Below are 276608 nucleotides of genomic sequence, written 5' to 3'. Positions count from 1 at the left end.
GCAAACCCCATAGCGAGAGGGTAGCCAATGCAGTGAAATAGTACCTGGGGTGCTGTCAGCGAAGGTCAGCTAAGGCAGAATCCGCCAGCAGTTGCCGTAGTTGCTCGTGATGAGGCTTCGGGGGTGGCGAAATTGTAGGTGCTGCTAGGCGGAGGCAGTAATACAACCTTTTGCACTTGGTTATATGCGCATGCCAAATACTGCAGAGACCGGCTGGCGTTTGGAAACGTCCAACTGGTGGGCGGCGCCACCGGGTGTGCCGACGAAGCGAAGAGGTGTTGGCGAAATGTGGCTCAGCACGCTTGCTCCCTTCGAGGGGAGACCTTGATGCACAACGCAGCGAGAAACAGTTTTTAGAATGCAGATGGTCGGTTTAAGGTGGTCCCAGCGCGGGGACGACCAGTCGCAAGTGACCTACAAACTATGGAGACGAGGGACTGGGGCCGCGGGTTTCCGTTCTTAGTCGAATCCGTCGAATTTCTAGGGCTCCTTCGATGCAACGGCGAAATCGGGGGGCCGAGCACTTGGTTGGATTCTGTTGAACGGCAGGGTGACTCTGGCGTGAGACTCTGGAGTCAGGAACGGAAGTCGATATGTATACAGGGCGCGACCTGGCAAAACAACGCCGGAGTATATGCGCCTCCAGAACGATCAACACGCCATCAATGCTGTTAGGAGCTGGGCTGAACCGGCAGGAGATTTCCGCCATGAACGGCGCTTGCGCCTGAGTGGGCGCGTGGAGGCTTGTTGAAAAAAAAAAAAGGTCGAAACCGGCATCAGGAGCAGCGGCCAGTGAAGGGTTGGCATTGCGAAGGTGTAAGATCATTCGCAGGAGGTGGTGCAGTGGAGCGGGCGAGAAGAGCCCATGCACTAGGGAGCTTCCGCCATTCGTGGAGGGGCTGCCGTGGGATGGAGTTGGGCATGATCAGACGAAGGCCCGGGGTGCTGAGCGAGCGTCGTTAGCCGTTGGCTTGGGCTGCTTTCGCCCACAATCTTCATGCTCTCTGGCCGATCCACTGCCGCACGCCCAGCGCTGGAACTGTTTCGACGAAAAAGGTGGCCTTGTTCCCCAGAGCTGACTACACCGGCCAGCGAGTCACCATTAAGCAGCGCGTGCAGATAGCACGGGACCACGCTGCTGAGAAAAGCCACCTATACTTCAAACGACCTGAATAGACTCCTATTCCAGCAGCGCAGATAACCCTCACTCATGCCTGATTGGGGGGTCATAGCGAGAGCAGTCCATGATAGGTCATATGCATCCCTCCATAAACGGAAGAGGTGGTGTTTCGAGCCCCTCAAAGCATGGGCGAATCCTAGCGCGGCTTTTCAATTAGAACGCGTTTGGTTTTGCAGTATCGAGTCCCTCGGCAGGAAAGAGGAGTTATGCCTCAATTCGCGTCTACCGCATTAGTGAGGCCAAGTGACCCTCAAGTGATCCTTGTATGTGCTGCAGTCCATATTCCGAGACTGCTTCTGACCCTCTCGTTGTAGAGGGATCGTTAGACTTGTCGTCATTGTACTTGTAAGGTTGCGAGAGAGCCACAGCCGTCAAACCGGAAACCCCGTCCCAGGAAAAGCTGAAAGGTGGCTAAGTGCGTCGCTAGTTGCATCAAGTTGAGGCTGAGCTTCGATCGGCACAGGCCACACTTGACAACACATCAAAGGCGAACTCGTTTTGCCTGCGCACTCTCCGAGAACAGAGATTTTCTCAAGAACAGAATCCGTTCAAAATACATCCCCATGAACATTAATTTCCAGGAGTGCGAAAGTGTCATCGGTCCGGTTTTCGGGGGCCCAGGCATTACGGAAAGCCACTTTTGGTCAGTCGACCTCTTTAGCCTGTCATTCGTCTCCTTCAGCGTGCTAATTGCGGCCCCTAGTGCTCTCACCTTGACTATTGGGTATACGACACTTGCGGCGCTCCTTAGCCCGCATATGAATTCAGTCATGTGATTCTAAAGTGGTGTGCGAGAATTTTCGGACATTGTCTCAAGTTGGTCTAAGCAAAGTGCTGTTTTTCTTCTACTTGGAATCCTACTCCGCTAGATCCTTACCTCAGCAGTGGCGAATTTGTAAAATTCATTTAAAAATACCGTTAATCGGATGCGAAGAGGCTGAAAGTGGAATCCACATCGTCGTTGCTCTGCAAGTGCGGTTTAAATCAAGCTTGGGGTATGACCTAGAGGTTGTTGAAGAGCTTCCACAAACTTCACTTCAAGAAATTTCTCGGAAAAAATATTGCAATAAGCCACGTTAAGTTATCTGGGCGTACATCGGAGACTCAACTGGAAAAGAGAGTCAATGGTGGGAACCGATAAGACGGCCTGTGTTGTAAGCTTTGGAGTATGCATTTAGGAAATTTACGAATTTTGCAACGTTTTAATTCGTCGTTTTTAGTTTGCCTTATTCCGAAAAAATCCAAAAACAAACAAATTGATAATGGCATCAAAGTGGTGCGTCGCGGGGCCAGAGTGGCTTAACAGGGGTTTCACACCCCTGATTTTATAAATCTCCAATAAGCGTGCGACTTTGCTCTTTCACGATATTACTCGCTGACCATGTAACATTTGGGCGGTTGGACTTCCCATACACTGCTTATCGTACAAGGTTCAAGCTTCTCCTGACACTTGACATTTTCTCCGAAAATGGTGGCATCTGGGGTAGAAGAGCGCCGAACTTGACATGTCGCATCTTGGGCCGCGGAGGGGTTGTGACGCCTATCAAGACTGCAAGAAATTGAATCATCTAAAAGGTATTGACGCAGGTCATCCTTCGAATCACGCACTAAGAAAACTGCGCATCACCCAGAATCACGGGGATTGGCACCGTGAAAGGGAACATCTGCAGGTCCATGCTCTGATACATACATGAGGTTCCGGATGCTCTAGAGGTGGAATCACCTCCGAAGTACCTCAATAAGGTATCGTATCTCCGCACTTCTCTCTAGGAGCAACAATTCCCGGGTCTCGATCTCTGGGTGAGACGCCTTGTGGGTACGCCGTGCCGCCGTGTCTCAAGACGTTGAACGACCCGCTCGAACTAAAACTTTAAGGTTCTCAGGCAATGCGATCCGAGTTGGACTGCGGGTGGGCGAAGGAAAAGGCGGCACGGCACGGCCTGCTGTTGATGTAACTGCGAATCACGGTAACAGCCAGCCTTCCGATGGGAGGTGCCGTAGTGGGGTGCGGGCCGCTGTTTGCCCAAGTCGCAGAGTAAACCATTTTTGAGTTGGCCGGATTAGTCTTCTATACAAGGTTTGTTATTCGACAACATGTATTGTTGAAGAGCATCATCAAAGCTTGGATCAGACCGTCGCTACTGCGCAGATTCGTAATGCATACATGAAGCACTTCTAAGAGCCCTCCGGGGGAGATACCTTTCTTGGGAATGCTACGCATGAATTGAAGATGCCACGAGCGCTTAGATGTAACTGATGCTGGCTTGGTAATGACCTTGTGAAACCAACTTTGATGAAGAGACAGTGGTATGACATCAGTCAATGAAAAAACAATTATAGGGGATACGTGAAACGAAATTCGAGAAGGAAAACTGGCGTTCGTGAATATTTGCGGCGGTTAGGGATAAGAGAAATGAGCTCCAATTCTTGTGTGACCTCACTTTTAGTTGACCACTCTAGCCTCAGCCAGCCTCAGCAAGGCAAACGCCCACGCCTGATGTCTCCTGAGGCAGAAGAACGCATCCGCTTAGAGTTGAACACACTGTATGCCCTACAAACGGTCTACAGGCGCCATTTTGGCCCCATATAAAAGAGACGCCATCAAGAGACCAAAGGAAACTGAAAGCGGGATGCAATGGCAGTGATCGGCAGCAGGAACCTACAGCACCCTTTACTGATCTTGCACAGGCGAAGCAAGAGAATGAGTGAATGATTTAGAAGTGAATGGGAGTTACAATTGTAGTTAGTTTTACGTTTTGACGAAAGAGGAAGTGGACAAATTGTGAAAATCGCGGGTGGCTGGTCGGCTTGGCAATCACTTTCTCGCCAGCTGCGCGACGTCAACCTCTCAACCACTTCCTTTCACGTCTTCAAAGAGCCCTTTCGCTTCTTCTTCATCTATTCCCTTTGGCCATTTATTGTCAGTCCCTCCCTGGACTACCTAATTCTTCATCTACGCGACCGCAAGCCGTAGCCTGCCGACTAATACCGCCCCCTAGAGCTCCTTTCTTACGCGCGCTCGACGAACTTGAATCCACAACCACAACCTCCTTCAACCACCTACGATACCCGCGGTCGTGATCGCGAGCCCTCCAAATGGCGGATTACGCTAAAATGAAGAATGCCGAGCTCGAGGCTCTCCTCAAGTCGCGCAACCTCCCTCACACAGGCAAGAAAGCCGACATGGTTTCGCGCCTCATTGAAGCTGACAAGAAGACCACCGAGTCGCCCTCAACCACCACTGCCGCTGCTGCCGAAGACGAGATTGATTGGGACGATGATACTGATGCAACAAAGCCCGCTGCTGCCGCCGCGACCACTGAGGCAGCTGCAACTGCCATCAAGGCAGGAGGCAAGGGCCCAGTCGCAAATCCACAAGCTGTTCCGAATCAAGTTGCAGATGTTGATCCGTCCAAGACGTCAGATCTGTCAGTCAAGCCACCTGCGGAGAACAAAAGTGCGGAAGGCGAGTCTAAGGACTCAAAGTCAGAAGAAGCGAAGCCAGAAAAGCCATCTGTTGACTTCACGCGAGGGCTCGCGGCTTCTACATTGGAAGATGAGATCGAGAAACGAAAAGCGCGAGCCAGGAAATTCGGCATGCCAATTGAGGAAGACGAGACTCTGAAGAAGCTAGAACGTGCGAAGAAATTTGGTGAGACGGGTGCTCCCAGAGGATTAGATGAGGCCCTGCCAGAGCGGACCGCCGGCCGGAAGCGAGGACGTGAGGGTGGAGAGGAAGGTGGTCGTGGTGGACATAATAAGAGGGGTGGCCGAAGATTTGACGGGCGTAGAGGTGGTGACCGGAGAGCCAGAGATGGAGACAGAAAGCCCAGAGACAACAAGAGGGAGCAGGGGAAGAGCCCTAGTGGTGGAAAGGCCGGTTGGATGAACGAAACAGATAAGGCCAAGGCGGAAGCCAGGAAAGCGAAGTTCGCGACTCCAGCCGCTTCGACTTGAAACTGCTCCGGATCTTTGGAAAAGAAATTGGACCTTCTGGAATGAAGATTGTTCTCTCGAGTCATGGTTCATACAGGACGTGGTGTTGCTGGCGTTAGGACGACGGACGATTCACTGCATGTGCCGACAGCTTTTCTATCGACGATCCTCAGACCCTTTTGTTAATCAGACTTGGGATATTCCATCATACTATTTTCGAGGCAATACAATCAATTCGTGCGCGGACGTTCCCCCGTTGCTTCATCTCGTGAGATCCGAACTTGCCGTTGCATTTTTTTAGCAACCACGTTCATTTCAAAACTACTCGTTGAGCTACCTATATACCCCACATACTTGAAATTTCCGGAGTCTCTGAATACCTTCGTAATTTATTTGCGTCTCTCCATGAGTAAGATGACCCGCAACGCAAAGGCCGTAAAACTGTTCTCAGATTGACACAGAATACAGGTTATTGATTAGAATGAGCCACGGTCCGTTCAGTTGTTTTTACAATAATTTTCTACGGCGAACTTCTAAAGAACTTATGCAAAGGAGCCTTTGTAGCTTTTTGAGCTAAGCAAAGTCTTCCACAAGACTGTACTTTAATTGTTCTCAGGCTCTCTTGAACAGCCAGAAACCAATTCACAAGGATGTAACTAGGAAAACTGGCAGATCTTGATCAAAAAGCACGTCCACCGGAAGCAGTATATACAATGCAAGAAACGGAAAGGAAAAACTACGAAAATGGATGTGCCACCAGGATTATGATTCGATTGCAATCCAATCACAGGCCATATGGTCCATATTGCTATTGGCCCAGGTTTTGACCTACCAGGTCAAGCGCTCGCTGAAGGGGGCAGTATTTTGGTGTTCCAAAACGTAAGCCCAATTAGGAAGGCGGTAGTAGCCAACCGTTATAACCCTATCACCCACGTTAGCACAAGATGCGGCTGAATTCTCACGTTTTCTCGGCACATAATTTAAATTACCCAGGCTAAATACTCAGTCTTGACTTAAAAAGGCAAACACACCGATGCGTAAGTAAGCCAAGTGGGGCAACGATTTGTCCGTTCATTACCGTATTCGGCTGGTGACAACTTCTCCGCAAACCACCTTTTCGATACAGTTTTTCGGTCCCCTCATCGTCACAGAAACTCACTCTTCTTTTATTCTCACTTTATTTATTCATGTCAGCAGATAAAGCTCTTCGTGTTGTTAATGACGCTTCCAACATGTCCAATAGCACTCCGGCACTTGTTAAATCGGCTACAGAGGCTGCGCCAACTTCCTTATTGGAACCCAGAGCCGTCGAGTCTGATCCCAACAAAGCTTATAGCAAATTCAACTCACGACAAAAGGCAATCATCGTTTCAATAGCCTCAATTGTGGGTTTGTTGAGTCCACTCAGTTCAAATCTGTATACACCCGCAATTCCTACCATCGCTAGAGACTTGCATGTATCAACTGGTGCAATCAACCTCACCATCACCTCGTACCTCATTCTCCAAGGTTTAAGCCCTACCCTTTGGGGCGCCATTGGTGACAGCGTTGGGAGACGACCTCTTTACATTATTTGTCTGACCGTATACTTCGGATCTTGTCTCGGCCTCAGTTTATGCAACACATATGCGGGTGTAATCGCTCTTCGAGCTTTGCAGGCTGTCGGATCTGCTTCAACGACGGCAATCGGGGCAGGATTGATTGGTGATCTTGTCCACAGCAGCAGGCGCGGTTCGTTCATGGGGAACTACAGTGCTCTTGGAGGTGCTGGCACAGCTTTTGGGCCTGTGCTTGGAGGCCTGTTCGCTCAGTATACCGGATGGCATGGCATTTTTCTTTTCCTTCTGGGGCTCTCAGCGTCACTACTCATCATTACAATTCTTTTTGTACCAGAGACTATGCGCGCCATTGTGAGTGACGGAAGTGTAGCGTCTCCCCGATACCTCCGACCCATCTTCACCATTCTAGATGCTCCAAAAGCTCAGGCAAACGACGCACTACGGCACAACCCTATCAAAGTGGACTTCCTAGGGCCTCTACGACTACTTTTGGAGCCCGAAGTTCTCTGCTGCATCATCTTCACTGGAACTTGCTACACTGTTTGGAATATGACCATGATCGCAACCGCTCCCATTTATGCAGGAAGATACAGATTGAAAGAGATCTATATCGGACTCACGTATATCTCAAACGGTACTGGCTCCCTTGTCGGGAGTATTACCACCGGGAAAGTTCTCAATTGGGAGTATCGTCGACAACTTGCGAGAGAAAGACTTGATTCCGAAGCTCCCGTTAGTGAGGTCCGCATGATTCAACGTGCGAGGATACGACCATTGATTATCCCGACGATACTGTATCTCGTAGCGATGGTGGCCCTAGGCTGGGTAATGGAATACCAAGTGCACATTTCCGCATCAATTATCCTAGCATTCTTCGTTGGAGGTCTAGATACATGCATCCTTGCGGCATTCTGTAAGTATCTTGTTCTTTTGGACCGCTTGGTAATACTAACGGCGCATCCAGCAACTCTTGTGGTGGATCTCTTCCAACAGCAGTCATTTAGCGTCACCGCCTGCGTCAATCTATCGCGTTGTCTAATCGCTGCGGCTGGAGCCGCTACAATACAACCTCTGATTCAAGCTGTCGGTGTTGGTTGGGCTTTCACCGTGTGTGCTAGTATTGCTCTCGCCTCATGTCCCTTTGCTCTGGCTGAGCTAGCCTACGGCGACAAGTGGCGTACCAGGCGGCTTATGCGATCGGCGAATGCCTGAAAGGAAAGGAAGGAATCTTACTTTAAGAATAGAGAAATTAGCGTCTCTCCCGAATTAGGCCTTCAGCCGAAATTCATATTGCTTTCCAGGCTAACCCACTCTGAACATACCCGGTGTGAAATTTGCTTTAAAGATACCGCTAAAAATTAAAACTACTCATTTATTTCATTACTACATAGGCTCATGGCCCGTATGTTCTGATATCGATGAGCAGGTCTCTACATCTAAAGCATCGACACTCCTCGAGCAAATGCAGGGCGAACCACGTGACACACTGGCAGTGGGTTTCATCAGATATGTAGTTAAATAAAAGGTCAAAGTTTCTCAGATACTTCAACAATCGAACAATCGGAATATACGGGTGCAGATTCCGGTCAAATATCGACATCTTCCTTGATTAATACGCTAACAGGCTTCGATGCTTACGCGTAGGTATTCGTCCTCTCCCTTCCCTAGATCTTCCTCGATGTCTTTTAGAAGGTCCACAAGTTTCTGCCATCTCTGGTCGTTGCCTTTTGGTTATTATGGTGCGTCGCCCTCTATTAGGTTTATTGTGGTGTCGCGATTTTCTATACGGCGTCCACCCTTCGAGTCTACTACGACCCCCCTGTGTCGCGCAGGCTTTCCGGCTGTGCTGCATATATTAGTTCTAGGGCATAATATGCCGTAGATTTAATTGGAGATGGTTATTTCTTTATTAGAGGATTGGTGGGCGTGTTCTGCTGCTGTACGCAGACTTGCTATTAAGCAAGCAAGCCAAGCCGGAAAGCCTTAGCTTGCTGGCTTGAAACTTTTCGCACCTGAAGCTGGCTTACTTGGCTTAATAGGTCGAAACAGTCAGCTTGCTTAGCTTGCTTAAAGGCTTACTTAATTTTATAGATATTTTGGAGTAATATATAAAATTAAGCCTCCCAGCCACCAATTTAGCCAAAAAGCCCCCCTACAGCCCTAATTTATAGTTATTATAATATAAGATAGCATAGAGATAACGTAATAAGGAAGTTCGCGTGGCTAAGGATGTCTATGTAAGGCTTAGCATGGTGGTAAGGAAGGTTTCGCTAAGAAGGCTTTAGTAGAAAGATCCTACTGTTAACTCTAACGGTTAGCTACTAATTATACTAATCCCGGTAAACTTATTACCTTATCTACTAAATCCTTAAAGCCTATTCTTAAATAGCTGCGATTATACCGCAAAGCAGCAATAATATTAGGGCGAAGCTTTAAAAGACGCGGTTCTAGTAGATCACCAGCTTCACCAAACACCCGTTTATAGTCGTCGCTTATAGCCAGTATAGTTAATATATTAAGAGCCATCCATACGAGCTTCGGCTAAGTAGTTTACTAATAGGTAATTGTCTAGTAGTGTCGGCAGAGTTTTCTAAGCTTTGTATTCGTTAGACGCGTCAATAGAGCTTTAAGCCACGCGGCTGGTATATTACCTAAATAGTCCTATTTGCTCTATTTGCATACTTAGAAATATCCAAAATCGTTCATCTATAACACCAAAAATCTATCATAAACTTTAGATCTCTACTAAAATTATATATATATATTTCCTATCAAGCGGGCAAGCAAGCAAGCAAGCAGGCCCTCTTTTGGCTTGCTGGCTTGCCCAAATCAGGCCCTTCGGCTTGCTGGCTTGCTTAATTACCAATCAAGCAAGCCAAGCAAGTCTGGCTGTATGTGTCCCGCACCACGTCGCCATACGGCCAAAGAGACAGAGAGTGATCGCGAATCTATCGCGACTCTTGCGGGACCCAGCCGACCCAATATGTATACTCTTACAATATCTATATTATACGCGTAATCGAACTATATAGACCTTGTAGGCAGAAGGCCTATAATAAGCTTCTTAACTACCCGCCTTATATACCACCTTACCTAATAGCCTAAATTTACTATATATAGTATTTCCTTTGTCTTCCTCTACGTATTTTTTAGCTAGGAGATATAGTAGGGGACCTAGGTTAGGGCCCTAGGACAAGACACCTAGCTTATCCCGCTATTTCTTTAGGGTGGAAGGTTATATAGAACTAGATTTATACTGCAAGTAGGAGGACTATAGGCGATATATACACATATATAGGGTAGAAAGGGCAGGCATACAATATGGCAATCTTACGGTAATCTACAATTGAGTGGAAGTATGGTATAAATGGCAGATAGGGCAAGATAGGCAACTAGGACACTCCCTTACAGGCAGGGTTGCAAATCAATCAACGAGACTTCAATATTGAGTGCCAAGACTCAATCAATTCAACCAACTGGGGGTTCGCTGGCTTGGCAATTCAATCAATTTGGAGGCTCTGATTGAGTTGAGTTGATTGAAGAATATTGAAGCTTTGATATTATATAGAAAATATTACTAGAGTTTACATAGAGTAATGCTCTAAATCTTATTCTCCTTATTCTCGCCCACCAAAAATAGTTTACCCGAGCATCGCCCATTGTTTACTCTGTCAGGTGAGTCAACACTATGCCAAGACTTGTGATAGACCTATATTGAGAGCCAGGCAACAGGAAGGGCAATAGGAAATGATTCAGGCGTCGTTAGGTAGGTCGTCCTGCATCAGCTCTATGCCAGGAACTCGTAATAGCACGGGTTACGGTGCGTAATAGAGATATTAGGGAAAATGCTTTATTTACTATAGCCAAGCGAGAGATTCTCATAGGTTTCTTATTTCTTAGCGTATAATTAACAAACTAGATTATCCGAATATCCTTAACTTCTACTAAAAGCTCTAACTTACCACTAAATCTTACCGCCAAGTCAGCGGGCTATCAGCTAGCTGCAGTCTTATAGCTGGCTAACTGTCACAACTCTGCCAGCTCGCTGGCTGCTTACGTTATCAGCCTCTTGTCAGCGGAGCTGACAACGTCGCTATAAATTCCCTCATATCCGGAGCTCTGGAGTGCATATATCGGCTACGCCAAAAGCGTGAGAGGCTAGTGTTCCGACTGATACCGGTATATACGATGTTCCGGAACATTTCTGCCTCATTCTGGAACGAGTCGTCCTTGTTCCAGAATGAGTCGTGTATTGCTTTGATCGGCTCCATTCCGGATTACTTGCCTTATTCCAGAAAAGATCTTTAAAGGTTAGGCTAATTACTAGGTAGTATAGTAGGTAGAGGCTCGCCAACGCCCACACGCATACCATAAGTCGTGAAGTTCTTCAAAATAGATGCATTTTATGTCTTCATTTTTCTTTATTTCTAGATTTAATTGGTAAATAGTTATCGCATAGGGTCTAGAATAACCTTAAATTATACTAACTATGCCTATATAACGTTGCCAAAAGATCCACTTAATAAGTATATATTTAGTAGTTAAATAATATTTTGTAATTAAGCGTAAGGCATTTTATAGGGCTCTCGTGAGCTCCTTTATAGTGTTAATTTTGCTTAAAAATCGCCTAATTAGGCTTAGCGTAGGGGCTATCGCGAACTTTAAAATTTTATTATTAATCTTTCCTTACCTACTACCTTTATATACGACTTAATTAGATCCTTAATAATATGCGCACCTTTTCTATAAGTTTTAAATATATATTTAACTCTACTGCTAGCTTAAATCTAACACCAGTGATAGTAATATTATCCTCCGCGTCTACCTTTACGCCTACCTCCGCGCCTATACCTAATATAGCTTCCTTACCTCCTACTAATACTCCTACCGTGAATAAAGACTATAATGCTAGCTAAGCAGTTGTTTCCTTTTTAGTTATAGTAAAGCCTACCTTTACTAAGTATTTAGAAGAAACCTGGAACGCCTTAATAAAGCGCGTTATATAGGAAAAATATAATAATATTATTTCCTAGCTTACTAATCTAGGTTGTAAAGCTCTCTTATAGGCCGAACGTAACGCTAAATTAAAGGCTAAGAGCTGCTGGTTTATATAGGAATAAGGTAAAGAGTATATACGCGGCCTTTAGAGGCGGTTAATTTACTTACCTAACTATAGCTTAAAGGTTGTTCCTGAGCCAGAAATATATAATACTATTATTTAGTACTATAAGGAGCTTTACTATATAGGGCAGAAGAAGATATATAGTACGCTTGCGGCTAATTAATACGGTATACGGCTAGTGGAAGTTGTTTAGCTTCTAGAATACTGCCAGGTATATATTAAGTAAGTTTAACTTTTTATAAAATTATTAGTTGTACTAATATTCTTATAGGAGCGCTCCTAATACTGTACGGCTATTACTTAATATAATTATCTCTAGGGCTCCTTTTAATCGTATTTAGGGCGATCTTATTAATATATACAATGAGGCCGACGGTAAATATAAATAGATCCTATAGATACGCGATCACTTTAGTAAATACTATACCCTTTACCCCCTTAAGTAGAAGACCGCTGAGTAAGTTGCCGTAGCTGTGCTCTAATGGATATATTATTATATTTACCCGCGTATTTAGTAGAGCAATAATAGCTTAGAATTTAAAGGCGCCCTTTTTATACTGCTTTGGCGTTATAGAATTAAGGTAATTAATAATAATAATTCATTGCTTAACGTCCGATTTGGATCCCTATTAGGCCTACGCGGACTACTCCTTATTTACATATAGGGAGAAAACTCTATTTAAGAAAAATGAGAAAACCCCATAATCTATCTCCCCGCCTTTTAGGACTCGCCTACTTAGCGCCTATAAGTCGCCTATAGTGCTCTACTACCTTACTATTTAACCTCCTTAAGAACTACTATTACTGTAATAAGCCTACGGACGCGCTAGTATTATAAACTATTACTCTACTACTGTAGAGTTACTAGGGGGTATCTACTGCTCGCCCCCTTGCCTTCTATTATTATTTCCCTTATAACCCGGAACTAATTTAGTATATTTTAACTAATAAGCCACTAGGTAACCGCCTTAAGGCCTTTTTATATTAAGAGCAGTATATTATAGTTCTCTATGCTAGCTACTAAGAGCATTATTTCTTAATTAGTGCGTAGGGGGCATAGCAGTATTACGTGTTTTGGTATCTGTTTTAGCCAGCTATATTCGCATCTTAGGCTACCTACTAGGATACCCACCCAGTAAAGCCAATCTTTTAGTCCTATTATTCCTATTCTTAAGAGTGTTGCTATTATATTTTCTGCCTTTATTAGGCCTTCTTGGAGCCCTTAAGTATTTACCCCCTATAGCGTTAACTATACTATAGCTTAGGTTCGTCTTACCTAAGTTAGCCTCTATACCTTTAACTCCTATTTACCTCTTTAGCGTTAGTCCAACCAGTATTATATTACGGTAGATGGTTTCCTAGCATTCTTACGTATTCTACTTTAGCTCCTTTCTCTGTCTTACTATTATCTTTACTAACCTCTTACGCGTCTCCCTTCCTCCTCTATATAGGCCTAGGCCCTAAAGCGGCACTATTCTTCTTATGCTTTCTTTACCTATTTCTCTAATATCTCTTCCCTACTTTAGGGTTATTGGTTTGTTCTCCTATAGGGCACCCTAAAGTCCCTTTATAGTTTACTTAGGCGTGTCTTAATATACTTTATAACATTAGAGTTGCGTTTATTTTGCGTTCTTTATATTATAGCGGCTTTAATATATAACTATAGGGGGGGAATATTAGATTCCTTCTTAAGTAGTGCTGTGGCCGTTCGCTTATACCCGCCTGTAATACTCTAAAGGTAGGCTATTTAGACCTTTTAAAGTAGTTTAAGGAGTAATTTAGGGGGGCCCTTCTTAGTTTCTCTAATGGCCCAAATACTAGATCTATTTATTATAGTTGGCCAGACAACTGCTGTATATAGTAGGCGTGGCCTCTAGAAGTATGGACCCTATATAAAATTAACAATCCTAGATAAAGCGATAAACTATACTTAGCCTTTATAGGCCGCTTACGCCGCATATACGCTCTACTAGAGCTTACTATCTACCTATACTCCTAATACCCTTAGGCCCTAAACTAGTTAACCCCTAAAGCCTTAGATATAAATTATATACTAAAGATCTGCAGATTGGTTGCGTTTTCTTATAAAATAGATTAGCTGGTATTTCTCTAGTAAGAATTAGACTCTATAATGTTTTGCCTATTCTATATAAGTGTTATAGGCTTTCTCTAGTGTTCTATAATTTTCTATAGCTGTTGGCCCGTATATAATTAGGTTTATATCGTTAACAAAGCCTATTCCCTAGGTCGCCCCTTCCTTAAAGGAGTTAAGTAGGTTGCTTATAAAGAAAAGGAAGAGTATAGGCAAGAGGGGTAATCCTTATAGTATTCCTGTTATAACTGCAATAAGGGGGCTCTGGTATCTGCTAAAGACTAGTAATATTTCTTTCTGGTCTATAAACCCTTAGATAAATTATATAATCCATTCTAGGAAGCCCTTTGCCCTAAGGATATACAGGAGACGCTTGTAGGGTATATTATCGTAGGCACTACTAATATTTAGGCTAAGTATTAATACTATAAAGTCCTTTCGCATCGCCTATGTAGATTTAATAGTGGTAGTGAGTAGCATAAATGCTAATAGTGTTAAGCGATTCTTTCTTACCCCTATTTAGCTTTATAGTAATAGGGCGTGTTCCTCTACCATATCTACTATGCGTTCCGCTATTACCCTTTCTAAAATCTTACTAAGGGTGTTTTTTAAGGCAATAGGGCGGTAGCTTCCTAGGATTAAGTAATCTATTTTACCTTCTTTTTATAGGACAACTGTTATTATAGATCTTCTAAGTTGTAGGTAGTAGCCTATAGTAAAGCATGCTTTGGCTATATCTATAAGCCAAGGTGCTATAAGTAGCCTATAGGTTTTTAGGGCCTTATTTAGAATCCTATTTAGTTCTAGTGCTATATTATTTAAAAGGCGGCTAATAGTTCTAGCCATTTCCTCTATTATTATGTCGCTGTTGACCTATAGGCGAGTCACTAGTGTTTTGCCCGTAATATTACTAAGGTCTGCTAGAGCCGGTTAAGGGAAAAACCTTTCTATAAGGATCTTTACCTTCTTATTATTATTATTTATGGCCTATAATTCTCCTGCTCTTTATAGGGGTAGTAGGTATAGGTCTTCTACTAGGCGCCCTACCTTTTTCTTTACCTATTTTGCTATAGCCTAAAGGCCCTTATTATAGGGGAGGCTTAGGTTAAAAGTATACTTGTTTATAAACCGTCTCTAGTTATTCCTTACTTCTTTTTTTAGGGTATTCTTTAGCTAGTTTCTTATGTCTTTATATTATCTTTCGTCTTTAGGGTCGTGGCTGCTTATATATTTCCTTCTTGCTTATTATTAGCTAGTAACTAGAACTGTGTATTATATAGACCATATATATCGCGCATAGGGGCCTAGTTTTAAGATCGGGCAGTGCTCTTCTAGCCCATTTTTAATTGCTGCCTAGATCCTTTTTAGTCTTCAGTTAATTTCTTTAGGGGTGGCCAATAAGCTTTACTTGTTTGGTATTAGGTGGATTTCTTCTAAGTCTTAGAGTTGTTATTTAACTATATTAAGGAAACTGTTTGTCTTAAGCTTCCTTATTACGTATCTTTTTCTATTTAGTTACGCTTTAGTATCTAGATCTAGCTATATCTAAATAGGGATATAGTCTAGGGTAAGTGCCTATTCTTTTTTAGGGTTGCACCTTTTAAGTCTCTAGTATAGGCCTTCGTCTATAAATATAAGGTTAATTATACTTTTAGCGGTACCTTATTGCCATATAATTGCTCCTAGGGGGGTAGCTAGCTTAAGGCCCTAAATATCTATAGCTCTTAGTAGGCACTTTAACTATTAATCTACAGCAATATAGATACCCCCCTACTATAGGTAGTAGAGGTTTATGTCTCCTAGTAGGATAGACTCTATACCTTTAGTTTTTAGTAAGCTTATTACTAATATAATATTCTCTGTTTATAGGACCCCTTTAACCCTAGGGTTATATATATTAATAATTTATACCGGTCCCTTATATATTTAGATTATTATAACTATAATATCTAGGTTAACTACCTACTATAACTATAAGGATAGGCTAATAGCCTTACTAATTATAAAGTACATATATATAGCTGCTTTTGGTTTATATAGGAGCTAAAATCCTTAGGGGTAGTATATTAATTATATAAAGGTATTATAATACGGTTCTTATATAGTAAGGATATAGTATTTCTCTAGGTCTANACTNTCTANTAGGGGCCTTNNNANGCNGTGGTTTNTNTTNCCGCAGTTATACTATATAATNGATAGGTNGCGGACCCCCAGCGAGGGTCCTTTAACTCTCCTTCGTTCCTTACTTCTTCTATTTCTACTTTCTTTAAGATATTTAAAGCTTCTATCTCTTGTGTCTATACCCTAGTTACTACTTATTTTATATAGAGCTTTCCATTCCCGTGTCTTATGTTCCTATTAGCGCTTCTATATCTAAATCTGTTATTATTACCGGTTCTTCCCCTATTCTTACTGGTCGGCTATATACCCTTTATAGGTTAGCTACAAATGTTATATTTGCCGTATTAAGTCTAATTCTTAATTATCCTGGTTTTAAGCCTACTGTTACTGTCTATAGGGGTCTTCCTATAGGGCGTCCTCTCCCTTATATCCCTAATTGGTCTAGTAATATCGTGCGGCGTCGCTTCTAGCCTGTTAAGGCTTGGGATGGCTAGCCTAGCCCTCTAGTGTTAAAGGTAGGAAACGCTAGGAAGGCGCCTATGTCCCCCTAGCTTATTGCCTATTATTTCCATTTATATAACCTAGCGTGTAGTTATTCCTATAGCTATTAAGCCCTTACCTTCCGTCTCCTGTATTTAATGCAGTCTTTTCTCTCCTACGCCTTATGTATGCTTTAGTGGCAGTTCGCGTATTTTATTTAGTCTTAATTTAAGTAATATCTCGTATTATGGGGGCCTATATAGTGACCGTAGTACACCTATACTGCGTATATAGATTAGGTGTATCCCCATTATATATAGCGATAGTATTATTTTAGGCGTAGTCTATGGTTATAGAGCCTTATATTGTATATAAGGCTATTTATAATTATTCCTTTTTGGATAAGAAGTTTTTACATTCCTAGTATATATATACTAATAATAAGAGAGCTATACGTTCGTCTGGCGTCTCCCTAGCAAGTCTTTAGCAACCCTTATATCCTCTTATTATTTTTATTATATACTTAGTTTATATTTTTCTATTAAAGCTATTAGATTTGGGTGATTTTAAGTCCTAGTATAAGGCGTTCCGTTTGTTTTACTATTTCCTATATAATTACTATATTGTCTACCTAGCGTCCCTTTTTTACCCTAAGGCTTATAGAAACCACTAGGACTTTAACTAGGTAATCCTTACGGAGTACTTTTATGCTAATACGTTCTCCTAGCCTATCCCCTACCCTTACGGCTTATTTCTTTACCTATTAGTCCTTTAGGGTAACTCTAATATCTCTGCTCTTAAGGTGTTAGACTATAATAGCGTTATAGACCTCTTTATATATCTTTATAAGGACTTCTATTTCTAATTATCCCCTAAGCCCCTTTACTTATTCTATATTTGGTTATATTATAATTATATACCTAGTTATTAACTTAAGGGGGGTAGGTTCCCTATGCTGTAAAAGCGCAGCTATAGCGGCCTAGGTACGGTTCGCTAGTAAAGGGGGATTATACTTATTTTTAATTTTGCTTAGCCATTAGAGGATTTAATTAAGGGTTTACTAAAGGGGCGCCTAAGGTTTACTAGACTAGCGGAGCTATTCTACTAGCTATATTAGTTTATTATAGCTAACGGTTACTCCCCTATAATTTTAGATACTAGACGCGTCTAATAGGCTTTATATTTTATCAGATGCCTTCTTAATAGAGGTATTTCCGCTTTATGGTGTGGTATTCGCCCGTCTTTGTTGTGGAGGGCTATTGCTAGGCGTAGTTCTAGCGGTCGCGCGCGAGTGCGAGCCACCGTTGTTCGATGTGTGCCTCCCCTGCGATGCATATATCTTAGGGGGATTCTCTAGGTGTTTTTTAGGGTTCTTTTGGTTGGTTTTGGTCTTTTTAGGCCAGGTGCAGCAAGAGCTCCTATTAAGGTAATTAATAGCCGGCTATAATACCTTTAGTTATAAGGCATTATAGAGTAAGCCAACGGTTATATAAAGAAGAAGCTTTATATAGCAAAGCGACTCTTAGGAACTTCGCGATAGGCGGCGGCTTGCCTAATTATTGCAGCTTTAATTAATCGCACCTTCTATAAATTAATTGGCTGTATACCTTTCTACTGCCTCTATAGAAGAGATCCTTAGCTATTTACTTTAGTGGCGCCTAGCTACTAGGCTACTATAGAGCCTCCGCTAGAAGTTACTAACGCCTTTAAGGCTAAGGAGGAAGAGGATCTTAATGATAATAAGGAAGTTCTTAGTCCTCTACTAGATAAGAACGGTAATAGGTAATAGGTAGCTAAGTAAGAGCGCGAGGATAATAAATATTCTAATGAGGAACCTAACGGCAGTTAGAGCTTGATCGCGGCCGAATATAAAGATAAGGAGAATGAGGATTAATTAGAAGATGAGGAGAATAAGGGTTAATTAGAAGATGAGGAGAATGAGGGTTAATTAGAAGATAAGGAGAATAAGGGTTAATTAGAAGATGAGGAGAATAAGGGTCTAATTAATCCTTATTCTCCTTATCTTCTAATTAACCCTTATTCTCCTTATCTTCTAATTAAAGTTAATATATAGAGGCTGAGGACTCCTTTAAACCCTACTTTATCTAACGACAATTAAACCTTTAAAGGCTACTCACCAATCTTAAGTCGAACTCGCGAGATTATGGAGGCTATGCAGTCGTTAGGATTAAGTGGATTTAGATAGCCTCCGCCTCTACTAGAAGGCTTTCCTATACTAAGCTAAGACGCCTAGATGCAATTAATAAGAGAAGAGTTTACTAAATTAAATAGATAGATTATAGCCGATGCTGCTGCTAGAGCTCTATAGTAAGCTAAGTTTAATTATAATATTAAAAGAAGGTAGCGATCTATCTGTTAGTAGGAGGAGTTATATCCAGATAACTAGATTAAAGATCTAGAGGATCCTTTTTATATACCTAGAGGCTCCTTTATAGATAATCTTACTATAAGGGTTAAAGATATACACGTATAGCTCTACCGCGCAGCTAGTAGAGTAGGCCTGCCATCTATAGATTTTAATAAATACTATAACGTCGCTATGCCTTCTTACCGGCGTAAGTTAATTCGGGCGGTAAAGGACTCTAATTACCCTATTTACTCTATACCACTATAGTAAGAGCTTATACAATAGGTATATAAGAGACTTAAGGAACGTTAAAAGGAATTATAATTGTAATAGCTATAAAGTCCCTTATAACGTTTAAATTCCTCTACTTATAATTTATTAGATTTGCATAAAAGAGTTTAATAGCGAGCTGCTTACTCCCGCGAATAAATAAAGAAGAAGTATAGTAAGCAGCACCACGTTACCGAATTTAATATAGGTGACATCGTCCTTTTTAGAATTCCTAGAAAGCTTTAACGTAGTACTAAAGTCTTTTATATACCTGGCCGCATATATAAGATTTAAAATCACGGCTACTTTAAGGTTCGTACTTAGTACGGAATTGTTAAGGAGCTCTTTTTAGGCAGCGAGCTTGTTAAGCCGCTAGAGACTTATAATACTCGCCTTAATATAAGCATTAGTACGATCCTACCGCTCTCTATAGTAGTTAAAGCCTATTTAATAACTGCGCGGCCTACCTACTATAGGTATAGGTAAGGATATAATAATTAATAATATAGCTGTTAAAAAGGAAATATAGAGTGTTCTTTCTACTACTATAGAGAAAAGCCTTATATAAATCGGCCGACGAAGGACTCCCTAGGCGAGCCTCCAGTAAGAGCTTATAGAAGGCTTATTAGTACTTAAATTAGCTCTTAAATAAAGTAAGCCTAATAGGGGACTCTACTACAAAGTTTTATACAACCTTAATTAATAATAGTAGATGAGGAAGGTAATTAATTAAGCTTACTAGCGAGGCTGCGTAAGCTAAAGGAAAGGAAAACAATAGAGTAAGTAAGGTTGGCGCAGCTAGGAGAAATCTAAACCGCAATTATACTATTGGTCACACAGGGTGACTCACCAATAACGACTACTCAAGTAGGTTATAGTGATGTTGGTTAATAAAGCTTTTTTAATTGGAATGAGGAAGGGCGAGGAGCCTAAGGCTCCTCGCCACGCTAGTGCCGCGGCGACACGTGATGGCAACTTGCCATCACGTGACGGCAGTTTGCCGTACGTGACGGTAAATTGCCTCATTCCCGACACTGGCAACTCTTCTTTTATAGTTACCCTCTATATACAAATACTGCTTAACTATTATAACAAATATAAATCCTCTTTACTTACTATTGCTATTATAATATAAGTCTTGCTGTCCTAAAATTTACCTCTTAGTACGTAGTGCTTTCTTACTAAGGAGTCGTGGGTAGATATCATGTTAGGGCCGTTAGGGCCGCTAAGGCGCTAGCTATAAGTAAGCCAATAGCGATTTTCTATGCCGGGTATGGAAAATCCTAATTAGCTAGTTAAAATTAGGGTCTGTAGAGCGTCATACTCTTACTCCCTTTTAACCTAACCTTTAACTTATATGCGTAAAGTATTTGTATTAACAAACGTTTCTAGAGCCTTATTTAGGTTTGCCTTCGTTATTATATCTACTAGGTTATCTTAACCGTTAATCTATTAAATCTTAAAGAGTTTTCGCCGTTTGTAGGATTAATAAAGTGCCATAATATCGATTATAAGGCGCTTCTCCTTTATAGTACTAAGCTTAACTAAGCACTTATAGAGGGAGTATAAGTCGGTATATATGATTATAGGGATAACGGGAAGTTTGAGTCGATCTATAATTATCTTTAGGGTAGTTCCAATTATAATTACTATATTAACTCCGCTAACTATTCTATATATCTCTAACGCTAGAACGCTTTAAGTAACGCGCTTACTCTTAGTTAAGCTCTAATAGATAAAATTACCGTAGATTATGAAGTTATTCTCTTTGGTAGATTCGTTCGCTATAATAATCTTATATCCTAGCTAGGAGCTAAAATCTTTATTATTTATAAACGATCTATTAATAAACACAAATAGCTTAGCGGTAGGAAGATTAATAGGTACATAGAGTAGTCCCTAATTAAGATAGTTCATTTGCTAGAAAAGACGCTTATTTAGGTTAAAAATATTATTCTTAGTTAGTTCCTGGTATTGGGCGGCAATAAAGAGATTAAAGGAAGCTTTAGGTTAATAGATAGAAGCTATATAAGCTCTATAAGCGCATTACTCTACATATCCTTACTTTAGAGAATTAACGTTAATAATATTAATCTTTTTACCTTAACCTTTCTGGCGTAGGGCAATAGAATCCTTATTTAGGGAAATAATATATCTATTAAAGAGTAATAGTATTATTAAATTAAGTCTTTCCTTTGGCTTTACTATAAGGTTTGCCTTTACTAACTTATCTTCTTTAAGAGCTAAGAATTAGTTGTCTCCTAAGATAATTATATCGTCCGTTTGTATGCCAACGATTCTAAATAGAGTTTCTGTGGCTGTAATAAGGAAGCAGGGATTAAATATAGAAGTAGTTATTAAAAGCTTCTCTTTATGGTGCTTACTATAAGTAGCCCACCAATGAGTTCCTACCTCTGCGATTCTATATAGTAGCTTAAGTATAACTATAATCGTATCTTCGGGATATTGGTGGCGAATTTGCTCTAGAAGGTATGCCAGTATTAAGCGCTAAAGGCGTATCTCTGATTGGGTATAGGCCTAGGTAATATCTTATAAATAAACTACCATTCTATTCTTTATTAAGGAGGGAGCTAACGTAATAATAACTTACTAACTAGCTTGTTGAATTATAGGGGATTATATAAGAATTACTTCCTTACCGTCGTTGTTATAACCTTAAATAACTAGCCTTAACTTCTTAAATGGGGTATTAGTAGCTTTGCCTTTAATCTTATTAACCATTCTTAACCTAAATATACGAACCCTATTAAACTTGGTAGGGTTATACTTCTTAAACTTAAAGACTCCTCTTATAATAAGACCGTCAATCTCCTGCTTATTAGATACTTGGAAAGGAGCTCCTAAAGTTATAATACGGCCTTCCTTTTGGAGCTATTTTGCGAGCTTAAAGTTAGCCTTCTCTTTAGCTGTTATAAAGGCTATTAACAGCTCGACTCTATTCTTAATGGCGGTAACGAGTTACTCTTCGAAATTAATAAGGTATTAGCAATTTCGTAATCCCTTTAGGCGACCTCTACCGCGTTATAGTTGTGGCGTATTTACTACAGTTATATTAGGGTTATAGTCGCCTTCTAAGGTATATTAATTGTAGTTCTCCTCTAGGGCATCTCCTAGGGTATCTTTTAGGGTATCCTATAAAGGCTTAGAACTATTATCTTTATAGTAAGGCTTAATAATAGATAAACGGAATTAAGTAGGTTTATAGGGCATCTAAAGAGTATAAGTCTAACTATTAATTATAATAAGTTTATATAGGCCTAACTATCCTCCCTTTTTACGCTATACGCGTACCTTAGATTGGAGTGGCAGATTAAGTATAGTTAAGGTATTTAGGCCATTTCTTATTCCTAATGCGTTGTTGACCTAGCGCGTAGCGTAGAGACGTCGCACTTCCTTCGTTGCCTTGCGAATTGCCTTAGCTTATTATATAATAGAGGGAGATAGTAGAGAATTATTAGTTATTTAAGGGTAGGCGCTAAAGACTAGTAATATAGGTACGAGCCTATTTGGGCCAGCGGTATTATTAATAGCCTTAACAGCCATTTATAGGATAAGCTCTTTGCTAGTACCCTCTAGTTCTAAAGAAATAATCTTATATACGCGGCGTAATAGCGTATAGTATTATTCTACCTTTCTAATACTATTATATGCCTTAACGGGGACTTCCTTAACCTTAATTGTTATTACCTTTACCTATTATTAAAACTCCGTAGATAAGAAGTTCTTTCCTACGTTATAAACGATTTAATTAGGGGGTCCTAGGTAGATATTAATCTAGCATAATTAAAGAGTATCCTATGCGTTCCTAGCTAATATATCTTTTAAAAAGCGTGCAGCTTAGAAGGAGGTTAAGAAGTTAATAACTTAGAGTACTAGCTTGCCGCTAAAATATATAACATCCATAATAATATAGAAGTTAAAGTTATAGTTGTCTTTAAGGGTAAACTTAAATCGGCTAGGGGACTTCTAGTTTATTTGGCAGTAATAGCAGTACTTTATAAGATATTTAATCGCCTTAACCTTAACTTTATAACCTACTCGTTAAAGAACCCTAAGCAGTTAGTGAATAAATAGGTGGCCAAAATAACAATATAGTTAACGTAGCTTTGACTCAGTTAAGTAACTTTAAGTAACGCTCCTTTTTAGCTATTAAAGGAGCAACTAAGGGTGACCCTACTTACGTATAACGGGCACCCAATTATCTCCCTAAATAAGCATATTCTTAAGGTTGTTAAGCTTAACACCTAATTTATTTATATTTTAGATGCAGAATAGAAATGGGGTATTTGCGGAAATAATATAGAAAGTAATATATTCTAACGGGGTTTAGACCTTAATTATGCTAAAAGAGATTATAGTACCCTTACCAAAGCGAATTATATATTGGCCTGCTGTTAATTAGTTAATCTAGATAAAACTATTAAGCTACTAAAGAGCTTAGACTTAAGGTTCTCCTACTATAGATACTCCTACGGCTCTAGTATCTAGTATAATACTATAAAAGACGTTCGCCAAGTATCTGTTATTAAAGGAGAACGCGGAACTTTCCTTTAGCTTATTAAAGATATTTAACCTTATAACAGAATGGAGCGTAGATTAGTTATTAAGGATAGCAACGGTTTATGCGCTATTTACCTTACTATACTTAGTAAAGTATTGGTCGGGAGAGTAGTCCTTAATTTCCATATCCATAAGGAGCTATTCAGCCTCATTAATCTTACCCTTAAGATCTTTTTCGCCTTTATATTAAACCAGGAAGCTTTAAAAGTAGGCTATAATAACTTCTTAGTTTCCGACGTTTTATACGCTCTGGCGAAACTTATTATATACCTCCTTTCGTCTATTAAGGGGGTGTCTAGTTAACTAGTAATTTGGCTTCTTATAAACGTAGCATTTCTTCTACTAATTATTGCAAAATAAACCTCTACGAGGACCTCTATGATTGCTTTATGGTCGACGTTAATTATACCCTCTACTATATCCCCTACTACGACCACCATATATTTAATTAGTCTAGTTATAATTATATTAGTTAGCCGGGTTAATTAAAGTAGGTTAGAGTTAGGTGTTAAATTGCTATACTTTTTAAGAGCGTAGGGCGGTACTAATAGAGGATCTTAATTAAATATATACTCCTTTATAAGTACTTATAGGGTTAAAGAGAGTAAGGTTATATTCTTTAACACCTTAGTATNNNCTAATNACTTAATCGCNTAGGCTAAAGTNCTCTTAATATNATTNGGATAAACNANNCTAAATTATCTAGAGTTAATTNAAAAGCTTTTAAAGACAATTAAGTTAAGAGGTACCTAGGTTTATAGCAATAATTCTTAGGAAGGTAGTCTCTCTCTACTCCAATATATACTACTGCTTATTCTCCTCTATTTTAAAGTAGCATCTTATTTCATATATTATTTGGTTAAAATTATATCCTTTTCCTGCTAAACAATTATAATAGAAGGTATTAGCTCGGCCCTTAAGCATAACTAAATAAGTAATATGGTATTAATTAGGTTCTAGTCTAACCTTCTAGCAACAGTTATAAAAGATACGTAACTTTAAATTAAGGATATTATACAGTTCTCCGCTAAACTTCTTCTCTTATTCTAAATAGAGCTTTATAAGCTCTATAAGCATTTTTAAGGTACCTCTAATTAGTATTTAGCTGTATTATATTATAGGCTGCAATAGTAACGTAGATCTAGTTAGTAGAGTTTAAAGGTTGTTAGACTATAAAGCAAGGGGATCTTGCGCTTATTAGGGGTTATTAATTAAGGTTATAGGTTAAGCTAGTTAATATAGGGGAGTTAAAGATAGAGGTGGAGGCGATAGATATGGAATATTAGAACTTATACCTATAGCGATAGAGTTAGAACACGTCTCTAGTGGTATATTACTTAGGTTCTATTATAATTTAAGCTTCTTTATAGTGCGTAGTTGGTGCTTAATCTCTTATAGAGTCTATTTATGCTCTTCCTTTATATTAATAACGTATTCCTAAATATTGTCCCTAATACTACCCCCATCTATAGAAATAAATACTCTATACTCCTAAAGGAAGTTATAGAAGTCCTATATAATATCTTTATTTATAGGAACCTATATTTCCTTTATCTATCTAATAAAGTCCTCCTTTATATAATACTATAGCGCAGTATTATTGTATTCGCTGTCTTTATAGTATTCTATGCGGTATACTAAGAATCTATTTAGGTCCTGTTACTTAGTAGTTACAAAGTTAGTTATGGCTCTATCCTATATCTCTAGGTTAATGTCTTTCTTATACTTCTTCGGATAGGTTAACGCCATAGTAGGTAGAATTGACGAGGTGTCGTACGTTAAAGGTAGGTAGGATTTTCGGTTTTATAGGATCTTGTAGGTTTGCTATTAAGAGGTAGGCAATTTAAGATATTGTTTAACGCGTTTTGGACGTTAACTTGGGACCTTAGGTTTAGTAACACTTCTGACCTAAAGTACTTAACTAAATCTTCGTAAACGCGGTTATTCTACGTGATAGACGCAACTTGGTATCTCCTAGTACTCAGTAATACTTCTGTTACTAGTTTTCCGCAAGTCTAAGGTAGCACAGTATCGCCGGGATCCATTCCATATAAGCGTATATGGCACCCCTATACGAGACTGTCTCTTCTGTTTAAAAACCTAGCTGCTCTATAGTTAACTGTGTATTCAACCACTGATCAGTATTGGTCACACAGGGTAACTCACCAATAACGACTACTCGAGTAGGTTATAGTGATGTTGGTTAATAAAGCTTTTTTGATTAGAATAAGGAAGGGCGAGGAGCCTAAGGCTCCTCGCCACGCTAGTGCCGCGGCGACACGTGATGGCAACTTGCTATCACGTGACGGCAGTTTGCCGTACGTGACGGCAAATTGCCTCATTCCCGACATATACCAAACCTAATTAGGCAATTAGTCTATAGCTAGCAGAACGTTAGAGGGCCTAGATTTTAATAGATCTTAATAGGTTTAAAGCTTTATATAATTTATAAATTTTAGTATTGGGGAATATAATTAACCACCCCCTACCTAATTGGTTTCTACTACTTATAGACTATATCTATAACATAGAAAGGCCTTTAAATACACCTATAAATTATAGCGTAACCTAGTTTAGATGGAATCTAATAGTGTTATAGTGGTTTAGGGGGGTGGTAAAATTTAATCTCTAGAGCAATAGAAAATCTCATTAGAAAATTAAAATCTTATATTTTTATACCAGATATCGCGACTATGCTTTACTAAATAATAGATTATAATATCTAAGATATATAACCACTTATTTTACAGCCAAAATCAAATTAATTATATATTGGTCCTTATTTATAATCATTAAGAAATAGGCAAAATCCATATATTTACTAAGAAGTTAAAAAAGCTCTATCAAATCTTAATATAGCTTTAAATCTTAATATAGCTTTAAATCTTTTCCAGAATAAGGCAAGATCTTTTCCGGAATGAGGTAAGCAATCCGGAATGGAGCCGATTAAAGCGATACACGACTCATTCTGGAACAAGGACGACTCGTTCCAGAATGAGGCAGAAATGTTCCGGAACATCGTATGTACCGGTATCAGTCGGAACAGCTAGTCGTCAGAATAACCAATCAAAGTTAACCTTTTCCGATGCTGTTCTGAACTTATGCAAAATACAGGGGACCTGGTGCTAAGTTTGGACTAGCGTCTTGGGCCTGGATTTATAATGTAAAATATCACATGAGGGCATCCATTACGCGCGACAAGGGATTATTCCATTATTAAGCAGCTATACGGCGGGAGCGATGTATGATTAGCCATAGTCGGAGTGATGATATTATTTGTCCGTCGGTCAGAGTTTTCTGATAACCTTCGCCTTACTCTATAGAGACATGATCAACCCGATTAGAGGAAGCAAAGACCCTAAATCAAGATTTTTCAGCAATCGTACAGCACAGATCAAGTACCAGACACTCGACAAGCTCGAGTCCGGTTGCCAGGTCGTTTCGAATTACCTTAACAACATGACTCCTGCATACGACATGCCAAGGGTGGGAGAGTCATAACTGGAAGCTTCATTTCGTTTCAAAGGTGTTAACCGGATATTGAGAGTAATCTGAACATTGATTGATCATCCAGTTCTTCTTTTAGCACTTTCCATGTCTAACCGACTAACGTTCATGCGTCTGAAGGAAGGGTATATAATGAGCTCCTGATGTGCTCCTATGTCAATCATTCGGAGCAACAAGGCAGCATTGAACAGCTTCACACTCCAGTCTAATATCCCACCCTCATCCATACTATCCCCATCGAAAACCCAAATCCTTTCCGCCACCACAAAAATGTCCACACCCTTCCCCTCCTTAACCAAAACCTGGCACACAGAAGCCTACCCCGCCATCTCCCCAACCCGCCCTGAGCTCTCCACCAAGGGGAAAACCATTGTCATAACAGGCGGTGGCTCCGGCCTAGGTGCACACATCGCACGCGACTTCGCCGCCTCCGGTGCATCCAAGATCGGACTCCTCGGCCGCACCGAACGCACCCTCCTCGCGACCAAGCGCGCCATCGAAGCCGAGTTCCCCTCCACCGCCGTCTCGACCTTCATCGCCGACGTCGCCAACAAAGCCGCCATCGACGCCGCTTTCACTTCCCTCCACTCAACCCTCGGCCCCATCGACATCTTCGTCAACAACGCCGGTTACCTCCCGGCCCCGCAGGACGCCGCCTCCGCGCCGCTCGAGGAGTGGTGGCGCGGCTTCGACGTCAACGTGAAGGGCAGCCTGCTAGCCACGCAGGCGTTCCTGCGCACGAAGGCGGCCGCCGGCGCCATGCTGATAAATCTGTCCAGCGCGATCGCGCATATCCCGCCCATGGCCGGGTTCTCGGGCTACGCGGCGTCGAAGCTGGCGGCGACGAAGTTCTTCGATTATGTGCAGGCTGAGAATCCCGCGCTGCATGTTGTTAATGTGCAGCCGGGGATTGTGGAGACCAGCATGAGTATCAAGAGTGAGATTCCGGCAATGGATAACGGTATGTGCTCAGACTCTGTGACCATTTGAATGGATTGCTAATGGATTGCTGCAGAGAATTTGCCCGGTGCTTTCTTGGTTTGGCTCTCGAGCCCTGAAGCGAAATTCTTGAAGGGGAAATATGTGTGGGTTAATTGGGATGTGGATGAGTTGAAGGCTAGAGCCAAGGAAATTGAGGAGGGCAGTTTGTTGACTTTGTCGTTGGATGGGTGGCCATTCGCCTAGGAGCGTGTTTTGTGGTTGGAGTATTGATGAGGTGCGAGGCAGATAGATTTCTAGACTTTGGTGAAATAGATTTTCTCCTTAGCTCAAACGGTTGATGATTTTGGAACATATTACTGAAATTTTTTTGGAAAGAGATCTTGTCGGATACCTCTAAGGCGAAGCTTCGCAGAAGCTTTAGTAATGAAGTGGATTGCCCGTGAGAGCTAGTTTGCTTTTGCAACATTTCGTGGTATGGGCTTAGAAATATACCACATCTATCAGTCTTACTCCTCTGCCTTTCTTTAGGTCAATGCCATCTTTAACAGCACTGACTGACTCTTGGTGATAGTCCAAATGTTCTTTGGCTAGTCGACAAATTCAGTCAATACGGTTTCTTCCGAGTAGCTTGAAGCTGACATCTTGTTCCCTTGTCACGTAGGGAAATATAAAAATGAAAGAAGCTTCAGATATCCTGAATCATGAGGCGTCAGTAATTACAGCTGCTTTTATAGATAATGAGAAGTTGAGAATGTGAAAGAATTAACAAAATCGCCATCTTTCCCGAATCCGACCCTAACACCCCGCTTACGGAATTACCAGATTGATCTATCTCTTGCTCAATCATAGTCCATCACGTCATAAACTCAAAGCCTCAACATAGCCGGATGCGGCGACGGCGACCTCCCACGCAAAGCCGGCGAGCTGGCCCGCAGCATCGGCGACGCTGCAGCCGACAACGCATGCATGCTGAGGTTTGAGATAGCATCTAGATTTCCTTTCACATCCTCCTCGCTCAGATCCAGCATCAGCCTCAGCTCATCCGGCCTGAGTGGCTCGTCCAGCCCAATCATCAGCTGCAGACGCTCGCCCGGAATATCGTGGTAGATCCAATACTGGCCCAGATCCGAGACAGCATGCGGCTCCTCAGGGCGCGTAATCCTTGCATGCACCCTCCTAACCTCCATCCCAAACACCCCACTCAGATGTGCATCCGTACCAAGCCCCAACCTGCTATCGCGCCTCACGAACCTGGGCACCTTCGCATTCTTCTCAATCGGGCCCTCGCGGAGGCGATTACTCACCCCGCCATCCTGCAGCGCCGCACGCTTGAACACCGCATTCTTGAACTCGGTTATGCCCGCCACGAAAAAGAACTCTTGGTCCTTCCTAGCCAAGCCTGCAATCCACTCCTGGGCCTCGGGGTCCGCGCACACGGCCTCGAACGCCTCGCGCGGGCTGCGCGAAACGCGCTGGATCATCTGCTCTGCGGTGACCGTCAGCAGGTTGGGCTGCCGGTAGATTTTGCCCAGGTCGAACTTGGCGCCGTAGCTCTGCGCGAAGCGGCCCTCCTGGTCCACTGAGAACAAGTCTTTGTAGCGCAGCTGGATGAAGTAGTCATTCAGCTCGTCGACGTCAGCGGCCGCTTTGTCGCTGTAGAAGCCGTCGCGCTCGGGGTGGAGGGGGTGGATGAGGAATTGCCCAACGGCTACCTCGTCGGAGGGGAGGGGTTTGGGGAGGAGGGCGTTGCGTCCCATTGCTGTTGGAGGTTCGGTCGAGGTAGAGAATTGGAAGGAACTATCAGGATTGAGATGGTGAGTATCGGGAGTTGTGTAGGGAGGCCTTAGGGGTTGTGACGACTTGGCGGTTGGGCTGGAGAAATATGAGATATGCTATCGGAGCGGAGATCTATATATGGTTATCTAATCAAGCCCAGGAGTCTCACTTTTTGGTAAGTATTTAAAACAGGAGGAGTATATGCTTTTATTAGGAGGAGTCTATATTTAATTAAGAGACATCCCCTATTTCCAGCCTATTTTGACTATTTTGGACATCAAAAAAAGGATTGGGATGGCCACTAAGAAAGCACGACCAGACGAGGCGGTCGGATCGGAAGATCTGATTTGACGGCCGGTGGCCTAACGAAGCGATTCAGGCATGCTTGGTGGGGCCTCCAACACCCCAGCACTGTGCCCGGCCAAGCGGGCGATCGTAATACAACATGCACTTATGCCTCACAGCCAAGCCACAATCATTTATTGGATATCCGTTTTCGGGAATTTATCATCCTCGCAAGATAAGAGAAAAGAATAGTTAATGAAAAAGAAGTATGAGAAGTATCGCAGAACTGAGAAGCCATTCATTAAGACCACCTGAGGGTGCAATATCAAGGTTCGTCGAATGACCAAGGCTTTTTGAAGAGATGCAAAGTTGTGAAACATAGCATGTTGCAATCTAATGTTGCTGGCTGGTCACCTCTAAGAGCTAGGTTGCGCAGCAGCCACTCGTAGATGAGAAAATAACGGAGCGCTTGCGGCATCGGTTTCGAAGTTCTGAGGAAAGCGGCGAGAGGTTGGGGAACCAGAGGAACGGAGACGCGCGGATGGATTTATTCTATGGATAGATGGCACACCACCCTGGCGCATCTCGCTGTAAGTGCCTTATTAGCGCTGCTGATCGTTCGGAGAACGCCGTCTGTTTTACTGGGTACGGATCANCATGCTTAGAAAACGCCCATATCAAGATTAAATGAAGCTTTTTAAATCAAACGTTTGTGAGGGATTTTGCCTATATACTAATTTCTATGGAGGAGTAATCAAGCAATCGTCAAATTACCAAATGAGTGTCCAATCTCTTCCTTCAAGCTCTCGTCCAAATCTTTAAGCTCTTACCTAAATCGTCGGTGCTGATACTCTTCATCGGTAGGAGGAGCTCCTGGGATGGGCGGGTCCTGGGAATTCTCTGGCGCTGCAGTGCCCTGATCTGACTCCGCTGTCGGTAGGTTGACTGGATTGGGGACGTGAGTTGACTCTGGAGCAGGCTCTTCCGACACTGGAATCTCTGGATGAATTACTGACTTGTCGGCAGGAACAACATCCGAAGATGCGGTGGTTCCTGGATCGTATCTAGGGATCCTCCTTGGGAAGATTCCTCTAGTGCCAGACGATTGCTAAGTAAACTTAGCTTCAGCGATATCTTGCTCCGCTACCGAGTGGTAATGGGATCAGCGGCATCAGAAGGGCCAGGGACTGGATCAACATCATGCGGAGAGATTTCATCTTCTTGAGGATCCAGTGACACTGACGGAACGGCTGGCTCGGATAATGATGCTGTACCTAAGCGCTTCCCGATGGAACGAAGATTAAAGTATAGTTTGTCCCCAGAATCAGTGTTAGCCTAATCGATGTGATCTCAAGGAATGTAAGGGAGCCCAGAAGGCACCCCTACTTCCCCCAACATTATCGGTACCACCGTCATTGTTCGCAGCATCAGTGCCCTGGACATCGTTGTCTACCTTCTCCCGATCTTTCACTTCACCGGATTGAAGCTCAATTCCGGAGGACTCTCCGTCAGCTTCTGGCGCGGAGCCTTCTAACTTGACCTGCCGGGGACTCTTCGGAATCGCCAACACTAAGAGATGGCACTAGTGACTTGGTAGAGGTATCTGCTCCGGCAGGCGTGCCTAGTAGTTAGTCCTAGCTGGCCTCTTGGTTAACGAGCTCCTTCACCTTATCCGCCTTGTCCGCATCAAATAACTCTTGGGGCTCCGGGATAATGGTAGGGGGATTTTCCTGCGATGCGGCCGGAGTATTGTCAACGTCATTGGTTTCTGAACATTCAGCTGGAGGAGGGCCTTGAGCGGTCAAGTCATTAGGCTCCGTTGAAGGTTTGTTAGCCCCGTTAACCTCAGGTAGATATTGGGGACTCTAGAGCGAGGCCTTGAACGTTAAGAGGGTGTTGTTGAGAAGGGGTAAATACAAAATTCAGTCTCAAAGTTTCGCTTATTCCGACCTCTACCTACTATAAACCGAATTCAGCTATCTACCTAATTTGGCAATTGGTTTAATATAGCGCAACGCCAAACCAGCTTAGTATAACGCCAATCTATGTGCTGGGTTATAAATAAGCTTAGGTGGTTCTAGAAATTCCCTGAAACCTAACGCGCTATCCCTTGGCACGTTGAGATTGGTCCTAGGCTTATCGATAAGAAGTAGCCACCTAGATTAGCTGACCCCAGTCCCTACTATCACCAAGACGTATCTTCGTACGATTGATCTACCACAACGCCATAATTCAATTAAAAATCTATCTAGCTGTTTCCTTAGCCCCAGAACATTGACGAATTGTAAGGCCTTGTATATAGCAGTTCCTACACGTTGGGATGTCTGGATGACTGGGGTGTCTGGATGAGTGGTGAAACACATTACGCGTTGTTTTGATCAGACCTGCGAAGGATAGGCCTGATAGCCCTCTCGGATAATAGACCTATCAGCTGATAGTATCCGGATAGTCTTGGCAAAATCCCCTAATATGCTTATACTTGTAATACACCCCCCAATATTAAATAAATAAATATTCTATTAGTATAGATTTATAGAGCTTGTAAAGCGCTTTAAAATAGTACCACTTTTATCTAAATATCCTAAGGATAAGTAATATTGTATAGATATAAAGCTTATAAGAGCTCTGCGGAATAAGGCTTAGGGGGAGCCCCGCATGGAGCTTTACCAAAGCTCAGCAAAAGCTCTACACGAAGCTCTGCACAAAGCTCTGCGGAGGCTCTGCACGAAGCCCTGCATACGGAGGCTCTGCACGAAGCCCTGCATACGGAGGCTCTGCACCAAGCTCTGCACCAAGCTCTGCGTACGGAGGCTCTGCGCGAAGCTCTGCGGAGGCTCTGCATGAAGCTCTGCACGAAGCTCTACACGAAGCTCTACACGAAGCTCTACACGAAGCTCTACACGAAGCTCTGCGTACGACGGTTCTGCGTACAACGGCTCTACTACGGAGGCTCTATATAAAAGCTTTGTGCAGAGTTTCGTGTAGAGCTTCGTGCAGAGCCTTAGTAAATATCTTTAGCTTTCCTACTAAATAGATATCTCCTTTCTACCTTTTTATTTATGATTTTCTTTATATAAAATACTATAAAATAAAATAAAAATAGTAAAAAAGAGAGGAGACCCAGCAGTCTAAATTTAGTAACTTTTATCTATTCCTTATCCTCTAGTTCCACGATCTAATTCTTACCCTCTAATGCTCTTACTAAAGCCGCTATAGGCTAAGAATTTTTATTATACGCCGAATATTAAGCCCTATAATCTCCGCTACTTGTAATTTCTATAGCACCCACTACAGAACCCTGTAGTTAAATTTTTGCGGGATATCCAGATATTATCCGGATATTATCCGATATCCGGGTTATCCTCGGAATAGGATTTACCTCAGCAAGCTCAGACCATAGAATCAATTAGCGGGAAATACGTATATCCGCAAGCGGATATCGCTAACCTTTTTGTTCAAAAAGTTGATTCTATGGCCTGCAGAGACTTTCGCGAGATTTATTAAAGCGGTCCAACTTGTTTTGTATGGTAGAACGGTTACCTTCTTCAACGAAATTAATCTACACCCCACACAACAGCTATCATCTCAGAAATACCCGTCAAATTGATCCGCAGAAGCAGCTCTATAATCGATAAGTATATCTAACCCCTACCGACCCCACGATATCTAGTAGGAAACGCGCCGCCGAATGGGCGATTCGCCTACTCAGGGTCTGCACGAAGCTCTGCACGAAGCTTTGCACGAAGCTCCGCACGAAGCTCTGCGTACGGAGGCTCTGCAACAGAAGCTCTACGTACGGAGGCTCTGCATAAAGCACTGAACGAAGCTCTGTGTTACGGGAGGCTCTGCACGAAGCTCTGCACGAAAGCTCCGCACGAAGCTTCTGCGTACGGAGGCTCTGCACGAAGCTCTGCACGAAGTTCTGCACGAAGCTCTACACGAAGCCCTACGTACAGAGGCTCTGCATGAAGCTCTGCCACGAAGCTCCTGTGGTACGGGAGGCTCTGCACGAAGCTCTTGCACGAAGCTCTGGCGTACGGAGGCTCTGCACGAAGCTCTACACGAAGCTCTGCACGAAGCTCTGCAACGAAGCCTCTGCGTATGGAGGCTCTGGCACGAAGCTCTACACGAAGCTCTGCCACGAAGGCTCTGCACGAAGCTCTGCACGAAGCCTCTGCACGAAGCTCTGCACGAAGCTCTGCACGAAGCTCTGGCACGAAGCTCTGCACGAAGCTCTGCACGAAGCTCTGCACGAAGCTCTGCACGAAGCTCCGCACGAAGCTCTACGTACGGAGGCTCTACACGAAGCCTCACACGAAGCTCTGCACGAAGCTCTGCACGAAGCTCTGCACGAAGCTCCGCACAAAGCTCTGCGTACGGAGGCTCTGCACGAAGCTCTGTACACGGAGGCTCTGCACGAAGCTCTGTATACGGATGCTCTGCACGACGGCTCTGCGTACGACGGTTCTGCATACGACGGCTCTACTACGGAGGCTCTATATAAAAGCTTTGTGCAGAGCTTCGTGTAAAGCTTCGTGCAGAGCCTCCGTACGCAGAGCTTTGTGCAGAGCTTTTACATACGGAGCCTTAGTACGGCCTACCCAAATAATAACTGCCTAAGGTTCTTTAAGGTACCTATCGTAGATCTATGCGGGTTTTATATACATTAGGTAGCGTTTACTCGCGTTTAATAAAATTATATAGAGCTTACGCTCTTAACAACGCGGTTTTTTTTTTTAACGAAAATAAGCATAAGACCTGAAAATACTTAAGTAATAAAAATAATATATTCTAAAAGCTAAGGTTCTGTTATATAATTGATGAACTTTAGGGAATAATATAAAATACTAGTGTTGAGTTATTTTAATATCCGCAACCTCCGCAACGCGGATATCGTTTACGCGCTTTACAAATGTTGCGAAACCCGCTCAGACGTGATTCTGGTGGTTTCGCACAAACGTAGTTAGTCAGCTTGCGGACCGATTGAAAATCCGCACCAACAGAATCACGTCTGAGCCTGCTGAGGTAAGGATAGGATTATTATCCGCCCAACCGGATAGGATAATTTATCCTCCGCAGGTCTGGTTTTGATTCTGGTGTTCGTGCACGGGCCTTCTTCTTAGGCTCTCGATGTGCAAGGAGGTGGAGGTTGGAATAAACGAAACTGTGAAGGTAGGTTTTGTATTTACCCCTGCTAAGAATTCTCTGGCCCATCCTTCACAGCTTGCCTAGCTAACTTTTCCGCAGCTCACTTAGCTTTCTTCACTACTATCTTCCCGTTCACAGCCGCAATTTCTTGCTCCATAACCTCTAGCTTCCTAGTAGCTTCGACTGTCGCCTGATGGCTCTGCACAGCTTTCCGCGTTGCAGCCTGCAGTGCGAAGAACTCTATTCTGCCCTAGTGCCTGTGGCAGCCCGGCGTAACTCGGAGAGGAAAGACATTCACATAGCTGGGAGGCTGGGAAGAAATCGAGACGGGTAATACGATGGAGCAAATTTTGGCAAGGAGTATTCGAATATCTATGGAGAAATAATGGCTTATATGGAGCGGATATACATCGGAGGAATTTGGTATTGCTTGGGGGGATAAGAGAGTATGTCAGTATTCAGGACAGACAGTATTGAATGATTGTCTGGTTTTCATTGACGCTTTTTGCTTATATGGAACAAAGGAAGAAGAGTCTAACCCGCCTTTGCTCTACTTAATTACCCCAAAATGCCTTGAACAATGTTTTGTTCTGAATATTCTCTACGCATCCGGGCCAAGCGGCGGCTCGCTGGCAGCCATATTACACTGGCGGAAAATTCTTACCTCTTCAGGCGTGAAGCTTCCAGTAACTGTATGAATTACACCATGGTTGTTAAAGACAGCAATATCTCCCTCCTCCCAATCGATTGGATAAACCAGCTTCGGTGCGATTCCAGGCCTTTGCAGGCGGTGCACAATCTCTCGAACCTCCTTCAGATCATTAATGACGGTTCCATCTGCCAGATGCAACTTCTGAACAGCGCTGGGATGGACTTGCAGCGCCAATTGGCCGGTGACGGGATTTTTCCAGCACATCGGGAGAATCTTGATCTTCTCTTCCTCAATCGGAGGGAGATCATCATAGCTAAGCTCAACACCATCACTCTCCATTCCGAGGCCGTCTGAACGTGACCGAGCAGGAGACATCCAGATATAAGGATGTGGCGCATACTGAACCTTTGTGGTCCGTGCGAACTCTTTGTCTTCCGGAGACAATAGTTCGTACATCTTGTAGGAACTTGCAAAGGCAGTGCTCCCCCGTGGTACTCGGAGCTCGTCACCTGTGCCATCATCGTATCGGAGAGTCTGCTGCTCGCCTTTGGGTACTTTCACAGCCATGAGGGAGGTGACACGAGGAGGTTCAAGGTCGTATAGGGCAGCATCGATATGCCATCTGAAGAAACGGGTGACGTCACGGTCTTCCTCTGGGCTGACGGGATACTTGTGGAATTTGTTGTGGTGAGGGTGCTTGAGAGTGATATTCTCCAATCCTTCAAAGGAAGCTACAGGGCCGTTGCCAATAACTTGTACCTCAGGTTGATGCGGGATCGTCTTCAGGTCAGGGTGGAGCACGGAGCGCTTCGCATCGAGTGCCTTACCGTGACCATAGCCATTAGCGGTGGGGTCGAAGAGCCGAGTGAGGTCATATTGAGCGTATGGAGTAAGAGTTTGCTGGTTCTTGAAGAGTATGACGCTGTTTTCGTAAAGGGCACGTCGGATGGCTTCAAAATCCGCCTCTGCACCTCTGTCAGATGGTACCCTTAACAAGTATGGGAGTTGGTAAGAACTTACCAGTGATGTTCTCAAGATCTGCTCCACGAATCTCCGCACCGAAGTCGATAGCCGAGCCTTTCGGAGGCTCAATCTTGTGAACACTGATCGGGCTGGCAATGGAATGAGGCATTGTGACTAGAAATTTAGCGTGTAGAATTTTTTGGCGGTAGGACTTTCAGTTTAGGTCTTCTCACTTAGACTATGGACTGAAGAAATCCCAGTATGCTTCTACCTTATATACTGCTACGCTGGACTAGCTATCGCCTGTACTGATGGAGGAAGAGGCCGGGAGGGTGGCGGAGGTGGCCGAAGGCAAACAAAGACCGAAATCTCTGGAGATTTGCCCAATCAAAAGGTATCATTGGGAAGCTACTCGATCTAGATAGAAAAAGGAAGTATACGCGCAAGAAGTCCCGCAGCCTGCCAGTGAGAAAATCGGGGGTAGGCGTAGTGGGCACCATTTCGGGAATCTTATCACCATCGCTTAGCGCCGATGGCCATTCCTTTACGCTGCTTTTGCCCCGCCGTGCATCATCAGCCCCGCTAAAGGCCCTCAAAAGTAGTTATTAGACATATTCTAGAACGCCAGAGCTGACTATAGTGAATATGCGAATGGATACTGTGGGGAAGAGAAGTTTGCGGGAAGTCCTTGATCGGGTGCATGGCAAGAGTGGTGCGTGTTCAGTGGGATCGGACACCACCGAGAATATTGTAAATTATCATTCAATGGAGGTCTGGTGGTCGACAACACGTCGTTATGAGGTGTGTAGGGCCGAACAAAAGTAGCGAGAGATGCTGGAGGTGTGTAGAAAGGAGGTGCGAGGCGTTATCTTACCACTTCGAAGTCTAATCCTTCTAGGTCACAGTATTATACAACAATTTTGCAACTCCTGTCGATAAAAAACTAATATAACAGCTTTTCGAAATGAAATTCATAGAGCAAAGAGGAATGTGAACGTGTTTTAATGGCTTTGAAAACGTCACGTAGCATATAACTTCTAATAGACGTCGGAACCGAAAAAGGCGGCCTGATTTCACTTATTATTTTTACGAGGACTGCGAAGTGCTATATGGAGGCCGGTAGAAGTGCTTAACTACCTCCTCTGACAGCTATCTCCCTTTGAGCGGTTGACAGCTTTTTCTCCGGCTCGTTATCTCAGCATTCAGACTTATCTTATAAATCAGTTACTATATCCCAACCACAGGAGTTATTATATATTTTATTAATATATTAGATTCTTTAGGTAATTATATTTTTATAAATATATACTACAGCCCTATATCTATAATATTAAGGGGCGAGATATATTATTGTAGAATATAAGTTAGGGGTTGTTCGGTTGCAATATGAGGCCTCATATTCAGTTCATAATCTGATGATGGAGTGATTTTGTCTATACGGCCTCAAAAATTGAATGTTTCTCTCACCCGTTCGGGCTTTTTGTAGGGGAAGTTTTGGTATTTTTGCTGTTTAAGGGAAAGTTAATAAATCACGCTAACCACCGGACGCGCCTGGGATTTAGGATTAGGAAGGTGCAAAAACTTTTGCTAGCGACCTCCGTGCTAATTACAGCTTGCACGAACTCCGGTTTCTCCTCCCCGTGTGCGCGCAGCGGTACACACGCAATTTTGCTTTCTTGCACACTGGACAGCTTCAAGTTTAGCTCTTACAATTAAGCTTAAAAATTAGAGCCTTTACGTGCACATACAAGGGGTGACATGAGCGGGCTGCCCGCCCTCCCTGCAAGTTTTGGTGGCATTATAACCATATTAGCAGCACTTTAGTGGGACGCTACTATAATGCCACCAAAACCTGCAGGGAGGGCTCATGTCACCCCCTTGTACAGGGTCCGCAAGGTTCGGTGTCGCCCCCCCCGTGCGCGCAGCAGCGGTGGCATCTAATTTCGCTTAAGCTTCGCCTAAGTTAGTATGTAGAGCTAGCAGAATTAGATGTAGTGGCCGCTAGGGAGGGGGAGACGTTGCCTCCTTGCATTTGAAGCTATTTGTAACTTCTCTTCCTTACTAATATTATGATATCTGCTCTAGATCTTAGTGTAATAGAGCCTTCCTCTCGTTAATATAAGCTCTAAACGTACTGCCGCTGCTACCGTTAGAAGTCCTTCTCGTCTACTCCATTAAAGGCCTTAACTATTGCCAATACTGTCCTTATTTATTCCTTAACTACCTATCTTAACGTAGAGCTTAAGTATAAGTACGGTCGTGACTCTGCCGCCTGTATTTAGTAGCTAGATTAGCACGTAGCTTAACTTCTCTCTACCGATAGCGTTTAATGGGTTGCCTCTATTACGGCAGGCAGCTACTTTTGCTAACGGCGAGCTTAAGGAAATATTGAATAATCCTAAGTTAGCGGAGGAGGCAGATTATAAGGAGGTTTAACGCTTCTATTAATTATAGGATTATAATATAATGAGGGCTTCTCTGCAGCTGCCGTGTTTTATACAGCTTTTAAATATAGGTTCCTATTATCCTTTAAGTTAGTAATAATATTATTAGTTATTGTACCTCTACTTAGAGCTTAATTTAGATAATATTGGCCACTGTATATAAACCCCGCGTTAATTGCGGAGACCCCCTATACTTCTTTTATAAGTATTTAAGCTAATACCTAAGGATTTAATGACGGAAAGTAAGGAGGAGGAGCTACTACTAAGGCTTTAATTTAAGCATAAATTGGAGTAAGCAAAGCCGAGCGGTAGAGGTATCTTTTTTAACTATTATCTCTTATTATTAGCGAAGCTTAAGAAGTGTTACGGCACGTTACGGAACTACTACGGCACTAATACGGACCCTAGTTAGGGGCTCAGCTGGAGCCTTAGCGCTGTGTATATAGACGTGTCCTTTCCTTGACCTTCTTCTAGTCCTTAACTTGATATCTTCGTTTATAGACTACCGATTGTACAGGCTTGCGCGTCCCTTGTGCCGTGCTCATGCCTCGATCGACCGAGTCGCTAATAAGAAGGGTGTACGGACTTAGAATATAGTTATATATACTTTTACTAACTCTTACCTAAGCCTCTTGCTCGCATATAGTTATAATATACTGCCTATAATTAATAAGGCTATTAAGTAGCAGCTTCCTAGCCGTCGCGTTATACGAGAGTTATATAATATATCGGTTTCATATACTAAGAAGAATAAGACTTAAGTAATATTTAAGATTAATCCTAGTTAGGAAGCTAGCTAGAGCTTAATTAATAGTAAACTTATAAGCTTAGTAAAGAAGTACCGGAATATAGACGGCTCTACTAAGCAGCTTTTAATTAAAGTTAGCTTTATATATATTAAGGTAAATAATTAAGCTGGATTTACCGCTCGCTCTACTAATCGTTCTATAATGGCCGCATAGTTATTAATATAGCTATTATTAATATAGCTAGCTACTACTGTCTTCTTATAGGATACGCCTCTAAATATACCGTAATCTAAACAGCATAAGGCTAGTAATATTGCTCGTCCTCTAGCCCCCCGCTTAAAGACTGCTAAGCTCTAGCTAGAGCTATATAGGAAGTAGAAGTGTAAAAAGAGGTGCCTAGGCTCTTTTTAGTGCTGGATTTATTATCAAGCCAACTATAAGCTAACGTAGGAGGACCTCAAGGAGCGGGCGTGGGCTATTAAGGATGGTTTAGCTACTATTTATATACCTTATAGTAAGCTATTTAAAAAGCTTTAAGATCGGAAAAAGGGAGGTAGTTGTTACGGCTAGCTTCCCGTGGAAGCGGTCCGATAGATCAAGCAATAATAAGGAGCTATATTATAAATAGACTAAGGTAAGGGCTCGAAGAAAGGGGCGCGGTAGACGACTATGTCCATATTCGGTCGTTGGGGCAACGTTGAGGCAACGTTAATCCGTGACCGATGACGCCTCGATAGTAGCTATATAGACGAACCGTCACATTACCCCCCTTTAAGCCAGGAGGATCGCCCTCGATCCTTGTAGTCAGGCTCTCCTTATCCGTCTCGCCCTTCCGTCCTTCTCTACTTTATTGTCTTCCTCTAAGGGCTCTAGATCTACGTCCTTGTGATACGCCTCTAGCCATTATATCAGCCGTACGGGTGGTCCAGCATTATGGGGTCTCTTGTCGTGGAACGCCTTAATCTTATAGGGGGCACCGATAAAGCCGTCTACGTTATACCAGGTGTCGTCTAGGTCGTGGCCTACCCAGTTAACCTTATACTGTAGCCTTCCGTAGTAGGTTCTACTAGTAAGGATCTTATTAATCTCGTACTCCGGCTTGCTATTAATTAGGATTAGCTTCTCTAGCTCCCTATTCTGGCCCAGTAGGGGGTTATCTAGGTCCTTTCGCAGTTAATTGGCATGGAAGACGTTTAATATCTTTATATTTGGGGGTAGGTTAATAATATATAAGTGTCCTTTTATGCCTAGAATCTTATAGGACCCTGCGAGCTATCTATTTAGCTTAATACTTAGTTAATTAGTAGCCCAGCCCTTCCTAGTAACGTATACTTAATCGCCTACTCCAAAGTCTGGTTCGTGACGGTGCCTATTTACTTGCCTTGTCTGCCGCTCTTAGGCCTTAGCTAGGTTATCTCTTACCTATTTAACTGCGTCCTAGGTCCTATATACAAAGACTTAAGCTTCTTATTGTGTTAGCTTCTTATAAGGCGTTAAGGCTACTCGTATACGTTCCTCCTAGTTAAAGTAGAGCCTTAGCTTAAATCCTAGCTCTAGCTTATATAGTGCGAAGTGTCATAGCTTAAACAAATGCCTCTAAACCGAAGCTTGAACGAATGCTGTATTACGAAGATACTAAGCTAAAGAGAAGGAAAAAGGGGTCGCTAGGACCGATGTAAACAAATATATAGGGTAAGCCGCCAAGGCGCTAGCTTTAGGCGGGCTAATCGCAGGTCGGCAGAATATGGCAGAATTTGGCAGGTAACGTGCGATAGCGCCGTTACATTACCCCCCTCTTTGAAAGAAAGCCTACCCTTAGGCTTAGTTAGAAAAAATAGGGTAGCACTAGGCTTATAAATATAGGATTACAAAAATATAAGATAAGGAGATAAAGGGGATATAAGTCCGTCCTAACTAAGTATAAAGGGCGATTGTGGGCTAAGTGGAAGCACTAGGCTAGAAAGAGTAGCCGTTAAAAGTCTTAGCACGGATCTAACTAATTAGATAACTTTAACCGGCGGTTAAAGTTCCTGGATATCTAAAATTTTACGGTACTAGTAGAAAAACGGTAAAATATGGCAGAATTTGGCAGACAGCTGTATTAGGGCTTTAGGGCGTTTTTATCCCTATATTCTTCCGATAACTTATTGTCTTTATTATACTAGCATTCTATCTATTTATCTAGGTACTTTAGGGGTCCAGGCGTATTAGGGTATTAGTTATAGAATTCTTTAAGCTTCTGGGGGCAGCCTATAAAGTTCCACATAGGGTACTAGGTTGGGTTAGGATTATAGCCCTTCTATTAGATACGGTATTTTAGCGCTCCCCGTACTATCTTATAGGCTAGTATTTTATTAACCTCCTATTTATTATTACCGTTTACTTAAACTAGTAGGGGAGGCTTATTCTTTTGTCTAGGTAATAGGTCGTTTATAGCTTTCCGTAACTTATCTAGTAAGAAGATAGGGTAAACCCTAATTAAGTCTGGGAGCTTTATCTTATATAAGTTACCTATCTTCTTAAGAACCTTATACGGTCCTGCTATCTAGTAGTTTAGCTTACGGCTGGGTTGTTTAGTCCTCCAATTCCTTATTATAACTTAGACTATATTGCTAGGGGTAAAATTAGGCTTTTAACGGTGTTTGTTCGCCTACTATTCTATTAACCTCTAAGCTTTTTCTAGGTTCTCGCGGGCTACCGTCTAGGCCTCCTCCAATTATTTAGCGTANTNTTAGGCCTTAGTATAGAATAGCTTCTCTTATATAGTCTGGGGTTCTTCTAGCCTTTTCCAGTTAAAGCTTATATAGGGTAAGTATCCTATTTCTAGCTAAATTGGGGTAAACCCTATAGAGTTATAGGGTAGGGTTACTTACGCGTAGTCTATTAAGGGTAGTAGTTTAGACTAGTTGTCCTAGAAATAGTTAATAAAGGGCCTAAGCCTTTAGTCTAGGTACTAATTTATAATCTCTGTCTAACTATCTATCTAGGGGTAATAAGCCGTAGAAAGCTTTAGCTTAATGCCTAGGATCCAGGTAAACTTATTCTAGAAGGCTAATATAAACTATAGCTTATAATCGGATATAATAGTATTTAGTGGTTTATAGATTTGGTAGATGTAATAGATATATAGCTAGGCTGCCTCTTTAGCATTAATGTTTTTATAATATAGAATTAAAAACGGGCGTTTACTAAAGCGGTTAACTATAACTATAACTATATTATATCCGTTACGGTTCTTAGGTAGTTTATAAAAGTCTATAGAGATATACTGCTAAGGGCGCTCTAGTATTGGGAGTAGCTTAAGTAGTCCTAAGGTCTTATCCCGTAGGATTATAGCTCTTTAACAGTCTTTACAGTTCCGTATATATTAATTAATATCTGCAACCATTCTTAGCTAGTAGTAGCGGCAGTTAATAATTTTATGGGTCTTGTTCTTACTAGGGTATGCTATAGAGACTTAGTAATAAGCTTTACGGATTAGTTCGGTCCGTAGATTATTAACGTTAGGGACTATAAGCCGCTCCTAGTATAGGAGCAATCCTTCCTCTATCTTAAAATTAGGGTCTCCTTTTACAGCTTATTCGCGGAGGGCCCTTAGGGCATTAGCCGTACGGTTTACAGTTAGGAGGCGGTTAATTAGCCCTATTAGCTTATCTAAGGACTCCTTTATTAGTGCTAGCTTGTTTTACTAGAAGTCTAGCTCCTTAAGAATCTATAGGTTAAGCTGTTCTAAATAGAGGAGGGCGCGCGTTTAATATTAGGTCTTTAGCTTATCCTAGGGTCCTATATCTTGTTTTCTTTAGGTTAGGGTATTAGCCTTAAAGTTTTACTTACTAAAACGATATATAATTGTAAAGAAGAATTAAGAGAGTATTTTAGCCTACTAGGCTTATCGCCCTATAAGCTGCTTTATAGTTATAAAGTACTCTAAGGCTTTATAATCTGTATATATCTTAATCTAAGAGTTTATACCTTTAAGCTTTACACGCTATTAGGAGAGTAATTAAATAATAGCTAGCATTTCTTTATTGTGTACTTTATAGTTATACTTAGCTAGGTTTATTATCTTTAAGAAGAAAGCTATAGGGTACTATTCGCCGTCTGGATATAACTATAATAGAATTCCTGCTACGACCCTATTAGAGGTATCTGTTTCTAGTATTAATTTAAGGTCTAGGTTATAGTAATAAAGAATTAGGGAAGAGATAAGCTAATTCTTTACCTCTTTAAAGGCCTTTATATAGCTATTATTAAAGACAAAAGGCATATTCTTCCTAGTTAGTTATATAAGAGGTTTTACTATAATTCCGTAGTTATAGATAAACCAATGGTAAAAATTATAAAAACTAAGGAAAAACTAGATTTCTTTTACTATATAAGGGGGCTTCTAGTTACGGATTGCCTTTACCTTCTTAGGGTTAACCTTAATTTTTTCTATAGTTATAATAAACCCGAGGTATTTTGTATGTTTTACCCCAAACTTATATTTCTTAATATTAACTTATAAGCCCGCGTTCTATAGCCTCTCTAGGACCTTCTTAATATAAACTTAATACTTAAGTTCGTCGTCCAAGTATATAAGAATGTCGTCTAGGTATACCATATAGAATTCGTTAAGGTAATTAAAAAGAACGTTATTTATATACCTTTAGTACGTAGCCGGTCCATTTATTAGTTTAAAAGGAAGAACTTTATATTTATAGGAACTATAGCGGGTACAGAACGTTGTTAAATCTTTAGATATAGGGTCTATCCTAATTTAGTAGAAAGCTTAGCGGATATTAAGTTTAGTAAAGATCTTTGCCTAGCTTAGACGTATAAGGGTCTTATTAATTAAAGGAATAGGATACCGGTCCTTTTAAATAATAGTATTTAGCTTTTAATAGTCGATATAAAAATAAAGGCCTCTATTAGGCTTTTTTACGAACAGGATAGGGGAAGTAAAAGGGGCTTAACTTAGCTCGATAAACCCTTTATCTAGGTTATTAATTAAGTACTGCTTTATTGCTTTTAGCTTATCCGTTAATTAATAGTAAAGGGGGCTATAGCCTAGCGAGTTATTGGCCTTTAATTAAATCTTATAATTGTACGTCTAGTAGGGGGGTAACTTATTTAAGGCCGCCTTTAAGAATGTATCCTTATAGCCTATATAAATAGTAGAAAGGAGGCGTTTAACTAGTTCCTTATTAGTTTCCTCATCTAGCCTTTCCTCTCTATTATTAATAATTTGGTTAATCTTATATAGGCTTATTATAAAGACCTTATTGTCCTTCTGGTATATATTAAAGTAAAATACTATAGCGCTAATTACGGTAATGTCTATAGTAGGGGGGTTAACTAATAATAGGGGCGTATATAACTTTAGGGACTTCTAGGGTACTAGCGTTATTATTACTCTTTTTAGCTTCTATTACATCTTTTAGAGGTTATCCCTTATATCCTATTAATACGTTCTTTTCCATAACGGTTAGATCTATATAATTTAGACGTTATTTATATTATTATCTGTCCCGCTTCTATACGTAGAGTCCTCTTTAAATATAGCACTTCGGAAGAGTATCTTTATCGGTATAGAGTTCTTTCTAGCTTTATAGTGGGCGTCCTTTTAGGTAAAGGCTAGGTTACGGGCCTAGATATCCTACTAGTAGGTAGGGTTACTCCTTGCGGCTAGTATCTTGCGGTTAGTTCGGATCTCCCTAATAAAGGAGGGTAACCTTAGTCTATCCTTTAGCTAGACAAACTGTCTTTTTTATATATTTAACCAAATATTAAAATAGGACATCTATTTTTGTTTAAGGATTATATTATAGGACCCTAGGTCTAGGATATAAAAGGGGATGCTATATTAGCGTCGTCTGTTAAGAGCGATATATAACTTTAAGACGTAGGTAATAGGCCAACTAGCTTAGCCGTTATAGCCCTTTACCTAGATAGGCTTCTCTAGTTAGATGGCTTCTATATTTAGAAACTTAGTAACATTATTTATATAGGCAGTATTTATAAAGGCAAAGCCATTTACTTTAGTGTCAATAAGGGCGGTTATATTAACTCTATATCTATTTTAAGATACTATATATAAAACCGTAAAATGCTTTCCACCTATTAACTAACTAAGATTAATCTCTTTAAGATCAATAGGGTACCCTAAGGGGGAGTCTTTCCCTAGGGTTCTTCTTTTCCTAACTTATTAGACATTTCTCCTTCCTTTATCTCCTTAATATTACCTATATCCTTTAGCTCCGGGTAGGATAAGGCAAAGTAACCTTACTTATTGCAGTTAAAGCACGTAGCCGAGGCAGGGTTAATTGGAGTATTACGGCGAATACTAGTTAATAGCGTAGTACGTAGCTGGTCGGGTAAGGCTTATTAGTGCGTAGTTATAACCGCCTTTAGTATAAGAGCAGTTATAACTTATCTTCCTGCTCTAGCTTCTATAGGTATAGCTAGCAAGTTCTAATTATTATAAAGTCGCTTCTACTAATTAGGGTAGGTGTTAATCCGCTTTAGTTCTAAGTCTAATAATAGGTAACGAGCTGCAAGTCTTTTATAGGTTAGTAGGTTATCTAAGGTTACAGCAATCTTTTCTTATAGCTAGATTGTTAGCTTATTATATAGGTCTAATCGGTAGTTCTTAAGGGGAACCTAGCCTTCTCCTATAAGGTATAGGAATTAAGTCTAGAATTTAGTAAAGGGTTAGTTCGGTTTTATTATTAGGTAATTATAGTTATAGTAGGCATCCTGTACTTTATTTAGGTTAACGTAAATAGCCGCTAGGTGCTATATTATCTTATTAATAGATATAAATTAGANAGGGGANTNNTCCTTAAACTTNGNTTAAAGGTNCNNTTAGGCGTCCCTAGTGGTTNNACNAAANAGGTAGAGTATTTTAGCTTCTTTAGAAAGGAAATAGTTATAGTTAACGCGGAGCTTTCCTCGTACTTAAATCCTCTAATTCTTAAAGGTAGGGTCTATCCTGTTAGACAGTGGTAGGGGGTTAGGGAGCTTAACGGACTTTAATTGCTTCATTATTGTATCCGTACTCCCTAGTATATCGCATTTAGTAGAGTAAATAGGTTAGCTAGGGCTTTAAGAAGGGGAAGCTAGGCTATTTTATAGGGCCGTAAGGCTTTCTAGGGTCTCTTATAGGGTCTCTTATATATTTCTCGCTTTAAGATAATTAGCTTCCTAGCTAGCTATAAGGGCGTAAATCTGCTCGCGTATGTCTACAATATTATTATTGTCTTTAATTTCTGATCCTAATTGGATCTTAGGTTCCTTTTAGGTAAAGGCAGCTCTCTTAAATAAGCTTGCTTTAGGTGCTATCATTAGCTTCCTAAGGTTTATTAGTATTATACGCTTTAGTTTTAATTCTAGGGGTATAGGTTTAGTCCTATCTAGCTTATAAGGTAGAATATTATCTAGGCCTTCCTAGGTAATATAGAGTTGTTTTAGTGTCTAAGTATAGCGCGTTAATGCGTTGTTGCAGACAAAGTTTCTTTAGGGTGGGATATTATTGAGGCCTTCCTAGGCAAGGTAGGGAGAGCTTAGTATAATATTACGGCTTAAATAAATGCCTCTAAACCGAAGCTTAAATGAATGCTGTATTATAAAGATACTAAGCTAAAGAGAAGGAAAAAGGGGTCGCTAGGACCGATGTAAATAAATATATAGGGTAAGCCGCTAAGGCGCTAGCTTTAGGCGGGCTAATTACAGGTTGGCAGAATATGGCAGAATTTGGCAGGTAACGTGCGATAGCGCCGTTATATGAAGCTAGTAAATTTATGGGGTAAGATTACTTATATAAAGTCTATATAGGGGAGAAGCTCTAACTAATTGTCCTAGTAGTGGTTAATAAAGGGCCTTAAGCGTTGGTTAATGTACTAGTTTAGTACTTCTGTATTACTATTAGTTTATAGGTAACTAGATATAAAGAGCTTTTGCTTAACGCTGGTTAGTTTATATAGCTTGTTTATAAAGGCTAAGATAAATTAGGGTTCTTAATCTAATATAACTGTTTCTAGAAGGCCGTACACGCGCTAGACGTATTAGTAGTATAGGTTTACTGCGTTAGCTATGGTAGCAGTTTTATAGTAGGGTAGTGAAAAGGCTCTCTTGCCTAGTCGATTAACGACTACAAAGACGTTATTAAAGCCCTTTTTATCTATTAGGAAGGACTTAAAATTAAAAAAGACGTGCTGCTAGCAGCGTTTACTAATTAGTAGGGGGTGTAGTAGGCTTAGGGTTTTATCGCGGGGTATATAGGTCCTCCTGTAGGTCCTATAGTTTCCTATATAGGTATTATAGTCTAAGGGTAGTCCTAGCTAATAGTATTGGTCTGCTATAAGTTTTCTAGTCTTTGTTTTACCTAGGTAAGCGGTTACCTAGTAGGAGTATACCTTTGCAATAAGGTAGGTACGGAGGTAATTAGTATTAGGGACTATTAGCTTACTAAAGCGGGTTAGTAGTCCTTCTTAGAGTTTTTAGCCCTTTTGGTCTTGCTTAGCTAGCTAATATAGCCCTACTAGCGACTCGCTAGTTTGATTGGCCTAGAGGATCTAATTAACTAGCTTATACGGTTCCTATTTATAACTTACTACGACTAGGGGGTCTTTAGAGGTTAACTCTAGTATAGTAATTATAAGGGCGGGGTTAATTAGGTACATAGTGCGTACGGCTATATCCTTCTCTTTTTATATCTTTAGGTCCTCTTACTTTTGTAATAGGGTATTAGCTACTATATTTGCCGTGCCTAGCCTATATATAATCTGCATGTAGAAATTAGCTAGTAGGTTTGCCTAGTAGGCTTGCTGTGGACTTAGCAGCCTCTTAGTTATAAAGTACTTAAGGGCTTAATAATCTGTGATTACCACAAAGGGTGTATATTAAAGGCCAATAAGGTGACCTCGCCATTTCTATAGGCCTCTTATTACCGCTAGCATCTCTTTATTATAGATCTTGTACCGCATCTCTATAGAAGACATTATCTTTAAGAAGAAGGCTACTAGCTTCTAGGTCCCATTATCTTGCAGCTAGTTTAGTACCCTAGCTACTACTCCGTCATTTACGTCCGTCTTTATACAGGTGTCTTAGAACGGTAAGTAGTGCTTAATTATACTGCTAGATAGCATAAGGGCCTTAACTCGCTTAAAGGCTTTAAGCTCTTTCTCCCCTAGCGGGTGCTATACTCCCTTCTTTATAAGCTTACTAAGCGGTTATATAACTCGGCCGTAATCCTTTAAGAAGGCCTAGTAGAAGTTATAGAATCCTAGAAAGGATTATATCCCTTTTATAGAGGTAGGGGGTTCCCAATCCTTAATTATAGATAGCTTATTGGTGTCTATAGCGACCCTGTTAGTACCAATAATAAAGCCTAGGAACTTCGTCTTAGTAACGTTAAACTTACTCTTTTTAATATCCGCTTATAAGCCTGCCTCTTAAAGCTTCTATAGGACCTTCTTAACATAGACTTTATGCTCTAGCGGGTCGTCTAAGTAGATTAGGATATTGTCTATATAGGCTATATAGAAATTGTCTAGGTAGTTAAAAAGGATATTATTAATAAATCTCTGGAAGGATATAGGGCCGTTATATAGTCTAAAGGGTATAATATGGTATTTATATAATCCGTACCTTATATAGAAGGTGGTTAACTTCTCTACCTCTTCCTTTAGCTATATACGGTAGAAGGCCTGCTAAACGTCTAGCTTAGTAAAGATCTTAGCTCTTAATAGCCTAGTTAACGTCTCCTTAATTAATAGCAGCGGGTAGCGGTCCTTCTTAGTAATTATATTAAGCTTTTAAAAGTTAACGTAGAATTGCTACCCCCCTTTTAGCTTTTTAGTAAATAGGACCGGAGCTATAAAGGGTGTATCGCTTGGTATAATAAACCCCTTCTATAAGTGCTCCTGTAGGTAGGCCTTGACTAGCTCTAGCTATTTTAACGATATATTATATAGCGGGCTAGGGGCTAGTTCTCTACTGCTGCTTTTAAGAACAATATTATAGTCCACCCCCTTGCGATGTGGTGGTAGTATATTGGAGGTAGCTTTTAAGAAACCGTTAGCGTACTCTTAATAGGGCTGTGGTAGCTTTTCGTAAATAAGCCGGCGGAGTTCTTCCTTATTGTCTAGTAGCGTATCCTGTTCCTTTCTATCTTTTATTAGCCGGTTAATCTTATAAAGGCTAGTAGATCCAATTACTACGCCTTTACGCTTCGCTCCGTATAAGAATTTCCTAGCCTTAAGTAACGTGATATCCGCAGCTCTAATATCCATAATAGGCGAGAACTGCCTTACTCTCGGCTTTGGTGGTAAGGCTAGCTTAGGGTAAAGCTAGTCTTATATCTTCCTTATCGCGTCTTAGGTATCAATCCTCCAGGTATACTTATAGTCGTATAGGGCTCGTTTTAGTATGATTTTAGTAGGAGGCTTCTTCTCTTAAAGCTCTCTAATTGCGGCTATACGTTTAAGAGTACGTTGGGGCGTAGGCATAGGCTCTTAATCTAGCAGTGCGTCTCTTTAATCTGCATCTTTCTAGTAATCCTCGTTAATTAGCGGGGGAAAGAGCTTCTTTTTTAGTATAATTACGTCCTGCCTGCCATAGTAGTTCCTCTTAGTTGGCTATACTAAGGCCCGGTGTTTGCAGTTAATAAGGGCCCTAGTTTTCTTAAACTACCTATAGCCAATAAGAAGATCGTGGCGGCCTATATCGCAGATGTAACGTGGCCCGCCTCACGTCGCCATACGGCCAAAAAGACTGAGAGTGCTTGCGAACTTACTGGGGCCAGGTGTCGTGGGTTCGATCCCCATCGGTCACTTCGCTCTGGTACAGTCTAACGCGCATCCGTGAGATTCCGATCGCTTACGTTACTGGGGACTAACTAATATGGTGATACTCTTGGCGTGATCCCTGTGGAGGCCCAAACGGGCGCACAGAGGAATCCCTGCGAGCGCTCGGGGACGAGCGCGCAGAGGAGAGAGCAATTGTAAGAGTATATATATTAGGTCCCGCCGCGCTTGCGACAAGTTCGCAAGCACTCTCAGTCTTTTTGGCCGTATAGCGACGTGGAGGCGGGCCACGTTACAGCAGAATAGGAACCATATAGGGGCTCGTTAACTATCTATAACTAGGTTCGCCTTAAAGAGCTATCTAATTATGTCTATCTGCTAATTGTTATAGCCAGATACAGCAACTCCTTGTCCTTTAATCTTGTAGAGCTTTAGTTGCAGTCGTTGCTTAATAATTAGCAGTAGCTTATAGTATATAAAGGCCTCTCCGCCCGCACTAGAGTTAAGTAGGCTTACTATATTAAGAGCCACGCTACCTAGCGCGATCCTACATAGCATCGTAAGGGCTGCGCCTCCTAAGATCTCCTTCAGCTGTATAGGCGCTATATTAATTGCTTCGGTCTGCTCTAGGCAGGAGACTTCTCCTAAAGCTGCTTATTTTCTGATTCCGCCGAGTTGGTAACTATCTCGTACTCTTTACTTTAGTTAATTGCTTTAGCTTCTATCTTCTTCAGCGCTGTATAATCCTTAGAATAGTGTCCTTGCTTACTATAGTTAAAGTAAGTAACTGGCGCTTTTGCGGCTAATGCTGGAGTTAAAGACTACTAGGAAGGGGGGGGACCCTTAGCCTCTTTAGCGCCCCTAGTAGATGCTCTCTTTATAGCCTAGGCTGCTCTATAGTTACTTCGTTCCTTACCTATCTGCTTTAGACCTCGGGCGTACTATTAAGTAGTCTTATAATAAGCGTGGAAGTGTAAGGTAGTATTACTAAGGTGTACGGTAGGGAGCAGGTAAGCCGAGCATGAGTTACATAGGGAGTCGATGGAAGAAGACGATATAGTAATGAGGGTAGGCAATAGCCTGAGTACAGAGACGAACCGATAAGGGAGGAAGGAGGCTGTAAGCCCGAGGAGCTTATAAGGGGTGGCCAAGGCCTAGCCGAAGGCTAGCCTTGGCAGCCCCTAAGAGCTCCTAGGATGTAGCCGAGTAAGGGACCAAAAGTACCCTTATAGGAAGCTATAGTCTTTGTCTACCACCTTAACTTCCATTTAGATGCGTAGGCTGTTATAAAGCTTATTATAAAGCTCCTCTTTTTATTAATCTTATGGCATCCTTAAGATATTTGCTAGCCGTATAAAGTTAGATTAGAAATCGTTAAAGTCTTCTAGGTACGGCATTTTAAGGCCTTTAAGTTCCTGCTAGGCCTTAATGCGGCAATCTAGGTCCTTAAAGACGTTCTCTAGGAACTTAAGTACCTCTTTACTAGTAGGGTTACGTTCCGCGTCGCGCTCTACCTCTAAATAAGGTAAGAGGTGGTTATAAGCTTTGCCTCCTACACGCGTTTTAATATACGCTACTTTTGCATCTTCTTCTTGGCCTAGGTTATCCCGGTAAAACCAGTCTATATTAGATTAAAGCTTATTTTATACGTGGCCGCTCTAGGCCTAATAGGTAGATTCTTTCCCATCTATAAGCGTAGGTAGATTTAGGAACTTTGCTGTGCGTTCTAAGCCTATAATACTACTCGTCTAAGAGAATAGTGTCCCTTCTTAAATTATCCGTAACGGTATACTTTCTTACTCGCTATCTTCCTAATCTAGGGCTTATATAATAACCTTGCGGCCTATCCTTAATATCTTCTAATTAGCCTTGCGGAGCTCGTTAGTCCTATTATCTAGGTGCTCCTTAAGCTCCGCTATCTTTACCTCGGCCTTTTTTTTCGCATTAATAGCCTTATACGCGTAGTTATTTGTAAGACGCTATAGTATAGCGATCTACTATTCCAACGCCTTCCTTCGTATTCCTTAGAGCCTTAGCTCCTCTATAAGTTTGGTTATAGGTATCTCGGCTAGGCTTTAGGTAATTACGGCTATAAACTCCCTTTTGGTCTCTATCTTAAAGTATATAGGGTTCTTATCGTCTTCCAATTGTGCTATAAGACGGTCCTATTTGCTCTTTATATTGTCTAAAAGCTCTATCTCGCCATAGTATAGTTAGAGCTCTGGCAGCTTAAGTGTCGCGTCTACGGGTTCCTCGCGACCTGCTAGCGCTGGGTCAGTAGCTATCTCTAGTGCACTAGGCCTTAATGCGCTCTTTCTTACTATAGTATCTCTTTGCTTCCTTAGGCAAGTCCTCTTACTACTAAGATTATAATTAGGGTGATCCTTTTAATCTAATTACCGTAGTCTCTTCTTTTAGCTGCTTAATCTACTGTTATAATTGCCTGCCTCGAGCAGGGCTTAGAGGGTTGGTTGGTCTATAGTTGTAGTAGTAGAACTGGCTACGCGTTTAACCGTTAGACCTAGTATTATATCGCCTCTATAGGTCAATTGGGGTTAACCTTAGTCTAATATTACGGCTAGCTTCCCGTGGGAGCGGTCTGATAAATTAAGCAATAATAAGGGGCTATATTATAAATAGACTAAGGTAAGGGCTTGAAGAAAGGGGCGCGGTAGACGACTATGTATATATTCGGTCGTCGGGGCAACGTTGGGGCAACGTTGATCCGTGACCGACGACGCCTCGATAGTAGCTATGTAGACGAACCGTCACAGTAGTAAGAAGTCTTAACTTGCCTTTATTAAGTCGCCTACACCTAATACTCTTAGCGTTGTTAATTAATTCTATATTAATCTAACTAGTAGGCAGTATAGGCGTCCAGCTATACTACCGTTAGGGTAAGATCTAACTATAAAATTATTACCTGTAGTTCCTCTACCTTATTTATAAGGCCTAAATTATATAGCTAATTTATAGGAGTATTTTAACTGGCAGAAGCTCTTAGTATAAGAAGACCTAAAGTAGGAGAGTAATCTTAAAGCTGCCTATTAAGTTGCTTATAAGAAGCAGTAGGACTTAAGGATTATTAGGAAGTAGAAGCTAAATTAAGAGGGTAAGATGCTGGTTAATATAATAATTAATAAGGGAGTACTAGAGGCAATTGCTAAATAGGTATATTAGGATATTAAGAACTAGAGGACTTTATAAGTTACTTAGCTTTCTAGTAGTATTAAGGATTTAAAGGAAGATAAGTAGTAAATTTTTTACACTAGTATAGCTTTGCCTAAAAGTTTAGGGTAGAATATAGATTTTACTAGTAATTTATATAAGAGTTCTATAATATAGTAAGCCGACTAAGGCAATGTCTAACTCCTACTAAAAAACACCACGCTAAGGATTATAAGGTTTAACCTAAATTTAATAACTTACTAACTCTTCTATTAATCCTTCCTTATATATACCTACTATAGCTAAAGTAGGCTCTAGCGTTATTACTCCTTCTACCTATAGTATCTATATACTACTATAGGAAGTTTTTAAACTTATTACCCTAAAGCTCTAGCTTACTCCTCTATAATCTAAAATGTTGTTAAATATACTCCTTTAGCTTACTAAAGAACTCTTTAATTAGATTTAGATTAGGTAAATATATAGGCAGATAAATAAGCACTATACCGCGCTTAGTAAAAAGAGACTTAATTTATTCTAAATAGTGGAAGCTTGTATTATCTATAATAACTACTAACCTTAGAGCTAGATAAGGATTATAGTAAGGTAAGAGGTAGTATTTAATCTAGTAATTATATCCTTCCGTGTTTATTAAGCCGCTATATACTAATAATACTAGTATACCATTAATAGTATACGTAGGTAGAATATTAAGCCGCTACTTGCCGCGATTATATAGAGTATATAGGATTAGCGTTGTGCCTACCGGCGCCTAAGCCAACTTTCGTATACCTGTTTTTAAATTAGCGCTAGATTTATCTATAAAGATAAGTTAATTAATAGTAAACTATAAGATATTAGCCTAGTATTAATTACGGTCCTCCTAACTCCGCTTTAAAGTAACGCGATAAGCCTTTATCTGTACGAGTAGAGGTTACGTAGTCATGTCTCTGATTAGTCATCCTTACGGTGACTCATCAGCCCCCTATTTAGGCACCGCGATCCTTACGATCCTCTGCGAAAGACACGAATGAATCAAAGAACCTATTACCTTATATTGCAATTGCAGTACCCCCGGGTGATACCGACACTGATTAGTTGATATCACAGATCAGCTAGGTGTTATTACGAAGAGAGGCACTACGCGATTGCTCCTACCAAGGCCCGTTGACCACGTTGTGTTTGCTAAGGAGAACCCTTCCTGTATAGGCCCTGGGAACTCAAAGAACCGACTCCTCCAAGGCTTCGTTCGGTTCGCGTCCATTATGCAAATTAACCCCGTACGATCTCTTCACTAAGTGCCAGTACCCCTAATACCCAAGAGAGACACCACGCGATCGCTCCTACTAAGGCCCGTCAATTACGTCGCGTTTACTAAGGAGAACCCTTCCTGTATAGGCCCTGGGAACTCAAAGAACCGACTCCTCTAAGGCTTCGTTCGGTTCGCGTCCACCACGCAAAATCAACACCTAGTACAACCTCTTTACTGAGCGCTAGTACACCCAGCAGCGTTAGCAGCACCCCTACCTACACCCCTACCTACACCACAACCTACACTATAACCTAAACCACAACCTACGCTAGCTAATTATGTCCGACATAAGAACCCAACGTCCGAACTAGGCCAACGGAATCACCCTAACCAACGAGACTACTGCAGAGGATATTACCAATTATATTTACTTTAAAATTAATAAGTATACTAGCTATAACTTTAAGGATAAAACCCTATGGGATTCATACCAAGAGGACTTTAATAATTTTGAGATACAAACATTTAAGGAAGCTGATAGGTCTATAATCAAAAGACTTAAACAACTACTCTAACGTAATGGAGTATGGGTCTTTAACAAAAAGAGTAAGCTAGTACCGCAAGCACTGTACGACGTCGCTTACGAGGACAACCGTACAGAATGGTCAGATGCAGAAATTCAGCTATATATCAACAGCGAAGGACCCTTTAATTTGTATGCTATCAACTATTGTCTTAAATTACGCCCACTTACCACCACCCCTAGGACACCTCAACCACCTGTTGCGTCTATACCCCAGCAAGCTCCGTCTAAGCAAGCTACTCCATCCGCACAAGCTCCGCCTGCACAAGCTCCGTTTGCGTAAGCTCCGTCTACACAAGCTCCGCCTATACAAGCCTTGTCCGCGCAAGCTCCGTCCACACAAGCTCCACCCACGCAAGCTCCGCTAGCCTTACCCTCTTCCTTAACTAAAGCCAAGGATTTACGGCAGCCAAGCTCGTACAAACCTCTACAACCTGCCCAGCAACGGTACAACTCAGCTCCAGCTGTCTCAAATAACCTTCCTACGGCCGAGCTCCCCTTACCTACAAACGTTACGGCTCCCTCTGCGAATATTACGGTTCCCTCCACAAATGTTATAGCTCCCTCTACGAATACCCCTATGACACCTTAAACACCTGTTGCATTTATACCCCAATAACCTGCCCAGCAACAGTACAATTTTTAGCAGCCTGCCTAGTAGCAGCAGTACGACCCTCGGCAACCTGGCCGACAACAGCATACCCTATTGTAATTTACCCGACAACAGCAACCAGACCTAGGAGGAGGAGGAATAACGTTATACAATGCTTGGACACCTCAGTAACACCTTATACGCGCCTACCTGTCTCCACCGCGATATCCGCAATGTTCACGATATCCGCAATATCCGCAATATCCGCAACGATATCCGCAACGTCTACAATATCCGTAATATTCGCAATACTCGAACATCCGCGATTACTGCCCCGAGCACCTGTTAACCTATATACTTCTCCTTTATACTTTCTTACCTTCTTTCCTTTTTGTAAATGTCGCCAGTGTCTGTATGAGTAGAGGTTACGTAGTTATGTCTCTAATTAGTCATCCTTACGGTAACTCATCAGCCCCCTATTTAGGCACCGCGATCCTTACGATCCTCTGCAAAAGACACGAATAAATCAAAGAACCTGTTACCTTATATTGCAATTGCAGTACCCCCGGGTGATACCGACAGCCTTATATATAAGTAAGTTATTTCCTTATCTATATATTTAGAATGTAGCTTACTAGCTTCCTACTCTAGCTAGCGACTCTTAACTTTGTAGTAATTATTTATAGGCCTACTATAACTCTAAAACTGTTGTATATATACTAAGCCATTTTATCTAGATATAGATTTGGTGCCTTATTAAGTCGGTAAAGTAATATAATAATTATCTAAGAGCTTAGCGCACTCTTTGGGCTAAAGTGTATACGACTAAATCTTGTCCTTCTATACCTCTCTAGTTTCCGTTAAATTTGTTAAATAGCTCTGTGAAAGCACTTGGCTTAAACACAACACTGTTAATTGGTGGCGCCCGCGTTAATAAGGATTTTAAGGAAAACATATTGCTATTTGCGTATATTAGGCGCTATATTTAATAGAGGCAACAATAAGAGTTATACTATGATCTAGAATAAAGATTACGATATTGGTAAGGAAGAGATATTATGAATAGCTTTAAATGTAAGGCGATGTCTTCCCCCCCTTAGCGGCTACTATATCTAATTCTGCTAGCTCTATATACTAACTTAGGCGAAGCTTAAGCGAAATTAGATGTCGGGCGACAGAGCGAGCTCCCATAACCTTGGCGACCTTATGGGGGGTAGCCACCAGTCCCAAAAAGGAAGTGGAAATCTCTTTTTGCTCCGTCCTCCGTACCGCGCACACCTGGGGGGAGAAACCGGAGCTCGTACAAGCTGAGTGTTTACCGCGGGGTGTTTCTGCCCCTGACTAGGGACGCCAGGCTATTTTTGAGGCAGTCTCACCGAAGAGGCTTAGTCTACAATGGACGAACAGCGATCTCCCGTGCCGGTGTCACTCCTCCTCATGCTTGTTTATCGTCCATCCTCTCTGTGTACCTTTCAAACCCGGCTTTTTCAGTAGTTCGCACTACACTTAATTATGGTAAGCTGTTCGAGCAGTGCAACAGCAACAATAACAACTCCAAGCCTGACCAATCCTAGGTCACAATGTCTCAGCCTCATGAACCCGGATCAAGGCTCTATGTACACCACCTCGTCAATTCCGGTTGTTAGCGCTTTTGATTAAGCCACCAACTAACACGAATTCAGTCTATCCGGCTTGGCAGCTGAATATCAGAAAGAGACTGCCGAACAACCTCACCTGACAGTCAAATTTGAAGCTTTTCGACGCCTCTGCCAGCCGCATCGTGATCAGGTGTATTGGTGAGCTCCACGCGGTGAGGAACCTGACTCAGGAAGTCTACTAACAACACGTCTTCTAGTTTCCTACCCCTCTTCTAAGCCGCCGACGCGTTGTTTGTGACAATCCTCAACTTCCTCAAGCCTCTATCACGACCTTCCTCAAGCCTCTATCACGACCTTCCTCCTCTATTACGGCCTTCCTCAAGCCTCTGTCACGACAATTGCCAGCTCTTGCGTCCGAATGACCTTTCCGGCGGTAATCAGTTCAAAAATGGCTTGCTTTTGTCCTAGGTAACTTCGCAGAAGTTAGAAATAGGCCCTTAGATGTATTGATCACGCTGTTAAGACGGATATTGATGGCGGTGGTCACAGATGAGGTTTCTAAGTTTGGGTGAATACTAAGTCTTGGCGCGATCGTAAGGGACTTTGGATGGCTCTGCAGATTTAAGTATAAAGATGTTTATCTGCGCCTGTTATAAGGTAATACCATCCTTACCACTTTTTATACTAAATTTGCATATTCCTACAACAAGTCCTAACTAAAATCTTTTAGATTCTATCCTCAAAGGTATCCACCATGCCATCTTCTGGGTACGATCCTTCCCGTACGGAAGGAACTCCAGAACCTACTTTACCTGATCCTAAAGCTCCACTGCGCCTTCCTAGCTTTGGAAGCTTCTTTGGCTTATTTACTCCTTCCTTACCTAGTAATATAACTGTGCCGAATACTCCCTCTGTTCGCTCTGCTGCATCTAGTTCTTCTACTCCAACGCCTACCACCCCCAACCGTCGCATTCGCCGAGCAATTGCCCGTCTTAATAGACGGGAGAGACGTGAGGAACAGGAGCGGGAGGAGCGAGCTACAGAACGTATTTAACGTCGCCAACGGCTTCAGGAAAGCAACGCTCGAGCGCTTGTTCCTTACTCCCTAAGATACACAATTAAAGGCCTCTATTGCTATCTTTAAGAACCTATCTCTCGCATTACTGCATTGGTTAAGCAACTATATTCTACTGTCCACTACATTATTAATAAAGCGTAGACCCCAATACATGGTGGCTATCGAAATGCTCTTACATACGGCTCGCCAATTCGGCGTCGACTAGTTGATTTCCTAGAGTCAAATACTTGGGCGCGTCGCCTTACCTACTCGGAGCTTTCCTTCCACGCAGGAGTCCCTTGTTCCGACTCTATAGTCGCCCGATATCTTAAGAAGGAGGGCTTTTGACGCTGCGTTGCTCATGCAAAGCCCTGGCTTACTGCAGCTCACTGTTGCGCCCAGTTGGCATTCGCATTGGCTTACCGTTACTTCCAAAAAGAGGATTAGTAGAGAGTTATATGGACAGATGAGGCAGCTATGCATCGTGGTGGGCACCAGCGGCTCTATGTCATTAGAAGACCTAGTGAACGATATCATCCTAACTGCCTCCGTCCTAAGTTCACTAATATACCTCATACGATGGTATGGGCTGCATTCTGCGGTGCAGAAAAAGGGCCTCTACTATTTTGGAACAAGGAAGAATGGGGCAATATTACGGCGCAGGGCTTCCTGGATTACATCTATCCAAAGCTTAAAGAATTCTACGACTTCTATAACGCTGAGTATAGCGTATATTTCCCTAATCACGAATTTGGAAGTACCCCAATAATTATACAAATGGATGGAGCTCCCTGTCATAAAGCTCGTATTACCATAGCTAAGTTCCAGGAAGACGATATTAAGTTACTTCAGTGGCCAGCAAACAGCCCGGATCTTAACCCAATTAAGGCCGTTTGGAATTTGATAAAGACTCAATTGGCTAAGCAAAAGCCTCGCCCGTTAACAAAAGAAGCAATGCAAGCAGCCATTAAATCTAAATAGGAGAATCTGGAGGCCTGCTACTTTAAGGAACTGGTTGCTTCTATGCCTGCACGCCTTTAGGCAGTAATTAAAGCAGAAGGGGGACCTACCAAGTGGTAGAGGACAGTAGAAAGCTTGGAGGACGATCAGGATCTTGGAGGACGATTAGGAGCTTAGAGGACGATCAGGAGCTTAGAGGAGACATTTAGACAGTCGTTTAATTGCTAAGCGTTAATTTTAACACTCATTTGGCTACTGTGACTTCAGAAATATTCGTATATAGGCAGTCTACCATACAATCATTAGTTTTAAAAAGCTTCATAAATTTTTGATATTGAGGTCTTTTGAAGCTCGCTGCCAAGACGGGGAAACTCATACTAATCTATATGAGGATTTCCGCCCGAGAGGCGTCACTAGTAAGGCGCTAACAACCGGAATTGACGAGGTGGTGTACACCTCGACCCTAGCCTCCAACCCCTCCCCTGGTTTTTTTGGCTCGTGCCGCCAAACCAAGGCCGCTAATTTCTTGTCGTTCAAGGGAAGCCAGCCATTGCTCTCATTACGAGCGGGGAATCGATGCGACAAGACAATGTTGTGACCCAAGGCTGCATGCCTTGGCCTAAAACCCCGTATCATAAGGCCCCTTACCGGGGAGCTAGGCGAGTTTTGGTGCGTCTAGACATTGATTTAGCCTGGCTCGAGCACCGTGTTACCGCTGGTGGATATGGGCGTTGCGCCTCTATTGACCAGCTGAAGATGCAAAACAGGACGGGGTCTAGGTAAAAGGAGCGCGATGCCCACCCACAAGGCTGTAAGGTTTGTACGAGCTCATTCTTGCTATGATCGGGCTCTGAAAACCATCGGATCATTTCTATTTTATATTCTTTTCGAGATATTGTGATTCCTTATTAATTAACCATAATTACTCATACTACACTACCTTGAATACTCTCAGAAATGGAACCTCAACCTCATATCGTGGCTGTTCCACGCTGGATTCTGGGCCTCCACATTGCGCAGCTCTTCCTAGCCATCATCATCCTGGGTCTCGATGCTTATGGCATTTCATTCATTGCCTACAATGTTCTCATATACTCCCTCGTTGTCGTAAGTCATCAAATTTGCCCTTTCCTAGTCTAACACATTTTCTAACGATACATATCTAGTGCCTTTGCACCCTCGGAGTCGTCATCTACATGCTCGTGGCATCCACCGCAACACCAAAAGCTTACAACATGTGGGCCTTCCTCGCGCTTGATATTTGGATGGTCATATTCTGGATCGTACAATTTTCTCTTGTTGCAAATCTCGCTGCTCTGTGGAACATCTCGTGCAGCTACGACCCATTCTTCGGCTCGTCTTGCACATATGGGAAGCGTGACCTCAGCGGGCTGGAGAAGAGAGGAGTTACAACATACGGCGCCTATTACGGCGCCTTGGCCGCTGGTGCCTTCTTTGGTGCTGTCGAATTGTGAGTATTTTTAACCGTCGATTTTAGTGGAGGGATGGAGAACCTGGACTGACAATGTGATTAGCGTTCTCTGGGTAGTCGTCCTTATAATATTCAGCATCCATCTGAATCGTCATCGTCTATCTGGAGCCCCATCCATGCCCCCTCCGGTTTACTCCAGTGGCTTCGCTGTACCTCTGGAGAAGGTTGAGCCACAGCCACAGGCGCTACCTCACACCGCACCAACCCAACAACCCAACGGACAGGCCAATGGGCAGCCCCAGTTCAACCAGCCCCAACTCAACCAGTCGAACCAGCCTCAGTTTACTCAGCAGCCCGCCCCGCCTCAATTTACGACTCCGTACACACAAGCGCCGTCTCCAGTTAACCGCGACATTGGTGGGATCAGTCCACTTTCAACTACATCAGATGCCTACAATACTGCGGAACTGGCGAGCCCACAGCATACTGGAGGATATAATGTATCGGAGTTGAGTTCAACAGAGCATAATTCAATACAACATGGTTCAACGCAGCAGAGTACGATGCAGCGCAGTACAATGTCCTATAGCTCGACCCAGCATACAGGAGCGGCTGAGTTAAGTGGTGGGCAGCAGTACAGATAAGTGGCGCCAGAAAGTGGGATGTACGAGGCCGACAAAGCGCAATATTGTTTTGTTTCGCGGCGTCGAGGATTGGCTAGCACTCAGGGTTTCCTATGTGTCGTACCCTCGTCATGATGGGAATAGTGGAGTCCCAATACCCGAATCACGCATGTCGCTTACTCTAATTGTGCACCTCTGTTCGTGATGCTACTTCATTCTCTTGGTGCCTCATATCTTGGCGGCCTCTCCCTCTCACTCAAAGCCCGTTCCTCCGTTTGTCTTATCATCTCCAATTATGTAGAAACTTCCCCTTTTTCCGACTTATGCACACTAACCATCCGACCCAACCCTCTCTTATATGGCGATGGTGCTCCTCTAACCAACTCTCTTCTTATCCCATCCTCCCACTCCTATATCCGATTTTTAACGCACCGCCGCCACCCTAACAGCCCGCCGCAACGCTCCGGCTGCCTACTGCACCCCACGCTAACCCCAAAAACGTGCTGCCAACCGCCGGCCCATATAGTATGCACAAGGGCCACTACTTAAAGCCGTAACCGCGCTCCTCGCCCGCGGCCGTTAGATACGCCGACGCAATTAGATCACACAGCGCCGCCGCACCCGCCACCCCCATAACCAGCGCCGTCCCACCCCGTTTCTCTCTTCCAGGCCCTTCGCAGCACCGCACGAACCGGACCACCAGCACGACAGCCGCGCCGAGCATGCCGAGCGCGTAAAACGCGAACCCGGCCCCCCGTCTCAATGCTGCCAAGCCACACATGCCTTGCTGTCTCCGTCGGGACGGTGTAGTTAGTCCAGCACAGCGGGAGCGTGTCCATCCTCTTCGCCGAGTCGTTGAGCGCGAACGCGTGCCCTGGGGAGCGGCAGAATCACATGATGCCGAAGTCGTGCGAGATGGGCATGGTAGGGCGCGCGCACGCGGCGTTGAAGTAGATGCGTAGCGTCTAGGGGATGCCGTAGGAGCGGGGTTCGAGCTCGCAGTAAAGGAACGTGATGTCGAGGACGGGGTAGGCGTCGCGGATGGCACGAGCAAGATCGTAATGTTGCGGGGCCGGGAAGGTGGAGATACTGGTGCCGGAGGATGGTGAGGATGAGGGCAAGGAGGGTGAGGGTCAGAGCGGCGTCAAGGGTGTGTATTTTTATGCGGTGGTGGTACTGGGGAGGGGATTGGTCAGGCAACATCTTTGGAAAGTTTTAAGGTCTGTGGGTGTGGAATGCGGTTTGGAATGAGAGAGGTACGTCTAGATAGCGCTGTTCCAGTCGTAGTTTGGGAGGATAGCTACTTCATCGACAGCAAGGGCTTGTTCTCCTTAGCCGATACAGTAGAGGTGAAATAAGATGCCCTTGAAAACGTTATAAATGATTAACGATTCGAATTGGGGGTTCTAAAGCTTTAGAGGCTTGCCCTGAATAACGCGATCGGCTTGGACAGAGCTACCCTCAGGAATCCGTTCCTGGCGCTGTAGACCAATTTGTCAAGCTCTTGCATATGAAGTAACTTGCCGTATAGCTATGGCTATCGGTCTTTACGGGAAAGACCAGGCTTGAAATTAAATTTGCATTAGATATAGCTAATATATCTTGGCGTTATACAAGAATTTACCTAGATACCCAATTTTTCCTACTCCGAAGCACTTTACCACCAACGAGGGCTAAAAAGAAATTTAACGCCAAATCTAGAGGAATCTACCCTACTATCCACTACATTTTAAATACCGAGTGCCATATTGCATGCAACTTTATTACTTGGTATTTCATCATAAGATTTAGACTCCTATTACCCTTGATCCCTACATATCAGTGATCAGTTACTAATATCATATAACTAGCTAGAAGATGCGAGAAACATATATAGTAATCGACGAGCCTCCTAGACTCTCTATAAAATAGAGGTATTAAAATATATATCTATATCTATAAAAACACGGACCTCTATATATAAGCCGACCGCTTACTCCAAGGTCTTTGAGATCGTGGGTAGGGTTAGAGATCAATATAACATCCTTCATCCAAGTTAAGCATTAGGATAGTCACAATGCCTGAACGAGACCCTATCACAACCCTATTGCTATGCACGGCTAGTGTCTCAACTCGACGACTTTCTGGGAGCAAAATCACTCCCTTTTGACAATATGTTATCCAGCGGTCGTTAACGTTTAAACTCCTAAGCTGGCCGTCGCTTGAGAACGCTACTGATGTGACCGAGCCTGAATGGCCTTTAAGCGTCTGCAGCAGCAATCCCGACCCTGCGTCCCATACCCGTACAGTCTCGTCGTTGGGTCTGGATACGATCTTCTGGTCATCGCCCGAGAACGCTACTGGCCAGACCGAGCCCGAATGGCCTTTAAGTGTCTGCAGTAGCGATCCCGACCCTGCGTCCCATACCCGTACAGTCTTGTCGTTGGATCCGGACACAATCTTCTGGCCGTCGCTCGAGAACGCNACTGNCNNGACCNAGNCCGAATGGCCTTNNAGTGTCTGCAGTAGCGANCCCGACCCTGCGTCCCATACCCGTACAGTCTTGTCGTTGGATCCGGACACNATCTTCTGGCCGTCGCTCGAGAACGCGACTGACGTGACCAAGTCCGAATGGCCTTCGAGTGTCTGCAGTAGCGACCCCGACCCTGCGTCCCATACCCGTACAGTCTTGTCACTGGATCCGGACACGATCTTCTGGCCGTCGCTCGAGAACGCTACTAACGTGACCGGGTCCGAATGGCCTTCGAGCGTCTGCAGCAGCGAGTTCCAGCATTCTGGGACTAACGGCTTGACTTTGATCCATGATGGAACTTGGTTTTCGAAAAGCTCCCGGACCTTGCTCTTAGATGGGCTGAATATAAGAGCCGTACAGTATGCCTGAAGTGGCGCCTGCTCGATAGTAGAACGATTCGTCATACCAAATCGGTATGCATCATGGACCAAGTCGAACAGTGCTTTGTGGTGAGAAGTCTGAACTAATGTTAGCAAGTACGCGCATCATGAAAGGGATATTCACTTGGACCAGAATCCGTAAAGTCGATAGCATATAAATGCTTTCCTGCATTTTCCCTAATAGGCCGAGCGCTTCAAACCAGCGAAGGAGGTATTGCTTGAGGAATTTATAAACTGTCTCGAGAAGAGGAGGGCTAAGGTCGCTCTCTTGAAAGTGATGGACCCAATAAGAGCAAGCATATCGCAGCTCTGCAGGAATATACTGCTTAACCTTACTTCGATCAACTTCACTTGTGTGGATTCCTGGTAATCTCAGATTGCAGATTTCTTTCCGCAGGCTCTTAGACATGGCCTTAAGGCAGTTCTTTGTCAAATCTGTGTGCTTTTTTGCCGTTAACCCGGAACTGAGAGTTAGTACATCATTCTGGATTGAGAAGGAAGTCGCGGAAGGATGGGTGAAGTAGCTGAGGAGCGACTTCTGTAAGGTTCGACACGTCCAAAACCGATCCGAGCGGAGATAATGTGATTTTCACTTCCTCCTCCCTCTCCTCCTCATCCTCTTCCTCCTCTTCTTCTCCTCCTTCTCCCGTTTGAAGCAGAAGAAACGAGTTTCTTACGCACAATGGCTTAAACAAGATGACAATTCATCCCACGACTTTTCGGAACCTTTCTAGAACCATTGGCTGATCGCGTGGGTGGCACTCACTTAGAACTGAATGCCTCAAAACCTGCATATATATCTCATCAAGCTCGGCCGTCTGTGAGTTATGACTAGGATTGTCCTTTAAAAGTAGTGACAATTGCTTCCTCGGACGAAAATTTCTGTCCCTTATGAAACGGCATGCAGTTGCAGCATAGATGAACAGCCCATTGGCTTTCCGCACAAGCTTCTCTAAGTCTTTGCTGTTTGGCCAATCTGGGTAAAGACCACGCTCTTTACTGACTAGTCCGAGTTCATGCTTCAGAAAAGCTGAAATATCCCGCTCTGTTTCGTCCTGAAACACGCTGTGAAGAGCTATATCACGATGTGTCGAACCGCCCATGGACCCGAATCCAAGGTTAATTGGCTGCTCTGGCCTGCTTGTAACGAAAATTCGTAGCTTGATGTTGCCAGCCTCCTTTGATTCTGCAAAAAGCTGAAGGATTAATTGTGCATCGTCCTGATTGGCGCATTCGTCTAGCGCATCGATAACAAGGATGAGCAGGAGTGCGCGTTTCGATTTGGGACAACGGGCCGATTATGAAATGCTTCCACAAATCTCTTTTTTGATCAATACCAGGATGAGCGACGATGGCTTTGTAAATGCGTTCGGCGATACCAGATTTGTAATGGGAAAGCTGGATTGCGAGGGTCTGTACAAACTTTGAGGCATTTCCAAGATCACCACCGCCTTTGGAAAAGAAGAAGCTGGCTCCAAGTTGTCCCTCTTTCGAGAAGTGGTGCGCTACAGTACGAGCAATCAGCGTGGGTTTCAATAAGCGAATATTCAGCCAATAAAATATCGGCATTTGCCAATATTTGCAGCGCCAATATTAAATATTGGCAATAGTTTAGACTAAATTATTATAATAGAAGTATACTTATTCTAAAAAGAAAGATTACATAAATTATTGGCATAGATTGGCAGTTTTTATAATAGTATTTTAATTTCTTGCCTGCACAAAGCTCCGCGCAAAGCTCCGTTACGAAGGCTCTGCGCGAAGCTCTACAGAGGCTCCGCACGAAGCTCCGCACGAAGCTCCGCACGAAGCTCTGCACGAAGCNCTGCACGAAGCTCTGCACGAAGCTCTGCACGAAGCTCTGCACGAAGCTCTGCACGAAGCTCTGCTTACGGAGGCTCTGCACGACGGCTTTGCGTACGACAGTTCTGCGTACAACGGTTCTGCGTATGACGGCTCTACTACAGAGACTCTATATAAAGCTTTGTGTAGATCTTCGTGTAGAGCTTCGTGCAGGGCTTCGTGCAGAGCTTTATGCAGAGCCTCCGCAGAGCTTCCCGCGGAGCCTCCGTATATAGAGCTTTGTGTAAAGCTTTGTATAAAGCTTCGTGCAGAGCTTTGTGCAGAGCCTCCGTATATAGAGCTTTATATAGAGCTTAGTGCAGAGCTTTATATAGAGTCTCTATACGTAGGACCTCGCGATTATAGGGCTTTTATATTGTCGGAATATATGGACAGAGGTTATGTGGTTACGTGTCTTTGATTAGTCATCCTTATGGTGACTAATCAACCCCCTACTTAGGCACCGCGATCCTTACGATCCTCTGCTTTCTTTACCTATTAGACAAGAAACAATTCATCAGTTAATAGGCCATACAAGTGCACTTGGGTGATACCGACATATATACAGAGCCTCTATATAGTATAATAGCGTTTAATTAAAAATATATAACTACCTAGCTAATAAATATAAATTTTAGGTATTAAATTTACCTTATTATACTTTTAAACAGAGGTTTTATCTAGCTTTAGATAGTGTCTGAATAAGGTTTTACGATACAGTGGATACGTTTGCTTGTAACCAATTGGGTTGATCACGTGAGCTAAGCGAGCTCAGGAGGTCTATCAAATTCTACCTGTAGAAGTAGAAGAAAGAAAAAGACGAATACAATTGATACCAAAACCCCCCCCCACCGTAATCCCAACACTGATCAGTGCTGCACAGATCAGCAAGGTATAACGAAGAGAGGCACTGTCTGATTCTCTAGACCTCTTGTCGAAGGCTAAGAATTAAGGTATTGCTTGCTAAGCCCAAAGGCCAGTTTGTGAGGTTACTCGCGCTTCTGACCTGCGTCCATCACGCCTTCAGAACGATTAGTTTGTGGGTGTTTCCACGCTTCTAGTCCGACTGTCGAATCGAATCAACTGCGGAACCAAAAGATGGCTACCTCCGCGATGAATACTGAAAAATCTACCTCCGCGATAGATACTGAAAAATGGAAGACCGGAATTGATGCGACCGCAACCGATATCAAGGAAGTCGAAGCATTCGTCGATTGGCGATTATCGATATACAAGGAGAATGGATGGAAGGGATTCGACCTATGGGAGAGCTTTGTCGACGATTTTGAGTCGTTTACGAGGGATATACTTAATAATCTTGGCAAGGATCGATTGAAGAAGATCAGGGATTACCTCCGTGAAAATAGAGTATACGTACGGAAGGAGGCAAGGAAGTCAATTGCAGACGGCCTCTTAGGAGCTATTCATGAACCAACTCCCTCAAAATGGCCTACTGATGACCCTACCGACGACCCTGTCGACGACCCTACCGACGACCCTACCCCACCTCTACTATCGACTGCTCCCATTCAAACTACCCCAGCCACAGACCAGCTCGCCCTACAAGGAAGCTTCGGAAGAGAGATCACCAACTTAGCTAAGCTCTACACGGACGAAGTCAAATACTCTAGCGAACAAGATAACTTTGATTTCAAGTTTGAGATCTTCCAAAACTACTGCCTCCGAGCCGGCGTCCCTAAGCAAGCGTACACCATTGCTATTCCTACTATGCTCCGCGGCCTTGCTCTCAAATACTACTTTACCCACCTTAAAGATCTTAACCTCGAGAACGTATGCGTAGGCCTTAAATTATACTTCGAAGGCGACGAATATAAACGCGATATCCTATCAAAATGGAATGCAATTACGCTTAAATAAGTTACTGCTCAAAAAGGACTTAATATAGGCCAAGCATTTCAGGTATTAATCGACGAGATGTGGCAACTACAACGTGGGCTAGCAAAGGACCTTCAAAATGACACGACATTCTATAATAAGCTCCTTACTGCGTGCCAAGACGTATTAGCTTGCAAACCAGCCTGCTTTCGACCCGCTACTACCCTCGCCGGCCTTATTAGTGACATTAAATCCTTAATCGCGACGTACGGCAAACGAGAATAAGAGACTGAATCATTCTATACCAACCGACGATACCACCCCCCTGACCGACGATACTACCCCCCTAACCGTCAACACCGCAATAAGGGCAAAAAGTGCTTTATATGCAGCAGATCTGGATATTGGTCTACAAACCATATAAAGGATGAAAGGGACCGGAGAATACGTTAATATATCTCCGATTTTGAGGGCAGTAATGGCGATACTGAGGATCAGGGAGCCTCTAACTTCTACCTCGATATAGAACCCTATTCTAGTTATCACGACGACCCTAAGGCAGAGGTATTTTGGACCGAATTTGCAAGGGAACAGGAATAGAGACTACGGACTTATTTACCACTTTTCTTATTTCCTAGTTGTTGCCAGTGTCTGAATAAGGTTTTACGATACAGTGGATACGTTTGCTTGTAACCAATTGGGTTGATCACGTGAGCTAAGCGAGCTCAGGATCAGGAGGTCTATCAAATTCTACCTATAGAAGTAGAAGAAAGAAAAAGACGAATACAATTGATACCAAAACCCCCCCCCACCGTAATCCCAACAGATAGCTATATAGTTTCCCTCTTATATATATATCTATATAGGCCCACTATATAGACATTAATAGGAGCTATAATAGCGTAATTAAATATCTTATATTATCTTATACTTCTAAATAATATATTATTTATTTATTTATAAAAGCTTATTAATATTTTAGATATAAATATTCATTTATTTAATAAATAGGTATATTATTATTATTATTTATTACTTAATATCTAATTTAGATTCCTATTAGGCTAATATAGACTACTCCTTATATATATAGGGAGAAAACTCCATTTAAGAAAACCCTATAATCCGTCTCTTTGCCTTTTAAGACTCGCCTATAAGTTATCTATAAGTTACCTATAATGCTCTACTACCTTACTTTTTAATCTCTTTAGGAACCACTACTGCTGTAATAAGCCTACAGACACGTTAGTATTATTTACTTTTAAGTTAATTAATGTTACGGCACTGGCAGAACCTGGCAGAACTTGGCAGAACTTCGCGGTCACATGACTAGAAGACCGCATAAAAAGAACCCTACTTCGACTAGCGCTGCTCTTCTTCTCCTTTCCTTTCTCTAGCTTTAGATCCTTGTTTATAGACTACCAATTATATAGGCTTGCGCGTCCCTCTTGCCGTGCTTGTGCCTTAATTAACTAAGTCGCTAACATTATCTAAAGCTTAACTACCCTTTCTTCCTAAGAAGGAACTTAAATATATCTACGGACTACAAACCAGAACAGAATATAGAATTAGACCTAAAGAATATTACTAGAACCAGAAGAATAGAAAAGAATAACAAGACCTATAGAATATATACAGACCAGAACCCCTGCAGAATCCTACCAGAGGTTACCCTAATAACCGTACCACGATGCCAAGAAATATAGTAGCCGGCAAAGCAGCCGCAGGACCCTTAAATACCTCCAATAGTAAAACAGTAACTAACTCAAACTCCTAAGTGGAGCTCGCAGTAGCTAATGCCGAAATTAAACGACTTCAAGAGCTACTTAAAGCTAGAGAACCCCCTACACCTAATAAGGAATTATTAGACACCTAGAGACTTGCTATAGTCCTTAAGGCTCTAGCCTAACGTATAGTATTAGCATTGTCGCGGTCCGTAAAGGTTACGGACCCCCTATTACTTATAGACGGAACCGACCCTATATTTGATAATTAGAAGCTTTAATTATAAAATAAGCTTAAAGTTAATACGGACTACTTCCCTACCACTTAGGCTAAAATGGCCTATATCTTTGGCCGTACCGGCGGGGATATATAGACGCACCTACGTCCGCGGTACGTATAGGACTCGGCAGAGCCCTTCCTCTCTAAAGAAGAGATGATCGTCTACCTGTCTTCTATTTATAAGGACCCCTTTAAAGTATAGAACGCCCGACTTAATTATAAAAGCCTAAATATAAAAACGATAGAGACCTTCTCGGCCTTTTAGACCTATTTTCTACACCTAGCTAGCTAGGCTCAAATTCCTTAGGAAGATCTAATGCTAGACCTATTTAATAAGCTTACCCTAGACCTGTAGTAAGCTGTACTGCTAGTTTTTACTACTATATAGACGCTAAAGGAACTTATGGACTAGTGCTTAGCTATTAACTAAGGCCTCCGCCGAATTAAGGCACGCGCCGAATAGTATAAAGCCAGAAACCCTTTAAATTAGACTATAAGCAATATAAGAACGGCCCGCAATGCCCCGGCACGATCAGTAACCCCCACAGCACCACCCATACAGCCCACCGCTAATTTAATAGCTAGCCATACGGCCAGCCCTACCATAGGTCCGGCGAATGCTTAGCCTATATATAGTAACCCCTATATATAGGCCCTTAGTAATTAAGGAGCTTGCTTCTTTTACGGATAGAAAGGTTACTATATAAGGGATTGCCTAATAAACGCGAAAGCGGACAAGGTTCTATTAATCTAGGAGGATAGTATAGAGTTAGAAAAAGAGGAACCCTAGAGAAAGACTCCTCTCTAGGGTTAAAAGGGATTAATATGTTAGATATTAATCTAGGTTGGCTAGTTAGTAGAAGAAGCTATACTATCCCTTATACTTTATTCCGTAATAGATACTAAGTTTTAACCTCTGCTTTAGCTAACTCTAGAGTAAATGCCTTTGCCTTAATAGACACCTAGTATACTATAAAGCTAGCTAACTTTCTAAATATACCTATTAAAGAACTACCTAAACTAATTCCTATCCGCGGGTATAATGGGCGGATAGGACCACCTATTATAACTATCTTGTAGATTTACCTCCGTATCAACGGACGAAGGTAGTATAATGCCCCCTTTCTTATTACAGACCTAGGTAGCTATAATATAATTTTAGGGCGAAAATAGCTAGCCTATTTAGGCTTATAGCTTAATATACGGAGTAGACGGCTTACCTAGCCCGAAACCCTACCCTTAACCCCTTTTTTTATAAAAGAAATTAGTATTACAATGGAAAACCTCATACGGCCCTAGATTAATACTATTTACTAGGCTAATGCTGTGCGTAGGAACTAGGCCTTTAAGAAAGATATATAGCTTAATTCGCAACGGATCTGTATACTACGTTGCCCCTAGACTACCTATGTTACGCCACCCGCATTAAAGACCTAGGAAGTTAGTAGTGACCCAGAAAAGCCCCCTATAGAGAGCTTAGGCCCTATACAGCCACGAAGAATAGTAAGGGATGTTAGACGTTATACTAAACTAATAGATTAGAGGGATAACCTACGGAAGATAGAATAGGAGCTAAGAAAGATTATAAACCCTAGACCGCAAAATACGGTCCGGAAAACGGCTGTAAGAAAACTAGCGGACTTCCCACTAGTTAATGTCTGCTACATTAGTGCCGTAGGATTCTACCAGAACTTAGTTTAGCCTAATACTGTCGCCTTTATAATAAGCTTATACGAAATTAATTAAATAATTAAGGAAAAGGGAAACGAGCTTAGTAGATAAAAAAGTAAGCTTATAGATGAGGAACTAGTAGAATAAAAGCTGCCCTATTAACACTAGAAATTCAAGGACATATTCTCTAAAGCAGCGTCTAATATACTTCCACCTCACCAACCATATAACTATAAGATTGAGATTAAGCAGGGCAAAGAAAACACCTTTAGCTTTAGCCCCCTTTATAAGCAGTTTATTACCAAATTATAGGCCACAAAGCAGTATTTTATTGATAACCTAAATAAGGGCTTTATTGAGCCTAGCTAAGCCCCTTTTACCTTACCTATTCTCTTTATTAAAAAGCTAAATAGAGGACTCCGCTTCTATATTAACTACCATAAGCTAAATAATATAACCCACAAGGATCGCTATCCGCTGCCCCTACTTAATAAGACTCTGGCCCGAATAAGTAGAGCTAAGGTCTTTATAAAGCTTAATATCCGCTAGGCCTTCCACCGAATTAGGATAAACCCCAGGTCTAAAGATCTTACTATATTTTAGACCCGTTACGGAACGTATAAATATAAAGTGCTCCCTTTTAGACTGACCAACGGACTAGCTACGTACTAGCGGTATATAAACAATATACTCTTTAACTACCTTAACTATTTCTATACGGCCTATTTAAATAATATTATAATCTACTCTAAGAACGAGCTAGAATACGAGGAGCACGTCTATAAAGTCCTACAACGGCTCCGCAAGACTGGCCTTTAGGTTAACATTAAGAAGTTAGAGTTTAGTATTAAGCGTATAAAGTACCTAGGTTTTATTATTAGTACGGACGGAATTAAAACCGACCTAGAGAAAACGGCCGTAATTAACTAGTAGGCACCCCTACGGACCGTAAAGGGGGTATAATCCTTTTTAAGGTTTTGTAACTTCTACTAACGCTTTATTAAGAACTATAGTAGGATCGCCCGGCCTTTTAACCGTCTTACTAGAAAAAACTAGCTCTTCTACTTTAACGCTATATATAGGCAGGCCTTTAATAAGCTTAAGAAACGGCTAGTATCGGCTCCCCTACTTGCCTATTTTAACCTAGAACGGCCCTTAATACTAAAAACTAATGCCTTAAACAGCGCGATAGCTAGTATTTTTTCCTAGAAGCAACCAGACGGAAAGTGGCACCCTATTATATACTATTTAAAGACTATAATAGATGCCGAGCTGAATTACCACATCCATAATAAAGAAATGCTGGCTATTATCTCTAGCTTTTAGCACTAGCGTACACAGCTAAAGGGGACCCCTAAGCCGATTAAGGTAGTTTTAGATCATAAGGCCCTAGAATACTTTATAACAACTAAGGCCCTTACGGCCCGGTAGGCACGCTAGGCGGATACCCTATCTTAGTTTAACTTCTTAATTATATATAGACCAGGCGCTACGAACCGTGCGGACGCTCTTATAAGGCGCGAGTAAGACCTAGATAACCAGACGGCTGCGAAGATCTCACTATGGACCTAGACGCTACTATAACTAGAACACCTTAACCCCCAGATATAGGCAGAACTAAGCACGGACTCCTCAGGCGCCGAGATATATCCTATTAACTCCTCTAAACTTAACCTTATTAATAAACTACTATAGGCTAACCGAACGACCCCCTCTCTATAGAAATACCATAAAAAGGCAAAGAACGTTACTAGCCCATGGTCTCTCGAAAACGGACTACTTAAGCACTAGGAATAGCTAGTAGTAACCAAGGAACAGAACTTATGGACCCGGCTTATTGCTAAAGCTTATGCCTAGGTCTCTACGGCCTACCCTAGAAAAAATAAGACCTATAAGATTATTGGTGACCGCTACTACTGGCCCGGAATAATTATAGATATTAACCGTTATATACGGAACTGCGATAGCTGCCGTAGATCTATAATTCCATAAAATAAGACCCTAGGATTATTAAAACCTCTCCCGATACTTAACCGCCCCTAGTAGTATATCTCTATAGACTTCTATAAGCTACCAACAGACTGCGACGGATATGATATAGTTATAATTCTAGTTAACCGCTTTGGCAAGCGCCTATTTTTAATTCCCTATTATAAGAATATTGATGCTAAGGAGGCGGCCTAACTATATATCTACTACGTTTACCGTATTTACGGACCACTAGATACTATTATATCCAATTACGGCCTGTAATTTATATTAGCCTTCTGGAACGAGTTTACCTAGATCCTAAGTATTAGGCTAAAGCTCTCTATAGCATACCACCCCTAAATAGACGGCTAGACAGAGATTGTAAATTAATATTTGGATTAGAGACTCCGGCCTTTTATTAACTACTTTTAGGATAACTAGGGCGAACTGCTACCCCTAATAGACTACGCCCAGGCGACCTTACCCTATAACTTTATGGAATTTGCACCTATCTAACTAAAAATAGGGTATTTACCCTAAATAAGCTTTAACTAGGATAGACTAGAAGGACTACGGACCGTATGCGAGAAACTGTCTTATAAGGAAGCCTAGTAGTACGCCAAGCACTTAGAGGAAGCCTAGACGATAGCCCGTATAAATCTAAAAAAGGCCCAGAAATTAATAAAATAGTAGGTAAATAAGTATAGGCGCAAACCTAACTTTACCGTAGGTAATATGGTCTGGGTTATAATAAAGAACTAAAAGACGGAACGGCCTAGCCATAAGCTAGACTATTAGATGGCGGGACCGTATAAGGTCTTTAAGAAGATAGGTAACTTATATAAAGTAAAGCTCCCAGATTTAATTAAGGTTTACCCCGTTTTCTCGCCGAATAAGTTATAGAAAGCTATAAATAACCTATTGCCTAGACAAAAGAACGAACCTCCCCTACCAATTTAAGTTAATAGCGACAATGAATGGGAAATTAAAGAAGTACTGGCCTGTAAACTAGTAAGGAAAACGCTAAAGTACCGCGTTAGTTGGAAAGGTTATAACCTAGATCCTACCTAGTACCCTATATAGAACTTTATTAGCAGTCCCTATAAGCTTTAAGAATTTTATAACCGCTACCCTAATAAACTAGGACCCCTAAAGTACTTAGATAAGTAGATAGAGTGCTAGTATAGTAAAGACGATAAGCTACCGGAAGAATATAAAGATAAGAACGCCCTATAAGCATAATACGGACTATAAAGCCTAAGGGCAGGCTTTTGCGGAGGGGGGGGTAATGTTACAGCACTGGCAGAACCTGGCAGAACTTGGCAGAACTTCGCGGTCACGTGACTAGAAGACCGCATAAAAAGAACCCTACTTTGACCAGCGCTGCTCTTCTTCTCCTTTCCTTTCTCTAGCTTTAGATCTTCGTTTATAGACTACCAATCGTACAGGCTTGCGCGTCCCTCTTACCGTGCTTGTGCCTCGATTGACTGAGTCGCTAACAATTAATTAAATTATATAGTAACTTATAAAGTAGTATATAAACTAATTTATATTATAGCGCTAGTGAAAACTAGTAGATATTAGTAGATTATAGCGGATAATTATAGATAGTTTTACAGTTTTATATAGTTGCCGTTACGTAACTATAGGATTATATATAACATTTAAGGGGCGCCACCCTTTATCCCTTTTCCTTTCTCTAGCTTTAAATCCTTATTTATAGACTACTAATCCTATAGGCTTGCGCGTCCCTCTTACTATACTTATGCCTTAATTAACTAAGTCGCTAATAATTTAGCTACTACTACCTTTACTTATTACCTATACTTACGCCTATAGAGCTATATTTTATATATAGTAGGCAGTAATTACTTATTAGTTTTTTAGTAGAAAATTAATATTATATGGCTTTAATAGAGGTAGATTAAAAGCTATAGTAGATATAGGAAAAATAAAGTAAATATAAGGTGTTAATTTAGATATAGGTGTATAATAGTTACTCGCGGATATATATAATATTTTAATATAAAGAGGAAGGATCTAAGTTTATTTAGGTGGGTAGTATATATATATTATTATTATTAATTATTATTTTATATCTAATATAGTCCTCTTATATATCTATATAGACTACTGCCGTAATATAGATATAAAAAACCTCCGTAGGGAGACGTAAGGGGTAGTACTTTAGATAGTATCCGTACTACATTAACGGGAGAAAAAGTACCTTTTAGGTCGCTGTTTTAAGACTCCTGTACGCGTATATATACGCATATAGGAGTATCCTAATTGCCTATCTTACCCTATCTACCGCTTATACTATACTTCCTAATAAAGTTAAATTGCTATATAGTTTTATATACCTGCCCCTTACTCCCCTAATTGCCCTATATATATATATATATATATATATATACGCCTAAGTCCTTCTACTTATAGTATAATTTTTACCCTAAAAGAGCTAGCGGGATAAATATAGAACTAGGTAGTTTATCCTAGGGCCTTAACCTAGGTCCCCTATATATATTTATAGCTAAAGATATAGAGGAAGATAAAATACCGTATAGGTAAGTCTAGGCTATTAGGTAAGGTAGGGAATAAGAGGCTTATTATAGACTTCCTAAGGCATATACGTATGTGTTTAGCCGCCGTGCCGTATACGCTAGGTCGCAGCTATATACATTTAGTCTATATGTGTCACGGAACGGGGGCAGTAGCTATAGAGCGTATGTATTCAAGGAGTCTACAAGACGTTGCGCGATCAATCGTAAGGGTCGAGGGCGTAAGGAGGTGATATACCTACGCGTAGCTGACATAAGCTGTACGCGAGGTGTACGCGAGAGCACGGGGCTCTCCTATGGAGGCTCCTGCGGTAGGGTTCCGTGACAATATACGTTTGGTTACGCCGTATACGTTTAGTCACAGCACTATACCGTATAGGTTTTACCGTATATATAGTTGTATACCATACAGAAGGGAGAAAGGGGTAACGCCAGTTTAGATGCCGTGGGTTAAGTATACTAGACTTATATAAAAAGACGTAATAGTGCTCGTAGGCCTCCGCTAGGGCTCACCCTCCCAGCAGAGACCACCACGTCGCAGCGCCAGCGCTGTACAGCCGTACATACGTCTCTATGTTTGCTCTAGTAGTCTATTAGCACGATCTAGATAAAACGCTAAAAGCTGCATACTAGGAAGAGGGTATAACGTAGTTAATCACCGAACCGTGAAGAACACCAAACCGTAAGCGCATGCCAAGCCATCACCAAACATTCAATACTCTCTCTCTGCATCAACGCCATGCCTCCAAAACGCCTTAATACTGCTCAAGAAAGGGAAGGGAGACTCCTTTTGGCTATTAACGCGTTACAAAACGGCCAAATTCCCAATGCCTACCAGGCGTCGCGCATTTATCGCGTGAACTATAATACCCTCAAATATCGCATGAATGGACGCGCATGTCGAGTAGACACCCTCGCAAACGGCCGCAATCTTAATTATAACAAAGAAGCCTTAATAACAGAATGGATTCTCAATCTTACCTCTTATGGTTTTCCACCTTATAAGTGGATGGTAGAGGACACCGCTAATATAATACTGCTATCAAAGAATAAAAAGCCAGTAGGCAAGAAGTGGTTCCAGCGGTATATTAAGCGTACTCCGGAGGTGCAAATTGCATAATTAAAGAAGTATAATTACCAGTAAGCAAAATAGGAGGATCCTGAGGTGATCCAAGAGCATTTTAGGCTGCTAAAGAATGTAGCGAATAAGCACGGAATCTAGAATGACAATATCTATAATATAGACGAGATTGGCTTTTAAAAAGGCGACATTGGATCTACCAAAGTTGTTACCGCTTGTAATGGCATAAGGTACCATATCTAGCCTAGCGATCGTAACTGGGTTATAGTAATTAAGTGTATTAATTCAGCTAAACGCCCTATTCCTACTATGGTTATCTATAAAGGCAAAGTATTTTAAAATATCTGGTTTAATACAGATTCATACGTTCTAGAGGATTAAACAGTTGCTATTAGTAAGACAGGCTGGACAAATAATTAGCTAGGTCTTATATAGCTTAAAGATATATTTAAACCAAATACCAGAAATACAACAGAAGCGAAACGGCTGCTTATTATAGATGGATATAATAGTTATTACACTAAACCTTTTAAACGCTATGCTAGGGAGCACAATATTATTCCGCTATGGCTACCCAGCCATTTCTCGCATATTCTTTAGCCTTTAGACGTTATAGTATTTAGCTCTATAAAAAGACGCTTCCGTAATAGTGTTTAGGACTTAATCCGTAATAGTTAGAATTATATTATAAATAACAACTTTCTTTATATCTACGCAAAGCTTCGACTAGTAGCCCTTAGCAATAATAATATTAAAAGTGCCTTTAGAGCTACAGGCATTTGTCTATTTAATCCAGAGGAGGTTCTTGCTAAACTAGGTAAATTTAACCTTTCAACACCTCTACCGGTTCTCCTATCTTCCTCAGATAATTTAGTATTAAATACCCCTAAAACAGTACGATAAGTTAAGAAGCAGCAGACAGTAATTAAACTATAACAGCATCAGCTTAAGCGGCGATCTACCTTACCTATAATTAAGAGGATGGTTAAATTAGTTAAAACAGCCAAGATAGCTTTATAGAGAGTTTCTATCTTAAGCAAGCAAATCAAAGGATTACAAGCTAATAACGCCAAGTAAGTCAAAAAGCGCAATATTAAGGTCAAATATATCACCCAAAGAGAGACTCTTACAGTTAGTAAGGGTATTAAGCTATTAGAACGTCTTTAGGACCCTATATAAGCAGCTGCAAGTAGAAGTAGTAATACAACACCAAAGGCTTTAACCTCGGCTATTCGCCACTACAGCGCTTGTGGATCACCAGAACATAACAGGAGGACTTATCCTACACTCAAAGAAACCTTAAACAATGTAGTTATTATTTAAAATTAGCTAGTGGTGGCATAATTCAAAGAGTTCTATGTAGTGTTCACAACGCCAAGAAATGCGCTTACGGTTCGGTGATCTTCACGGTTTGGTGATCAACTACGTTATAACTAGCAAGGCCAAAATTTGATGGGGTGCCAAGAAGATCTGCAAATATTACAAATATCGCCAATACTCGCCAATACTCGCTAATATTGATTAGTAACAATATTGATCAATATTATTGGCAGTATTGATATTGAAAACCACGCTGCGAGCAATAGTAGACTTGCCTGTCCCTGCCATTCCGCTGAGCCAGAAGATGTGTTTACCGTAAGGATCGGCGCTCCACTCGTAAATCAAGTTGAGGGTACTAGTCCGCGTATTCGGTAGACATCGTCGCTCACGCTCAGGCCTTCCGGAATTGAACGCGGCACCTTCAGCGCGAGACAGCTTATCCAGATATCTTTCCTGTTCAGCAAGGCTCTGGCTCTGCTTAATAGACTGTGAATATAATGAGTATAGTATAGTAAAGGGTTGAGAAGGTGGTGCCTTACTTCAATTTTGGCTCGTAATCTAATTTGCAAACCCAGCGATTCTGACGTTTTTTCGTCAATCACCTTCATCGTATAACCATCAATCTCACGCAGGTCTTTAATAATACTTTGCTCAAAAACCTTCACCTCTGCGAGCATAGCTTTCCAATCATTAGCGAGCACAACATCTCTAAAGTAGCGGGATAGTGTATGGCGTGAGCGTTGGTAGGCGAGTCGAATTTGATATTCTAGTATTTGAGAGTATAGCTTTACGGTCTTGGTTTCAAATTCGACTTTGCTAAGACGTTGCACTTTAGTTTCACTAGTATGGGATGTGTTAGCTTCTATTAATAATAAAGGATTATAGGAAAATACCTTTGCGCCGATATTGGATATGCATGTACATTTCGCTCTCTATAAGTGATCTCCATGACCCTAAACCGGAGGAGGAGATCGGAAATGTATTGAAGACCATCAATAGCGGCAATGTCCTGTGCAACTGGATTTAAAAGTAACTATAGAGCCCGTTTAGTAGGTAAAGTTAGAATGGTATAATTGTTGGCTAGGCTTACTGGGAGTAGGACTGAAACTCCGGCCCATGCGAGTGCGGCGTGTGGTTCTAAACTAGCTGCAGTAGTGATGAATTCTTTGGCAGCAATGATTGCAGAAATAATTTTGTCGACTTGCTCTTTAACAATGTATTTCTTTTCACCCGTGGTGAGCTTGAGACGGGCTTCGTCTACGGTTTGACGATTGACCTCAACGAGTTTTTCGAGCTGTAGTTCCCGTTCCCTACCTTCGATAGGTATTGCCGGTATTTCGGTAGATGCTTTATTTCCGAAATTCTCTATAGAGGCAATTACGCTATTAGTTTAATGCGTATTAAGATTAGGTGGGGCTAGAGAAATTGGATAAGGCCCTAAGAATGCTGAAACTAAAGCCGCCGTGGCGGCTAAGTACAAAAGGAGTATAAGATTAACTATCTTAAAGTAGTAGTACTTAATCGGCTAGTAGATGCCCTAGTTTGAAAGGCGGAACTCAGACTAATCCTGTGTAAACGTACCTGGCTGAATAGAGTCCTGCGAGGACCGTTGGTTTTGCAAAAACGTATCATAAGCTTCAATAAGCTTCTTGTCCTTATTGTTCCGAAGCATAAAATAGGCTTCCTCCCAAAGATCTTTTGGGCTTAAGTTTTCTGCTTCTGCAGACGAAGCTATTGAATTATCCTTTGACTCTACAATATTACTGGCCGACTTCAACTCAGGTCTGAAGGGTTCATCTTCCGGCTTTTGCATTAAAGCAAGAGGCGTCAGCGTCTCAGCCAAGTTGCAGGTTCATAACTGTTGCCTATCGCGCTAGCAGCCTCGTATGCAGCCTTTCTAGACCTTTGCCAAGGGAGAAGGGGATTTTTTCCACTCCGAAAGTGCATTTCTGCAACGAGGGAAGGAGAGCCTGAGCTATACGGTTGAGTAGGTCTCTCAGCGTGGCTTTCAGAGTTTGGGCGGTGACGCAATTGTTCGAACAAGTGAGCAGATAACGTAGCTAACCGGGAAGCGAGCCCCACGGAGCGAGCCACATACAGGTGATATTTGATCAATTTATAATAAAATCAACAACGAGCTTATATATATTTTAAGCAGGCCAAATTGAAACTATCATATTACTATTTTAATCGCAATATCGCTTGAATTAATTTAACTACGTCATAGTGGTGATATAGACCCGCGCGCCGACCCGTTAATCCACTTATATATAGGCTGCGGATTACACCTAAATATATAAGAGAGGTAAGTCTAATCCTAATTACACTCACTAGGGTTTAGAACGGCTCTACTTAATATAGCGACGTTAAGTTCTAGCAGAGTCGTTAATGTCTTTACTATCATCGGCAAAATATGGTACCCTACCAATGGCCTCAATGGTTGGTGGTTGACGCAATTGGCGCGCAGTTGAGGGCATTTGGCAACTCGACCGACTAGCCTATGTCGTGTTTTTTTTAACACGCAGCCTGCGCGCAGTCTGCGCGAAACCTGCCAGCAATCTGCGTATTTGGCAACCACAATTATATTTACCTCTTTTATACTAATAGCATATTTTAAATAAATAAAAGCTACTTTAAGGCTATTTATAAGGCTAGCAAAATAAATATTTTTTAGATAATTTAATATAATATAGCAATGGTTCTCTTCTACCTAATCTACCTATTGACTTACCTACCTACCTATCTACCTACCTACCTACATCGCCTACCTGTCTACATTTGCCTACCTGTCTGCATTGCCTACCTATCTGCATTGCCTACCTGTCTACATCGCCTACCTATCTGCATCGCCTACCTATCTACATCGCCTACCTGTTTACATTGCCTACCTATCTACATCGCCTACCTATCTGCATTGCCTACCTGTCTGCATCGCCTACCTGTCTACATCGCCTACCTATTTACATCTGCCTACCTATCTATATCTGCCTACCCGTCAGCATTTACTTACCTGTCTGCATCTGCTTGCCTGTCTGTATCTGATTACCAGTCTGCATCTGCCTACCTGTTAGCATCTGCCTACCCGTCAGCATCTCCCTGTTTGTGCCTACCTGTCTGTGCTGCCTTGATTCGATCGATCGATTGAATCGTTTATAGTGGTTCGCTGGCTAGTCGTTGTCGTCTGGCTCTGGCGACGGTCGTCTGGTTCTGGCGACGGTCGTCTAGTTCTGGTAACGGTCGTGCTGGTTCTAGCGACGATCGTCTGGTTCTGGCGACGGTCGTGTGGTTCTGGTAACGGTCGTCTGGCGACGGCGACGGTCGTCTGGCTCTGGTAACGGTCGTCTAGTTCTAGCGATGGTCGTCTGGTTCTGGCGACGGTCGTCTCGTTCTGGCGACGGTCGTCTGGTTCTGGTAACGGTGTTCTAGTTCTGGCGACGGCGAGGTCGTCTGGTTCTGGTAACGGTCGTCTAGTTCTGGCGACGGTCCTCTGCTAGCTGCCGTTCTGGTGCCTCCCTAGGTAGGGAGGATGTAAGGAAGGATGGATGGTAAAAAAAAATAAGGTGGCTACATAGGAGAGGCTATCGGGAATATAGCGGGACCCGATGCAGAGCTTCGTGTAGAGCCTCTGTACGCAGAGCTTCGCGCAGAGCCTCGTGCAGAGCTTCGTGCAGAGCTTCGTGCAGAGCTTCGTGCAGAGCCTCTGTACGCAGAGCTTCGTGCAGAGCCTCTGTACGCAGAGCTTCGTGTAGAGCTTCGTGTAGAGCCTTGTGCAGAGCCTCTAAGTAATAAAACTGTGTAAAAATTCATTTGCGTAATTAGNATATAACTTTACCTTAATTGCATGTCAAGGAATATANAGTTAGCTTTTAAAGTTGTTAAGTAGGTTAACTGCGTGTTATTTAACTTTTAAATATATTAAGTAGGTTAACTGCGTATTGAGTTAGTTAAATTACATGTTAAGTAGGTCAACTGCGTGTTGAGTTAGTTAAATTGCATGTTAAGTAGGTCAACTGCGTGTTAAGTTAGTTAAATTGCATATTAAGTAGGTTAACTGCGTATTAAGTTAGTTAAATTATATATTAAGTAGGTTAACTACGTGTTGAGTTAGTTAAATTATATATTAAGTAGGTTAACTGCGTGTTAAGTTAGTTAAATTGCATGTTAAGTAGGTTAACTGCGCGTTAAGTTGGTTAAATTGCATGTTAAGTAGGTTAACTGCGTGTTGAGTTAGTCAAATTGCGTGTTAAGTTAGTTAATTGCGTGTTAAGTTGGTTAATTGCGTGTCGAGTTGGTCAAATTGCATGTCAATTACGCGAAACGCGAACACCAAAGTCAACTTGAATCTCATCCTGCGAATATTTTCCCGATGATGGTATCCGGCGTAAGTATTGTACATTGTCGGTGCGTTGCAGGGGGGTTGGGCGGCATGTGGCTAGTTTTTAATACACTTTTGCGGCAAATGAAAAAGGAGGAAAATTAAGAAGGTTTACGTTTTCTTACCATAGTAGAGTGCGCAAACTAGTAGGTGTATTTAATTCCTCTATATTCTAGCTTTTAGAAGGCTCTATCCCTTGCGACGTCAAAATGGGCCTTCAGGTTATCGATAAGGACCAACCAATTAGATTAGCAGAATTCGATGCCCATACTCAGAAATATGGTGGTCCTGATTGTTAATATAGAGAGATTGAATTTGGGCAACGGCTAGGGCTTTGGAGGAGCTATTTTCGCGGTCTTATTTAGGGAGGCGTTATATTAAGTCTTTTAAACAAGGTCTATATCAATTCTAGCGCGATTGGGGGGCATGGTGGTGGTGTGATTAATGATTGGATTCTACAGATACACGCGCTGGTTTGAAAACGGCGTTAGCGCACGGACCACTTACTTTGAGGACCCTGACGTTGCAAGGGATACGGGTGGGGGTCTTTAAGATAAGGCCGCTGCTAGTCGCACACCCCCTAATTACTGCGCGCACACCCCCAATTACTGCTCGCACACCCCCCCCGAAACAGGCTTAGATCCTTCCACTTCAAGTTAGAATATCACGTGTGTTTAACTTGTTTACACCCAAATCGCGAAAACAACACCACGCGCCCATACTAAGAGCCTGCAATTATAGAGCGTCATCGCGGTCGCGGTCGCGCGGCTGGCTGGCCCTACTACTGGCTCTACAAATCGCATTAATAACTCTACTTAGCGGGAGCTCTTAGTATTCGAGCGAAATACTAGCTGCACTACCCGCGGGTAGGCGTGGGTATAAGTGCAGGTGTAGGCGCAGGTGCGGGCGCGGGCGCGGGCGCGGGCGCGGGTATGCCTATAGAGGCAATCTACAGACGTTTAAATAGAGACAGTAGCACCCAATCTAGTTCTTACAGCGCCTCGCAGAGCACTCTATAGTCCTACTAGTCAACTTAGGACAATCTTAAAGATATTATATTTTAACACTTTGATTTTCGCGATTTGGGTGTAAACAAGTCAAACACACGTGATATTCTAACTTGAAGTGGAAGGATCTAAGCCTGTTTCGGGGGGGTGTGCGAGCAGTAATTGGGGGTGTGCGCGCAGTAATTAGGGGGTGTGCGACTAGCAGCGGCCTAAGATAATAGTAGGATTATCCCTTAACCCGTCGATTCTGGCGCAACGATATCGATAAGGATTAGCCAATAGGAGGCCCTTATTCGAACCTTTGTGATGAGAACTGTACATCTGATACCGGTGTTCATGCACGAGCCAGCTTGGCGTTGCGCCTCGACGGGTTAAGGGATAAGGTAGAAGGCCTATCCCTTCCGCTGGTGACGTCCTTCGAGATGTGAACCGTGCGCGAACACCAGAATCAGAAGTAATCGTATGATCACGGAGCCTTGATCCTATTGATTCCATTGGCCAGCTCTTATCGGTAACAGTAGAACGAAATACACCAGCCGAAGGGATAGCTTTCTAGGCGCTATAGATTATAATACCTGTGGATATACTATTGATATTCTGCTTATTCGGCGTCTATTGCGTAAGAAGTTTTTCGTGCAATAAATGTTTTTCCTATTTCGCTGGTACCTCGGAGAACCTCCAAAAAGCGTAACCCCGCAAGACCCAGGATCCCAGCACACCCGCAACGGTAGAAATGTCCGCTCGCCAAATCAGCACCCAGCAAAATTGCATCAAAATATTTCCACACACCTCAAAACATGCTTTATTTCTACAACCCGAATGCTCGAATCCATACACGGTTTATTTCGTACTCCACACCATCAATACATATCTCAACATATACATCCTTGAGCTCTTGCCCGTAATATCCCGAAGTAACCAGCCATTTCGCTTGCGAAATCTTTCATAAAAACCCTGAATGAGCGAAAAGCAGACCCGCTCCGCGCTGACCCGGACGTGTGGATGCCTGAACCAGCCGATTCAATCATCCCCGCAAGCCTTTAAACGCCAGCGCCGAGCCCCACTGAAAATAAGATGGTACCGAAAACATAATCATGCGGAGATGCTGAGTAAGATTACCGCGTTGGGCCCGGGGACGGATCGCGGGTCCTGGGGGCCTGCTCCTCGGAGCGGTCGTCATTCTCGTCATCCGCAGCTCTATCCTCGTGATTCCCCCTTTCTATGCCGGAACCGCTCCCGCCTGCACCATTCGCACTGCTAGGTACGGCAGAGCTTCTAGCATGGGCGTTTTCACCCTCTATGCCAGTCCGCTTCGTTCGGATGTTGAACACATCCTGCAGTATGGTGCTGACCCTCTTCCTCCGCCCTGGATCCACTGGTTCCTCTCCGCTTGTGCTGTTTCCCATTGCAGCCATATCGCTGCTCTGCGGCCGCTGATCTCTCAGCCGACGTAGTGCCACGAGCCACTCCTCGGTCGTCGCGTTCGGCCTGTTTCGGAAACTGAGAATGTCACGAAGGGCGCTGCGACGACGATAGGACGATTCTGGTTCCGCGAGTTCGAGTGGCGGGGCGAGGGAGTCGCGGTCATCATTGTCGGCGTCCTCGTTGGTTGATGAGTGGGAGGTGGTCGGACGGAGATCAATGCGGCTAAGGCGGTGTCAGTGATTCAGAATTAAAAAAAGTTGAAAGGGTTAAGGAAAACAATTGAACAACGTTGAGATGCCAGGTTAGAATAAATGAAAAGGCAGCTTAATGTGGACTGAGGGAGCTCAACTTACCATAATGGACATGTGCCCGAGACATTCAATAGCCAGGGATCAATACAGGCGGGGTGAAACTTGTGGTTGCAGGGTAAGACGCGGATATTCTGGCCCTTCTCAAAATCGTCCGCGCAAATCGAGCAAACGAGACCTTCATCAGGCGAAGAGCTACCGAGAGTACTTGTTGCCGCTGTAGCCAAAGGCTCGGCGGGGGCAATGCCAATATGATCGCTGACACTTTCGCGTGGCGCACCAGCCGGCTGTGCGTCGGAGTGCTCTTGATTAGGGGGATCTCCCCCGCCAGCAACGTCCTCTGTACCAGAAGCAGTTGCTTCAGAACTTGAACCCAACTCCACATCTGTCGGCTTTGGTGGTTCCCGCTCGCCGAATTTAACAATGGGAAGCGTGTCTAACATCGCTCGTGCGAGACCTCTTGCTCTGCTCTGTCGAGGCCGGCCAAGAACATCTCGCGGGCCATATCTGTCTGGATGACGGTGTGCTCGAACTGCTCCTGTGACGATGATAACAAGGAAAAGAGCCGTGATGATGCCCGTAATGCTATACAGAATAATCATGGCTACAGCCGTGGACGGAGAAGGGCCAAGGGGATTGCTATTAGTACTGTTATTTGAGTTCGAAGCCGAGCTATTTGAACCCGTCGAATCCGTGGTGTTGTGCGAGATAGTTGCAAGGTATATCTGTGAGTTTGGTGTTTTGACTAGACCGTTGAGGAGCTTATTTGAATTGTCCGCACTGTTCATAGAATACAAGAGAAATTCATGAAAATTTTCGGCTGTTGCAGTGTAATTGCAGTATGACGAGGTTTTGCTGTAGAGAAGGCCAGCAGCGGCGTTTAAGCCGACTGCTCGCTGAAGCACAGCTAGCGCATTGATGTTTCCGGGATAGTCGGAAGGGTCGCAACTGATATAGGCTATGTTCGTGGAAGTGAGGTTTGAAATGGTATTAGGAGTGGCAAGGAAGAGCGTTCCTGTTATACCTGGAGTAGGCTTAATTCAAAGTTAGTTTTTACTTATTTGTGATGCTAATCAACTGTATATGTACCACAGAACCACTTGCTGCCCTATACGTCAAAGGGACTACCTCCGCCATGCTCGACATCAATTTTGAGGCCAACAACTCGAACGAACCGGTGGAGGGTAGATAGCTCGAGGTGTTGGAGGGCTGGATTTGGGCAGTCGCCATTGCAAGAATTGAAGACAAGACCAGCCATTTTGAAATTAGAAGCGCCATGATGATAGAGGCGATCTGAACAAGCTCGAAGAGAAAATATTGTCCAGCCGGGGATATCGAGTAATATGAAGGGTGTCATGCGACGAGCTGAGGCCATTAATGGTGGTGAGCAAGCAGTACGAGCATTGTTTGGGATGAAGTGCTTAGCTGGGCGTCGCGATGACAGAAGTGGCAGTCGATAGCTGTCAGCCAGCCTTTCGATAGTGCAGCTGCTCAGGCTGTCGTTGGCGGCGGCGGCATCGTCGGAGGGAAATGTGGGATTAAAAGCTGGGGACTCGGTAAAAGCCTGTTAGAGAGTGCTTGTAAGTGCTCGTCAGTGCCTGTATTGCACCAGGCGCTGCTCCCTTTGTCATCAACTGAAACCCGGCATGTCTCGTTGCACGTCAGGTCGCTTTCGCTTTTTGCACTGCCTCAAATTCCCGTTATTCTCCGGATAGATTCAGGCGTCCCGGACGCAGAAAATACCGCGCTGGTTCGCCACAGGCGCGTCGTTGTCCCAACTAACGTTCCAGAAGACCACGTCGCAGACAAAGAATCACAGCGCCTGGCTACTTTTTCTAATGACGCGTCGTCGAATTATACCCTAATCAGGATGACTACCTCCAGAATTCCCTATCTACGATAGGCGGGCAGTTTCTTTAGCTCGGCGACGCGCATGGGCCGATCGAGCTCCATAGATTCTTCCTCATAGAGCCTCTCATACATATTCCGTGCCATGCCTATTTGGTGATCTGATAGGATATACATGAGTAGAAGAAGAAATTAAGTGGAATGAGGTGAAAAGAAAAGCAAATACACCCTGAACTGAATCTCCCACACTATGCCTCTTCCCTTTCCAACATGCACACATTTCCCTCGACTAGAGACACTCAGGCGAACTAGTCGAACGCCATTACCCACCAAATCGAAACAATGCCATTAATGTTGTATTGATAGGGATCTGCTACTAGGGAACGAAGTCTTCCCTCTCCCTTTGCTCTATATCTTAGTGCCTACTTAAAACGCTCTTCCGTTGGCGGCTCTACCAATCGTTTTGAAGGACATTGACTGAAACTCCTGCTGTACGAGTCCACCAACCGCTAGTGTATCGAAGCGATTGACACCCATTCTATCAAAATCATTAAAGCTGGAGTAGTAAAAGCCCACAACGACAACTAGGTACGACAGAATAAGGATCGATCCCTTGAAGTAATTGCTTTTGCCCTCGCCATACATATACGAGAGAAGGAACACGCATAGAATGACCGTTACCATATCCCACTGCGGGAATATCAGGGCTGCAGATCTAGTCAGCACTGAAAGTGTGCAATCAAGTAGCGGAGAAGTGAAAACTGAGAAAGAGTAGCCACTTACTAAAGGTGTGGTTTATAATCTGAGTCGCATCAATATAATGTCCGTGTATGGCACTGAAAAGAACAAGACAAGGAATCTGAAGCAGACAAACTTGCAAGGCATATGCCGAGCCAATTTCCATCGATAATGCAATATTACCATTCATAGCGAAAGATATCGCATTCTAGTCAGATTCAATACGTCAGCATGTTCTTAGTATAATAAAATGCAAACATTTATTGGATTTTACTCACCAAGAATTCCGTAGTGTTGGGGACAAGCGCAAAGAGGGTAATGCCCAAAAACTTCTCATCAATATCCACGTTCTCCAGAACTACATCAACCGTACTGACGAGTATCTCTGCAATAATCGCGTATGCCACCGTTGCTGTAAGAAGGATGACTGCACTCTTCGTCCGACTCCAATTCGGCGCGTCATGGCCTCCAGGAGCTTGGCCAGGCACGGCCTCTTCTAGCCCCTCCACAAATGTTCCACTTCTCTGGACTGGTGGTCTTTCAACATGATGTTTTGCGGGCGTATGTGCAAGCTGAGAAGCTTTGCGAGGAGCCTTTGTAGCGTCACGAGCAGCGACTGCTGCAGCTGTAGCAGCCATCTCAGCCACATGTCGAACTATGCTTTGGTTCTGCTCATCGGAAAGTCCATAGAGGTGGAGGGTACCGTGACTTCTATCATCGTCTGCATCTTTCGGTGGTACTACGTGCGGAGTATGACCATCCGTGCTTCCGATAGACTGCTGCCTCTCTTCAGGTACTTCTCCGTTGGGGCCTAGTCCGACTTGTTTAAATGATTGTCCTAAGATGCGTTTGTAGAGCTGGCTTTCTCGAATATCGGATCGAAGAAGTCCGCCAATGGAATGGTTTGTTGCTTGGCGGTTAAGAGTTCCAGGCTGGTCAAGTTGTCCGCTTCCACTAAGATAACTTGTACTCATATCCACTTTATCTACTTTCTTCTCGTCCAAATCACTGGTCCAAATGACAGCGGCATGAGTCCTCAGGGTAAACAGTAAACCTATGACATATGACAGAAAGAGCATAAGCGCTGCGAACCAAATATATGGTCGGACGGCTTCGACATAGAAGCGATCATGAACAGCAGGAATCTGTGAATAGTAGCACCGTCTGCAATCACGTTCTAGTGGTTGCGCATTGTGGTGAACGCATTGACGGCAGTTCAATTCGTGCTAAAAGATCATTAGTAGGTGACATTATATTGAAAGCTTTAGACTTACACTGCCATATATCTGGTAGAACAATGTCGGGCCAAAGGCGCCGATAACAGCGAATAGCAACATGGTCGAAGTGACACCAGCTGACTTAACATTGAAGCGCTGGGTCTTTCGTTTGAGGGCACCAAAGCACATGGATAAACCTGGAAGGAAGAGGATACCAGCAAAGATACTTCCAATGACACTCCCCTCAACCAACGCCGCTTTGCCCTGGTTCAAGGCTACGCAATACAAAAAGACCTCAACAACTGTGGAGAAGAAAGCGTTGATAGTGGCACCTACTCCCATAGATGACTGAGCAGAGATTGATGCCACGGCTTGACCAATGAAATACGCAAGCGGAATAATCGATAACAACGCCAGCGAGAACACAAAGAACTGGTTGGTCAGCCCAATCTTAAGGCCTAGTCTAACATCGAGAACCCAGTAATCGAATATGACGAACGCAACTAAGCCCAAGAGGTTGATGAGGAAGATGTTGGTTCCATCAATGGTATATTTCCAGTACTTAGTGCCGACAGCACGGTAGGTACATAATAGAATTGACGAAGACGGGTCTCCAGGCCGGCGCGAATCTGTGCTGTCCGAATGGAAGGAGAGTGCGAGGGGATGCCTTCGGAGGTGATCAAATAGCAGAAGCGTAACCTTGCCCATGGGAATGGTGAACACAAAAAGCCAGCAGATGGTGGAGACGATGAAGAGTGAAGGTGTTAAAAGACCGTAGAAGAACACGAAGAAGATAACTCTACCAACATTCCATTTTCCTCGCCCAAAGAGTCGTCTTTTAGTCCTTGCAGTCTCGCTCTGCGGCAAATTACCCCGTCCAGTTCTCCCAAGCAGGCTTTGGGTTTCATCTGTGGAATCCATACTGTTCCTTCGTCGGCCAATAAGAGAAGTGGTCGGACCAAAGAAGAGTCTTCCCTCTTCAATATCTCCGCTTTGCCATTGTTCATACTCGCTGATGCTCCTGCCTTCGCCTTCGTCCTCCTCTGCATACGCTTCATCTTGCATAAGTTTGACGTATTTACCGAAAGGGTAGAAGAGGTAGCCGGCTAGATGGAACAAAACCGTCGAGTATTCCATGCAGCTGTCAAAGAAGCCAAATAAAAAGCATATCAGACCCCCTAGACCCGTGATAAGAGCTAGCCACCAACCGAAGATAACGGACCAAGCGAAGTTGAATAGCAGCAGCCAATTGCTGACGTATAAACCGGGCGTAGAGTGTATGTCTCCTTCAGCATTCCTCTGTACGGACCTGTCTTTCTTGTAAAGCGCCGGTTTCCAGATCCTGATGCCAAATGGGTGGGTCACATTGATTGCTTCTTGACGATCCTTCAGCGTGAAGCTCTCGGCGTCACTGAGATCTCCGTCATCATCGATGCCCTCCTCATCACCGACCTCCTCTTCATCAGCTTGTAGCGTGCCTTCCTCTCCAGATGAACTAGGATTGGCGTCTGGATCCGTCGGCGCGCCGGCACCCTCTTCCTCTGTAGCATCTTCGCTTTCTTGTGACTCGACCGTGGCAAGCGCTGGGGCTTGAGCGGCCTGCTTCCGCCGCAAAGTTGACGGCTGCCTTCTCAATTGGGGAGCTTTCGTAGGTCTTGGTGCTGGTGGCGCCAGATCCTCATCCACCTCATCCTGGGCGTCGTCGACAGAGAATTCCTGACCTTTGTGAGGAACATGTGAAGATGTAGTTCTTCTTCCCACAGCAGGTTTCTTGGGAGGCTTGGGGGCTTGTCGTTCCGGGGAGGCAACGCCGTGACGGCTATGCGTCGAGGAGGCTATCGAGCCTAATTCGAGCGTGTTAGTAGACAATATATGTAGCGGTAAGTGTAGTGCCTCTGACCATAACCCCCAGTAAGCGGTTGTACAGTTTGCGATCTTCTCCGGATTGTGTCTGCTGCTGAGATGATGCTTGCGTACTGAGTGCTTGGACCCGTATTGACGCCAGACGCCGCGGAGCTTCTTCTTGAATCATGCGGGGACAGCCCTTTACCCCCCGCAGTTGTAGGTCGTTCGTCCTCGAGCATGACGACAAAGGGTAACCGGGTTGGTCCTTGATGTGCGCCTGGCTACGTAGCCAGCTGCTTATTAGGATGTTTATTGTTGACTTGGACCTGAGCCAAGGTTTGGGCGGCAGCAGTGAGGGAGGAGGTGAGCAAAGCGGTGCATACCAGGCAAGATAGCAGATCGTCTCTATCGAGGGGGGTGGGGCTATTTTCAACACCAGGATCGCAGGTGATGACAATAGGGCAGTCCTGGAGCTTCTGAGAGACGAACCTGCCCACGTGGAACCTGACCAGTGACTGCGAAACCTGACTTGGCGATAGCCGGAAAAACAAAATCACCCCGGTTCGATTTGGAGCTTGGCGATCCGTTAACCGAAATCGTGCGAGCTCAATACCAAAGATTCATCACCATAACCGCCTGAAGCTGTCCCGAACATCGCGTTTATCACTCCCTACCATCGCCGTCTCTATCACTGGAATCTTCTTTTCATCTTAGCTCAAGCGGCTATATCTTCAGCTCTGAACAAACCCTCGTCACCCTCCCGTCATCCCTTCTCCCACCACCACTATGGCGCTCGACACTTTCTTCCATAACAAGATCGAGAGCATGAAGCTCGAAATCATTCAAGGTCAAGCTGTACTTCGAAGATTAGAAGCCCAACGAAACGACTACAACTCGCGAGTGCGGCTGCTACGAGAAGAACTCGGCCTACTACAACAGCCTGGGTCATACGTCGGAGAAGTGGTGAAGGTTATGGGTACCAAAAAAGTACTGGTAAAAGTACATCCTGAAGGGAAATATGGTAGGCTTGAGATACACTCATAAGTCCGAACATGCCTCTGACACCTGATTCGCAGTCGTCGACATATCGGAAAATGTGGACATTAGCAAACTCACCGTCGGCAAGCGAGTCACACTTCTGAGTGATTCCTACAAGCTCGAGAAGATGCTACCATCGTCAGTCGACCCGCTCGTGTCCCTCATGATGGTTGAGAAAGTACCCGACAGCACATACGACATGATTGGCGGCCTAGACCAGCAGATCAAAGAAATCAAGGAAGTCATCGAGCTCGGTCTCCAACATCCAGAGCTGTTCGAGTCGCTCGGTATCGCACAACCGAAGGGTGTCCTACTCTATGGCCCTCCTGGAACGGGGAAGACGCTACTAGCTCGAGCAGTGGCTCACCACGCAGACTGCAAATTCATCCGAGTCAGCGGAAGCGAACTGGTACAGAAATACATCGGTGAAGGCAGCCGAATGGTGCGAGAGCTGTTCGTGATGGCCCGAGAGCATGCGCCGAGTATCATCTTCATGGATGAAATCGACAGCATCGGATCGAGTCGAGTAGAAGGAAGCTCGGGTGGTGACTCTGAGGTGCAACGGACCATGTTAGAACTGCTCAACCAGCTTGACGGCTTCGAGCCAACCAAGAACATCAAGATCATCATGGCCACCAACCGACTCGACATTCTGGATCCTGCATTGCTCCGACCGGGCCGTATTGATAGGAAGATTGAGTTCCCGCCACCAACTGTTGAGGCCCGCGCCGATATTTTGAGGATCCATTCGCGCAGCATGAATCTGACGCGTGGCATCAATCTCACAAAAATCGCGGAGAAGATGAACGGCTGTTCCGGTGCAGAGCTCAAGGGTGTATGCACGGAAGCAGGCATGTACGCATTGAGGGAGAGGAGGGTGCACGTCACACAGGAGGACTTCGATCTTGCGACCGCAAAGGTACTAAACAAGCATGACGACAAGCAAATGAGTTTATCCAAGCTGTGGAAGTAATGGCAGAGAATGGGTTTGGTGGTGTTGAGTGGTGCTGGGTTAGGGCTTATGAGCATGTTGAAGTAGTCTTCGAAGAACCTTTAACTGTCCGCTCGGTGCTTTTGCACTTCATGTATCATCAAGCATAGCGAGCATAGCTCTTTAGATTTTTGGGCTGTATCCTTTATCTATGTTTTGAATAATTTATACCTTATGCTTTTCTCTTGTGACAGGTAAGTAACAAACGGTACATTAAGGAACAGTTCCGAACACCACCAAAGCCTCCAACGCATATCCGCCAACTTCGAGCACCTCCATAGTCAGCACAACATATATGCAGTCCCGTATCCACCAGCACTCTTCAGCGCAAGAGCAGTAATCTCTCACAACCGAACTCAACAAATTCTGAGAACTTTTTGCATTCCCTTACGGCGCACCACACTTCTTTACATACACCGCATTGGAATTTACCAATACCCAGCCGCCCATGCAAGCATTACCAAACCCATCTTCAACACGTCAGATATCCAGCCGTCCAAAACCCAAACCAATACCCTCTACCCCCTTCGCTTCCACCCGACAAAGAAACCAGTCCAGCCCCCACCCGACCTCTAACTGCACGTCCCAAACGCAGCCTGGCACCCGCTGCTAGTGGCGCAATACGCCGTCGTCGAACCACTGCAACCAACCGCATTAGCCAATTCTTCCCAACAGAAAATAAAATGGTAAAATGGGGGAGGGGAAGGGAGCACTTACCACCATCCATTAACAGAGCAACAGTTCCCGAAGCCGGAGTTCAGGCACGTGAAGCCGCTCGTGCCACCACATGTAGCATCAGTGGAGACGACAGTGGCGGGAGTGGTCGAGGAGGCCGCGGACGAGGCGACGGAAGAGGCGGAGGGCTTGAGTGAGGTATTAGAAGATGACGAGACTTTGATAAAGGAAGTAGACGACGCTTTGACTGAAGAAATGGACGACGATTTGACGGAAAAAGTTGACGTTTTAGGAGTAGACGAAGGCTTGAAACTAGTGAAAGTCGTTTTGGCTGTGCTGGTGGCCGACGACTTGACCGTACTGGTGGAAGATGACTTTACACTACTGGAAGTTTTGCTCACCCTGGACGACGCCGCGCTTGTACTCGCACCGCTGGCTGTGCGGTACCAGTTCGTGGATGGATCGCCAAGGCACTCCCCTAACGTGACGGCCTTGTAGCCAAGTGTGGTCAGCGTTGACAGCATGTAGTCGGTCAGGTTATAGGCTGTCTGGTAGTGGATGTCATGGCCGATGACCAGCCAGTCTGAGCTAGCGGCTGTGGCGCCTCCAGCAGTGATGTTGCCTGTGAACCAGTCCTTCGAATTCTGGATCAGTGTCGTTGAGTCTTGCCCATAGTCGTCAGTGTCAACATCGAAATAGGCAATGTGGTAGCCCAAGCTCTCCAGGTCCGACTCGCAGCCCGACTCTGCCGTGCAGCTCGAGTAAGGCGGGCGCATGTAGGTTGGGAAGAAGCCAAGGATGTTGCGCAGAGCCATCTCGTTCTTCCACATCTGGTTCTTGCGGTCCACGGAAGAGATAGCGCTCAGGTCCAGATGGGTCCATGTGTGGCTGGCAATCTGATGGCCGTCGGTGTGCATCCGTTGGACAATAGGAATGTACCCGTTGGCGGCAACATCAATCTCGCCTTTCCCTAAGTTGTTTCCGGTAATGAAAAAGGTCGCCCTTGCACCGTGGCTGGCTAAGACATCTAGGACCTGGGAGGTGTAGATATAAGGGCCATCGTCAAATGTTAAGGCTACTGTACCTGGGGTCTTTTGCGCGCTTTGTTAGTCCTACTTTTTATGACATAGAGGCTTATTTACATACAACACAATCATAAATACCAGCTCCTCCGTAGGCCACCGATCCAAGGGCAGGACGCGCGACAGTAGAGGTGTTTGTGCCAGCCGGTGTTTGATTCTCAGGACAACCAGGGCCATATTGATATTGGCAGCCGGGAGAATAACAGTAATCTACTGTAGTACCACACCAGCCCTACAAGAATATCAGCACTATGTCGGATAGATATATGATTCTTCGTGCATCATACCCCTTGAGAGCAGCAGACTCCTGCAGCGCAAGACCCAAAACCAGCACCACACTGCCCATTCGTATTCTGACGCTTTTCCTTCTCTTCACGCTTAACAACTGGCGGATGTGCATGGTCGAGCTCGGGGCCAATAGCTCTAGCATAGTTATTCCCGAATACGCTCCTTGCCTTCAATTCCGCAACAGTTCGGCGTCCGAATATCTTTGGTCCTGGCTCGCCATGGGCGGCAACAATGGAAGGGAAAACGACCGCCACAGCGGTGAAAACGGTTGGGAAATGCATCGGTTGACTGGCTCCTAATTATATTACTTAAGATAGAGACGATTATTTCTGAAATTTTTATGTAGCGTATAGCGAGTGACTTTGAAGCGTGAAGAAGCTAATCTCCCGCAGCAAGACGATTATGTATTCGTAAAAAGCGAATGACAAGCCTACAAGGGCATGAAAGAGAATTGAAGACGAATGAACGTAGACGTGAGGGGATTCAAGCTTAAAAAGTGTGCCTCGATTAACGAAGCGCTTAGATAGACAGACTTCGCAGTTGGGCCAGGCATTCCAGACAGCCTAGCCTTGTCCTATCAACAGCACCAATCCATGCGCTTCGGAAGTATGGACCTGAGTGACATCCCGTGGCCAGAATAGGAATAGCGACCACGGAAAGGAGATCCAACCCTGCTTTGAAATTCTTAAAACAGATACTCGGAACGTCTTTTGAAGAGAAAAGATGAAATACGTGCCAGTGGCAAGATACGATTGAGCGTGGAAGTTCCGCTCAATCGCATCGACGAAACGGCGGCGGCATGGAAGCAAAACTCGACTAGTTAGTGGCTAGAATTAGCCTCGTTCATGCAACAAAGACGGATTGAGCGCCTAGAGATTGAAAATGAGGTATAACTTCGTGCATGACCAGCTTCACCCCCGCTCTGGCGAGATTCAAATTCGCCAGCTCGATCGCCACCAACTATACATAGTAATCGTAGCGAACAGCTGTTGCTCTATGCAAGAGAATATTCTTCTTTTAGTGTTGACTAGTTTGTAATTAGTTGCATGTACTACCATCGCTCAGTTGAATCTGTGACTAAGTTGATCGTTCGGTGAGGCTCCAGATGAGGCTCTCAGAATTTGACGTCGCACAATGAGTGATTAATTTTAGTGAGCAATCCAGCGATCCGAGCTATCCTAGCGATCCGAGCGATCAAGTGGTATCAGAGGTGTATGGTGTAGTAATGGAGTCTCCTCGATCGGCGCCCTCCGCTCAATCGACGTTTTCTACGCACAAAAGTTAAGATTATGACATCATAGAGGACATGCAGTTGCAATAGCAGCATCGCGATCGGGTTGGGTAGAGTCGTCATATCACCAAAAGTCGTCAATCGGGCGCGGATGCGAGAGCTCCAGATTGATCTAATTTTTGAGGGCGTGTTCGGTTGCAATCTGGAGATTTTTCAATCTAACGTTAATCCGTGCTTTCACCGGTGTCAATTATAATTAGTGGCGCTTAATCTGATAGTCGTACTCAATCTGAAATAAAGCCGAATGTTCGGTTAATCGTTCTAGAAGGCCTCAGATGAGGCTCAAAATTAGCGACGTCGTAAGGGCATGGCAGGCAATCAGCTTCACCCCCCCTTTAGCGAGCGCTGTGAGATTTCAAATTCGGTACTCGCATCCAATCTCGCTCAATTGCCACCAGCTGTACATAGTAATTGTAGCGAAGCCGTATGCTTGGCTGCAACAACTTTACTTCTAGCGATCGGCCTTCTTCCGCAGTGACGTGATCTTTATCAATATCGTAAGGTTCCACCCATACAATATTGCTAAATTTCAGCAGCAGTTGCAGAGACTGCGTTGAATTTGCGTTTTGGCGGAGGCGTAGGCAAAAAAGGGAGAAAGAGAAGCGTACGTCAGGCAAGTTCTAAATTGTTTTGATTTAATTCTCCTAGCCAACAAGAATAATTCTCCAGGGCAACCAAAAAGGTCCTTGCGTGCAGCCACAGCCGTTCGCTACAATTACTATGTACAGCTGGTGGCAATTGAGCGAGATTGGATGCGAGTACCGAATTTGAAATCTCACAGCGCTCGCTAAAAGGGGGGGGTGAAGCTGGCCGTACACAACCCTGTACACGAGCAGGGCTCCAGATTCGACTGGACGACTGATCTGAAAAAAAAACTCCAGATTGATCTGACGCCAAGGGCTTCGGTTCAACTACTATATATGGTAAAGCGTGCGAATTTGACGCGGTTGCCGATCTGAGGAGCTCCGGGTCAACCCGGTTCTGAAGCCTCCATATTCAATCTGGAGCTGCAACCGAACGCACCCTTTAAGCTTCAGAGCGGCTATATTCTGGGGCCTCCAGATTAATTTGCAACTGAACGGCCCCTTAGTTGCCCAGGAAAATTAAATTAAAACCAGAACGAATATCGGCAATATTGCATGGGTGGAAACATTACGATACTGTAGGGGAAGGCCGAACGCGAACAGGCAAAGGCGTTCGCTCCGATTGCTATGTACAGTTGGTGCCAATCAAGCGAAACGAATGTGTACCAAATCTGGAAAAATTGGGGGGGGGGGTGTGGTGAAGCTAGTCATGCACAAAGCTGTGATACTGTGAAGCAGTTCGTAAACACTTTCACCGAAGCGAAGTCTGCAGTTGTCAACCCACGATGGCGGCAAGGAGTCCTAAACAATGACGGGATCGCTATGCGGCATCCTCATGACGTGCACGATCGAACGTAGGCCAAGTTGAGTGGCGCGATGCCTGAGATTCTCGCCAACGGAAATGCCATACCCGATAAGGAACGATTTTCCCCTAGTTAGACCTCCATCTGGTAAGGAGGTGTATAAATAGCATGCCAATGCTTTAATCCTGCATGTCATCGAAACATAAATTATCGAACGCGTCACGCGCTCTAACTATAACGCATTGAACGCAGGACAAGGCCGAGGAAGAACATGTACTTCTCCCATGCAACGTTGACGTTCTGCTGCAGGTGGTCCGTGCGAAACCAGAATCAGAGCTGCGCAGAATCTTCGCAGATAATATTGATTAATTCGATTATCAATTAATTAACCACTATACCTTCTAGTCGTGCCTTTCTGGAACGCCTATCTCGAATGAACCTCTACCAAGGATTGGGTATAGGTATTAAAATACGTATATTTGTTAAAGCTTTATATTTCTTATTACAGCCCCAAGATCCCAACGATTCAATGGCTTGAGCTTATCGATAAGAATAGGATACGAAACAACGTTTTAAGGAGCTATCTGTCACTCTGTGTATAAGTCCCAATTGCTGGCGGCTTGTCGTTGCTGGGCAACGACATCAACATCTTGACGGCTTAATTCTCCCTTACTCTATCCCTCTCGGGTTGCAATGTCGATTTTTAGCTCGTGAAACCAAAGCGCCAAGTCTCCGGCCTTGTAGAAAATACGAGTTCCGTGGAGTAACAAACATCTAAACTTGTTGACCGCTAACTGGCACCAAAAAGACCGGTCCAATTGGCAGCGCCAATTAGGACAATATATAGCCTCAAATTCCGGCCGACAGAATTTGCCAGGATGTCGTGCCGTAACGCTGCATACCCAGGCAGTTTCAGACCCACCAAACGGAAAGAAACACCAACAACCATGAAAAACCAGCCAACAGACAAGTCAACAGACAGGCTAGCCCCTGCATTGATGACTCTAAAATCAATGCAAGGAGGATGTTAACCGTGTCTCCGCCAGTAGGATGAGGTCTCCACTTCCCATGTGTGCTACACGAGTGGAATCGGCACCACTTTTCAGTCCCATGATTGCACGAGGGCCAAGCTTGTCAACATCCTTCCACCGCACAATTATTGCAGGGGACAAGGCTAATCCATACGTCTCGAGTGACACTCACCCATCTTTCAAAGATGCTCTTGTCGCTCTACAACCCTTCTCTAGTTGCCTCGCATTGGAGCATTGACGGGGAGATGCGCCAATCGGTAGATAGATGCATCGGGAACAAAACCGTACCAAGACACTAGCACAAACCTCCGCTCTGAACTACTGAGTCATTGTGCATCGAGATGATTAGATAGGGGATGTCACAACCTACGAAAGTGTACTCAAAAACTCCAACCACTCTCGAAAGTTCCACAGGCACTCATAGCATGCACGCTAGGATGAAGCGGAGAAGATGCCTGAACATTATTCATGCTAACCATGATGCAACCGCCAAGGTAGTTGCTTCACAGGATCTGCCTCTCGTTATCATTTTCATTACCTCTGGTACTGTGAATAACTGCCATTATTCAACCTCAAGTTTTTAAGGCTACAAGCCCGGTAACTGAAGGGGGGTTGGCATTTTGCTGCCGCAGAAATCCCGTAAATCCTCTTCTAGAGGAGAAACAACTCGTTCATGTACAGCCTGCCCAAAATCATCACTCTCGAACGTCTCTTCACGCTGGTCAAAATCGCAGTAAATGCATCGTCGTGTTGCATCCCCATATCTCGTTCCGGCTTCTTAAACCCACTTGATAAGGCGATATGCTGTGGAAGCGCTTCTTTAAGGATATTTAATTATTAATGATGGAGGATCAGACGATCTACCACGACGGTCTGCAGACGATTCGACTTCTAATAAAGAACGGGCCACAGCTTTATACCAAGCTTCGGCACGTTGATATACATCAACACTAGCTTCGCCAAGAAGCTCAAGAAGGAAGGATCAAGGTCAATTGGACGCCTGCCTCTAGCATGAATGTAGACGGCTTGACGAAGGCTCTGCCGCGTCAAAAGCACGAGGCGTTCGTTCGACAACCAAACCTCGTCGGTACCAGGGATCTAATTTGATTCAATTTGACATTTTTTGGGCAAGGTAACTATATGGAGGATTCCTTTAACTTAACACCAAATTGGCTATATTGGCTTTTTGTTCTACTTTCTACTTTCTATCCATCAGCTCAGTCAATACTGAGCAGCTTGGGTGGGGTGTCGACCTATGAAACTTTAGAAGTCGCATCAGTCCTTGATCAAACGACTGACGTTTAAAGCTCTAACTGATTAATTAACTAGATACGTCATAGATCTGACGAAGCTGACGACGACTTCTTGATGTATATATAGAGGCTCCGGAGCCACGTTTAATGCAGCAGAGTTCTCATTCTGAATTGTCCGTCAACAGCTGGGGCCTTCCAAGTCTAAATTAACTGGTTTCGAATACCTCCATCTCTGTTGGAATGAAATATCTAGGTCTGGCTCTGTGGAGGCATCATCATGCCGGGCCCCCCTTGCTGATTATCTCATTTATGACGATTGTCCTACGTTTCTTGCACGAATTGGCGTTCCGTAGAACGTGGCTTGCAATCCACTTCAAATAATGAATACTATTATTATATTCTAACATTACATTACTTGTCAGGTCCCAGACGTTACATAGCTATTCCTCGCTGCAATCCCATTGTTAACCGCCATGGCCAAAGCATACACATCAGGATAAGTCGGAACAGACGCAGGCTTGTCGAACGGAATGACAACGCTTTTATCGCGAATCCCGTATGCGTCCATATAAAGCACGTTCGGGAAGGACTGCGGCGTGAAGGCATTGTAGGCCTTGCTGAAAAGATCGTCATAGACTGTGACGGCCAGATTCATGATGGCCCGGTCCGGATTCAGCACATCCTCGGCTTGCTGGGTGAGGGTCCATGAAAGGAGGTGAAATGTGTCCTTCCGGGAACCTGAATCTGCCACCACGTTGCGATTGCTGGCAAGCTTCTGGAGTTGATCGGCTTCCATTGTTGCAGCACTGTTGGAGTTCGAGTATGAGTCAAAAACGGGGAAGTTGGTCTGGCTGAAGATTCCTTGGTTGGCAAAATTCCCGAGTGAGATACCACTCGGAAGTTGAGCGATGATGAGAACAGCCGGTCCGTTCGAGATAAAATCATTCAAGACTTTGTTCGAAAAGTCGCTGTTGCCTGCATTGGCATTAAGAATGCGACCATTGAGGCCTTGAAGTTGGGTAAAAAGTTGGTTCCACTGAGCTTGGCTGAGGTCTACATAATTGTTATCCGTATCCAACGTGTGACTGAGATTGATAATGATCAATTCATGATATTGAGATGTGAATCTAAGATGGAAAATTAGCTCAACCGTCTGGCTAAGTTAGAGGACAGATGAACGTACTGATTTATTTGAGCGATGATATCGGACATCGGCTCGCCGTTTCCCCCTACCCACAGGCCATCAAGTTCGGAATAATGCCCAGAGACAAATACTCCGTCCGAGACCACCGGCCTCAAGTCAAAATATCGCGATCCTAGCAGTAATTGATTATATATGTTAAGGTACTGGGCCTGGGTATTTTCAAAATTCGCTCCGATTGTTCCTGGACTATACGAGCTCATCCCCGCATCGTGGGAACCTGGCATGCAGATATGTTTGAGGGTTCGATTCCCTAACGAACCTAAACTTTGTTGCATCCAGTCAACAGGAGGTGCACTGTTAGACCAGAAGGCGCCGCTTTCGTCGGCTGATAATATCCAGTTCACTGCAGCGTTGTGTCTGAACCCTTCATCTATTACAGCTCCTTTTGCGTTCGTTTCAGTTGCCATGCCGTTGAGCGTGACATAGAGGTGGAATTTCGAAGCGTATTTGGCTTGTATTTCGAAAGTGTTGGAAGTGCCGGAAAGTTGGTAGTACGCTTCTCCCGCATCATCACCTATGGAGCCTCTTGTGCCCCATTCAACATAGACTTTGTTTGATTTGCCTTTCGAATAATAAATATCTTGCCTTCGACCTGGTCGTTCAAATTTGGGATTCATACCTGCATTAATCGTCGGCCAATTCCAAGTACTCATTTGGTAAGAATGTTGGCCCGTCAGGGTCCAATCGTATGGCGAGCCATTAACAAGTGTTATATAACCACCTAAAACAATCAGCCCGGCTTCCACAGCAATGTTGTATAAGATGGAAATGGAGCTGCTTTACCATAGCCCATGATTTCAATGTCTTCCCAGAAGATGTATCACGCAGGGCCAAGATTTGCCCCGGAAAGAGCGACAAGGACTAGAGGAAAAGGAATGGACTTAGTACTTAGACTGTGCGGCCTCAACTTGGACTGAGAGGGGAATGGAAGCATATATACAAGGAAATGCCAATTCAGTCCAGCATGGCCACTGATTTGTCCGTGTGGCCTAAATCTGAGGGTGCAGATACCACGCGGGGCGGTCATAACTGTTTTCAGTCTGGATCCCGCCGCGCTACCACGACTGACATGAAGCCATGAAACATCGAGGATCTGCGCTGCGAGAAAGGTTTCATGGGACAGGTCGCAGCGGCGCTCCTCTTGGAAGTTTTTCGGCGATCCCATGGCCTTGTTTCCATCATCACATGTGGCTAGGGAGCGGGTGTCCTAATGTTTCAGCAATTGATCCTATGCCTTCTCTTGGTAGGGTTCTACGATAGCTGGACCGTGCGCGGACACCATATGATCACCGAGCCTTGATCCTATTGATTCTATTGGCTGGTTTTTATCGATAACCATAGGACCCATTTTACCAAGGGGATAACGAGGCTATTGGAACCTTCCATGGGCCTAGGGTCTTAGGAACGTCGTTCCAATAAAGCCCATGTACTTGCCGCCGCGCAGGGTGGTGCATGAAGATGAGCCTCCAGACTTCAAACATGAGGCTGCCAAGGTCCTTTGGACGATGCCCATTGACATGAGTACCGGCGCATCGCGCAGCTCGTAGAGGCCGCCACCGAGATTGTGAATTTCGATAGATAAATTGCAGGTATTTTGAAGCCAGCGAGTGAGGCTACTGGACTGGGTATCGAACACGGAAGGTAGGTAGGTGTCACCCCTTGAGGCGAGGCGCTAGCGAATGGACAACCCCACCGAAGGTTAAGGCGAGACAAGACATCCTCTGACTTCCCACGCTTACCTATGAAAGACTCCCTAGCCAGCACGCTCTTGAGGGTTCTGAAGTGTGACAAAGTCTGGAGAGATATTCATGCCCCTGCCGGACACAACTGTGTTTCCGTACAGAGGGCTCGTACGGTGAAGTAAACCTTACAGTACGAATATTACTGTGGTAGTAACGCTTCAAGGGTCAGTTGAGATGACAGGCTTGCAGATTGAATTTCTTCTGATGCTATTACAATACGACAACCAGCTGTAAGTGTCGTATTGGCTCACAAAGAAGTCCAAGCACAGCGTAACTACAGTGAGGCATATCTAACAATATAGGACCTTTTGGGTTATAAACAACCCGTATAGGTGAGCATCCCTCATCGCCTATCCACAATAACCAACCACCCATCATCCAAGACCTGTCCTTTCTCACTGACGCCGCCCCAAATAATGACACTTGCACCGTCAACCTCAGTCCCCCTCGCAACCGCAAGTCCTTTCTTCAAGCCCATTTCCTTCGTCCTCGGCTCCCCAAGAGTCTCTTTCTCCTCTTCTCCACTGGCATCAAGGTAGTGATATATTGCGCCTCCGCCCACTTGGCTTGCCTCACGTCCATTTTGATAGCATGCCTCGTAGCTTCCTTCACACTCGTACCCGTCACGCTTTCAGATATCGTCCAAGCACGTCGAGCCCTCATCCGCCGCTACATCCGTACCCGACACTTCCAACGACAACGGCGCCTTCCACTCTCCGTCGATCGCCAAGAGATACTTTCTCCCCTGCCCGTCGTAACACCAACCAGGCCCGCTCTGCCCCTCCCTCCTGATATGTGATTTCCTCCCACGCTCACCCGCTCTGCAGCGCCGTGGTCCCGCTTTCCGCATGCTGCCACACGCCGCTGACATCCAGCCACTCAATCCCACCACCAACACACGACTCTCCGTCGTGCCCACCAAATCTATACAGCCTGCCCCCCACAACCGCCATGCTAGCCCCGACCCTCGGTAGCCCCGGCGGCGTCGGGATATTCAACCACGCCCGAGTCCGCACATCAAACGCCAACCCATCCTCCAGCATCCTCCCGCCCTCCCTCGCCCTTCCCCCCACACACAAACGCCGTCCCCCACGAATGGCTCTCCGGCAGCTCGGGCACCACGGTCGCCGGATCCGCAGGCTGCTGCGGCGCGCGCCCCTTGAACACCGTCTCCTTGGGCCGGGCAGCTCCGACGACGCGGCCGCGTGCAGAGCGCGGCGCGAAGGGTACGGCGCGCCGGGCGCCGGGTCGAGGTGGCTCCACGCCTTGGCGACCGTGTCGAAGACCCACGCTCTACCCTTCTCGTCCGCGACGCCCTCGCCGCCGGATATGTAGATTGAGTTGCCGATCACCGCTGCCGGGTGGCCCTTTCGCGGCGCTGGCGTGCTGCCGTTTGGTTCTGTGAACAGGGCGGCGAGGCTCTGGTGGTCAGCTTCGAGCACGCCCGAGGATGGCCATGTGCATGTTATTGTTGGCGAGTGTGCCGGGTGAGGACTCGCCGCCGAAGATGTAGGGGCGGCCTTTGACGACGGAGAGGGTGTGGCCGGTGCGAGGGAGACGAGTGGAGGCGATGTGCGGGAAGGAGGCGCGGAGGGGAGTGTCGGGTGCGTGATGACTTGTGCGAAGGCGACGGCGCCCTCTAGCATTCGGCGGTGTAGAGGGCTCCTGCGATTGCTGGTTCCATGAAGATTTATTGCTGAAGAGATGATTGCTGAAGGGATTGGAAAGTATAGAGTCAATTGGAATGATATGGAGAGCTTGTGAGCTTTTTGGAGTTCAAGGTGCTAGTAAGGTGGGCGTGATACGCTAGTTCTACGACGTACGTCGAGTAAGCCCCAGAACCCGACAAGCCATCCCGCCAGTTGCACGTACAATTGGCGGGCATCGGATGAAAATAGAAGAAATAGTATACAAGGACTTTCTTGCGGAGCTGAACAGAAATATAGCGTCTCTTATACCTAGGTCTACGCTGGCCAGTCCAATGCCTTCATTGATGCAGTGTGTAACCCCTTAAACCAGAAAGCCGCCTGGTCGTGTGCCTCATGAAAATGTCTATAAGACACTTTTTCAACGCCTACAATGCTGAGTGGAGATAAAAACAATGATACCCAAAGAGTATCCGCCTCGCCTAAAGGCGGAGAAAAGGAAAATCTAGATTCCATTTCTTTTATCAAACATTGGGTGATAGCATGTCGTACTTAACACACATTTCGACCTAAAGATGGGCAATCAGCTTAGGATACAATTTAGCCGATTTCATAAACACTTACACTTTCGATGGAAGCTTGAAGGAAGCTGCGAGCTTCGAGACCAGCCCAAACCTTGAGCATCGAGAAATCGCCACCACGAATCATCGACGAACCGCTCTGAGCACCAAGTTTACGAAGTATAGGTAGAGCGCTGTATTAGAAAAGTTGATCAGCTTTAATGAATCGGTCGTAGCGAAATAAAAGGCTCACCCCGCAAAAAGGTCTAAATTCGGATCCAAGTTCCTCCCGATACCTTCTAGCAGTAATATGCTCAAAACCACATTTACAAAATCCCCTTCTAGCCTGACGTGGTGGGTTCTGACCATCGAAAGCACTTCATTAAGGATGTCTCCAATCTTAATATTTCCAAGCGCAAATGTTCGACTCTTTACACCAAGAACAAGATGCTGCATGCGAAGAGCGAAAACCTCTGGGTCAATCACAGCTTCCGGTTGCCGACATCGTTCTACCATAAGGTGGCCAGCTTTATAGCCATCAAATTCTGCAATAGCTTTGAACAGGTCCAGAAAGTTGGTACGGTTCTTCGCATTCAGCTCAGTCACCAGTCCGGTGTCAATAAAGATAAGCTGAGGCCGATAACCTTCGTTGTCAATCTTTTGAAGTTGAGCAGCCCATTCTTTCGGTTTCTTCTTGAAAGGCCGGAGCTTTTGTAGAACCTCCTCTGTGACGTCTGTTGATTCGGCTGGAGAGGTTTGTTTATTCTTGGCGCGGCTAAACATGGGAACGTCTAAGCGTTCGGGCTTATAGAATCGCACCATAATATTGCCTGGGTGTAAGTCGGCGTGAATAAAGTTGTCTATTAAGACCATGTGTAGAAAGGCATCAAGACCCTCGTCAGCGATATCTTTTTGGAACACACCGCCACCATTTTCTATGAAGTCCTCCAAGGGAATGCCCTGAGCAAACTCCTCAATCAAGACTTCACGTGTGGTGTAGTCCGTGTATGGATAGGGAAACCAGGCAGTAGTGCGATTCTTAAAGTGCTTTCGGAATATCGTCAGATTAGCAGACTCAATCCGTAGGTCTAGCTGCAGCCTCATCATTTCTCCAAATTGTTTGACCTCATCCGGGAATGAAAGCCACTCCATGGTCGGGACGGCATTGATAAGAGCAGCGAAGAATGCCATTATCCGTAGATCCCTTTGGACAATTCTGTCAACTTTGGGATGTAGAACCTTGACGGCCACATAACTCGACGGAACCCGTTGTGGTGTGCTCTTTAGCGTCACGTCCACATTCTTCCTGAATCTCTGCCGGAGGTTTGGGGGCTCTTCCTCAAGGTCTGTATCTCCCGGCACTGCAAGGTCGGGTTTTAGCTTGGCCTTGTATACCTGTGCAATTGCTCCAACTCCGAGAGGCTTTCCCTCAAACTCCTCGAAGATATCTTCAAATGCCCGCCCATCGAATGCCTTTTCCACTATTTTCTTGGTCTTCGCGAGAGAGTGTGCGGGTGCGTTCGAATGGAGTGATGACATGGTAGCGCAAAGCTCCGTAGGGAATATATCTGATCGTGATGCGGCCCATTGTCCAAGCTGTAAAAGTCCAGTCAACATATTTCCATTCCTCAATTGAACTCGATATCACCTTGATGAAAGTTGCACCAGCCTTCTCCATTGACCTAACCAAGAACCCATACCACCAAAGAGTCCCGCTTCGTTCATTATCGTGGCCGGGTTGGCGTTTTCCGAACCAAATTGATGGTATAGTGACTAACACTGGCACGAATATAATGACTAGATGTAGAAACCTCAGCCCGGTAGCAATTGGCTCGATAATATACATATCAATGAAGAAGTATATTCCCCTCCGAACTTTTCTCGACCCTTGCAATGCTTTGGGGACATGCTCCTTCAACTCCTTCCTAGATGCTTCCAGCATAGCCTCTTCATGTGTTTTGCCATCTTCCAAATCATCCTGACTGAGGCTAACAAAAGCTAGAGGACTAAGAGTGGCGAAACGCAATGTTCTACCCGGTATAGGAGGAGGAGGTCTAGAGAATCGGCCGTGGAATGGGATGCGCGCGGAGAAGGCTCGTTGAAAATGACGCGGGGTATACTGGGCGGATTGACGGAGTCCCTGTCGAAGACATTGTCGGCCGAAGAGGAAGGCTGCCCTCATAGTATGCTATGCGGGAAGCAATCTATAGCCTGGCATCAAACGGTTCCATGGAGGGCGCGGAGGCAAAAGTGCAGGAACTGGATGGGACGGAAGCTGGTGCTCGGCAAAGAACGTCATCCGCCGCTTTCACAAGCCACCGTCACGACGAATGCCAAGCCAACAGGACATAATGGGATATAATGGGATATTTTACATTCGAACCGAGAGCTCCGAACTGTACGGAGAAGAATGGAAAATTCAGACAGCTAGGCAACATTTGGTTCTCGCTCCATCTCAAACACCTCTCTCATGCCGTAATAAAGCCCTCAAAACCATTGTCCAATGCATTTCGACACTCCTTCTCATAAAGCGGAATTCCGCCAGTGTAGTTCAACTGCTCGCGCGGCTTGCCTGGGACATTGGCTCCCATATACCACGATGATGTGCCAGGAAAGAGCGTCTTATCGGAGATCTCTGTTACCTTTCGCCGCCAGTCCTCTTCAGCCTTCCGCGTCGCGTCAATGTACTTGATACCATGCTCTCGGAGCTTGGCCATTGCATCTACGATCCAATCACCCTGACACTCGACACAACTTGGTCCATTGGCAAACGCTGTTGGGCCCTGGGCGCCGTAAAGGAAGAACATGTTGCTGTCCAAAATTTAGCAACTCAATTATCAAAAGCTCTGGGTCTAACTTACGGGAAGCCAGCGCATGTCATCCCAAGATAGGACCAGGTCCCCATCTTCCACTTCTCTGCCAGTTCAACGCCATCCACGTCTCTCAGACCCATATTCTTCATGCCTCCCGTCACAGAGTCGAAGCCAGTCGCCAAAGCTATAACGTCAAACTCGCGGAGCTTGCCATCCGCAGTCTTAATGCCTGTCTCTGTGACTTCAACAATGGGCGTTTTCTTAATGTCGACAACGTCATTCTGCGGTTTATCGAGTTGCTCATAGTAGTCCTGTTCCAGAGACGGTCTCTTAGTCCCCCAGGCATGCGGGGGAGTTAGGGGAGCAAGAATGTTTCGTTTGACTGGATCGGATATTCGTCCGCGTGTCTTCTTTACCCAAAAATTGTATGCTTGTTCGTTCGCTTTCATATCAAACAGCATATCTTTGTAGTTCGCCAGCCAATACTCGAACCCTCCATTTTCCCATAGCTTCTCGTAGAATTTCTCTCTTTCCTCGGGTGAGTCGTCAAAGGTGTTTCTTTCTGCGAAGTCGTACTGCATGCCCGCAAAGGTTGTCATCCTATTTTTGTAAAGTTCTGGATAGTCTTTCTTTCTCTTTTCTTGTTCCTCTTTACTCAGCTTCCCTTGACGCATGGGCAGCGCCAAGTTCGGCGTCCGCTGGAAGACCGTGACTGAGGCAGCCTCCTTGGCTGTCTCTTGTGCGATCTGCACCCCAGTCGAGCCTGTGCCCACAACAGCGACGCGTTTGCCCTTGACATCAACACCACTTTCTGGCCAGAAAGAGGAATGATGCATCTCGCCTTTGAAGGTATCTAGACCTTGCCAATCCGGAAAATGTCTCTTCGCGGCAAACCCAGCGGCCAGTATGTAGTACGTCGCACGCGCGGTACGGCCGTCTTCGGTCTTGATGATCCATCTACTCGAGGGCTTATCGAATTGAGCGGAGACAACACGGGTGTCGAAAGCTACATCCTTCTTGATATCGAGGACGTTATCCACGTGCTCGAAGTACTTCCTCAATTCAGCGAAGCCTGGGTACTTTTCTGACCATGTCCAGTCCTAGTTCGATATGCACAGTAAGTTACACACTCAGTTTGGCCTTGCCGGGAATCATTCTTTTAGTTCCTCACCTTCCAAACTTTCTCAATAGAGTACTCATAAATCGGCACCGTGCTATCTACTCGTGCGCCAGGGTAGCAGTTCCAATGCCAAATTCCGCCAAGCCCCTATACAGGAAATAATTACCCAAGCCATTCTCCATGGCGGAAGTGTACAAGGAGGGTCGAACCTTTCCGGCTTCATAGATCTTGCATTTGAACCCCAACTCGCGCAACTTATGCAGAAGATATACTCCGCTAAATCCTGCGCCTACGATTAACACCTCAGTATCCAGCTCCTTCGCGTAGTTGTCATTAGAACCCGAAGCGCGTGGGTTCGTTGCTCCAATGTCTGTACGAAAGTGCACCATGTTGACTGATTAAATATTCTTCTAGAAATGCTGCCGTGCCCTTTGGAGCAGTATAGCGGATAGAGGTAGGCCGAATCGTGGTAGGGCAAATAAACTAAATAATAAGAATGCAATTGAACTTATGCGAGGACCACAGTTGCGTTTATAACAAGCGTCATAAAACGTATCAACAAGCTTATCTCCAGATCCACTACACTAAAAACCCCAGATTCCGTGGGCTGCTGTTTTTATATGTCCCTCCCCAGGGCTCTAAAGATCTGTATCTCACACCCTGCCATCAGCCTGGGATAGCACCTTGCAGATCCGCAGCATCCCCCCTTACTACTAACTCGCTGACTCCATTCGCCCTTTTCCTGTTCCCGAAAATCTTTTTGAGTGCTTACTGCGCGCTAACCTCACCTCCTGCGGAAATAGCCCGGCTGAGGAAGCTTGGCGTGCGTTAAAGCCCTCACCTGACGCCATTTCCGCATCGCGAGTCGTGGAGGCGTCATTAGCGCGAGAAGTGAAGACGAGGGCGGTGTTGATTTGCGGGGAGCCGGCAGAGCTAAACTATTTGGGGATATGCCGTGTGTGGGGGTGTCGCGGGAGGAATATTGCCAAAAGGAGCAAAGCGGACTCCTTCCTGCTAGCTCTATATCCGTATCCTATTCTTATCGATAAGCTCCAGCCATTAGATCATTAGGATCTTAGAGCCGTAATAAGGAATATAAAGCTTAACAAATATATATTTTAATATCTATATGTAATCCTTGGTGGAGATTCGTTTAAGATAGGCGTTCTAGAAAGGCACGATTAGAAGGTATAGTGGTCAATTAATTGATGATTGGATTAATCCATATTATCTGCGAAGCTTCTGCGCAGCTCAGATTCTGTTATTCCGCACGGACCACCTGCAGTGGGACATTAAAGGTTGCATGAGATACTAAATTACCTGCAGCCGTAGCGAAATTAGATGCCCGCCGCGCGGGCGCACAGGGGAGGGATACCGAAGGTCGTACACCCTATACCCGTGTCTCTGCCCATGTCTCTCTGCTCGTGTCTCGTGTCTCTGCTTGTGCCTCTCTTCCATAGGAATACATAGAAAGACATGTAGGGCACGAGAAAAAGTAAAGGCGCAGAGGTGGATGAGGTTGAGAATGTTGCACGGGCAATATTGCAAAATTCTGGAGGCCTTCGTTTGTTTGTGAAGCGTTTTGATGCTTTCGAGATATCTAACGTCGAAGAGAGTTTGTAGCAAGACATGCAATGTCTTCTGCTCAGTAACGGAGATTTATCTAAAGTAGATCATATAGAGAAAGTTAAATGTATACACCTAATTTTAGGAGTCGGACATACCGATTTTCTTGATTTTTATCTAAGAAATGTCTAGGATTTTATTTTATATTGCCATCACAAGGACGCTTCAACATCAGCACATAAATTCCTGAATAAGAAATAAGGCCTAAGTACATACCATTAGCAGCCTATACCGTCCTCAGTTCAGTAGGCTACTCTTTTTTTTCACGCAAAACGCCTTGGAGGCGGTTGAAGCTCTCAAGATATTCCTAAAACTCTCCCAAAGCCACAACTACTACCATGTACTTCCGAGAAACCCCAAGTTCCCCATCCGCCAGCAAACCTAAGAGAAGCCGTTGGCTTCTACTTCAGCCAACTGAAATCGCAGTACTTCTTTGTTGCCGGAAGTGTTGAGACCCTGCGCACGGCACTTGGCTTTGAGCTCTTCAATGGTCATGGCTAGGTCAGCTGTCTGGAGGCGTATGAGGAGTTCGCGCTTAGTTTTCGCTTCTCCGGAGAGCGAGCGGCCTTCACACAACTTTTTCAGTTGTCCACGATCTAAAACCAAGCGCGGATCTTTGGAATCCGAGTCTACGCCTTGAGTGGCCGGGCGTACCGGCAAGGGGTTAGAGGTGTTTGCAGCAAGTGTAGCATTTGGACCCTTTTTCTTAAGTTGGGCAGCCCGCTGAGTCTTCTTGAGCTTATTTTCTTCGGCCTTTTGGACCTTGGCCAGGAGTTTAGCGGCACGCTGTTCCGCCCTGGCTGCCTTTTCAGCAATATGCTTGGCCCTGCTGTTGGCTGTCTTCTCCTGTTTCGTAGCATTCTCCAGCTTGGCATTCTCCTCGGCCATTCGAGTAAGGCGATCGAGTTTCTCAGCTTGCTTGAGCTCCTCCTCTTTCTGGAGCCTTTGACGCTTCTGCATCTCCTTGCGGGCCTTATTCTCTTTGCTGCGCCTCTCTGGATCGTCATCAAGCTCCGTTGGAATAACGGCGGTGCCGTCGATGAGAGCTGCCCAACGGTCCTTGCAAGCCTGAGCGGAAAAATTAACTTGGGCATCTGCTTTGCGCATGTGTTTAGCAACGCCTTCAAAAAACATTGCGTAGAGCTTTTCGACCTCATCGGTAATCTCAGTTTGAGCCTTGTTCATAGCGGATACGAGGATTTCATCCTGTCTAGAATTAGCAATTTGGTTCCAAAATAGTGGTGTATGGGATATCCTACTTCATGTTCGTTCCACTCTTTGGAACCATCCGCGAGTTGGCCATCCACATACTTTGCCATGATGCCGATAATACGCGTCGTACGCGTCGCGATTGTCTTGTGATCCAACTTCCTGAAACCTCTCTTGACGAGTTCTTGTGAGATGTGTGCATCTTTATAGCCTTGCCCTTTCAATGTTATGATGAGCGTGTCCTCGTCGTTGAGCCCTACGGATGCAGGCTTCGGCTTTGATGATTGTTCAGCCACTGGTTGAGACGGCTCGTGAAGCCCAGGAGGACCTGAAGGAGAGGAAATGCTACCGGTGTCTTCGGCAAAGAATAGGATCCCATCATTGAAAGTAGTACGACGGACCGCACTTCGGGCATGGATGGTAGCCATCCACTTCCCTTCACGAGGAGTGTCTTCCATGACATCAGCCATGTCAACATCATTAGACAAGCACATCATATCGTCATCAGAAGGATCTTCATTGTTGCTGGTAGCGTTTTCTCTAAGGCTATGCTCGTGGCCATCTGGATAACTGGCGATGTCGGTATCGTTGGAGGCCTCACTGGCATGAAGCTCACTAGAAACGCGGCTGTTTCCTAAAGTTCAATCAGTACGAAGACCTCAGTAACACTAGATTTGCGACGAGACCCACCACCGGTGACAGACTGATTCATGGCGAACGCGTCGATGTAACCAATCCTGGGCGAGTTTTTTGCCACGTGGTGGGTGAATTGGCGTTACGTGCAGTATATTGGGCTCGAGCATAGGTCTGAAAGGGCGTAGGTGCAAATCAACTAAGCCCAAATGTTCATGGTAGAAGAAACGAAAGTCAAGAGAACTCTCTGGGTGAACTAACGGGTCGACGCTGTTGGAAAGAAGGGATTTTATTAAATGGGGTGAGGCAAGCCAGAAGAAGTCTTGTGTCCGTTTGCCTTGGCAAACTTAACGCGTAAATAGAATTTATAGCTTCACCAGCCCGTTGAGGAGGTGGCAGTGCCATGGCAAAGTCAGGGTTGTAAATCAATCAACGAGACTTCAATAGAGTTGAGTTGGGTGCCAAGACTCAATCAATTCAACCAACTGAGAGTTCGCTGGCTTGGCAATTCAATCAATTTGGAGGCTCCGATTGAGTTGAGTTGATTGAAGAATATTGAAGCTTTGACATTATATAGAAAATATTACTAGACATAGAGCAATGCTCTAAACCTTAGTCTTCTTACCAAAAATAGTTTACCTGAGCATCGCCCGTTATTTACACCGTCGTCGCCCGAGCTTTGGCAGGGCGCCTTAGAATTAGCAATAACGACGCGTTAACTACCGAATTCGAACTAGAAGATTATACAGGAATTAACTGGACGCGTCTTTTTGGCTACTATATTCCTCATTTAACAACGGGCCTACAATAATCTGATATAATTGAAGCTTTAATGGTGCTAGGGTTATCCCTTGCACCGATAATAACGTCCTATAAAATGTGGCCCGTGCGCACCAATCACATATAGGCGGTCAGTCGTTCTGCCGCATTACTACAGCTTTCAAATAAAGTCACAAACATTGAAATATTGGTATATTGTATATAGAGCCTTATTCTTTGGAGTTGAGTCGATCTACGTGCTCCTGCCAACACGGGCCGTCTTTGCATAATGGTATTCGACAGAGTTTATGGCGCGGGAAAGTTGATGTTCTTGACATGCGTGCACGGGCCACATTTTATAGGACCCTATCAGTGCAAGGGATAGGATAGGGAAGGCGTTATCAATATGGTAGATGGGCAGTTAAAGCGGCTGGTAAATAATAACGGGCGGGAGGGTAAGTCAACACCATGCCAAGACTCGCGATAGACCTATATTAAGAGCCGGGAGACAGGAAGGACAGTAGGAAATAATTTAGGCGTCGCTAGGTAGGTCATCCTGCATCAACTCTGCCAAGAACTCGTAATGGTTGCTAACTACTATACCAGTTAAACTCAGTTAAACTAGTTGCCAGGACTTCAATATTAATTTAATCAATTCAATTAACCGAGCTCTCTGCCTACAAAGCTTTCAATTCAATCAATTTGAAGCCTCAGTTGAGTTGATTGATTTACAACCCTGGGAAAAGTGATTGAAGTGCTCAATGTCATGCACTCAGGAGAGAGATCTGCTTGGGGATAGTAGTCTGAATACAAGCTTGAAGAATCTAATATTTATTATGCAAGCTGAAACTCTCCGACCCACATGCCATCCCTGCACAGATCCGTAAGAATGGCTCGGAGACTTCTGAGTTTTAAGGATCCTCAATTTGGGGCCTTTCTTGTAGTTTAACTGCCTATATATCCAATAATAAGCACTAGGATCACATAATAATTCTATTTACTTACTTGAAGATATAAAAGAGCAGAGTGTGTATTAAAAACCGGTTCTACAATCCGTTCGTCGCAGAAGTGGTAACTATTAGCGTAGAATTTTAATTCCTCAAGGTGCTCTTGCACCTCTTTCTCATCATTACATATAGCCTTTAGCGCTCCTAGTACGTCAGACTGAGTTAATCCGCAAATGGTGGAATACTGTGGGCTGAAGGAGAGGTTTTCTTGCTCGTTGAAGCCACTAGTAATATTACTTAGAAGGAGAGGTATGACACCAGTCAGATACACTCTATCGATGCCATAATAACTCTTCTTGCCGGCTTTAACGACGGACCAAAATCCCTTTAGAAAAGAAGCGGCCGTCGTATCAAACCATGATCTTGGATTATGTGGATCCATGAATTCGTTCGCGTAAGAATTGTATTCATCTACTAGTAAATAGATCTTTAGATGTTAGAAAGCATTATATATAGCAATTTAGCATAAGCATACCCCTTTAACACCGAAGAGTGGATTATTCTTGTCGCCCTTATCATGAATATTTCCAAGCGCACGATCAACAGCCGCAATAAGGATTCTTAGATTTCTAACCGGGTTACTGTCAATAAAACGAGAAGTTTCTAATGCAAATGATTCACCCAGATAGTCGGCGTATGTAAGCCTAAAGTCCAACAGCGTGTCATTTATTTCCTGCGCGAGGGATTGCATAGCATTCTCAATTGGGAGAGAACGATCGGTACAAGAGAAGTCGAAATTTAAAACAAGATACTGTCCAGGCATAACTTTGCCGTCTTTAACAGCTCTATTCACGTCGAGATCCTAATTCTAGCGTAAGTTATGTGTCCATACAAATTATATGCAAAAAGCATCTTACGCCCACATACTGTGAATAGCTGGTCGTATTTCTTCCGGAACTCGACCCCATGGAAGTATTGCAGCATACTGATGGTAAGCGACTTTCCAAATCGCCTGGGGCGACAAAAGAGCTGCACTGGTGGTCCACGCGCAATTACAGGGATATAGCTCGTTTTGTCAAAGTATGCTAATCCGGGGAACTCGCGAATTTTGCGGAAGTTCGAGACACCCAAGGGGAACTTGTCCAGCTCGCCCAACACCACAAGCTTCGAGCTCGATGGGGCAGTAGAGTATGTGCGGGATACTACGAGAGCAGCCTGTTGTATTCGACCATGGTAGCGTTTGTGAAAGAAAGCACGAAGCGAGGGACTCGTTGGAATAACGCGGAGCCCGTGTAGGCTTATCCGCATGTTGAACGTGCGGCAGCTCGATTGGGAATGGAAGAAGTGCCGGAATGCGAGGACTTTAAGATAGTCCCTGGGGCCTGGGCAATGGCTGCGAAGGTGGAGGATTATGTGAAAGTTGAGTTTTGCAAAAGGGTGTGAGAAAATTGAACTTCTTGAAGCCAAAACCGTGTAGCTTTCGTGATTCAATAATTCTTTTGATATGTATTCGAAATCTTTTGTTTGGTTAAGGACCGGGGGCTCGCCGGTTGGGGTAGTGCCGTAGTATACCTCGTGACCAGACGATCATCCAATCACAAGCTGCTTACATAACCTCTGAATGATCGTCTGGTACACGGTTCGGAAAATTGCTAGTTCCGCGCGTCGAATTATAGGGACTCTCACCAAAAATCGCGCACCAACTAAATTTTCAGCCATTGATTAATAATAAGTCAACACTTTTATAAACAATTTAAAGCATAATAAGTTTAAAAACTAAACACTGCGATTTAAAGGTTATTAAAATTATTCTAAACAGCCTTGTAGTTGTTGCTATTTACTGCTAGATATATCGTTATTATTACGAGACTCTACTGTCTTTCCACTCTACAATTTGCATTTAAAATTGATGCATTTTAGATCAAATTTTGCGTGCATATAGAGCTGAATTTGAATGCACAATGTAGTAGTTTTTGATATATATTGCACGTACTCCATATCCCTTAACCCGTTTTTGGCACTACGTTATCGATAAGGATCCGGAAAAAAGAAACGTTACCTGATTCCGTTGGTGCGGATTTTCAATCGGTCCGCAAGCCAACTAACCACATTCGTGCGACCGCAAATATTACCCGCGCTAAAATAATTGCTCCAACTTCCAGCCAACTTCCTTCGAGAGGTATCACCAAAACAACTTCAATCACGACGCGTTTGCCGGACCGTTCAGCCTGGCATCTCCCAACAGACTATCCGAATCACAAATACCACCATCTATGGGCTCCATTTCTGACTCAAAGACCATCCACTCACTCTACCGCGACCGCGCCTCGGTTGCAACCGCAATCCCAAACCCAACCCTGACTTCTGGCATTTCGAGGACGGACGCAAGTTTCGCTTCTTTGGTTTGGCTACTGGCGAGGGGTCCGCCTTGACTGGGCGGACGGTAAACTCTGGGGTATCATTTGCAGTTTGGAAGTCGGTTGCCTTCAGGCAGAACTCGCATCATCATCACATGTGCTGACACCCACTCTACAGTATAGCACGACTTGGTTTCCTCCCGGGAGATTGAATACATTTCTAAACAAATTATTTTCCAAATACTATGGCTATGTTCGCTTTTGACAGCGCCGACCGACGCCTGTCACCCCGTCCTATCGGTCAAGCCCCGCTTAGGGAATTACTGCAAGGCAGGCCAGGGGCTGAGGGAGAGGACGAAGACGTCTTTGTAGGAAGCACGGGAAAGATAGATATTGACCGGCCATCCATTGCTCTCAGAAACCACGCCGGTACTCCGCCAATCAATATTACGGCTCCGGCCCCGGTGGGTCCAGTGGGCTCGGTTAACGGGCTGAAGACCGCAACTGTAACCGAAAAACTGGACTTTGATATGGTTTTAAGCAAGGCGCAGAAGAAGAAAAAGAAGAGGCGAGGGATGAAGCCAGGTGCTCCCGCCATGACAACTATCAGAGGATTTCAAACTCCCGTCACTTCTGGTGGAGAGGAGTCCGATTTCTCTGCGACCAGCACGCCAAGGCTAGGCCCCATGATATCTGGCTACCCAAGCGTCACCAGCAGTCCGGCGCTGCGACCGACATCATCCGCTGGTGGCATCAGTGCGCTGAAGCAAAAACTAGAAGCGCTCAGCATTGGATCCAGAGCTGATACACCAGTGAAGTCATCTTTAGCCGGTGCATTGAGGTCGGACATATCGAGTAACGGCAGCGTTTCTGGCTTTGAAAGCGACAGCGACAAAACTGAAATGGAGAGCTACGAAGTTAATCTGGAGAATGATTTCATCAGTCCGGATGTGCCCTCCAAGGCCTTACTTGTCGCCGCTGAAGGTGGCCTGCGTAGAGACTCTAACATGCGAAAGATGACCGCAGGCGACTTTGAGCCGATCACCTGTCTTGGAAAGGGCAGTTATGGAACCGTCCTACTAGTCAAGCAGAAGGCCACTGGCCGCCTCTATGCACAGAAGCAGTTCCGCAAAGCTTCGTTGACTGTTCATAAAAAGTTGGTGGAGCAAACGAAGACTGAGAGGGCGATCCTGGAGAGCGTCAACCGTCACGCCTTTGTGGTGAAGCTTTACTACGCTTTCCAAGACCGTGAGAAGCTATACCTGATTCTCGAATACGCCCAAGGTGGTGAGCTCTTCCATCACCTGGCAGTGGAGCGTATGTTCCCAGAAGATACTGCCGCCTTCTATATGGCTGAAATGGTACTTGCGCTCGATCATCTGCATCGTACTGTCGGTGTGGTCTACCGCGACCTCAAGCCTGAGAATTGCCTCCTAGACTCTGAAGGCCACCTCCTCCTCACCGACTTTGGACTTAGCAAAGTCGCCGTCGATGAAGAGAACACCTGCCGCTCCTTCCTTGGCACTGTCGAATACATGGCTCCAGAAGTTATCGCGCGGTCCGAGTACGGGATGGCCGTGGACTGGTGGTCCCTCGGTGCTCTGGGCTTTGATCTACTCACCGGTTCACCTCCCTTCACTGGCAACAACCATGCCAAGACCCAAGAAAAAATTATCAAGCAAAAGCTCGCCCTACCTTACTTCCTTAGCCCTGACGCTAAAGACCTGCTTACGCGGCTCTTGCGCAAAGAACCTAAGAAGCGTCTTGGCACCAACATGCCTAAAGACCTGCAGACTATCAAGAGTCATCGCTTCTTCCGCAAGATCAATTGGAAGAAGCTGGAGTCGAGGGAGCTGGCCCCGCCTATCCAGCCACTCATCACGGACCCAGAGCTTGCCGAGAATTTCTCGAACGAGTTCACAGACCTGGCCCTCAGCCCCGTGGCGAGCAGGAAGAGCAATCCACTGATTGATGGCTTTGAGCCAATGGATGGTGAGCAGGACCCATTTGGAGGATTTAGCTTTGTGGCGAGCCAGAGCTTGTTGGATAGTGGCGATTGGGGGTATTGATATTGTGTGCATGGGAAGGTTAATTGGGTAGTTTTGCAGATAGTCTTGAGGGCTTCTTAGTGCTGGTAATCGAAGTGATTCGGATTTCTTGGGTGATTTTAAGAGCGTCTTCCTATGTATTTGTGATTTCAGGGGATTTACAGTGTCGCATAAAACCTAAGCAGAGTTCGGTCACTATAACCCAGTATCCCAGCGAACATTGTTCAAGGCTATCCAACCCTGTCACCAATATTCCTTAAAGATTTAGTGAACCTGTTCTAGGGCATGAAAGCACACAGCACCAATTTTCAGTAAGAACCACATCCCCTGTGCCCATACCGTAACTCCCCCAGGAAACGGTCGTAAATCTCGCGCCACCACCCAGAAAGCCCCCAAAGCACACAGAAAGCCGCACCGCCCAAAGGCCTCCAGGCGCTCTACTCCTGATCCTCTTCCTCACTGCCCTCATCCCGCCATCTTCCTCTGGTTCCCCTTTCCGAACTTCATCTTCTAAAGTTGATAAATTAGCCGCCAAGCCCACATAAACAGATCTCACCGAAAATAAGGGTTAAGAACTTACTATCTTATCCACCAACCCCGCCCTCTCATACTCGTCCTCTCACTCCTCCTTCAACCCATCTACCCTCTTCGCCTCCCTCCGATGCATATCGACAATACTATCGGGTGAGGCCCACGCCCGCGTAACCCCTCCCACCGCCGCCCACCCAGTTCTTCTTGAAGAGCGCATCCATCTTGGGGTCGGTGCGGGCTGCGGGCAGCTTCTTGAGAGCCTCGCTGGCGACGAGGGCCTCGTACGCCATGCAGGCCTCCTGCGCCGCCTGCGCGCTCTCGTTCAGCTTGCGTACGAGGCGCTGGTAGGTCGTCGGCTCGGCTTCTGTGAGCGGCTCGCGGATGTTGGCGATGGTGGGCTCCATCAGGGCGAGGATCGTGGCTCGGTGCGAGGTGATAATGTCGACGGGGTTACGTTCGGAGGTGGACACTGTGATTGCGGTGGTGTGTAGAGAAGTGGTAGACTGCTTTGCAGGTGTATAAAGAACTTGGGTCAAGATGAGACGTGTGGTGGTGGCGGATCTGGAGTGATGATAGATCTGGAGGGGTGGTTGTGGTGGATCTAGCTGTAAGTTTGTGAAAGGAGCAGTTTGGGTGAAGGGAAATGCGGTGGGTAACAAAATTATCATTATAGTATTGAATAGGTAAACGCTCAAGAATATCATTTTGTAACCAAAGTGAGAGCTCCCCCTCCTTCACTACTTACCAGCCTCCGTCAGAGCTTCATCTCCCTAAAGCTTAGCATCTGGTAACCGCACTGAAGCAGGCTCGGGCAGGTCAAACGCAGAAGGTAAATCAGTTACAGTTGCGCTAGGCTTGTCCGGGGCGCTAGAGTCGGGATGGATAATGAGCGGAGGCGTACCATTTTCTTTGGATTCACGCGGAACATCCCTTAAAATGGTCTCGGCACTTTCGGCGGGCTTCTCCAGAACAGTTTCGTAGACCCAAGTTTTCGGCTGCCTAAAAAAATTTCCTGATGAGTCCCCTCACATTATAATTATAGCTTAAAGGCTCTAAAGGTCTAAAGATTTATAAGTAGATAGCTATAGATCTAAATATAAAGTTTATAAATATTAATTAAAACTATAGAAAGTAGAGGAGAAAGAGGCTAAAATAAGGGTAAAGGAGCTAAAAATTAATTTGGTTTAATTGGGTGTAGATAGCTTCCAAAGTAGTGACCGATTGGGTTAGGGAGCCCAGTTCTGGGGGTCCGAGCTTATCAACCTTCCTAGGCGGTAGAGGTTGAGCAAGAATTCTTTCTGCGAGATTGCAGCGGTCACGCATCCAGTCAAAAAGAGAGATATACTAGCGTGAACGGAGGGTTGCATTCGGCCTCGGACGTCGACCCTTAGGCACGGGTGAAGCGCATACACAGGGCCTACAAATAGTCTTTCTAGCTTGTGATCTAGTATAGCGTCAACCGCTTCCGCTGTTCATTTTGAAAAGAGGTGGAGTGAGGAAAAGGGAGTGTCTGCTGGCCGGCAGTATGTGCATGGGTTGATGGCCAGTTAGTATGGGCGCGTAGCTAACAGGTATCCCTGGAAGTTACATCTCAGACAGTAAATGACGCTGGCATAATCTCCGTCATGGACGAAATTCTGGGGATGATTGATTCTCGGCAGCCCAGATCTCCCCTTGACCGCCCTGCCCTTTGCCAACCAGAGAGGAGTCTATCTGGCAGGAACGCTAGGAACGCTAGGAACGCAACATGGCTGGCCAAAACAAAAACTCTTCGTCTCGCTCCAGGCCGCACGTTGCATCGTCGCTCCCCTGGTGAATTCTGGGAAGGCCACGATCCGAATCGAGCAGTGGGGATGACCTCCTTGCTTCCATCTGGGGTCATCATGCGCTGGTTAGAACGCATGCTGGACCACGGTTATGCAACAGTGTGCGGGCTAAGTGGGTCAGTTGAGTTGGTTAATATGTGTTCGCCATGATCCGCGTAGAAGTTTATAAGGAAGCGTGGAGATGCTTTCTTTTTCGAGGTTGTAGAGACGTTGGGAAGTTCGGGAAGTTCGACATGTTCGCGAGCCTCTTCCTTACAGTAGTGGCGTCCGCTACTGCAGCCCTCGCAGGCCCCCTGGCACATGCGGGCCTGCGTCGCCAAACCACAACCAACGACTGTCCAGGCTACTCAGCATCGAATGTTGTCAAGACAGATTCTACACTCACTGCGGATTTGAAGCTTGCTGGCACGGCGTGCAATGCTTACGGCCAGGATCTCGATGATTTGAAACTGCTCGTCGAATACCAAACAAGTAAGTTATAGCTATTTCACCTGAAACGGTCATGTTCCCAATCTATGGACTTATATTGACTGGCCTATCATCAGACGACCGTCTACACATCAAGATTTATGATGCTGCTCTCAATGTTTACCAGGTTCCCGAGTCATTCATGCCGAGGCCGGCGAGCCAAAATGCTTCTTCATCGGCCGCGGCCATTCAATTCTCCCTCGTGGAAAGTCCATTCTCGTTTACTGTCACGCGGACAAACACCAATGAGACTCTCTTCGATACGTCTGGTATCAACAGTTCGTTGATCTTCGAGTCTCAATACGTCCGACTTCGCACTCAACTGCCTCTGTCTCCAAATCTTTATGGGCTCGGGGAGCACTCCGACTCTTTCCGCCTGGAAACGACCAATTACCAACGTACCTTATGGAACTCCGAGTCCCCCTTTATTCCTAGACATGCCAATCTTTATGGCAGCCACCCGATGTACTTTGACCATCGCGGTAGCGCTGGCACCCATGGAGTATTTCTTTTGAGCTCCGACGGCATGGATATTAACATCAATAACTCGCCTACCGAAGGTCAGTACCTAGAGTACAACACCAATGGTGGCATTATAGACTTGTATATTATGGCCGGACCAAAGGCCTCGGATGTGAGCAAACAGTACGCAGAAGTCGTTGGTTTACCCGCTATGATGCCTTACTGGACTTTTGGTTTCCACCAATGCAAGTATGGATACTTCGACGTTTTGGACGTCGCCGAAGTTGTGGGCAACTACTCAATTGCCGGAATTCCACTGGAGACCATGTGGACAGATATAGATTACATGAATCTTCGCCAGGATTTCACAACAGACCCGGAGAGATTTCCCATGCATAAAATGCGGGAACTTGTCAGTACTTTACATGGACGAGACCAACACTACATAGTCATTCTTGATCCTGGAATTCATGCCACTTCGAATTACGCGCCGTACTCAGACGGTGTATCTCAAGATGTCTTTCTGAAGAATTCTACTGGCGAGTACTTGGGAGTGGACTGGCCGGGAGTGGTGGTGTATCCGGATTGGTTTGCCTCCAATACTCAACAGTGGTGGACCAACCAATTTGCGAGGTTCTTTAGCACGGACTCAGGTCTTGATATTGACGCAGTTTGGTAAGTCCTCAGCTAAGCTCTTTTAAGAAATGCAAGTGCTAGAATAAGAAATCAAGACTGGAAATGAAACTCTTCACCTCTTGCAGTCTGCTCTAGCGTGTCCTGTCGAAGTTCATATTTTTGGAATTATGAACTAACACACATTTAGGGTGGACATGAACGAGGCCTCAAATTTCTGCTCCTACGGATGTGACCCATATGGTATTTCATCATGCGTTCTCCTCTCAGCATATCTGGCTAACTCTCTCCAGGGACAGCATCACAGGGTAATGATCCTCCTCAGCCAACATCGACGCCACGAAACAACACTGGTCGAGTCATTCCTGGATTTCCCTCAGATTTCCAGCCATCTACCTCTTCAAAGGCAAAACGGCAATCCACAGGTAGTATGACTGGACTTTCTGGCCGTGATCTCTTGAATCCTCCGTACAGAATCAACAATCACCGCGGCCGCCTCAGTGACTACACCATCTATACGGACATTATCAACGCAAATGGCATCGCTCAATACGATACGCACAACTTATACGGTACTATGAATGCCTTCGCCAGCCGCGAAGCGATGCTCAGCCGTCGCCCTGGACGGCGCCCTATGGTGCTCACTCGCAGCACCTTCGCCGGCGCTGGTACTAAGGTGGCCCATTGGTTCGGCGACAACGACTCCAATTGGGACGACTACCGGATCTCAATCGCGCAGATGCTCGCTTTCACCTCCATGTTCCAGATGCCGATGGTGGGCTCTGATGTGTGCGGCTTCAACGGGGCAACAGACGACAAGCTCTGTTCACGCTGGGCAACACTCGGTGCCTTCTACCCCTTCTATCGTAACCACGCAGATATGAGCGCGCCGCCACAGGAGTTCTACCGCTGGCCACTCGTTACCGCCGCCGCGAAGAACGCAATTGACACGCGCTACAAGCTGCTCGATTACATCTACACCGCGCTATACCGACAGACGCAAGATGGCACCCCCCTCATCAAGCCTCTCTTTTTCGAATACCCCACTGACCCCAACACCTTTGGGATCGATCTCCAATACTTCTATGGCGACTCCCTCCTTATCTGCCCCGTAACGGACGCAAACTCCACCGCCGTCTCCTTCTATCTCCCCGATGACCTTTTCTACGACTATCGGACCTTTGCAGCAGTCCGCGGCAATGGCTCCATGGTCACACTGACCAATGTAGACTACACAACCATCCCGGTCTACATGAAAGGTGGCTCCATTATTCCAATCCGTGCGAACAGCGCCAATACCACCACCGCGCTACGCCAGCAAAACTTCAACGTCATCGTCGCACCCGGCCTTGATGGCAAGGCGACGGGATCGCTGTATCTCGACGATGGCGACTCACTGGTCCAGCAAGGAATTACGGATATCAACTTTTACTGGGACGGGAAATCGCTCACCTCGAATGGGACGTACGGGTATCAAGGAGGTTCTAAGAGGGAGGCGGGCGTGGTTGTCGAGAGCATGATTATTCTAGGCCAGAAGGGCGCCATTGACGGCACAGCAATGTTCAAGTCGACAGGGGCTACGACGGTGACGGGACCGTGGGGATTGACTGGGCCGTTTGAGGTTACTCCTGGGCTGTAGCAGTAGATGTGAGGCATAGAGCAAGATCAGGGCGCTTCGGTTCCAGGCTAGGACGGAGTCCGAGATGTGATATCTGCACTACAAGAACTTCCCTTTTCCTTTGTCAGACTCGCTGGCGTGATATTCCCTAGTCTATATATATGGCACTAGAGACAATAATATAATGTCTTTACCAGAACGCCTCTGCTTTGTGCGTCTATCTACGTCGCTACACTCCCCTCTGCACAACACATCTGCTCCAAAAACCTGCGGCAAGGTTGCTGCATGCAAGACGTATTACAGCACTAATCTATCTACCTCACAACCACACTCGAACTCACACACCAGAACGGCACTTGATACAGTCTCACTACCCCATCAGCAGATTTGGTGTTATGATGCCATTTTATATTGATGAGGCACACGTGGCCGGTGGAAGGGAGGCACGTCCCCTCTTTCCGAACCCCTGTCGCTCGAGCAAGGATCTGAAAAAATGCCAGCACCAGGATCGGGCTACAGTGAGTATATTGCGCTTTGAGGAATTTGTTAGTTTTATTGAGAGGTATCATGGTGAGATTCAACCGCGAGGGCGTTGGATTGTGATATCGGCTGTAGGTTAGGCGAAGATAAGGTATAGAGATACTTGATAGGGATTTCTTCAGCTTCGTAGGTGCCCTTGTTACAGTATCATGGCACGCGATCAGTGAGCACAATCGGCTCAAGTACATTGAAACCTCTCTCAGCCTCTGGGGATTTTTTCCAGGCGGCAAGCAAGGTTCAGTAGGGCAAGACGTCACACAGCCAATTTAGCTGTCGGGATTTCCGCTGAGAAATACTGATTTCAGTCTGCGCCGAGTTGTAGCTTTTGCATAGCACTTGTTGTGCCGTTCATATGGCCATGCTCTTTCTCGGGAGCATGACTGCTGACTTCGATTTCATTTTTAGGCCTGTTCTTGTTCAATCCTTCAAGCAAAACGCATGCCTTGCAGATTTCCTGGCTGGACAAATACCCGCAACGCTTGCACCGTCCCATAGTCTGTCGAGTAGTCTTGCGTCGTGTCTGCGCTGGTCCTTTTGGTCTTCGGCCCTTCTTGCCGTTGGCCAGCGGCACCACATCGGGATCCTTCACGTTCTTTTCCTTGCCATTTCGCTGCCCATTCAAGGCACTAGATGTAATCTCAACTTCCAAACCCACTTCAGCGGCCCTCTCGTTCTGCGCAAGTTGGTGTTCCATTGATGCCATCTCTCCTCCAGCACTACGACCATTTGAGCTTCCGCAGCCTCCCTCTTCTTCTTCCGGAAGGGCTGTCAGCCCGCCGCATCCATTGCTGCATGCTTCATTCCTGCCTGGTACTAGCCTGGCCATATCTTCTCCACTCCTTACGATATCTAGTATTGCGCTTGGTCGTACACGTTCAAGGTTCTTAATGAGAGCACGAGCACTTCCACGGAATGCTTCTGGTGAGTATATACATTCCGTGCTGAAGTAGTCGAGGGATTTGTGGTGAGCATAGAGTACTATTTCTTTCTCATAGGCGTATTTCAGAGGTTTGCTGCGCTTGATATTTGTATGCGAGGGGGAATCAGGTGATTGAGACACAGCTGAGGGTGTAGATGTGACGATAGAGGTGGTTCGTAAAAGTCTCGGGAGGTCGCCGCGGAGTACTGAAATTAACAATAGAATCAGCCAGCTATTCGAGTCCAAATATTTGAAGTTGGGGGATTAGAGGCCCATTTACGGTTCATCAGCACTGTCTCCGCGATATCGTCTGCATTATGGCCCGTCACCACATGTTTTACTCCCAACTTCGCCGCTCCACGATCAAGGGCCTGTCTTCGAAAAACTCCGCAATATGTGCAATTCCCCTTTTTGCCGACTTGCTCCACAACTTGGTCCATTGTCCACCCATACAACTCATCGTATCCTACAATCATCAATGGCATGTCATACTGCTTCGCATTCCTCTTCACAGTCTCCAGTGAGTCATCTCGATAGCCCTTTATGCCCTCGTCGATCGACAACAGAGTCAGCTCGACCCCATAGTCGTAGCGCTCATTGAGAGTCTTGAGCACACTAGCCAAGACGGTGCTGTCTTTGCCACCAGATGCTCCGATTGCGATGCGCTCTCCCGGGTGGAAGAGATTGTTGCTTGTGATGGTATGGTGGATTTCGGTTTCGAACACGGAGATGAAGCAGACTTTGCAGAGCTTCTGGTGGTCCTTAGGGCGCAGGATGAGTGCGCGGTTCGTCTTGCAGAGCGCGCAAAGTGAGGGAGGCATACTGGACAAGTGGGTTGGTGGAGCAGTATGGAAGTGGGCTGGTGGAGGATTTCACAGCCTTCCGTGGTGCATGAATCATAAGGTTTCGCGTCTTGAGTCATGCCCCACCGTCCCTGAAAGACTCTGGGTGAGTCTTGCGCTCCTTTAGTCCTTTAAGGCATCATCGCAAATCATACGTCCGAAACAAACAAGCTCTAACCTATATTTTCAACGAATTACTGGGTCATACCTTCAGACAAGGAATTTGTCCAACAACTCCACAGTCAAAGGTAAGCAGGGCTCCATTGAATTTTGACGGTGCCACGTAAACGTAGAAAGGTACCCAATAGGTAAAGGCAGGGAGGTTTAAGGCATCGACGAACGCGCATCCCTCGACTTTCGTCTTATTATCCAAAAGGGGAGGCGGGTATTCATTCCGGCTTACGATCAGAACCAGTTAGGCATTCCACTATATATTGCGGCGTATAGATCTATATTAAAGCTGGACCTCACCACTCAGTTTTAAGAACCCCCGCAAAAATATCTACTGCTGAAAGTGCAATTATATATATACGAGTAATTACACAGTGACGACAAATCTCCTCCAATTCAGAGATCCAGGAACATCATTATGGCTGCAATTCAAACCCAAGACTTCTTCATACGCCCCGCTGAGTCTTTAGAGGAAGTTCATGATTTATGGTGGCCTCNCATGCAATCTCTCGAATGGGTATGAGACTCTTCTCTCCAATATTCCTCTCCGACTTTCTCTTACAAAGTTTCCAAAGGCCCTACGAGAAACTAATATCAGCCCAGAATCGTGATGAAAATGATGCGATCACTCATTACACTGTTTCCAAGAACTCTGGCTGGCTCATGGTGGTTCCCAAAGAAACTTCAAAGCCAGAAGGCTGCATTGTACCCTTCACCTTTGCAAATGGCACCGGTTGGGTAGGGTACTTCATCATGAACGCTGCATACCGTGGCAGAGGATGGGGTCGCGCTTTATTCCACGCTCTACTAGCGAACTATGTTGCAAGCGGCACCACTATTGTTGGCCTTGATGGCGTCGATGAGCAGAAAAGGACCTATGAGAGGCTCGGGTTCATTGCGACCGGCTTGATCCGGCTCATGACGCGTCCGTCTTTGAAAGAGACTCATCTTGAGAAGGCGGAAATCAAGTTGGCCAGTGGAGAGAAGCTTGTTGATTTACGCGAGATTCCTCACAAGGCCCTAGTTGAGAGCGATCTGGCACATTCCGGTTTCGCACGCCCAGCTCTTTGGTCAGACGAGGCTCTATTCCACCGTTCTGACCTTTACGGCTACGCTATTGTATCTTCTACTGATTCAAGCGAGCTGCTCGGTTGGATCATGGTTCGCCGCTGCCAACACGGACACCGATTTGGCCCACTGTATGCGAATTCGTACGATCAGGCTTCCGTACTCCTCCGCGCTGCAATGGAAAAGATTGATACTTCTGATGGCAGCATGGTCACCGAAATCTTCCCAAATAACCCGAAAGGCGTCCAAGTGTTTGAAGAGCTCGGCTGGAAATGGGGCGGTGTTGATTATCACCGCATGTGGCTGGGCGGTAGAGTTCCAATAGAGCAACAGGAGGGCGGCAGAGGAGAGAAGGGCATGTATGCGATTTTTGATGCATCGGAAGGATGATATTTCGAAATTTCACATCGGAGATCATCTAGTTGTGGATGGGTTTAAATCGTTCACACAAGAAAGGTTTTGCATAGAACTTCAACGGTCCGCTCCGTTCTTGAATATGGAAAATGCATTTGGTTGCAGTGCAGAGCCCATTGAAGTATCATCAATTCCCTTAAGAATACAAGTTCAATCTCCTATCATTTTATTAGCTCACCTTACAGATATCATAACTTGCACTTAAGCTCTTAGAACAACTACTTAACGGCACCACGATATATCAAATAATTACGACAGAAGCTCGCTCGAACCATCCCTAGTCTATATCCAAATATATAGAAGGAAGCACCACTAAATTTTGACTCTTAATAACAGAAACTTGTAGCATATCTCTATTACTAAATATCTTTTTACGCCCCTTAATCACATGTCATTCCGGAGTGAGCACGCAAAATGAGCTTCACCAGAAAATCTCGATATCAAATACCAAATTTGATCACAAGAAATCACCGAATTATAGGTTAAGAAAATTTGATTGACGACAACCCCGATGAATGAATCTGAACAAGCAGGGTGCTTGGAGTTATCACATCTTTTGCGGAAGGATCACCATTACAGCAGAGCGAAGAAGCAGTAAGTCTCAGTGGTGTGAACAAGCTTAAATCGTTGGCTTAACCATAACAAAGCTCCAAATTCACGACATTTATAGCCTGCTAATGAACTTTTTTATGCCATTCCACGGGACCTACACATCTGGGCATGAGATTTTGAATTACTTGGCGCTACTAAGATATATTTTAGCAATAACATTGAAAGTTACCACACCTAAAAGCTCTTCACTAATAACAAATGTCCATGATAGACTATGCGTCTCCAGAAACGAACTCTAATGTGTGAAGGTAAGGAAAACTCGATACGTTTTTCTCCGATTGTAAATGCGGCAGCTAATGAGGCAGCCATGAAACTAATTAGATCACAGGTAGTCTGTCGTGGGTGTTAGTATCTAAACTCTCAAGAGGATATTATCCGTTCTTGGCTGTAAATTAGCCTACCTATTTTACCTCTCTCCATGCTCCTTTGCCACCCCCCCCCCCCAGCATGCCATCTTAGACGCCTACAAAGAGGCATTAAGATGCCTAGCGTAGTAGTATAGTGGCAATAGCCAAAAACACTCGACGAACCCGAGCCATGATGAACACTCCATATTTCAAGGCCATGACCTGGGGGGTTCTCCTTTTATCCCTCATTTCTAGGACATACGCTGTTTGTATTTTATAGAGATATTCTGGGAGCTTAAGGCACTTCTATCCAAAGCTGGCTAGGATATTTAGTCCTAACATTTGAGATGTAGGCGCTTGTTCAATACTCTGACGTGATCTGCACGAAGCTTAAGCCCATCAAGGGAAACCCTAGGTTTCCATACTACACAGAATTTCACCCTGATGGGTTAACGAAAATCTAAAGGGATTTGTCGCTAATTCTAGTTATGGAGCTTTCTGTGTAGACACAATCCTAGAACAAGACTTAGCAGTCATAATGCGTGATGAGATCAAAGTTCACGCCGTTGTGGATATGGGTATGGACGCTAGGGGAGCTATCCACTAGTCTAAAAGAAACATATCCCACTAAGGAGAACAAGAAGCCCAAGATATTTACGACACATTGAATTGAATTCAGAATCAACCTTGGTTCCCTTGGTTGGCCCTTATTATAGGCAATTCGTGGCTTGCTGTCGCTCAGATCAATTTTGCAAGTCGTGACCGCCACCCAGCGCTTAAATCGATTGCGCATTTAGAAACCTTTACAAGCCTCAGCAGAATAGCGGATGAGGGTCGACAGTTTCTTGGCCCATCTCATAAGACCGACACAGGAATTTGAACGTGGTAAAAGGAATTTGGGAGACAAGAAGGAATACATTAGGGAACGAGCGTAGGACTGAAGTTATGAGCTGGCCTATTGTGAATGGTAAAAAGTAGCGGTCAGCTGCTCTCGATACCTGACTAAACCTGAAAGGTTAAATGAACAAAAATTGGAACGCACGAGATAGCTTCTAAATTGCAATGACCCAACCGCCCAGATATGCGGAGATGGCATCTGATATCGTGGTATGAATCCTACTAATGGCTTTGCGCAAAAATCACCAGTGATAGCAGGGACGGATACGTGGTAAACACAGAAATCCTCCAACGCCGATTTACACCATATTATCCCTATAGGCTACTTGAACAAGAAATAGAAACCCAATGCAACTGCAGCTCATTAGGTCTATTCATATACGTTGTTTCTCTCATAAAATCTTAGGGTAATCTTAGCTAAAATATTCCCCAGGAATGAGCTCGTACCCGCCTTCCTCAGGCAAGTATATCACGGCACCAATGATGCCGGCTGCAGTTGTAACGAGTATACTCCAGCTGACGGTGCAGAGTATCCACGAAATATCAAGGCGCCAGCCCTTGAAAAATCGTTCATCATAATCGTATAGGAAAGACTGTGATCAAGCAGAATTGTTAGCTTAGCCCATGCAATGTCTTCTTCCTTCTCCAATCGATTGAAAATCTACTTTAAAGTTCTGCTGATGCTAATACTCTTTGAGAGAGTAAAGTGGGGTCAAACTCACCACAATAGCCATACTAACACACTGCGCAATTCCAGCAAATGCCAGCAGAGCACAAACAACCTTCCACCCCTTGCTCCTACATTGTACTCCTCCAAGTATTGTGACCGCATATGCAATGAGTGTAGCTAGCTCAATGACGACGGCAAAGGACATAAAGAAGCCGACGGTCCGCCACATGCTGCAGAACGACCATTTGTCGCCTGTGCAGTCTTCAAATCTCGGGAAGCGCGTGCATGATTCCGTGACCGTAGAACAGCGCCGATGAAGGCCGTAGGAATACTCTACTTCACCATCCTAAGAAATGATTAGCGTTGCAAGTTTGACGAGTGGGGGGGAGGGTTCAGCGGTTTAGTTTCGTGCGAACAGTTCCGCACCAGTCTGGGCCAGCGAGACAAAACTCGAAGGACTAAGTGGGTAGAATAGACGTACTGGACTGTAGCTGAGCCATCTGGGTAGAATGATGCTCGTTATTGTCATTGCGGTGGCTACGGTATGGTTCAGCTACCATGCCATCATGGTGTAACAAAGGTATACCGCGTACCTGCAATGGTAATCCAAAATGAAATTCCATAAACTACCCTCCTCGTCATGTTGGCAGCTGTTCCCTCTAAACCCAACTCCCTTGCGCTCTTTAGTTGCCACAAAATGGTGGGTGTCCGAAGAATTTACGGCCGATGAGGCAACGTCGTTGTGCTAGGCTGTAAGGTGGAGGGATATTTCAGCGCTTTCGGCGGCTCTTTGGCGTACCGCGTGACAGGGTGTGGGAAGGGGAGTAATCTTCGTGGTAAAAGTGTTGACTGATATGCCAGTGTCGAGATAGCAGAGCGACAGGTGTGGGGAGAACGGACATGCAGCTAGCCACACAAATTCCGAGATCGACGCGCCTTGACGTCGTTTGAGGAGGGAAGCGAAACGGCTTTGCTTGGCAAGATACGGGACGCTCACCGCTTCGGTATCATCACCGTATTCGTTAGCTTGGACTTCTCTGATGCATGGTGACTTTTAAGCACATTCCGGCGCTCCGTGGCATGTCTTACTCCAGAGAGGTCAGATATTTAAATATTACACAGCTATCTTACGTGGTGCCTCTGAAACGAGTAGATCAAACAACGAATGCCCTGAATAAAGAAAACTAGTATTTCTCGTCAGCGGCCTTAATGTTGACTCGATTGCAATCTCTTGCAAATCGTCCAGGCTTTGCCCGTAGCCTCGTGCACGAAACACCTTCATGCCCACAGCCAGAGCAATTGGCTGCTTATCCCTTAACCCGCTAGCGTCCACGGAGTAAGTACCGTACTACCGATTGCGTTGGTCTAATTAGCTGATTCTTATCGATAACGCGTGGACGAATTTCAGCGGGTTAAGGAAAGAGTAAAACAGTCCCGAAGAATGCCAGACTGCTGTATCGCTGCGACTAGTCGACGAGATGCCAGTGGCTTACTGATAGCCAACGCTAATAGATCCGATACTCCTGGAAGTCCTGCGGTTTGCAATCCTCGAGGCTGACACTATCATGTGCTTATGACAGCAATATCGTAAAGCATTGTTCGGTTTCCAAAAAAATTGGACCCCTAAGGGTACTCAGAACCCATCCCTTTCCTTAAACTCCCTCCCTGACTCTAATGCTCTACTCTTTGGATCCTTGCCCCTCTCAATCGCTTTCTTCAATCTCTCGAATCTTCTTCTTGATGGTCCTAAGTTTATCATCCTTGTCTTCATCAAACGTGCTTTCCGCCCAATCCTCTACGCCCAGAATTTCCTCCATTTTCTTCTGCAAATCTCTTACCGTTTGTCTCTTATCGAAAAACTGCGTATATTGCTCCTCAACTCCAAAGCAAATCCCATACTCATCACAATAACAAGTATGCTCTTTTGGACAGAACTCCGCAACGCCAGCCTAGATATACTGCCACACATACTCCCACACTCCCCCAGACAGTTTATCCCCCAATGACGTCTTTAGCAGCCAATCCCGGAAAAACTCGTACCGCTCAAGCGGCAGCGCCCGTATCCGTTCCCTGCTCAACGCCAGCTGTGCGCAGCAGGATTGGCTAACCACCTTCAGCACTTCCTCCCCAGGGAACAGCTATTCCCACGAGCGGCGGAAGATGACGATTTCAGGCTTGTTGACAGCATCGTCGTCCTCCTTGAACGGATATATGTGATGCGGGCATCCGGGCTCCTGGTGACATCTGAGATTGAAGTAGCCATCCCGAACCACTTTGGGCGGAGATAGCGCCCGCACTATTTGAGCTGCCGAGGAGTCTAGTAGGTCGTTGTTGTGCCAGGTGACGGCGTGCGTGTGCACGAAGAGTGTGACATTGAAAAGGTTATAGTAGTGCGTTATTATGTATGTGAGGTAGGGCATTACCTCATGTCCTTTATTCTACGGGACGATGTAGGGAGACGTTGGCGCGTCAACGGTGTAGACAGCAGTTTCCATGTCCTTTATTCTACGGGACGATGTAGGGAGACGTTGGCGCGTCAACGGTGTAGACAGCAGTTTCGAGTAACGGCTCAGAGCCCAGCTGTTCCTCGATCCAGTCCACATCTTCCTTAGTTATACGTGCGATAATGAGCATACGAGTGTAGTTTGACCCCGCTGGCTTCACCATTGCCGGTGTATAGATTGGTTTGCTGAAGCCGATTGAGGTGGGCTGTGGGAAGGATTAACTATTGATAAAGACGGTAATTAAAGGGAATAGATCGTACGGACCTTTTCCGAAGCTGTCAGGGTTGCGGTTCCAACTGGAGAGCTCCAAGCCGCTCCATACTGCTCAAACCCATGATGCTTACCTCCTTTGGTTTCTCCCTTAGCTCCTGTGTTGTTGGAGGGAGTGCGCGTAGGGGCTTGGAAATATAATCTATAGGTAAGAAGGAAGAAAAAGAAAGCACATATCGTCCACAGCCATCGGCTTCGGAAACTCACCAGGCCTATCATGCTTGGTTAACACACGACGCGGGCAATGGCTAGCTCGACGCATTTCATCGTGCCCGCAGATGAACGCTTCAAGGAGCGTTCATCTGTTATATGATACTTATGTAAGCAGAATTCACCGAAAATGCTTTGTATCCCGCCGGGTAATTCTCAAGCCTTTGGCCGCATAAAGGCATAAAAGCCTAAAATCTCATAATCTATAGAGCTAAATCTCCCGAGTAATTTGATATAATTTTTACCTTAAGAGACGTTGTAGAAATCTTAATTAATTTTGTTAAAAATTGTAAGTTTTCCCCACAAAAAACGCTTGTGCTTCCATACAAATCTCGCCAAAGCAAGAAATCGATCAAATATCCGAAGGAGTTTAGCGCGCCAGCGCAATCGATTTCTTAGTATGAGTCCACTGAAGTTCCAGCTCAGCTCGTTAGACGTTAGGCAGCTAAAATATGGACTTTGCTATAAAACCCCGGCCAGTCCCGGATCAAGAAACTCTCCTTTCTTTTACATGATAAATCTCCCAAACCGTCGCTGAAAAATATTCAGTGGTTGAAGCCTAAAGGTCCTTTATCGCTCCAATAACCCAAGATCCTAAGCTGTATGGCAAGCCTGTCTTTCGTTCGGTTGGTCTCGTTAGTTAATTAAATCAAATTGCAGACAAACGCTATTACTCCACCTTAGAATTTATTCCTAATATCGCCAATCGTTACAATGCCGGTAACGGTCCGTCCGGCATCTCATGCCGCAAAGAAGTTCGAAAGAAAATTTGCGAGAGAATCTGTTGAAATTTTCCTTTCCTCTAGTGTTTCAAAATCACGGAAGGAGGTTCTTCAAGACTCTTTCGTTGATTTAACAGAAAAGAACGTCGTCGGCGTTAGCAATGGTTTTGTGCAAGCCTGCATTAAGGCCTATAGTGGCCACCATCATCTAGTTATTCGTCCTGATGATGTTTGGATTACAATTTTGACGCAGTTGAGTTTGTGAGTATCTATTTCTTTAGGCACAAAATCCCTATGTGGTCGGCATCAATGTGTTCGGGAGCCTGTGGCACAAAATACGGTTGAGATTATTGGATTATGCCATGCTGTCCGAACACTTCTGACTCATATCCTAACTACAATATTTATGCATGCGGAGACACTGCTGTATTCAAGGAAAGCTCATTTTCTAACTGCGGATAGATACGTAAACGCAAATGCCGAAGCACTTCGATCCAACTTCGTAACTCATAATGGCCAAAAGGAGCTTGTAATCCGCGACGGAGGTAATAGATATACCACATCTTATTCTCGAATTTCCGATAATTTCACCAAGGCGCTCGAGGAAAACATCAATGACTCCTCCTTGCGTGACTGGATCCTACAGACCTTCTCTACAACCACGGCCACCGATCGCACCGTTGCTGCCGTTGCTATGATGGGAACTCTCCAACAATACTTTAGCTACAAAGCCTACCTTGAATGTGGTATACCATCCGTCACACTCCTCGGCACCCGCGAAGACTGGGCGAAGTTACGAGATGCAGTAGCTGACCCGAAGCGCTTGCCAGAGTTCGGAGAAGAAACGAAGGTGTGGAGCGAAGTCCTCGGCGTCGTACTCAACCACTTTGTAGAATCGTTCGATGAGCCTAATAGTTCAGAAATCAAAGATTTTTGGCAAAAGATCGCGCACTTCAGCGGCGGAGGAAGCGGCCCGAGCTACTGGAGTGGTTGGATCACAGCATTCTGCTTCTGGAATGAAGAGGGCAAATACCTTCGGCAGAGTCCAATCCCGATACCAAATGCATCCATGGGGCGCCGTATGGTGCTTGGCAGAAACGCTGAAAGGCACCTGAATATAGACGGGCAGGATTTTCATAAGGTTGACTCAAGCGAATTGCCGCCGGCTCAGGTTAGCGTACCAATTATTGTGAATGATAATGGAGTGCAGTTCAGTGGAAGGATGATTGCAGGTTGTGTAGGCTTAAGTGTCACGAGTAGCGGAGAAAAGTTGGAACAGGGAGGTACAGGACTAGATACATTGAGACCTGAAACTGGATGGTGGATGTTTGAGGAGAAGGAGATGTAGCTAAGGATGTAGTGAAGAGGGGGTCTTGATGCCGATTACACCATTTCTAATGACAAGCGTCCCTCATAGCCTGTAGTCGTTTTGATGATCTATTAATGCATAAAATTGACTCACTCTCGTAAATTCTGGAATTTCCGATCTGCTCCACGAAGAATATTTGTTCTCCGCGAATTGTTTCGTTTCAAACTACAGCATATAACGCAGCGATCCAAATCATCTCTATTTGGAAGTAAAAGTGAGTGGTAGCTCTTTAGAACTCTAGGAAAAAGGCAGGAGGTAAACCCAATGGCCAACACACCAAGCCCTCGCCATATTCAGACGAAGAAGGCGTATGTTCCAAGTCTGGATTTTTGGCCACAAGTGCTGGCGGTAAGTTGGCATGTGACTGTAATCACATCAATACAACCTTGAATGGAGTAAAACAAGCCAACGTAATATTAAAAAGCCTCGATGAGTCGATGGGGGTCATGCACAATTTCACAAAGCTGCAGGATTTCATTCCGTCCCCATGTTATTTTTAATAATTTTAACAAGTGATGAGAACAGTTGCGATTATGAAAAATGATATCTTTAGCTTGAAAATAGTGATACCGATAATTCCATTTCCGCTTCTCTTAATTCTCAGGCTTAAAAAGTCTCGAGCTATATACCCCCTTTCACCTCAGCCAACAGCTCCTCAGGATCAAGCTCCCTTCCCATTCCCATTTTCGCAAACTCCTCCGACATGAGATACCGATCCGCCTCCTCCACATCTGCAAATCGCCCCCACTGCATCTCTAGCTCATTTGCATCCGGATCACAGTAATACAAACTAACCACCAACCCATGATCGACGCACTTAAATGGTAAGACCCCACCATGCTCCTTGCGATGCCGGTATGCTGCCATTAGCGCGGACAGTGACGGATAGGAAAAGCCAATGTGGTGCAGGCCTGTGCTGTTCTCAGCGGGGGTAGAAGTGGGCGGGACAGCGATTAGAGCAAGTCGGTGGTGCAAGGAGTCGAAGCGCAGACATGCGTAATGCTCGTTTTGGAAGGGAATGCTGGCACCAAGAAAGTTGGAGTAGAAATCCAGCATTTTTTGCATATTGGGCGTGCGTAGCACTACTACGGCTAGGTTAGAGGGCCGTAGGATAGCTGCGGGGCTAGAGGGGGGGTGCGCCATGATGAACGCGGTGTTGAAGAATGTAGCTTGCTCTTTGAGAATACGGATATTAGGTGATTGGGTTTGATGGAATGAAATGTCTATTCTCTGGAGAGCTAGAAGGCCTGCGTCGCGGTTAGGCGTCGTGTAGCCATTCCGATCCCGTGATTGAGATGCAGCTGCAGGTGGTACACTGCTACTCACAAATCTGCAAACACCAAATCTAGATGGCGAAGTCAATCAAGCTGGGACTAGAATTGTGAGGTCTACTAGGCATGATTGAGCTGCATTATTAAAATTAAGTAGCTATTAATAGCCGCCTTAAAGAGTGTAATGTAATACAGTTTCGTCGTGCAGAGTTTCGTTTCAATTGAATAGGTATTCAAACTTCTATGTCGGATTTTGGCATCTTTCAAGAGATTTCAGCTATGTTTTCTTCCTCACACTTTCAATGACAAATTAAATAGGGCCTAGAGTCGCTGGAGAGTATAGTGTCACGCGTGCAATGCTCAGATCTTTACACCAGTATTCCACCTTACTGCCGCTCTCACAATGCTTTCAATGATATCGACTTCACTCTCATCCCGTGGCGCATACACCATTATCTACGCCGTTACTATTAGCCTGGTTGCTAAAGTTGTAAGTAATACTTTGTATTGCACTTACCCAGCTTGGAGGAGCTAAACCTTGAACTGAGAACCGCATGCCCCATCCAGCGGTAATGATTTCTCTCGCATCTCGTGGAGAGATGTGTACGTGGAGTGAGTTATCTGAGGGATGGACATGGGCAATCTCACACCGGATTTTCTTAGCCACTGGATTCGTCATAGGTAGCTCAGGTTTAGCATATATAGCATGGCCTGTTCCACCTTCGGTCTTTGAGAGTCCGTAATCAAGAAATTCTGGGTGCTCATCCGCGAATTTCTGCATCAGATTGGATAGGCGCTACGAGCCGTTAGTCAAATTCGAATTAGCTATACAGACTAGTGAGATGGAAATACTTCATGGGCTTTTGGAGAAATAGCTTCCGGATGCTGACGTTGCGGAAGAGTCCTAAATCACACCGTTAGTTCCTTGCAGTACTTTTTTTTTTCAAAAATTAGTTTCCGGAAACACACCAATGCGTAAGATTAGGATGTCCACCTTCTCTAGGAGGTATTGCTATTTCTAAATATCTGGGGCCTTCATCACTCAACGGCGATGGATCCCTCAAGTCATCCCGTGCTAAAAGCCTCCGAAGCCCAAATTTACGGATCTTTATATAACCTTGAAGAGTTGGAGGAGTGCCGCCGGTACCTGTCAAATTAAATTAGATTTTTGTGTGGATGAGTGCTTTCGCAATGGAACGTAGAATGATACCGAAAGAACGCCAGCTCAGGAAATCCTTGATAGTCCAGAGAACCAAAGCTGCTACACCGGTCAGAGCAACAGCACCGCGATTCTCCAACAACCTCTGAGTAACCTCCCCAACACGCTCCTGAAGACTTGCGAGACTCATGCTATCCTAAGTAGTGATATATCTAGGAGGAGTGAAATAGAACAGCGGAATGAAGTTGAACAATTATGAGAAAGCGAGCTGGTCTTATCTCATAAATCAGCCCCTCAGTGGAGGCACGTGCATGCACGCTCCTTATCCTAAGGAATTCTCCACCAAGGGTCTGGGAGCTTATGGTCCTAGCTTTGGTGGTAAAATTCCTTAAAGAATCTATTATATTAAATAACTGACATATTATGACTTATGTAAGTTATAGTATGTAAAAAGAGATAAAAAGAAGATTTTTTAATTTTTAAAATAATAATTTATAACCAAAACTGCTCTTAGTCGCTTCGTTAAAGAATTTGAAATATAGGGAGCAGATATGGGCGATTTTCAGGCGTGCCTGCCTCGTAACCAAGTACGTGCTGATCTAACTGAGTTCGGTTAAAATTCTACTACGGAGCGTCTGATTTTTGAGATAAAGCTGATGGTGCCTCCTCACGTGCTTTCAGCATTGACCATTCGCGCGCTTCGGTCTCCCCTCTCCCCTTCCGGGCATCGGGACTCCACCCGGCTTACAATCATTCTCTGCTTGTATCTCGGCACCTCGCGCGTCTGGTGTTATCGGAAAATTCCCTGCTTACTTCAAGATAGACAAACTCTATCGGCTTCAGAAAAGGTGAAACTCCGTTCCACTACTTACCTTTATGAGGCTCACGTAGCTGAGACTGAAAAGACACTCCATTTGATGCTTCTTCAAGCAAACTGTGCAGTGTTTGGAAGTCTGGGTATCTGCAGAACCATCCGTTGAGTGCCTTTGTAAAATCGGCCCTTTTTTATACATCGGATTGGTTACTAGTCGCATACTTCGGTCTACACCACCTTGGCGATCAAACGGCACAATTTTATATCTTTAAAGTAATAAGCACGACCATTTTGACGTAGTTTGATCTGCGCGATCAACACGCGCTTCCAACCGGATGCGCTAAGGTTGTACATGCATGACAGCTTCCCCTCCTCTAGTGTGCCCAATTTGAACGCAAAAGCAAAACTACTTCCTAGCTTTCTTGGTATGAAACTGGCCTTGGTGAACTCTTACACGCTTTCATACTCTGTTCAACCTGGAATACATATTTGGTTTGATTTTCCGCAGCGTCTTGATCCCCCCCCTGCTGTACCGTTCTGGTCTCCCAATCTCATAGCGCCTTTCCAAGCATCTCAAAGATAGTGATTCATTCAAATTCCATTTTCTCATCTCATTTTCTCATCTCTATCAACTCTACTCAGAATGTCTCAACCATCCACCCTCCATGACCTCATCCGCACACTCATAGCTGCGAACCACATTCTACACCACCACAACATCGTCGACGGCTTCGGCCACATCTCCATCCGCCACCCAGACTCATTAAAGGAGACCTACATAATGCCTGGGTACCTCGCCCCCGCGCTCGTACACTGCGCCGACGACCTGATCGAGTACCACATCTCAGACGGCTCGCCTGTGGATCCCAATGCCAAGAAAGGCTACTCGGAGCGGTTCATTCATGGCGAGATCTTCAAACGGTTTCCCGGCATCAACTGTGTAATTCACAGCCATAGCGAAGCTGTGCTGCCGTTTATGATTGCAGGCGTACCAATGCGGCCGGCATTCCATATGGCTGGGTTTTTGGGTATGCCGAATCACTACTCTTCTCTGCGCAGTCACCCAATTACGTCCTGAGGGGGAAGGAAATATAGCTGACGTTCGACTAGGCACCGAAGTCCCGATGTTTGACATCACAAAACTCTACGAGCCAGGCGACCAGCAAGACATGCTAGTCAACAACACTAAGTTTGGCTCTGCCTTGGCCTCCCACTTCGCCTCAGGCACCGCCAACCTCACTAGCCCTCTCCCAGACCACCTAGTCGTGTTGATGCGGCATCACGGCTTTACAACACTAGGCGAATCAATCCAGGATGCCGTGTATCGTGCTATGTACACACAGACCAACGCGAGTATCTTGTCCACAGCGGCGAATTTAAGGAGCAGTTTCCACGGTTCTGCATTGCTAAGGGAGCCAGAGGCAGTGCACGGATCGGATGGTTCGGGGCTGGACTTGCTGTCTGCGTCTGAGACGGCCGGGTGCCGGAATATGAACGAGGCGACGGCAGATAAGGCGTTTAGGCTATGGGTGAGGGAAGTAGAAGTGCTTCCTTTGTATGTTAATGAGCTTGCTGAAAAGTAGTGTTGCGCAGGTCGACATTTGATATAGGAACTATGAATGAAGATACGAATTTTTGCAACCTCAGATCTCAGGTATCAGAAATTCTCGTCCTGCAGTATTTACAACGAAGGCTGGTGCAGAAAACTCCCTCGAAAATGCTATACACTCACAACGGTTGAATGATGTTTTTATTTAAAAAGCCAACGCGACGTCCCTTCTCCTCAACTCAAACCCGCCCGGATAGCAATCTGTGATATTATTAAAATACCACCTATGTGCATTCACATCAATAGTATCCTGCCCCGTATTCCCCTGTGTCTCATCATCACCCACATATTCCGTCACATCGGTAGTTGTCACAGGCACATAGTTCGCGCTCGAGATGTAGTATTCCGGTGAGATATGCACGAATCCCAGGATCTCGGGCGGCAGATGCGGTACTGGGTCATTCAGGTGTGTTACGCGGTAGTTCTTGCTGCTCTGGGCAGAGATGTAGTCCGAGATGGCCTTGCCACCAATGCGGGGAGAGCCGAATGTGTACTGTTAAGAAGCGTAAGCTCAGCTTTCCCCCCTCCTGAAATCCCTTTTAAGACCCTCTTCCCAAATCCCCTCTGAGAATAAAATATGGGCTACGGTTGGCTTACTAGCGCAACATCTATTCCTCCATTCCGTAGCTCTGCTGCAGCAAAATCTGCAATGGCTCCGCCCAAACTATGTCCCACAGCTGCAACCTGGTAACTCGGGTTTGCAGTCTTCGCGGTCTTGACGGCCGCAAGCACGCTGGTGCGGGCTTCGGTCCAGGAATTCCAGAAGCCGCCACAGGCCTCACACCCGTCGCAGATATCTGTCGCTACGGTTGGGAAGTCGACGTTTGTGAGCCAGTTACGTACGGATACGGAGCCTCGGAAGGAGACGATGATCAGCGAGTTCGTGCTATCAGTTGCCACGAAGCCTGTTACGTCGGTTTCGAGGGAGCTGGGAAGGGGCAAGAGATTAGCAGGGCGTACCTTTACCTTGGAAAAATGGTGTTCAATAAGAGCATCATCTCCTAGGATACAATAAATAAAAGAGAGAGAATCCAGAACGGTTTTATGGAGAAGTGAAAATATCGAAGTCTAGGAAAAGGAAGAAAACCTACTTCTGGAATTCGATTACTGTATTTGTGTTCGCGCTCTCCACCAAAGGGCAGTTCCCGGATGAACAGGTTACTTTGGTATTTGGAGAGTCATTGTTCGACGGACAATACGCAGCAGCAGCATACTGCTCGAAAAGATTCAGGGTCGCCAAAAGATCGGATGATATAGCTAAGTATGGTCAACATAGTTCTCAGCATTCAAGGAAGATAATCAAATGTGAAGAAGAGAAGAAGGCATAGAATGATAGTACCTCTACGCTGAATAGGCATCGGAGCAGCAAGACACCCTGCTACCCATAAAAGAACAATAGCAAGTGACTGTAAGTATGGAAAGAACGACATATTCTCCAATAATTGTCAAGATTTCCTCAAAAAAAAACTTGGAACAAAAATCCCTCTCAGCAAGTAGACTCACTCACCACCTCTACCGCCCAACGTTCAGGCACGAAGCCTCCTATATAAGAAGTCCGGCCTACAACTCGGCCTGCCCTCTGCACCGCACAACGCAGGTATCCCTTCCGCTGGTAAAATGGGTCCTACGGTTATCGATAAGAATTAGCCAATAGAATCAATAGGATCAAGGCTCCGTGACCATACGCGTACTTTCGATTCTGGTGTTCGCACACGGTCCAACTTTCGTAGAGTCTTACCAGCGGAAGGGATATCTATTTACTAGCACACCCTCTCTATCTTGAGACACCTTCTAATCTTAGCCAACTACCCCAGGCCGCTCACAGCCACGAGCCGTCGAAACGGCATCCCCATTGTTGGCGTCGGACTGGCCAGCTGCATAATGACAATCGAACAAGCATCTAGCAGCTATCCCACGCTTTAACCTTTCCGTTCGAGATTCCCGTAGAGCAGCATGTTCTGCGCACCTGATTGGCTGAGCCCCTGCACCACCCTACACACACTATTGGTGCGAATTAATCATGCGGTAGAGAGCGCCTGGAGCCTCTCTTGCTAGCGAGCGATCGCCTTACGCTGCCCAACACCACCCGCTGCGAGGCGCCACGCACGCGCCACGCAATGAATTAAACCCGTTCACGCTCCGGAGACGAGCCTGCACGGAAATTCGCCGCATTATCAGAAACGCGGGTTCGACGGCGAGGCCTAGAGAGCGTGACATGCAGGTCAGCGTTTTGCTAAATTTGCGACTGCGGAAAGCGTTTCGCCTAGGGTATATTCAACGTTGCGGCGCAGGCTGGACTGATGAATGCAGACGGAAGCAGGCTGAGGGCGAAAACTGGAATTGCAGAATGATTGCCAGGTTAGGTAGGTATCGTGAACTGCCTTTGCGGGGAACTCTAGATAGGTGTTTTAATCTATTGGAAGCGAGGCGTTAGATACAGGCTTAGATTTAGGTGTGACGTCGCGGAGATTCTGCTGGAAAGGGAAATGCTCAGGTGTGAGGACGCCGGTGGGTGAGTGTTGAGGATAATGGTGCAATGACTTTCCAGGGTTTATCCAGCGTAGCTTGCGCACAAGGATGATTAAGTCGATGGGAAAAATTCTGAATGGTTATGGCATAATCTAGTTATCTTAATTCAGATGCAGGCATTCCGTGTGGTATCATGTACTCTACAAACGCTCTCAATCCAACCCTAGCCCAGCGCCATGTATAGCAGCACCGATTGAAATCTAGCTACCCCTACTGAGGCGGCATAAACGGCTTCACCAACATCTCGCTGAAGCTGTATAGAACAACTATTAGCAGTGCTCTCAAAATACAGTGGAGGCTGAAGTAAATGAACATGGAAAAACTCACCTCTCCAACCTCTCCTTACCCCTAACTTCCTCCACAAGCAACGGCATCTTGACCACATTAAACTCATCATACAGCTCCTCAATCTGATCCAGATACTTCTTCTGCATCTTCCTCCTCGCATTGCACTGCTCACACGGATTGTCCTTCTTCGGGAACAGCAGCTGGTTAACCACAATTGCATGTGTATCGATCTCATAACTCGCCAGCTCCTGAATCATACGCTCCGTCTCATACAGCGACAAAAACTCCGGAATGCACACGCACACGAACGTTGTCATATCCGCGTCCTTGAACTGCGTATTCACCTCTGAAATCGTCTCGCGCAGCGACTCCATCTTCTCCAGCACCTCGTCGAGGCTCTGGCCACCGGGCAACCCGCCGCGCGCGCCGAGGAACGAGTTCAGCATCGGCCCGAACTGCGTGGAGAGCTGCGAGAGCTTCGACAGCGCTTTCTCCATCACGGTGGGGAACTGCAGGAAGCGCAGCGTGTGGCCGGTGGGTGCGGTGTCGAAGATTATGACTTCGTAGGAGAGCGATTTGACTTGCTTGAGCACTTCGGCGAAGGACATGGCTTCGTCGACGCCGGGTATCTAGTTATTTCCTCAGTTAGTAAAAGATTCCTATTCTCGCCGTGCATCTTCACATCTGGGGCCGTGTATATCTGTCATGGGAGATGGTAGGCCATACACTAAACGCCAAATCCTGCATCATGCTCCCCATTCCGCCCATCCCACTCATCGCCTCCTCCGCCCCTTCTCCCCCCGCCGCAAGCAAATCCTGAATGCTGCCATTCGGGTCAATCTCCATCGCACTGAGGTTGTCAAACCCGTTCACCAGCCTCGCATCCTTGCCGAACTTCTGGTTGAACGCGTCGCTGAGGTTGTGGGCCGGGTCCGTGGATATTAGCAGCACGGATTTGCGGTGCTTGGCAAGCTGAATCGCGAGAGAGCATGAGGTTGTTGTTTTGCCCACGCCGCCTTTGCCTCCAACGAATATCCAGCGGAGCGTCTTTTGGTCTAGGATTGATTGGAGCGTCGGCTCCATTAGGTCGTCGTCGTTCAGGGCGACTGCACCGTTGCTCATATTGAAGGGCTAGTGTGCGGACTTTGCGAGGCCTAAGGTATGAGAGAGGCAATTTGGACCTGCGTTGATATGGACACTGTTTCAGGCCAGAGTGAAGCTCCGTAGAAGGTTCGGGGAAAGTTGGGTCGGGGAGGATCGTAATTGAGAATCGGTTAGGCTTAGGACGCTTGTGTTAATTTTTATGTGCAAAGGGTAGAAAGGGCAAATACGTCAGAGTGAATAGAAGGTCATAAGAATCTAGGTAGAGAATTTTGGTGGAGATTTAGTTGGCTGTCACCTTCGTTGGGAGGAAACGCTCACTCGCTCTCCCACACGCACACATCGTCATCGGTGGGCGTCATCGAAAATACCGTAGTCAGCAGCTTGGCGAATTAAAACAAACGGAATCGTGCTTTGTAGATTTGAGCATCAGTGCTATGTCACGTCGGGAGCCAGAAATGTTCAATCTGAATACAACATGATTGGAATTGGGACTACATCAATTAGTCTGTCCTCCACCGTGATAGTATGCGACGTCTCGTAAATGTAGTGTTCCCATACTCGAAGCTCCTCGAATAATCAACCAGACACAATCAAATATACTGTTCCCAGGAAGACAGACACCGTGCCACATGCAAGCCATGCCCGCCTAGGCTTCACCCCAAGTTCCGAAAAGAGCCATAGCCGCCTTTCAGCATTCCTCTCTAGTCACATCAAACGCCACTAATAGAAGCACACTAGAGAACAAATAGAGAGTTCCAATAGACAAGTCATCACTTCTTCCTACCCTTGCCCTTAGTCTTTGGGCCTGACGCTGAGCCATTTGATGCAACACTGGTCGCTCTCGATGTCGATGTCGAAGTCACCTTGCTGGCTTTCACAGTGTCGAGTTGCTTATTCTGCGCCTGATTTAGCCGTAATTTGGGCCATAGAAATTTCAGTGAGAATACATACCTTGACGCCGTTTTTGGGCTTCTTCTTGATCGGAGCCTCTTCCTCTTCCTCCGATTCATCTTCTTCAATCGCCCTCTTATTTGACTTGGTAGGGACTTTGCCATCCTTAGCCTCGGACTCAAACTCCTTGATCACGGTTGTCAGAAGGGTCGTGCATCGCCTGCTAATCTCCTGGGGCGTGCGGCTCAGGAAGAACCAATCGAAGCGGAAGAGAGGCGATTCGCGAATTTCATCCCGGATCTTCTCGTAGATACCTTCACTTTCGATCCCATACTTGTCCATCATGATGAGCAAGAAGCGATCTTCCTCTTCAGTGTAGACCTTCTTATTCGTCGTGGAAACAGTATAGTTGATCTTTAGCTGCTGTAGTGGAACTCGGTACTTTGCCATCTTCTTCTTGAGCAATCTACGGTTCTCCTCAAGTTTGCGGGTCCGCGCTTCGCCTTCTTCGATAATGCCAACATACTTCTGGTAGTTCTCAATGGACTTGTACTTCTTCCAGAATACCTTGGCATAGGCGGCAATCTCTTGAGCGTTCTTGCCATCGACTTCTTCCGAAATACCTTCGTAATTGTCGCGGCCGTACTTGGCAGAACCATTAAGAAACTGCTGGAAATCACGACGGTTCCACTCTGGGAAACCCTTCTCAATGAGTGCAGCTTTCTCTTCTTGCTCCTGCTCCGTCAAAGGCTCAGCGTTGTCGATCTCCTTTTGATCAAGTTCTTGCTCGGCAATACGAGCCTCCAGGTCTTCTTCGGTGCCTTCCGGCAAAGGAGCCTTGATGTTATTCTCCTTGCGGTAGTAGGCAGTCTCCTTATCCTGTAGTTCAGCGAGCCGAGGCGGGAAGAACTGATAGTCGTGTATGTGGATTTGTTTTGGCGCCCGTGGAATTCTCGGCTTGGTATCTGCAGTCCGACCACCAGTCATCAGAGCTTGACGATAGTACTTGTCCATGGAGTATCCAATCTCTTTCCGCTCACGCTTGGCAGGGTTGATCCAGTTGATACCAATGTCCTTCTTACGAGGTTGGAAGTTCTCGCCGTTCCACTCATAGGCAGAGTCCGAAGTAAACTTCTGCAGATCATCGATACCGAGCTTCTCGTACTTAGCATTGAGCTCCGCAGTACGCTCTTCGCCACGCTTAAGAATCGCGTCAATGTCATCGTCTGTGAGCTCTGTCTGGCCGCCAACAGTTCCAACGCCTCCTTGTGATTGGAACACTTTCTCAGCACCGTGCTGAATCATATTAAGAAGTTCATCTTTGGAAGCTGCGTTCTTAACCGGTTGTTGAGCGCGACCTTGTTGGATAACAAGTTGATCGAGGCGCAGTTTCTGGGCTGCACGCTCCAAAACTTTCTCTTCGATCGCATTCTCGGTGACAAATCGGAACACAATAACTTGCTTAGTTTGACCAATACGATGAGCACGGTCCATAGCCTGAAGATCGGCTTGCGGGTTCCAATCGCTGTCGAAGAGAATGACGATGTCAGCGCTTGTCAAGTTGATGCCCAGACCACCAGCGCGAGTCGTGAGCAAGAACAAGAATTTCTCAGAGCCCTCCTTGTTGTAGTCATCGATGGCTGCGATACGGTCCTCGTGAGCAGTAGAACCATCAATGCGGCAGTACTGGTAGCCCCTCATGACAGAGTAATCCTCGAGAATATCAAGTAGACGACTCATCTGGGAGAAGATGAGAACTCGGCTCCCTTGATTCTTTAGACGCTTCAAAAGTTTGTCAAGCATAACCATCTTTGCGGCATTGTTGACCAAATGCTCATCGGTAGTATAAGGTGGGCCTGGCTCAGCACCCTCGAACAGGTACGGATGGTTGCAGCATTTCCGAAGCTGCATGACTATGTTGAGCAGACGGGTCTTTGACTCTTTCTTACCACCGGCTCCATTGACAGCGTCAATGTCTTTTTCAAGGATCTTCTTGTACCATTTGACCTGCATATCAGACATTCCGATGTAGAGATTCATTTCCTTCTTTGGCAAAAGAGACTTTTCCACATCACTCTTCACACGGCGTAGCAAGAAGGGGCGAAGCACCTTGTGGAGCTGCTGAACGACCGTGTCGGAGTCTTCGTCCTGACTTGAAAACCACTGATCAAATGCTTCAGAATCACCAAAAACATCCGGAAGTAAGAAGTTGAGAAGAGCCCAAAGCTCATGGAGATTGTTCTGGAGAGGGGTACCAGTGATAAGAAGACGGTTCCGGGAGTTGAAAAGGCGGATGATTTGTGCCAGAGAAGACTCTTCGTTCTTGATACGATGAGCTTCATCAATGATGATGTACTCCCATGCAAACTTCTTGAGATGCGACTTCTCGCGAAGAATCATCTCGTAACTTGTGATGCACACATCGAATTTCTCATCGACAAGCCTCTCATTGATGAGCGTTGCGCGCTCATCCTTGGCACCCTGCAGCACCAGGACATTGACTTCCGGAATCCATTTGCCAAACTCGCGCTTCCAGTTGTCCAGAGTAGATTTTGGCACGACGACCAGATGTGGTCCTGTGATTTGCGCGATAAAGCGCAGGTAGCCGAGAAAGGAAATGGTTTGAAGTGTCTTGCCAAGCCCCATCTCGTCTGCCAGTATACCGGAGATACCGTTCTCATGAAGAGAGATGAGCCAGTTGAGACCTTGAACCTGGTAATCTCGCATCAGTCCATTCTTGATAAAACCTGGAGACTCCCGAAAGACGGTCTCGTTGTGACCACCTCGCTTCTCCTCTCTGATCAGCTCCGCGTCTTCTTCCTGTTCAGTCCGGCGACGTCGCTCTGCTGCAGCGCCACCCCTCCTAGTCTTGTTGCTCTTCGCTTTCGCGTCGTCTTCCGCGTTCTGTCGGTCGATTTCGGCCATAATCTCCTTGATGCGCGGGTTAGGATTGGTGTCGATGAAGTGGCGGAACAGGTCTGTGAGGCCAAGCAGGTAACGGAAACGCCTGATTGAGTCATCCTCCTATATTTGAATTGTATAAGTCAGCATCATGGAGTTGGCGAATGCGCGGAGAGCGCGAGGTTGGTTTGGCAGCCTAACCTTTGACTCGCCCAAGCGGTCGTGCTTCTTTCCAAAGATGTTCTTCCGCATCTGGAAGGCTTCAGATCGACGTTTACGTCCATCTCCTTGTGCTGCATCGCCTGCTACACTGCTGGCTGTGGTATTGGGATTAGTGTCGGAGTCCTGTGTGATTTCGATTAGCTCAGCCTTTATGGCGGCACGGACTGTATAGAAGGAAGCGTACCGTGTAGTCCGGCGTGTCTTGATAGTACTGAATTATAAGAGATTAGCCTGATTGCCTCACTCGGCACAAAGGGTGTACGGCGAATATGCGCCACAGAGGGGCTCAGTGGTGGCCTGTATGCGTAGCTGTGGACTTACCGAGAACTTGGTGATGCCATTTGGAGCACCATTATGGTCGGTAATCTCCGTGTCTTCATTCATAGACACGTCTGCGGTCGAAGGGCCTTCTGAATCCATGTTGCGAATGCGCGAGGGCGCCATGCTGCCCAAACGGGCTATACAATCTTTAATCTGGGGTAAATTCAAGATAGAATTGATGTTCGATCGTGATTCTGATGGCGGTCGTAATAGCAGCAGGTATTGGGTGACAGTGGACGTCACGTCGCGACGAAAATTTGGGCGTGAGGGAGGGGAGGAAGTGTAGAGAGGAAAGAAATAAGGTACCCTAGAAAGGCACGCTGATGTTGACGCGCTAAGTGTTAAAGGTCTCGTTCGAGCACGGACCAAGGGGATTTAACAGAACCTCATTGCGGTTTGTCTCCCTACAATACGGGGTGATTTCCTCAGAAATATCTCTCTATGACATCTCAATATCTCCCCGCCATTTATATATACAGACTTTTATTGACCTTCAATTCAGAGTGTATGATTGGGCCGTTGATGGCACGTTGTAATTTAGTGGATTGTGACCAGAACAGTACAATTTTAATGCAACCGAACAAACTCCAGAAAGCCGGTTTAGCCTTTCGCGATTTTAACGAGAAATTTTCATTAGATAAGTTTCTAGCTATAAGCATATGCACGCTCTAGTGTTTGGAAATACCAATTGTGTGGTCAGAAGCATTTGAAGCAAGCCTAGCACGCTGCCACCCCTGAGCAAAAACTAAAATTTTCTCACTGAACCAACTTTTACCTCTTCTTAAGCAGAATCTCTCCGCCGTTTACGCTGCTCATCCCTGTTTGGCTTACCTGAACGAGCCCAGCTTTCAGTAAATCCTCAATCAGTGAAAACAGCATCCCATCACATCCCTTCGCAGCCATGAAATCAATGGTGACAGGGAGATACTCGACGTGTTGCGTAATAGTTGAGTTGTACGGAGCTTGGCCGACTACGGCGGAAGCTTTCATCAGCACTGCCGACATTTCGCAAGATTGTAGGCTATTCAACGATACCAAGACAATGAGAAATGAATGACTTACTCGGAACAACAAAGTCCGGAGCCTCGCTGAAAACACTGACTCTACCACTTGAGAACCCGTACGGCACACTTGGCGCGCTCCGATACACGTTGCGGTAAACAGTCTCTGCATCGCTTCCAACGTAAAGTAGTAAGCTACTAGAGCAGGTCTCCGCATCCGGCACGAGTACAGTGGTGTTGAACCAGCTCATAAACTCCGTCTTATTAGCAACAGCATCCTCTATGGTCTCGGATGAATTGTCCCCAAACGACCAACGGATCAAAGGCGCGGGGTCAATGAAAGGGCGACGTCCATCGTGCGCCGCGGCATAATCAGCGTAGAAGGGGTCGCGGACCAGTTGAATTTGCTCTTTGGCAATGAGCAAGGGGTATGTAATATTCAATAATGCATTGATGGGTGGAGCAGAAGGCTTATCGGCCGCCCATGCCGTAGTGAAGTTGAAGGAAGTTACATTTGCATGAAGGAAGTCGGTTAAATTTGCCAGAAAATCGAGTATAAGTCCATCAGCAACAGAGTCAGCGGACGTAGGGAATCCGAAGGTTAAAATCTTCGACGGATATGATGAGGAGATAGTAATGTTTTCTTTGTACAAGGCTTTGGCAGCTTCAGTCCAGAGAACAGGATCACGAGTGAGAAATCCAGATGTGTCAAGTTCTGGAGCCAGAGGCATAACGTGAGTCAACGGGACTAGTCCATGCGAAGGTCGATTCCCGAAGAGCCCTTGGACTTGGCTGGGACCACGAATACTTCCTCCAGTATCAGACCCTAGCGTAATATCAAGCCACGGGTAAGCCCCTTCCCCAGCACCAGGCCCCGAGGATGAAGATGATGTATCTTGATAGCCGTCTCCACGTGGATTGAAAGGTTCATGATAGTCAACCCAATCAGCTGTAGCAGTTTCACCGTTGGCGAATTGGCTCGTTATCATCTTCCCCACTACCACGGCACCCGCATCTATCAAATGCTGTACTGGAGTGGCTGTTGCGTTTGCTGGTGGATAGAACCAATACCATGCGCGGTTTCCGTTGCTTGTCCTCAACCCCGCAATATCGTAGATATCTTTTACTCCAAGGCGGACACCAGCTAATGGCTTTTCAGCTGTCTTAGTAAAGTAGAGTCGAGAAGGAACGGCAACTGCGAGCGACTGGCCTACAATACCAGCCGAAAGGACTGAAAATACACCTTCGGGGTTGGAGATGACTGTCTCGCTGAACGCACCCTCAAAATCGGAATATAGCCTGTACGCTTGGTGGACAGCGCCACTTGGGGTCACAAAGTACGGTCCGGGAGGTATTGTGAATTTCTGTGTGTGGGAACTCATAATGACCATATTAGAGTTGTTAAGATAGGGGGAGCAGATTTGGTCGGGTTGGAGGGCCTCAGGTCCAGTATATTGTACATATAGCGCTAATTTCCGTAAGCTTGCGAAACAGTCCAAAAGCTGGGATCGCTGATGAATTACAGAGTTCAAGCACATGTGTTGGATGGGCTGCTGCATTGCATTTTACAGGAATACTATAAATCGCCTTTCCAACAAGTTCGGCAATCTTCTTTGAACGAGCAAAGATGTATTGGATCACTTGATCGGATTTACCGGCTCCAATAGAAATAGAAAAACTGGTTTGATTACTGTGACTCTTGGTAGAGTTTCAAGGGAATAAAATATCGATAGCAAGAGCGTACTAAGCAATTGGGTGGCCAAGAGAAAAAAGAATTTCGTACCTTCAAGGAAGCCATTTTGGAATACATCATCTATAGTAGAGAAGTTCGATACTAAGGCAGAGAGATCTGAAACGCCAAACCCAGGTACGGAGGTGCTGGTAGCTGTGAGAGGTATAAAACCACCTGAAGTAAGAGCAGCGGACAAGCCTTTGGTCATAGGTAGCGTAGTGATCACATCAGGAGGAATGTAGTAATAAATATTATTAAGGATGACAGTAGAACCGGCGGAGGAAAACGCAGCACAAGCAAAGCGTACTAGATAAGTAAGAACAAATGCAACTAAGGCATCGATGGCAGCCATGACTGGGAATTTCGGCTCTTCTTCCAGGGGTGCAAGATTGAACAAACGAGATCTGAAGCCATCTAAATAGCTTTAAAGCTCGTACTGCGGGATATTTCAGAAGAATCCATTTTACCCCACAGCCTTCTCGATAAGGTTTGGATTTACATTTTGCTAACATGTAGTTGTCAGTAGTCCAACGGCTAGTGCCTGGAGCTTGAATGAGAGCGGCAGAGCCGGCAGATTCGTGTGCTCTGTTTTGATCAGTCAGGCAGGAACGGCTCGTATTTGATAAGAGTAAAACCCGCATTTTGATCCGCCGACCAGGGATAGTTCGACGGCGAGTCATGTAGAGAGATGTTGGGGGTCGCCGGAAGGATGATTACAGGCTGGAGACTTCGTGGTTAGAGAGAGGAGTGACTGCACAAGAGAGATTGACATCTGCTTCAAAGACTTTTCTTATCAAGCCCCTCAGAAGCACGATAACAGAATACTCACCTTCCAGATCCATCATGGCCGATTTGATGACTAGCACTGTATGCCCGTGCTATGTGCTCTTGCAATGCATCTCAATTATGATTTAAGCATGCTATTTTCAATACTTTGATTAAAAATCTTATCAGCAGGACCTGAAGTCCGTGGGAAGATCTGGGAGGAATTTGGATTATTTGAGCCTAGGGAAATACCTCACATCATAAAGCAATCAATCTAGAGAGATACTCCGCGATGGAAGGGATGTATTAACGTATTATTTCCTGTACCGGCCAATTTCGTAATGCAGCACGTAGCCCCAGTCAAGTACTGCTCCTTAATTCTCTATTGAGATGGGAAGGATTGGATAACACCAGTTTGCCAGACAATAATCCAGAATTATTATTTATTTATATTAAATGTATCAGAAACTTTTGTTTAATGGAATAAAGCAGAGCTTCTCCACAAGCATCGAGTAGATCGCTATTGTGATCATAACGGTCCATCATCCATTATTTTATCCGACGAAACGCAGCTCTATCTCGGTCATCAAACCTCACTGCCCCTTCTTGTCTTTGGCCTTGGCACTTGCTCTGCCGACACCCATACCGTATTCATATACCAAGCTACCACCCAGGTATGCCGCGAAGGAAGATGCAGGAAGCGCCAACGCAACACTGATCGCCAAGTTGGTTGTGCTGGGTGCAAAGTCATTCATGGCTCTTCTTGTCCACCAATTGTATGCCAACGCAAACACGCCGAGGTCGTTAAGCATGGCGTGGGCCACTCCAGTTCTCGCTTTGGGTGTGTTCAGGCCATCGCGCTGGATCAGTGGCATCAACTCCATACCACCGGTGACGATGGCAGGGATGGCAGTGATGAGAGCGAGGACAGTAGTGTAGTAGGAGAACAGAGGGATAGCGTTGAGGTACACTTGTACGTTGAGAGACTTTAGGACGGATTGGATGAGGGGAGCCGTGGCAGGGCTGGAAGCAGCAGCGTGGAACATGTCGAGGAGGCCAGTGAGGGTTATGAAGGTGATAGGAAAGTGAACAGTTGCGGGATGAATTGGATGACTAGGAATGTGAGCTTGGAAAGAACTTAGGAGGGGTGAGAAGATGTTGTTTACTTAGCCATGGTGATGGTTGATGCTGAGCAACTGGAATAGGTTGGCTCTCGAGAGGGCAATATGGTTTCAGTGGTCTGTAAATGTTGTGCAAATGTGAATACGAAGCTTGGATGTGAGCTTGAGCGCCGGATGTAGAGATAGCAAGCAGTTGTTGAGGTTGAATTGGCACAATGTCGTTAGAAATGCGGAGGCTGTAGCTGGGCCAGGGCAACCTGGGAAGGCTGCACGCCACGACTCGCGGCTGATGGGAGTGGTCCAGCACATCTGGAAAGATGAACTGGGTAGTGCCACAATATATTCGAGAGCATCTCGGCCTGTATAAATCATTGCACGCCATATTCTACTAAATAACAAATAGGCAAGAATGGACGGAGAAGAACAATCGGTAATGCGCTTGGCAAAAAGCCGCCTGGACTGTCAAGGGGGCCGAATCCTGCTCAGCTCACGACTTCCTGTGGCTGCGTTGCCTGCTCTCATCTCATTATTCACGACATGCAAGAAGGCGAATAAGTATGGAGCAAGGAAAAGGGTCTCCACTTCAGGTTGACTGGCAGGCTGATACGTATTGGCGTAACCGGCGTCTCTCCCCAGCCCAACTTCAAGTACATGACATCCGACTGGAAGGATGGAAAGCGGACGTTGGTCCAATGTTGGAGATCAAGGAGGTTTACTCCTCAACGCTATTGCCGGACCTAGAAAATAGGGATCAGCTTGTTAACACCATGCGCATTGAAGAAGCGACCAAGAATTGGAATGAGCAAAATCAGTTGAAAATTCTTGCTGCCGAATACGGATGGATGAATTGTCTACGCAGTCGCAGAGTGCAAGAAACCATCTTCGACCCGCCAGATCATCATAAATGTAGATGGATGTAAGTTGCTTCCTTAAATCGGGGATCATGATCCATCTAATTCTGTAGACATATTTCAAGCAAGTTCTCAGACTATTTACAAGGGGTAAGCAATCATGATGTATCCGCTAGCTGTTCAATTAACGCGTTCTTTAGTGCCTACTAGGACTTTCGGATTGGAGCAAAAGTCCCTCTGATACTGTCTTATCACTTCAGCAATTGGAACATTGCATTTACCAAAATGAACGATTTTCGAAGCACGGAAGATATTTTGCACCATTCTTCCAAGTTCTCGGTGATAGAGATGCTGACGCGAAAGGGAGCGAAGATACGCCTATGCTACTCAGCGTTCCCTTTCTGGACTGGAGCGTTGAAGGCGATCCACCTCCACTTCGCTTTCAGATCGACCCGCGAGAAGGGTATCAGTCCAGCAGAAGTTCGTCTCATATGATCAGGTCAATCTTACAGCATTTCTACCGACTTGAAGATACTAGCGACCGCGAGTCGATGCAGGTGGATCCCTGGGACACGCTTCTAGAATAAACGCAGCTACTGACTCTGTCCAGGTTTTCACAAAGCATAGACCATGGCAGACAGACCGCTCACTAGACCTAAAAGTGCGGCGTTGGTACGGCCACTATCCGTCGAGCCTTAACGTGGATGAGCTGTGGGTTTTGGTAATCGATTCCCGCCACATCGTAACGTTCTCCAGCAACCAAAGCTGGAAATCGCGCTGGCCCCCTCTACAGCTGGCTTCTAGAATCATGGAAGTGTCTTTTCGGGGGATCCGAAACTCATTCCTTTTATCCACAAAAAATCAAGATTACACCTCATCCATACATGTCATCACAGCGTTGAGTGGTGCGTTAGGTATGCTACATCGAAGTTTTTGGACAGATATCACGCTCTGTCTCTCCGATAGATATGCAAGCTACCTCGGCCATCTACAATATAGGCTGCACAGAAGCCCTAGCACGAAGCTCGTAATGGATCTTCTTCAAGTTCAAGAAGAACTGAACATTATAATCCAGATTATGGATCAACAAATCAGCTTAATAACGAGTCTTCAGTCTGCTTTTGATGGAACTTCTGGAAGGAGAAGAGGGCAATCACACAGTTCCAACAAATCCTATCGTCACCACGCAAGTGAATCTCTACCGCACCCCGACCGAGCGACTTACAGGCAGTACTCCTTTTCCACACTTTCCGATCCAATTTCACAACTCTTGGAAAACCTCCAGCGCGAATATGTTGATTTATGCGACCTCCGAGATAACAGCAACTCACTAATCAACCGCACTATCCAACTCGTCAACATCCGGCTAGAAGATCACGGAAAAGCGATTTTAGTCTTTACCATTGTCACTATCATCTTCCTTCCTCTATCATTCGTGTCCAGTTTCTTCGGTATGAATGTGTACGACATTCGAAACATGACTAGTACTCAGAGTCTCTTCTGGATTGTATCGGGCTCTCTCACCGTCGGTACAGTTGGCTTCGCAATATTTTTAGCATTCTACGGCGGCGCTATTGTGGAGTGGGTTTTTTCCTGGAAGGAGAATCGCAGGAGACGGATAAAGCCGCGGAAGCAACCACGAGTTCTTACAGAACAGCGTCACACTGGTTTCAGAAATTTTGAGGTTCTCGATGCCGCCCGACTAACTAAGAGCGGGATTTTGATCCCACTGAACGACCATGGAACACGCTACTGAAACCATTACGGGTTACGCGCAACGCCACATGAAGGCGAACTCCGAGCTGTGGGCTATTCTAAGTGCAGAGTCTGGGACATAACTACTCACCATCAGCCCTAGTCCTGGTGTTGTACAGATTCCTTTTCGCTGTTTTCTTTGCACAAGGCTCCAGAGTAGGATGTCCAGTGCGTTCTACCGGGCGTAGTCTACAACCAGCGGAAGAGCAGTGCTCTCTTCAAACAAAGATTTGCATCTGTACTTTAAGCCTCGCGATCGGGCTGGGATGCTTCGTGAATCTAGTTTGATATATGGAAGACTAGGATTCCTGATTTTGCTTGGCCAATCAATCCCATGTGATTATGCAAGTGCCCGTTGCGGCGCCACTTTACGAATCCACTTGTCAAATTAGGATTCTTCCGTTAAAAGCAGGCTGAAACGTCTAAGTTACCTCTAGTTTGCCAGTCAAACGCATCAGGGCTTGCTTGCGTCTTACAACATTCATCGTTTTCTCTGGGCCTGTTTCCATCACGGAGAGTTGCATACAAAACCGTTCTTTGTCAGTTCGATTCATGTGATTGAGTCAAACGCCCGCGTTGGCTCTTCAGGCTTGCGCCTGCATTCTCTTACCCGCGCTGTGGTTTCTTTCTATCATTCAGTTTTGGATGAATCGGTGGCAGAATTAAGTTTGTCTCAGCCTTAGCGACCTACCAAGTAATTCAAGACTGGTTCATTCTCCATCACCTCCAGGTATTTATCTATGCTATGCTTTCACTTCTACCTTCCTATCAATTTTGTCGTTGCTTGCCATTTAGTTCCTGGGGTTTGGTATAGTTACCCATAAAAATCTCATCACTTGAGACCCTTCAGCACTCTAAAGATGCTTGATTTTTGCGATCAACATCTCTCTCTCCTCCACCCAATCGCCAAAGCATGCCCCTCAAAACCTTACACCCTTGTTGGTTTATCTCTCGCGGCAATGGAGTTATGGTTCCTCTTATTGCAGCAGACGAACTCCCTGAAGGAATTCGGCTTCAGGGCGTTTCCCGCAGTCTAACTCTTGGAGAAGTTCGGGGAATGGAGTACCTTGGAGGGTTCCCCCCCACAACCACCGTCTTTAAGGTCGAAAGCGGTTTGGCCCATCTAGTTATTCCGTGTGCGCCACAGGCGCAAAGCAGATTTCAGGCACCTGATGCAATGATTCGCAAATTCCGCTCTACTGCAACCCCAAATACTCCTGTTCTAGGAACAACTTTTCCCTATCAGTCCAATACGCCTAGGCTGGAGGCCTCAATGACACATCCTGGCTCGCCTAAGCCGCAGCAACCATCTTTAGTAGGTTATTCGCGTTATATTTAATCTGCTGGCATTTACTAAGTTTCACTCGAAAGTCTGTTATGGATGCGATAGCTGCTCCTGATCCTGTTACTGCTGCCCGCATCGGCTACGTTCCCCGCCGCCCTCTCCCACCGTCGGGAGCCGAACCGGAACAAGAAAAGAAGGTGTATTGTACGTATTGAATTCGCACGGGTGAATGTGATTATACACAGCAAGGCTGCCTCTATAAGCACGAGATGCCAGATCTAGAGACGCTCAAGAAGATCGGATTCATTAGCGAGCCCAGGTGGTGGAAGGAAAAATATGCTGTCAAGCTTGGTGTAGCCTCATCTTCCACTATCACCCGTGACCCTACTTGGATGCAGCGAAGAATGAATGCTATTCATTCAGATGATGGAGAATCTGATGCGGGCTCAGATCCAAGTAAAGAGGAGGGCATACTGAGAAAGCTTAAGGTTTCCTTTTCACAACCACCATCTAGAGCATTTCTTACCTCACCCGAGGTCTCTACACCTATTCCTTCAGCTGGCCCAGCACCAGCCGTAAAGCAGAAACCTTTTGTGAATTGGAGCTCCCGTAAGCCAAGAGGCATTCCTGTCTTACATGCATTTTCTTCGCCTAGTTCCTCTGAGAGTTCTAAATCCGACATCACTCTACCGGTCTACTCTCGCCTCATGCAACGACTGGTCAAATGACTATCGAGAATCAACGTCGCATGTCACGTCTTTCTACACATTTGAAGGCAATGGAGGCATCCGAAAGCTCACTTCCCGAGGAATCCGATCTTATATCACTGCAGTTCGACGAGCAAAGAACAATTGCCCGCACGTTCTGTATATTACGGTTCTGTCCCGCAACAAGCCATGGCATTTCACCAGTTCCCGCAGGAGCGTGGATTGGGACAAAGGGATGATACTTCGGGGAACATATTTTCTAAGCGTTATACCGAACGTCAACCAGATTCCAATTCGGCATCAAAACCCTATATCCCAAATCTGGCTCCAAAGTACAACACGTACTTTCCACAAAACCCAACCGCTCCGCAGCCGCCACCTGCACCTCCGAAGCGCCCGGTTGCACAAGGTTCTTTGCAGAAATCCTCGACTTCGCCTATTATTAGCTCCACTACGACAACCTTTTCAACCCAAGACCCTACTAAAGCATTACTGGAAGATACGAGAAACGCACAGCAGACCATGTTGCACGAAACAATGGATAACCAAAAGCACCCCAAACAGCGTTTTGGTTCTGGGCTCATGGCCTCAGTGCATGCTCTCTCCGACACCACTCTCCAGCCGCCTGAACTCTCAGTCAATGCTTCTAACCCGAATACCAGCAGCAAAGACGCTTGCCTGTACCAAGCTCAAGTTCATGCCACTCGTCACCAGCAAAAACATCCATTGAATAAAGATGGCAGTCCCGTTAATGCTCTCGCTTCCAATCCGCAAGTTGTTTCCGTTGTCTGACTTGAGAATGGAAGTAGTTCAAAGTCTGCCGTCACTGCTGGATGTGAGAAGGCTTCGCATAGTAAAGCCGTCAAATCACAGAGCGGCGCGACTCATTTTTCGAAGCGGCGATTCCAGTCCGGAGGCACGGGCGGTGCAGGGTCGGCATCGCCTCTTGCTAAGTGACTGTGTAATGGGCCAAGGTGGTCGGGAGGCGGAAATTTTAGGATTGGATTGAGTTTATTTTCTTTCCTTCGATTAACTATACGGTCGCCTCTCAGCCTTGGGTTCTAAATAGTTGTGATATAGTTATTAATAGACGGAATAAGAGTGAGGAAATTTGATTGTAGTTGTGTGTTCGGGATGTTTTCGTCGATATCTTGTGTAGCAATGACTTAGTCTAGTCTTATGTATAGTTGTCATCATGGCCCTCCAACCACATAGCGGGCTGCTAAATTAGCAGCTGTAGCAAGAAACAAGCAAGAAGTAATTATTCTAACACTATTCGATATTCGATGCTGCCTTGGAAACACACGCGACCAAAACAATGGAGTTAGTCTAATGCAACTTTTTGTTTCTTTCCTAACAAGCCCCTTGTAAGCTAACTTCCATCCTAACGCCACCCGTGCACTTGAAGGCTGAATTAGAAACGAAAGGGGTGCTCCGAATGGGTGCTCTGGTATTCACCAAAGGATGAACAAGAAATGTTGGATTGGACGCCTGATCCAATTGGTCCCTTCCACGTATCCAGGCGCTTGGGTTTACTGGGAGCATCCCATAGCCACAAGGCTACAATTTTCCTTCTGGATTGTATCTGGGAAGCTCAGGAAGCACCTCAGAAAATAACTCAAACTCTATTTCCTATTCTACGAATTAAGGCGCGCTCTAAAGAATAATGTGTAGGGTTAAACAGGCATTCATCAGCGCTTGGAGACGAGCGGCTCTCGCAGTTTATCAGATTCTCGCGCGGCCAGATTTCAGGCATAGAGGGGTACTGTAAGTACCATGTTGTACAAGGGATGGCCTGTCTTCCGGGGTGAGCGCTGACGAAGGAATGAAACATGTGGCGAGTGAAGGCGTCGCACCTCGATCAATCTCTTGGTAGATAAGGGAGCTCTCCCCGGTCCATTTCGTACGTTGAGTTTACGGTCGCAGCTCATGAGCCAAAGGGTCAGAAAGCAATCTTGCGGGCTTCTTACAAAAGACCTAATTTTGGGCTCCTTCGCACAGAGTGGACACCGATGTAGTGTCGTTGGTGATGACGGAGCCCGCGGACGTTTCTCGTTTGTGCGACAAAGGCAACATACAGGCTGCGGTGCATGGTTACCTTCCCATAACTCATAAAAAGGTTAGTCTGGCCTACTTCCAGATATCATAGCGTTCTTGGAACTCTACCAAACGAGAGATTAAGATCAAGCGAATGGAATTCAAGAATCAACAGCCGTACCCGTGTTGGATTGGATGCAGTTGTTGTAAAACGAGCGAGTGGGACATCAGAATGATAGTCTCATATTTCTGCGTTGTTCTTAGACCATTTCTCCTTTCTTTCATCCAGCTTTGGGTATTTTTTCTTAGCATCACCCTATCTCTCTCACGTATGGAAAATCAAACCTTGACACCTGGTATCATTTAAGGTTGACAATGGATGTTAATGGGCATTCGAGATCCAAACTCCAAGCTGGCTGATTGAAGAAGAAGAAAAGAGAAAAATTAGCTCCACGAAAAGCCAAGGCATAGGAAAAGAAAGTAAAGCCAATGTGTGAGAAGAACGATTACATCAGGCGGCACGTATCGGCAGTTCTCGAATCAGGGGCCAATCTTACCCTGGCGCATGGAGCCATGGCTTTCCGATTTTCTTTTTTGAACCTCATTCTTATGGGGTGGTCATTTGCTCAAGAATTGGTTTCTTCTTTCATTTCTTTCTCGAACGTGCTGGAGATGGACTCAGCCTCGAAGCACTGCACTCTGCCTCGGGGGTCTAAGCGCGCCTCCGGGCTGACACCGATGGTCCAAGGCCGCGGCGACTGGCCCGCTGGCGTCACAGTAGGATTTTTACTTCTCGTCTACAAACAACATGCTCGCGGCTTCCTAGAATCTGCACACACTTCAGGCACGACCATGAGGCGCACGAGCCGTTTTATACGACCATCTGAAGAAGTACGTTCTCCGGGGTTGCAGTGTTCATGCGCGCGTTCAGAAAGTTAAGACAGGTAATTTCTCTATCTCGTTGGCCCTCTCTAGTGCTCGAACCGAGGATGGACGCATGAACAAAGCTAAATCATTATATGCTACCTAGCAAAGAACCCCCTTCCGATCTAGTTAGAGATCGGCTCCAACGATAGTGCGCTGGGGTTTTCATAGGGTGCAATCACAGCCAGCCCAAAAGCTCCTCCTGCAGCAGTATCACTTTCACATGCGTTGCACGGGCCACCGGAACCTCAAAAGCGATGAACGACAAGTCTCGACAGAATGACGATTGGGAGCTGGTTCCGATGGAAGATTTCCTCAATAACAACGAGAAAGTTAAATTTAAATGGGATGGCTACCTCAAGTCGTTGGCTGAAATACTCCCGAATTGGGAATACAAGCTAACGGGATCACGCCATGTTTGCCTTCCCCCTCAGGATATGAGATCTAGATTTCCGATGGTTTGGCGGGACAATTTGGGTAGTTCTAGGAAAGCAATGGTATGGGAATGTGTCCCGCCGCCCGCAATTTACGAAACGTACAAACGCCGGCTCGCTGTCAAAGTCTTGAGTTGCTCCGCCTTCGAAAGACCCGTAACTGAAGCACTTGAAGAAGTCAGAAATATGGAGGATATTGAGCATTGCCATATTGTTTCATATGTTGCGTCATACGAATCGGCGGAGAAGCTTGGTATTATCATGTACCCTCCTGCTAAATGCAACCTGGACGAATACATGAGACCTGTATCCCAAGAGCTTGCGGGAATTAGTCAAATTGAGTCGGGAATGCCACGAGCTTGCCTAAGCCCAGAGAGCCGACAGAAAATCAAACACTTGTATCGATTCTTCGGGTGTCTATCAGAAGCTGTTCGATACCTGCAAGCAACAGCCGTCGGAATCAAGCACAAAGACATAAAACCAGCAAATATTGTGGTCGACCATTTTGATTCTCCGCTTTTGACGGACTTTGGCATCGCACATAGATATGCTTCACCCGAGGAAGTAGACACCTCTGGCTATACCGAAAAGACTAAGAAATACGCTTGCCCAGAAGCACTCGATGAAGAGAACAGAAACTATAGTGCTGACATCTTCTCTCTTGGTTGTGTCTTCCTGGAAATTGCCACTATCATTCTGGAGGTGTCCCTTGACGATTTACATTCTCATCTAACAGACGCTGGAAATAATATTATATACGCCATGACTCTCTCCAAAATAACTAGTTGGATGGACGTTCTCAAAGCTAAACACGGTTTAAATAATGATGCAAATGGCGAGGAAGTAGATGCAGAACGGCAAAAGATAATCACATCTATTATCAATATTCTACCTGTTATCGAAGACATGATGGCTAAGGAGCGGGGACGCCGCCCCAGCGCTCAGTTTTTGTGTGAGGAATTCAGGGCCATGTACTCGAAACCGTGCCGCTCCTGTGCTTGGAGACCCCGAGAGCAGAAAGTGCTCACGCCTAATCAGAGTCCGCCAGATCTGTCGCCCAATGCGGGCCCAGCGGAGAGCGGAGAAACGCGAGACAAAATTCATCCTACTATAAACAGCCGAGAAAAAGAGAAACCTGACAAGTGCCGTTCCAAGCCTCAAAAAATTCACGCCAAAGTTATATTCTACGACCCTCTAAATACCAAGACGACCATAGAACGCTTTGAGGACATCAAACGTAAGCCTTAACATCACGCTATTCTGTTCTTGTAGCTTATTAAGAATCGCTAGGTTTCAAAACAACTAGAGTTCGCTTCAAACCCTTTCGGCGTTTCGTGAAAGTCAAGATCGCTGGCCAAGAGCACTCCGTGATCGATCTAAAGGAGCTTGGGTGGCGTATATTCCTGCGGTGTTTGATTGGTGATATTAGTTACATCCACGTCCTCGGCGAAATCGAGGAACCATCAGCGCCAATAGATTGATCAGGCCCAGGCTGAGCGCCGGATAACTTTAAGTGGAACGCTACAGATAGCATCATCTTGGTCACGAAGAAGTCCATGTTGGACAATATGTTGGACTGACTTAATGCGGACACCATATGAGGAATTATCCTCAAATCGCACGTCCTTGCTAGCATATCGAGTTAAGGCTATAGGACACAGAAAGCTATTCAAGCAAACCGTGGCTCAATGTCTCTAGGATTTTAGGACTGTACTCGACCTTGGTCAAGCAGGTCTTCAATCCTCTGAAAGGAGATCGGGTCCGGCGGAGGCAGGTTATGATCCTTTACTAAATGATCAAGCAGCTCCTCGCGGTCAAGGAAACGGGTTTCTTTTTTGAAACATTTGGTTTTCGTCTCCATGCATCGATAGCGAGTGCCCATTGCAAATGCTTCCCAACGACTAGTTTCGGCCCGGGCTCTCCTTCGTTGTACTAGAATGTTGGCACATTCGCATAGTATTTCCTGGACGTCTTTATTCCTAAGATATTCTTCCGTGACCTTTTCGATTTCTTTAAGGAGATTACGACGCTTACGTCCGCTTTCCTCAAAGAAATAACCACCTGGGATTTTTGGTACAGTCAGTCGCCGATATAGAAACTTTTCATCTTTCTCCAACTGTAGCATTCTTTCATGGACGCTATCTGAAGGCTTGCTCGATTTGCTCGATTTAAGAAGAGCCTTGTCAGCCGACCACAATCCAAGCTTCCAGATTATATCCGTTACTATTACCCTTTTATCTCCGGTTCCTAGGCTTAGCAGTAAGTCCACAGCCACCTTTCCCCGAGAAGGCAAAGTTGCAATCTCGTTGAAAACCTCCCACGTTGGGTTGCGGAGGGACCTACTACCGTCTAGGTGACGACCTTCCTTGAGTTCAATTGGTTTAAACACAGGCGGAGCAGATATTGCCTTTGCAACCTCCGCAATCGTGAAATCGTTGGCATCTCCAGGGTTGCGTTCGAAAGGACTAACACTCGTTCCTTGATGGTCATACGATCGGAACAGATATGGCGAACCTGTACCGTTGCGCATCTGAAAAGAGAAAACAATTCTGGAACATATTAGTATTTCGTATTTGGAAGTGTTCGCATCGTGTTTGCGATTTTGGTATAAATAAAAACAGTGCTTTTCTCACGTTTTGCATCTTCCGGGGTCGGATTTAAATTCCCGTTTGTCGTATTTTGCATCTGCACTTTTCGCGATGTGGGAATCGAATAGATCCTTAAACGCTTTTTCGTAGGCTGCACTTGGCCAGGTTCTAATTTTCTTCGGCAGAGCGTAATGATGGGTTGATAGAGGGCCTTTATCTAAGTCTCTTCCGCTAAGTTTTGTAAACTCACTTAAACATTTGTCCACGCTCATCCTCAAACGACCGAGCATCATGGCTATAAGCCTATGGTAGGAGGTCAACAGTGAGTTGAGCTCAAAGAAGAATTGAAATGCTCTCACCCCCCAATGCTTGTCCCTGCCACATAATCGAAATAATTGCAAAGGAGGTATTCTGTCGTCTCCCCCAGAGAATTTCCAAATATATTGTCGGCAGGGTTAGAGCCCCGCTCGATGCCCATATGTGTTAAACTAGTTCGCAGAGGGCCTGCGGTAGATGTAGACCGGGCGTTGTATTTCCGTTCGAGGGCCGCAACCTTGTTCATTAAGTCGCGTAGAATAAGAAGAGATGAATATCCTCGAATACCTCCCCCATCTACTCCTAGTCAGCAGCAGCACACTCAACAACAGGAGAAAGCGGTGGTTCACCAAGGGTGAGAATGAGATTCCCGGCCCATGGATTACGCTTGTCCACTTGAGTTGGCGGTGTTTGCCGGTTATCAATGCTCTTTCTCACAGTGGTGCCATTATCCCGTCTAAATCTCGAAGGGGGTAACCTCGGGTAAGGTGACTGAGGCTCTGTATTTCGAGGAGTGTCGCTCGAGAACTTTACGCTGGTTTGTTTAGAGGGCTTTGGGCTTTTGGAAGTGTTCACCGGTAAAGGTGCAAGGATTTCTGCCGACGAATGTCGGGCCTGCGCCATCGCGACAACAGCACCAGAACAACGTAAGCGTATGGTTTGCAATGTATATCGCTCCTTGGGAATGGAATGGAATGAAGCCGGGAAACACAGTTGCCATACTAGAGCAAGAAGAGCTGTGGATGATATCCAACTCAGGCTACCGGGGGTCGGTCAGCTGGGCCTCCCGTCGCCCCTTTCTTTTCAGTGCGCAAGACTAATTCCAAACCTCAGCATGCATGCGTAATTGCCAGGCAACTGGTCTGTGCACTGAGGCTGATACGCCGCTATGCATCACTAGCCAATAAAGAAGTTCAACTAGATCTTTCAGACATATGCAACAGACTCCCAACTTCCCGACACAGCTGTGTGGCCTCCACTGGTAAGCCTAAAATCGAACTCACGGCCATGCTTGGGCCTTAATAAAATCCCACCAATAGCATTGTATGCGACCCCACCAGAAGAAAATTCAGTTCTCAGCCTACCGTTACTCACCTGATATGCATATCATGCACTTAATACTGGATAGAACACGGGTGTAAACGATTCAGCCAATTGAAGTACGTCATGCCATCTGTAAGCCACCAAAAGAGGATTTGGCACATGAAAAGCCCTCCTGCACACTAACTACGAGATGCGCGAAGCGTCTGCATTATGCGCAGACAATACAACCAATACGAAGAAACCAAGTCCAAGAGTTCGCAAAACCATTTAATTGGGTATTCAACTCTATCACTTCAAAATTTATGCTTAGCAATTCGACAGCTCTCTCCTAGAGTGTTCCCAATGAGGAAGCCCTTATCATGAAATGATCTTAACTATGCAGTCTACTCGTGTATTGTAATTTGAGCTTTGAGCCTGCTTGATACAATCGCAACTACGTCCTGAGAAATGCCTAAGTTACATATGGCTTTAGAAAGCAGGCAAACAGTGCGCTAAATCTCGCACATGTGATCGCGCCTTGCTGTAGGTAGCAACAAGGCTGAGGTGCTGATATAAGGCTGAGGTGCTGATATAAGGCTGGGGTGCTGATATGAAGCCTTGCGGTGCCCTTTTTGCCTCAGGCTCCCCGCAGACAATGAGGTTTGCTGGCACCAATCCATACCTCTAATTTACACATTCTAGGTATCTAGCTCGACTTCTTTTTGTGAACGTTGAATTAGAACATTCATGCCTTGCAGCACGACTAGCAATGGATCCTCTCTCCGTTGCGGGTGTCGCCCTAGGCGCGGTATCTCTAGCAATCCAAGTCTTCGATGGATGTGTCCAAGGTACGTAGGGAGTGACTTGGCCTTACCTTAGCAGTGCACTGACAATAATCTAATCAATCAAGGATTTAATTTCCTAGTGGCCGCAGTGAAGATGCCCGAGACGTGTGCGGCCCTACGCCTTCGGTTGATTATGGAGTATAACAATCTACTTGTGTGGGGAAAGGTTGCCGGATTGATCGAGAATGAGGAGGGCTCGAAAATCTCGTCGATCCTGGGGGCTGATCAGCTTGTTATGGCTTCTATACTGTCAGAGATCCGGTTCCTGCTCGAATCTTTTGCTGAGTTGAACGGACGGTACAAGGAGTTGAAACCTTATGGAAATAAAGAAGAACAAGATCAGGCTGGAAGTCATGCTGCCACTATAGATCTCGGAAAAGAAGTCTCTTCAATGACGCTGTTATATGAACGGACGAAGACGAAAAGGCCGCATCCATGGGATGTGACTAAATTTATTGCTGCCTCTAAAAAGCTCGGTGCGATGATGAAGCATCCAAATCGTATTGTATGGGCCGTGGTTGATGAAAGCAACTTTAAGACGCTTCTTAAACGCCTCCACGAGCTTGTCGCTCACTTGCATGGGTTGATGGGGGGTCATCAAATACAGACATTACTGGACACTACCAGGAAGACTTACTTGGAGATGGTGCAAGTGCGCAGTTCGGTGAGCGAGCTTAAGAGCCTCATGATTGCTGCTGTACTGCTCGGAAGCCAGGGTTACCAACAACGCAATGATCAAATCCTCAGAGAGCTGGCCAGGCTAAAGAATCTGAATGCTCCGCTCAGCCAGAATGGCGAAAACCCTGACAGCACATGCATAAAAGCTGAGCAGCTTAAGTACCTGCGTGAGAATTCCCTCCAGGCTTGGACCAAAGCCACATATGTTAAACCGGGTTGCTCTCCCAGGAGAGTCTGGATCGAGTGGAAACAGTATACCATGGAGCACGTTCAAGGTGATGATTCGCATGACCTGAAAATACATCCGAACACGTTGCGGTGGACGGCGGAGCTTGCAGCGCTGTTGGCATCTCCGAAACCAGACGATTTCTGCACACCCCATTGCTTTGGCTATTTCGACGATTCCACTTCAAGGCGATTTGGCTGGGTGTTTAAAATCCCTGGGAGTGCGACGGAGAATGCCGAGCCAAGATCCCTTCTATGGCTGTTCGCTAATATGCCTAGACCATCCTTAACAGACAGAATCGCCCTGGCGTCTAGAATTGTAGCATGCGTTTTGTACTTGCACGTAGTTAATTGGATACACAAAGCACTGCGTAGCGAGAACATCATATTTTTCCTTGGCTAAAACGAGTTTGAACTTGCGGCACCAATAGTGTCTGGTTTTGAGTACTCCCGCCCGGACAACGAGGGAACATCGGAGTGTTCGAAGCCAAAGCCTCAATGGGATCTCTACCGCTGGCCGGACATTCAAAGAGCGGAACCCCAGGAGAAAAATTCGCGTAAGACGTACGACATTTACAGCTTAGGCTTGATCCTGCTTGAGATTGCTAATTGGAAATCTCTCGGCGAGATAATGGGTTTTAGGGATGTGACCAAACTTCCCCTTAAAGAATCTCGCGGAATACGTTCCAAACTTCTTGATCCAGACTCGCCATACCTTGCTCAAGTTCTTGAGACAGTCGGCAAGAAGTATCACGCCGTTGTTAGGAGGTGCATTCAAGGCCATGAAGGGTTTGGGATTGAAGAGAATGACGACGAGAGGAGCGCTGAAACCGGGTTGAAACTACAAAGAGAGTACACCAAGGAAGTTGTCCATAAGTTGAAATCCATCGAGCTTTAAGTGAACTTGTCCAGGGGATAGGTTCTCAAGATATTAACAGTCTCGCTTCCACTTAGATATACTGGACAAGAGGGGCCGGTGAGCACTACAATGCTGCCTTAATTTAGCTCACTTACATGACCTGCAGAATATATTTCAAGTTATTTGATACAGCAGACTCATATCTCTTTCTTGTTGGACATTGACTATGATACGGCAAGAACGGAAGGCTATTCACTCTATCCTATGTCTAGCTGTTTGAATTCGTGACTTTTGATTTGAGGTAGGCTAAATTTTTTGATGTGCTCGGGACGCTTGTTTCGTTCCATACCCTAGCAACGCCACAACCACTCACTTAGCTCTCGTTTCAACATCCTGCTAAAACATTTTATTCAAAGAGGCTCTGACATCTGTCGTTTATGCGCAACTTATACACAGCACTAACCATCCGTGCAATGTTCATAGTATCTGTATTATCAGCTGGCACATACCCGGCACCCCCAGGCCATTCAATTCGCTCTCATATAATCGATCCGGATCACATTTATCGGCTGCAGGATATTGAACCATGACAGAAATAGTATTCCCTGTCAATTTTTCCCGGAGATAGATATTCATGCCGGAAATGGACAATTTGTACTCTGCTCGAGTATAAGACCAGCGCCGAATGTCTGTATGGGGTCCATTGCACCTTTCGATCGCCGGATAACCGGTCAATATTCTGTCCTTAGCGTCTTCTGCACTTGTATCGCAAATATCCCGATCTCTAAGATTTTTTTTTCTAAATTTTCTCACAATGAAATTATCGGTACTTCTACCTTTTGCGTTGGCTGTCACAGCATCGGCCCAGACGACGTCAGCATACACCGACTCCAAGTCTGCATCACATTCCAAGCTTACATGGATCCAACCTCTGGACTTTTAGCATAGCGCTCCCTGAGACGCCCACGTCCGACTTCATTGGCCTACTCGTAGGCAAAGGAAGTGGATGGGCCGGCGCATAGCTCGGCAGCGGCATGGTTGGTAAACTTCTCGTGGTCGCATGGCCGAATGGGAACCAACTAGTTTCCTCCTTCCGGAAAGCCGGACACGTAGTCGCACATCCATAATCCACTTACACTTCCATTAACATCCTACGCAGTAGCTACAGCAGCCCGCCCGAGCTCGCAGGCGCGTTCTCCATGACACCCATCGCGAAAGGCACCTACGTCAACTCGACACACTACTCCTACACCTTCTTGTGCGAGGGCTGCCTCTTGACAGACGGGACCACATTCGCGACGAACACCACTTCCGGTGTTCTTGGCTGCGCTCTCGACTGCCGCGCCGTCTGTGAAGTTGAGCCACTCAAGTACGCTAAACCGCCATACTTTGCAGGGCAGCTATGACCTTCAGGTGTCGGCGGCGGAGTCGAGCAACTATGCCCAGTGGGCCGCAATGGCAGCGTCGGCGTCGGCCTCCCCGCGCATATTTACTGCGTAAAGGTTAGAAGAGGCGATGGACGGTTCTGGTCCAGTGTAGTGGGCGTTTTTGACCCTATCAATTATCCGTTTCCGTTCCAGGAAATAATTAGAGGAATTATGGAGACATGCAGAAGCAATACAGAATAATGAGTCCGAGACAGTGAAATTCTGTCGACCGTCGAGGTCACTGTCAGTCACCTACCCCTTGACTCGGTCACCGACTTAGTCTACTACCCCTTTCTTATGTATATATAGAGGCTCTAGAGCCACATTCAATAGACAGAGTTCTCCTCAGTGACTTGTCCGTCCGACAATTCGCACCCGTATCTATCAAAGTATACTCCGCTCGAAGCCGATTTAGTCTCTTTATCCCCAATAGTCCCCGGTAGCTCCCAGACCACTTTCGATTCCCGCTTAGTTCTTATATTGCCGCCTGCAGGGTAACCCGCTGCTGTACCCGAATTCGTGTAACAAAGGGTGGGGCTTTCGGCCCCAAGATTTGCGACAAACCCTCTTCATCGCCGTCCTCACTCATCGTCATCTCCCACATATGCTGCTGATACCATTTTCTATCGAGCATCCCTTACCAGTATCTTTCGATGCCTTCTGTTGACGATCGAATCGGCATGGCGCAGATAGCGTCTAGAGCTAGCGGAAAGCCTCCGCCCCATTAATCATCTTCAAGCTAGGCCTCCGAAGGCTTACCTCAGCGAGCTCAGACGTGAATTTGATTGGAGCGGATGTTCCTTCGGCCGGTCAGCAAGCTGACTAACATCCACCAAAATCACGTCTGAGAGCGTTTGGCGAGTTTTGTTAAAATTATCAACAAAAATCTTAGTTTTGGCAATTTTATAAGGGGATTTCCTCCACCATATAATAAAATAAAGTTTTCAAAAGTTCATAAATAAATCTTAGGGGGCTACTTTATATACCAAAGGCCTTTAAATTGCATTATCCCCTCCCAAATTTGAGATTAATTTCGTTAAAGTGAAAATTCCTATTGTTAAAAGTATCAGCACTTTTAATTACTTTTATATATAGGCCTACGTAAAGGTATAAAAGGCCTAAAATCTCATAATTTATAAAGCCAGGTCTCCCGAGTAATTTAATATAATTTTTATTTTAAAAATGTTGTGGGGATTTTAATTAATTTTGTTGAAAATTATAAGGGGTGTTCGGTTGCACCTCCATATTGTAACCGAAATGGAGCTCAAATCTGAATATGAGGTGGGTGTTCGGTAAATCTGACGACTTTTAAATATGGAGCTCCTCCATATCGGTAAGCGCGTTAAATTTGCAAGCTATACTGCATACAGTAGTTGAAATGAGGTTCTTGGCACCATTTCAATATGGAGCCTCGAGCTCCCGTTCCATATTCCATATCAATATGGAGCTCCCACATACGCGCCAAAGTGACGACTTCTCGTGATATGGCGACTCCACACGCCTCAACCGTGATACTGCTGTCGCATTTACATGCCTTATATAATAATATTATTAATTTAACCTTCGTGATCGCGATAAGCTTATTTCTAAGGCGTCGCAGGCGTCGCGGGCATTGCTATAGCTCTACTACAGCTCCTATGGGAGGTGGGCAAAGGTGTAAAAAGCGTTGATCGCAGAGGGGGCGTCGGCTGAGGAGGCTCCATTACTACACCAAAGTAGGAAGTCGCGATAGAGGCCTGGTGGCAAAGAGGGGCTTATTCGAATTGCTCAGCGACGTTAATTATGCATTATGCGAAGTCAAATATGGAGCCTCATCTGGAGCCGTAACCGAACAGTCGACTCAATTATATTCAAATGGTAGCCGCCACTAATTACAAAACGGGTGACACTAAAAGACGCACGGATTGACAGATTATGAATATGGAGGCGATTTGCAACCGAACAGCCCCTAAGTTTTGCTTACAAAAAAAGCTTGTGCTTCCATATTTAGCGCGTCAGCGCAATCGATTTCTTAGTATGAGTCCACTGAGGTAATCCGAAGGCCGGTCCCGAACCCCCCTACTTTATCCTCATGGCGTAGTCACGGTAATCCACCCGGGGATAAATATTCTGGAGGCAGCGATTGCCCTAGTCGCCCTCTGCAGGATTAATTCAGCTTCAAGCCATGAGTTGGAAATGGACATTGAAGAGAAGAAATCTGTACGCTCCGCCAAGGTATTGGAAACCAGAAGCGGGTATCGTCCAGTCTCAGCACCCGCAGACGCCTGACGATGAGGAGAATGAGGCTGGGTTGGAGCAGGATGTGCCTCAAAGGCCAGCGTTTTCAAAAGCCAGACTCATTGCGCTTGTCATTACGGTGACAGGAGCAGCATTCCTCAACGCAAGTATGCCATCAACCCATAAACAGACAGAATGTTAAGAATTGTATAGACGCTCGGAGTACAAGCCGCTATCATCGTCCTCCCTACCATTGGCGAAGACCTCGACATACCAGATAGCCGCCAGCAATGGATCATCTCCGCCTACTCTCTAACCTTCGGATGCTTCCTCGTACGCGCTTACCTCAAAACTGTCTGCCAATTGCGGTTCTGATACTTTATAGTTGCTGTGGGGAAGACTGGCAGATGTATACGGGAAACGCTTTATATTCATATGGGGCTCTGCTTGGGTTACCGCAACCACAATTGTTATTCCGTTTGTGAACAACGAGATTGGTTTCGATGTTCTTAGAGGCCTTCAGGGACTCGGTGCGGCGGCGAATGTCCCAACAGCCATTGGCATTCTTGGGGTCACATTTGCTCCAGGCAAGGCAAAGAACTACGCATTTTCCTGCTATGGTGTGTTGACGTGGTAAATTTTCCATTCATAAGTTCTAACATGCTATAGGCGCTGGAGCTCCAATGGGATCCATTTTCGGTAACCTGCTGGTTAGTATAATTGAATATCATGCGTAGTTGTGCTTACATTCTCCAGGGTGGTGTCATTGGCGAATACGTTACCTGGAAATGGATCTTCTGGATACTTGCCATCCTTGCGGCGTCCGTTACAATCGCAGGTTACTTCATTATCCCAGTACCTCCAATCCAAAGTAGCTCGACAACCAACGTAAAGGCTGCTGTAGATTGGATTGGTGGAACGCTTATTACGATTGGCTTACTCGCCCTTATGTTTGCTCTAACTGAAGGCAACGTGGTAGGTTGGAACACGCCATGGGTTCCAGTACTCATTGTCATCTCCATTGTGCTTATAGCACTCTTCGTCCTGTGGCAGTGGTATCTGGAGAACAAGACCACTCGGAGGCCTTTGATGAAAGTGTCGATATGGAACAACATGAAATTTTCTGCTGCTATGATAACCATGACGTTATTTTTTGCCTCTTTCAATAATTACCTTGTCTTTGCTACATACTTGTAAGCCCTATCCCTAGCTGTTGCTCTTCAAGTCTCTAATAAGATAAACTACAGTTATCAAGATTATCTCGGCCTCAGCATTATACAAACGACGCTTCGATTTATTCCAACGGGCGTGTGTGGGAGTAAGTCCTCTACATACCTCTTAACATTCCTACCTGGCTAACCAACTTGCAGCTCTCGTCACTTTCGTAACCGCTAACATTCTCAGCCGTGTCCGTGGCAATTATATTCTAATGTTTGGTACTACTTGTGTCGGCCTTGCCTCTCTTCTTTTCGCTGTCCCTATTCCGCCGCATACGACGTATTGGGCCTACGGCTTCCCTGCCATGTGTCTAGCCGCATTTGGCGCAGACACCCTTTATTCATCCCTAACGCTCTTTACGGCTCACTCCCTCCCTCAAGAAGACCAGGCACTCGGTGGTGCCTTAATCAACGGCGTCGGCCAGGTCGGTCGTGCCATTGGGCTTGCAATCGGCACTGTCGTGGAGACTGCTGTCATCGCTCGTAAAAAGGGCACAGCGGTGTCGAGCGTTGGAAATGGCGAGGCTATCAATATTGGTGATGCCTCACTATTGTCGGGATTACGAGCCGCTGAATGGTTCAATTTCAGCTTCGCAATTACAGCTTTCACAGTCGTGTTGTTTGCATTTAGAGGCGTGGGGAAACTTGGTGGAAATCACTGAATAGATCATATACCCATGCTTATTCTGTATAACAAAATAGTTTTCATTCCCATTCCACGCAATTATTCCAAACCACCGGAAATCTATATAAATGCCCAGATATCCATGCTATGCTAATCACACTCCCAGGGGCAGTGTCGCAGACAGAAAACTCCAATCCAGGATCCCAGAACCAACCCCTCTATTCCAAGGCTCCCAGAGTTCTCCAACAACCTAAGCAGGCAGTGGCACCGCGGCCGCATACTCGACCAAGTAGTCCTTCCAGGGCCTAACCGGAAGGGCTACTGCCCAGCCCCCACCTCCCAACGCCACCACTGCGCCCTCCTCCCTCTCCTTCCCCACCTTCTCTTCCTCCTTCTCTTCCTCCTTCTCTTCCTCCTTCTCCTCCACCTCCGCCCTCCCCGCCCCCCGCAACCACGCCGCGACCACGTCCACGACGAACAGGGAGCGCACGTGCTGCCTGTTCGCGCGGAGATGGAGCATGAGCACCGTCCCCGTGCGGTACACCTCGCGGCGCGGCGTCTTGGGACACCAGTCGTCGGCGGCGTCCCAGGCGCGCATGCAGCCGAGGAGGCGCTGCTTGCGGTTCTCCAAGAAGTGGGTTGGGGGCTGTGTCGAGTGCAAAGCATCAGCATACAGCGCACCACAGTCCCAAACAACGCGAAGGAAAACAGTGCGGAAATGGACAGGTCAGGAAGTCGAGGGCGGAGGGAAGTGGTGGGATGAGGGGGGTGCAGGTGTAAAGGGGCCTTACGCCAACCCAGCCGGCGGCCAGCCCCACGGCGCCCCAGGCCCAGTCCCGCAGCGTGACGCCCCTCGCGACCTCGATCTGCCGCAGCATCGCCCAGCTCAACTCTCTCAGCTCGGCGAAGGGCTGCAGGTCTGCGCTCGTGATGCGCCGTCCGGAGTGCTCGGCGTGGTTGATCGCGGCGTCGGCGGCGGCGTAGCTGTGTGCGCGCCGGTCTGCCAGTGGCGCCACCTGCCAGTACCCCGGGTGCGTCGTCCGCGTGAAGCTGCCTTTGCTGCTGTGGAAGCGGCCGATGGCGCGGAGCAGCGCGTTGATGCGGTGGTAGAGGTACCAGTACCGCGTGATGGACGGTGTGAGGGACGAGAGCAAGAGGGGCGGGGTGAAGTCGGGGGGCGGCAGGCTGACTGCGGTTCTGATGTCGTGAGAGCTGGGAACGCCGGTGGCGTCGGTCATGTATTCTTGCAGCATGTGGCTGGTGACTAAGCTGTAGATTGAGGATGACTGCAATGCTTCGGGCAGGAAGTAGTCTTCGATGGTCTCGACGGGTGAAGTGAAGAGTTCTGGTGCTTCGTCTTGGTCGTCTTGTAGGACACGCGTTGGGGATGGAGTATTGAAGTAGTCTTCTAGTACGGTTTCTTGTGGCAGATTTCTGCGCTCTGACGCTTCGAATGATTCATCGTCTATCGTGGAACGGAACAAGGATGAAGTATTGCTACTGTCCATTGCTGCTTCAGTTCTGCGTGTAGATAAACCATGTATAGATGAAGCATCATGTTGGTGAGTCTAAGAGTGGCGATGAATGAGAGCAGAAGGCGATAAGAGAATGGAAATGAGACGCGTAGAGTTGTTGTGAACCGCTGAGGTGAATAAGGAGTGGGCCAATCAAATAGTTGATAATAGACAATAGGAGTTTGGGCTAGAACGTCCCAGGGGCCAGAATGAGTGATTAATAGTGTGAAGAATTAGCAGTGAATGCTCCCTGTTCTGAGCTTGATTGCTATTGGGCCTTTCAGTATCTGATTTTGCTTGTGATGTGACGCTCTGATATCCGCAGGCGTGGTGTCCGAGATCTGAGCGTAGATTTTGAGTTGATCAAGCAATAATATTCCAAGAATCCAATAGAAAGCGATTCGCGGTTGTTGCAAACAGTAGCACTGTCCAGTGTACGACTTGAAAGGGCTCGATCACTGATGTGGCGTTGGTGTTGGCTTCTGCAGTAGGCTTGTAGCTTGCCGTTCTCGATGAGTTGTTCAGACTGCTGGAGCTGTGATGAAAACTCCAAGAATCCAATCGACGAGCTGATCTGTTCGAAAATCGTACCGGGAGAAGATAGGCGGCTTGAAGGAAGAAAGGGGTATCCATGAACTTGGTGGAGGAAAGTGAATCTACCATTCGAAGGCAGAACAGAGTACCGAATTTGATACATTTTGCAGCATCGTCATATACACATACGGTGAAGATTCTGTATTTGTCCATAATTAATCACCTACACTCCTCCGCTTACTTCTGCCGAGTACTCGAACACCACCTCTTTATTGATACCCTTTCCAACCATTCTTTCCTCACTACTCGATCGGTCTCGCCGACTCCTGTGCGGTCCTGTCGCCGTTGTGACCGTCCAAGCGTTGTCCGGGCGCAATTCTTCCGGGCCGTAGCCGCGATGGTAGCTGAATCGACTTTGGCGTTTCTGGGCCTTGCAGGAACGTTGCAGTGGCATCGAAGCAGGTGGTGAAGAGCTTAGCCCTGTTCTCCACCGGATGACCTGGAGTAGCGGTCGCAAGGTCACAGCGCAACCGGCAATGATACCAATTCCCGGCTCCACAGTTGACCAGATAGAAACATTGACGGTGGTCCCTATTGAACATAAACGTTTAGGAGGCAGGAAGCGAAGGAAGCACAGAAACACGAAACCCAAAAAGGATAAACCGGAGATACTCAGGAAGCACACGTTCCCAGGATAGGAATCCAGGAGTAAAGAGGAGAACTTACACAAAAAATCAGATGTCTCATCTAAACCGTGAACAGAAGGAATACGAATAATGGTCGCAGTACTCCCGCTGCACCAGGAAGTCAGTTCAAGCACCACCCCGATCGAGAAATGACCTTAGCTTACATCGCCGCAAACGCGAGAATCCCCGCTACCATAAACTTCGCCTTCCGGGGCATATTCAAATCCCACACAATGAAGATTGGCAGTGTTCCAAAGGTCCAATCGGCGAATGCCGTAATTGCCGATGCAGCGTACGTCGTACGAGTAATAATCTTTGGGTTGATACATTTCGGAGAACCTGGGGACACCGTCCAGAACTGGGAGATAGGACTACACTGGAAGAGTATGAGGAAGAAATAGCTGGTTCCAAAGATGAGCGTTCCAAGTATCAGCAGGCGGATGATCCAAATGTGGGCTTTCTTTAAAGCTACGCGGAGAAGGAAGATGCCAAGTGCGATTTTCAGCATACAGTTGCTGAGGACGTAAAACAGCTCTGCGAGATACCAGAACTAGGGGACGGTCAATATTATGGGGATGCGTGCTGGGGGGTGTGGAGAAACGAACTCGAAGGGCTTTCTCGGCATTTTGGGGCTCGAGGTCCCAGATGTGTCGACCTGCGCCATACACAACTCCTCCAAGTTGACAGGACAAAAAGGCTGTGAACAGAATCTATTCAGGCGAATAGTTAGTGGCCTGAGCTGGGACAGACTTTCCTTAAGATATAATGCAGCACGAAAAGAGCACGAGTGCATAATAAATCGGAACGTAAAGTAAACTTACCACAGTTACAACCATTGCCCAGTCGTCCATGCCGAAGGATTTAAGCATTCCCGCTCGAACATACACTCGAAGACCCATTGTCACCCATGACAGAACAAGAAATAAAATAGCAACTGCAAGAATCTCATGACCTCTATCCTCCATTGAAACGAATTTTGGTAAAACAAATGAGAAAAAAAAGAGGCAGAATCATCTATCAGATCCTGGAAGGATTATTGAGTCTTTCAAGCTCTCCAAGACACCAGAGAGCCATAGGAAAAACAGAGGGGAAAGGAGAAAAGAGGGGCAGTCCAAGAAAGTAAATCGTAAAGCATACAGTAAAGAGCCATAGACCTCGGCCAGAGCAGTCATAGCCCATACAAGACGTTGCTCGTATTACACCATCCTGGCGCATTCGGTTGAAAGCGCGTGTTGATCTGGTGATCAAACGGCAGAGTTTATACCTCTTGAGTAATATGCACGACCATTTTAACGTAATTTTACTATTTTTTAGGTATAAATCTACGCATTTTGATTAGCGCTACTAGTAGGATCGCACGGATCTACAAGGCGGTGACGCCAAATCTGAAAATCAAATCCGAGAGAAAGTCGTGTATCCCCTGCGAAAGTTGCACCATGCGCAGAACACTAAAACACCAGAATTGAAAGTACGCGTATATTCTACATAGATTTAATTAACATATATTAGCTTCGTATTTCGCATAGCCTATACGAGCTTCGGTTTCTCCCCCCAGTGTGCACGCGCGGTACACACCTAATCTCGCTACATGTGCAGCTAAATTAGTATGCAGAGCAAGCAGGAAGCGGTGGAGTACGTAGCCAAGTCTTGCCCACCAAGGCAACGAGATGCGCCATCAATTCTTCCCCCGTGCCACTAAAATGGCGCGTGGCGCCCCTTGAATCATGGAGTTTCGACTACATGAGTCGTTGCTTCGGGCACTTGGGCTGTGACAGAAGAAAGCGATAGTAACACCATGCCAACGGCTTGGACCCCATGGGGTAAAGACGATCGAGGAGTTCTTCCGCTTCACACAGAGCCCATCGCCCATCGCCCATATGAACGCGAACCACCTGCCTATACACTATGCCAGCCGACTCTTTGGCAAGACAGCCATCATAACAGGATCTTCCTCAGGTCTAGATCGTGCAATTGCTCACGTATATGCCCAGGACGGGGCACAGATTCGTTGCGTCGATCTGTACCCTTCTCCTACTATGGGCAAAGCCGACCCCTTTCACAACCGCATCGCAACCGGCACTCCAAGGAGGCGTTCTTAAGATGGAAATATGCCGTGCCTAATGAGGATAGAAGTTGGATTATCAATGCAGCAAGTGTACAAGGCATGGTTGGATATTTTAGGACCCGTATGTGCCCAATCCATATCGCTTGCACACGCATTTTTTGTTGCTCAATCTATTTGCTTGGATTTTAATTTTAGTGCGCGTTCGGTTGCAGCTCCAGATTGAATCTGGAGGCTTCGGAACCGAGTTGATCTGGCGACTTTCCGATCTGGAACTCCACCAGATCGGCAACCGCACGCTTTACCGTATATACATAGTAGTTGAACTTGAGCTCTTGGCGTCAGATCAATCTGGAGCTTTTTTTTTTCAGATCAATCGTCAAATCGAATCTGGAGCTCTGCTCGTGCTCCCGTCCGATTGACCACTACGCCCACCGCCCTTACCAACTACAGTACTACTGCAGCAGCTGCAGGCCCTATCCCTTCCGCTGGTGGTGTCCTACGAGAGGCGGACCATGCGTGAACACCAGAATCAAAAGTACGCGTATGGTCATGGAGCCTTGATCCTGTTGATTCTATTGGCCAGCTCCTATCGATAACGGTAGGACGAAATACTATGGTATCAGGCATAAGTAATGTACATTGTCAGTGCGTTGCAGGGGTTCCTTGCGGAGCATTTTGCACCAATAAGAAAGCCGGTTTATATAGAAATCATGAACCTTGTTAATTTTCCTCCTTTTTTATTTGCCGCAAAAGTGTATTAAAAACAAGCCACATGCCGCCCAACCCCCCTGCAACGCACTAACAATGTACATTACTTATGCCTGATACCATAGTACACCAATGGAAGGGATGATCCTTACTATCGCCGTTCGGATCCAACCACATTGATATATAGTGGAGGACGTCGTGGATGACACAGTTGCTCTACGGCCCACAGAGGCTCTGATGAACTGAATGATATTGGAATAAATAAATAAATCTATCGAATCTAACTATGAGGAATATAGGCCCTAATATAGGCCTATATCTACGGATACCGAAGTAGTTGCTGCGGAGACCGAATAAAGGGCATCTGCTTATGTAAGCAGGAAACGCGTATAGACGCATATGGAGGACTCTTCCAGAACCATCGTCAGGCTCTACAATTTGACGAGGTGCGTTTTGGCAGAGGATTGATCAATGTGGGCAGAAGACGTCGCTAATTTTGAGCCTTATCTGAAGCCTTTTAAAACGACCAACCGAACAGTCGGCTTCATTTCAGATTGAGCACGACTACCAGATTAAGCGCCACTAATTATCTACTAATTGACGCCGGTGAAAGCACGGATCAACGTCAAATTGAGAGGCTCCAGACTGCAACCGAACACGCCCTTCATCTACGAATTCTGCGTCCAACATACTATGGCCAATTGATGCTAATTTATTCCTTCCTATTGTGCATTAAAAGGAGCCGTTGTCATGCTAATACGGCATATTGCCCTTGATTATGGTCCTGACCGCATTCACTGCAACGCCCTTTGCCCAGGCTGTAAGTTAAACGGTCGTTTGTCCCACTGGTATTTCTAGGAACCATCCCGTTGTCCGCAATTCTGATGACTTCTACTCTTCATCCTTCCCTGACGGAGCTCGCGCAGCCCTTAAGACGGCCATGACGCAAAATCTTCAAAGCGACCCAGCAGCACTGCGAACCATCAACGCTGCGCATCCATTTGGTAGAATAGGTGAGCCTGAGGACGTCGCTAGGGTGGCTGTGTTTTTCGCAGGCGATGATGCACGGGTCACTGGCGGGTTTCTATGCCAGTAAAGAATAAACTTTTAGATCTTTCTTCGTTAGACATTTTCGCCAACAATTTGAATGGACTGCAATGTCATCACCCCAAAATGCTATTTCATAATTCAAACAATGTGCTACCTCTTCCGATAATGTATTCCAAATTAGCCTCTAAATAATAACTTCCCGTGCTAAATCTCATCCTGTGTTTTTCACTGCTTGTGTTGCTAACACTGCATTCCACATACAAAAACCGCCTTTCCATTACATACCAAATATCCCTAGATAGTTATAACTGCCTACACTCCGACCCCCTCTTCTCATTCGCCCATCAAAGTATCATACCGGTTGATTCGAAACAGTTTAAGCTGGCGACTAGGGTATCTTCACACAGAATTCACAAAAGAAATCACCGTTACGGCCCCCCAAAGCGCTAATCTTGAACTAGTACACCCCCGCCTCAGCCCTTCATACCTTCCCAAATAAATATCTCCTAGCCATAAAATTCTCTTGCCGGGCCAGTCAACAGCTTCTCCAGGAGCTCAGGATGAAAGTCCGAGCTGCCTCGGATCGTCAACGTTTCTAAGCACGGCGGCAAGCTCTCAGATACATGACAAAGTGGAGGATCAGCCAGGTTCTCTTCCTGTTCTTCTTCCTCGCTATCGTCTGTTCCTTCTCATTCGTTGTCTCTGTCTCGTCCTAGCTTGAAATGGTACCTTCCCGTGAAAGCATTTCTGCTCGACATCAACGACCTTCAGCTTCGAAAACTCGTGTGGCGGACCTAGCGAGACATCTCCTTCTCCAAAATCCTCGTCTAGTCCAATATTTTTGCCTAGCCGGTCCCACATGCCTGCTCCAAGGTACATGGTGAGGCTTTCGAGCGTATCTTTATGCAGAGTGAGCCAGAGGTATACGAGATTCGGAAAGATATAGGATTTCGGGCTCTGGCACTGGACGTAGCGGAAGTGTTTCGGCGTCGCGCACAAGCCAATTGGAGTTGTAATTACGCCGGTGCTGAAGCAGCAGTCCGTGAGATCCAGTGTCGTGATGGTAGAGGCACGAAGCGGACAGGTCCATTCGAACAGTCGGCTCGCGTTCTCCATCCGTCCCTCGTGGCAATATCTTATTTTGCAAATGCGTAGGGACGGCAGATGGAAGAAATTCGAAACGTGCTGAAATATTTCCCAGATCTATATCTTCGTACGCGGAGTTTTGTATAACGTATTCTAATCGGATTCCGCGAAGCCCCCAGAGTGACCCGTAGGCCACGCTGAAGGCTGCTCTCCCATTCGCTTAACGAAGTTCCAGGTCGCTTTGTTTTTGTCGACCTGAATCAGGTTGTCTTGTCACCCTGACTCAGTTACCTACAGGCTTGTTACTCAATCAATTCAATTCAATTGAGGCCTTGAATTGATTGAATTGAAAGCTTTGTAAGCAGAAGGTTCGGTTGATTGAATTGATTGATTCAATATTGAAACGATTGCAATTAATTGCAACTACGTAGTAGTTAGTAATTATCACGAGTCTCGGCATAGTGTTGATGCAGGGGGGCCTACCTGGCGGCGCCCGAATCGCTTTCTACCGTCGTTTCCGTCGCTCCTGCCGTTAATATAGGTCTATCGCGAGTCTTGGCATAGTGTTGAGTTACTATCCTGTTGTGTACCCCCTGTTCATAGTGGTAATAGAATTGATATTGTTGGTGGGCAAATCTAGTTATAAAACTTTTCTTACCTGCCAAGATCCCGGCGATAATGTGATAGTGTAAACAACGAGTAATGCTCGGGTAACCCTTTTTTGGTAAGGGGGTCTAAGAACAATAAGGTTTAAAGCATTATTATGTTATGTTCAGCATATTTCTATATAATATTAAAAGATTCAATATTTATCAATCAATTCAATTCAACTAGAACCTCTATATTGATTGAGTTGCTAAGCTAGCGAGCTCTCAGTTGATTGAATTGATTGAGTCTTGGCATTCAATTCAATTCAATATTGAAACTTGGGTGATTGAATAACAAGCCTGGTTACCTACCCCTTTGACTCAATCACCTACCCTCTTGACTCGCTCACCTACCCCCTGTTTCTGTTACCACCCCCCTCCCCCCTTTCCCTTCCTATTGCCTACACCTTCCTCATGTATATACAGGCCCGAGAGCCGCATTCAATAGACAGGGTCATCATTCTTGATCTTCCGATTGACAGTTTTCGACCTGGTCGAGTATCATGTCGAGCTGTTTGAGCCCGGGGAGGTTAGCGAGAAGGAGATATACCGTGGCGTCTGCTCTACTATTGGCGATAGCTTGTTTCCAGCGAAGTCTAAACGGGATATCCTGATCATCGTCGTCGAACTCCAATGCTTTTCCGGCTCGAAGAAACAGCAGAATATCTCCAGGTGACAACTTCTCAGCTAATCTATCCTGACGTCATCCCAAGCGAACGTTCTTGACGAGACACCGAGGGTTCGGCTTCTTGAGGATGGTCCTGGCGAATCGTTGCAGGTTTTGGTGGTCCACTAGACCACTGGGGCCTTCCTTTGCTGGATTTGTATACGAATTGTATAACGGCCTGAAACTGAGGCTGTGAAACCACCTGCAAATAGAAGAAATGCTCAATAGAGCCTGGAGATCATCAATTTCCCACAAAATGAGCTCAGCTACTTCATTCGGGAGCGTGGATATGGTTGCCATTAGGGATGAGGTGTATCGTTTCCTTGAGGATGATATTGAAAAGGTTATAGCAGGCAGCTCTTGGTGCGTAGGATTACTATGTGATGATCTCGATGGGAACCGCAATATCTAGATTTTAAACCCCGGTGAAGTGAATTAGGATTTGAGAACTTAGCATCACAGCTTCAATAAGCATATTTTAAAGTCTTCGGAGGCATATGTGAAGTGAGTTTTATCTGGGGACTACCTAGTAAGCTGATCTTCAAGCTCTTCTCCTCTAGAGCAAACCTGGCGCATATACTCAGAACGGGACATGCAAGTAGTATCCCTTAACCCGTCGAAATTGGTCCTCATGTTATCGATAAGAGCCCACCAATCGGATTAGCTGAATTTAATGCCCGGTGTTCGCGCACAGACCACTTCCTCTGAGAAACAGGTTAAGGGATAGCGTATTATACATTTTAGCCCAATTCAAGTACAAAAGAGCAGTCAGCCTCAATTTTACGGTCACTAGCGTTGTACACAAAGTTCCGATTATTAAAAGGAGCTGAGACGATTACTTTTGTTGGAAATTGTCATTTTATATTATCTTCATTCGAAACTGAGGATGCTTGGCGCGATACTTATCCCTTAGCACGGCAATTCGCGTCCAACGGTTATCGATAAGAACTGGCCAATAGAATCAATAGGATCAAGGCTCCGTGACCATACGCGAACTTTTAATTCTGGTGTTCGCGCACAGACCACCTACTCGTTGGACGCTGCCGTGCTAAGGGATACATCTTGGCTCGCGTGCCTGAGCACTACTGACTTTTTTTTGGATCCACGCAAAATGTCGAAAGCAGACGTTTTCATGAGCATCAAGCCTGAACATATGGAAAACATTGTCCTAGGTACCAAAAACCACGAATACCGCAAATACCTGCTTCCCGCTTCCGTTGAACGCATCTGGTTCTACACCTCCTCGCCAGCACAAGAGCTTCGCTACATTGCCGCTGTGAGCAACGGGAAGGTACCCGGCAAGGTACCCGAAGACGGGGGGTTAGGGAACAAAGAGTTTAACGAAGGCAAGGAGAGATCTACGTATGGCTATGAGATTTTACAGCTGTGGGAACTGGAGGAGCAGATGTCGTTGGAGGTGCTGAAAAGGGATGGGTATCTGAGGGGCCCTCCGCAAAAGTACAATTGGGTTTCTCAGGAACTGTTAAACGACGTCAAATTGGACGAGCAAAAGCTTGTCTTTACGAAGAAGTCTGTGTAAGCTATCGAGGCCTTGGTAGAGGATGCTTGGGCCATCCGGCTTTCGAGATGGACAAGCCTGCCGCAACGGCTCGGCCAACTCAAACCAATCATCTTTCTCGGTGTGGTGCTTTGTGCGGTTCCTGGAAGCTGCCAAGGGACTGAAATATTTTAGGTGGATGCTGAGAGTGAATAGTCCCTGGGGCTGTGCAATATTTGCCATTTACCGTTCGGGTGATCAAACCTACCCCGCAGTGTCGTCATGCACTCATTTCATACATATAGACAGATCCTCGTGTTAGCCAACTTCATAGATATTTTTGGGTAATTCTGCCTTGTGTCCGCCCCACCGTATCTCGCGTTCAAATGCGACCCGAAGGATGATAACCCGACAAAAGAGGTCAAGTCCCTTCACCTCGCTCAATCACTTCCCCTTTCCACAGGTATATCAATAACATTCTACTTCACTGGAAAGTGACTGACTCAGGCTCAACCAATTCTCCTGAATTTTATAAATATCATTTACTAGTCTTACTAGCAACCTTACTTCGTTCTACTGCATAGTGAACTCGCAAACCTTTGTACTTCACCCTTTCAAATTTATGTCGTCGTTCAACTACAACAAGATACTTGTCATAGGCGCCACATCAGGCATTGGCCAAGCATATGCGGAGAAATTCATACAGGATGGTAAGAAGGTCGTCGTTGTTGGCCGTAGAAAGGAAAATCTGGATGCCTTCGTGCAGAAGCATGGGAAAGATAAAGCTGATGCAGTTGAATTCGACATCACTTTTCTAAATCAAATCCCTAAGTTTGCCCTCGATATTACTACAGCACACCCGGACCTTGACTGCGTGCTCTTGAACTCCGGCATCCAACGTGCGTTCGACTTCTCCAAGCCAGAGACAATCGATCTGTCCGTTATCAACACCGAATTGTTGACGAATTACACTTCATTCATCCACCTAACCGCCGCCTTCCTTCCACACCTCCAAAAACAGCAGAGCGAAACTAGCCTTATCTATACCTCTTCCGGCCTCGCCTTAGTCCCAGTTGCACGAGTTCTAAATTACTGCGCTTCTAAAGCAGCTCTCCATTCTTTTGTCTTGTGCCTTCGGGAGCAACTGAAGGATGGAGCAGGCAATGTCAAAGTCATCGAGATCTTCCCTCCAGCGGTTCAAACGGAACTCCATGATGAGAAACATCAGCCCGATATCAAAGATGGTGGAAAAATAGGCATGCCGTTGGACGATTTCATCGAACAATCTTGGGCTGGGTTGGTGAACGGCGATGACCAGATAGCCGTTGGAATGGCAGAGACGGCTTTCAATGGATTTGAAAATTTGAGGCAGGGCATCTTTCATAAGATAAATAATATGATCAAAGGCGTGGCGAAGCGCGATTAGATGCTGTGCTTCGAGTAAATAGGCATCAGTGGCGGCGCCAGAGGATTCGCTGCCACCGTAACCCCCTTTCTAGACGAAGAGTTGGATTCAGCGAGAGTTTTCAGGTTTTCGAAAACAATAATAACTATTCTAGTTCTTTGTGCACGTAGTCTAACAAAAACAGTTCATCTTATTCTAGCTAGATCTGCAGTGATTTAAGATTACCATGTGACGCAGAATGCGGGAGATCGTTTGCACAGCCTCGAAAGAAGGCGAATACCTCCACCAGGGATACATCTCATCGGCTCACCACCCACACCCGGTTTCCCCTGAGATACTCCACTGTCTACCCTATAAATCCCGAGTCCTCATCCTTTCGTTTTATTATCCTTGTATTAAAAGACCGATTTTCCTGTGCGAGTTGACAAACCTAAGCAACTCCAAGCCTCAACATTACCAATATAATGGAAGCGTTCAGCACGGCAATGGCCAACCGGTCTTTGCGCGCAATTCGGACCGTAAGGACTCTTGAGTTTTCAATCGTATTCGATCGTCAATGGTACTGATGCGCTACTCCACAGGAGCTTGAATTTCTCCTAGACGCCGATATAATAAGCAGCCAACAGTTCAATACGATTCTCGGCCAGCTTCCCCAGCAAAACTCTCTGCAAACCCCTCCTCCCTCTACGCAAGAAGCTCCCGTATCTTCTATGGCGAGCATGCAAATCAAAGAAACAGAGCCCGAGAAGAAAGTCGGATACTACGCCGAAGCTACAAACCCACCGCCACCAGCCTACCCTTCCGTGCCAGCCGCCCCCCCTGCTCTTGCACAAGCGTCCGCCCTATACCAATACAATGCTCAAGACGCCGGAGACCTTTCTCTGATGCCGGGCGACCGCGTCGCAATAACGGAATACATGAACGCTGAGTGGTGGAAGGGCCGCAACGAGCGAACAGGACAAGAAGGCATCTTCCCGCGTAGCTACGTAAAGGTCTCCGAGGAGAAAGGTCCTACGGTTCCAGCGGCTGCGGATCAACCTCAACCAAGTAACTACGGCAACATGCCGCTGGATGTGGCTAACGGCGTTGGAAGCGGTCCGGGCAAGGAGCCTGGTAAGGGCCAGGATATGGGCAAGAAGTTTGGCAAGAAGTTGGGTAATGCCGCCATCTTTGGCGCTGGCGCGACGATTGGTGGCAATATCGTAAATAGCATCTTCTGATTGGTCTTTTTGGGACGAACGGTATGAGCACTCGGGTTGGATTTTGATGCATCGGGAACGGATGGATGGCGTTGGAGAGTTCTCTGTTTCTTTTTTTCAAGTTCCAAATGGGTCATTCTTTCTACTTTCATTGAAATTTTCAAGAGTCTACGTGCATTCATCTCTCGTCTGTGGTTTTCGAATTTATCTAATTTCGTGGCTGTCACGCACTGGAATAAAAGGACCATTTCTTAGTTTCCACGGAAACGGATGTCCTCAAACCTAAGTTACATATCGTGCAAGCAATTCACTGGTTAAGAATTGATTATAGTTCGTCGTCAAGAAAGCGAACAGAAATGCATTGCAGCGGCAAGGAGCATGTTGCAAGTGATCCTGAGCGATTGCTAACATTGGCCTCTATCAAGCACAACTAATTGAATGGTTTTTATAAGGTAGCTTGGTGTCTATTGATTAAACTTGGAGAATGTTGCATATCTCCAGATCTGCCGAAATATACAAGGGTCGACGCAAGCCGTGGTGTGAAAGGTGAGGTCCACGGAATTATATTGTGGCTTCTACTTTGTGAGTACTTGAATCAAAACCTCGCTTTTTTAATGCTTGAAGACATGAGCTAACCATTTTCCTGCCGCATAGATGGCCGTCTATGCTGTTGATGCCCTTGGCCCTTATCCCGAAACCGCGACAAACCTCCTCTTGGTCATGCTCTTCTCCAACCTCGCAGGTCGCTTTATATTTGACTGTATCTCCGAAAGCATTGGGCCCGTGAGCACGATGATTCCTTGCGCCCTTTTTGTGGGGGTAATTCTCTTCATCTAGATATCGGCTGCGACCCTCAGTGTACTCTACACCGTTGCCTGCATTTACGACCTCTTCGCGTCAGGACCCCAGATTTTGTTTGCTCCAATAACTCATAGCTTATATGGAACCGGAGGGTCGTGCATGGGCGTCCGTATGGGACTGGTATTGACTTTTATTGGAGCTGCGATGTTAATTGGGTCACCAATCCAAGGCTGGCTTATGTCTATTGGGGGTAATTTGACTGTCCACAATCCAACGCCATTTTACTGGGCGCAAGTGTTCGCGGGATCCGCAGTGATGTCAGGATCTGCCTGTTTCGTGTTGGGAAGACTTATGCTGGTGGATTTCAGAGGAGTGTGGATTTGAGTATTGGATTTGCAGATTTGTGCTAGCTTTGCTAGTGACAACAAGATGCTCTAAGCCCGTCTACGGAGGAGAGTATGTCAAATTGTCGCGTAGTTATTTTTGGGTTTTGCTACTTGAAAACTCGCTGCGCGGTATGATATGCTGCTGTGGAATCGAGAACTGGTTTTATACTGTTTTACGGTGTTATGGTTTATTCAATCACATAGTGATCAATCCAGAAGAAGTGGACTAGGAAAGCTCTAACGTATGTGGTAGCGTTATGAAGGTAACCTTGGGTATCGTAGGTCCGGGTTAGGCTTGGCATAACTTCGTGTTACGCACGAACCCCCAAGGTCCGCGACATATCGTCCACATATCACCCCCTTAGGTAGTGGCCCCTACTTTTTGGAAGCGTTTTTAAGGCCTAGGTTAGTACTGGTTAGTATAGAGGGCCTTAGCGCGCCTTCGACCTCACTATCGCCTTAATAATCTATTTTCCAACCCTCTTCTATTCTTATGCCCGCGCTAGCTGTTACGGACCTTATATTGGCAGTAGTCGCACTACTAAGAAGAGACATAAACGGGTTAGTTGTTACCTTAGAAGCTTAGACTAAGAAATCAATTGTGCGGATATAGGAATATCCGCACTGTCCGCTAAGCTGATTTAGGACGGCAATCGTTTTCTTGGTCTAAGAGACTTTGGCGAGATTTATAGGAAAACCTAATGTAGTCGGTAAGCCTGTAGGCCTTGTCTCGTTCCCAGACCTTCTTGCCAAGGCTTACCTTACTAAGCCGCTAGCCGCTTTTAGCAAGACCTTCGTTAGAAGGTCTAGTACACGGTTTAGATTTTTATTAGTCCCGCGCGGGGTATTTAGGCCTATATATACCTACTTTAAGCCAAATTATCTTAACTTTTATAGCTCCCTAAGCTATTCCTAATGGCTAAAATTACTAAATTAAACCTGGTAAAGAAGACTACGTTGCCCGATTTGCCCGATTCCAATTCGTTATCTCGTTGTTACGCCCGATGCGCCCGAGTCGTAGCAGCCGCACCTTTCCTACGACCACCACCGCCCTCTTCCTACCGCAGCCAAAGTACCCAAACTAACGAGCTAGCTTTAAATAATAACTAAGGACTACTAGTAGGTATAGATTTGCTTTATAGAAGGGGGTAAGCTTTAGGTAGAGCCTCGCGTAGAGCTTTAATAAAGCCTTATGTAGAGCTTTAGTAGAGGCTTATGTAGAGCCCTACGCAGAGCTCCGCGTAGAGCTTTGTATAGAGCTTTTGCAGAGCTTTATATAGAGCTTCGTGTAGAGCTTTGTACAGAGCTTTGTGTAAAGCTTTATGTAGAGCTTTATACAGAGCCTCTATACGCAAAGCTTCGTGTAGAGCTTTATGTAGAGCTTCGTGTAGAGCTTTATATAGAGCCTTATGCAGAGCCTCTGCAGAGATTCCTACAGAGCTTTAAGTAGAACTTCGAGTAGAGCTTTGTGTAGAGCCCCGTGTAGAGCTTTATATAGAGCCTCGTATAGAGCTTCGTGTAGAGCCTTATGTAGAGCTTTAAGCAGAGCCTTGTGTAAAGCTTTAAGGAGCTTTAAGTAGAGCTTTAAGTAGAGCTTCGAGTAGAGCTTTAAGTAGAGCTTCGAGCGGAGCTTTATATAGAGCTTTGTATAAAGCTTTATATAGAGCCTTATATATAACTTTATATAAAGCTATATATAGAGCTTTATATAGAGCTTTATATAAATATATAGGTGTATAGATATATATTTTTATACTAGTAATTAATTATAGATATTTATTTATTTATTTATAGTAAGGCTAATAATACTATACGGCTCCTAGATCTAGGGCCTAGGACTAGGTAATAAGGTATTAATAAAAAGCTCCTTAGCGCTATTAGCTAAGCTATAAAACTAGTGCCTATATAGAACTATAGGGGCCTATAAAAGAATACTACATGCTATATTAAAACGCGAAGTAGTAGTTCTACTACTAGACTTATATAGTAACTTAACTATTATATAGAGAGTAGTTATAGTATAAGGCTACCTAGTAAAAGAAAATATACGCTAAATACTAAAACGTATATAAGGATTAAGGGCCCCTTAAAGAGGTAATACGCCTAAGTATACTAACTAGGAAGCCCTCTACCTATAAATANTAAAGAAAGAAAAGAAAATATAGGAATTATTAGCTTACTAGGNGGAGACCTAGCGCTATACTAGTAGAGTACTACTATAGTAATAGAGGATAAGAGGCTATTAGTATAAATAGAGATCTACTATACTTATTATAAAATAGGTAGACCTTAAATAGAAGTAATAATAGAAGGAGGTAGTAAAAATATAAGACGTAGCTATATAGAATACCCTATAGTTAATACTAATACTCCTCCTATATAAAGGACTAATAAAGGTAAAATCTATAGCCGCCTTCCTACTATAGATAGAGATTTTAAGCCTAAATATATATGCTAATGTTTATATTCTAAATACTATACCTTAATATACTTATAGATAGCCTATTTAGTTAGTATACTATATACTACTTTTCTATAGCTACTACTTAGTAAGGTACTAGCTATTTACTAATATAGGTATAAATAATATTACTTATACTCTCTATAAGTAGGGGCTTATAAGTAGTATTAATATAGCTTATAGGCTAAGGAGTTTTTTAATAGTTCTAAATAAGTATATAAGATCTAATAGGAGGATACTAAAGGCGTACTCCCTTTTCTAGCCCCTTAAAAGACTAAATATCCCTACCTAGCTGTAGGTAGTATGCTAGTGAATTACTAGATACTCTTACACCCCCCCCTAGACCTTCTAATATACTAAAAAGTATAGATAGTAAGGTAGACCTAAAGATATAAAGATATATTAGTTTAGTAAAGGTAGAATATATAAAACTAACTAAAAGGAAATACTTAGGATTTTCCCTTTATAGGGCCTTTTCCTATAAAGGGAAAACCCTAAGTATTTCTTAGGTAGTTTTATTATATTCTACCTTTACTAATACTAATATATCTTTATTCTTTAGGTCTACCTTAATTTACTTAGTTTTATTATAGAATGTAGGGGGGGTAGTAATGAGTATCTAGTAATTCTTACTAGCATACTTCCTACAGGGGTAGGATATTTAGTCTTTAAGGGGCTAGAAAATGGTAGTTCTGCTTTGTATCCCTCTATTGATCTAATTATTTAAACATAAAAAACTTCAGTCTTATAAGCTACTATTATCTATACCTACTTATAGAAGTATTTAGGTAATATTGTTTATGGCCATACTAGTAATAGCTATCTTATTAAGCGGTACTGTAGAATAGTAATATATAGTCGTTCTAACAAATAGACCACCGATATAATTAAGGTAAAGTATTTTAAATATAGATGCTTACTAGCTATATATTAGCCTAAAACCTTCTATTTATAGTAGGAAAGGCACTATAGTTTACCTTATATTAACTATAGGGTGTTCTTATAGCTGCTGTCTTATTATTTTCGTTTATCCTCTCTTCTATTTAAGATCTACCTATTTATATAATTAGTTGTAGGATCTCTATCTAATATTAGTAACCTTTTATCCTCTATTACAATATAGCGCTCTACTAGTTATAGCGTTAGGTCTCCGCCTAGATAAGCTAATAGTTTCTTATTTCCTTTTCTCTCTTTACTACTTATAGGTAGTAGGCTTTCTAGCTAGTATATTTAGGCGTATTACCTCTTTAAGGGGCTATTACTTCTTATATATATATCTTATTCCTTATATATATTTTAGTATTTAGTATATATTTTCTTCTACTAGGTAGCCCTATATTATAACTACTCTCTATATAATAGTTAAGTTACTATATAAGTCTAGTAGTAGAACTACTACTTCGCGTTTTAATATAGCGTGTAGTATTCTTNTATAGGCCCCTATAGTTCTATATAGGCACTAGTTTTATAGCTTAGCTAGTAATGCTAGTAAGCTTTTTACTAGTACCTTACCGCCTAGTCCTAAGCCCTAGATTTAGGAGCCGTATAGCATTATTAGCCTTACTACTACTATATATAGTAGGCGTATATATTTAAAAGAGGGTCCTTATATTAAGGTAGTTATTTATAATACTGCTAAAAGTACTACTCCTTCCTTATAAGTAGTCTATATAATATACTTATTCTAGTTTAACTTAAAGTTTACCTAAACCCCTAGGACCTTAAGGGTAGCTTCTAGTTTTACTTTATAGCCTTAGATATATACTATTAAGGCTAGGTTACTACTTACCCTTCTTTTCCTTATAAAGTAGATAAGCTAGTAACTATCTTAGACTATATACCTGTACAGATAACGCTTAATATTGCTATACTAGCGTAATAAACCTGCTAAAGATACGTTACTAAGAAATTTAACCTAAAAAAGTACACCTAGGAAGTTACTAATAGGCTAGTAGCTATACCTTAGGTATTACTAGAGAATATCTAAAGGATTATAAGTAACTACTTAAAAGAATACTACCTAAAGGCCTAGCTAGAAAATACGCCTACTGTAAATAGTTACTAAAAACGGCCTAACTACTTATAGGCGTAAAAAGGGCAAGGTAATAATATAGCGTAATAAATAAAGCCTACTACTAATAGAGCNATAAGGCCCTAAAGAATAGGCCTAAGAAGATAATATAAAAGGAGGGTAGAAATAGCTAGCGCTAATTTCTAAAAGAAATTACTTTAAACCCTACTAAACTATATAATAAGGGACTCTAGTATATATTAAAGTAAAATAGGCGAGCTGCTAAAGAGACGCTAGGGGACTTTTACCTATTTATACTTTACTAAATAGAATAGAACTAGTATATAAATAATAATAAGGAAAATATTAAAATATTAGTAAAGGATTTTTTTAGGCGCGGGCTAAACAGACCTATAGAATATTAGTAGCTAATTCTACCCCTTACCTATTAATATAAGTTATATAATATTAGTAAAAGAAATAAAGGACGCTATATAAAAGCTCCTTACTAGTAAAGCGTTAAGGCTAAATAAGGTAAATAAAGCTATAGTAAAAGCGGTAGTAATAACGTTGTAACTACCTACCTTTAGAGAGGCAAACTACCTAAATACTTTAAAGTAATAACTATAGTCGTCTTATAAAAGGTATAAAAAAAGACTACTCTATTTTAGAAAGCTACTAACCCTAAAAAGGCTTTTAAAAAAGATAGTTATAAAACGTATATAAGAAGCGGTAGAAGTATAAAAGCTACTACTATAGATATAAATAGGCTTAAGAAAAAAAAGATTAACCCTTTTAGCCCTTTTTCTAATTACCTCTAGTATCTAAGCGGTATAGTAAGCTTACCTAGGATATATTATATTTATACTAAGCCTAGACCTAAGCGGAATATATAATAATATATTATATAAGAGACTTCTATAAATCCTAAGAAATAAAGGCCTATTAAATTAGATAATTAAGTTTATCTAAGCCTTTCTAATAGGGTGTATTATAAAAATTATAATTAAGGGCTATAAAAGCGAATTAATACTAATACCTATAGGTATTATATAGGGATTACCCCTATTTCTAATTCTAATTCTTTTCTTTATATCTAAACTACTAGAGATATATAATAATAGCTAGAATAATAGCTATATAGAATTATAGGGGCCTATAAAAGGACACTATATACCGTAATAAAACGTAAAGTAGTAGTACTGCTACTAGACGTATATATAGAAGTAACTGCTATATAGAGGGCATCTATAGTATAAGGCCACCTAGTAGAGAAGGAGGTATTAGAGGTTGGGGTTAGGCTTAGTATAACCTCGGGTTATATATAACCCCCTAAGGTCCGCGATATATTGTCTAAATATTACCCCCCCCTTTTAGTGGTGGCCCCTACTTTTTAGACGCGTTTTTGAGGCCTAGGTTAGTACTAGGTTAGTATAGAGGTCTTTAGCGCGCGCCCTTAACCTTATTATTGCCTCGATAATTTTATTTTCTAACCCTCTCCTATTTTTATGCCTGTGTTAGCTTTTAGCTCGCGCGGGGCTTCTAATTTTATATAGAAAGGCCTATTATAATTATAATTCTATAATATAGAGCCCTCTTCTCCCTTCTCCTTTAATATTTATGCGTTTAGTAGCTCTATTTACCTATACCGCGCTTATACGTTTTCCCCCTTACCTTTTGCGGATATAGAGTCTTTTAAGAATCTTCTTACCCTATAGTCCACTTTACGGTTAAAGGAAGCCCCCCTAGCCTTCCCCCCCTATAGCCTCTAGAGCGAATTTAAGGCCTAAACGGCGCGGCTATAGGATATTTATAAGGCCTAGCGCTTAAAGAATACTATAAGGGCGTACGAGCCGAAGTAGAAAGAGTGGGAAGACTAGTACGCGAAACTAGAAGGTAATATAGACGGCGCCTAAGTAACGGAAGATAAGCTTTGCCTATTTTTAGAGTAGTAAGTTATTAACTAAGAATTATAGGCCGCTGGCTATTAAAAACGGAAGTTAAAACAGAAAGAGATGTAAAAAAATGGTAAGCGAGTGAAGAAGAGGTAGAAGACAGTGGGAGGGTAGCTAGGGGGGAAGGTAGCCGTAGGGGCAGCTGTAGCCGCGGAGGAAGCTATAAAGGATAAGGAAGAGATATAGGACGAGGAGGCCCTAGACGCCCTATTTAATAAGATAGTCTAATACTTAGTTATAAATAGCTATATCTCCGCTATTACTAGGCTTTATATATAGTAATTAGAAGGTAAGGCCTTATAGCCGCTATAGGGGGCGAAGCTTTTAGCGATACTAGATAGTGTCTACCGCGATAAGGACCGGATTTAATACGTTAACTTTATTAACTGAGGCCTATTTATAATTACTAGCGGCTATAACGTTAAAGGGCTTAAAAGGGTAATTACTTAGTGCTAGAAGATGGGCTCTAAGATACTAGGTTTAGTTAAGTCTTACCTTTAAACTACGGCTAAGCATTTATTAGGTTTATATATTGCTACTACTATATACCCTATTTAGTTTATACGGCTGCTGTTTTCTAACCTATTCCTTAGGCCATACTACCGTTACCTAGGGCGAGAGTAGATAGGACGTTTAGCTTACTAACTTTATCCTTATTAAACTAGAGAATAAAGGGCCTAAGCTAGACGAGCTAGTGCTATATATAATTATATTAATAATATAGGGGAAGTAGAACTAGTATAGTAAGGTTAAGTATATGGGCTATATATAGAATGCTAACCCTATCCTCTACCCTCTCTCTATAATAGCCTTTTACTTCTTTAACTGCTAGGGTAAGGACGGTGCTAAGAGCTTTCTATCCTTTTGGCAGCTAGAGGACTATTATAACCTATATATCTTCCCTAGTAGTGTTAAAGTACCGCAACGGCCATTAAGCTATTATACGAAGTTTAAATAGAATAAGAAGATGTTTTAGGGAGTAGGGATTTACTTAAAAGAGAAGACCTATAGCGCCCGTAAGTAAAGCGTCCGGTATACTAAGTTTAGCGGCGTTAAGGAGACCTAAATTAGATGGGCTGGATGCTAGAATATAGACGTAATAACGGGAGCCTACCTTAGCTACCTACCCTATGCGTTTATACGGTCGATTGCTAGCTTCCTAAAGGAAGGAAAGGGCTACTTTCTTCCCCGCGCGCGGGAGGTGCCAAAGGAGGCCCTTTATTTAAAGATATGGCCTAAGACTAATATTTAGCTAAAATATATAGAGACCTACTACCTAGATAGGGCCAATAATAAGGTTATATAGCTTGACCTTATAGGCTTAGGATTTTTACGCCTCCTTCGTGTGCTTAGGGTAATCCTATTATAGGACTTAGTAATCCTATATAAGTAGTTCCCGCTCTACCCCCTATAGAAGGACTCCCTTTTTAGCTGCGAGGAGTACTAGAGGTTTGCCGCGTGGGTAGAAAGCTCGCTAGCTAACGTAGTTACGCTAAATAAGCTAATAATGCGGAAATACTGGCCCGCCTATAAGGCCGTAGCTAAGCTAAGATATAAGGCCGCAATCTTAGAGATTAAAGGTATTTAATTACACGTGTATACGATCTTAGAACGCCTTAATAAAATAAAAAGGTTATCGGTATTATTTATACCTACACCTATATAGATCTAGTAAGGAAAGACAGGCATCTAAATAGGGCCTATAGAGTCCGTATATCCACCTTTAGGCGGGCCTATACCGTTTACTATAATATCTACTATATCCGCGCCACCCGCTTAGCTATTTACGATATCCACACCGCCTACTTAGCTATCTACTATATCCATACCGCCTACTTAGCCAATACCCGCACCCCTTACTTAGCTATCTACTATATCCGCACCGCCCGCTTAGCCAATATCCGCACCCCCTGCTTAGCCATCTACTATATCCACACTGCCCCTACTAGCGTAGGCGCAAGCAGATACTTAACTACCTCTCCTATTTATTCTTAACCTATAAGCGCCGCTAAGGAAATATAAGATGCTTTAGGGCGGTAATTTAGTATTCTAGCTCTGGGCTAAGTGGACTTTAGGGCTAGCAGGTAGGCCGTTAATTGAAGCTCTTAATTGCTGCTAGGGGGCGCGCTAGCGGGTTAACGGCGAGGCTATGTTCTATAGCCGTCGCCGTAGGATAATTAAGGATATAAGATAGCGCGTAGAAGACGGTATGGTAAGAGATAAGAGATAGGCTATTGACCAGCTAGAGCAGCTGCGAGGCCGGCGTTTTTTAGATTGGCTTTATAAGAATATTTAACTACTAGCCCTTAGGGCGGGGGGGAGGGAAAGGAAGGGAAAGGCTCTGTATTAAGCAGTATATATATATATATATATAATACTATCTTACTATAGGACTACTATAGTAACTAAGACGCCTTAATATAGGACTACTATAGTGACCAAGACGCCTTAATGTAAGACTATACTGTAGTAACCAAGACACCTTAATATAGGACTATTGTAGTAACCGAGACGCCTTAATATAAGACTATACTGTAGTGACCGAGACGCCTTAATATAGGACTATACTATAGTATCCGAGACGCCTTAATGTAGGACTATACTTTAGTAACCGAGACGTCTTAATATAGGACTGTATTACAGTAATTAAGACGCCTTAATGTAGGAGTAGAGCGCGTTTAGGTGTTGTAAATTTAGAGTAATATTACGTGACTGTTTAGAAGTACCGATCTAATATATATTATATACCTTTTCGCCTAAAATCGCGTGCGAAGGTACTTGGGGGCGGTTGCTGCGCGACCTCGTGTAGGGTTCGGGCGCGTTATTAGTAGGGGTAGCCCTAACCTCGTATTAACCCGGGTCGTAACCGCGCCAAATCAGCCCCCCCGATATGTAATAGATATACTAAATAGTAGAGCGTATATAAGAAGCAAGGGCCCTATAAAGAGGTATTACGCCTAAGCTTATAAGTTAAAAAGCCCTCTATTTATAAGTGGTAGAGAAAGAATAGGAAATATAAGAGCTACTATACCAGACGACAATAATATAAGATAATTAATCTGTTATATAAGCAGCTTATAATTGGTTAATCGTCTAGGACCAAGATAATGTAGGCTATGTAAGCCTGTGGGCCACCCTATTAAAATCGCGAAAACTGCGACGCATTATATAACTATAACCTTAATGGCCACACTATAATAGTAAAAGGACCCTTTTTAAGAGGGCAGACTTATTCTAGCTCTTAATACTTATAAGAAAGGCCAATTTATAAGTTTCCGCAAGGCCACTAACACGTATAATGTGTCTAGAACTACAGCCCAGCGACGCAATAAAGACATTGCACTAAGACGTGGTTCTATTACGCTAAATCGCCGTCTTATACCAGTACAAGAAGAGAGCCTTAAGCAGTGGATTCTATTAATGGATTAGCGCGGTATGCCACCAAAAATCGCGATCGTGCGGTAGATGGCTAGTATTTTAGCTGCGCATAGCGCTAGATCTGCCACCATTAAACTTATCGGCGAGAAATGGGTATATAATTTCATTAAGCGCTATAACGACCTGTAATCCAAATTTAATCGTAAGTATAACTACTAGTGTGCTTAATATAAGGATCCTACACTTATTTAGGGCTGGTTTAAACATATTTTAGACATAAAGATATAATATAGGATTCTTAATAATAATACCTAGAATTTTAATAAGACCGGCTTTTAGATAGGCGTTATTATAACTATAAGAGTTACTACTAGAACTAATAGGGCTGGCCGGCCTAGAATAATATAGCTAGGTAATTAAGAATGGGTTATAATTATTAAATGCATTAATGCGATGGGGGGTGCAATTCTACTACTAGTTATCTTTAAAGTAGTAATATACTAAGCTGCTTAGTATATAGACAACATTATTCTATATAACTGGTTAATTAGCGTTAGTAAGAATAGCTAAATAATAAATAAGATTAGCTTAACCTAGCTAAATCTATTTTATAAGCATACAAAGGATCGTACCGTTAGCACGTATTAGATGCTTGTGCTAGACGGCTACGGCAGCTATATTAACCCCAAATTTAATTAGTTCTGCCTAGATTATAAGATTATTATTATCTATATGCCGGCGCATTTATTATATCTACTATAGCCTCTAGATATAGGCTATTTCTTAGCACTAAAGTAGGCCTATAGACGTAGTGTTAAATAGCTTATAGGCCGCGGCGTTAACCATATTAATAAACGCGAATTTCTACCACTGTATAGACAGGCTAGGTAAATAGCACTATATTAAAACAATATATAGGCAGGATTTATAGCTACTAGCCTTATTCCATACAGCCCTAATCACGTACTATTGTAGCTGTATGCCGAATTTTAGATACTATTACCCTAATAACGTCCACCGTCGAATATATCTTGGGCAGCTAAAACACCTTATAATATTACCGAGCTATAGATGCAGATAGTCTTACTAAAGCGCTATCTTAGGCGCCGTATATATAGCTTACCAAGTCCAATAGAACAAGCCCTTAGCTAGCTTGTTAAGGGGTGTAAAATAGCAATATTAAGCGCTGTGCTGCTTACAAGCAAAAATGAGAAGCTATATATGGAAAACCAGCGCCAGAAAAAGAAGAGGGCAAAGAAGCGCACGTATATAGCTAGGGGAGGTGTTCTATCAGGAGTAGAAGGGGCCTCTCGAGCACAAGCTGCCCAAGAGGGGGCAGCAGAGGGGGCAGTAGAGGCAGCGGCCGAGCGACCGCAACGAGCACTACGTAAGTGCAGCATATGTAAATCAACAGAACACAATGCACGTACATGCCCTAGACGGCAGGCAACTAGCTAGCAGATAGCTACACTAAATACAATTGTTCGTGGTTGAGTAATTCCTGATTTTGCAATCTCGATTTTGATAGGGTGGCCCATAGGCTTGCATGGCCCACAGGCTTACCAACTACGTTAAACACGGTTTGTATAAGAAGACTTTATTAACTTTAATAAAATTAATCTACCCTTCTAAAATACCTATCGACATAAAAATCATACTAAATTATAGAGAAAAGCCTACTCTATAAGTTATAAGATCTTTAGCTCCTTATATACGCGCGACGTTAAGAGGAGTTCGTTGCCGCAGAGTGTTACGGCGCTGGTGGAAACTGATAGATATTGGTGGATTATGGCGGACAGTCGCAGACAGTCGCAGACAGTTTCACACAGTTTTAGACAATTGCCGTTACGTGACTAGAGGATTGTATATAACATCAAGCGGCGCTACCTTCCGTCTCCTTTCTTTTTTCTAGCTTTAAATCCTTGTCTATAGACTACCAATCGTATAGGCTTACGCGTCCCTCTTGCCGTACTTATACCTTAATTAAATAAGTCGCTAACATTATCTAAAGCTTAACTACCCTTTTTTCCTAAGAAGGAACTTAAATATATCTATAGATTACGAACTAGAATAGAATATAAAATAAAACCTAAAGAATATTACTACAACTTAAAGAATAGAAAAGAATAATAAGACCTATAAAATATGTATAGACTAGAACCCCTATAGAATCCTATTAAAAGTTACCCTAATAACTATACTATTATCCCATGCGCCGTTATAAAAGGTGCTCCTTTTCCTAAGCTAACTAGAGGCTTTAGATTCAATTAAGTCTTGGCAAAATTAAGTTGCAGATTTAATCAATTAATTATAACCCAATATTATAGTAATAAAGCTTAAATTTAATATATGGTGCGACTCCAGGTTAAACAATGTCTGTATTATTGGAAAAACGTTTATAGCCCATTATGGTGGTTTAATCACGATAAGAAGCTATATAGAGACGCGGGTTGATGTTTTGGTGTTCGCGCACGGGCCACAATAAAAGGAGCACCTTGACGGCGTATGGGATACTAAGAAATACAGCGGCCGGCAAAGCAGCCGTAGGACCCTTAAATACCTCCAACGGCGAAACAGCAACTAACTTAAACTCTTAGGTAGAGCTTATAGCAGCTAATACTAAAATTAAGTAACTTTAAGAGCTGCTTAAAGCTAAAGAACCCCCTATACCTAGTAAAGAGTTATTAAATACTTAAAGACTTACTACGGCCCTTAAAGCCCTAGCCTAATATATAGCATTTGTTACGGACGCTTTAAGTACAATATTATAACTACTTAGAGAAGAGACGGAAGAAGCTAGTTGGTTAATACAAGCACGGTCCAGGATGGAGCCAATAGAACTATATGACGAGGAATAGTAACTAAGGTCATATAATATGCTACGTATTAAACGCGAGGAACGAGAGAAACTTACGTACCTTACGTATAAGACGTACATTACGTATAAGAAGGATTTCATAGAAGTACGGTTGTGTATTTAAGGACCCTTAGTTCCTACCTAGATAGTTCCTTCTTTATAGTAATTCTTAGAATATAATTAGAGTTAATCTATTAGGCAACTACTCCACCAGTTATTATTACGTTGTTAACTTTATACTTATATTTCTTATACACCTAGCCCAATAACGAGCCTACCGTAGTTCCTACTACAAGGTTCCGTTACACAATCACTATTTAGTTATAGTATTAATATAAGAAGTCGAACAATATGCCACTAAAAGCAGCCACTATAACGCCATTGACGGCGGCAACTACTTTAAGGTCAGGTAATGACACTAGTATAGTAGACACTAACTCTTAGCAACCTATAACAGTCGGACAGCTATAAGAGATAGTCGACTAGTTAATAGAAAATAATATAATGTTAAAAAATAGGATTAACGGGATAGGCGCAGCAAAGGTTAAGTTACTATTAATTAAAAGGTACTTAGGAGAGAGATTAAAGCTTAAAGGATTCCTTATATAAATACACTTTAAAGTAGCACAGGAAGGAGCAAAGCTGGCAACACCTATAGATCAAATAGCCTATACAGGACTATTCTTAACAGGAAGGGCACTTAAGTAGTTTAAGTCTTACCTTATAGAGATATAAGCGAATAGCATAATAACCACCAACTAAAAGGTACGGTTTATGTTCTTAAGCTAGAATAGATTTATGGAACGACTTACGTAAATATTTAGAGACCCAAAGGCAGTAACTACGGCGGAAAGAAAACTCTAAGACCTTACGCAACAAACCTTAGTAATTAAGTATATAACGTAATTCTAGACGTTAGTAATATAAGTAAAGTGGAATAACAGGGCGCTTATAGCATAGTATAAGTAAGGACTTAAGGCTAAAGTCTAGGATGTAATTATCCTAATAGAAGATGCGGACACCCTAAGGGAACTAATAGATTAGGCGATTAAGATTAATAATCGGATCTACTAAAGGGAACAGACTAAGAGAGGTTAGGATAGAGTTTTATAGTTATATAAGGCGCAGAGTACGTAACAACTAAAGCTAAGTTAGAAATTATGGTATAGCGCAGAGCTAATAGACCTAAGTGGTACTAAAGAAGCCTATAAGAGATGGAGCAAAAAACCGTGGAAACCTAGGGGATAAGAATTAAGCGATTAAAGGTTTAAGGAGCAGAGGCTAAACCAAGAATCTTAGCAGCAGAAGACGTTTAGGCAGACTCTATAGTAAAAGCAATAGTTTAGAAAGGGAGCTTATATAAATTGCGGAAAATAGGGTTACTTTATAAGGGATTATAAAGATAGTTAGAGATACTATATAATAAAGGGAATAAGACCAATAGTAGACGATATATATGTATAAAAGGATAATAATATACTATAGGGAACAAAAGAGTGTTTAATTAAAAGTTTTGCGTTTTATTATAACAACGCATACCAAATTCATAAGGACGCTAAGTATAGCGTAAGCTACTAGCTATAGGAGCTAGCACCTATAGAATATAGAGGAACCAATAAACCAGTTCGCAGATCGGACATTAAGGACGATAAATTTAACGTAGGCGAAATATTTTATAACAATAAGGTAATAAGAGCGGTTTACTAGGAACACGTAGCTATTAGAGATGTTATAATAGAGGTAAAAGATAATTCCACTATAGAATAGGGAACATTAGTAGGGATTAAGACCCTACTAGATATAATATCTATCGCTTTATAAGATATAAAAGAAGTAGGATAGTAAACCACTTCGGTACTTAATAAAGGCAAAAGGCTAAAGGCTTAAGATTCTTATAGCGAGATAAAAGATAACTAAGATTCTTAAGATAAGATAAGGTAAGCTTAAGGACCTACAACGGACGAAAACCGATGGAGTAGAGTAGTAGCTTAATTTAAAGATATACGAATAAGCTCGGGACGGAAGTTCCTATAGGCATAAGATTCTCAAGACGAGATAAGTAAGATTTAAGACTCTTAAGACGAGATAAGAACACTAAGTAAGCCTAGTTAAACTAAGGCTAAAGCTAAGCTTAAGTTAGAAGCAAGCTTAGGATTATTAAATCTAAGGGGTTAAGAATTCGGAGTATAAATTAGGACGCCCATAGGTAAGAGGTAAGGAGCTTCTTTATAGATTAGAGAATTTATAATATAAACAGCAACTAGACTAGGAGATAGATATATAGACCTAGAGAACTTACTAGTAAAATACAGTATTCGGACTAAAGATTAAAGAATTAATACTAAGATTAAGAAGTAAGAGAACTTTAAGGATTAGAGCGTAAGACGCAAACTAAAAAAAACTATAGAAGAGTTTAGGTAAAGAATTATTATATAGTAAGAACAGAAACTAGATAAGAGATCTAGCATATTAGGACGTATAAAGGATAGAGCGCTAGTACGAAGAATTACCAATAGGCTAAAAATAGATATACTAAGAGCTAAGTGGCTTATTAAACTAGAAGACGAGGAGGACCTAGGAGTCCTAACTAGGTTTAAAGAATAACATATAAAGGGCTGTTATAACGCAGTAATAAGAAGATACTTTCTTACGGATAAGCCGTATATACTCTAGCAGCTGTACTAAAAGTGGTATAGGTAAAGGCATAATAATAAGTGGGAAGATTTCTATATGTGGTTGGATAAGAAAGTTATCTAAAACCACCCGATTATAGAAAAGGCCATAAATTATATTAAAGGAGCCTTAATTATAACGTTAAAGGACCTAGAGAAACGATTAGAGGACTAGAGAAATAAGAGACATATCTTAGTACCTATAAACAAAGTCGCCACGTTTAGATTAATACGACAGAGGTTTAAACTTAGGGATAAAGATAAGCTAAGAGTTAACCCAAAGCACCTAGTACACTATACGTTATTATAGATTGCGTGCGTAAACGATATATATAAGATACATAAGAATCCGAAGGAAAAGAATCGGAAATACCCTATAAGGATATATTGGATAATGGATAAGTAACAGTATAGGAATACTAAATATATACATAGATAGCATCTAGTAGAAGTCTAAGAGGAAGGAAATTTAATACTTTAGCCAGGAAGATATCTTACGAAAGAATACTTAGATAGATAATAGTGGTAGAAATACCTAAAGAACACGTATCTATAGTATATTAAAGACAAAAAGCGAACTAGGCATTAGCTAAAGAGTAAGCCAAGTATATAAGGATTAAGCAGCTAATAGTTAGGAAAAGTAAAGGCCCACGGGACTAGAGGGAACCAGTAGTAGAGCCTTAGACCCTTAAAGGAATTTAAGGATAACACCTATATTTACGAGTTAAATGGCAAAATTAACAGTTTAAGGCATTAATAGATAGTAGAGTAATAAGAAACCATATCTTGCTAGTAGCAGTTAAAAGAATAGGATTATCTTATAGGCAGAAGGAGGAACCTTACCTATTAGTTATAATTTTAGGAGATCTAATAGCCTATAGAGGAGGGATTATTAATCTTAAAACAGGACCTATTTAGTTAACTATTAAAGGGAGACAAATCGAGATATCTTTTAATATCCTACTATTAGGACGGGATAAGGTAGTATTAGAAATGCCTTAGTTATAGAAATACAATTTAAGGATTAATTGGATTATAGGTTAGGTTAATATTAGAGATACTTAACGCCGTAAGTTGCGATAATAAGCTAAGTTAGTATAGTACTAAGTCGGAGCAATATATAAGGAGACTAAGTAAGGCTTAAGTTACGTACTAAAGAGATACTATAAGTACGGCAAGAAACTATGGTTACTAAAAAGTAAAAAGCTATTAAAGTATATAGCATAGGACTATAAGATAGAATTGGAACTAGGAATAAGTCTAAAGTTCTTTCCAATCTACAAGCTTACTAAAGAAGAAGGTAGAGCATTAAAAGAGTTTATCTAGGAAAATCTATGGAAAGGATATATTAGACCATTATAGTTATTAGTAGGTTATCTAGTACTATTTATACTAAAGAAAAATAATAAACTAAGGCTGTATATTAACTATAGGTAGTTAAACAGCATTACTAGAAAGGATAGGTATCCTTTACCCTTAATTAGCGAAATTTAAGACAGGATAGGTAACGCGCAAATCTTTATAAAGATAGATCTGAGATGGGCGTACCATTAGATTAGAATTAAGGAAGGCGATAAATAGAAAGCAGCCTTTAGGTTAAAGGAAGGACTATATAAACTATTAGTTATACAATTCGGGCTTATAAATGCACTAGCAACGTTTTAGAAGCGTATTAACAATATATTAAGAGAATACTTGGATAAATTTGTTATAGTATACCTTAATAATATTATTATCTACTTAATAACTAAGGAAGAATACAGGGAACACGTTAAATAGGTTTTAAAGAGACTATAGGAAGAATAAATGCTAGTAGCAATTAAGAAATACGAGTTCTTTACTAGGAAGACCGATTTTATAGGATTTATTATTAAACTAGGCTAATTTAGTATAGATCTAAAGAAGATCAAGGCTATAGTAAATTGGTAAGAACTAGAGAACGTTACGCAGTTAAGATTATTTTTAGGGGTTTGCAATTACTATAAAAGGGTTATAGCGCAGTGGTTAAAGGATATTAAGCTATTTACGCAACTAATAAAGAAAGAAGAACTATAGGTATAGGGAGAGGAACAAAGGGAACTCTTTAAGAAAGTTAAAGAGTCGTTTACCTAGGAGCCAGTTCTTAAGATAGATATATCGGACTATATACTAGGGGCGTGCTTTATATAAAGATATTAAGATGGATAGCACCTAGTGGCATATTATAGTCGAAAAATGACACTATTAAAGTTAAACTATAACATCTATAACAAAGAGTTATTAGGTATAGTTATAGTATTAAAGAAATAGAGAGCATTCTTATAAGGCATAAAAAAACTATTTATAGTTAAGATGGATTATAAAAACCTAATAGGATTTCTAATAATAAAGGAACTTAACTAAAGACAGGTTAAATGGGCAGAGATGCTTACGGAATACCATTTTAAGATTTAGTATACTAAGGGTATAGACAATACGTAGGCAGACGCTCTAAGCCGTAAAGCTAAATTATAAAGTAATAAAAAGCCATTAGGGGCTCTACTACGAAAGGATATAGACGGATTAATTAGGTATAATTATCTAAAGATTATAGCAACTTAGGAAGAATTAGAGAAAGTCTATAAGATACTAGAAAGCTTTTAGGTATAAAGAATTCTAGAGGCATAGCTAGAAGATCTATAGACGAATATATACGAAAATTAAGAAGCAAAGTATATCCTAAGAAGTATAGCAGAGCAATTCATAGAAGACTTCTATAAGGGATTAACTTAAGGATATAACAGAGCTATAGGCTTAATATTAAGACTTTAAAAGGAGTACATTATTAACGGAATCTAGAGGATAGCTAAAAGGGTTATAAAAGAATATCTAGATTGCTAAAGGAATAAACCAACAAGGCATAAGCTATATAGAGGGCTATAACCTATTAAAATACTAGATAGACTATAAGAGGTTATATTATAGGACTTTATTATAAAGTTGCCAAAGTTAAGAGATCCTATTACTGGATAAGATTATAACGCGATCTTAGTAATAATAGATAAGCTTATAAAGTGGGGATACTTTATAGCATATACAGAAGAAATATTAGTAGAAGATGTCGCTAGAATCTATATTAAGGAAGTATTTATAAAATATAGAGTACTAAGCAAAATTATATTAGATAGAGATCTAAGATTTATAGCAGTATTTTAGGAGGTATTTTTAGCGGAGCAAGGAGTTAAAGTAGTAACTTCTACCGTATATTATTTACAGACAGACGGTTAAACGGAAAGATTAAATTAGACGCTAGAGTAGTATTTAAGGCATTATATTAATTATACATAGAATAATTAGGTATTACTATTACCAGTTATATAGTTTATATACAATACAATACTATAAGAAGGAATAGGCATATTACTATTTAAGGCAAATTACGGATATAAGCTAAGGACATCGTTATTACTATAGCAAGTAAAGAAAACGAGTAGTATAGCTAAAAAAAGAATAAAGATGTTAATAAATCTTTATATAGACCTTATGGAATTAGTAAAGAGAGTATAAAAAAGAATAAAAAGGTACTATAATACTAGGAGATCTAAGGGACTAGATCTTAAGGAGGGAGATAAAGTATGGCTACTATATAAAAATTTCAAGAGTTAACAACTAAGTAAGAAGTTAGACTACGTCAGACTAAGACCTTTTAAAATTACGCAAAAAATTTCACCAGTTATATATAAGTTAAACCTACTAGCCAAAATAAAGATCTACCCTATATAGCACATTATAATGCTAGAGCTAGTATATAGAAATATTAAGCCACTGGTTTATAAAGTAGACACGTATAGAGGATAGGAAGAAGATAAATAGCAAGTTTTAAAGATCGTTAGCTATAAGGACATTAACAATAAAACATAGTATAAGGTAAAGTAGATAGGCTATACTAAGACTACCTAGAAGCTACTAGAGAATTTAAAAAACGCTATAGGAAAGGTATAGAAGTATCGGAAGAAATTAGGTTAGGCAGTATTAATAAAAAAAAATTGTTAAAAAATAAGTCACCTAAGGGGGACCTAAGAAGAGCAGTTACCGAACTACTTAGATCTATTTCCTTCTCTATTAGAGAAGAATCCGTTCTTTTATTACCAAGTTCCTATAAACCTTATTCTATAAGTTTCTACTCCTTAAAATAAACCTTCTTATAAACCTTCTTAAGACAGAGTAAATAAGCAGACGCCGCAATCTAAGCATTTAAAGCCTTCTATTCCGCATTATAAAAACGTTCTAACTTAATAAGGGCTTAAAACAGTTCACTATCTAGCTGCGCAGCAGTAGATTAAATATAAGACCCTAAGATAAATTAATTAGGGAACTAGACAACTATTAAGAGTAATAGGTCGCGTATATTTAGCATTAAAGGTAGAGTGAACGTCATAGGACGAATAAATATTTGCTTTAGTGCACTTTAAGTAAGAAAACGGTTGTTATAAAGATGGGTTCGCTAACGCAACGCAAACTAACCCCTTTTTTAAACAGCGAGAATATGGAGACGGTATAATCTTACTAAAAGATAATATTGCAGTAATAGTACAAGCACGACATTGGGCGTATAAAGAAGAAATTGCTTTAGGTATAATAAGCAATAATATTAACTAAATTAATTAGACGGATATTATACCTTTAATAAATGACTTAGAGATGTTTCGGATCTTCAAAAACAAAGATAAAAAAGAGGGAGATGGTGTTACGGACGCTTTAAGTACGATGTTATAACTACTTAGAGAAGAGATAGAAGAAGCTAGTTAGTTAATATAAGCACGGTTTAAGATAGAGCCGATAGAACTATATAACAAGGAATAGTAACTAAGGTTATATAATATGCTATATATTAAACGCGAGGAATAAAAGGAACTTACGTACCTTATATATAAGACGTATATTATATATAAGAAGGATTTTATAGAAGTACGGTTATGTATTTAAGAACCCTTAATCCCTACCTAGATAGTTCCTTCTTTATAGTAATTCTTAGAATACAATTAGAGTTAATCTATTAGGCAACCACTCCACCAGTTATTATTACGTTGTTAACTTTGTACTTGCATTTCTTACACACCTAGCCTAATAACGAGCCCACCGTAGTTCCTACTATAAGGTTCCATTACAGCATTAGCATTATTGCGGTCCGTAAAGGTTATAGACCCTTTATTACTTATAGACGGAACTAACCCTATATTTAATAATTAGAAGCTTTAATTATAAAATAAGCTCGAAGTTAATGTAGACTACTTCCCTACTACTTAGGCTAAAATAGCCTACGTCTTAGCCGTACTAGTAGGGATATATAGACGCACCTACGTCCGTAATACGTATAGGACTTAGCAAACCCCTTCCTCTCTAAAGAAGAGATAACTATTTACCTATCTTCTATTTATAAAGACCCCTTTAAAGTATAAAATGCCCGACTTAATTATAAAAGCCTAAATATAAAAACGATAGAGACCTTCTCGGCCTTTTAGACCCGCTTTCTACACCTAGATATCTAGGCTTAAATTCCCTAGAAAGATCTAATACTAGACCTATTTAATAAGCTTACCCTAAACCTACAGCGAGCCGTACTACTAGTTTTTACTACTATATAGATGCTAAAGGAACTTATAGACTAGTGCTTAGCTATTAACTAAGGCCTTTACTAAATTAAAGTACGCGCCAAACGGTATAAAGCCAGAAACCCTTTAAATTAGACTATAAGTAATATAAGACCGGCCTATAATACCCCAGCACAATTAATAACCCCTATTATACTACCTATATAGCCTACCGCTAATTTAGCAGCTAGCTATACGGCTAGTCCTATTATAGGTCTAGCGAATACTTAGCCTATATATAGCAACCCCTATATATAGGCCCTTAGTAATTAAGGAGCTTACTTTTCTTATATAGTAAAATCTCTTTAGTACAATACCGTTTGTTCGGCTGAGCGTATTGTAATACTAATGGTATCGTTATATTAAGAGTTACGTGTTAGGTAAATAAGTAAGAAAAAGAGGAGCTTAATACCTAAAAAGGCTTAGGATATTTACCTCGCGGGCTAAATAGGGCCCTCTCCCATATAAATTCTCTACTGGTTATACCGATATTAGTAGTAAGTGCTTAACGATATTGCTAGAAGTTAGATTATCGTAATATTATACCAAAAAAGGCTTAATTAAGGGGTGTAGATCGTAATGTAGAGGTTATCGTTATATACCCTATATTGTATTAAGGAGATTTTACTATAGTTAGAAAGGCTACTATATAAAGGATTACCTAATAAACGCAAAAACGGATAAGGTTTTATTAATCTAAAAGGATAGCATAGAGTTAGAAAAAGAGAAACCTTAAAGAAAGACTTCTCTCTAGGGTTAAAAGGGATTAATATATTAGATATTAATTTAGGTTAGCTAGTTAGTAAAAGAAGCTATACTATCCCTTATACTTTATTCCGCAATAAATACTAAGTTTTAACCTTTACTTTAGCTAACTCTAAAGTAAATGCCTTTACCTTAATAGATACCTAGTATACTATAAAGCTAGCTACCTTTTTAAATGCACTTATTAAAGAACTGCCTAAACTAATTCCTATTTATAGGTATAATGGGTAAATAGGGCTACCTATTACAACTATCTTACGGATTTACCTCCGTATTAATAGACGAAGGTAGTATAATATCCCCTTCCTTACTACGGACCTAGTGTAAGAGGCTAGCTTAACCGGAACGTATGATTATTTAATTAACAGTGTTACCGGTAAGTAGGAGGTAAGTTAAAGGTATATTAAAGGTAAGTAAAAGGTAGAATGAGTTTTTATATATTAAAGGACAATTACTTCTAACTATTTCTATTTAGAGACTAATTACTAATTCTTCTCTAGAAGGGAACTAGCTTCCTATATATTTCTTCTAAGATACTAATAAAACCTTTCGCCCCTAACCTATTTAACTATATCTTCTGGAATATAGATAGGATATAAATAAAACCTCTTACCGTCTTATCGGATATATACCTCCCAGGGGATTCTGTTATAATTGCCTTCCCTTTTAAGGTCTTAGTCTTTTAAGACTTTGCCTCTACTAAGCTTTTATAAAATTCCGGCTAAAACCACTAGGGAAACCCTTAGTAAAAAGGTACTTTATAATGCGACTTATTACTAGCTCTTTACTAGTATAGAACTTTACTTTATCTTTTATTCCTCTACTCTTCTCCTACCCTAGCTCCTTATAGTGCTTTTATAATAGGATTTTAATAATAGTAATAAAAATTTAGTAGGATTTACCTCTTTAATTTTAGGAATTTGTTGTGAATAGATCTAGAGGTTATTTAGTACGACGCGTTAACTAACTACTATCCCTATTTACCTAAATAGGCTTTAATAATAACATCTTTATTTTAATTTCTTTTTGTTTATAAGTTGTCGTCTCTTACTCGTCCTTTTATTAATAACACTATTCGTCTTATTTTTAAATAGGCTGTTTTTATTACATCTTGCCTTTTAGCTTCTGTATCTCCAGCTATACTTCCATTACTACCTTATTATCTTTTCTTAACGCGTTTATAAGTAATAGGATCCCTACCTTATCTCTTATAACGATGCTAACTTCTTAGAGTATTCTCTTATAATAGCTCGTAGTTTTTCTACGCGTTCCCAGACCGGCGGCAGTGTTATTCCTCTTCCAGTAACGCCCTAGATAGCGTCTGTTACTCCTATAGTAGTTTCCCTAAAATGCTATTATTGCTGCGTTTATACTCTTATATAGGATCCTTCCTATATTTATAAGATGCCTTACTCTAGCAAAAACAAATCTAAGTGCTTCTATTATTATAGTAGGAGAAAGACCTACGTCCTAGTATTCCTATTCCGTCCTATTTTAGATTTCGCTAATTATACTAAATCCCTGCTGTCTATATATATAAGACTTATAGGCTCTAACGCGCTATTTAAGATTTCCGCTAATATCCTAATAATAATAGGCGGGGATAGAAGGTATCTTCCCTTACTCGCAGACTCTTTAATTTAATAAGGGTTTTTACTGCTATAGAGATATAATAATCTCGGATATATAGTATCTAGGAGTGTATATGCGAATAGCTTACCCTTATTAATAATAACATTCGTACTCTTACGCGGGCTACTTTAGCTAGGTAAGTTTCTCTAGTAACTTACTTAGGAACTATACTAACTCCTTTAGCCAACGTCTTTCTAATCCCTACTTAGACGCTAATTTAAAACCTAGGAATACTAAGGATAGCAATAAAGGTTAAGATAAACGTTCTCCTTACTAGTCTCCTACCTATACTAGTCTTTCTAGTACCTATTATTCTAAAAAGAATATTAATAGAAGTGCTAATGCTTTTAAGGATAAAGGAGCTGATAATACTGTTAATAATAATGTTAAGATAGAAGAAGAGGCTCCTATTACTGCTATTAGTATTTAAGTTATTACCTAGCTCTTTTCTTTTTCTTATAAAATAGCTTTATATAGTGCTTTTTAAGTGCCTTTAGAATGCCCTATTATTAGAAATTAACTTTATATTTTAGGGATGCCTTTATTCTAAGCTTTAGTAACAATCTATATAAATATAGTGTACTACTATAATCCCTATATATAATAAACGGGTAGTATTTCTATAGGTGCCTTATAATTCCTTAAAATTTCTAATTCTTTATAGGCTGTCCTTTTGCTCCTCTTTATACTATTAACTCTACTATATATCTCTAGTACTAGGCTAAATACTCTCCTTTTATCCCTAGGGGATCTTTCTAAATCCCTAAGGCCACTTTTTATAGTACTACTACTTCTTCTTAAATAGCGTCTTCTTTAAATAGTATCCCTAGTAGTTCTCCTATAAATCCTTATAGGCTTTCTCTTATAGGATTCTAGGATCCCTATTATAATGGCAAAATGTTTCCGTTCTTAATACCTATACTTAATTCTATAGCTTTAATTTATAGGGTCTTCTCTATTACTTTACCTATAGTATACCCGGAACCATTTTTAAATCTTTACCTTTAGTTCTTAGGAAGGTTTTAATTACGGTATTACATTCTAGCTAAAGGTACTCCTTAGGTTCCTAATTATTATACGCCTAAAAGTATCCTTCCTAACAAACTAAAAATTTATACTTCTTTTAGTAATATCTTTAGTCTAAAATATCTTCTATATTCTATTCTAGTTCCCTATTAATTTCGCTAGGTAGGGGTGGTTCCGCACTATCTCTTCTTTAGTATAGCTCTAATAAGGAAACATAAAATATAGAATATATTAGATAAGATTTTAGTAATTCTAATTTATAGGCTTAGTTTCCTTTGGTTTTTCTAACTATTTTAAAGGGTCTAAGCTACTGGTAATCTAGCTTCTTCTTAATGCGTTTTATTCGGATATTTTTTTATAAATAGTAAGACTTTATCTCCTATCTTGAATTCTTTTAGCATATGTTTTTTATTATAGTACCTTTTTTATACAGCCTGGGCGTCTAGTAAGTGCTTTTTAAGTTCCTCTCTACGAATTCTTATTTGCTTAATTCTTTTGGACGCTACTAGTGCCTCTCTTTTAAAAACGATGTCCTTAATGTTCTAGGGGTTATTTACTTTTACCCCAAACAATGCTTTATAAGGGGTTATTTTTATACTATTATAGATGCTTATATTATATATATGCTATACTAGAGCTAACTATAATATCTAATTATCCTGTTGATAATTAATATAATAGTAAAGGTAGTGTTCTAATAACGTATTTAGACGCTTTATTAGCCCGTCTATTTACGGGTAAAAGGTAGTGCTTATCCTTTACTATATTTTTAATAAGAGATAAAATAAAGACTAAAATGCACTGTTAAATACGGTACCTCTATTAAATATAATTTCCCTTAGCGTGCTAAATAAGAGCTACTATTCTAAAAACAGGTCTACTAGTTCTACTACTATAATCGTTATTATAATAGTAAAGTATCCTAAAAACTTTATATACCTGTTAATGATTACTAGGATAGTATTAGCAACCTCTTTAGTTCTTGTCTTAGTAGGGGGTAAGCCTATAATAAAATCTATTATTAATTCTAATATAGGTCCCTATAGAATAGGAAGTACTAATAACTTACTATATAGGCGATGCCTAGATATCTATATCCTTTAGTATATATTATACCTTAATATATAGTTCTTAACCTCTTTAGATATTCCGTCCTAAAAGTATTTCCTTTAAATAGTCTTAAGGGTTTTATTAGCACTGTAGTGACCCCTAAAAGGGTTATTATAGAAGACCTTTAGAATTTCGTCTTAAATTACTTAGTCCTTTAGGATATATATAGCACCCTTAAAGCGCAATAGACCCTTTTGGTCTTACTACTATAGCTTTTTAATAACTCCGGCTAAGTTAGTCTCCACTATATCTTTCTACCTCTCCCTAAAGGCGAAGGCGTCCCTTTATTAAGCTTAAAGAAGAAGATCTAGAAAGGTTTTATATAGATTACTTACTTCCATTTCGCCTACCACTATTATAGACTTAAGGTATAGTATAAGACGTTTTAAACCATTAGTGCTAGTAGATTCTTCTACTATTATATAGTATGCTATACTGCGGATAGGTATCTTGCCTATCCCCTTTAGAACCGAAAACTTACAGCTAATGCGCCGTTGAGTTAAAGGTGCTGTAATACCTCTAGTACATCCCATAGAATTTTTACTAATTTTAGGGTACGCCAACTTTATAATATCTGCTTAGTCTATAATCTAGTCTATAACTATATCCTACGGCTCTATAATTATATTACTTCGCAGCTGTATTGCTAGGACCTCTACCCTACTACAAAATCCTATAGTTCTAGAAAAAGAGTCTTCTTTCTTCCTAAGCAAATTTTATAATGTGGGGATTATTTCCCCTATACTGTTCTAGATCCTCCTTATTTTATAATTTAAACGTCTTAATAACCTATTAGTAGAATTTGTCTTTCCTAGGCGATATATAATTTTAAAGTCATATTATAATAGTGCCTCTACCTATCTTGCTTATCGACTGCTTAATACCTTTATAGTTATAAAGTATTTTAGGTTATTATAGTCTATAAGGACTTTAATAGGATAATTACTTTTTATATAATAATGTTGCTAGTACTTTATTACTGTAATTATTATAAGCAGCTCCTAGTTGTGTATTATATAACGCTACTTTATAGGGGTTATTTTTCTTAACTAAAATACTATAGGATGCTATTCTTCGTCTTTTAATTAAGATATAATTGCCCCTAGGGTAAAGCCGGATGTATCCGTTTTAAAATATATATATAGCTCCTAGTAGAAGTATATTAGAATAGGCGCTAATATAAATAAATCCTTTAACCGGTTTATTACCTACTTAGTAGCTTTCTTAAATATAAAGGGTCCTAACTTCTTGCCATTCTTAGATCCTTTTAGTAGATTGGTAATTAGAAGTATTACTTATAAATAGTAAATAATAAACCTTTAGTAGAAGTTTGCCGTGCCTAAGAAAACCTATACTTCTCTAAATATTATAGGGTATAGCCATTCCCTAATAGCGTCTACCCGGCTTTTCTCTATTAACACTCTGTTAACGCTAATAATAAAGCCTAGAAAATTAATACTAGTAATATAAAATAAGCATTTTTTTAGGTTTATATAGAGCTTATATTCCCACAGTTTTTTAAGTACTATTTACATACAGTATGTATATACTTTATAGTTATTAGAGTAGACTACAATATTGTTAAAATAGACTATATATATTATGTCTAATAGGCCTGATAATACCTTATTAATATAGGCCTAAAATATCGCCGGTGTGTTGGTGAGCCTAAATAGTATTACTAGGTACTTAAAGTGGCCGTACTATATTTAGAACGCCGTTTTCTACTTATCGCCGGCTTTAATCCGGATTTAATAGTATGCATCTTTTAGATCTAGTTTTATAAATATCTTTACGCCTAATAGCCTATTAATAAGCTCCCTTATTAAGGGTAGTAGGTAGCAATTCTTTATAGTAATTCTATTAAGCGCCTAATAGTTAATATAGAGGCAAAGGGTTCCGTCCTTTTTTAGTATAAATATAATTAGTACCTCTGCCGGGCTTATAAAGGGCCAAATCTATCCTTTCTAAAGATTGTCTACTATATACTAACGTAATACAGCTAGTTTATTTTTTAATAAGTTATATAGTGGTCTAAAAGGAGGTTGCTTATTCCCTATATCTATCTTATACTTAACTAATATAGAGTTAGGTAAGGTCTATATAACCTCTTTATTAGAAACCTCTTCTAGGTCTATATATTTCTACAAAATCTCTAGTTCCTTAACTATGTATAGCCGGACATCCAAAAATAAATACCCTATATTTTTATTCTTAGGGTTAAGAGTAGTATACATAGTATATACTCACCCTTCTTCTTATATATAGCTTAAGAAAGTCTCTTAATCCTTAACTATAATGCGCGATTAAGATTTCCGGTATTAATACGAGGCTAAAGGCTAATTAATATCTGGATTAACTTGGTAAAGCCATAGGTATCCTAGAATAAGGTCATACCCCTTAATTTCTATAACGTAAAAGCGTATCTCCTATATATCCTATAGACCGTCACGGTCTTAGCTAGTAACGGAAAATATCTATTCCCTGTAGCACGGAATTCGGTAGCCTCTAATACTTTAAATAGTATATACCTATAAGCCGCTAAGGTCCAAATCTAATTCTTTTACTAGTAATTAAGAAATAAACCTTATACTCGCGCCGCTGTTTATAAGGTAGTCTTATATTACCTATTTATTATTAACTTAAATAGAGATAGAAATAACTATATAGCAGTTTACTCCCTCCTTCTTTTACTAGCCTAGTATAAGGGAATAAAAATTTACTAGGCTGTCTCTTTTCCTAATTAGGCTAACTCTTACTTTTTTTACTGGTAGAAGCAGCTTATATGGCCCTTCTTACCATAGTTATAATAGGTACGTGTCTCCTAGTTCCCCTTCTACGGATTAGGTCTTTGCCTATTGTTATTTTAGGGTTAACTAGCGTTACTCTAGGGCTATAAGGCCTGCTTATATTATTCTTCTATAGAGCAGTTAGGTCGGCATCTGCCCATATTATTAAAGCTAGGTCTAGTTCTACGCTCTTTATTATTAGCGTCTTATTCCTTTCGCTTACCTAAATAGTCTCTTTTAGCATTCTTAATCCGAGTAGCTTTAGAGATAAGCTTTTCTTAAGAGGTAGGAATTTTACCCTTCTCCTAAATAGCCTATTAAATCTTAGGTTGTAGCTTAGTAAGTAGCTAGTAAAGTTATATAGCGTTATCCTACAGGTCTAAGTAGGGTATATTATCTTTTAGCTCTTCTAAGTAGTTTATAAACTAGACTATACTCTAGCCTTCTCGCTGTTTAGCGTTATAGTATCGCTGGTTATAATCTATCCCTTAATTAGTAGGGTCTTAGACCTAATTAACTAACTAGGTCTTAAGTTCGCTAAATTTAAATGGTGTAGTAAGTTTCTTCTTATAGCGTGTTTATGAACTCTTAATAGTGCTATATAGGAAGGTAGAAGCAATTAGTGTCTAATTATACTTATTAGAGTAACATTTTAGATCTAACCGAAACTTAGTTTTGTATTAACGGATAAAACGATTATAGTTCTGGAGACTATTACTATTATACTTATTAGGTTCCTTTATACGGAATCTAGGTTTTTCTAATATTATAGCGTAGTATAGCGTTGCCCCTTTAAGTCCGCTTTATATTTAGGATGTCTCTACTTCTTTTAACTGTCCTTATAATTGTTCTTAGTAGTCCTAATATACTTATCTTAATTATATCTCTAACTCTTTTATTTTTTATAGGGTCTTGCGTAGCAACCGCTCTAATAACTCCTTAGCAGTAATCGTTTCTAAGGGTCTTGTAAAGTTAGATAGACCAGCCATGGCTTCCTAGTCTACTCTTTCATAAGTAGAGGGAATACGCTCCTCTAAGGAGACTCTTTAAGCCTCCTGCGGTAAGGGCGTTGCTTTATAGGATATAGGAGTATAATCCGTTATTATTAATTAATAGCCGTATATTCCTAACGGATTATAAGTAATTAGAATTATAAGAGGCTAGCCTAACCGGAACGTATAATTATCTAATTAACAGTATTACTGGTAAGTAGAAGGTAAGTCAAAGGTATATTAAAGGTAAGTAGAAGGTAGAATAAGTTTTTATATATTAAAGGATAATTGCTTCTAACTACTTCTATTTAGAGACGAATTGCTAGTTCTTCTCTAGAGGGGAACTAGCTTCCTATATATTTCTTCTAAGACGCTAGTAAAACCTTTCGCCCCTAACCTGTCTAACTGTGTTTTCTAGAACATAGATGGGATATAGATGAAACCTCCTACCATCTTATCGGATATGTACCTCCTAGGGGATTCCGTTACACCTAGGTAGCTATAATATAATCTTAAGGCGAAAATAGCTAGCCTATTTAGGCTTATAGCTTAACGTATAGAGTAAACGGCTTATCTAGCCTAAAACCTTACCCCTAACCCCTTCCTTTATAAAAGAAATTAGTACAATAATAGAAAACCTTATATAGCCCTAGATTAATACTATTTACTAGGCTAATACTATATCAGGACTAGGCCTTTAAGAAAGATATATAGCTTAATTTATAACAGATCCGTATACTACGTCGCCCCTAAACTACCTATATTACGCCACCTGCATTAAAGACCTAAAAAGTTAATAGTAACCTAAAAAAGCCCCCTATCCCTTAACCCGCCGAGTTACGTCCATCTGTTATTAATAAGGATTTAGCCAATCAGATTAATGGGATTAAGGCTCCGTGACTATACGCGTACTTTTAATTCTGGTGTTCCGCATGGGCTATTTACTAGATGGACGCTGGCGGGTTAAGGGATAGAGAGCTTAGGCCCTATATAGCTATAAAGAATAGTAAGGGATATTAGACGTTATACTAAACTAATAAATTAGAGGGATAACCTGCGAAAGATAAAATAGGAGCTAAGAAAGATTATAAACCCTAAACCGTAAAATACGGTTTAGAAAATAGCTATAAGGAAACTAGTGGACCTCCTACCAGTTAATGTCTACTATATTAGTGCCGTAGGATTCTATTAGAACTTAGTTTAGCCTAATACTATTACCTTTATAACAAGCTTATATAAAATTAATTAAATAATTAAGGAAAAGGGGAGTAAGCTTAGTAGATAAGAAAGCGAGCTTATAAATAAAGAACTAGTAGAATATAAGCTACCCTATTAATACTAGAAATTTAAGAATATATTCTCTAAGGTAGTATCTAATATACTTCTACCTTACTAACTGTATAATCACAAGATCGAGATTAAGTAGGGTAAGGAAAATACCCTTAGCTTTAGCCCCCTCTATAAGCAGTCTATTACCAAATTATAGACTATAAAGTAGTATTTTATTAATAACCTAAATAAGGGCTTTATTAAGCCTAGCTAAGCCCCTTTTACCTTACCTATTTTCTTTATTAAAAAGCTAAATAGAGGACTCTGCTTTTGTATTAACTACTATAAGCTAAATAATATAACCCGCAAGGACTATTATCCGCTACCCCTACTTAATAAGACTTTAGCCTAAATAAGTAGAGCTAAGGTCTTTATAAAGCTTAATATCCGCTAGGCCTTTTACTAAATTAGAATAGACCCCGGGTCTAAGGATCTTACTATATTTTAGACTTATTACAAGATATATAAATATAAGGTACTACCTTTTAGGCTAACTAACGGACTAGCTACGTACTAGCGGTATATAAACGATATACTTTTTAACTACCTTAAGAACTTCTATACAGCCTACCTAGATAATATTATAATCTATTTTAAGAATAAGCTAGAATATAAGGAGTACGTTTATAAAGTTCTCTAATGGCTTAATAAGGCTAGTCTCTAGGCCAATATTAAGAAGTTAAAGTTTAGTATTAAACGTATAAAGTACCTAGGATTTATTATTAGTATAGATAGAATTAAGACTAACTTAGAGAAAACAGCTATAATTACTTAGTGGGTATATCTATAAACCGTAAAGGGGGTATAATTATTTCTAGGTTTCTGCAACTTCTATTAATACTTTATTAAGAACTATAGTAAGATTACTAAACCCCTTAACCGCCTTACCTAAAAAGACTAACCCTTTTACTTTAACGCTATATATAGGCAGGCCTTTAACGAGCTTAAGAAACGGCTAGTCTTGGCTTTATTACTCGCTTACTTTAACCTAAAACGGCCCTTTATACTAGAAACCGATGCCTTAAATAGTATAATAGCTAGCGTTTACTCCTAAAAGTAAACAGATAGAGAATAGCACCATATTACTTACTATTTAAAGACTATAGTAGATACTAAGTTAAACTACCCAATTTACGATAAAGAAATGCTGGCTATTATATCTAGCTTTTAGCACTAATAAGTACAGTTAAAAGGGACCCTTAAGCCTATTTAGGTAGTTTCTAATTATAAGGCCTTAGAATATTTTATAATAATAAAGGCCCTTATAGTACGGCAGACGCGTTAAATAAATATCCTATCTTAGTTTAACTTCCTAATTATATATAAGCTAGGCGCTATAAACTATATAGACGTACTTATAAGACATAAATAGAACCTAGATAAATAGGTAGCTATAAAGATCTTATTATAAAGCTAGACGCTACTATAACTAAAGCACCTTAACCCTTAGATACAGGCAGAACTAAGTACTAAATCTTTAAGCGCTAAGATATGTCCTATTAACCTTATAGAATTTAATCTTATTAATAAACTACTATAAGTAAACTATACGGGCCCTTCTTTATAAGAGCACCGTAAAAAATCAAAGGATATTACTAGCCTATAGTCCCTTAAAAAGACTACTTAAGTACTAGAAATAGCTAATAGTAGTAAAGGAATAGAACTTATAAACCTAGCTTATTACTAAAGCATATACCTAGGTCTCTACGGCCTACCCTAAAAAAATAAGACCTATAAAATTATTAGTAACCATTACTATTAGCCTAGAATAGTTATAAATATTAACCGTTATATATAGAACCGCAATAACTACTATAGGTCTATAATCTTACGAGATAAAACCCTAGGATTATTAAAGCCACTTCTAATACTAGAGTGCCCCTAATAGTATATCTTTATAGACTTTTATAAACTACTAATAGACTATAATAGGTATAATATAGTTATAATCCTAGTTAACCGCTTTAGTAAACGCCCTTTTTTAATTCCCTATTATAAGTGTAATGAAGCCTTATAGTAGGAACTACGGTAGACTTATTAATGGGCTAGGTATATAGGTAAATAAGAAGTTAACAACGTAATAATAACTAGTGGAGTAGTTGCCTAACAGATTAACTCTAATTATATTCTAAGATTTACTATAAAAAAGAGAAACTATTTATAGAGACTGTGTGTCCTTAAATATATAACTCCTCTCTATAGTAAAGGGTTTAGTATATTAGTACGTTAGTATATTAATATATCACGTTCTTATATTCCTACGTTCCTACGTTTTAAACTTATAATATAACTAGCTATATAACTTAGCTACCTTTTATCCTATAGCTTAATCGGTTCTAGTGCCTCCTATACTATCTTAACTAACCTATTTATATCTATTCTTAGTAGTCGCACTATTGCCGATATAAGGCCCGTAATACTATCCCCCTTCTCTTTATCTTTATCCTTAAAGATATCTCCTATCTCTAAGTCGTTTATTAAAGGTATAGCATTCCTATCTTTAATTTAATAACCTTTATTATTTCTAATACCTTTTATTAGATCCTCTACGTCTAATTATTATAACTAGCTAGTAATATTAATTTTATTACTTAGTAAAGTTATACTGTCCTATTCTTATTATATAGTAAAGAAGTTAGTATATATTACAATTATAGCTCTATTTAGTCGCTAACCTTCTTTCTATACTAAGTATACGTAAGCGAATATACGATTGTTTTATAATATTTAATCCGTCTCTAACGCTAAGTATATACATTTTATTATTCTTTATATCCATCTAGTTCCTTATCTAATCTCCTCTAGGGTCGCGCCTATTAGTAGTAGCTAAAAAACTAGAGAATAAGCTAGCTAAGGCCCTTATTAAAGTTTAATATTATTTTAATAAGGCGTCTTAGGCTCTAAAAGCTTAACTAGATACTTATACTTACCTAAGCCATCTAATAAAGGTCTATAAAAAGGTATGCTTAAAAGAGCTTTGTTTAGTAGAGTAAGGTCTATTTAAACTTAAGGCTAAGGAGGCTAAAAAGGATTTTAATTAAGAAGAGGCGGAAACAGTTTATACGCTAGTAGTGGATCCCTTAGATAATCCAGCTCCTTTATTACCTTTAACTAATCCCTTTATCTTTAGCTCCTTTTTAATATTACTTAACCCATTTTCCTCTAATACTCTTATACCTTTTCTATAGCATTCTTTAAATTCTATAGTAGTTCCTAGGTAGTCTTATTATAGCCTATCTACTTAACCTTATACTATATTTTATTATTAATATCCTTATAACTAATAATCTTTAAAACTTACTATTTGTCTTCCTCTTATCCTCTATACGTATTTACTTTATAAATTAGTGGCTTAATATTCCTATATACTGGCTCTAGCATTATAATATACTATATAAAGTAGATCTTTATCTTAGCTAGTAGGTTTAACTTAAATATAACTAGTAAAATCCTTTATATAATTTTAAAAGGTCCTAGTCTAATATAGTCTAACTTCTTACTTAGTTATTAACTTTTAAAATTTTTATATAGTAGCTATACTTTATCCCCCTCCTTAAGATCTAGTCCCTTAGATCTCTTAGCGTTATAGTACTTTTTTATTCTCTCTTATACCTTTTTTATTAATTCTATAAGGTCTATATAAAGATTTATTAACGTCTTTATTCTTTCTTTAGCTATACTACTTATTTTTTTTTACTTATTATAGTAATAGTAATATACCTATTCCTTCTTATAGTATTGCATTATATATAAACTATATAACTAGTAGTAATAATACCTAATTATTTTATGTATAATTAATATAATATCTTAAATACTATTCTAGCGTCTAATTTAATCTTTCTATTTATTTACCCGTCTGCAAATAATATATGGTAAAAGTTCCTACTCTAATTCCTTATTCCGCTAAGAATACTTTTTAAAATATTACTATAAATTTTAAATCTCTATCCGATGTAATCTTACTTAGTACTCTATATTTTATAAACACCTCTTTAATATAGATTCTAGTAATATCTTCTGCTAAGATTTCTTCTATACATGCTATAAAGTAGCCCTATTTAATTAACTTATCCACTATTACTAAAATCGCGTTATACTCCTATTTGGTAATAGGATTTCTTAACTTTAGTAACTTAATAATAAAGTTCTATAATATAACCTCCTATAATCTCTCTAGTATTTTAATAGGTTATAGCCCTCCGTATAGCTTATACCTTATTAGTTTATTCTTTTAATAATCTAAATACTCTTTTATTACTTTTCTAGCTATACCTTAGATTCTATTAATAATATATTCTTCCTAAAGTCTTAATACTAAGCCTGTTGCTCTATTATATCCTTAAGTTATTCCCTTATAGAAGTCTTCTATAAAATACTCTATAATGCTTTTTAAGATATACTTTACTTTTCAATTTTCGTATATATCCATCTATAGATCTTTTAGCTATACTTCTAGAATTCTTTATACCTAAAAGCTCTTTAGTATTTTGTAGACTCTTTCTAGTTTATTATCCTCTTAAGTTACTACTAGCTTAGGGTAATTATATTTAATTAATCCGTCCTTATCTCTGCGTAGCATTACTCCTAATAGTTTAGCTTTTCTGCTAAGTATATTTACTCTTATATTCTTAGTTCCTTTAGTATACTAAATCTTAAAATAGTATTCTATAAGTATCTCTACCTATTTAACCTATTTATAATTAAGTTCTTTTATTATTAGGAACCCTATTAGGTTCTTATAATCCGTCTTAACTATAAATAGTTTTTTTTACGCTTTATAAGAATACTCTTTATTTTTTAAGTACTATAACTATATCTAATAACTCCTTGTTATAGATATTATAGTTTAACTCTAGTAGTGTTATCTTTTAACTATAGTATGCTACTAAATACTATATATTCTTATACTTCTATAGTAAACATGCTCCTAGTATAAAGTTTAATATTTTTATTTTTATAACTGTGTCTAGTCCTAGCTAATAGATCTTAAGAATTAGCTCCTAGGTAAATAACTATTACGGACGCTTTAAGTACAATGTTACGACTACTTAGGGAAGAGTCGGAAGAAGCTAGTTGGTTAATGTAAGTACGGTTTAAAATGGAGCCGATAGAGCTATATAACGAGGAATAGTAACTAAGGTTACATGACGTAATCTATATAATCTATAGGATCTATATAATCCGTAACAGAGTAGATAAAGTACACGTATATTATATATAAGAAGGATTTTATAGAAGTACGGTTGTGTATTTAAGGACCCTTAATCCCTACCTAGATAGTTCCTTCCTTATAGTGATTCTTAGAATACAATTAGAGTTAATCTATTAGGCAACCACTCTACCAGTTATTATTACGTTATTAACTTTAATTTGCATTACCTATACACCTAGCCTATTAACAAGCCTACCGTAGTTCCTACTATAAGGTCTTATTACATAATTACTACCTAGTTATAGTATTAAATATAAAAAGTTAAACAACATGCCACCAAAAGCAGCTACTACGACGCTATTAACGGCGGCAACTACTTTGAGATTAGGAAACGACACTAGTATAGCAGATACTAACTTATAGCAACCTATAACGGTCGGACAGTTATAAGAGATAGTTGACTAGCTAATAGAAAATAATATAATATTAGAAAATAGGATTAATAGGATAGGAGCAGTAAAGATTAAGTTACTATTAATTAAGAGATTCTTAGGAGAGAGGTTAAAGCTTAAAGGATTTCTTACGCAAATGCACTTTAAAGTTATATAAGAAGGGGCAAAGCTACCAACACCTATAGATTAAATAGCCTATGCGGGACTATTCTTATTAGGAAGAGCACTTAAGTGGTTTAAGCCTTACCTTACGGAAATATAGGTAAACGGAATGACGACTACTAACTAAGATGTATAATTTATATTTTTAAATTAGAAAGGGTTTATAGAGTGACTTATATAAATGTTTAGAGACCTAGAATTAACAACTATAGTAGAAAGAAAACTCTAAGATATTATGCAACGAACCTTAGCAATTAAGTATATAACATAGTTCTTGACGTTAGCTATATAAGTTAAGTGGAATAATAGGGCGCTTATAGCATAGTATAAATAGGGACTTAAGGCTAAAGTTTAGGACGTAATTATCCTAATAGAAGATGCGGAAACCCTAAGGGAACTAATAGATTAAGCAATTAAGATTAATAATTAGATCTACTAAAGGGAATAGGCTAAGAGAGGTTAGGATAGAGTTCTATAGTTATATAAGGCGTAGAGTATATAACGACTAAAGCTAAGTCAGAAACTATGGTATAGCGCAGAGCTAATAGACCTAAGCGGTACTAAAGAAGCCTATAAGAGATGGAGTAAGAAACTATGGAAACCTAAAGGTTAAGGATTTAGTAATTATAAGACTAAGGAGTATAGGCTAAACCAGGGATCTTAGTAGCAGAAGACGTTTAGGCGGACTCTATAGTAAAGTTAATGGTTTAAAAATAGAGCTTATATAAATTACAGGAAATAAGGTTATTTTATAAGGGATTATAAAGATAGTTAGAGTTATTATATAATAAAGGGAACTAGACTAGTAGAGGACATATATATATAGAGGGACGATAGTGTACTATAAGGAACAAAAGAATGTTTAATTAAAAGTTTCACGTTTTATTATAATAACGTATACCAAATTTATAAGGACGCCAAGTACGGCATAAGCTATTGGCTATAAGAGCCATACTTAGCGGAGTATAAAAAAACTAATAAACTAGTTCGCAGATCGGATATTAAGGACGATAAATTTAATATAGGTGAAATATTTTGTAACGATAAGGTAATAAAAGCGGTTTACTAGGAACATATAGCTATTAGAGATATTATACTAGAGGCAGAGGATAATTCCACTATAAAATAGGGAACATTAGTAGGGATTAAGACCCCACTAGATATAATATCTATCGCTTCGCGAGACGTAAGAGAAGTAGAATAGCGAACTACTTCGGCACTTAATAAAGGCAAAAGGCCAAAGGCTTAAGATTCTTAAGACGAGATAAGAGATAACTAAGATTTTTAAGACGAGATAAGGCAAGCTTAAGGACCTATAATAGATAGAAACCGATAGAGCAGAGCAGTAGCTTAGTTTAAAGAAATACGAATAAGCTTAGGATAAAGTTTCCCATAGGCATAAGACTCTTAAGATAAGATAAGTAAGATTTAAAACTCTTAAGACGAGATAAAAACACTAAGTAAGCCTAGTTAGACTAAGGCTAGAGCTAAGCTTAAGAAAGAAGTAAGCTTAGGATTAAGAATCCTATGGAACTAAGACTTCCAGATATAAATAAGGACCATTAATAAGATTAGAGAATCTGTAGTATAAATAATAATTAGACTGGGAGATATATATAGACCTAGAAGACTTACTAGGAGAATATAGTGTTTGGCCTAAAGATCGAAACGTTAATACTAAGATTAAGAAGTAAGAAGACTTTAAGGATCTGTTAGCAAGACGTAAACCAAAAGAAACTATAGAAGAATTTAGGTAAAGAATTATTGCATAGCAAGAACAAAAACTAGATAAGAGATTTAGCATATTGGGACGTATAAAGGATAGAGTATTAGTATAAAGAATTACTAATAGGTCTAGAATAGGCATACTAAGAGTTAAGTAGCTTATTAAACTGGAATAAGAAAAGGATCTAGGGATTCTAACTAGGTTTAAAGAACGACATATTAAAGGCTGTCACGACGTAGTAATAAGAAGATACTTCCTTACGGACGAGCTGTATATACTCTAGTAGCTGTACTAAAGTGGTATAGGCAAAGGCATAATAATAAATAGGAAGATTTCTATATATAGTTGGATGAGAAAGTTATCTAAGACCACCTGATTATGGAAAAGGCCATAAATTATATTAAAGGAGCCTTAATTATAACATTAAAAGATCTAAAGGAACGTTTAGAGGACTAGAGAAGCGAAAGGCGTATCTTAGTACCTGCGAATAAAGTCGCAACGTTTAGATTAGTACGAGAAAGGTTTAAACTTAAGGATAAAGACGAGCTAAGAGTTGACCTAAGACATTAAGCATATTATATATTAGCATAGATTGTATATATAGATAATACGTATAATATATATAAAGCACCTAAGGATAAGTACCAGAAATACCCTATAAGAATATATTAGTTAGCAGAAGAATAAAGGTATAGAAATGCTAAGTATATATATAGTTAGCATCTAGTAGAAGTTTAGGAGTTAGGGGACTTAATACTTTAGCTAAAAAGATTCCTTACGGAAGAATGCCTAGACGGATAATAGTGGTAGAAGTGCCTAGAGAATACGTGTCTATAGTATATTAAGGATAAAAAGCGAACTAAGTATTAGCTAAAGATAGACTAAGTATAAACAAGATTAAGTAGCTAATAGTTAGGAAAAGTAGAGGCCTATAAAACTAAAGGGAACTAGTGGTAGAGCCTTAAACCCTTAAAGGAATTTAAGGATAACACCTAAATTTATAAGTTAAATAGTAAGATTAATAGTTCGAGGCATTAATAGATAGTGGAGTAATAAGGAACTATATCTCGCTAGTAGCGGTTAAAAGAATAGGTTTACCACACAGGAAAAAGGAGTACCCTTACCTATTAGTAATAATTTTAGGAGATCTAATAGCCTATAGAGGAGGGATTATTAATCTGGAAATAGGACCTATTTAATTAACTATTAAAGGGAGATAAATTAAGATGTCTTTTAATATATTACTATTAGGGAATAATAAGGCAGTACTAGAAATGCTTTAATTACAGAAATATAATTGTCGGGAATGAGGCAAGCGGTCGTCACGTGTCGTCACGTATCGCCGCGGCACTAGCGTGGTAAGGAACCTTAGGTTCCTCACCTACCCCCTAATTCTAAACAATAAGCTTTATTAACCAACATTCACTATATCTACTCGAGTAGCATTAGTGAGTTACCCTATAACACTAACACTAATTAGTAGTTGAATACACAGTCAACTATAGAGCAGCTAGGTTATTAATAGAAGAGACAGTCTCGTATAGGGGTGCTATATGCGCTCATATGGAATGGATCCCAGCGATACTGTACTACCTTAGACTTGCGGAAAACTAGTAACAGAAGTGTTACTAAGTACTAGGAGATACCAAGTTGCGTCCATTATATAAAACAATCACGTTTACAAAGATTTAGTCGAGTACTTTAGGTTAGAAGTATTACTAAACCTAAGGTCCCAAGTCAACGTCCAAAACGCGTCGAACAACATCTTAAATTGCCCACCTTTGGACAGCAAACCTACGAGATCCTATAAAACCAAAAATCCTGCCTACCTTTAACGTACAATACCTCGTTGATTCTACCTACCATGGCGTTAACCTATCCAAAGAAGTATAAGAAAGACATTAACCTAGAGATATAGGACAGAGCCGTAACTAACTTTATAACCGCCAAGCAATAGGACCTAAATGGATTCTTAGTATATCGTATAAAACACTATAAAGACAGTAAATACAATAATACCGCGCTATAGTATTATATAAAGGAGGACTTTATCAAATAGATAAAGAAAATATAGGTTCCTATAAATAAAGATATTATATAGGACTTCCGTAACTTCCTTCGGGAGTATAGAGTATTTGTCCCTATAGATGGGGGTAGTATTAGGGACAACATTTAGGAACACGTTATTAATGTAAAGGAAGAGTATAAATGGACTCTATAAGAGATTAAGCACCAACTACGCACTATAAAGAAGCTTAAATCACAATAGAACCCAAATAATACACCACTAGAGACGCGTTCTAACTTTATCGCTCTAGGCACAAGTTCTAATATTCTACATCCATCGCCTCTACCTCTATCTTTAACTCCCCTGTATTAACCAGCTTAACCCGTAGCCTTAATTAATAACCCCCAACAAGCGTAAGATCCCCTTGCTTTGCGGTCTAACAATCTTTAAACTCCGCCGACTAGATCTATATCACCATCGCAGCCTATAATATAATGTAGCTAAATACCAATCGGAGGTACCTTAAAAATGCTTATAGAGCTTATAAAGCTCTATTTAGAATAGGAGAAGAAGTTTAGCGGAGAACTATATAATATCCTCAATTCAAAGTTACGCATCTTCTATAACTATTACCAGAAAGTTGGACTAGAACCCAATTAATACTACATTACTTATTTAGTTATGCTTAAAAGCCAAGCTAGTACCTTCTATTATAATTATTTAGTAGGAAAAGGATATAATTTTAACCGAATAATATATGAAATAAGATGCCACTTTAAAACAGAGGAGAATAAGCAGTAGTATATATCGGAGTAGAGAGAGATTACCTTTCTAAGAATTATTGCTATAAACCCAGGTGCCTCTTAACTTAATTATCTTTAAAAGCTCTTTAATTAACTCCAGATAATTTAGCGTGGTTTATCCGAATTATATTAAGAGGACTTCAGCCTACGCAATTAAGTCATTAGCGCATGCTAAGGTGTTAAAGAATATAACCTTGCTCTCTTTAACCCTATAAGTACTTATAAAGGAGTATATGCTTAATTAAGATCCTCTATTAGCACCGCCCTACGCTTTTAAGAAGTATAGTAATTTAACGCCTAACTCTAACCTACTTCGATCGACCTGGCTAACTAACATAATTATAACTGGACTAATTAAACATATAGTGGTCGTGGCAGGGGATACGGTAGAGGGTATAATTAATATCAACCATAAAGCAATCGTGGAGGTTCTTGTGGAGGTTCATTTCGCAATAATCGGTAAAAGAAATGCTACGTTTATAAGAAGCCAAATTGCTAGTTAACTAGACACCCCCTTAATAGACAAAAGAAGGCATATAATAAGTTTCGCTAGAGTGCACGAAACGTTGGAAACTAAGAAGTTACTATAGCCTACTTCTAAAGCTTCCTGGTTTAATATAAAGGCGAAGAAGATCTTAAGGGTGAGATTAATAAGGCTAAACAGCTCCTTATAGATATAGAAATTAAGGACTACTCTCCTAACTAATACTTTACTAAGTATAGTAAGGTAAATAGCGCATAAACCGTTACTATCCTTAATAACTAATCTACGCTCCATTCTATTATAAGGTTAGATATCTTTAACGAGCTAAAGAAAAGTTCCGCGTTCTCCTTTAACAACAGATACTTAGCAAACGTCTTTTATAGTATTATACCAGATACTAGAGCCGCAGGAGTATTTATAGTAGGAGAACCTTAAGTCTAAGCTCTTTAGCAGCTTAATAGTTCTATCTAGATTAACTAATTAACGGCAGGCTAATATACAATTCGCTTTGGCAAGGGTACTATAATCTCTCTCGGCATAATTAAGGTCCAAACCCCGTTAGGATATATTACTTTCTACGTTATTCCCGCGAATACCCTATTCCTATTCTGCATCCAAGATATAGATAAATTAGGTATTAAGCTTAACAACCTTAAGAATATGCTTGTTTAGGGAGATAATTAGGTACCCGTTGTACGCAAGTGGGGTTACCCTTGGTTGCTCCTTCAATAGCTAGAAAGGAGCGTTGCTTAAAGTCACTTAATTAAGTCAGAGCTACGTTAACTATATCATTATTTTAGCCACCTATCCATTCACTAACTGCTTAGGGTTCTTCAATAAGTAGGTCATAAAGTTAAGGTTAAGGCGATTAAACATCTTATAAAGTACTGCTATCACTGCTAAATAAACCAGAAGTCCCCCAGCCGATTTAAGTTTACCCTTAAAGACGACTATAACTTTAACTTTTATATTATTATGGATGTTATATATCTTAGCGGTAAGCTAGTACTCTAAATTATTAACTTCTTAACCTCCTTCTAAGCCGCACGCTTTTTAAAAGATATATTAGCTAGGAACGTATAGGATACTCTTTAATTATACTAGATTAATGTCTACCTAGGACCCCCTAATTAAATCGTTCACAACGTAGGAAAAAACTTCTTATCTACGGAGTTTTAATAATAGGTAAAGGCAATAACAATTAAGGTTAAGGAAGTCCCCGTTAAGGCACACAATAGTATTAAAAAGGTAGAATAATACTATACGCCATTACGCCGCGTATATAAGATTATTTCTTCGGAACTAAAGGGTGCTAGTAAAGAGCTTATCCTATAAATGGCTGTTAAGGCTATTAACGATACCGCTGGCCCAGATAGGCTCATACTTATATTGCTAGTCTTTAGCGCCTACCCTCAAATAACTAACGATTCTCTATTATCTCCCTCCATTATATAACGAGCTAAGGCGATTCGCAAGGCAACGAAAGAGGTATAACGTCTCTACGCCACGCGCTAGGTTAACAACGCACTAGGAATAAGAAATGGCCTAAATACCTTAATTACGCTCGATCTACCACTCCAATCTAAGGTACGCGTATAGTGTAAAAAGGGAGAATAGTTAGGCCTATATAAACTTATTATAATTAATGGTTAGACTTATACTCTTTAGATACCCCATAGACCTACTTAATTCCGTTTAACTATTATTAAGCCTTACTATAAAGATAATAGTTCCGAGCCTTTATAGGATACCCTAAAAGATACCCCAGGAGATGCCCTAAAGGAGAACTATGATTAACGTGCCCTAGAAGGCGACTACGACCCTAATACAACTATAGTAGATACGCCGCAACTATAACGCGGTAGAGGTCGCCTGAAGGGATCACGAAACCACCAACACCTTATTAATTTTAAAGAGTAACTTGTTGCCGCCATTAAGAATAAAGTTAAGCTGTTAATGGCCTTTATAACAGCTAAAGAAAAGGCTAACTTTAAGCTCGCAAAACAGCTCTAAAAGGAAGGCTATATTATAACTCTAGGAGCTCCTTTCCAAGCATCTAATAAGCAGGAGATTAACGGTCTTATTATAAGAGGAGTCTTTAAGTTTAAGAAGTATAACCCTACCAAGTTCAATGGGGTTCGTATATTTAGGTTAAAAATAGTTAATAAGATTAAAGGTAAAGCTACCAATACCCCATTTAAGAAGTCAAGGCTAGTTATTTAAGGTTATAACAATGACGGCAAGGAAGTAATTCTTACGTAATTCCCTATAATTTAACGAGCTAGTTAGCGAGTTATTATTGCGCTAGCTCCCTCCTTAATAAAGAATGGAATGGCGGTTTATTTATAAAATATTACTTAGGCCTATACCCAATCAGAGACACGCCTTTAGCGCTTAATACTAGTATACCTTCCAGAGCAAATTCGCCACTAATATCCCGAAGATATAATTATGGTTATACTTAAGCTACTATATAGAATCGCAGAGGCAGGAACTCATTAGTGGGCTACTTACAGCAAGCACTATAAAGAGAAGCTTTTAATAACTACTTCTANATTTAATCCNTGCTTCCTTATTATANCNANAGNAACTNNATTTNGAATNATCGGNATNTAAACNNATNATATAATTATCTTAGGAGACGACCAATTCTTAGCTCTTAAAGAAGATAAGCTAGTAAAGGCAAACCTTATGGCAAAGCTAAAGAAAAGACTTAATTTAACAATACTATTACTCTTTAATAGATGCATTATTTCCCTAAATAAGGATTCCATTGCCCTACGCTAGAAAGGTTAAGGTAAGAAGATTAACGTTATTAACGTTAATTCTCCAAAGTAAGGATACATGGAGTAACGCGCTCGCGGAGCTTATATAGCTTCTATTTATTAACCTAAAGCTTTCTTTAATCTCTCTATTGCCGCCCAACACCAGGAACTAACTAAGGATAATGTTTTTAACCTAAATAAGCGTCTTTCCTGGCAAATAAACCATCTTAATTGGGGACTACTCTACGTGCCTATTAATCTTCCTACCGCTAAGCTATTCGTGTTTATTAATAGATCGTTCGTAAATAATAAAGATTTTAGCTCCTAGCTAGGATATAAAATTATTATAGCGAACGAATCTACCAGAGAGAATAACTTCACGATCTATAGCAATCTTATCTATTAGAGCTTAACTAAGAGTAAATGCGTTACTTGAAGCGTTTTAGCATTAGAGATATATAGAATAGTTGGTGGAGTTAATATAGCAATTACAATTGGAACTACCCTTAAGATAATTATAGATCGACTTAAACTTCCTATTATCCCTATAATTATGTGCACCAACTTATATTCCCTCTATAAGTATTTAGTTAAGCTTAGTATTATAAAGGAGAAGCGCCTTATAATCGATATTATAGCATTTTAGCAGTCCTATAAGCGTTAAGAACTCTTTAAGATTTAATAGATTAATAGCCAAGATAACCTGGTAGATATAATAACGAAGGCAAACCTAAATAAGGCACTAGAGACGTTTATTAATATAAATACTCTATATATATGAGTTAAAGGTTAGGTTAAGAGGGAAATTTAGAGAAGTTAAGATCTTATAGAACTTTAACTGCCGGTTAAAGTTGTCTAATTAGTTAGATTCTTGCTAAGAGCGCCACGCCTAATTAATTTAGGTAGCGGTGTAGAGTTCTGCTAACGCTATTCGTTAAGCTAGCCAATCAGGATTTTCCATCCCCGGGATAGAAAATCGCCATTGGCTCGGCTAAGAGCGGTAAGCGGAACTAACATCTTTGTATAAACCCGTACATCTACCTACGCTACCTCTTCCCCTTTATTTCTTCTTCTTCTTCTTCTTAGCTTTATATCTTTATATAGTAGCAATCTATAAGTGTATATAGATGGCAACTATAAAAGAAGAGTTGCCAGTGTTGGGAATAAGGTAAGCGGTCATCACGTGTCATTACGTGTCGCCGCGGCACTAGCGTGGTGAGGAACCTTAGGTTCCTCACCCACCCCCTAATTCTAAACAACAAGCTTTATTAACTAACATTCACTATATCTACTCGAGTAGCATTGGTGAGTTACCCTGTGACACCAACAATAATCTAAAGATTAATTGGGTTATAGGTTAGGTTAATATTAGGGATACTTAATAACATAAGATGTAATAATAAACTAAGATAGTATAATATTAAGTTGGGGCAATATATAAAGAGACTAAGCAAGGCTTAAGTTATATACTAAAGAGATACTATAAGTATGGCAAGAAGCTATAGTTACTAAAAAGTAAAAAGCTATTAAATTATATAGCATAGGACTATAAAATAGAGTTAAAACTAGGAATAAGTCTAAAGTTTTTTCCAATCTATAAGCTTACTAAAGAAGAAGGTAGAGTATTAAAAGAGTTTGTCTAAGAAAACCTACAAAAGGGTTATATTAGACTATTATAGTTATTAGTAGGTTATCTAGTACTATTCGTATTAAAGAAAAAGAGTAAACTAAGGCTATAACGTGGTTTACCACCGAGCGAGCCACACCACCAAGCGAGCCACACCCAAATCTCACCAAAAATCCGATATTTTGATTTTAGATATCACAACAACCACGTAATAATAATTTATAAAATTGTAAAGATAAACTTCTATATATATATTCTACTCAATATTAGCATTTTAAATAATTTAATTCGGTAATTTTTGAAATATTAATATTTGGGGGTTAAAATAGGCCAAAATAGACTTAATCGTCTATTTCTTAATAACTACTAAAGTAAAAAAATTAAAATTTAAAAATTATATAAAACATATATAATAGAGTATATTATTATATTATTATAAATTATTATTACGTAGTTATTGTGATATCTTAAATCAAAATTCCGGATTTTTGGTGGGGTTTGGCGTGGCTCGCTCGGTGGTGAAACACGTTATATTAACTATAGATAGTTAAATAGTATTACTAGGAAGGATAGATATCCTTTACCCTTAATTAGCGAAATTTAAAATAGGATAGGCAATGTATAAATCTTCACGAAGATAGATCTAAGATGGGCGTACTATTAGATTAGGATTAAGAAAGGCAACAAATAAAAGGCAGCCTTTAGGTTAAAGGAAGGACTATATAAGCCATTAGTTATACAATTTAGGCTTATAAATATACTAGCAACGTTCTAAAAGCGTATTAATAATATATTAGGAGAACACTTGGATGAATTTGTTATAGTATACCTCAATAATATTATTATCTACTTAATAACTAAGGAAAAATACAGGGAATACGTTAAATGGGTTTTAAAGAGACTATAGGAAGAATAGATGCTAGTAGTAATTAAAAAATGCGAGTTCTTTACTAGGAAGATAGATTTTATTAGATTTATTATTAAACTAGGCCAACTTAGTATAGATCTAAAGAAGATTAAGGCTATAGTGAATTGGTAAAAACTAGAGAATATTATATAGTTAAGATTATTTCTAGGGTTTTGCAATTACTATAGAAGGTTTATAGCGTAATAATTAAAGGATATTAAGCTATTTACGCAGTTAATAAAAAAAGAGGAATTATAGGCATAGGGAAAGGAATAGTAAGAACTCTTTAAAAAAGTTAAAGAGTTATTTACCTAGGAGCTAGTTCTTAAGATCTATTAACTAGGATTAGAGACAATTATAAAAATAGATATATTAGACTATATACTAGGGGCGTGCTTTATATAAAAATATTAAAATAGATAGCACCTAGTGGCATACTATAGTCGGAAAATAACACTACTAGAGTTAAACTATAACATCTATAATAAGGAGTTGTTAAGTATAGTTACGGTATTAAAGAAATAGAGAGTATTCTTATAAAGCGTAGAAAAACTATTTATAGTTAAGACGGACTATAAGAACCTAATAAGATTCCTAATAATAAAGGAACTTAACTAAAGATAGGTTAGATAGGTAGAGATACTTATAGAATATTATTTTAAGATTTAATATACTAAGGGTATAGATAATATATAAGTAGACGCTTTAAGTTATAAGGCTAAACTACAGAATAAGGAAAAGCTATTAGGGGCTTTACTACAAAAAGACATAGACGGATTAATTAGATATAATTATCTAAAAATTATAATAACTTAAAAAGAATAGAATAGAGTTTATAAGTTACTAGAGAGCTTTTAGGTATAAAGAATTTTAGAAGTATAACTAGAAGATCTATAAATAGTGTTTGTATTAACTTAATGATATAAGTGAGTTATATCCCGGGGCACGAAATACGTATAGTATCGTATGCTCTTTGGGATGGTGGTAACTGTCGATTCTATTAAGGTAGACTACGTGGTCTATATACTGACGCGCCTCCCCCTAATTAGTTAGCACCTAAGTGGTTAGTGCACCAAACGCGTAACCACGCGTTTGGTGTACCACGTGCTGTAATTATACACTAGCGGTACTTAGAAATGACTTAATTGTATCTAACCTCCGTAATCGCTTTAATGGAGCCGTAAAACACAAAAGAAATACATAGGAAATCCCTCCTAAGGTGCCTTCTGGGCTGCCTTCCAAACGGTGCTCTAAGCTAGTCGTAAGTCCTACTTACGGTCCGTAAAGTAGACCATACGGCCTTCCAACGGGCCGTAAATGAACCGTAAGTGCTCCGTTAGTCTCGTTCCACCCATTCTATAACCCTTAGGTTAAGCTTATTTATATTAATTAGGGTTTTAAAAGCTTGGCACGGCTTTACCTTAGTTATAGCGTCTGCTGGGTTGTCTTCGGTGCTAATCCATTTAACCTCCGTAATCTCACGTCGTTCGTAGGCCTGACGTAAGCACATTAGGTCGACCATAAGCCTCTTCTCCTATGTCGTACCTAGTTTGACTAGGCAGTTGTAGAGGGACTTTAAATTAGTGCATAAAACTAGGGGTAGCTGCTCTAATTATAGGATCTTCTAGATTGTTAATTTGATTGCGGCTGCTATATTAAAGCTATAGGCTAGTGTATATAGTTTAGAAGCTAGTACGCTGCGGGTTACTTGTTTACATTTAATTAAAGACTAATATAGTATATTTACGTCCTAATTACGGTCCGTAAGTATAATTATAAAGCCAATTTGCGATAATAGGTCCCTATTATTAGCAAAGGAGGCGTCCATAAATACCATTACGCTAAGGGAATTTAGGTCCAGTGGTATAAAAGTAAGTCCTCTTATTGCATTGTTAATTTGCCACTAAATACGCTTATTTAGCTGCTTAATATCTTCCTCTTGCGGATCTATTACCTAGGCCGTAAAGGATAAGTCGTAGGCAGATTTGGGTTGACAGACTATGGCAATATAGGCGCCTCTTACACGCTGTGCGATGTATTAGTCCTTTATATTTACGGTCTTGCGGGTCTCTCCGCGGGAACTAGTAAGGTCCGTAGGCTTTACTATAACAAGCCTTAGGTTTTAAGTTTGGCGTTCCTAAGTTAACTAGATTAGGTTGCCCTTTTATATAATTAAGCCTCTATTAAACTTAACTGGGGTCTACTTAGTTAACTGCTCTTACAGCTTTACTAGGAACTTGGCCTTTTATAATTTATTCTCTTTAGCGTTTATAAAAGTCCGGTCCGCTACAAAGAGGGTATTATCCGTTTAGAGTCTAATAATACTAAGGCCGTTTAATAGTGTATATAGAAGGCAGGGGTTATAGGTTAACTGTTCCGTTTTAAGTTTACGGACGTAATGCTAGTGGTACGTCTTAAACCAGTAGTTTCTAGCTTCTAGCACTCCGTAAAGGGGTTTTATAACCTATAAAATTATTTCTAGTTATAAGTTAAGCTCGAGGGGTAGTTGTATAAAGATGTCCCTACTTAGGTAGGTATTAGATTGTACGTAGGCTTATAAGATATCCTATAAGTAGAGGGCTATAGGCTTAGTTTACTGTAGTCTAGGCGTAAGTACAAGTATAATCCGTTGACTAACTCGTTAAATTATAGGCGATTGCGTAAGGACTAAGCCCTTTCCCTAGTTATTATAGGCTTGTATAATGAGCCTTAACTTCTTAAAGGCTTTATTAGTACTAGGGTGCTTAATCTCGTCAATAAAGCGTAAGTTAAATATACGGACGCCTTACGGAACGTCTTTCTCTATTATAACCGCAAAGACGCCCTTCTTAAGTAGTCCGTTAATCTCTTTGCGTTATAAGTCCGTAAAAGGGGTTTCCTATACTAGAACTAATATATCTATAGGCGGAGATTGCTTTGCAGATATGCCTATAGAGGTTAGGTGGTTCTCTATTATGGGGTTCTTCGTTATAGGGTGCTTTTAGGGGCGTCCTCGGCCACGCTTTATAGTAGGTTTAGTAGGTTTATAGGGGACTTCCGGAGTAGGTAGGGGTGTTTCTAGTTTATCTGGTTCGGCGGGTGCTTCTAGTTTATTTAGTTTAACGGCACAGGTATTTTTGGACTAAAAATAGGGTTTTACGGACGTGCTTCTAAAGTTAGTTGGTCCGCTAGAGAGTTATATACAACACGTTTTGTCTTTTATGGCTAGTAAACGGTAAGGTCCAGTCTAATTGCCGCTCTTACGCCATACGAGGACTTTAGAATTGAGCGGGAGGTTATAAACTAAAGTTGTGTTAGGTCCATTGCGGTGATATAGAGCGCTGTTAACGGCTTATTTGGCCCATAATTTGACTATTTCGGCCATTGCCTTCCGTATTACAGCTACTTGTTCTGTAATGGATGGGGCAGCAGGGCCTAGGTTGCTTATCCTTAGGTAGGCTCCGTAAACTAAGAGGGTAGGTACTAGTCCGTTAGGGCCAGCGGTATCGTTAACGGCTTTTACGGCCATCTGTAAAGCTAGTTCCTTTTAGATATCCTTATACTCGTCCGTAATAATCTAGTAAGCTCTCCGTAGGGCTAGGTAAGCTCGCTTAATAAGCCTAATAAACTAATACGCCTTAACTGGAACGGCTTTTGTTAAAATAGCTATAGCCATAGTATACTGTTAGAATTCCTTACTAATAAAGTTCTTACTAGCGTCGTGGGTAATATACTTAGGAGGTCTAAGGTATATATTAATCTAGTAGGTCCGTAAAATATCCTAAGTATATTTTATAGATATATTTTGCAACTAACAGGCGGCTTAATAGCGGGTTGCCTCGTCAATTATATGTAATACTGGACTGCCGTTAATGTATATAATATCCACGTATACTAAGTAGTTGAAGTTAAGGTCCTCATAAAGGGTAAACTTAAATCTACTTAGGGAACGTCCGTATTTCTGGCAAAAAGAGCAGTATTTAGTTAGGTGGTTAATTGCCTTCCTATTAACGTTATCGTGTCTAGAGCGTTTAAGGACTCTATATAGCTTTTCGGCTAATAGGTGGCCAAAGCGGCGGTACAGTTAGTAGATTTTAGTACTGGTAAGGTAGTACGGGTTATAGTCAAAAGATTCCTAAATGTAGGTCTATAAAGTCTCTCCCTATATAAGGAACGGGTGTCCAAATCGTTATATAATTGGCAGGGTAATATACTTGCTTCTTAGGGCAGTTACGGAGCCAATTACGGTATCCGTAATATTATTATAGTAAACTTATAACCTATCCATATCCGCAAGACAGAGTAGAAAGGGGGTATCCGCTTTTACTACGTGGAAGTTAACTAGGCCAATTAGGGTCTTAACTGCCACTGATTTAATTAATGTGGTTAAGCCGATGCCAAATTGGACGTTTACGGCCCCAGTTTGCATAGTATTAATGTCCGTATTATTATTTATAGTGGTCTTATATACAAGGTATTATCTATAACCTACAGTAGATTTCTTAGAGGCACCTATATTAATTATAACGCCGTAGAATTCTTTAGGGGTATAGCGTTTAGTGGTAATATATGTAAATAGGTCCTGTTTGCGGTCCATAACGTCTATAATGGGTCTAACGGGTGTATTTACGGGCTGGTTTTTAGGTGCAATTAAGTATATAAAGGAGCGGTTAGCTAATACGGTCATAATATTAAAGGCTTAGCTGTCTATAAAAGGTCTAAAAGTAGTTAGGAACGTCTCTAAGGTCTCCTATTCCTAAGTATCTAAGTTAAAGTTAATTATAAGGGCTTCTATTAACTTATTAGGAGGCTCTTCCGCTTCCTCTCCTTCGTATTCCAAAATAAACTGGTTAATACGGTTATTAAGTCTCTTCCTAGACTTAGTACGTTCTTCCTAGGTATGCCTTATAGACTAATATCCTTCCTTACCGCACATAAAGCACTTTTGGCTAGTTTATCTATAGGGGTATACTTTCATACGGGAGTTGCTGTGGGGGTTATAGGTAAGACCTGGTTAATGTGGGTGCTGCTAGCGGTAGCGGCGGTCCGTAAAGTAGGCGTCTAAGTTAGTTTGCGGGTTTTGCAGGTCCGTAATAAAGGCTTAGGTACTGTCTGGCGGGTTTAAGACTTTGTACATTATAATAGAGGACTATAAATTATTAATAAGACCAGCTATAGTGTCTGCGGGCTTATAGCAGGCGTATTTACAGGGTTTTACTTCCTAGTAAGCTGTAATAAGCTTATTATATAGGAAGTCGTCCGTTCAAAGCTTAATGTTAAGGCCATGCTGTAGGTACTGGAGGTCTTTAATAAGAATTTGCAGGCACTCTATAGTTAACTTTTCGGTATTCTTATTAATTACGGTCCATAACTTAATCGCATTCCATTAGGTAAGGATATCACGCCTATATTCTAGCCCTTTAAAGTAGTTACATATAGCTTCGCATAGCTTATTAAAGGAGACACCAAGGGGGTTGCTCTTAAGGTTAGTGTAGTAGTGGTTAAGGGCTAGGCCGCGTAGTATAGTAGAATAGGCTTGGCTAAATTCCTGTTTAGGAATATCAGCCTTCCAATAGAGGTCCGTAAAGATAGTAAGTTTAAAGTTAAAGTTATTGTTTTTACCGCTATACTTGGATTTATTGGTATAGAGCTTAGCCAAGTTAGCTAGTTCCTTACCATAGGTCTTTACTTAAGTGGGTTGCGGATCTATAACTTAGGCGGTCTACAGATCTATGGCTTAGGCGACGGGAGAGTTTTAGTCCATATTTTGGTTTGCGGGGGTATTATAGTCCGTAATTTGGGTTATGGGGGTATTGCGGTCCGTAACTTAAGTACTAGGTATACTTTGGCCCGTAAGATTAATTCCGAAATCGCTTAGGTTTATAGGATAAATTTAGTTAAGTAGGTTAAGTATAAGGCTAGCAATGCTATTAAGTTTAGGAAAAGTAAAGAGTTTATTAGTAACTTTAACCTAGTCTAGGATTTCCTCTTTGGTCTATTCCGTTTAGTCCTCCTCCTATATTATGTTATATAAGGACCGTATAACAGTAACTCGTTTATCCTTTTTAACCTATACACCTTAGTGACGTAAAAGGGTTTGTAGGTTACGGATAGCAGTAGGGTTATAAGTCTTAAGAATATCTTCCGTAAAGTCCGCAAAGTCTTCTTTGTATTGCTTCTATAGGTCGTTATTTATAAGCTTAAAATATCCATATTTGAGGATTTTGTACTTAATATAGTTGTTAACGTTAGCTATAGATATAAGGTCGACTCCTTATCTCCATTTCTCTCAACCTTTATTAATTTACTTACTTGTGTCTGTTATACTATATAGTATAGTACGTAGCGGGTAGTAGTAGCTTATAACGGGTGGGGGAGGTCTTATAACGGTCCGTAAAATTAATTAAAGGGTCCGTAATAGTTCGAGAGGTCTTATAATAGTCCGTAACGGCGATTAATAGGTCCGTAATAGTTTATAGGGGGGTAGGGGGTTTCCGTAAAAGGTCCGGAGGGGTTTAAGGTTCAAGGGGTTAAGGATAGGGGGTTTCGTAAGGGTCTGTATTCGCGTTTATAAACTTCTAATAAACCGTACTAAGACTTAAATAAGTATATAGAGTTGGTGATAGTTCCGTAATCCCCGGCTTCCAACCTTCTAGCAGGTCGTACTAGGAGTCTAAATAGGTAGTCGCTGTCGTGTATCGCTTGGGGGGAGGTGTCGAGTAATTGCTAATCTGTGCGCGCTTACTAATCAGTGTTTATATCAACTTAATAATATAAGTAAGTTATATCCCGGGGCACAAAATACGTATAGTATCGTATGCTCTTTGGGATGGTGGTAACTATTAATTCTATTAAGGTAGACTACGTGGTCTATATACTGACGCGCCTCCCCCTAATTAGTCAGCACCTAAGTGGTTGGTGCACCAAACGCGTAACCACGCGTTTGGTGTACCACGTGCTGTAATTATACAAATAGATATATACAAAAATTAAGAAGTAAAGTATATCTTAAGAAGTATAGCAGAACACTTTATAGAAGATTTCTATAAGGGAATAACTTAAGAACATAATAGAGCTATAGGCTTAGTATTAAGACTCTAAGAGGAGTATATTATTAACGGAATCTAGGGCTTAGCGCGAAAAGTTATAAAGAAATATCTAGATTACTAAAGGAATAAACTAATAAGGCATAAGCTATATAGAGGGCTATAACCTATTAAAACACTAAAGAGACTATAGGAGGTTATATTATAGAACTTTATTATTAAGTTACTAAAGTTAAGAGATTCTATTACTAGATAAAATTATAATATAATCTTAGTAATAGTAGATAAGCTTATAAAGTAGGGATACTTTATAGCGTATATAGAAGAAATATTAGCGGAAGATGTCGCTAGAATTTATATTAAGGAAGTGTTTATAAGATATAGAGTACTAAATAAGATTATATCGGACAGAGATCTAAGATTTATAGTAGTATTTTAGGAGATATTCTTAGCAGAATAAGGAGTTAGAGTAGTAACTTCTACTATATATTATCTGCAGACAGACAGTTAAACGGAAAGACTAAATTAAATACTAGAGTAGTATCTAAGGCACTATATTAATCACGTATAGAATAATTAGGTATTACTACTACTAATTATATAGTTTATATATAATATAACACTATAAGAAGGAATAGGTATATTACTATTTAAGGCGAATTATAAATATAAGCTAAGAATATCGTTATTACTATAGCAAGTAAAGAAAACGAGCAGCACAGCTAAAGAAAGAATAAAGATATTAATAAATCTTTATATAAACCTTATGGAATTAGTAAAGAAAGTATAAAAGAGAATAAAAAAGTACTATAATGCTAAGAGATCTAAGGGACTAGATCTTAAGNAGGGAGATAAAGTATAGCTACTATATAAAATTTTTAAAAGTTAACAACTAAGTAAGAAGTTAAACTATATTAGACTAGAACCTTTTAAAATTATATAAAGGATTTTACTAGTTATATTTAAGTTAAACCTACTAGCTAGGATAAAGATCTACCCTATATAGTATATTATAATACTAGAGCTAGTATATAGAAATATTAAGCCACTAGTATATAAGGCAGACACGTATAGAGGATAAAAAGAAGATAAATAGTAAGTTTTAAAGATCATTAGTTATAAGGACATTAACAATAAAATATAGTATAAGGTTAAGTAAATAAGCTATACTAAGACTACCTAGGAGCTATTAAAGAATTTAAAGAACGCTACGGGAAAGGTATAGGAGTATTAGAAGAAATTAGGTTAGGCAGTATTAATAAAGAAAGATTATTAAAAAATAAGTCACCTAAGGGGGACCTAAGAAGAGTAGTTGCTAANCTACTTAGATCTGTTTCCTTCTCTATTAAAAGAGAATCCGTTCTTTTATTACTAAGCTCCTATAGACCCTATTTTATAAGTTTCTACTCCTTAAAATGGACCTTCTTATAAACCTTTTTAAGACGGATTAACTAAGCGGACGCCGTAAGATAAGACTTAAGGGCCCGTTACTAAGTATTGGTAGTCTCTTATTCTATATTATAAGAATAGCGTAACTCTGCTAAAGTAATAAACAGTTTATTATCTAGCCGCGTAGTAGTAGATTAAATACAAAACCTTAAGATAAATTAATTAGGGAACTAAACAACTATTAAAAGTAATAGGTTATATATATTTAGTATTAAAGATAGAGTAAACGTTATAGGATAAATAAATATTTGCTTTAGTGCACTTTAAATAAGAGAACGGTTGTTATAAAAAAGGGTTTACTAATGTAATATAAACTAACCCCTCTTTTAAGCAGCGAAAATATGGAGATAGTATAATCTTACTAAGAGATAATATTACAGTAATAGTGCAAATACGACAAGCGGTTAAAGAAGAAGAAATTACTTTAGGTATAATAAGCAATAATATTAACCAAATTAATTAGACGGATATTATACCTCTAGTAAACAACTTAGAGATATTAGGGATCTTTAAGGATAAAAATAAAAAGGAGGGGGATAGTATTACAGACGCTTTAAGTATAATATTACAACTACTTAGGGAAGAGTTAGAAGAAGCTAGTTAGTTAATATAAATATAGTCTAGAATAGAGCCGATAGAGCTATATAACGAGGAATAGTAACTAAGGTTATATAATGTAATCTATATAATCTATAAGATCTATATAATCCGTAATAGAGTAAATAGAGTATATATATATATTATATATAAGAAGGATTTTATAGAAGTACGGTTGTGTATTTAAGGACCCTTAATCCCTACCTAGATAGTTTCTTCCTTATAGTAATTCTTAGAATATAATTAGAGTTAATCTGTTAGGCAACCACTCTACTAGTTATTATTACGTTAGTAACTTTAATTTGCATTACCTATATACCTAGCCTATTAACGAGCTTACCGTAGTTCCTGCTACAAGGTTCCGTTATAATAACTTTTTAAGTTCTTTAAATAACTTCTTTTATTTATTTCTTTATACCTATAGTTTCTCTTTCTTTATAAGCCTAGTAAATAGTTTAATATTCTTTAACTACTATACTATAAACCTTCTATAGTAGTTGCAAACCCCTAAAAATAACTTTAACTGCGTTATATTCTCTAGTTCTTACTAACTTACTATAGCTTTAATCTTCTTTAGGTCTATATTAATATAACTTAGTTTAATAATAAATCTAATAAAATTAGTCTTCTTTATAAAGAACTCGCATTTTTTAATTACTACTAGCATCTGTTTTTCTTATAGTCTCTTTAAAACCCATTTAACGTATTCCCTATATTCTTCCTTAGTTATTAAGTAGATAATAATAATATTAAGGTATACTATAATAAACTTATTAAGGTGTTCTCCTAATATACTATTAATTCTCTTTTAAAACGTTATAGGTGCATTTATTAATCCAAATTATATAACTAATAGTTTATATAGTCCTTTCTTTAACCTAAAGGCTGCCTTCTATTTATTACCTTCCTTAATTCTAATCTAATAGTATGCCTATCTTAGATCTATCTTTATAAAGATTTACGTATTACCTATTTTATTCTAGATTTCGCTAATTAAGGGTAAAGGATACCTATCCTTTTAAGTAATGCTATTTAACTATCTATAGTTAATACATAGCCTAAGTTTTCCGTTCTTCTTTAGTACGAATAATATTAGATATCCTACTAATAACTGTAATAGTTTAATATATTCCTTTTATAAGTTCTCTTAAACAAACTCCTTAAATACTCTTAACTCCTCTTAAGTAAGCTTATAGGTTAGAAAAAACCTTAGACTTATTCCTAGTTCTAACTCTATTTTATAGTCCTATGCTATATAATTTACTAGCTTTTTACTTTCTGGGCTCTATAGTTTCTTACCATACTTATAGTATCTCTTTAGTACGTAACTTAAGCCTTATTTAGTCTCTTTATATATTACTTTAACTTAATACTATACTAACTTAGTCTGTTATTATATCTTATGTTATTAAGTATCTCTAATATTAACCCAACTTATAATCTAATTAATCTTTAGATTATATTTCTGTAACTAAGGTATACTTAATACTGCCTTATCCCGTCCTAATAGTAGGATATTAAAAGATATCTTAATTTATTATTCTTTAATAGTTATCTAAATAGGTCCTATTTTAAGGTTAATAATCCCTCCTCTATAGGTTATTAGATCTTCTAAAATTATAATTAATAGATAAGGTTATTCCTTCTATCTATAAGGTAATCCCATTCTCTTAACTACTATTAGTAAGATATGGTTCCATATTACTCTACTATCTATTAATACTTTAAACTATTAATCTTACTAATTAGCTTATAAATTTAGGTATTGTTCTTAAATTTTATTAAGGGTCTAAGGCTCTATTACTAGCTCCCTTTAGTTTTATAGGCCTCTACTTTTCCTAACTATTAGCTATTTAATCCTATTATACTTAGCTTACTCTTTAGCTAATACCTAGTTTGCTTTTTATCCTCTATATACTATAGATGTAACGGGACTAGCCTAGTTATAGTAGGAATGTCTCGGTGAAACACTCGATAGATAAATTCCGACGCTTTGACCAAAATCTGCTAGATTAATCGAATTACTAAAGTCCGTCGAAGACCGCGTGCGCATATACGCACGCATTAACCACTAAGCCCCTAACTATTTAATTATATGATTCTCTTATTATTCCTTTCTTTTCTTTACGTAACGTCTTGTTCTTAGCGAGAGCTATATACCCTTAGATTTAGATAAAATTTTTACCGTTCCTTTAAATCTTCCCTAAAGTCCCTCCGCGCCCTTTATATTATATTGCGTTAATATTAATACCCTTAAAATGGTAAACGAACTTAAATCCACTATGTTAACTATTATGGCCCTAGTTAGGAAATAAATAACTATAATATAATAGTCCTTTATAGATGCCTTGGCCCAGCAACAAACTATACTAAAAGCTTAGCATTAGTAATTAATTAAAGCAATATATAAAGAACTCTATAACGCTAAAGTACTTACATTAGAGACCCTAATAGCAATACCTATAAATGAAATTAAAATAACTATATGCGAACTTAACCTATTAAATATAAACCCTAAATTAGTAACGGTAGCTTAACCTATACCTATAACAAACCTAGTACCTACTATAAAATCTAAAAAGCTCTCTAACCCTCTAATGTTTGATAGAAATTAAAATAATCTATGTCCCTTTATAACTAAGCTCTGTCTTAAACTTTTAATAAACTATAACTAATACCCTACTAAAGCTAGCAAGATTAGCTATAGAATATCCCGTTTAAATAAAGATACTGCACGAACTATAGACCTATTCTTCCGTAACGGCACCTTTATTAATTTTAAAATCTTTATCTTTTTACTAGAATGAATATATAATAACACTAGCCGTAAATATATAGCTGTTACTAAACTTAAAAACCTATAATAACGGAACCGAGACTTCACTAGCTTCTTTTCGGAATTTTTAGGCCTTATTAGTAAACTAGATTAGAATAAAGCCGCTAGAGTTACTACTCTCCGCCGAGCTATTTTAGATAAAATTAGAGTATAGTTAGTAGGTAGAGAACTGCCAAAGGACTTACCTAAATTTGCTATAATATATTAACGAATTAATAAGGACCTTTAATATAACAAATAGACTCGTTCCCTAAAGCCAACTATACCTTACGCTTAAAACTCTATGAAACTAATATATACCCTAAAGCGCGATCCGTCTCCGAGACCTAAAAGCCCTACGTATAACCCTATAGACCTTAATGCTACCCAATCCTATGCACCCTTAGGAACTGATAAATAAAGAATATAAGCCGCAAATGGAGAATATTTTAGATATAGAAAAAAGGGATATATTTAAAGGGATTGCTAAACTTACCCTTTTAAAAAGGTCCGCCGTAGCTCCTCTCAGTCCTTAAGTTATACTTATTCTATAAATTATACTTAGTCGCTACGAAGTATCTCGCCTTTAGTTAACTTAGAAAATAAATTATCCTAGGGCTAAGTCGCGCCTTAAGATAAGAAGTAAAAGAGTATAAGTGTCTAGGCTCTTTTAGCGCTAATATATAATATAACTCCCTTAATATACTNNGCGAAATTTAAATACTTANAAAATAAAAGGAAGTATAAATCCTAATAGATAGCGGAGCCACTAGTATAGGCTTTATTAATATAAACTACGCAAAAACTTAATACTTAAATTTAAAGAAACTTAATAAGCCCTAAGGCCTATAAGGCTTTAATGGTAAGCTTTTAATATACGGTAAATTAATATACTACGCTCTTATAAAGATGCGGATAGGTAAATACCTTAAATACGTTTCCCTATTTATAATACCCTTAAAGTATTATAAGGTAATACTTAGACACGGATGGCTAAAATAACACAACCCTTTAATTAGCTGGGTTAAAGAAATACTAAAATTCCGTATAACCTACTGCCAAAGTTATTACTTAAAATACTACTTGCCCTATAAATATGCATATAACTATTCAAATTTAATATAATATAAATTGCCCTTACTATAAACCTTAAACTAACATAATAAAGTTACGACTACTAATTGCGGTAAGGAATGCGAAGATAATATATTAAAACTCTTAAAACTTATATAATACAAGCCGCACCCTTTTATTTATTAGCAAGAAAATGAGACTATAAGATCTTTACTATAATACTAGAAGATATTAAGAAGGCGTTAAAACTAAAGCAATATATTAACCCCTAACCTCTTATACCTAAAGAATATTACGATCTAATTAATACGTTTAAGAGACAATTTGTAAACTAACTACCCCTGTATTAAGATAAGCACGATTTTAAGATAGAACTTAAACCTAGTATAATGCTAAAGTTCAGCCCATTATATGGTATATCGCGAGAAGAGCTACTTATAATATAATAATACCTTAAAGAGCACCTAAAGAAAGGATTTATTCGCCCTAGTTAATTACTATTTACCTCGCCTATACTATTTATTAAGAAACCTAAAGGAGGCTTAAGATTCTATATTAATTATTAAGCCCTAAATGCGATTACGATTTAAAACTAATATCTAATTCCTCTACTTTAAGAAACGCTTAACCGCTTAGTGAAAGCACGATACTTTATAAAGCTTAATATAGTCGCTGCCTTTAATTAAATCCGTGTTCGCGAAGGAGATAAGAAGTATACGGCTTTCTATATACGATAGGGACTTTTTAAATACCTAGTAATGCCGTTCGGCGTAAAAAACGGTCCTAGTATATTTTAGCAATACGTTAATAATACACTTCGCGAATTCCTTAATGTATTTATTACTGCGTATATTAATAATATCTTAATTTATTCGTCTTCGCTTTCTAAATATTAAAAGCACGTCTAAATAGTCCTTAAACGCCTATAAGACGCGGGCTTATAATACGATATTAAGAAATGCAAGTTCCATACATCTAAAGTTATATACTTAGGCCTAATTATATCCCGTAACGGAATCAAAATAAACCCTAAGAAAATCGCTGTAATTATAAACTAGGAAAGTCCTAGTAGTATATAAGATATCTAAGGATTTCTAGGATTCGCAAATTTCTACCATTAATTTATTAATTACTTCTTAAAAATTGTTTAGCTATTAGTAAACTTAATAAGGAAAAATATAAGATTTAAATAGACTACTAAATGCGAATAAGCTTTTAACGACCTAAAATATCGTTTTACAACTGCTCTAATCCTTACCTACTTTAATCCGGACCTTAAATATATTATTAAAACAGACTTATCTAATTATGCACTAGGAGGGGTATTATCGCAGTATAATAAGAACGGCGAGCTGCGCCTAGTAGCCTTTCTCTCCCGGAAACTTACCCCTACTAAATTAAACTATAAGATATATAATAAGGAACTGCTTGCAATTATTAGATGCTTTAAATAATAGCATCCAGAACTTAAAGGATTATTATTCCTAATACGCGTATTAACAGACTACAAAAACTTATAGTACTTTATAACTATAAAGCAATTAATATAGCGCTAAATTTGTTAGGCCAAATACCTTTTATAATTTAACTTTAAGATTACGTATTAACCTAGTAAACTTAACTAGAAGCCTAACTTATTAATATAACAATTATAGGACTTACCTATAAACGCCTTTAATAAACGGATTACAAATTAATTATAAATTCTACTACCCCCTAAACGCTTTAAGAAACTACACCCTATATTCCTAAATACGGAGCTTAATAGGAATAAATTAGAAATTAATAAGTGGGATATAGAAGTTAATAAATTAATAGAATATAAATATAAGAACAACCCCTAGATAGTAGATGTAATAAAAGTAATTTAAATAGGGAAACGGCAATATAAGGATATTACACTTACTAAATGCGAAATCCGTAATAATCGGTTATACTATTAATAGAAGATAGTAGTCCTAAATTCCGAACCCTTATAATTTAAAATACTTAAATTTATACACGATTCCCCTATAGTAGGGCATTTTAGCTATATAAAGACCTATAAGATTATCCAATAAGTATACTACTGGCCTATAATGCACGACTATATATAAAAATACGTCTGAGCATGCAGAATATGCGTGCGTGGGAAGACCTCTTATATAAAGAAGTAAGGAGTACTTTAACTATTGCTAATTCTAATATAAAGATGGCGAGATATCTTAATTAACTTTATAGTTAACCTACCTAATAGTAATGGGTTTACGAATATTATAGTAGTTGTTAACCGTCTTATAAAAATGCGATATATAATTCCTATAGACTTAATTAATATAATATTAGTAGCTAAATATTTTATTAAGTATATATTTAAGCTATATAGACTTCCTAATTTAATAATATCTAACTACGGAAGCTAGTTCGTTTTAGACTTCTAGTAAGCCCTATATAAACAATTAAGTATACAAATATAACTCTTAACTGTATTTTATTTAGAGATAGATAGTTAAACCGAAATTACGAACGCAATTATAGAATAATACCTATAAATATACTACTCCTACCTATAAGATGACTAGGAGAAATGGCTACCGTTAGTTAAGTTTACTATAAATAATATAAGAAACGAATTAACAGGCGTAACGCCGTTCTACACAACCTATAGATAAGACCCTTAACTTAGATTTAAACTATAACCCAAAATTAATATAATAGGACCTACGATTAAGAGGATTTAACTAATTAACGCGTATAACTTCGCTAATTAAATAAAGCAGTTAATGGAACTATTATAAAGTAAATTAGCGTACGCTTAAATAGTATAGGAATGGCATATAAATAAAGGACAAGCTCCCGTGTAGGACTTTAAGGAAGGTAATATAGTTTACCTAAATATACAAAACCTAAAGACTTAACGACCTTTAAAGAAACTAAACTGGAAGTTTACGGGTTTATACTAAGTTAAGAAGAAACTAAGCCTATACGCTTATAAACTTAAACTACTAACTAAGATAAAAATATATCTAACGTTTTACGTAAACTTACTATAACCCTTAAAGGGTAAACCTATAACTCGCGAAGTACTACTACTACCTCCCGTAATTGTTGATAACGGCAACGGTTCTTACTTTATTAACTTAATTAATGATATATAATAAAAGACATAATCTAAATAATTTAAACTTTTTATTAAATGGAAAGGATACGAAATACAAACTTAGGAAACCTATAACTAGATTAAGACTAATACGCCTTCCCTAGTAAAAGAATTCTATAAGGACCATTCTTCGCGGCTTACTTTAGCTAGATAGACATAATATAAAAGCAAATAATTACTACCTAACACAAATATATAAAACACGATAGCAGAAAGCTCAAAATTAAAAATAACTTAAAATACGTTATGACATTTATAATACGATTATGTAATACGCAAGATATTAAAGAACTTTAACCGCTAGTTAAAGTTATCTAATTAGTCAGATCCGCCTTGCCAAGACCTACTACAAAAATATTAGTTCTGCTTACCGTCTTAACTAAGCTAATAGTAATTTTCTATCTTAGGGATAGAAAATCCTAATTAGTCCATTTAACGATAAAATCGGCAAAACCCTACACCGCTACCTAACGCGGAAACACGATATGCGATAAGTTATAAGTCTTAACTAAAATTAAATTATTTAGACCTTTGGCTAAAAGGGGGGGTACTATAACGGGACTAGCCTAGTTATAGTAGGAATATCTTAGTAAAACACTTAATAGATAAATTCCAACGCTTTAACTAAAATCTACTAGATTAATTAAATTACCGAAGTCTATTAAAGACCGCGTGCGTATATACGCACGCATCGACCACTAAGCCCCTAACTATTTAATTATATAATTCTCTTATTATTCCTTTCTCTTCTTTACGCAACGTCTTGTTCTTAGCGAGAGCTATATACCCTTAGATTTAGATAGAATTTTTACTATTCCTTTAAATCTTCCCTAAAGTCCCTCTACGCCCTTTATAATAGATATATATTCTTTAGGTATTTCTACTACTATTATTTATCTAAGCATTCTTTTATAAGAAATCTTTTTAGTTAAAGTATTAAGTCTCCTAACTCCTAAACTTCTACTAAATACCAGCCGTGTATATACTTAGTATTTCTATATTATTGCTTATCTAGCGCCTAATATATCCTTATAGGGTACTTCTAATTCTTTTCCTTTAGATTCTTATATATTTCGTATATATTATTTATATATATAATCCATAATAGCGTATAATATACTAGGTGCTTTAGGTTAACTCTTAACTCGTTTTTATTTTTAAGTTTAAACCTCTACTATATTAATCTAAACGTTATAACTTTATTTATAGGTACTAAAATATATCTCTTACTTTTCTAGTCCTCTAATTATTTCTCTAAATCCTTTAACGTTATAATTAAGGCTCCCTTGATATAAGTTATAGCCTTTTCTATAATAGGGTAGTCTTAAATAACTTGCTTATCTAACTATATATAGAAATCTTTCTACTTATTATTATATCGTTGCCTATATTACTTTTAGTATAGCTATTAGAGTATATACGGCTTATCTATAAGGAAGTATCTTCTTATTACTATATTATAATAGCCCTTTATATATCGTTTCTTAAACCTAATAGGGATCCCTAATCCTCTTTATCTTCTAGTTTAGTAAGCTACTTAGCTCTTAGTATGCCTACTTTAGGCTTATTAATAATTCTTTATATAGGCGCTCTGTCCCTTATATAACCTATTATACTAAATCTTTAGTTTAGTTTCTATTTTTGCTATATAAGGATTCTCTATCTAAATTCCTCTATATTTTCTTTTAGTTTTCGCCTTATAAGTAGATCCTTAAAGTTCTCTTACTTCTTAATCTTGGTTTATTTAATAGTCCTTATTTATATCTAGAAATCTTAGTCCTATAGGATTCTTAATTCTAAGCTTATTTCTATCTTAAGCTTAGCTCTAGCCTTAGTCTAACTAGGCTTCTGTAATATTCTTATCTTATTTTAAAAGTTTTAAATCTTACTTATCTTGTCTTAAGAATCTTATACCTTTAGGAAACTTCATCCTAAGCTTATTTATATATTACTAAACTAAGCCGTTACTCTGCTCTATTGGTTATTATTTATTATAGGTCCTTAAGCTTATTTTATCCCATCTTAGAAATCTTAAGCGTCTTTTATCTCTTCTTAAGAATCTTAAGCCTTTAGCCTTTTACCTTTATCGAGTGCCGAAGTGGGTTACTATCCTACTTCTTTTGTATCTGTCTAAACGAGTTTGAACAGGAATTTATAGACGCAATCACGTGAGCTAAGCGAGCTCAGGAAACCCCTTAAATTCTACCACTTTATGTACGATTAGAAGAACAAGTCACCATCATCTAAAAGAGCATACGATACTATACGTATTTCGTGCCCCTAGATCTGACTCACTCGTGCTATTAAATTAGTACGAACAGTATCTTATAAAGTAATAGATATTATATCTAGTAGGGTCTTAATCCCTACTAATATTCCCTATTCTGTAGTAGAATTATTCTTTACCTCTTTTATAATATCTCTAAGGTCTATATACTCTTAATAAGCTACCTTTATTACCTTATTATTACTAAATATTTCGCCTATATTAAATTTATCGTCCTTAATATCCAATCTACGAGATAGTTTATTAGTTCCTCTAAACTCTAATAATTTTAGCTCTTAGGGCTAATAGCTTACACTATACTTAGCGTCCTTATAAATTTAGTATATATTATTATAATAAAATGTAAAACTTTTAATTAAACACTTCTTGGTTTCTTATAGTATACTATTATCCCTCTATACGTATATATCTTCTACTAGTCTTATTTCTTTTACTATATAGTAACTCTAACTACTTCTATAGTCTTTAATATAATAACCTTATTTTCCGTAATTTATATAAGCTTCTTTTTTAAACTATTTTTCTTATTATAGAATTTGCCTAAATGTCTTCTACTACTAAGATCCCTAGTTTAGCCTTTACTCCTTAGACCTTTAATTACTTAATCCTTATCCTTTAGGTTTCTATAGTCGCTTATTCTATTTCTAGTTTTTTTTTAGTACTACTTAGGTCTATTAGCTCTACGCCATACTATAGTTTTTAATTTTAACTTTATTATTACGTGCTTTGCGCCTTATAGAACTATAGAACTCTATCTTAACCCTTCTTAGTTTACTCTCTTTAGTAGATCCTATTATTAATTTTAATTACTTAATATAAGGTAAGGATGTGGATAGGGAGTCCAATGATAGAATAATAGGGTATATTGTATAGGTAGAGACGAATCCTTAAGGGAGAAGGAGGAGTCTGAGGTGCGAGGTAAGGAAGGGGTTTCCCTAGGCACGTGCAGAGCACGTACCTCACAGGCGAGTCGCATGCGAGTTGCCTGTGCCTCGCAGCTATATAACTATATACTTAGGTTTTACCTAACAATACCCCCCCCTTTAAAAAGGGTCGTCCCCAATCCTTTATATACTTAGGCCTCGATAAAACCCTATAAAAACCTTAATAAGGAAAAAATTGGAAGGGAAAGAGCGTCCTAATTGTGCGCATAAAGAGACAGGTAGTACACTTGCGCGAAAATATTAAGGAACTTCGACCGCCAGTTAAAGTTATCTAATTAGTTAGATTTGGCTTACTAAGACTTCCCTGCATTTTACTAAGCCAATAGTAATTTTATATACCCGGTATAGAAAATCCTAATTAGTCCATTTAATAGGTAGAGCTAGTAGCTTAATACCGTCGTCTAAATTTAGTAGATAAGAAATATTCTAAAAGCTTGCTTGCGTAGGCAGGTCGCTAGTACCTTATAGGTAGGTTATAGGTTATTTACATGCAGCCAGATTTATAAACAGTAAGGCTATATACTAGTTAAACCCGCCGCTAACCCTTGCTTTAGCCTTACGCTATACCAGCGTAGCGCTATATATACTTCGCGAGTAAGTTATAAGTTACTTACATACAGCCAGATTAGGATAGTAGGGCTATATACCCGTTAAACCCGCCACTAACCCTTACTTTAGCCTTACGCGTTCTCTATATAGTATATACATAGAATAATATATAAGTTGTGTCTTAGCAGCAGCGCTTGCTTTTCGCTTACGCTTTAGCTGCGAGGCTAAGTAGTAGCATACTAGTTTCGTGAAACGGTCTATAAGGATAAGGAGGTGTCTTAGCCTTAGGGAGATCCGTAACAGTTAAGTAAGTAATACCGCTAGGCTCATATAGGGGCCTTAGGGGCTGCAGCTCACCATAAGGTGTATAGCGGTGCGATTTAAGCGTTAGCAGGTATTATAGTACCTAGGTATTTACGAAGGTCCTTAGTAAGGCCAGACCTTATCATGCCTTAGGAGTCCTTAAGTATTACCGGCAAGAGCTTACCCCTAGGTGGTCACGTATGGAGTGTATAAAGGCGTCCCTTATACTCTATAGATGGACTAGTAACTTAGGGGTGTTCCGTAAGCCGTTTCGGCTAAGGTAGCTACTACTACCACTTACCGTGGCACGAGGCTCTGCGTAAAGCCAGTGCTAGCAAGGTGACTCGCAGGGTCGTCACAGGGGACCGTCGCCTGGGCCAAGGGTCTAGCGCCACAGGTCAGTCGAAGTCTTAGTGAGAATGGCAAGACGCTCTGGTCCGCCGGCGCCAGGTTATCGGTGTAGTAGCACTAGAACCGCCCACAAGGTCCATAACCCGCAACTTTTATATAGCATTAAGGGTTAATTTGGCACCCATTGTCGTATTAAGCACGTAGGCGGACTTTACCCTAGGGCGTATCTATCACAACATGTACCACAATACGTTCCTTTTCTCCCCATCTAGCGTCGGGTCGCGATGCGCCTGCGCAAGGTATGCGTTCAGGGGTATACGGTATCCAAATCTGACGTTGGGTCGCGATGTCCTGCGCACAATGTGCGTTTAGGGTATGCGGTATCCTGGTCTTGGCATCTGACATCGGGTCGCGATATACCTGCGCACGATGTGCGTTTAGGGTATACGTTATCCTAGTCCTGTTCTAATGTCAGGTCGCGATATCCTGCGCACAATATGCGTTCGGGGTATGCGTTATCCTAGTCCTGTTCTGACGTCAGGTCGCAATGTCCTGCGCATGATATGCGTTCAGGGTATACGGTGTCCTCGTCTCGTTCTCTAACGTCGGGTCGCGATGCGCCTGCGCAAGGTATGCGTTCAAGGGTATGCGTTATCCTAGTCTTAGGTGGCTTGCTGCTAGTGATCTTTGCTACGGCTACTGTCTGCGTTCCTTATATAAGTCGCATGCGTAGCGCTAGCGTCCGGGGGGTCCTCTAAGCCATCTAGCTGTTAAGTAGTCTCCCTAGGAGTTTAGTTGGAAAAGCGTTGCCTTCCTAAGGTTCTATCCTCTAAACCTAATCCTATAAAGCTTAAGGTACGACCGCGCTTCAAACGCAAGGATTTACTACTACCAACTACATGATCTTCCGTAAGCTTTATAGTGTTAAGCAGTTACTCTATATAGCGGATTTCTGCAAAGAGGTCCTTAGCGGTTCTTACCTGTGCAGCAAAGTTCTGGCGGAAGAGCTTTGCTTATAGGTAGGTTAGGAGGCATAAAAACCAAAAGTCTACCTATTAATTAGGGTCAACAAAAGGGGTATATAAGAAGAGGTTCTCTAAGTTATATATACGGGCTAAGAAGGTATTAAACTTCTAGTTCTCCTTTATTACAGTTATATAGTACACAGTAGCATTTTTAAAGTATCTTACTGTAGGGTTTTTAATCTAGTCTTGTACTATAGTCTTAAGTTTATCCTATAGTAGAGGACCTTTATCTTTAGCGCCTAGGCGGCAATATACTAGTTAGGCGACTATCTTCTCTTTTATAAGACCTTTAATGGCCTAGCGCGTACGTCGCTTGTAGTTATAGTCAGCGTTATAGATCTTAAATTAATTCTTAATTGCGGCAATCCACCGGTTAAACTTCTGTTAAGTAGTGCCACTAATATTAGGCGGTGACTTCTTAACCAGGGCGTTGAGATTCGTTTATCATATACGTTCGCTGCACAACTTATACTCTTCACTAGAGAGACAACGGGAGGGCTTTATTAAATTAATAATGCTCCATAAGTTGGCTATTTTATTAGCCAGCTCATCTAGCTCCTTTAGGTCAGCAGTATTTAGTAAGACGCTAGTAACCTTACTAAGCTCCTATTAAGCCTAGGTATATAAGTTAAACTAATCTCTAGCGTTCGTAGATGTCTAATCGTCTTAAGATTCGGAAGGTCGCGTAGATTCTACTAATGTGCTTCTAGTACTAGACCCTAAGGCGTTCTGCCGTTATATTGTAGGCGTGTTACCGTTAAGTATAGGCGTCGATCTTGTCTTCGGAGGCATCGTGGAAAGATTAAACCGGCTATCCTCCTAAAGGGATTAGTAAGGATTTAAATATAAGGTAAGAATGTAGATAGGGAGTCTAATAATAGAATAATAGGGTATATTATATAGGTAGAGACGAATCCTTAAGGGAGAAGGAGGAGTCTAAGGTGCGAGGTAAGGAAGGGGTTTCCCTAGGTATATATAGAGTACGTACCTCACAGGCAAGTTATATGCGAGTCGCCTGTGCCTCGCAGCTATATAACTATATACTTAGGTTTCACCTAACACTTAATTAATTAAATCCCTAAAAGTATCTATATCTTCTATTAGGATAATTATATCCTAAACTTTTACCTTAAGTTCTTACTTATACTGTGCTATAAGCGCCTTATTATTCTATTTAACCTATATTACTAATATTTAAAACTATATCGTGTACTTAATTGCTAAAGTCCTTTATACTAGGTTTTAAAGCTTTTATTCCGCCATAGTAGTTACCTTTAAGTCTCTAAATATCTACGTTAAGCGTTTTGTAAACCTATTCTAACTTAAGAACATATATTATACCTCCTAGTTAGTAGTTGTTATGCTATATTCCTATACCTCTATAAGGTAAAATTTAAACTACTTAAGTACCCTTCTAATTAAGAATAATCCTATATAAGCGACTTAATCTATAGGCATTCCTAGTTTTACTCCTTCCTATATAACCTTAAAGTGCATTTATATAAGAAATTCCTTAAGTTTAACTTCTCCCCTAAGAATTGCTTAATTAAGGGTAACTTAACCTTAGCTACTCCGATCCCATTAATCCTTTTTTTAAGTATTCTATTATTATCTATTAATTAATTAACTATTTCCTATAGCTATCTAATGGTAACTAGCTAAGAGTTAGTGTCTATTATACTAGTATTATTACTTAATCCTAAGGTAGTTGCTACCGTTAACGCTATTATAGCTACTGCTTTTAGTAGTATATTATTTAACTTTATTAATACTCTAACTTTAGTAGTAAATATATAATAAAGCCTTATCCCATACGCCGTCAAGGTGCTCCTTTTATTGTGGCCCGTGCGCGAACACCAAAACATCAACCCGCGTCTCTATATAGCTTCTTATCGTGATTAAACCACTATAATGGGCTATAAACGTTTTTCCAATAATACAGACATTGTTTAACCTGGAGTCGCACCATATATTAAATTTAAGCTTTATTACTATAATATTGGGTTATAATTAATTGATTAAATCTGCAACTTAATTTTGCCAAGACTTAATTGAATCTAGAGCCTCTAGTTAGCTTAGGAAAAGGAGCACCTTTTATGACGGCGCATGAGATAGTAAGAACTACGGTAGACTTATTAATAGGTTAGGTATATAGGTAAATAAGAAGTTAATAACGTAATAATAACTAGTAGAGTAGTTGCCTAATAGATTAACTCTAATTATATTCTAAGATTTACTATAAAGAAGAGAAACTATCTATAAAGACCATGTATCCTTAAATATATAACTCCTCCCTATAGTAAAGGGTTTAGTATAATAAAGCCTTATAGTAGGAACTACGGCAGACTTATTAATAGGCTGGGTATATAAGTAAATAAGAAGTTAATAACGTAATAATAACTAGTAGAGTGGTTGCCTAATAGATTAACTCTAATTATATTCTAAGATTTACTACAAAGGAGAGAACTATCTAGGTAGGGACTATGGTCCTTTAAATACAGAACCGTACTTTTAAGAAATCCCCTTTATACGTAAAATATATATTATATAATAATTCATTGCTTAACGTCCGATTTGGATCCCTATTAGGCCTACGCGGACTACTCCTTATTTATATATAGGGAGAAAACTCTATTTAAGAAAAATGAGAAAACCCCGTGATCCATCTCCCCGCCTTTTAGGACTCGCCTACTTAGCGCCTATAAGTTACCTATGGTGCTCTTCTACCTTACTTTTTGACCTCCTTAGGAACCACTGCTGCCGTAACAAGCCTACGGATGCGCTAGTATCGCAAACTTAACTCTACTACTGTAGAGTTATTAGGGGGCGCCTGCTTCTCGCCCCTTTGCCTTCTATTACCATTTCCTTTGCAACCTAGAACTGGTCTAGTACATTTTAGCTAATAAGCTACTGGGTGACCGCCTTAAGACCTTTTTATATTGAGAGTAGTGTATTATAGTTCTCTATGCCAGCTACTAAGAGTATTGCTTCTTAGTTGGTGCGTAGGGGGCATAACAGTATTATATATTTTGGTGTCTGTCTTAGCCAACCACATTCGCATCTTAGGCTACCTACTGGGACACCTACCCAGTGGAGCCAATCTTTTAGACCTATTATTCCTGTTCTTAGAAGTGTTGCTATTGTATTTTCTGCCTTTATTAGGCCTTCTTAGAGCCCTTAGGTATTTACCCCCTATAGCGTTAACTATACTACGGCTTAGGTTCCTCTTATCTAAGACAGCCTCTATACCTTTAACTCCCATACACCTCTCCAGTGTTGGTCTAACTAGTATTGTATTGCGGTGGATGGTTTCCTAGTGCTCTTTTATGCTCTACTTTGGCTCCTTTCTTTCTCTTACTATTGTCTTTACTAGTCTCTTACGCGTCTCCCTTCCTCCTCTATATAGGCCTAGGCCCTAATATAGCACTATTCTTCTTCTACTTTCTCTACCTGTTTCTCTAATATCTCTTCCCTACTTTAGGGTTATTGGTTTGCTCTCCTGCGGGGTACCCTAAAGTTGCTCCATAGTTTATTTAGGCGTGTCTTAATATACTTTATAACATTAGAGTTGCGCTCCCTTTATACCCTTTATATTACAGCGGCTTTAATATATAATTATAGGGGGGGGATATTAGCTTCCTTCTTAAGCAGTACTATGGCCGTTCGCTTATACCCGCCTATTATGCTCTAGAGGTAAGCTGTTTAGACCTTTTAGAGTGGTTTAAGGAGTGATTTAGGGGGGCCTTTCTCGGTTTCTCCTATGGCCCAAATACTGGATCCATACGTTATAGTTAGCCAGACAACTGCTGTGTATAGTAAGCGTGACCTCTAGAAGTATAGACCCTATATAGAATTGACGATCTTAGATATTACAATATACTATACTTAGCCCTTGCGGGCCGCTTATACCGCATATACGCTCCACTAAAGCTTACTATCTACCTATACTTCTAATACCCTTAGGCCTTAAACTAGTTAACCCCTAAAGCCTTAAATATAAATTATATACTAGAGATCTGCAGATTAGTTGCGTTTTCTTATAAAATAGATTAGCTAGTATTCCTCCTGAGAATTGGACTCTATATTATCTTGCCTATTCTATATAGGTATTATAAGCTTTCTCTAGTGTTCTGCAATTCTCTACGGCTGTTAAACCGTATATAATTAGGTTTATATCGTTAACAAAGCCTATCCCCTAGGTCGCCCCTTCCTTAAAGGAGTTAAGTAGGTTACTTATAAAAAAAAGGAAGAGTATGGGCAAGAGGGGTAATCCTTATAGTATTTCTGTTGCAACTATAATAGGGGGGCTCTAGTATCCGCTAAAGACTAGAGATATTTCTTTCCGGCCTATAAACCTTTAAATAAATTATATAATCCATTTTAGGAAGCCCTTTACCCTAAGGATATATAGGAGGCGCTCGTGGGGTACGTTATTATAGGCACCACTAATATCTAAGCTAAGCATTGATACTATAAAGTCCCTTCGCATCGCCTATGCAGATTTAATAGTGGCAGCGAGTAGCGTAAGTGCTAATAGTGTTAAGCGGTTCTTTCTTACCCCTATTTAACTTTATGGTAGTAGGGTGTGTTTCTTAGCCGTATCTACTATGCGGTCCGTTATTACCCTTTCTAAGATCTTGCTAAGGGTGTTTTCTAAGGCAATAGGGCGGTAGCTTCCTAGGATTAAGTAATCTGCTTTACCTTTTTTTCGTAGAACAACCGTCGTTATAAACCTTCCGAGTCGCGAGTAGTAGCCTATAGCAAAGCATACTCTAGCTATATCTGCAAGCTAAGGTGCTATAAGTGGTCTATAGGACTTTAAGGCCTTATTTAAAATTCTATCTGGTCCTAGTGCTATATTATTTAAAAGGCGGCTAATAGTTCTGGCCATTTCCTCTGTTATTATATTGCTGTTAACCTACAGGCACGTTACCAGTGTTTTACCCGTAATGTCACTAAGGTCTACTAAAGCCGGTTAGAGGAAGAACCTTTCTATAAGGATCTTTACCTTCTTATCGTTGTTATTAGTGGCCTATGCTTCCCCTACTCTTCGTAAAGGTGGTAGATATAGGTCTTCTGCTAGGCGCCCTACCTTTTTTTTTTTTACCCATTTTGCTATGGCCTAAAGGCCCTTATTATAGGGGAGGCTTAGGTTAATAGTGTGCTTATTTATAAACCGTCTTTAGTTGTTTCTTGCTTTTTTTTTAAGGGTATTTTTTAACTGGTTTTTTATGTCTTTGTATTATCTCTCGTCTTTAGGGTTATGGCTGCTTATATATTTCCTTCTTACTTATCGTTAGCTAGTAATAAGGACTGCGTATTATACGGACTATATATATCGCGTATAGGGGCCCGGTTTTAAGACCGGGCAGTGCTCTTTTAGCCTATTTTTAATTGCTGCCTAGATCCTTTCTAGTCTTTAGTTAATTTCTTCTAGGGTGGCCAATAAGCCTTACTTGTTTAGTATTGGGTGGATTTCTTCTAGGTCTTAAAGTTGTTATTTAACTATATTAAGGAAACTGTCTATTTTAAGCTTCCTTATTATATATCTTTTCCTATTTAGTTGCGCCTTAATATCCAGATCTAGCTGTATCTAAATAGGGATATAGTCTATAGCGAGTGCCTATTCTTCTTCGGGGTTATACCTTTTAAGTCTCTGGTATAGGCCTTCGTCTATAAATATAAGGTCAATTATACTTTTAGCGGTGCCTCGTTGCCATATAATTGCTTCTAGGGGGGTGGCCAGCTTAAGGCCCTAGATGTCTATAGCTCTTAGTAGGCACTCTGCCTATCGTTCAGCAGCAATATAGATACCCCCCCACTACGGGTGGTAGAGGTTTATATCTCCTAATAGGATGGACTCTGTGCCTTTAGTTTCTAGTAAGCTTATTACTAATATAATATTCTCTATTTATAGGACCCCTTTGACCCTTAGGTTATACACATTAATAATTTATACCGGTCCCCTATATATCTGGATTATTATAACTGTAATATCTAGGTTAACTGCCTGCTATAACTATAAGGACAGGCTAATAGCCTTGCTAATTATAAAGCACATATATATAGCTGCTTTTGGTTTATATAGTAGCTAAAATCCTTAGGGGCAGTATATTAATTATATATAGGTATTGTAATACGGCTCTTATATAGTAAGGATATAGTATTTCTCTAGGTCTAGACTGTCTAGTAGGGGCCTTACGAGGCGGTGGTTTGTATTGCTGTAGTTATACTATATAATAGATAGGTGGCGGACCCCCGGCGAGGGTCCTTCGTCTCTTCTTTATTTCTCACTTTTTCTATTTCCACTTTCTCTAGGATATTTAGAACTTCTATCTCTTATATCTACACCCTAGTTGCTACTTATTTTATATAGAGCTTTCTATTCCTGTGTTTTGTGTTCCTACTAGCGCTTTTAAGTCTAAATCTATTATTAACTCCGGTTCTTCCCCTGATCTTACTAGTTAGCTATATACCCTTTATGGGTTAGCTACGAATGTTATATTTGCCGCGTTAAGTCTAATTCTTAATTGTCCTGGTCTTAAGCTTGCTATAGCTATCCATAAGGGTTTTTCTACAGGGCGTCCTCTCCCTTGTATCCCCTATAACCCTTAAGTCCCTATTTAGTCTAGTAATATCGCGCGGCGTTACTTTTGGCCCGTTAAGGCTTAGGATGGCTAGCCTAGCCCCCTAGTGTTAAAGGTAGGAAACAATAGAAAGGCACCTGTGTCCCCCTAGCTTATCACCTATTATTTCCATTCGTATAACCTAGCATACAGTTATTCCCGCAGCTGTTAAGCCCTTACCTTCCATCTCCTATATTTAATGCAGTCTTCCCTCTCCCACGCCTTATATATGCTTTAGTAGCAGTTTACGCATTTTATTTAGTCTTAATTTAAGTAGTGTCTTATATTATAGGGGCCTATATAGTAGCCGCAGCACACCTATACTACGCATATAGTTTAGGTGTATCCCTATTATACATAGCGGTAGCATTATTCTAGGCGTAGTCTATAGTTATAGAGCCTTATATTATATATAAGGCCATTTATAATTATTCCTTTTTAGATAAGGAGTTTTTGCATTCCTAGCGTGTGTACGCTAATAATAAGGGAGCTATACGTTTGTTTAGCGTCTCCCTAGTAGGTCTCTAGCGACCCTCGTGTCCTCTTATTGTTCTTATTATATACTTAATTTACATTTTCCTATTAAAGCTATTAGATTTAGGTAATCTCAAGACCTAGTATAAGGCGTTCCGTTTGTTTTACTATCTTATATATAGTTGCTGTATTGTCCGCCTAGCGTCCCTTTTTTACCCTAAGGCTTATGGGAACCGCTAGGACTTTAACTAGGTAATCTTTATAGAGCACCTTTATACCAATACGTTCTCCTAGCCTATCCCTTGCCCTTACGGCTCGCTCCTTTACCTATTAGTCCCTTAGGGTAACTCTAATGTCTCCGCTCCTAAAGTGTCGGACTATAATAGCGTTATAGACCTCTTTATAAATCTTTATAAAAACTTCTGTTTCTAATAGTCCCCTAAGCCCCTCTACTTTTTCTATATTTGGTTATATTATAATTATATACCTAGTTATTATCTTAAGGGGGGTAGGTTCCCTATGCTGTAAAAGCGTAACTACGGCGGCCTAGGTACGGTTCGCCGGTAGGGAGGGGTTTTATTTATTTTTAATTTTGCTTAGCTATTAGAGGATTTAATTAAGGGTTTGCTAAAGGGGCGCCTAAGGTTTACTAGACTAACGGAGCTATTCTGCTAGCTATATTAGTTTGTTATAGCTAACGGTTACTTCCCTATAATTAGGGATACTAAACGCGTCTAATAGGCTTTATATTTTGTTAGATGCCTTCTTAATAGAGGGATTTCCGCTTTGTGGTGTGGTATTCGCCCGTTCTTGTTATGGAGGGCCATTGCTAGGCGTGGTTCTGGCGGTCGCGCGCGAGTGCGAACCACCGTCGTTTGATGTGTGCCTCCCCTGCAATGCATGTATCTTAGGGGGATTCTCTAGGTGATTTTCAGGGTTCTTTTGGTTGGTTTTGGTCTTTTTGGGCCGGGTGTAGCAAGAGCTCCTTTTATATATATTATATATATTATACGTATATTCCCTTTATACACTACGTATACTATATATAACGTTATATAACCTTAGCTATTATTCCTTATTATATAGCTCTATTAGTTCCATTTTAGACTATACCTAAATTAACTAACTAGCTTCTTCTAACTCCTTTCCTAGTAGTTGTAATATTGTACTTAAAGCGTCTATAATACTATTTCCCTCCTCTTTATCTTCGTCCTTAAAGATTCCTAATATCTCTAAGTTGTTTACTAAAGGTATAATATCCGTCTAATTAATTTAGTTAATATTATTGCTTATTATACCTAAGGCTCCTTCCTCCTTATAGGCGCAACGTCGTGCTTATACTGTTGCTGCGATATTATCTCTTAATAAGATTATACTATCTCCGTATTCTCGCTATTTAAAAGAGGAATTAGTTTGCGTTATATTAGTAAGTCTATCTTTATAATAACCGTTTTTTGCTTAGAGTATACTAAAGCAAATATTTATTTATTTTATAACGTTCGCTCTATCTCTAATACTAAATATATATAGTTTATTACTCTAACTAGTTATCTAGTTCCTTAATTAATTTATCTTAAGGTTTTATATTTAATCTACTACCGCATAGCTAGATAGTAAACTATCTTAAGCCCTTACTAAATTAGAATGTTCTTATAATATAGAGCAGAAGGCTCTTAAGGCCCGTATTACGGCGTCCGCTTAGTTACTCCGTCTTAAAAAGGGTTATAAAAAGGGTTATTTTAAGAAGTAAAAACTTATAGAATAAGGTTTATAGGAACTTAGTAATAAAAGAATAGATTCTTTTCCAACTAAGAAGGAAATAGATCTAAATAGCTCGGCAACTACTCTTCTTAGGTCCCCCTTAGGTAACTTATTCTTTAGTAATTCTTTTTTATTAATACTGCCTAACCTAATCTCTTCTAATACTCCTATACCTTTCTTATAGCGTTTTTTAGATTCTTTAGTAGTTCCTAGGTAGTCTTATTATAGCCTATCTACTTAACCTTATACTATATTTTATTATTAATATCCTTATAACTAATAATCTTTAAAACTTGCTATTTGTCTTCTTTTTATCCTCTATACATATCTACCTTATAGACTAGTAGCTTAATATTTCCATATGCTAGTTCTAGTATCGCGATATACTATATAGGGTAGATCTTTATCTTAGTTAGTAGGTTTAACTTAAATATAACTAGTGAAATTCTCTACGTAATTTTAAAAGGTCCTAGTCTAACGTAGTCTAACTTCTTACTTAGTTGTCAACTTTTAAAAATTTTATATAGTAGCTATACTTTATCTCCCTCCTTAAGATCTAGTCCCTTAGATCTCTTAGCATCATAGTACCTTTTTATTCTCTTTTATACTTTCTTTACTAATTCCATAAGGTCTGCATAAAGATTTATTAATATCTTTATCCTTTCTTTAGCTATACTACTTATTTTCTTAGCTTATATCTATAATTTGCCTTAAATAGTAATATGCCTATTCCTTTATATAGTGTTATATTATATATAAACTATATAACTGGTAATAACAATATCTAATTATTTTATACGTAATTAATATAATATCTTAAATACTATTCTAGCGTCTAATTTAATCTTTCTGTTTAACCGTCTGTTTGCAGATAATATATAGTAAAAGTTACTACTTTAACTCTTTGCTCCGCTAAAAATACCTCTTAAAATACTACTATAAATCTTAGATCTCTATCTAATATAATTTTACTTAGTGCTCTATATCTTATAAACACTTCTTTAATATAGATTTTAGCGATATCTTCTGCTAAGATTTCTTCTATGCATACTATAAAGTAGCCCTATTTAGTTAACTTATCCACTATTACTAAGATCGCGTTATAATCTTATCCAGTAATAGGATCTTTTAACTTTAGTAACTTAATAATAAAGTCCTATAATATGACCTCCTATAGCCTTTTTAGTATTTTAATAGGTTATAGCCCTTTATATAGCTTATACCTTATTAGTTTATTCCTTTAGCAATCTAGATACTCTTTTATTACTTTTCTTATAATATTCTAGATTCTATTAATAATATATTCTTCCTAAAGTCTTAACACTAAGCCTATTACTCCGTTATGTCTTTAAGTTATTCCCTTATAAAAATCTTCCACGAAATACTTTCCTATACTCTTTAGAATGTACTTTGCTTCTTAATTTATATATATATCTATCTATAGATCTTCTAGTTATACTTTTAAAATTCTCTATACTTAAAAGCTTTCTAGTATCTTATAGACTTTTTCTAATTTATTATCCTTTTAAGTTACTACTAGTTTAGGGTAGTTGTATCTAATCCATCCATCCTTATTTCTGTGTAGTATTGCTCCTAATAGCTTCTTATTATTTTATAGTTTAGCCTTTCTACTAAGTATATCTGCCCTCGCGTTCTTAGTTCCTTTAATATACTAAATTTTAAAATAGTATTCTATAAGTATCTCTGCCTATTTAACCTATCTCTAGTTAAGTTCTTTTATTATTAGGAACCCCGTTAGGTTTTTATAATCTATTTTAATTATAAATAGTTTCTCTACGCCTTATAAGAATACTCTCTATTCCTTAAGTGCTATAACTATACCTAATAATTCCTTATTATAAACGTCATAGTTTAACTTTAGTAGTGTTATCTTTCTACTATAGTATAATACTAGATGCTATATATCCTGGTACTTTTATAGTAAGTATACTCCTAATACGTAGTCTAATGCGTTTATTTCTACAACTATATCTAGTCCTAGTTAATAGATTTTAAGGATTAGCTCCTAGGTAAACAACTCCTTAAGTTCTTTAAATAGCTTCTTTTATTTGTTTCCCTATACCTATAGTTTCTCCTTTTTAGTAAGCCTAGTAAACGGTTTAATATTCTTTAACCATTATGTTATATACCTCCTATAGTAGTTACAAACCCCTAAAAATAACCTTAACTACATTATATTCTCTAGTTCTTGCTAACTTACTATAGCTTTAATCTTCTTTAGGTCTATACTAATATGACTTAGTTTAATAATAAATTTAACGAAATCGGTCTTCCTTATAAAGAACTCGTATTTCTTAATTATCACTAGCATCTATTCTTCTTATAGTCTCTTTAAGACCCGTTTAACGTATTCCCCGTATTTTTCCTTAGTTATTAAGTAGATAATAATATTATTAAGGTATACCATAACAAACTTATTAAGGTGTTCTCCTAATACACTATTAATTCGTTTCTAAAATATTACTAGTATATTTATTAATCCAAATTATATAACTAATAGTTTATATAGTCCTTCTCTTAATCTAAAGGCTGCCTTCTATTTATCGCCTTCCTTAATTTTAATTTAATGGTACGCCTATCTTAGATCTATCTTTATAAAGATTTACGCATTACCTATCTAATCCTAGATTTCGCTAATTAAGGGTAAAGGATACCTATCATTTTAAGTAATGCTATTTAACTGCTTATAGTTAATACATAGCCTAAGTTTCCTATTCTTCTTTAGTATGAATAATACTAGATAACCTACTAATAACTATAATGGTTTAATATATCCCTATAATAAGCCTTCTTAGATAAACTCTTTAAGTGCTCTTAATTCTTCTTTAGTAAGTTTATAGGTTAGAAAAAACCTTAAACTTATTTCTAGTTTTAACTCTATCTTATAGTCCTATACTATATAATCTACTAGCTTTTTACTTTTTAGGCTCTATAGTTTCTTACTATACTTATAGTATCTCTTTAATATATAACTTAAGCCTCACTTAGTCTCTTTATATATTACTCCGACTTAGTACTATACTAACTTAATTTACTATTATATTCTGCGGCGTTATATATCTTTAATATTAACCTACTCTATAATCTAATTAATCCTTAGGTTATATTCCTGTAATTAAGGTATTTCTAATACTGCCTTATCCTGTCCTAATAGTAGGATATTAAAAGACATTTTAATTCGTTTTCCTTTAATGGTTATCTAAATAGGTCCTATTTTAAGATTAATAATCCCTCCTCTATAGGCTATTAGATCTCCTAAAATTATAACTAATAAGTAAAGTTGCTCCTTCTATCTATAAGGTAATCCTATTCTTTTAATTACTATTAGTAAGATATAGTTTCGCATTACTCTACTATCTATTAGCGCCTTAAACTAATAATCTTACTATTTAATTTGTAAATTTAGGTATTATCCTTAAATTCCTTTAAGGGTTTAAGGCTCTACTATTAGCTCCCTCTAGTTTTATAGGCCTCTACTTTTCCTAACTATTAGCTGCTTAATCCTATTATACTTAGCTTATTCTTTAGCTAATACCTAGTTTGCTTTTTATCTTTAATATACTATAGACATATATTCTCTAGGCATTCCCACTACTATTATCCGTCTAAGTATTCTTCTATAAGGAATCTTTTTAGTTAAAGTATTAAGTCTCCTAACTCTTAAACTTCTATTAGATACTAGCCGTGTATATACTTAGTATATTTATACTATTGCTTATCTAGCGCCTAATATATCCTTATAGGGTATTTCCGATTCTTTTCTTTTAGATTTTTACTTATTTTATATATATTATCCACGCATATAATCCATAATAGCGTATAGTATGCTAGGTGCTTTAGGTTAACTCTTAACTTATTTTTATCTTTAAGTTTAAACCTTTATTATACTAATCTAAACGTTATAACTTTATTTATAGGTATTAAGATACGTTACTCGCTTCTCTAGTCCTCTAATTATTCTTTTAGATTCTTTAACATTATAATTAAGGCTCCTTTAATATAAGTTATGGCCTTCTCTATAATTGGGTAGTCTTAAATAACTTATTTATCTAACTATATATAGAAATCTTCCCACTTATTATTATGTCGCTGCCTATACCACTTTTAGTATAGCTATTAGAGTATATACAGCTTATCCGTAACAAAGTATCTTCTTATTATTATGTTATAACAACCTTTTATATATCGTTCTTTAAACCTAGTAAGGATCCCTAAATCTTCTTTATTTTCCAGTTTAGTAAGCTACTTAGCTCTTAGTATGCCTGCCCTAGGCCTATTAGTAATTCTTTATACGGGTGCTCTGTCCCTTATACGCCCTAGTATACTAGATCTTTTATCTAGTTTCTATTCTTACTATACGATAATTCTTTATCTAAACTCTTTTATAGTTTCTTTTGGTTTACGTCTTATAGATAGATCTTTAAAGTTTTCTTACTTTTTAATCTTAGTATTAACATTTTAATCCTATTGCTAAGCCTTACCCCCAATTTCTTTAATGGTCCTTATTCTATTATTAAAATTTTAGTCCTATAAGATTTTTAATCCTAAGCTTACTTCTATCTTAAGTTTAGCTTTAGCCTTAGTTTAACTAGGCTTTACTAGTGTTCTTATCTTATTTTAAGAGTCTTAAATCTTACTTATCTTGTCTTAAGAATCTTATACCTTTAGGAAACTTCGTCCTAAGCTTATTTATATATTACTAAACTAAGCCGTTACTCTGCTCTATTGGTTATTGTCTATTATAGGTCCTTAAGCTTACCTTATCTTGTTTTAAGAATCTTAGTTATCTTATATCTTATCTTAAGAATCTTAAGCTTTTGGCCTTTTGCCTTTATTAGGTACTAAAGTGGCTTACTATTTTACTTCTCTTATGTTTTATAAAGCGATAAATATTATATCTAGTGGGGTCTTAATCCCTACTAATATTCCCTATTCTATAGTGGAATTATCCTCTACCTCTTATATAACATCTCTAAGGTCTATATACTCTTAGTAAGCTACCTTTATTACCTTATTATTATAAAATATTTTACCTATATTAAATTTATCGTCCTTAATATCCGATCTGTGAACTAGTTCGTTGGTTTCTCTATATTTTACTAAGTATGGCTTTTATAGCTAATAGCTTACGCTATACTTAGCGTCCTTATAAATTTGGTATACATTATTATAATAAAATGCAAAACTTTTAATTAAACATTCTTTTGTTCCTTATAGTATATTATTATCCCTCTATACATATATATCGTCTACTAGTCTTATTTCTTTTACTATATAGTAACTTTAACCACTTCTACAGTCTTTAATATAATAACCCTATTTTTCGTAATTTATATAAGCTCCTTTTTTAAACTATTTTTCTTACTATAGAGTCCGCCTAAACATTTTCTACTGCTAAGATCCCTAATTTGGCCTTTGCTCCTTAGACCTTTAATTACTTAATCTTTATCCTCTAGGTTTCCATAATTTCTTATTTTATCTTTTAGATTCTTTAGTACTACTTAGGTCTATTAGCTCTGCGCTATACTATAATTTCTAGCTTAGCTTTAGTTATTGCGTACTTTATACCTTATATAACTATAGAACTCTATCCTAGCCTCTCTTAGCCTAATTCCTTTAATAGATCCGATTATTAATCTTAATCGCTTAATCTATTAGTTCCCTTAGGGTTTCCATATCTTCTATTAGGATAATTACGTCCTAGACTTTAGCCTTAAGTTCTTACTTATACTGTGCTATAAGCACCTTATTATTCCACTCTATTTATATTACTAACGTCTAGAACTACGTTATATACTTAATTACTAAGGTTTGTTGCGTAATATCTTAAAGTTTTCTTTTTATCGTAGTTACTGCCTCTAGGTCTCTAAATATTTATATAAGTTGCTCTATAAACCCCTCCTAGCTTATAAATATAAACCGCACTTCTTAATTAGTAGTTGTTATTTCGTTCGCCTATATTTCCGTAAGGTAAGGCTTAAACCACTTAAATGCTTTTTCTAATAGGAATAGCCCCGCATATGCTATTCGATCTATAGGTATTAGCAGCTTTACTCCTTCTTACGTAACCTTAAAGTGCATTTATATAAGGAATCCTTTAAGTTTTAATCTTTCCCCTAAATACCTTTTAATTAATAGTAACTTAATCTTTACTACTCCTATCCCATTAATCCTATTTTCTAGCGTTATATTATTTTCCATTAACTAGTTAACTATCTTTTATAATTGTCTGACCGTTATAAGTTGCTATAAGTTAGTATCCGCCATATTGGTGTCGTTCCCTAATCTTAAAGTAGTTGCCGCTGTTAATAGCGTTATAGTGGCTGCTTTTAGTAGTATGTTATTTAACTTTGTTAATACTATAACCTTAGTAGTAAATATATAACGAAGCATTATAGCAGGAACTACGGTAGACTTATTAATAGGCTAGGTATATAGGTAAATAAGAAGTTAATAATATAATAATAACTAGTAGAGTAGTTGCCTAATAGATTAACTCTAATTATATTCTAAGATTTACTACAAAGGAGAGAGCTATCTAGGTAGGGACTGTGGTCCTTTAAATACACAACTATACTCCTAAGAAATCCCCTTTATATATAAAGTACGTGTTATACGTATTATATATACATTCCCTTTATATACTACGTATACTATATATAATGTTATATAACCTTAGCTATTATTCCTTATTATATAGCTCTATTGATTCTATCCTAAACCGTGCCTAAATTAACCAACTAGCTTCTTCTGACTCCTCTCCTAGTAGTTATAACATTGTACTTAAAGCGTCCGTAATATTTAGTACGTTATTACACTAGTACGTTAGTATATCGCATTCCTATATTTTTACGTTTTTACGTTCCAAACTTATAATATAACTAGCCATATAACTTGGCTACCCCTTATCCTATAGCTTAATTAGTTCTAGTGCCTCCTATACTATCTTAACTAACCCATTTATATCCATTTTTAGTAGTCGCACTACTGCTAATAAAATTCCGTAATAATAAAAATATTAATACTAAAGAGGCGGCCTAACTATATATCTACTAAATTTATAGATTACTAGATACTATTATATTAGACTATAGGCCGTAGTTTATATTAGCCTTCTAGAACGAGTTTACCTAAATTTTAAAGATTAGGCTAAAGCTTTCTATAGTATACTACCCCTAGATAAACGGTTAGACGGAAATTATAAATTAATACTTAAACTAGATGTTAGGTGAAACCTAAGTAGATAGCTATATAGCTACGAGGTACAGGCGACCCGCAGGCAACTTGCCTATAAGGTATGTGCGCTACACGTACCTATAGAAACCCCTTACCTCACACCTCAGACTCCTCCTTCTCCCTTAAGGATTTGTCTCTGTCTATACAATATACCTATTGTTCTATCATTGGACTCCCTATCTACATCCTTACTTACCTTAGCGAGCTCAGACGTGATTTTTTAGCTAGCATCGGAATAACCTACGCCGTCTTCCGAATTGCAAAATCACGTCTGAGAGGCTTTGGCGAGTTTTGTTAAAAGCATAAGCAAAAATCTTAGTTTTAGCAATTTTGTACGGGGATTTCCTCTACAATATAATAAAATAAAGTCTTTAAAAGTTCATAGATATATCTTAGGTGGCTACTTTATATACTAACTGCTTTAGAATTATAATATCCCCTCCTGAATCTGAGATTAATTTCGTTAAAGTTAAAATTCCCGTTGTTAAAAGCATAAGCACCTTTACGTACCCTTATATACGGGCCCACGTAAGGTATAAAAAGCCTAAAATCTCATAATTTATAGAGCTAGATCTCCTGAGTAATTTAATATAATTTTTACCTTAAAATACGTTATAGGGAGATTAATTAATTTTGTTGGGGTTTATAAGTTTTCCTTACAAAAAAAGCTTATGCTTCCATACAAATCTCGCTAAAGTCCCTCAGACCAAGAAATCGATCAAATATCCGAAGGAGTTTAGCGCGCCAGCGCAATCGATTTCTTAGTATAAGTCCACTGAGGTAACATCCTTACCTTATATTTAAATCCTTACTAATCCCTTTAGGAGGATAGCCGGTTTAATTTCCTACGATTTACAATGCCTCCGAAGACAAGATTAACGCCTATACTTAACGGTAATACGCCCGCGATATAACGGCAAAGCGCCTTAGCATCTAGTGTAGACGAAAACACTAGCAGCACACCAGCAGAATCTAAGCCACCTTCTAAATCTTAAGATTAGATATCTATAAACGCTAGAGACTAGTTTAACTTATATACCTAGGCTTAATAGGAGCTTAATAAGGTTACTAGCGTCCTACCAAATACTACTAACCTAAAGGAGCTAGATAAGCTGGCTAATAAAATAGCTAACTTATAGAGCATTATTAATTTAATAAAGCCCTTCCGTTATCTCTTTAGCGAAGAGTATAAGTTACGTAGCAAACGTATATAATAAATAAATCTTAACGCCCTAGTTAAGAAGTTACCGCCTAATATTAGTAGTACTATTTAATAGAAGTTTAACTGGTGGATTACTGCAATTAAGAATTAATTTAAGATCTATAACACTAACTATAACTATAAGCGACGTACGCGCTAGGCCATTAAAGGTTTTATAAAAGAGAAGACAGTTACCTAACTAGTATATCGCTGTCTAGGCGCTAAAGATAAAGGTCCTCTACTATAAAATAAACTTAAGACTATAGTCTAAGACTAGATTAAGAACCCTATAGTAAGACACTTTAAAAATGCTACTATGTACTATATAACTGTAATAAAGGAGAACTAGAAGTTTAATACCTTTTTAGCCCGTATATATAGCTTAAAGGACCTCTTCTTATACACCCCTTTTATTAACCCTAATTAAGAGGTAGACTTTTAGTTCTCGCGCCTCCCAATCTACCTATAAGTAGAGCTCTTCCGCCAGAACTTCGCTATATAGGTAAAAACCACTAAAGACCTCTTTGCAGAAATCCGCTATATAGAGTAACTGCTCTACACTATAAAGCTTGCAAAAGACCGCGTAGCTAGCAGCGGCAGATCTTTGCGTTTAAAGTATAGTTATAGCATAGGCTCCGTAGGGTTAGGCTTAAAGGACGGAACCCTAGAAAGGCGACGCTTTCCTAACTAAGCTCTAGGGGAGACTACTTAATAGCTAGATAGCTCTAAGGACCCCCTAAACGCCGGCGCTATAAATATAAATTGCTAAATAAACATAGGCAGTAACCATAAAGAACACTAGCGGTAAACCGCTATAAATAATGCCTAACTATTAGGTAGCAGGTCCGTTTATAACCAAAGTCCTTTAACTAGGGTCCTTTAACTAAGGTCTATAATCTGCTAGTAACCCACTAGTGACTTACTAATAGTGACCTATACTAATAGCTTATATATTATTCTACGTAGAGTATCTAGTAAGTGTGCTAGATATTATATAAGATTAGGATAACGTATACCCTAAACGTATATTATATATAGGACATTGCGACCTAATATTAGATGCTAAGACTAGGATACCGTATACCCTAAATGCATATTATACGCAGGATATTATAACCTAATGTTAGATTTGGATACCGTATACCCCTAAACGTATACTTTACGCAGGTGTATCGCGACCTAACGCTATATAGGGAGAAAAGGAACGTATTATGGTACATATTGCAATAAATACGCCCTAGGGCGAAGTCCGCCTACATACTTAATACGATAATAGGTACTAAATTAACCCTTAACGCTATATAAAAGTTACAGGTTATAGACCTTATAGGCGGTCCTAGTACTACTATACTAATAACCTAGCGCTAGCGGACTAGAGTATCCTGCTATTCTTATTAAGACTTTAACTAACCTAATGGCGCTAGACCCTTAGTCTAGGCAACGGTCCCCTATAACGACCCTACGAGCTACCTTATTAGTACTAACTTTACGCAGAGTCTCGTGCTATAGTAATAGTAGTAGTAGCTACCTTAGCCGAAATAGCTTACGGAATACCCCTAAGTTACTAGTCTATCTATAGAGTATAAGGGACGCCTTTATACACTCTATACGCGACTACCTAGGGGCAAGTTCCTGCTAGTAATACTTAAGGACTCCTAAGGCATAATAAGGTCTAGCCTTATTAAGGACCTCCGTAAATACCTAGGTACTATAATACCTACTAATACTTAAATCGCACCGCTATACACCTTATAGTAAGCTGTAGCCCTTAAGGCCCCTATATAAGCCTAGCGGTATTACTTACTTAACTCTATTACGGATCTCCCTAAGTCTAAGACACTTTCTTATCCTTATAGACCGTTTTATAAAGCTAGTGTGCTACTACTTAGCCTTATAGCTAAAGTATAAGCGAAAGGCAAGTACTGCTACTGCTAAGATACAGCCTATATTAAAGAAAGGTAGAGGATATCCTAAGGGATTAAGGAATAAGCTAATGCTTATAGTAAGAGTTGCGGTATATATATGGGGTGAAGCTTAATTCACCAATATCCTATATAAGCCACACTCTACCGCAACCTGGCGACTCGCAGGCGACTTGTAGGCGAGGCT

The 276608-nt window shown here is 41.7% G+C and overlaps 54 protein-coding genes across 54 annotated transcripts; 23 read left to right on the top strand and 31 right to left on the bottom strand.

Annotated features, from left to right (window-relative positions):
- Window positions 1-4276: 4276 nt before the first annotated feature.
- On the top strand, window positions 4277-5137 carry K441DRAFT_588040 (uncharacterized protein; the record flags this gene model as incomplete). The annotated part of the gene is made up of 1 exon (XM_067644700.1): window positions 4277-5137. The coding sequence occupies one exon, from the start codon at window positions 4277-4279 to the stop codon at window positions 5135-5137; it is 861 nt and encodes a 286-aa protein (XP_067498098.1).
- A 1211-nt stretch (window positions 5138-6348) lies between these two features.
- Window positions 6349-7887, top strand: K441DRAFT_681800 (MFS general substrate transporter; the record flags this gene model as incomplete). Its single annotated transcript, XM_067651512.1, has 2 exons — window positions 6349-7588; window positions 7640-7887. 2 exons carry the CDS (start codon window positions 6349-6351, stop codon window positions 7885-7887), a joined length of 1488 nt encoding a protein of 495 aa, XP_067498097.1.
- An 849-nt stretch (window positions 7888-8736) lies between these two features.
- K441DRAFT_669012 (uncharacterized protein) lies at window positions 8737-9217 on the bottom strand. Its single transcript, XM_067650089.1, has 2 exons — window positions 9028-9217; window positions 8737-8970 (listed from the first exon to the last, which is right to left on the bottom strand). Exons 1-2 carry the CDS (start codon window positions 9199-9201, stop codon window positions 8920-8922), a joined length of 225 nt encoding a protein of 74 aa, XP_067498096.1. The 5' UTR covers window positions 9202-9217; the 3' UTR covers window positions 8737-8919.
- An 18269-nt stretch (window positions 9218-27486) lies between these two features.
- On the top strand, window positions 27487-28401 carry K441DRAFT_587889 (NAD(P)-binding protein; the record flags this gene model as incomplete). Its single annotated transcript, XM_067644688.1, has 2 exons — window positions 27487-28177; window positions 28232-28401. 2 exons carry the CDS (start codon window positions 27487-27489, stop codon window positions 28399-28401), a joined length of 861 nt encoding a protein of 286 aa, XP_067498095.1.
- A 139-nt stretch (window positions 28402-28540) lies between these two features.
- On the bottom strand, window positions 28541-30190 carry K441DRAFT_669010 (uncharacterized protein). The gene has a single exon (XM_067650088.1). The coding sequence runs from the start codon at window positions 29913-29915 to the stop codon at window positions 29025-29027; it is 891 nt and encodes a 296-aa protein (XP_067498094.1). The 5' UTR covers window positions 29916-30190; the 3' UTR covers window positions 28541-29024.
- Window positions 30191-35579: 5389 nt separating this feature from the next.
- Window positions 35580-37488, bottom strand: K441DRAFT_621124 (Clavaminate synthase-like protein). The gene is made up of 2 exons (XM_067645958.1): window positions 37040-37488; window positions 35580-36984 (listed from the first exon to the last, which is right to left on the bottom strand). The coding sequence occupies exons 1-2, from the start codon at window positions 37149-37151 to the stop codon at window positions 35969-35971; spliced, it is 1128 nt and encodes a 375-aa protein (XP_067498093.1). The 5' UTR covers window positions 37152-37488; the 3' UTR covers window positions 35580-35968.
- A 21961-nt stretch (window positions 37489-59449) lies between these two features.
- K441DRAFT_310179 (uncharacterized protein) lies at window positions 59450-60305 on the top strand. Its single transcript, XM_067641094.1, has one exon. It carries the CDS (start codon window positions 59690-59692, stop codon window positions 60191-60193), a length of 504 nt encoding a protein of 167 aa, XP_067498092.1. The 5' UTR covers window positions 59450-59689; the 3' UTR covers window positions 60194-60305.
- Window positions 60306-61129: 824 nt separating this feature from the next.
- Window positions 61130-62248, top strand: K441DRAFT_681796 (uncharacterized protein; the record flags this gene model as incomplete). The annotated part of the gene is made up of 3 exons (XM_067651511.1): window positions 61130-61279; window positions 61339-61643; window positions 61708-62248. 3 exons carry the CDS (start codon window positions 61130-61132, stop codon window positions 62246-62248), a joined length of 996 nt encoding a protein of 331 aa, XP_067498091.1.
- A 92-nt stretch (window positions 62249-62340) lies between these two features.
- On the top strand, window positions 62341-62907 carry K441DRAFT_310153 (uncharacterized protein). Its single transcript, XM_067641093.1, has one exon. It carries the CDS (start codon window positions 62432-62434, stop codon window positions 62774-62776), a length of 345 nt encoding a protein of 114 aa, XP_067498090.1. The 5' UTR covers window positions 62341-62431; the 3' UTR covers window positions 62777-62907.
- On the bottom strand, window positions 62848-63523 carry K441DRAFT_668993 (uncharacterized protein). The gene has a single exon (XM_067650087.1). The coding sequence runs from the start codon at window positions 63428-63430 to the stop codon at window positions 63038-63040; it is 393 nt and encodes a 130-aa protein (XP_067498089.1). The 5' UTR covers window positions 63431-63523; the 3' UTR covers window positions 62848-63037.
- A 592-nt stretch (window positions 63524-64115) lies between these two features.
- K441DRAFT_700492 (WD40 repeat-like protein) lies at window positions 64116-65528 on the bottom strand (the record flags this gene model as incomplete). Its single annotated transcript, XM_067653254.1, has 3 exons — window positions 64116-64666; window positions 64793-65197; window positions 65244-65528. The coding sequence occupies 3 exons, from the start codon at window positions 65526-65528 to the stop codon at window positions 64232-64234; spliced, it is 1125 nt and encodes a 374-aa protein (XP_067498088.1). The 3' UTR covers window positions 64116-64231.
- Window positions 65529-67655: 2127 nt separating this feature from the next.
- K441DRAFT_310126 (uncharacterized protein) lies at window positions 67656-69195 on the top strand. The gene has a single exon (XM_067641092.1). It carries the CDS (start codon window positions 68060-68062, stop codon window positions 68837-68839), a length of 780 nt encoding a protein of 259 aa, XP_067498087.1. The 5' UTR covers window positions 67656-68059; the 3' UTR covers window positions 68840-69195.
- Window positions 69196-79423: 10228 nt separating this feature from the next.
- K441DRAFT_668990 (uncharacterized protein) lies at window positions 79424-81392 on the bottom strand. Its single transcript, XM_067650086.1, has 5 exons — window positions 80987-81392; window positions 80496-80770; window positions 80299-80438; window positions 79945-80245; window positions 79424-79891 (listed from the first exon to the last, which is right to left on the bottom strand). The coding sequence occupies exons 1-5, from the start codon at window positions 81216-81218 to the stop codon at window positions 79607-79609; spliced, it is 1233 nt and encodes a 410-aa protein (XP_067498086.1). The 5' UTR covers window positions 81219-81392; the 3' UTR covers window positions 79424-79606.
- A 4406-nt stretch (window positions 81393-85798) lies between these two features.
- On the bottom strand, window positions 85799-88184 carry K441DRAFT_668987 (uncharacterized protein). Its single transcript, XM_067650085.1, has 3 exons — window positions 87610-88184; window positions 86566-87554; window positions 85799-86434 (listed from the first exon to the last, which is right to left on the bottom strand). Exons 1-3 carry the CDS (start codon window positions 87796-87798, stop codon window positions 85903-85905), a joined length of 1710 nt encoding a protein of 569 aa, XP_067498085.1. The 5' UTR covers window positions 87799-88184; the 3' UTR covers window positions 85799-85902.
- Window positions 88185-88794: 610 nt separating this feature from the next.
- K441DRAFT_681792 (calcium permease family membrane transporter-like protein) lies at window positions 88795-92407 on the bottom strand (the record flags this gene model as incomplete). Its single annotated transcript, XM_067651510.1, has 5 exons — window positions 88795-89075; window positions 89152-89314; window positions 89385-90332; window positions 90381-92167; window positions 92224-92407. The coding sequence occupies 5 exons, from the start codon at window positions 92405-92407 to the stop codon at window positions 88795-88797; spliced, it is 3363 nt and encodes a 1120-aa protein (XP_067498084.1).
- Window positions 92408-92775: 368 nt separating this feature from the next.
- Window positions 92776-94511, top strand: K441DRAFT_646567 (26S proteasome subunit P45). Its single transcript, XM_067646824.1, has 2 exons — window positions 92776-93189; window positions 93245-94511. The coding sequence occupies exons 1-2, from the start codon at window positions 92955-92957 to the stop codon at window positions 94177-94179; spliced, it is 1170 nt and encodes a 389-aa protein (XP_067498083.1). The 5' UTR covers window positions 92776-92954; the 3' UTR covers window positions 94180-94511.
- Window positions 94512-94571: 60 nt separating this feature from the next.
- K441DRAFT_708785 (carbohydrate esterase family 4 protein) lies at window positions 94572-96523 on the bottom strand (the record flags this gene model as incomplete). The annotated part of the gene is made up of 4 exons (XM_067653803.1): window positions 94572-94836; window positions 94915-95963; window positions 96019-96186; window positions 96242-96523. 4 exons carry the CDS (start codon window positions 96521-96523, stop codon window positions 94770-94772), a joined length of 1566 nt encoding a protein of 521 aa, XP_067498082.1. The 3' UTR covers window positions 94572-94769.
- A 5055-nt stretch (window positions 96524-101578) lies between these two features.
- K441DRAFT_708784 (PLC-like phosphodiesterase) lies at window positions 101579-103412 on the bottom strand. The gene is made up of 4 exons (XM_067653802.1): window positions 103192-103412; window positions 103028-103129; window positions 102388-102970; window positions 101579-102331 (listed from the first exon to the last, which is right to left on the bottom strand). The coding sequence occupies exons 1-4, from the start codon at window positions 103199-103201 to the stop codon at window positions 101623-101625; spliced, it is 1404 nt and encodes a 467-aa protein (XP_067498081.1). The 5' UTR covers window positions 103202-103412; the 3' UTR covers window positions 101579-101622.
- A 1087-nt stretch (window positions 103413-104499) lies between these two features.
- Window positions 104500-106058, bottom strand: K441DRAFT_738257 (uncharacterized protein). Its single transcript, XM_067654334.1, has 2 exons — window positions 104801-106058; window positions 104500-104778 (listed from the first exon to the last, which is right to left on the bottom strand). The coding sequence occupies exon 1, from the start codon at window positions 105794-105796 to the stop codon at window positions 104963-104965; it is 834 nt and encodes a 277-aa protein (XP_067498080.1). The 5' UTR covers window positions 105797-106058; the 3' UTR covers window positions 104500-104778; window positions 104801-104962.
- A 262-nt stretch (window positions 106059-106320) lies between these two features.
- K441DRAFT_587977 (ABC1-domain-containing protein) lies at window positions 106321-108538 on the bottom strand (the record flags this gene model as incomplete). The annotated part of the gene is made up of 4 exons (XM_067644694.1): window positions 106321-106365; window positions 106421-106550; window positions 106610-107952; window positions 108005-108538. 4 exons carry the CDS (start codon window positions 108536-108538, stop codon window positions 106321-106323), a joined length of 2052 nt encoding a protein of 683 aa, XP_067498079.1.
- Window positions 108539-108824: 286 nt separating this feature from the next.
- Window positions 108825-110678, bottom strand: K441DRAFT_588199 (cyclopentanone 1,2-monooxygenase; the record flags this gene model as incomplete). The annotated part of the gene is made up of 4 exons (XM_067644704.1): window positions 108825-109167; window positions 109218-110269; window positions 110341-110436; window positions 110499-110678. The coding sequence occupies 4 exons, from the start codon at window positions 110676-110678 to the stop codon at window positions 108825-108827; spliced, it is 1671 nt and encodes a 556-aa protein (XP_067498078.1).
- A 758-nt stretch (window positions 110679-111436) lies between these two features.
- K441DRAFT_668981 (uncharacterized protein) lies at window positions 111437-112201 on the bottom strand. The gene is made up of 3 exons (XM_067650084.1): window positions 112132-112201; window positions 112014-112078; window positions 111437-111952 (listed from the first exon to the last, which is right to left on the bottom strand). Exon 3 carries the CDS (start codon window positions 111918-111920, stop codon window positions 111627-111629), a length of 294 nt encoding a protein of 97 aa, XP_067498077.1. The 5' UTR covers window positions 111921-111952; window positions 112014-112078; window positions 112132-112201; the 3' UTR covers window positions 111437-111626.
- A 95-nt stretch (window positions 112202-112296) lies between these two features.
- K441DRAFT_588170 (uncharacterized protein) lies at window positions 112297-113552 on the bottom strand (the record flags this gene model as incomplete). The annotated part of the gene is made up of 2 exons (XM_067644703.1): window positions 112297-113121; window positions 113175-113552. The coding sequence occupies 2 exons, from the start codon at window positions 113550-113552 to the stop codon at window positions 112297-112299; spliced, it is 1203 nt and encodes a 400-aa protein (XP_067498076.1).
- A 1591-nt stretch (window positions 113553-115143) lies between these two features.
- On the bottom strand, window positions 115144-116976 carry K441DRAFT_700482 (DUF1703-domain-containing protein). Its single transcript, XM_067653253.1, has 4 exons — window positions 116391-116976; window positions 115999-116325; window positions 115522-115950; window positions 115144-115469 (listed from the first exon to the last, which is right to left on the bottom strand). Exons 1-4 carry the CDS (start codon window positions 116769-116771, stop codon window positions 115428-115430), a joined length of 1179 nt encoding a protein of 392 aa, XP_067498075.1. The 5' UTR covers window positions 116772-116976; the 3' UTR covers window positions 115144-115427.
- A 939-nt stretch (window positions 116977-117915) lies between these two features.
- K441DRAFT_309753 (serine/threonine-protein kinase-like protein psk1) lies at window positions 117916-120007 on the top strand. Its single transcript, XM_067641090.1, has 2 exons — window positions 117916-117938; window positions 117999-120007. Exon 2 carries the CDS (start codon window positions 118066-118068, stop codon window positions 119887-119889), a length of 1824 nt encoding a protein of 607 aa, XP_067498074.1. The 5' UTR covers window positions 117916-117938; window positions 117999-118065; the 3' UTR covers window positions 119890-120007.
- Window positions 120008-120413, bottom strand: K441DRAFT_309754 (uncharacterized protein). The gene has a single exon (XM_067641091.1). The coding sequence runs from the start codon at window positions 120335-120337 to the stop codon at window positions 120125-120127; it is 213 nt and encodes a 70-aa protein (XP_067498073.1). The 5' UTR covers window positions 120338-120413; the 3' UTR covers window positions 120008-120124.
- A 132-nt stretch (window positions 120414-120545) lies between these two features.
- K441DRAFT_681783 (uncharacterized protein) lies at window positions 120546-121327 on the bottom strand (the record flags this gene model as incomplete). The annotated part of the gene is made up of 2 exons (XM_067651509.1): window positions 120546-121004; window positions 121301-121327. 2 exons carry the CDS (start codon window positions 121325-121327, stop codon window positions 120546-120548), a joined length of 486 nt encoding a protein of 161 aa, XP_067498072.1.
- Window positions 121328-122379: 1052 nt separating this feature from the next.
- Window positions 122380-125771, top strand: K441DRAFT_668976 (glycoside hydrolase family 31 protein). Its single transcript, XM_067650083.1, has 4 exons — window positions 122380-122696; window positions 122771-123830; window positions 123979-124031; window positions 124082-125771. Exons 1-4 carry the CDS (start codon window positions 122459-122461, stop codon window positions 125425-125427), a joined length of 2697 nt encoding a protein of 898 aa, XP_067498071.1. The 5' UTR covers window positions 122380-122458; the 3' UTR covers window positions 125428-125771.
- A 412-nt stretch (window positions 125772-126183) lies between these two features.
- K441DRAFT_708781 (putative PP-loop ATPase superfamily protein) lies at window positions 126184-127686 on the bottom strand (the record flags this gene model as incomplete). The annotated part of the gene is made up of 3 exons (XM_067653801.1): window positions 126184-126252; window positions 126335-127071; window positions 127146-127686. The coding sequence occupies 3 exons, from the start codon at window positions 127684-127686 to the stop codon at window positions 126184-126186; spliced, it is 1347 nt and encodes a 448-aa protein (XP_067498070.1).
- A 610-nt stretch (window positions 127687-128296) lies between these two features.
- Window positions 128297-129336, top strand: K441DRAFT_690545 (uncharacterized protein; the record flags this gene model as incomplete). The annotated part of the gene is made up of 2 exons (XM_067652389.1): window positions 128297-128395; window positions 128482-129336. The coding sequence occupies 2 exons, from the start codon at window positions 128297-128299 to the stop codon at window positions 129334-129336; spliced, it is 954 nt and encodes a 317-aa protein (XP_067498069.1).
- A 2034-nt stretch (window positions 129337-131370) lies between these two features.
- Window positions 131371-132528, bottom strand: K441DRAFT_738235 (uncharacterized protein; the record flags this gene model as incomplete). The annotated part of the gene is made up of 4 exons (XM_067654333.1): window positions 131371-131809; window positions 131939-132232; window positions 132368-132401; window positions 132473-132528. The coding sequence occupies 4 exons, from the start codon at window positions 132526-132528 to the stop codon at window positions 131630-131632; spliced, it is 564 nt and encodes a 187-aa protein (XP_067498068.1). The 3' UTR covers window positions 131371-131629.
- A 1061-nt stretch (window positions 132529-133589) lies between these two features.
- On the bottom strand, window positions 133590-134879 carry K441DRAFT_690543 (uncharacterized protein; the record flags this gene model as incomplete). The annotated part of the gene is made up of 5 exons (XM_067652388.1): window positions 133590-133820; window positions 133854-134009; window positions 134052-134324; window positions 134437-134575; window positions 134713-134879. The coding sequence occupies 5 exons, from the start codon at window positions 134877-134879 to the stop codon at window positions 133590-133592; spliced, it is 966 nt and encodes a 321-aa protein (XP_067498067.1).
- Window positions 134880-135317: 438 nt separating this feature from the next.
- On the top strand, window positions 135318-137060 carry K441DRAFT_668972 (uncharacterized protein). The gene is made up of 3 exons (XM_067650082.1): window positions 135318-135471; window positions 135531-135853; window positions 136055-137060. Exons 2-3 carry the CDS (start codon window positions 135585-135587, stop codon window positions 136938-136940), a joined length of 1155 nt encoding a protein of 384 aa, XP_067498066.1. The 5' UTR covers window positions 135318-135471; window positions 135531-135584; the 3' UTR covers window positions 136941-137060.
- Window positions 137061-137429: 369 nt separating this feature from the next.
- Window positions 137430-138189, bottom strand: K441DRAFT_668971 (Glyoxalase/Bleomycin resistance protein/Dihydroxybiphenyl dioxygenase). The gene has a single exon (XM_067650081.1). It carries the CDS (start codon window positions 138102-138104, stop codon window positions 137583-137585), a length of 522 nt encoding a protein of 173 aa, XP_067498065.1. The 5' UTR covers window positions 138105-138189; the 3' UTR covers window positions 137430-137582.
- A 141-nt stretch (window positions 138190-138330) lies between these two features.
- On the bottom strand, window positions 138331-139581 carry K441DRAFT_621084 (uncharacterized protein; the record flags this gene model as incomplete). Its single annotated transcript, XM_067645957.1, has 5 exons — window positions 138331-138688; window positions 138750-139028; window positions 139085-139136; window positions 139202-139379; window positions 139443-139581. The coding sequence occupies 5 exons, from the start codon at window positions 139579-139581 to the stop codon at window positions 138593-138595; spliced, it is 744 nt and encodes a 247-aa protein (XP_067498064.1). The 3' UTR covers window positions 138331-138592.
- Window positions 139582-140848: 1267 nt separating this feature from the next.
- Window positions 140849-141788, top strand: K441DRAFT_681775 (arad-like aldolase/epimerase; the record flags this gene model as incomplete). The annotated part of the gene is made up of 2 exons (XM_067651508.1): window positions 140849-141233; window positions 141316-141788. 2 exons carry the CDS (start codon window positions 140849-140851, stop codon window positions 141786-141788), a joined length of 858 nt encoding a protein of 285 aa, XP_067498063.1.
- Window positions 141789-141873: 85 nt separating this feature from the next.
- On the bottom strand, window positions 141874-143337 carry K441DRAFT_309654 (alpha/beta-hydrolase). The gene is made up of 4 exons (XM_067641089.1): window positions 143154-143337; window positions 142906-143071; window positions 142412-142742; window positions 141874-142307 (listed from the first exon to the last, which is right to left on the bottom strand). Exons 1-4 carry the CDS (start codon window positions 143242-143244, stop codon window positions 141960-141962), a joined length of 936 nt encoding a protein of 311 aa, XP_067498062.1. The 5' UTR covers window positions 143245-143337; the 3' UTR covers window positions 141874-141959.
- Window positions 143338-144141: 804 nt separating this feature from the next.
- K441DRAFT_668968 (putative arsenite translocating ATPase ArsA) lies at window positions 144142-146004 on the bottom strand. Its single transcript, XM_067650080.1, has 3 exons — window positions 145358-146004; window positions 144671-145260; window positions 144142-144596 (listed from the first exon to the last, which is right to left on the bottom strand). Exons 1-3 carry the CDS (start codon window positions 145751-145753, stop codon window positions 144554-144556), a joined length of 1029 nt encoding a protein of 342 aa, XP_067498061.1. The 5' UTR covers window positions 145754-146004; the 3' UTR covers window positions 144142-144553.
- Window positions 146005-146213: 209 nt separating this feature from the next.
- Window positions 146214-150337, bottom strand: K441DRAFT_646523 (ISWI chromatin-remodeling complex ATPase ISW1). Its single transcript, XM_067646823.1, has 5 exons — window positions 150071-150337; window positions 149934-149960; window positions 149729-149872; window positions 146687-149650; window positions 146214-146631 (listed from the first exon to the last, which is right to left on the bottom strand). The coding sequence occupies exons 1-5, from the start codon at window positions 150191-150193 to the stop codon at window positions 146506-146508; spliced, it is 3384 nt and encodes a 1127-aa protein (XP_067498060.1). The 5' UTR covers window positions 150194-150337; the 3' UTR covers window positions 146214-146505.
- A 335-nt stretch (window positions 150338-150672) lies between these two features.
- On the bottom strand, window positions 150673-153533 carry K441DRAFT_646521 (glutamyl-tRNA amidotransferase). Its single transcript, XM_067646822.1, has 4 exons — window positions 153443-153533; window positions 152855-153388; window positions 151133-152539; window positions 150673-151041 (listed from the first exon to the last, which is right to left on the bottom strand). The coding sequence occupies exons 2-4, from the start codon at window positions 153153-153155 to the stop codon at window positions 150842-150844; spliced, it is 1908 nt and encodes a 635-aa protein (XP_067498059.1). The 5' UTR covers window positions 153156-153388; window positions 153443-153533; the 3' UTR covers window positions 150673-150841.
- Window positions 153534-153873: 340 nt separating this feature from the next.
- On the bottom strand, window positions 153874-155087 carry K441DRAFT_668964 (uncharacterized protein). The gene is made up of 2 exons (XM_067650079.1): window positions 154735-155087; window positions 153874-154681 (listed from the first exon to the last, which is right to left on the bottom strand). The coding sequence occupies exons 1-2, from the start codon at window positions 154740-154742 to the stop codon at window positions 154162-154164; spliced, it is 528 nt and encodes a 175-aa protein (XP_067498058.1). The 5' UTR covers window positions 154743-155087; the 3' UTR covers window positions 153874-154161.
- Window positions 155088-155246: 159 nt separating this feature from the next.
- Window positions 155247-157296, top strand: K441DRAFT_587987 (uncharacterized protein; the record flags this gene model as incomplete). The annotated part of the gene is made up of 4 exons (XM_067644695.1): window positions 155247-155605; window positions 155654-155690; window positions 155741-156097; window positions 156151-157296. The coding sequence occupies 4 exons, from the start codon at window positions 155247-155249 to the stop codon at window positions 157294-157296; spliced, it is 1899 nt and encodes a 632-aa protein (XP_067498057.1).
- Window positions 157297-158208: 912 nt separating this feature from the next.
- K441DRAFT_681768 (uncharacterized protein) lies at window positions 158209-160079 on the top strand (the record flags this gene model as incomplete). Its single annotated transcript, XM_067651507.1, has 4 exons — window positions 158209-158610; window positions 158667-158784; window positions 158830-159189; window positions 159574-160079. 4 exons carry the CDS (start codon window positions 158209-158211, stop codon window positions 160077-160079), a joined length of 1386 nt encoding a protein of 461 aa, XP_067498056.1.
- Window positions 160080-162742: 2663 nt separating this feature from the next.
- Window positions 162743-163962, top strand: K441DRAFT_681767 (kinase-like protein; the record flags this gene model as incomplete). Its single annotated transcript, XM_067651506.1, has 2 exons — window positions 162743-163919; window positions 163955-163962. The coding sequence occupies 2 exons, from the start codon at window positions 162743-162745 to the stop codon at window positions 163960-163962; spliced, it is 1185 nt and encodes a 394-aa protein (XP_067498055.1).
- A 195-nt stretch (window positions 163963-164157) lies between these two features.
- K441DRAFT_309502 (FabD/lysophospholipase-like protein) lies at window positions 164158-166374 on the bottom strand. Its single transcript, XM_067641088.1, has 4 exons — window positions 165936-166374; window positions 165630-165882; window positions 165316-165573; window positions 164158-165231 (listed from the first exon to the last, which is right to left on the bottom strand). The coding sequence occupies exons 1-4, from the start codon at window positions 166207-166209 to the stop codon at window positions 164385-164387; spliced, it is 1632 nt and encodes a 543-aa protein (XP_067498054.1). The 5' UTR covers window positions 166210-166374; the 3' UTR covers window positions 164158-164384.
- Window positions 166375-167377: 1003 nt separating this feature from the next.
- On the top strand, window positions 167378-169254 carry K441DRAFT_681764 (uncharacterized protein; the record flags this gene model as incomplete). Its single annotated transcript, XM_067651505.1, has 3 exons — window positions 167378-167456; window positions 167519-168577; window positions 168788-169254. The coding sequence occupies 3 exons, from the start codon at window positions 167378-167380 to the stop codon at window positions 169252-169254; spliced, it is 1605 nt and encodes a 534-aa protein (XP_067498053.1).
- A 3424-nt stretch (window positions 169255-172678) lies between these two features.
- On the top strand, window positions 172679-175174 carry K441DRAFT_646513 (MFS general substrate transporter). Its single transcript, XM_067646821.1, has 7 exons — window positions 172679-173022; window positions 173073-173192; window positions 173245-173479; window positions 173529-173569; window positions 173616-174052; window positions 174107-174177; window positions 174230-175174. Exons 1-7 carry the CDS (start codon window positions 172807-172809, stop codon window positions 174736-174738), a joined length of 1629 nt encoding a protein of 542 aa, XP_067498052.1. The 5' UTR covers window positions 172679-172806; the 3' UTR covers window positions 174739-175174.
- K441DRAFT_309434 (uncharacterized protein) lies at window positions 174845-176590 on the bottom strand. The gene is made up of 2 exons (XM_067641087.1): window positions 175493-176590; window positions 174845-175347 (listed from the first exon to the last, which is right to left on the bottom strand). The coding sequence occupies exons 1-2, from the start codon at window positions 176207-176209 to the stop codon at window positions 174952-174954; spliced, it is 1113 nt and encodes a 370-aa protein (XP_067498051.1). The 5' UTR covers window positions 176210-176590; the 3' UTR covers window positions 174845-174951.
- A 382-nt stretch (window positions 176591-176972) lies between these two features.
- On the bottom strand, window positions 176973-178400 carry K441DRAFT_587939 (uncharacterized protein; the record flags this gene model as incomplete). The annotated part of the gene is made up of 5 exons (XM_067644692.1): window positions 176973-177340; window positions 177476-177543; window positions 177600-177985; window positions 178041-178145; window positions 178257-178400. 5 exons carry the CDS (start codon window positions 178398-178400, stop codon window positions 176973-176975), a joined length of 1071 nt encoding a protein of 356 aa, XP_067498050.1.
- Window positions 178401-180925: 2525 nt separating this feature from the next.
- K441DRAFT_587916 (NAD(P)-binding protein) lies at window positions 180926-181304 on the top strand (the record flags this gene model as incomplete). Its single annotated transcript, XM_067644690.1, has 2 exons — window positions 180926-181028; window positions 181135-181304. Coding segments are annotated over 2 exons (273 nt in total), but the record flags the coding sequence as incomplete, so codon positions are not given.
- A 3424-nt stretch (window positions 181305-184728) lies between these two features.
- K441DRAFT_668949 (uncharacterized protein) lies at window positions 184729-185280 on the top strand. Its single transcript, XM_067650078.1, has one exon. The coding sequence runs from the start codon at window positions 184770-184772 to the stop codon at window positions 185196-185198; it is 429 nt and encodes a 142-aa protein (XP_067498048.1). The 5' UTR covers window positions 184729-184769; the 3' UTR covers window positions 185199-185280.
- Window positions 185281-185778: 498 nt separating this feature from the next.
- On the top strand, window positions 185779-186582 carry K441DRAFT_587927 (NAD(P)-binding protein; the record flags this gene model as incomplete). The annotated part of the gene is made up of 1 exon (XM_067644691.1): window positions 185779-186582. One exon carries the CDS (start codon window positions 185779-185781, stop codon window positions 186580-186582), a length of 804 nt encoding a protein of 267 aa, XP_067498047.1.
- Window positions 186583-186858: 276 nt separating this feature from the next.
- K441DRAFT_668947 (SH3-domain-containing protein) lies at window positions 186859-188112 on the top strand. The gene is made up of 2 exons (XM_067650077.1): window positions 186859-187079; window positions 187143-188112. Exons 1-2 carry the CDS (start codon window positions 187026-187028, stop codon window positions 187779-187781), a joined length of 693 nt encoding a protein of 230 aa, XP_067498046.1. The 5' UTR covers window positions 186859-187025; the 3' UTR covers window positions 187782-188112.
- Window positions 188113-188621: 509 nt separating this feature from the next.
- K441DRAFT_668946 (uncharacterized protein) lies at window positions 188622-189174 on the top strand. The gene has a single exon (XM_067650076.1). It carries the CDS (start codon window positions 188721-188723, stop codon window positions 188943-188945), a length of 225 nt encoding a protein of 74 aa, XP_067498045.1. The 5' UTR covers window positions 188622-188720; the 3' UTR covers window positions 188946-189174.
- Window positions 189175-276608: the final 87434 nt, after the last annotated feature.

This window comes from Cenococcum geophilum (assembly GCF_001692895.1).
Source record: "Cenococcum geophilum 1.58 unplaced genomic scaffold K441scaffold_66, whole genome shotgun sequence".
Lineage (NCBI taxonomy): Eukaryota > Fungi > Ascomycota > Dothideomycetes > Gloniales > Gloniaceae > Cenococcum > Cenococcum geophilum.
The sequence above is the reverse complement of the archived record's forward strand: the minus strand, read 5'-3'. Positions and strand labels throughout refer to the sequence as shown.

Excerpts from the sequence above, each read along its gene's own strand:
- K441DRAFT_669012 (XM_067650089.1), bottom strand. The coding sequence starts at position 9,201 with ATGGCTCTTAATATATTAACTATACTGGCTATAAGCGACGACTATAAA. Across the intron at positions 8,971-9,027 it reads TTAAGGATTTAGTAGATAAG|GATCTTTCTACTAAAGCCTT; the intron begins GTAATAAGTTTA and ends AGTTAACAGTAG.
- K441DRAFT_669010 (XM_067650088.1), bottom strand. The coding sequence starts at position 29,915 with ATGGGACGCAACGCCCTCCTCCCCAAACCCCTCCCCTCCGACGAGGTA.
- K441DRAFT_621124 (XM_067645958.1), bottom strand. The coding sequence starts at position 37,151 with ATGCCTCATTCCATTGCCAGCCCGATCAGTGTTCACAAGATTGAGCCT. Across the intron at positions 36,985-37,039 it reads AGATCTTGAGAACATCACTG|AGGCGGATTTTGAAGCCATC; the intron begins GTAAGTTCTTAC and ends ACAGAGGTGCAG.
- K441DRAFT_310179 (XM_067641094.1), top strand. The coding sequence starts at position 59,690 with ATGCATCGTGGTGGGCACCAGCGGCTCTATGTCATTAGAAGACCTAGT.
- K441DRAFT_310153 (XM_067641093.1), top strand. The coding sequence starts at position 62,432 with ATGCTACTTCATTCTCTTGGTGCCTCATATCTTGGCGGCCTCTCCCTC.
- K441DRAFT_668993 (XM_067650087.1), bottom strand. The coding sequence starts at position 63,430 with ATGTTGCCTGACCAATCCCCTCCCCAGTACCACCACCGCATAAAAATA.
- K441DRAFT_310126 (XM_067641092.1), top strand. The coding sequence starts at position 68,060 with ATGGCTACCTCCGCGATGAATACTGAAAAATCTACCTCCGCGATAGAT.
- K441DRAFT_668990 (XM_067650086.1), bottom strand. The coding sequence starts at position 81,218 with ATGCAAAAGCCGGAAGATGAACCCTTCAGACCTGAGTTGAAGTCGGCC. Across the intron at positions 80,439-80,495 it reads GAGTTTCAGTCCTACTCCCA|TTACTTTTAAATCCAGTTGC; the intron begins GTAAGCCTAGCC and ends CGGGCTCTATAG. Across the intron at positions 80,246-80,298 it reads TATCCAATATCGGCGCAAAG|TGAAACTAAAGTGCAACGTC; the intron begins GTATTTTCCTAT and ends ATCCCATACTAG.
- K441DRAFT_668987 (XM_067650085.1), bottom strand. The coding sequence starts at position 87,798 with ATGGCGCTTCTAATTTCAAAATGGCTGGTCTTGTCTTCAATTCTTGCA. Across the intron at positions 87,555-87,609 it reads GGGCAGCAAGTGGTTCTGTG|CCTACTCCAGGTATAACAGG; the intron begins GTACATATACAG and ends CTTTGAATTAAG. Across the intron at positions 86,435-86,565 it reads TCGGGCACATGTCCATTATG|CCGCATTGATCTCCGTCCGA; the intron begins GTAAGTTGAGCT and ends ACACCGCCTTAG.
- K441DRAFT_646567 (XM_067646824.1), top strand. The coding sequence starts at position 92,955 with ATGGCGCTCGACACTTTCTTCCATAACAAGATCGAGAGCATGAAGCTC. Across the intron at positions 93,190-93,244 it reads ACATCCTGAAGGGAAATATG|TCGTCGACATATCGGAAAAT; the intron begins GTAGGCTTGAGA and ends CCTGATTCGCAG.
- K441DRAFT_708784 (XM_067653802.1), bottom strand. Across the intron at positions 102,971-103,027 it reads TTGGCCGACGATTAATGCAG|GCAAATCAAACAAAGTCTAT; the intron begins GTATGAATCCCA and ends ATTATTCGAAAG. Across the intron at positions 102,332-102,387 it reads ATCATCGCTCAAATAAATCA|ATTCACATCTCAATATCATG; the intron begins GTACGTTCATCT and ends TTTCCATCTTAG.
- K441DRAFT_738257 (XM_067654334.1), bottom strand. The coding sequence starts at position 105,796 with ATGCTAGAGGGCGCCGTCGCCTTCGCACAAGTCATCACGCACCCGACA.
- K441DRAFT_668981 (XM_067650084.1), bottom strand. The coding sequence starts at position 111,920 with ATGTCTTGCTACAAACTCTCTTCGACGTTAGATATCTCGAAAGCATCA.
- K441DRAFT_700482 (XM_067653253.1), bottom strand. The coding sequence starts at position 116,771 with ATGCGGATAAGCCTACACGGGCTCCGCGTTATTCCAACGAGTCCCTCG. Across the intron at positions 115,951-115,998 it reads CACTCTTCGGTGTTAAAGGG|ATCTATTTACTAGTAGATGA; the intron begins GTATGCTTATGC and ends TAACATCTAAAG. Across the intron at positions 115,470-115,521 it reads CTGCTCTTTTATATCTTCAA|GCAGTTAAACTACAAGAAAG; the intron begins GTAAGTAAATAG and ends TTGGATATATAG.
- K441DRAFT_309753 (XM_067641090.1), top strand. The coding sequence starts at position 118,066 with ATGGCTATGTTCGCTTTTGACAGCGCCGACCGACGCCTGTCACCCCGT.
- K441DRAFT_309754 (XM_067641091.1), bottom strand. The coding sequence starts at position 120,337 with ATGAGGGCAGTGAGGAAGAGGATCAGGAGTAGAGCGCCTGGAGGCCTT.
- K441DRAFT_668976 (XM_067650083.1), top strand. The coding sequence starts at position 122,459 with ATGTTCGCGAGCCTCTTCCTTACAGTAGTGGCGTCCGCTACTGCAGCC. Across the intron at positions 122,697-122,770 it reads GCTCGTCGAATACCAAACAA|ACGACCGTCTACACATCAAG; the intron begins GTAAGTTATAGC and ends GCCTATCATCAG. Across the intron at positions 123,831-123,978 it reads CTTGATATTGACGCAGTTTG|GGTGGACATGAACGAGGCCT; the intron begins GTAAGTCCTCAG and ends ACACACATTTAG.
- K441DRAFT_668972 (XM_067650082.1), top strand. The coding sequence starts at position 135,585 with ATGCCGGTAACGGTCCGTCCGGCATCTCATGCCGCAAAGAAGTTCGAA. Across the intron at positions 135,854-136,054 it reads ATTTTGACGCAGTTGAGTTT|ATACGTAAACGCAAATGCCG; the intron begins GTGAGTATCTAT and ends AACTGCGGATAG.
- K441DRAFT_668971 (XM_067650081.1), bottom strand. The coding sequence starts at position 138,104 with ATGGCGCACCCCCCCTCTAGCCCCGCAGCTATCCTACGGCCCTCTAAC.
- K441DRAFT_309654 (XM_067641089.1), bottom strand. The coding sequence starts at position 143,244 with ATGTCGTTCTTTCCATACTTACAGTCACTTGCTATTGTTCTTTTATGG. Across the intron at positions 142,743-142,905 it reads ACAGTAATCGAATTCCAGAA|CTCCCTCGAAACCGACGTAA; the intron begins GTAGGTTTTCTT and ends GCCCCTTCCCAG. Across the intron at positions 142,308-142,411 it reads GAGGAATAGATGTTGCGCTA|TACACATTCGGCTCTCCCCG; the intron begins GTAAGCCAACCG and ends GCTTCTTAACAG.
- K441DRAFT_668968 (XM_067650080.1), bottom strand. The coding sequence starts at position 145,753 with ATGAGCAACGGTGCAGTCGCCCTGAACGACGACGACCTAATGGAGCCG. Across the intron at positions 145,261-145,357 it reads TGCAGGATTTGGCGTTTAGT|ATACCCGGCGTCGACGAAGC; the intron begins GTATGGCCTACC and ends GGAAATAACTAG. Across the intron at positions 144,597-144,670 it reads GGTAAGGAGAGGTTGGAGAG|CTTCAGCGAGATGTTGGTGA; the intron begins GTGAGTTTTTCC and ends TGTTCTATACAG.
- K441DRAFT_646523 (XM_067646823.1), bottom strand. The coding sequence starts at position 150,193 with ATGGCGCCCTCGCGCATTCGCAACATGGATTCAGAAGGCCCTTCGACC. Across the intron at positions 149,961-150,070 it reads ATGGCATCACCAAGTTCTCG|TACTATCAAGACACGCCGGA; the intron begins GTAAGTCCACAG and ends CTTATAATTCAG. Across the intron at positions 149,651-149,728 it reads ACCGCTTGGGCGAGTCAAAG|GAGGATGACTCAATCAGGCG; the intron begins GTTAGGCTGCCA and ends ATTCAAATATAG.
- K441DRAFT_646521 (XM_067646822.1), bottom strand. The coding sequence starts at position 153,155 with ATGGCTGCCATCGATGCCTTAGTTGCATTTGTTCTTACTTATCTAGTA. Across the intron at positions 152,540-152,854 it reads CCAAAATGGCTTCCTTGAAG|CGCTATATGTACAATATACT; the intron begins GTACGAAATTCT and ends TACGGAAATTAG. Across the intron at positions 151,042-151,132 it reads TCCGGACTTTGTTGTTCCGA|TCGGCCAAGCTCCGTACAAC; the intron begins GTAAGTCATTCA and ends CTTCCGCCGTAG.
- K441DRAFT_309502 (XM_067641088.1), bottom strand. The coding sequence starts at position 166,209 with ATGGCGCAGGCCCGACATTCGTCGGCAGAAATCCTTGCACCTTTACCG. Across the intron at positions 165,574-165,629 it reads GCAGGGACAAGCATTGGGGG|GCTTATAGCCATGATGCTCG; the intron begins GTGAGAGCATTT and ends CTCCTACCATAG. Across the intron at positions 165,232-165,315 it reads GACCCCGGAAGATGCAAAAC|AATTGTTTTCTCTTTTCAGA; the intron begins GTGAGAAAAGCA and ends AATATGTTCCAG.
- K441DRAFT_646513 (XM_067646821.1), top strand. The coding sequence starts at position 172,807 with ATGAGTTGGAAATGGACATTGAAGAGAAGAAATCTGTACGCTCCGCCA. Across the intron at positions 173,023-173,072 it reads CAGGAGCAGCATTCCTCAAC|ACGCTCGGAGTACAAGCCGC; the intron begins GCAAGTATGCCA and ends AGAATTGTATAG. Across the intron at positions 173,480-173,528 it reads CTACGCATTTTCCTGCTATG|GCGCTGGAGCTCCAATGGGA; the intron begins GTGTGTTGACGT and ends AACATGCTATAG.
- K441DRAFT_309434 (XM_067641087.1), bottom strand. The coding sequence starts at position 176,209 with ATGGACAGTAGCAATACTTCATCCTTGTTCCGTTCCACGATAGACGAT. Across the intron at positions 175,348-175,492 it reads TGGCCGCCGGCTGGGTTGGC|CCCCCAACCCACTTCTTGGA; the intron begins GTAAGGCCCCTT and ends CACTCGACACAG.
- K441DRAFT_668949 (XM_067650078.1), top strand. The coding sequence starts at position 184,770 with ATGTCGAAAGCAGACGTTTTCATGAGCATCAAGCCTGAACATATGGAA.
- K441DRAFT_668947 (XM_067650077.1), top strand. The coding sequence starts at position 187,026 with ATGGAAGCGTTCAGCACGGCAATGGCCAACCGGTCTTTGCGCGCAATT. Across the intron at positions 187,080-187,142 it reads CTTTGCGCGCAATTCGGACC|GAGCTTGAATTTCTCCTAGA; the intron begins GTAAGGACTCTT and ends GCTACTCCACAG.
- K441DRAFT_668946 (XM_067650076.1), top strand. The coding sequence starts at position 188,721 with ATGGGCGTCCGTATGGGACTGGTATTGACTTTTATTGGAGCTGCGATG.